Source organism: Camarhynchus parvulus, chromosome 3, assembly GCF_901933205.1.
Source record: "Camarhynchus parvulus chromosome 3, STF_HiC, whole genome shotgun sequence".
In the NCBI taxonomy this organism is placed as follows: domain Eukaryota; kingdom Metazoa; phylum Chordata; class Aves; order Passeriformes; family Thraupidae; genus Camarhynchus; species Camarhynchus parvulus.
The window spans coordinates 38,160,859-38,449,216 of NC_044573.1; the positions used below are offsets into that span (position 1 = coordinate 38,160,859).

The 288,358-nt window shown below is 38.5% G+C and overlaps 2 protein-coding genes across 4 annotated transcripts; one reads left to right on the top strand and one right to left on the bottom strand.

Moving 5' to 3' along the window:
• Positions 1 to 31,164: 31,164 nt before the first annotated feature.
• Positions 31,165 to 197,598, bottom strand: PDE10A (phosphodiesterase 10A). Of its 3 annotated transcripts, none has more exons than XM_030944702.1 (22): positions 196,518 to 197,597; positions 125,254 to 125,382; positions 99,015 to 99,043; positions 88,257 to 88,377; positions 86,322 to 86,371; positions 73,550 to 73,690; positions 71,013 to 71,168; positions 68,274 to 68,330; positions 66,385 to 66,443; positions 63,785 to 63,836; positions 60,068 to 60,210; positions 57,827 to 57,919; positions 57,064 to 57,250; positions 55,557 to 55,699; positions 53,462 to 53,545; positions 50,963 to 51,113; positions 48,179 to 48,334; positions 44,782 to 44,954; positions 43,556 to 43,667; positions 41,701 to 41,781; positions 39,551 to 39,639; positions 31,165 to 35,200 (listed from the first exon to the last, which is right to left on the bottom strand). In XM_030944702.1, the coding sequence occupies exons 1-22, from the start codon at positions 197,383 to 197,385 to the stop codon at positions 35,083 to 35,085; spliced, it is 3,192 nt and encodes a 1,063-aa protein (XP_030800562.1). In that variant the 5' UTR covers positions 197,386 to 197,597; the 3' UTR covers positions 31,165 to 35,082. The 3 variants fall into 3 exon arrangements, with proteins under 3 accessions (XP_030800562.1, XP_030800563.1, XP_030800565.1); XM_030944703.1 differs by having other exon boundaries at positions 34,477 to 35,200; positions 44,782 to 44,951; positions 196,518 to 197,598; XM_030944705.1 differs by having other exon boundaries at positions 34,477 to 35,200; positions 68,280 to 68,330; positions 196,518 to 197,385.
• A 505-nt stretch (positions 197,599 to 198,103) lies between these two features.
• On the top strand, positions 198,104 to 199,638 carry LOC115901777 (translation initiation factor IF-2-like). Its single transcript, XM_030944740.1, has 2 exons — positions 198,104 to 198,548; positions 198,605 to 199,638. Exons 1-2 carry the CDS (start codon positions 198,104 to 198,106, stop codon positions 199,636 to 199,638), a joined length of 1,479 nt encoding a protein of 492 aa, XP_030800600.1.
• Positions 199,639 to 288,358: the final 88,720 nt, after the last annotated feature.

Sequence of the window (288,358 nt, forward strand, 5' to 3'; positions counted from 1 at the left end):
ACCCAGGAAATGACAACAACATGATATACAATAACTTGACACCCTAAAGTGGTTACCCTGCATGTTCATGAAATTATTGTGTGTTAGTGGTCTTAGATTATTAGATAACAGGTCCTGAATTGAGAGCTGCTTGCACTGCCACCCTCCAAAAACTGAAGTGCCCAATAACTGTACATACCACCTTATGAAACTTAACACAATTCTCAATCAAGAACTAGAAACGGAAAATCAACAGAAGCTGAGCCTTAAATTTAAGATTTCATAGACTAATAGAATTATTGATTTTCTATCTTAAGCTTGAAAAAATAATTGAATTGAAAACTTTTATATTTCATAAGATCAGAGTTCAGGATTCTTTTTTGCCAAGATTGATAGCTTCTTTGCAAATAAATCCTTATCTTACTTCCCTAACAAAATTTAAAAGTAAAAATTTCTGCAAGTGTCAGCAATTACAATGTCCCTTTTGACACCAAATGTTGGCAATTAGATGAAAATAGAGTTATTCTTTTCTATATTAGTGCATCTAATTCTTTGGAGTCTGAAACTGTAATTTTTGACTCTTACCAACAATGCCATAATGGGACAGGGAAGCATATAGGTCACAGACACAACAGGAGCCTGCGGCAACCATTTGGGGTCCCTATGGCACAAAACACCACCTGCCATCTAAATCTGAGAAACCTTTCTCTTAATGCTGTGTTGTAACCAAAGAAGACAACTGCATATTGTCAGCCTAATGTTTGGAACCCTGAAAGGCTGACCCAAAATGCACTCAGGTCAGTGAGTCTGTGTGTCCTCAGGCCTTTTATGAACTTATGATGCCAACCTCCAACTGATAGATTAAATCATTTGCATTACTCATGCAGATATAAACTAACAAATTAGGCATGCAGCAAACTAAGGAATTAAATTTACTGCAGCCTCCCGCTACCTGATTTGCCTTGATGCAGTGATTTCTTGTACTGGTAAATTGTAGGTACAAAAATATTCATGGACGACTAAACATTTCAAATATTTTATGGATATATTTTTCCACTCATATAAAGCCTTAGTTCTGGCTGACGTTGGCTCAGTTTCTGTACAATTGTACTTCAGGTAAGAAAAACAAATCTCTAAGCAGCACTACAAACTCACAACCACCAATCTGAAGCTATGTTAAATATGCTGAAACAAACACCTGTATAGGTATGTGCATTTCATGACCTTGACAGTGGATAACTAAGTAGGGATAGCCTCTCTTCCATCATGCTTTAGGTTAGATGGCTCCTCATCCAAAGCTTTGGAACATAGAGACCTTTGGAAGACTAAAAACATGGCAGAAATAAACGGTCTTGTGCTAAAACAAAATACTGAAAGCACCACAGAAACAAATATATTCAATACTTCTGACAGGCAGCATCAATAATCAAACATGCATGATTTAACTTCTTAAAATATGTTACTTCAAATGTTTGAGATGATCCCATAATATACCCCTTTCAAAAAAAAGAAATGTTTTTGCCAAAGAAGTTTAAGAAACTCAAGCTAGTTACCAATAGAAAGAAAATTGCACTGCACAAAGGAGTTACCAAAGCTGTCACTAGTGAGAAATGTCAGAAGAGACAAGGGCTTGAACTTCTCCATTTTGGGTAGAGAAAACCATCAGCAGGATGGTTTCATAAAACTTATAAGTCTTGAAGTAGCATAAGAATCTTTTCTGTACCTGTATGGTCATACCACCAAGGCTGACAGAGTTGGAGAAGCATTTGAACAATGTTCTCAGGCACATGGTGTCATTCTTGGCACTGTCCTGTGCAGGACCAAGAGTTTGACTTTGATGATCCTTCTGGGTCCCTTCCACCTTTGAATATTATGATTTTGTAAATAAGAAACTAAAGCAATCAGAACTTTTAATTAAAATCTGTGCATAATTTTTATTATTTAATACTCTGAGCCACACTGAAGTCAAATCTATAATATCTGATTATGACTCCCAGCTGCTACTGTGTATGTTCTGCAATGAACTCTTGAATGCATCTCCTATCAGTAACTAATTTGTCTTACTTTGGCCCAAAGCTGTTATGACTGGAATTTCCATCACTCTAACACTTTCTGTGCAACCACACTGACACAGATATTTGAACATTTCATACTCACCTTTGATTTTCCCAAGGGATTTTCAGTTTATTTAATCTTCTGTGCTATTTCCTTCTACTTGCTTAAAAAAGACATAAATGGTGAGAAACTTTGAAATACTTTTCAGTATATAACAAAAAATCTGCAGCAATACTAATTGGCAACATCTCTGATCAGCATTTAAAATACTCCAATGTTTTTTACTCCATTAACCTTGACATAAATTATAGTAAGTAGTCTCTGTGTGACAGGAGTTTTAATTTAGCACTACATCTTAAGTTACATACATCTTTGAGTCTGACACAGAGTCTCTCTTCTGGCCAGTTTTTTGCCTTGAGGGAAACTGAACAGACAGTGAAACCAGGTCTTACCATGTAAACAAGGAAGGGTATTCACAGCGTCCTTTTTTGCTACAGCCAGTACTATGCTACAAATTACTTGATTTTTTCTTTCAGCATCCATGACCATTTCTGGCTTTTAGATTGAGCTGCTAGACAAAGCTCTGAATGCAATGAGCTTTGTACTTCACATTTCACCTGTATCTGAAATGATGCCTGCTTTTTTGGCTACTGACATAGAGCTTCAAGACTTCAGAGTCTGCAGCAGAACCTAAAATTGTTTTATTCAAACTATTACTCACTTCTCTCAAGACATCTGCTAGTTCCTATACTTTACAGAAGTCTTTCCAAGTTCCTGTTGCTGAGCTGTTCCATGAATTTTATATGTCAGGGTTATCTACCGCAGGCTTTTGCCTCCTTCCAGTGCCTTCAGTACAGTTGGAAGGAGGAAGATTTTGCAGCTTTGATTTATATATTTAGATCAAAGTACTCTAGTAGCTTTCCACAGTAGTTTAGGAAAAGGAAAAAAAAGTAATTATACCCATAACTTTCCACTTTCTAGAAGGCAAAGCACAGCAGGCCTAATGTGGAACTTTCTAGAGCCAAAGAGATTTCCAGTCATTTGGGATTAGAGCTAGTGAAGGTAACTCATGTATAAACTAGATTGCTGTATGCCTGAACCACATTGGGTTCTAAGGAGATAACTTTTATTTGGCATTGGAGAAATGTGTTTGATGAGTTGACTTTCATAGTTTGAGCACGGAAAGGCAGTTACAGATCAGTTAAACAGATCTGTTAACATTCCAGCAAAAAAAAAATGCATCAGACACACTTATCTTTTTAAAAATAAAACCTCCGTGGCAAAGAACATGTTGTACTTACGTAGCATCATGAAATGTTATTAAAAGACTATGGCAATGCTCTGGTTTAATTAAAATGTTCTTAAATTAGAGTGGGTTTTCCTTTTCACGAGGGGTTTTAAATGTTGAATTGCTGTTACAAATGATATTACAAACTCAGAAAGCCTACACAAGGATTCAGCCGAAGTAGGCTTGAAGGGCCAAGTCTCCAAAGGCCTGCAGGGGCCATTCCATTTTCCCTTATGGCTACTTAAGGAGTATAAGTTTCCCTCCCTTGCTGATGTGACTGTCTCCTGTTGGGACAGCTATACAACATTGCCATCTACTGACTCTCTCTTTTCATTACAGAATAGACAAGCTCAGCCTCCCCAGAAAATTCACTCTATAAACCAGCAATTTATGTTTAAAGACCTTCTCAATATTTATATCTATTTTTTAAAAAAAGCAAAAGGAAGGAATTCCCAAAGTTGATATTTTTTCAGAGGACTATGTTGTCATCTTATTGCAGGGGTTCCAAACTTTATTGCGAAAGTCTCATACCTTCTTGGTGTTTCTTGTGGGCTGCTCCTCAAAGCATCGACTCTTTCTTCTTCACAAAGTAGCCAACTGGCTCCCATCCCCTTCTCAACCAGCCACCCCACTCTTTTATAGCACCTTTTCTCATTGGCTACAGCTGTGGCCTGTTAAAGTCAGGCCTGCTCCCGATCTTTGATATTTGGCCTAGCTGCAACTCCTTAGCGGTAAGATTACTTCCTACACTATCTTTATTTTCTTATATTCTATCCCCCTACAGGACCATATTTCATTTGTTATCTTGCCATGGGGGAGCACATCTTAGAGAGCTTACACAGGAACCTTACATAAGGCACATGGATCCTAAGTTGTCCTGTTTGCTAAGAAAAAAAAATGGAAAAAAAAAGGAAGAATTCATGACTTACTGCTGCTGTTCATTGTTTTAATATCTTGATACCAAGTAAATCTTCTAAATAAACCAAGAGTTCTCTTCACTTCCCAAAGCTCTCTGATGAAGGCCTGCTAAGTGCTTTAGAAAGAAGTGACAGGCTGTTTTTCTTGTACTCTTGGGTAGCAGTACACAGGGTTGGTTGAAAAATTAGGCAGGAAAACCAATTATTTTAAATATGTCATTGAATTTAAAGATGGTCAAACATATAACAAGAACACTGGCTGTACTTATACCTGCAATTTTCATGTTATGAATTTTTTTTTCAGCTTTTCTGGGACTTTTTGGCACCTGTTTTTTTCAGAGTATACTTAATTAATTTATTTCATCTCCTGTCAACAGGTATAACTGTTTCAGTAGACAGTAAGTTTGGAGATATGTTTGACCTTTAAGATGCTTAGTCAAACATAAGCCTTACATGAACAACTGCTGTTTGCCTACCATTAGGAGCGACACATTATCCCCTACTCATGCTGACTATACTTTTAGTTGCATGAAATTACCTCCTCACTTCACACAGCTGGAACACTTATCAGCATAACCGGTGACAAGGACACGTTAAAGTGCCTTTATTGAAATCTTGTGCTATTTCTAACTGCACATCAGCCAGAAGAAAAGGAATACTGTTTGTAAATGCTGAATGCACTAATCCTGCAGAAATTTGCAAGCATCTATGTTTTATAGTTTAAGCGGTCCTCACACAGGCCACTTTCAGTATGCAAATTTTAGCACATGAACAAATTTCTGCAAACTCTGTACCTTGGATTACACAGCATTCAGTACAAGCCTCTCTCACTGCTTGCTTTGTACAGCACCAATGATTTATGAGAGCTGAACCAATAATGATGGAGCCTAATGAATCACAAAAAAACAAACAAGTAACAACTGCATTCTCTAAACAAGTATTCATGTTAATATTTGTCATTTTACTAAAAATCAATTCCTTGATATCAAGAATCCATCAAAGACTTCTGAATCAATTTAGACTTAAACTTGGCATTCCTGTCTGCATCTGAAATATGTTCACAGCTGTGGTCATTCCTATATGCTAGTGAATAATCTCCAGAAATATTTGGTTATTTCAGCATCCAGAAATAAGATTTCAAAGGAAATCAGGAGACAGTCCTATCTCTCCCTCCTTGAAGTCACTAGGCATTTCAGCATTCATTTCAAGGATAGATAATGCAACTTGGAATACTTAAAAATCCCACCCAGAACCATTTTGTTTCTCCAGGCTAAGAAACAAACAGGTTAAAAATAATGATCCTGTTGTTTAATGTATATTTACTTGCAAATCCCCAGAATTGCAGCATGAATACAGAAATAAACCCTGTGTCTGTAGATCCCCATCTGACATAGTGAGGGGTCAGCCTACAAGCCTCCCATTGCAGGGGCAGAGGCTAAGATGCTGTAGTGAGTATTGAAGCACCCAAACTAGGCACATGTTGTGTGTGAGGATAACATAAAGACCACTGAGGGGCAATATCTCAGTGCTAAAAGGTACATCATGGTAGTACCTACATGGACACAAGTACTTCTTCAGAAATCTTACTAGGATGTGTTTAGAATCCATGATTTTTTTTGCCTGAATTTTTTTAAGAGTGTTTGCCATTATATGCACTGTCACGGCATAAACCACTATTTCCTTCTTCACAGTCTCTAGTGTGTTCATTTCTTCCCATTTATCAAGAACTTTACACCTCATAGATTCAAGCTGTTCTGAAACAGAGAGCAGTTTTTTGCTATTCTCTTCGTCTCATGTCTGCTTCAGGTTTCCAGAAGTAAAAAAGCACATGCACAATGTAAAGGACAGAGCCAGCAGTGCAAAGCTAATTGTCATCCAAGGCTGTGTCCATGGGGTTCTTAGTAGGTATACCCACCTATAAACTTGATTTAACCATGCCAAGCACCCACAACATTGTCCCCAGTTCTGTTGGGTACACACACCCCCTGTACCCACGCTTTATTCCCACCAGGAAATGAATGCTGGCACATTCGCAGTGGGCTGTGCCACTCACCTTTCACAGTCATCCCCAACCAACATCCTTTAGCACTTCATGCAAAAATAATCAGGCTCTGACACAAAGGGAACAGAGCCAAGGAAGAAATTACTGAGTCCTAGCACAAAGAACAGATATTGGCACACAAGGAGCAGAATAAACATGCTGTAGTCCCTTAGGAGAGTCCAGAAAAAAATGCACTTCAGAATTTTACAGGCCAACTTCACTGTTACTTCACCCATTCACCTCACTACAGTCAATAATGTTATATTACAAGATCCTACATGGTCACCTCATGCTTCTGTCCAGCCAGGATCTTATTTGAGGCAGAGACCTTTTTGGTTTTTCACAGCTTGTCAGCAAGCTCGTCTGCAGGCTGTCAGTGTCCATGCTGCTGCAGCCAGAGCTGTATTACAGCCCTTGCCAGCCCCTCATCCAGGGAAGGAGAGGAACTGCATGCACAAATAGTGCCCTTCACTCCAGTGGTCTGTACTAATATAAATAAACTTTCTTTCTTTCTTTCTTTCCCTGGTGGCAGTGCAGCTGAGGATGGTCCTGCTTTCTCTGTCTCCCATAGCTGTGTCCATGTGCCAGGGAAGCTATGGAGAACAGAATAGCCAGGAAAGATGGGTGCAGGGTTACAGCTCCAAGGCTTTGCAGTTGCAGAAGGGAAGGAAGGAGGAAGGAAAGGCACAGGTGAAGGGAGTGAGAACATGGAAAGGAGGAACTGGCCCTTTCTCTGCTGTATGAGAGCTTCTAGCCTTGCTCTCTGGCTTGTCTCACTCCTGCAGCAGCTCAGGAAAATCCTGTTGACTGAGGGGCTGCCCTGGATCTGGGAGGGACTTTCAGACTCTGCAGCATTCATTAGCCATATTTGACATGTAACAGCTGTGTGCCAGGGTGTCACATTCAGGACTAGGCACTATATTGAGTAATGATGATGTCTCATCATTAAAGATCACAGAACACGTAAATTTCCTATTCTCCAAGCAGTTTGTCAGTGGCAGACAGCCCTCTTCTCCATCCCTCTGGTCTGGGTGCAGTATCAGCTCTCACTCAACAGCTCCAGTGGGAGCCAACAGCTCCGATAAAAAGCGAGGCAGGCTGGAGGAAGAGAGTGTGAGCCACATTTGAGGGATGCACTGCCTCATGTGGGGAAAGGGCCTGACCAGCTTCCTGCTGCTCCTGCCCTGGGGTCCAGCAGCCAGCAGCTTCTCAAAGATCCTGCCTTTTGTGTGAAGCACTGTAAATGATAGAAGAGCATAGTCTCAACTCAGTAGATCAGAATAAGTGACTGGTCGGTCCTGGAAGGGCCTCAAAGAAATTTAGCTAGAGAGAAGAAAATTATGTCTTCTGTTTTAGAAAATATTAAGAAAACTTTATTCAATGTTTAAATATACTCATATCTCCCTTTTCTCCTCTGAGAAAATTGTAAAGTTCTCATTTCAGGTTACCATTGATGGAACACTTTTTCAATTACTTACATTAACACATCCCACATTAAAAAAAAATTAAAAATCAACAAAACAGACAAAAAACCTAAACAAACAAAAAACCCCACTCAAACTATATTTGAACAATGTTTGTAAAGCTTTGTTCCCTATAGTGCCAGCATATGTTAGCACATGTGGCCCAAATTTCTTGGTTTGGGCTTCTAAATAGAGCAGTAAGACAAAAAGGAGAACAGCAACATTAACAACTTTCTGACTTGGCTAGTTTTAATTCCTCAATGTGTAATTGAGGAAGACAGGGAGGGGAAGTTTGAGGTTAACTGAGTTAGTACTTCTGAAATTAGTACCTGGCAAGGAGGAGAAAGGGAGAAACCTTTATCCATTGTTTAAATGTCTTTTAGCTCATTTTATGCAAAACTACTCCTCAGATATGCCTTGGCCTGGAGAGTTCTGTTTGTTTTATTCATTAGCCCCGTGGGAGACCCAGAGCCAATGACTGATTTTACTTTTTTTTAGTGGTTGAGTGCAAAGCAATGGAACTCAAATTCTGTACCATGCTGTAGAAACAAACATAATCAGAGCAGCTGCATTCAGGCATACATTCATTGATGGGAAGACAGTTACTCTAGGGAGAAATCTGGGCCAGTTTAGCTGCTGAAGGAAAAAAAACCAAAAAACACAACCACAGCTGGTTTGACTGTTCCTGACACTACACAGAAAGAAGATAAAGAAGATTTGGATCTTTCTCTTCTCTCAAAGAGGAACTTTACATCACCCCATGAACAGCTATTTCCTTATTTACCACCTTACAATTTACTAACCAGTATGTTCTCACACTCTGGAAGAAAATGGCTTTCAGAACGGGTTTTCACTAAAGCCATAAAATGCAGGTGTGCTATGGTCAGACTAGTTATATTTTATCCTGGTGACATTTCACAGGATTTCCTAGTTTATCAGCAATCAGCTGTTTTATTTTTTTTACTCTTCCACAACTTTCCAGATTTATGGTTTTTTTATCCTACTTAAAGATCCTCATACAGATTCCTTACAGATCAAAAGACTTACTTATCAAAAGACACTGCTTTCTTGAGCAATACATCAATAGAGTGTAAACCTCAGTGCTGTTACTGAATCAAAGCCCTGAGCAAACCTCCAAGAGGGACTGGACTATTGTATGGATAACTACAGCATTCAGGACTGATACAGTGAAGGCTGAAAGAAGCTTAGCAGGGGCACTTGAAAGCACGTGATTCAGGGTTTAACCTCCTCATCACAGGCATGAAATCCAGTTACTGTGTTTCTGCCAGCTGAAGGGTTTCATGCCCTGAGACGTCTCTAACACTTTAGCAAGTCTTCCACTGACACCTACTGGTTTCAGATAAGGCCAGGAACAAAAGAAGTAAAAGAAATATTACACATCTGATTTCATTAGATATCAGCACGTTTTGATCACACTAACAGGAAAAATCTCAAAAGTGAGGCAACTGTTGATTGGTTTTCCTTGTGACCCTTTAGAACCTTAATGTCATAATTTGTAGCACATCTCTTTTCTGCTCAACTCAGAAGTGTTCTACCACTCACCTTTTTTATTTTCTGGAGTCTGATTCATCCATTGCACTGTTTCTAATTATTTCTTCAGTCTAGACTAGAACAAAAGAGAAGAACAGCTCCATAAATATCTTTTCAAGATCATATACAAAGGTAGATGTAAGTAAATAGTTGTTACATACAACGAAGATTATTACACATGCCCAGAGGTCAAATGTTGCTCTAATAGGGCAGAGAGAAACAGAGGTTCAGTGAATTATGGCTAAGTGACTCCAGGTTTGAATGTTCAGTGATGCAAAGGAGAGAAGAATTGACACTCTGTGAGGAGCTAACAGGATTCAATCACTTTCTTCTTTATTAAAACTGCAGCTTCTTTTCCTAAGAGGAAACCTCTTGTTCACTGAACAAGGGAAGCAGCTACACATTGTTAGATATCACAATGGCATAAGAGGACAGCTTAGTTCTCTGCCTACATATCTATATTCTTATTTTCTCTCCATCATCAGATTGCAAAAATTCAACCAGACATTTTAACATCTACTAACTAATTTTATTTAAAAAAAAAACAGTTTTCCTTTTCCCCTGCCCACCCTCCAAGGATGGTTTCCCTGCACATTGAAAGGATTACACATGATCCGTGGCAAGAGGAAAAAAATCAGTGTTAGGCTGTCAGTAGGAAGCAATGGATGCAAATGACTCAAATTTCAGTTTTTGCTTTTCATGCAAAACAGCAAGTTGACATTAGGATAGCACATGTGCCCAGACTTCTCTGGAAACAGACTGTCTTCAGAACTGAACAGTCTTATGGGGCACTGGCTTTTTATACCAACAGTTGAAAAATCTCTCAAAAACTCCTTTAGATAATTCTGGGATGTTTATCATGATTCCCTGTCACCACTTTGGCAGAAGACAAAATGTCATATTCTTCCCCTTTATCTCTAAAATATTTATAAAAGCTTGCACAAAAATCAATCTCTGAATAGCCTAGATGAAATTTGCATGTGCAGGAGCTATAAATATTCCACACTATGCCCTGTTCCATCTTAAATTCATGCCAGTTTGACTATCCCACAGTAACATGTCATGAATTCTCTCTCTGTAGATAAGATATATGATATCTTAGACACATATAGACACATAGATTACTGGGTCACTGTTAGTCACCTTTCTGCTTACCTTAATGAAAGCCTATGACCCTAAATCTCTTTCACACTCCAGTATCTAAACTGCAGAATCATCCAAAATAACTTTCAAAAGTACAGTGTAAATATTGTATAATGTACACACTAAATACACTGAAAACAACAATTGAAAATATATAAAAGACCTCTTGAGTCACCCAGTCTTGTTAGAGTTACATTTCCAAGACAAAGAGATGGGTAAAAAAGGAGCCAGAAGCTTAGTGAAAGAGTGACTTGGTAATTCTTCAGGTTCAGACAGTGGAGTGGGCAAGAACAAGAAAGCAGGTAGGCTGCCAGGATAGCTTCCAGACCTAAAGGTTAGAGTTCTATGGCAGGTTTCAGCCATTCAAAGCTTTTTCCATTTTTTAATAGATCAAGGGTTTGTTTCAAATTAAAAAAAAAAAAAGGAAAAAAGAAGAATATGGACACAAAGTTTTCTGCACACATCACAGCCAGTAAATATGAAGACTCAGACTCGTGCAAACCCCTTGCTTTTGGACAATCCTTCCTGGTGTTATGCCACTGAGCAGTGAGACCACCCAACCTAGACAAAGCTCTTATGCTGTCAACTGTGCCATATTCATCATTACCTTTCATTTCATTTCAGCAGATGGTCAATATCACACAGGTACTCCCAGGCTCACTGCTAAAGATAGTGGATAACCAGGGGGAAATCCTCAGAGCAAATCCACAGGATTGTCTCCGGGTTGATGGAGAACACAGGCCTAAGAAGCTGTCAGAAGCAGAGGGGTCTAGTTTTGGAGTAAAAAAAAAAAAAAAAAAAAAAGAGTACAAAAGGATGAGATAGGGAAATGGGCAGGGGCTGAGAGGTCCAGGATGAACTGAGATGGGCTCCTGTGTCATGAGCATGATAGGAAGAGGCTCCAAGGGGGCTGGGCAGGGCCAGTGAGGTATAGCTCTGCCCTCTGATCTTGACATCTCCTCTGTGCTCCCCTTGTACACCCATAAAGGAAGACACCTTTCCTTATGTGTTTTTCTTCCACCAGAATTGAGATGTCAGGGGAGGGAGAGGCAGGGGAAAGGGCTGTGCAGCACTGCTCCTGGAAGCCTGAGGCAAGCACCACCCTCTGCTCAGCAGCATTTCTCCAGCAAACCTGGCAAAACCTCATGTGGCTCTTCCAAAGAGAAGAAAGGACAGAAGGTTTGACACTTCAGAAATCCAGCACAGTCTAATCAATGTTCTGCTTATTCTGTAAGCAGCTGCAGTCTCAGATTTCTCTACTGTGAGTTGCTCCTACAGAAACTGTTATCAACAATAAAGCAAAGGGCAAGAACTAGATCTCTGGTCTCAAACAGGGAGTGAGGGAGTGCCCATATCTGACTTTAAATACTTTATTTCTCTGTAGCATCACCAAGGAAATGAACTAATATTGACAAATAAATACTACCTTGTAATGTGTTATAAGCAGAGAGCCCAGAAGAGATCATGATCTAAATTGAGAGGAAAGAAGACTATCAAAAAATGCTTAACAGTCCAGATTACAGACTCCTGTTTCAGTTTGGCTCCAGGAAAATCATACCTTTCATTCTGTGACAGAAGGTTTGCTTATTCTGCCACATTTGGTTTTTTCAAAACCTAGAGATGACCAATTAGATTTCAGCTATACCAATGTCATTCTCAGCACAGTTCACTTACCCAAGTAACTGCTCTTGCTCAAGGATTTACTGATTTCTCTGTCCTCCTCTACCCTTTTCTTCCCCATAAATGTTGTGTATTAATGTGCAATTATTTCCCCCAAAAATATAGAGGAATGTGTTTTTTGCCTCCTCAGTTATCACTGGGAGAACCAATGTAGAAATTCTATCATGACTACTATCACGTTACAGAGTCTGTACTCGATCAGAGTATAATTTTCAGCTGCAATAGTTGAGTTGTGTTCCACATGCAAATCACTGCCCTAACTGCACATGGAAAAAAAAACAAAAAAAAAACACCCAGATTTTGTCCCAAATAAAGAATTATAAGTATTCTAATTCAACATAGTGAAAAAATAAAAAAAAAAAAAAATAGAAAACTGCCTGGTAAGTAAAAAAAGAAATATCACACATAGGTAACCATTAAAGTGAAAGATGGAGAAATAATTCACCAGTAGGTCACCGACTGATTTTTTCTTTCCTCTAAACATTTTAAGAATTTTAACATTAGGGCTCAAATTTAGAAGGCTGAGGTTTTGGAGGGGTTGATTTTTTTTGGCGAAGAGGAGGTTGCGTGTGAGTTTTTGCTTTTTCTAAAATAATGTTTTTAACAAAGTCCTTCAGCAATAACTAGATGTTCAGTGTCAGTTTGTGTTACTCATAATTAGAGAAAACCTGGGGAAGAACTTGTCCATGTTTCCTAAACGCTGTCTGCCCTTCTCTCCTGACCATACAGAGATATTTCAGCAAGTGAAAATGTAAGTGTGGCATGTGATGCTACTCTCTGGTAACCTGGGGGACACTGCAGGAAGAAAGAGTGATGGTTTGCTGCTATGCAGTTAATTAAAAGGCATAAAGTCACAGTAGGAACACGGGGACACATGCAAGGGCTTGTCTCACCAGTAGGGCCAGAAACAGAACTGGGAATGCACTAAAGACAAAAAATCACATGGCTCTTGCAGCCATGCAGTTTAATTTGCTGGTCAGTCAAGAAAAATCAGATGAAATAACACACACACAGAGACACACACTTGTGACCCTAATTTAAATGAATAAACAAAAGTAGTGACTGAAAGCATACCCTATTCCTGAATGAATTAATATAAGTATTTGCAATTCACCTTTTTCCCCAGTGGTATTTCTTCCAGTCTTGTGGTCTGTGCATGCACAGAGATGTGCAATTCCTTTTTTCTCCTTGATTTCTCCTTTCTCCATTAACATGTTGAAACTTACCGAATGAAATTATGTCCGTTCAAATCAATGAGCAGACTGGAAATCAACTTTCTATACAGGCATCTCTCTTAACACTTGTATTCACTGTTCTTGTTTGCTTACAGTGTAACCAGTGTACAGTGGGAGAAGGAGCAAAAATGAGGAAGAAATTGGCTATCCCCTTTGAGACCACAAGTGATTAAATTTTAAAAAATTATGAAGTCCATGAAATTTATTTGATTTTAAAGTGTGAGCATTGGGCAAGACAAGAAGCAGACCTTGGAAAACATTGCATTCTTTAAAAGTAACTGTTAGCTCAGATTGTGCTCATAATTCACACAGACATAACCCAAGAACCCCTAGATAAGGAATACAACAGTTAAAATAATACACTTAGAATCTCATAGTTACACATTGCCAAGTCGGAGTAATAAATCTAGGCAAGAGAAAGAAGGGGGTCTCTCAGGCAACCTGTGCTGGGCTCCTCTGCTGTGGGAACTTTTTCTCAAGAGAGCCGCTGGCCTCACTTCAAAGTGCTCTGTGGCTAGATTAAATTTTTCACAACAAGCCTTTTAGGTAGATAATATACTATGGCAGTTTTTTTCTTTGTGAATATATTTGTTTAAAACCAAGGCTGGTAGTAAGTCCAACCATTTAATCAAAGACAAAGATTGACATCACGGCTAGTTAGTACAGTTTTCTGTTCAGCTTTGTACCAGAGTTGCTCTATCTCACAAAAGTTGTACTGATTCAAATTGTTTCTGGGGAAAAGGTTTCCTGGTAAAAAATGCTTCAAAAATTACAAGATCAAGTTGTTACTCTGATATAATACTGCACTTTGCCTCTTCTGTTCTCCCCTATCCCTTCTTCCTTTTACTCTGATCTCTCAGCTCAGAGGTAGAGGAGAAAGGTTGTTTGACAATATTGACTGAGATGGGAGGGAGCCAACTTTTGTGACAAGTCCATTAACCGTGTGGCAGGTGATACTTTCTAAAATCCAGTGGAGGTATGTTGGTATGTATACAAGACAAACAACCTCTACTTAATTGTCTGATGATTTCCAGTTTCTGCTGTACTTGGGCTTCTATTGGCATGGCTGTTTCAGTCAAGCCTGATCTCTATTTCCTGTGTTAGCAGCCACAGTCCAGCAAACACCACTGCTAAATTCTCTATGAAATGCACTTCATAAATAAGCTGGCACCTCACAAAGGATGAAAGCCCGACTATAAGTACCACAGCGAGGGACAAAGTGCCAAATTCGTTCAAACATTTCTCTCATCTACATGAAATGTCAGTTTTTGTCCAGGCCATAGTAGTAGATGTGTCTTACAAATGCTCAGCTAAGGAAACACAGGGGATTGGGTCTTTGTAAAGAGAGGTGATTTTGCTTAAATCTCTAACTTTTCTGGAACACACAACCAATGCACCCAGAAAGATAATGCAAAGTTTACCTTTCCATCCACTTGGAGACTCTTTTTATTACTTTAGTCAGCTTGCTTTCATGCTACTCTAATATTTTGCTGTTAAATCATTTGGTAACAGTTCACGGTTTGCCACAAACTCCTCCTGGAAATGCAAGAACTTGTTAAACTGCTCAGTTTTAGCTACACCAGCCAAGTGTGAAGGTATGAACTGGTATTCCCCTTTGACAAGTTCTACAACCATAACTTCTTACACATCTAGCTCATCTCTTTTGATGACTCTCATAGAATCTGTCAGTTCCCTCCTCTTTCCTTTTCAGTGCTTTCAACTTTAGTATTTCCAGTGGAATAGAAAAATCTGCTGAGGCACTAACACAAGTCACAGATGACTGTGGATGTCTGTTGTTAGGGCAGAAAAATTCAAGCTTTGCTAGAAGCAAAGGGATGCTGGATGAGAAGTTACCTGAAAATCTTCTAATCTTCTTTGCTCTCTCATTTTCAGCTGGGAATTGATTTCTTTCTATTATGGAAAGAGTTTGTTTCCTGGCAGAGTATCATCATCCCTGTTTTATTTTCTCTGAAGACTTACAAAGCTTCTTTTGATTTAAGTGTCCAGAGGTGTAAAGTTTAAGATTTTTTCTGTAAGCTATTTCCACACTGAGATGAGTCAGGTTCCTTGCATGACAGTTTCTTTCCATGGTGAAATGGATTGTTACAACACACAATTAAAAGAAGGAGAAAAGATAAAATATACTTTAAAAAGGTAAAAGTTTAGATGACAAAATCCTTCAACACACAACAAAACTATTCTACTTTTGGAACAGAGTATTTTACACAGTTACGGCCTAAAAAATATGCTGCTTTCTCCTACCTTCTCTGGTTGACAGCTGGACATGAGCCAGTGTGTACCCAGGTGACCAAGAAGGCCAATGGCAGCTTGGCCTGTGCCAAGAACAGTGCGGCCAGCAGGACCAGGGCAGTCCCACTGCACTCAGCACTGATGAGGCTGCACCTCAAGTTCTGTGTTTGTTCCAGTCCCCTCTCTACAAGTAACACATTGAGGTGCTGGAGTGTGCCAGAGAGGGCAGTGGAACCTTGTGAAGGGTCTGGAGCACTAGTCTGATGAGAAGGAGCTGAGGGAACTGGGCTTGTTCTGCTTGGAGAAAAAGAGACTCAAAGAGCACCCTATTGCTCTCTACAACTGCCTGAAAGGAGGTTGTACCAAGGGGAAGGTCAAGCTCTTCTTCCAGGTAACAAGTGAAAGGATGAGAGGAAATAGCCCTTGTACCAGGGACGGTTTATCTTGGATATTATGAAAAATTTCTTTACTGAAAGGGTGGTCAGGCATTGGCACAGGGTGCCCGGACAAGTGGTTGAATCACCGTCCCTGAAAGTATTCAAAATTTGTGTGGATATGGCACTTGGAGATATGGTTGTAGTGGTGAGCAGAGTGGTGCTAGGTTAATGGTTTGACTTCATGATCCTAAAGTTCTTTTCCTGTTGTCATCTTATTGCAAAAGTTGCATACCTTCTTAGTGATTTCTCACGGACATCTCCTTGCAGCACTGACTCCTTCTTCACAGCACAGCCAACAAAGTCCAGCTCTCCCCTCACCCAGCTAACCCACACTTTTATAGCACTCCTCCTTATTGGACACAGCTGTGGCCTGTTAAGGGCAGGCCTGTTCCTAATCTTTGATAATTAGTGCAGCTGCAACTCCTCAGGAGTGAGATTACCTTCTGCACTATCTTTCTTACATTCTATCCCCCCACATTTTCCAACCTTAAGGATTCTATGATTGTTATCCACAGCAGTATACAAGTAGTCAGCAAAACTTGGAGGTAACTGTGTGTTCCTGTGAAGCTCAGCCTCTGCCCACATTCCTTGGTAACACAGTGTCTGGTTGTTTTCCCCCAGGTCGCCCCATAAATTTTGCTGCATGTGAGGGCAGCTTTTCCTGCCAGTTCATTTACAGTGGGCCTAAGGCTGATCCCTTTCTATGGTATGCCAAATAATTCCTTTTTCCTCTCTTAGCACTGGAAAGGTGCAGGCAACATCAGTGACAGAAGGCCAAATAAATGTTAGAAAACCTAATAGCCTCAATGACAAGATTAGGTAGCACTCAAAGTAAAGCATTTCTAATTTGTTCATCAGCCAAATTAGCTGATGAACAATTTGTCTACCATATATGAAAAACTGCCTGAAGTAGTCTCAAACAGTTGCTTTTGAGGATAACTGTGGACTGTTGAGTTACCAGCTGTGAGAACACTGTAAGTCTGGGGTCTGTGCCTAAAAGGAAGGCAGCAAGGAAATTAGTAGAAAGCTCATCAACTTTACCTTCAACTTCCAAAAAAAAAGAGCTGGGAAAAGGTAAACTTGCTCTAAGCCTCCACATGACAAACAAGGAGCTGAATAACAGCTGCTATGATGGTTCAAGAGCATCAGTGCAGGAGAAGCAGTTGCTTTTGCATATTTTTAATTTACTTAGGCTTTTGGCATTGTCTTTTGTACTACTGTTTTAAGTAAGCAAAACAAAAAAAAAAAGAAAATTATCTGGATCAACAGGCTAGCATGAGTGCAAAATAAAAACATCAAGAACTCCATACAGCTACACTCAAAGAGTACTTATAAAGACTCCCTGTCCAGAAGGAAGAAGTAACAAGCGATTCTATATGCAGATTTATCTCGAATCTGTATCTAATTTTCCCAGCATTTTTGTTTACACTGTGGATGATGGAATACAGAGTATGCTTGTTAAATTTGCAGATGACATGAAATGGAGAGGGGATGCAGATATTCTTAGAGACAGGATTGGAACTGAAAAAGCTCTGGATAAACTGGAAAATTTTCAGTACAGCTGGATGAACTTCAACATCTGCAGAAATAAGCAGCTTCCCCATGGCCAGCAGCAGCTGGCTCAGTGGAAACTCGGGAACGTGGTGGATGGGTTGGTCAGCACAAATCAACAGTGTCAGTGTGGTGAGCAAGACAAATGCCATTTTGGGATGTACAGAAACATCCGTGTTCAACAGATAGCAAAGTGGGAATACTTTTGTCAGTGTTCCCAACACAGAAAGTGGCTTTGGCAAAATGTTATGTTCAGTTTCAGTCACCATGCTTCAGGAAACATTTAAGACAACAGGAGGATTCCAGAAGAAAGTAAGTTGAAACCATAACGGAGAAGAAAATGTACGTGGGTGCAAGAATTCAATTTAGCCTGGAGAAGAGACTACAAGAGAGAATACAGCAGAAAACATACTTGTAGCATGGCTGGAAGATTTTAAGAGTTCAAGAATTAAAAAAAGAAAAAAGCTATCTCCAGTGTTACAGACCATGTCTTGCTTTTCCCAGTTTCCAGGTGAGCAGCCTGCAGTGACCAAGAGAAGACCCTAGCTGCTCTTGCTACTCAGGAAAACAGACTGTGAAACTGAGAGACACAGAAAATTTTATAAACTGTTATCTAATAGAACAGAACTATAATATTCTTTCATCAAAAATATGACATTAAGAGGAGGGGGAAAGAAATGAAATTTTCCCTCCTTGGCACTCAATTTTACCTGTTTCTTTCTAAATGTCACTTTTAATTCCAGAACTATTTAATTGTTCCTATGATTGACTTGTGCTGGAGGGATGGAAATGAGCATTCTAAGAAGGTCATGATTTTTCTCATAAAAATGTGCAAGAGAAAAAGCATATTGCCTCCTGTTGAATAAGGGATAAGCAGTGACTGCTGCAGCTGAGAAGAATCTGCCTAACTGGTCATATTTGCTCCTCTTTTTTATCTTTAAACTGACATAAAACCCTCTTGTGGAAACTACTGTTACTGTTCGAGAAATGTAGCTCTAGGCTGGCTAGGTATGTAGCAGAGAAGGGGACTAACTGTGTTTTCCCATTCAGAATACAGCCTGGGTTGGTCCTGAAGGGAAATCTCATCCTGGGTTGGGATAAATTCATACCCAGATGCTGTCACTTCATTTCCTCTCTGGGCAGAACACAGCAGTCTGAAAACTTCTACACAAAATCTTTAATTCAGTCCTGGTTTAAGCTGAAACTTTAAGATCTAAGTGGAAAGGAGATGAGGAAAAGTACAAGGTAAGGCATGAAGCAACACAAACCAAATATGAAATTATTTTCTTGAACAGTTCAAGAGCAGGAATTTTCTATTTTCTCTTTAGTGAGTCTCTCAATGAGCAGATAGCAATAATGAACACCTGAGGGCCTGTTGCTCCTGCTAGGGAATATGTCTGCATCCTGTCAAGAAAAAGCTTCCAAAGGCTCTGGGCAGCAGAGGCCCTTTCCTTTCCAAGACCCTCTCCAGTGCAATTCAGACTAGTCTGCTTCTACAAACCAATCCCACCATGCCTCTGTAGTCTATAATACAAGAAAACACCGCTCTGAAAGGGAATTATGTCCTTGAGCACATCAACATTGCACAGGGACAAGCACAAGAGGACAGGAAATTAAATGCTCAACAAAAAGTAGGGAGAGAGAAAAAAACCAGTTTGGGAGACCTTCACAGGCTGGAGGAATTGTCCAATAGAAACCTCTTGAGGACCAAAAGAAGAAGCATGCAGCAGGGGTGCTATAACCCCACACAGCTGTACACGCTAGGGGTGAGCTGAGCTTTGCAGAAGGTTACTTGGGAGATTCTTTCTGGCAAATTGCACAAGAGCAAGCCATGTGCCTTGCAGTGAAGCAGCTAATTGCTGTCATCTTATTGCAGGGTTCCATACTGTCGTCTCCTTATCGCAAAAGTTTCATACCTTCTTGGTGTTTCTCAGGGGCAGCTCCTCAGAGCACTGACTCTTTCTTCTTCACAAAGCAGCCAACTGACTCCATTTCCCTTCTCAACCAGCCACCCCACTCTTTTATAGCACTCTTCTTCTCATTGGTTACAGCTGTGGCCTGTTAAAGTCAGGCCTGTTCCCAATCTTTGATAATTGGCCCAGCTGCAACTCCTTAGGGGTAAGATTACTTCCTACACTATCTTTATTTTCTTATTTTCTATCCCCCTACAGCTAATCACCTACTAGGCCACACAAGCACGTGCATAGCCAGCAGACAGAGGAAAACTCTTATTCCCTTATATTTTACATGGCTAGGCATGCCTGGAACACTGTGTCCAGTCTGTAGAGCAAGCAAGACAATGACAAAGAAAGTCCAGCAAAGGAACACTAAAACCACTGAGAGACTGAAGCACAGGCCACCCCAGGAAGAGCTTTGTTGTATCACTCGGGATTAGGCGATTAATGAGAGGCAGGACTAGTAGGTTGGATGTAAGGAAAAAACCTGCATAGAAAGAGTGGCTCACCACTGAAGTAATATGCACAGAGAGGTTGTGAAAGCTCCATGCTTGAAGTGCTGGCAACTTCACTGGATTTGGTGCTGAGCATCCAATCAAAATTTATTAGTCCAACATGGAATAGGGCTGGACTGGCCGAGCTCTAGAGCTCCCTTCCAACTTAACTTTTACTATGTTTCCAGGAAGGTCTTTAAGCTTGCAAATGAAACACTGTAGAGTCAGGAATACCTTGATGTGCTTCCCCTTGTCTTCTGTCATGTACATTCAAGCTGCACACTGCAGGTGGCAGAGAAGCAGCAGCAAAGATGAGCAAGCACCGTTGTTGTAGTCACAGGGCCTGAAGAATGTAAGTGAGGCAAGGTCTGTAGGAAGAGGTAATCTCTTTTATTAGACTGACTGATATACTTACAAGAACTTGGATGGGATTTCAGGCTCACAAATTCTTCTTCAGCCTGAAAATAGAAGCAGCCCACTTCAGTGCTAAACACAGGTTGAAAATGGTTACTCTGAATTTAGCTAGTTATATTTATCATTTAGACCATCTGAGAAAAACCCCCACATAATTGGCACTTGCAGAGTGAAAGATTTGTTAACTAAATTTTCATTTCTCCTCTTAATATACCTCCTCAAAGAGGCAGAGGGATATTTTTGCCTACAGAACATGAGGGTGAAAGAGGTGTTTAAAAGTGTGACAAAGCAGCTCAGTAGAGCTGAGCATTGCTTCCCAAGAGTCAGGGAAGCTTGGGATGCCCATAGCAAACACACACACATGTGCCAAGCTCAATGTCAGGTTTTGGATAAGGACAGTGAGCAGGGGCAGCCCTGCAGCATGTGTCATGTCAATTACTGGGGGTTATCAGCTTTTCCTGCTGCAGCAAAAATTCATGCATTACCCTCAGACTGGCACAAAGGCCTCACCTGCTTCATCCATGTGGTTTCCCCTCCTCAACTTCCCACGTGTGGCTCTTCAGCCACATCTGGCTGACAGGAGCCAGTGTATCAGAACTGAGGTGCTCACCTGATTATCCTGTCCCAGCCCAACCAGCCAGAGACTTGGGGACCTCATGACAGGTCCCATGCATCACCACAGACACTGTCTGGTTGCTTCATTGTCCCCAGGTTCCCACCTGGCACTGAGACAAGCTCCTGGGCTTGATGTTCTCTCAGTCATGCTTCTGCCTGGGGTTTAAGGCCAGACCCAGGCTTGGTTTCAGACTGGCTCTGTCAGGCACTGGTCTGCATCCCACTGCCCACTTCCAGAGCCCCCAAACTTAGCACAGGCACTCCTGGCTCCTGCACAAGAGCTAGACTCCAGTCACAAATCACCCTGGAGGGTAGGTGCTCAGAGTCACAATGCCCTCAGCCTGGGTTTTGGGATAGCCACTTCACTTTCCCAGTGACTTCTTGTGCTAACTACTGCTTCTTCTTTCACTGGTACAATTTCCCTTCAAGTCTTGCATCAGCCTTCCTGTCAACACAGGACTGCAGAGGGCCTTGACCATCACCCTACCCTCCATGCAGGTTGATGCTTCTTCTGGTTCTAAAGACATCATGTGATTCAGATAATTCAAACAATAAAATTATGAAGGCCCAAGACCTTACCTCTAGTTCTCCAATAAGGCTTGGGTTTTTCCTCCACATTGGCTAGCCTCCAAAAATATAGTGCTAAGGAAACTTCTTTCATCAACACAGCGCCAAGTCTTTTCTATCAAGAATATTTTAATCTTCAAGGAAAGGGGTATTTGTATTGCTGACGGCAGTCAGTGGCTCAAGGTTTTTAGCCTTAAACCAAGATGAAGCACTGGGTAGATGCAGAATGGAGTACCAGCAAAAGGCCAAATCCAGCAAAACTGAATTCCCATATCCTCACACAGTCACACCAGTATCTAGTGAGAGACTAAAAGGCAGAATCAAGTCAAGACATGGGCCTCTCCAGTGGAATTTCAGGTGACTTGAGCTGACTCTGTACCAGAAGGATCTGTCACGTGAGAAACAGGATATAAGCAAGTCCGTACACCTAAAATCAGAGAGGGAGCAAAACCACACAATAAATGGTCTGTGGAAGAAGTGAAAGACAAAAAAGGATAGAAAGCCTTAAGAGCATGGTATCTAACAAAGCTACAGAAAAACTGAGCTTCCACAAGTATCAGACCAGAGTTCTGCACCTGCATCAAGCTGTTGAATCAAAATATAGACAAGCTGATGACACAGTGAGAGTGCATGAGAAATAAAGTGGAAGACAGCCTTTTCCCTAGCAGATAGCAACAGACACATATTTGCTTGGCTTTAGGGCCACAATCAAGGCCCTTATCTCCTTGACACATTAATCCTATCACGTATGCATTAGCTTTACAATACCATAATTTGCTTCCAGGGCAGATAGAAGGAAATCTAAACCCAAACAAATGGAAAAACAAAACAAAAATAAACTCACAAATAAAATCAATAAGAAAATACTGCAATCAACTAAATAAATTAACAAACAAACCCAAACCACTATACTGATGCTATGTATTAATCTTAAAAACATACCTAATTATATCCAATTTCTTAGAAGTTTGAGCAGCATTGCACTGCATGCTTGATTCCTGAAAAACTAGATGACAACCACTTCAGCACATTTTGAGCACAGCACTGGTCATCATATCTGCCTGACTCAAAAGTCTATTCTTAAGCTGGAATCCATTCTGCAGATTGGCAGGGAGCAGCTTGAGCTCCTCTCCTTTCAAAGAATCTCTGGTTTATGCTCAGGAGTCACAAAACAGCTGGACACAGTTATAGTTTAGAATAAACATGAAAGCTCCCATCTGTGTCCAGCAGTGATCATTCCCAGCCAGCTCTTCTGTGTATGATGACCACCAATATAGGTACATCAATACAGCTTTGTTACTCTTGAAACAGGCAGGCACCAAAAAACATAGCCTCTCTTACCTCTGAGCTATTGCTATTCTCAAATTATGTTTGTCTAAAGGGAAGAGAAGTGACAGCATTCCTTCCATTACTGTTATTTCTTCAGTGTGGCTTTTGTTTGCAATGAGCAACAGAAAAGGCTGCCAAGAAATCAGATCTATTGGTGTAAGTTTTATGGATATTATCTTTCCCCCAAATGCCCTGAAATGCAAATATCTTTCAGTTGTTATGCCCTTTGTCACAGTCACGAGTTTAATTTGCTTTCATTTCATATTGCCATTGCATACAAAGACACTATCAAGCCCAGGGCAGGGGATCCATCTGAAGGGTTGGTTATATTTGCTCTGTAAGCCTCAGTGAGGAGCCTGAACCAGACTAATGCAGCTGGAGTGGCCTTGTGCTCAGATCTTTGGAGCAGTTCAGAGGCTGCACAGGCCCATGGCATTAATCAGAGGCAGACTATGGTCATGGAAGGGGCAGAATGAGGGCAGACTCTTTCTCAGCTGTCTCTGGCACGGAAGTAGGCTGGATGCTGTATTGAGCCAGATGTGTAAGCCGTGCTCTGTAATTGGGCCTACATCAGCACTTGTGCCAAAGGCAAGATCCAGAGCTGGGGAATGGGAGCAATCAGCATTTGCATTATTAGAGTAGATCTTCTGAGGTCAGTGCCAGCCAGCACTAATCACACTGCTACCTTTGGAGTCTAAATGGGCATTAATTTCAGGAGCTGACCATGATTAAAGCCTTTACAGCTGTCCCAGTCCCACTTTAAGGCTGATCTTTATAAAAGGAGCCAGCAGAACCCTCCTGTGGAAACCCACATGAATACAGCCAGAATCCAGCCCAAATTTTTTGGCATGTGACCATGACAGAGCTGAAAGCTCTAGGCTGTGGAGGGAAAACAGCAGGAAGATGAGTGAGGGAGGTTCACCATCAAACTGGGATAATTCAAACCTGATTGCTGTGCAGGACAGGCTTTATACAAAGGAAAAATAGAGCCATTAAATAAAACCCATCCATCAAAAAGAGTTTACAGAATATGAAAACAGCACCAGAGCCCAGATATTCGACAGTCACAGCATCCAGTCTCATCAGTTTCACAGCGAAGGCTCCTGTCATCACCAGCTCCAAGTTCCAGCATTAGATTTAAGAGAATTTCTAATCCTAAATCCTAAAACAAAATCAGAATTCCTTAAGATAAAACCTAAGAAAGTTTTAAAATATCTGCTGTGTAGCTCTTTGTCTCCATTCCAGTTTCCCACTCACACTTTTGTACCAGGAACATAACCTGTATGTAGTCCAAAGTCCTGAAAGCCAGGCTTCTCTGATAGGGAGCATTGCTCCCCACTGCAGACAGAGGTGAAGTGTCTCTACACAATGCACCTTAACAGAGAAAAACAAGGTGCCCAGACTTTTTCTGAGAAACTGCTGGCAAGTTGCAGTGTTTAGTTTGTGTATGAGGAATGGCAAAAGCAAAAGTTTGCCAGCATTCATACAGTATGTGGGGCTTCAATAGATGCTATTGTTTCACCATAGTTCTAAAGTAAAAGTTTGAACTGTAAGGCACAGTGTGATATCTTAGGAGGCTTTTCAACAATGTCACACTAGACCTCCCACTCCCTGGCACTTCATTCTCCCACCATAAACCTTTTGAATGCATTGGCTGATTACACTCAAACTTCAGAGAACAGCCTCATAAATAACAAAGTTCCATAGTTGCTAAAAGAGGTGGCTGTTTAGGGCCACCTAAACAGTCCTGTTGAGGACTGGGCTCCACCCCATAAATTTCATTCTTTCAGCCAACTTCTACACAATATGTGAGTATGCAAATCATAGCCAAAGCACAGTAAGGGATGATTTGTAATAGAGAACAGAGGAGAATTCAAAAAGCACATGTAAAGATAGCAGAAAACCTAACTTAAATTTTTCAAATCTAAGGAAAATAATGCAAATCAATAAGAAGCTGGGCTTCATCACCCCTGTGATCAGAGGAGCACCTGTTTGGGAACACAGTGTAGCCTCAGGCCCTTTGGGCAGGATTTCACATCAGTTCTGCTCCTGTGGATTCCACCAGTTAATAATGCTGGGAGCAGAGATGATGACCATGGTCTCCCATCTCAAAGTCTTTTTTGAACAGGGTACAGTTGGTTTGGTTATGTATACATGCCTGTGGCTTTGGCGAGAGGCAGAGATGACCTTACCATTGGTACTTACCTTTGTCTAACAGAGAGGACTTAACAGAACACCCTCTGATCCTATTAGTGCAGTGACAGTGATGTGCAGAGCAATTCCTGGGTGAGATCCCTCACAGTCACAGCTCTATGTGACTACAAGAGAGAAAAGTGACTGCTGCTTTTTAAGGCTTTCCCTGCCTGCTCTGCAAACACACAATTCTCAGCAAGCTGGGGATTGGCCACATGCTAAAAATCTTTGAAAAAATTATTTCTCAGCATTTTAAAACATCACTGTTTTGCCTTTGCAGGTTATTTTTCATCATTTATTTAAGAAGCACGTTTCTGCATATTCTCAGCCTGTTGCTGCCATAAACGTTGAGATTCTATTGTTTCCAATGGTCACAGTAGCTATTTGGAGTCTATATAACCTGCAGAAGAAGTATACAGGCAGTTTATTATAAAGTTAAATGCAACTGTTCTCAGAGTAAAAAAAAAGCTGTTGATTTTTTTTTTGTTTGGTTTTGGTTTTTTTTTTTTTTTTTTTTGGTTTTTGGTTTTTGTTGTTGTTTTGTTTTTATCTATCACTCTCTAGAGGAATTTTCACAAGCATTTCCCTCTCCTCATTTCTTGGCATGTAGGAATTAAAGCATGTTACATTTTCTCCTAGGTTACTTCTGTTTTAAACAGATAGTGATTGCAGTGTGGGTATAGTGCTGAAGAAGCGCACAGGCTGTGGGAAAACCATGCATTTTAAAAATAGATGCTTTTATGGACATGCACAGGAAAAAGTATGTGAAAAATTTGGACTAACCCAGAGTTGTACTGTGGAGAATTACACAGTTCAAATTTGGTTTCTAATTATTTCTAAGCTTATTACAGAACATAACATACTCTATTTATTTTACTTTTTTTTCAAGGTGAAAGTAGCCTTAGTGAAACTCATGTTCCCAACCAGTTTATCTCCAGGAAAACTTGGAGACAAGCTCTAGAAAGATAAAGAATTCCTTCTGTTCCAGCCTGTTCTCTCTTTCTGTTGAAGTTTCCAGTATTCCCCTCAACTCAGGACAAAAATGGCAGTAATATCTCTTATGGAAGGAAATAAAATGGCTTACAACCATCAGCCTACCCTGTAAAGTTCATATAAAAAACTATTCCAGACTGTGTCAAGCACATTAGCCTTGACTGCAGCAGCATAAACATGAAATTATAGCATTCTCAGTCACAGGATTCTCTTGTTTAAAATATAGAGTTGCTACTAAAACACAGAAAAGAGTTAGTGATGAGTCCCTGACAAAAAGCCTTCCCACATCCGCAAAAGGAATATTGTTCCACTCCAGTTTTCCCATGGTACATTTTATATTGACTGACTTGACTGAAAACGAGGACAAAGATCCTCTCTTGGTACACGTTCCAGTTGAAAGAACGTGAAAAAAATCTTTCCTGTTTACCATGTGAATGTCTGCTACAGCATTTCCCATAGCATCAGTATTCCTGGGGAGGGGAAATATCTGTGCCAGAAGTGTTTTCTTAGATGGAGGTCAGATATCAAACAAAATGGAAGCTCAAGCAAATCCTGCAAACTCTGTTTTACTGTGACTGACAGCTAGCAGCATAAGGAATAAGATACACAAAGGCTTGATCTATGGCACAGGCTTGTGTCAAGGTTTTGTAAATGAAAAACCATCTCGAATTCACCCTGTAGTCCTTTCTTGTCACTTCCTAAAAAGGTTCATAATACAGCTTCAGCTTGAAAAGAAAGTACCAGGATTCCCAAACACGTTCATTTAATCTATGCCAACATGAAGACACCATCTGAAGCATTTCAGAAAGCTTTTGATAAGCATTGCATGATGCTTCTATGATGCAGACAGTGATTCTGCATGAGGGCCTTATGCAATTCACAGGAAAATTTACTGTGCAGGAAGACTGGGGAGCTGAGATTTCAGACCCTCCTCCTTAGTTTAGGCTGATCAGTGGCTTCTCTATGTGCATAGCCCATCTTTCATATCCTGTCAGCCCTCACCTTACTCTCATATGGCACAGCACTCACTTCATTCCAAGCCTTTCAGGTATGAAATACTGGATGCAAATTATTTGTCTCAGGATAGGAAGAAATTAGGATCTCCTTTGCAAATTCCAGCCTATTAACTCAGTCTTCAGTAGACACTGTTCTCTGTACTTTACATAAACTTTGGAAACACAGCCCTGCAGAAAAGCTTTACACTTTTAATTTCCAATCACTGGGAATAAATTCAGCTCAGAGAAATTGAGAGGATAGAAAATGCTGTAGAGATGGCAGTCTGTTCTACTCATGCAGTCCTCAAAGGGGACAGAAAAAAAAAAAAAACCCAAAAAGATATTGCTTTACCACAAAGTTTATAGCACAAAAAACCAGAAAGTAAAAAGGAGGAAAATAGGAAGTTGTCTCATGACTGGAGCCGATTTAGATAGTTTAAAGGATTCAAATAATTGTTTTTACCAGCAGCTCTGGAACAGGACCTGTAAAGTGACTGCAGAACAAGAACCACACAGGTGTGGTACCCAAAGCAATTTGCCATTGATACTCAAATAGAAGTCAGTAAAAATTTAAACCAAAATTTGCTACAGTGTTTAGTTATAGGACTTTGAATTTTTTTAAGATTATATGTCACTGCAGCAGCTCAGACGTTAAAGGTGCAGCCATTTATGCAAGCTTGAAAGCTTTCAGTGTGATTTCTTAATCCTCCCCCCACATCCAGAGAAAATGAAAAAGGAAGCACTCATCAGCAGCATACCTGAAGGCATCACAGCGCTGTGATATTTGTCCCCACCTGACAGGAAAGTAAATATCTTTCTCTACATATATTTTGAATTCTGAACTGCATGCAGCCAGGGTACTTACCAATATACATAACACGCAAAAAGGAAAGTGTTTAGAGGCTTAAATAAATTGAAAAGGACCCCAAACCATCCAGTGTCTGGCAACTTGCACAAGGCTACAATGGAAATCTGTCACAGAACAATTTTGTTCCTTCAAGTCCGTAAGTAGCATTGTAACAGATTTCCACTGTCTTTCCAAGCGAACTGAAAATACTCTTCTCCTCCACCATCAGTACATTTTCATGTTCAGAAGAAAAGCACATTTGCTGGCCTTTTTCCCACACTACTCAAGTGAGAAACTATATTTTCTTTTCATCAAGGTGGCTTTCCTTTTGTCTCAAGAAGTAAAATACATTATTTTACATACTGATATTGAATATGCTTTTCTTTCCACAAAACAGTATCAGAAAACAACTTGGACTTCACTAGCTGGAAATTAACATTACCCAACATACCACTTCTATTCTTTATGATGAACTTGTTCATCAAAACTATCCATGTTTGTCACTGTACCACATTCATTACTGCTCGTGCAGTAGTAGCACTACTACAATGCTAAAATTTTCAGAGGCTTCTTACAGCTACTAACTCTCTTAGGTGCTTCCAAAAGGTTTTTGGTCTTTTATTCCTTCTCTTTTTTTACTTTATTTGCTTTTGGGGTTTTAAATTTTTTTTTTTAATTTTAAAAGCCTTATTTTTTTCATTTCTAATGGGCTAATGGAGTAGTACATATTAACAACTGATGCTGTTTCTAAAAGCAGCAGAAACACAGCTAAAGGAACAGAAGGAACACTACAGACATATTCTCACCTGTATTCACAGGGCTTGCAATGCTGTAAAAAAGAAAAACTATTAATGCCAGCTGCATGTTAACAGATGATATGGTGAAAACCATTTAGTCCCATCAGCAATGTTACAAAAAAAAACCCCAAAACAAACAAACAAACAAAAAACCCCCAAACTTTATCTGCTATAATTCATTCTTTTCATATTTCTGGAGTGTGAGATTTCTCCTTTCTTTTAGACATTTAAACAACAGATATAATGCACACATCAGCTACCTTCTAACGCACTTCTCTGTAACTCATGCTTGACCCAGAGACAAAGATCTTCATCTTTGTAATCAGCTCCTGTGACACAGGCAGCTCTTCCAGAGTGCTACTGAAACACACTGCAAAAAGCTTTTCTCCCCAACCTCAGGAAGACAGACTATGGATTGAGGAAAGGGAACTTTGCCCTTAGTAATCATCAGCAAAATAAGTACAACAATGTAATCTCCAATACTCATTGAGCAGGTGAAAACCATTGATATTTCTATCCTAGAGCTCTTGGATACTTTCAAATAAGCCAAATTCAAACTTCCTCAAGACCAACAGAAATATTCATTTCCTCTACAAATACCAATAAGCTTAAGTTAACGTACTTTTACATTTATATTTTCCATTATCTGCAAGGGAATATACCCAGGCTTGATTTTTGTATGTTTCTGATTACATTCTTCAATGTCAAAGGGCTTAAAATGCTACGGAAAGCACCCCAAATGGACAGTGACCACCAACAGCAAAGCACCATGCTCTGCTACAAGAACTAAGTCTGCACAACAAGCAAAAAAATATAAAAAGGCATGTGATTGACTGCCACCAATTTTAAAATCTTGTCCAGAAAGTCATTAATTGACGTCAGCCTATAGACCCTTGCCAACTATACAGAAAAAAGTGGAAAGTATTAATTGTATTTAGAGAAACATTCCTCTTCTATTGCCTTTCCGTCAAAATAATTCAGAAAGTTTCAAATTTAATGAACAAACCCTATAAAAATCATTAAATTCCAGTGCATTTTCTCTCTCAGCACAAAAGCTGGCCCTTGCAGCAAACAGAGCTTTCTGGAAGGACTGGTCACAAGAGTATATAGTAAGTGGAGAAATACATAGATTTAATTTTCTCCCTTATTTTTTTCAGCTATTTTTCAATTTCATTTCTAATGTGTTGCTCAGAATTTTGCTTTACAGTTCTCCAAACCTACCTTGCATTTTCAGGATACTGGCAGCTGTTAAAGACCAATATTGCTTTGGACTAGACCTTACAAATTTGGGTGCAGGATTATTTTTTTTACAATTCAGCATCTAAGTATCTCAATAATTCCCAAAGGTAGCAAATTATCCTGCATCAGCTGCACTGACATTAGACAGTGGCAAAGCAAAGATCTACATGGAAGTTGTCCATCAACAGCAAGGTAAGCTCCTGGCAGCAGGAGGGCAAACAGAAAAGAAGATCCCTTTGCAGTTTGTGACAAAGTGAACCTGCAATAGGTGATAAAACTATATTTTAAAAGAGTCTTATGTTGGGAAAACATACCTTAAGCAGGAAACTGCAAATACAGGGAACAACAAGCACTGCCTATTCAAAAGACTCCATTGTATTTTGAATCACTTTGTGCTGTGTTTTACTTGTGGTATAAACACAACACACATATATGCACACACATTCCCATCCCTCACTTGTACTCCCAATAATAGCAAAAATAAACATGAAAAATAATAGTAAAAAACTCTGTATTCAGTAATATTCACACCAAAGTATATGTATAGATATATCCATTAAAATTATGAACATTTCTAAATATATTTTATGTATCATACATATATTTATATGTATAATTACATATCCACAGAAGTCTTCTTGCTGTGCTAAAGCCAGCAGTAAAAGCAAAAACAGGTTTCACAATAGGACACCCATATATGCATATGTACTGGCTGTTTGGTTTGTGAATTTATTTACAACTTAACTATATCATAATAAATGCTTACTGTTCTATTGTACAAACGTAATAGTAAAGGTTTAGGTTTGTTTTTTAAATACAAAGACTGCAAATGAATACATGAAAAAAATTACACACCATGTACAGTATTTATAATTTATAAATGCAAAGTTAAGACCTCTTTAAATTATTGCACTTGCATATTTTTACAAAGATAGTTTATATGTATCATATATATATATATGTGTGTGTGTGTAAATATATATATATATAAAACAAATTTTTCAGCTCACTAAATGTAGTAAAGTTGAATGTTGTTACCTTGAAGTTCTTTCTTCTCCACATTACAGCCCAACCTGAATTTGGAATATTTATGAAACTACTCTACAAATCAGTTTGATCTACCCTAGAAAGCAGTCCGTTATTTTAGGTTTATTTGACAGAGTATACACCCGTATTACAATCGAGCACAGTTTTTGGTCAGAAAGCAAACAAAAGTTATGATGTGCCTTTGCTAGATTGGGATATAAGAACCTAAAGTTTGAACATTAACTTCTTTGTAGTAGTGTGCAGAAAGCCTTTTCTGTATTTAGAATTAATAAATTAATTGTTCCACTTCACAGAACTGGTCCAATATCACAGTGTTTGAGGCAAATGCATTATTTCAAGAGGGTCATGATTGATTTAAGCATCTAATAATCTCTATTTTTTAACATGAACAGTGCTTTTTGCTACTCCTACAATTTTAACACTATATGCTCTAAGTGCAGTCACAGCAAACTGATCACACTGTTTTAAGTTGACACACAGGAAAGAAATCTGTGTCACATAAAAAGATAAATTCCACTCTGCATGTCCGCTCCAATTCAATATGCTTGATCATATATTCCAGATAAAAACCCATTTCATTTTTCTAATGATTACTTATCGAAAAAAAATTACTCTCATGAGTAGAACCATTATAGTAGAATATTGCAAAACCATGCAAAATTCATAAATTAACTGTAACAATGGAATTTGTCATGCTGTAATAAAATATGCAACATTTCAGATGAGTATCATGCTATGTCAACTATTTTTCTCGCTTAGTGCATACCTTTCAGACACATTTTCATAATACACTAGAAACGCTCAGTTACAGCTTCAAACAGTGTTTCTACCTTTACTCGATGTAGGAGGGAAAAGCAGCTGGAATTATTATCAAGCAAAATGCAATTCTAAGAATATAAAATCTAACACTTCTATGAAAGGAAAGACATGTTAAGCTTTTTATGCATTCTTTTGGGCAAAATAAGCTTTAGTAGGATAAAAATGCAAGGAGGAGTGACTTTTGACAATTTAACTTAATGAGTCAGATGTCTTACAAACCTAGGTGTCTTAATCAATTGTGAGTTTGAGTCCAGAACTTTGAACAATTAAATCTCAACATGTCTTTGATCCATGAAATTCAAATGCAGCTCCAAAGTTCTAACTTTTGGTGGGTTTGATTTTGGAAGTGCAGGTACAAATATTTTTTTTTTAAATATTTACACATATGAATCTGTACTCTGTAGATGCTAAGACAGACTACATTTGCTTAAATAAAACAGCCCATGATGACTTTTTTTTTGGCCTAGGTCCTAACAAGGAGTACTATTTTGCCATTAACTTTCTCCTTTTTGCACACCAGGAGATCAAACCAAAAGCCACTGGAGCCAATTTTTTTAAAATTCTAATAGAAATTATACTATAGCAAACATATTTTATGTGGTTTGGATAGTTCTATAACAGAAACAGTTGCTGATTCACTTGTGACATTAATAGAACAACTTAGTGCCAATTTGACAAATTTGCCATGGAGACGTGCCCTCTATCAGTACTTACAAACTTGAAAACATAACAGTGTGTGATACTGCCAAACCTTTTTAATGGCAGGAAACAGAACTAGTAAAGTTATCTTTACTGTCAGTGAGTAAAAGATGAGTGAAAAGCTTTCCTTACACACAGATCAAGTGTGATAAGGAATATTTTTGCAATGCTTTTAAGATCAGCATTTTTAAATGGAAAGGAAAGAGAAAATAATGGCAAATATATTTAATGCAAATATGCTTAAGCAAATATACTTAACCTGCAAAGAAAAATACTCCATCCAGTTGTTGGGGTATCTGAATTTCAAAGAGCATTTTTGTAGTCAGCATAGAGTTAGATAATTTCCATGTAAATTAGGAATCACAGATTCTATCTCAGAAGTACTCTTAGTGGACAAAAGGGTGTATCTGCATTATTTAGCTGAAACAGAATGGCTAAGGAGTAAAGTAGAGGACACAGCATGAGATATTATTCATTCTACTTTGGTGTAATTTTTTCCTGCCATGTTTTTCTTTTTTTGTTTTTGTTCTTTTTCAATTCCAAACCAGTTTGCTGTGATTACCAAAGAATTTCTGCACTTAGAATTGGTAAGGTAAACTAAAAAAAAAAAAAAAAATTATGGGGCTGTTGCTAGGTAACATGCATCACACAAATAAGATAACTTCATACTGAATTCTCAGCCTGTGGGATCTCTATGTACAGCAAAGGCTTAGGTGCATTTATACATAATGCGACTACGGATCACGCACTGTGCACATAAACAGATACTGGCATGTGCTCGACCATAACAGAAGGCAAAACTCAAGAGGCCAAGTTGTTCACATGAAACCCAAAAGCTGGCATGCCTATTAGAGCAACAGAGCCCAAAAGACAGGAGATGGAAAAAGAGAACCTGTGTTCTGTCTTTAGGTCACTACTGTTACAATTGTGTTGCAGTTACACAATGGCTATGGTATCATGGAACCTCCACAAGAGTGCATTATCTGTGAAAAAGCACATAATGCAGTATAGGCTGTATGTGAAAGGTATGAAAAGACTGTGTTTTCACCTACTGTGTGGATCACTATGATGATTTTTTTTTCTCATTACTTTTAAGAGAAAGACAAAGGCAAATTAAGTGTTGTGAAACATATTCTGTACAATTGCACTAAATTTATAAGAGTGGCATTACATGTAAGTCTGTGCATAAGTTTGTAAGGCTGAGGCCTAAGTCAGCACAGAACTGTAAACACACCATTTAGTGTACTTTTCTTCAGTCAGCTATTCTTTCACTAAGAAAGGCATTTCTAAACTTGGAAATTTCTCTAACTAGGGGAAAAAAACAGACAAATGGAGAAGTTTCCTAATTTCACTCATCTTGGGATGGGGGAAAAAAGCAGTTGAAGACATGCAGTGTTACTGTGCAACACAAAAGCTAGTCAATACAAAAAACATTTTTGATTTATTATGATGGTACCACAATCCCTCTTATCAGACCTGACTTCTCTGACAAGGCTTGTCTTCCCAGCAGATAGCATACTTCAGGTATGTCTCCAATACCTTTTAAAATACAGCTCAGCAGGTAGAAATAAAAATGATGACTTTACTTAACTGTGAGCTAGGCAAGGAAATCTTTGCTGTCACATTTAAATTTTATCCAATATTTCTGTCACTATGGATACAAAAACTCCAACCTGAAACTCCCTCTTATATTGGGGATAATTAACCAGTACTTCCAGTGTTTTAATGGAGGAGTTGTCTAGTTTCAAAAAACATCCTAAAGAACAAAGCACCATCACTAGTTCTATCAACATTTCCCTTGTGAGTGATAGACAATTGGCATCATGATGCTTAAATGAAGTACTTTAAAACTTTAACCTGAATGTTGGTTTTCCTTTAGTTTGCAGCAAGAGAATTCACCGTAACCTAAGCATAATTATAGTCTCCAAGGATTCTGCTGGAGTTCAAACTGATTACAAGTAGATCACACATAAACATTCACAATAGCAATGGGTATATTGTTCTATTTATAGCCAAGAACTCCCAAGTGACACTGGTGTTAAAGCCAGCCACAGTACGGTATAATAAAAGTACCATTGAAACCCTTACTAGAAAGATACAATTTAGAAGTACCCCATAAGATTCCCCCCCACCCCCATCAGTTTTAAATTAAGGCCTCAGCAATGTAGCCCATGAGATAAGGCCAGTCTTTTATATTCACAAGTTTTAAGTTCTCTTCCGATAGCTGACTCCAAAACATCTGGGTTGTCATTTTCCCTCTGCTTACATTGTGTCACCGGTGTAGATCAGGAGATTGGCTGCCAGAGTCATTTAGTTGAGGTAACTCCATGGGTGTTACCTTCCTAGGCAGGTCTACTTCTTAGCATTTTGCAGCTTTCCTTTTTCCTTTTTTTCCTTTTTCTTTCTCAAATAAAAATGAAACAAAACAAAAAACAATCCCCAAAACAAGAAGGGGTGCTTTTCAGGTTAAAGCAATCTGTTGCTGCTGTTCAGTCATCAATCTTCACAGGAAGAGAATCTGAGGTCCCAGGAGCAAGGGATTGAGAAGAAATCCATATAGAGGCTTCCTCACCTCTCGTTACTTTCTCCCATTGGTTAAGATTGTCCCTGGAGATGCAAAAAATTGAAGGTAAGACACTGTTCATAAGTTGACTGGGATTTATTTCTTCCTCACAGTAATGTCTGCTGTACTATACTTTGAGATTTATATTTACCTAAGTATATTTAAGTTAGTACCTGTATGTCACCAAGCTTTTATCATCTAGACATTATTTCAGCCTTCAGCTATCCTATTTTGTAATTCTGTATGACTCATATCCATGTCAACTCTATCCTAGCCTACAGTACACCTTCCTTCCCCAAGGCAAGCCCTGAAGCGAGAGGCTACGACCTGCTTCCAGGACAAATTTATAGCCCTCATGGCTGCAGGAAAGCCCAGCTGTGACCCAAGAGAGACAAGACTGCAGAGACTCTGAAACACAGACTCTGGAGCACAGGAGCAGATTAAGCTTTCGGAAACTCCTGCAAAAGGGCTGCCTGACAGTATATAAAATGTTGCACGCCACGATCGTAGTATCAGTTTTCAACTACTGTTGTTATAATCATATTATCCGTCTACTACATTTAAAGGGTACCCCTTCCTTGAGATACAAATGTCTTTTAGTGCCTCACAGCCTGGCCAATCCTGAAGTCCAAAATTGTTCATAAGCCATGAAATGATGAGAAATCAAGCTGGTAATGTTCTAACGATCTGAAGGGGGTACAAACCCATAGTCTTACTTGCTGTGCACCAGTACCAGTACAACTCTAGTGATTGGGAAGTCTGTGTTGAAGATTGGCCTTGCAACCAATGGCCAAATCTCAGCATTCAGTTTTCAAACACAGACAGACAGCAAACCCAAATGTTTCACCTTCATCCTGTCAGATCCCTAATTACTAAAGCAACAGTTCTTAGATGCCTTTGGTAAACAAACAGGATGGCAACAGTACTAGAAGGTCTCCCATGATGTGTCATACCATGATATTACATTGGAATTTATGTGGCAGAGCTCTTCTGATTCTTATGTCACAGCCTTGTCAAAACATTTGCTAAAACAGTAAATAATCTGAAAGCACAGCATACAGCTAAGAGGAGAAAACATTGCACTTTCTGGGGGTGGTGGAAGACATGATCTGATGAAGTCTACCAAAGAAGGCTGGTGCTCTCTAGGGTAACCCCTACACCATTTTCTGCAGGAAAATGCTCTGCTAGTGCTTCAGGCCAGCTCCAAGTTATGAAGCCAGCATTAACATGGCATTGAGCCTCAGCTAATATAATCAGGCACTAAGGATCAGAAAAAATGAACCATCACTGTCTCCTTCCTGGACCTGGGAAAGTAATGAGAATTGCAGCCAAAATATTTTAAAATTATATAAATTTCATTAAGAATTGAGAGACCCAAAAGCACAAGCAAAATAGTTTCAAATTATATGGTCTGAAATAAAGGGGGGGGAAAAAACCCACGTCATCCTCCAAATAAATACACTACCGTGTATTTATACTTTTGTAGACCTACTGAGTACATGGCTAATGCATGTAACACAGGTGGTCTAATAGCTTTGATCTACACAGGATGACAAGGAAAACATTTAAAAATGTGGAATAAATTACCAGACATGAAAACCTTCTAGACTACCTTACTTTATGGAAAACCAGTGCTGAATGCTTTTTTTCTTTTTTTGGTAAGGTATAGATAATGCGATTCATTTGCCTTTGAGCTCCAATGAAGCCCTGGCTCCTAATGTCTGTAACAAATGCCCAGAGGTTCTAAAAATAAAAGCCTTGATGCTGACATGCAGTCTTGGCTGCTTTTGCTGCCTATTATTTGGAGCTGGTGTCTGAGTTTCAAAGAACACAAGGACACAGCAGCTTAAATATTGTGTTCAAGAATGAGTCCTGCTGGTGAAGAGGTGATATCAAAATTGGTTCAGTCAGCAACTAAGGAAACACCAAACAAAAACGAGGCTGTTTCCCTCTGATCACACCAAATAACAGTTACCCATCAAAAATAAAGGAAAAACAAAAATGTAGAGCAAAATCAGCCATTTGAAACATTCTGGAATATTCTAGACCCTGCAATAACATCAATTTTTTCTAACTGGGCACCTGAAATTATATCTGTGTTCTGATTTCCTCTTCTCCATCTCCAAGTCTTAACCCTCAAACTTCCTCTTCATTCTCTTCAAAGAAAAAGCAGAGGATAATTTCAAGGTTAAGATAAAAATACCAAACTGCTCCTCAGAAGACTTTATGCCAGGGTGTGGATTTTCAAGAAGCTCTTTAGTCCTGCAGAGGCTTTATCTACTCATCTACACTTCAGTTCTGCATTAGCACAATCTAAATTAAAGAACACACAACAGCAAGACAGGGAGCTGTCTGTCCAGAGCTCTATCCTGTGTGAAGACTGTGCCAGTGTAGCTTTCAGAAGTACCATTATAACAATTTGAATTACAAACAACAAACATAATTCCTGGAATGTAAAAAAATCATATAATGTCTGCCAGGAGTCTGATTGCTTTTACTTCAGACATCACAACTTCTACAGAGAAACCAGCTCTTGAAAAGATATTCATGCTTGACCTTCAGAATTAGGGAGAACCTTTATCTAGAGCACATGCTTACACGGGTGTTTGATATCCACAAATCAATTTTAAATATCCTCATCCGAGTTCTAAAAGATGAACCACCAAGTAAAACAGGCCACTTTTGCAAATAAGCGTCATTGGGATACCCACATGGCCAGAAATCAAAAGAGATGTGTCTTCCAAGATTGCTGCTCCTGTAAAGTATACTGTGCAGTCTTAAGCACTCCACCTAGCCTCTCTAAGGCCCAGTTTCCATTAAGTGTTATAAAAATTTGATTTTGATCAAGTCTTTACTGTGAGGAGGGTGAGGCATTGGAAAAACTTTGTCCAGAGAAGCTGTGGATGACATATCCTTGGAAATGTTCAAGGCCAGGTTGGATGAAGCTCTGGGCCCTGTTCTAGCAGACGATGTCCATTCCCACAGAGGGAAGACTGAACTAGATGATCTCTTCCAAGGGATCTTCTAACCCAAACCATTTTGAGATTCTATAATTTTCTTCAATAAACCAAATATATTGTTTAGTCTCTCTCTACTAAGATCTCAAAACATTCCTTCAGCTCTTTACATTCTCCCAACAGTTGATGTCTTTATCTACTCTTCTTAAAGCATGGACACTAAACAAAATTCCAGCTGTAGCCCCATTCATGTAAAAACTACAGAGGTATAGTTTCCAATCCTCCTGAATATTCCTTCCATATCCATCTAAGGGTTGCATAGCCATGCCCAGGAGAGGTACCTTAGAGGCAGCTGACTATTAATGATGGCTCCTAGATACTCACTGTTTTCATAAGGTGGTCCTCTGTACCATTGACACAGACCTACATATTCTTCTCACAGCTATATGGAAAAGTGCTTGTGTGTGAAAGAAATTGTTTTGCTAACTACTACATTAATTTCAAGGCATTTGTCTGTTACTTAACAGAAATAATTTAGTCCACAAGATCCACAAAAGGAGGTCATACAGGACAAAGAAAAAGTTCAATGTAAGATAGAATTTAGGGACCACAACATAACAAAAAATATGAGAGAGTACTCTAAGAGCGTAGAAAAATAGACCTTTAACCACTCGACATGACTAGAGATGGCAGACATTTTATGGAACATCTGGGGTTTTCTAGAAAATATGGATTAACCTGAAAATTTTCATGAAGCATTCACTGGTTTCAGCAAACTTTTTGTCAGGAAAGATTGCTAAGGCCCAGGATATAATTACGGGACAGAACTACCTACAAAGCAATCCACCATCATTCAAGTGGAGAAGCAGCCAAGAGGTAAAGGACTCTTGTCTCTTTTCCAGAACAACCCAAGCTCCATACCCACTGTGTTATAGGAGAAAGTTACATCTGCTTCTCCCATACCTCAGTGTTACTACTCCTATGCTCTCAACTACTGAATATTTTCTGGATATTTCTTTTTCTGGTTTTTAATAGAAATTATCTGATATGAAATAAAAACACATGCTAAACACACATTTTTTAAGTAAAGAGAATACTAGCTAATTTTTGTTGTGGGAACCTCATTGAAGTAAAAAGGACACAGAGGGAAATTACACTGAGCCAGTGCAGACAGGGATGCACAAACACTGAACTGTTTCTCTCTAAATGCTCTTGGCATCTAACATGTTTTAATCAGCTGGGTCTGTACATCTACAGTGGATAGCCCCTGACAGTAGTTATCACCTCTGGGTTTCTGGATAGATTAATGTGAGATGATGTGTATCCCTGTTAATATTCATGCAACTTCTAAAATTAAAAATCTGTATTTCCAGACAAATTTGCAAAGCACTCTTGCTTTTTCCCTGACCAAGGTATCAGCTATGCACATTTACTCACCTGCATGCTCGGAGTAGTGGCCCAGTTGGAGGAAAGATCTGTGCAAGGGTGGTGTAACATGGGATGGCTACAGCATTGTAGAACCCAATCTATGAAAAACAAGAATGAAAAAAATAGTGTAATTGTTGCCAAACTACTACACTGGAAGTTACCAGCTAACAGCTCAAAGCTCTTTACTTAATTACTGCTTCTATTAGTTATTCACACTTCTGCATCTCCTTCTAACATCCAAATACTTTAAAATAAGCAGCAACAGTGAAATCTTTGGTAATTACAAGCTGCTTACATGCCCTTCTTTTATGACTGATATGGCTGCTTCAGATAAGGTTTTCTACAGAACCTTTTATAATTCAATTGATTAATTTCTTTTGTTCAGGATATGTCTACCTGTTTGGTGTCAGTGGCAGCAGGAAGTAGGTGGAGATGTTAGAGACATTTATGCAAACATTATACATGTGATGATTTTATTTTTTAAAAAAGGAAGGTTGTGCAGCATTCACAAAACATGGTCAGATTATGGGTTGCTCTGATGTCCTGCAGGATATGCTTGCATAGCTCAATGTACTAAAATGCTGTGGGCTTTGCACATTTGTGAATGGTGTATAGTGTGACCAATGGTTGGTTTGTAGTTGCTTCTCATGTATGCAGTTCAACAATACACTTTTACCATCATCATATTTAGGGAAAACTAAATAAGCACATTTTTAATGATATCTGACTCACAGAGGCTCAGGGGCCTGTGATGGCTACAATGTCACAGCTGAATTGTCATGACATTATGAAATTTTTAGAAAATGTTACTTATATATTATCAATGAAGACAGATTGCATTCAGATTCATTATAACATCCCTCACTTATCCCAGACTGTTATGATAGTTACAATAGTGTACTATGAGCCCTTCCTTTGGACGGAATTTTTAAATGCCTTTTCGTGAAATACTATGTATTGTACCATGACCAAAATATCTCTTTTTTTTAATAGTCCAAACTTTGATCCTTATCCAGAAATTAAAGAGCAACTCTTGTTTTCATCAACACAAGGATTCATCCCATACTGCTATGTAAACAAGTCTTCTGCATACTTTAAATAAAAATAACATACATTTTCTGAGCTATGAAGCCAGATGAAGTACTTACAGGGATGAAGTACTTACAGTTCAACCAACAGAAAGAAACTGCAGCTGGCTAGAAGGCAAGGCTACATACAGATGGGATGTCTGCTCATCCACACTATTTCATGTACTGCCTCATTTTCTTCCCATTTGTTTTGCATTTTATCTTTTCTTCTTGTTTGCTAGTTTTTAAGGGGAACTATTTTATTTCAGTGGAAAAAGATTACTCTGTAATTGTCAAAAACTAAAATAGGACATTAGATGCAGTCACCCTGTAGACCTTCTGGCTCAATGAAAATCGCAGAATCAAAGAATATGATGAGTTGGAAGGGACCCTCAAGGACCATCGAGTCCAACTCTGCATAGGCCCATCCCCAAGAGTCACGCCACTGTCCAAATATTTCTTGAACTCTGTCAGGCTGGTGCTGTGACCACTTCCTTGGGGAGCCTGTTCCAGTGTCCAACCACCCTCTGTGTATAGAACCTTTTCCTAATATCCGACCTAAACCTCCCTGACACAAATTCAGGGCACTCCCTTGTGCCCTGTCACTGGTCACTGCAGAGAAAAGATCAGGGCTGGACCATCCTCTCCCCCTTCCCCTCATGAGGAAGTTGTGACTGCTGTGAGGTCCTCCCCTCAGTCTCCTCTTCTCCAGGCTGAACAGACCAAGTGATCTCAGCTGCCTCTCATGAGGTTTCCCCTCCAGGCCCTTCGCCATCTTTCTTACCTTTCTTTGGACACTACCTAAGGGCCGAAAGAACCACTTACTCAGATAAAAAGCATTATTGACACTTGTAAAAATTCAAGGTGATTGTGGTCTTAGCTAGAGCTACAAGTACAAAGAAAGGAAAAAGTGATGACAGCGAAGAACACATTGTCATTTAACCAAAATCTGAAAAGTTTTCCCCTGCTACTTTAAAAAATAACATCAAATCCAGCAGTCTGAATAACCCAATTTCAAAAGCAATATTCACTAATATATTAAATGCTTTTTTCCATACATGTTTTATGTATAAACAAGAGAGTTGTTCATACTTGACCCTGAGGGACTTCATCTTTCTTATCTCTGTCCATCATAGGAATAGGTTGAATACCTGTTTTCTTCATTTCATCACCCTGGAGAAAAGTAGAGAGAGAGAGATTAAGAAAACAAAAACAAGACTATTGTGACCTGAATTTATTTCCATCTTCTACTCTATGTCAATCTAAAAATCCAGAATTTAAAATAATGTGTGGTATCACTCTGAGGCAATCTCAGAAAAATGCACAAGGAGAGGCTCATTTTGTACATTCACGTAAGTGATAATGCAAACAGCAGATGCTGTAAGTCAATGTACACATATTTTCCTTATTTCCAAGTGTGCCTCCATAATAAAAAGCAACTGGAAGACTAAACCAAAAGAAATCATTCTATTCTGCTCTATCTGCTCAGTTAGTCTCATCTTTCAAAATATCTGTTTAAAGCACCATAATACAATGACCAGTAGAACGCAACTCACGCATCCAAGGTAAAGCTGAGTAAACCAGATGAATTTACAGTGTACCCTCTTGGTGAATTTTTTTCTTTTATTTATATATATACACATATATATATCAACCTCTATCTTTATTAACTCATTCTTGGATTACGAAAAATTAACATCTGGACTGGTGCAATTATGTTCATAATTCCATCTTTACTATTTTTGAGTATGGAAAATCAGTTTTATCCTTCCTTCTCCACTGAGTTCACAAGATTTGCATTCAAAAGCAAATTTATAAGCAAAAAGGTTGAGTATGTAATCAGTGAGGCGTGTCAACATTATACCTCCATTCTACCACTCATAAGAACACGCACTTTCCAGTGCAGGCATTTCAGAAAGTGAGTGCTGAACTAGATCTTTGAGCTTACACAGTCAGCATTTTTCAAATATTTTGTTGTAGTCTGAGCTGTTTACAATTAAGAGAACAAGAACATGTGAATACGAAATACACCCAACACGAAGCCCACATCTGGAATTTCATAATGAACATGCAACAGGCAGGGTAACAATCTTCACAATAAACGCATGCTACACCAACTTCACAGGCCTGGTTTCTATTTTATGCCTGTGTAAAACAAATAAGCCCACGGAACACTGCAAGATTCCACAGGGCACACAGAAGAAAAGAAAAACACTTTATCATACACACGTGCAATAGTAGTCCTGAAAATACAACTGTGTCTCCTAAAGTTGCATAACTGCTCTATGCAATTTATTCCTTATCCCCAGGGCAGTCACTTCCACTTAAAAATTAAACAATTAGGATATTTACATTGCAGCATATGACACATCAGAGACTGCATATTTATTTATGAACATTATTACATTACTACATTCCTACTACATTACATTACTAATTCCTTGTTTCAATTCTCAGTACATATTAACTGTTGAGTAATGTTCTATGTATTGAAGACCCAGTTCTCTATGAGACACTGTTGTTGATCTGGCTCACAAAGACTCAAAAAAATTTAATGTTTTTCATATTTACTTCAGCATTTTCTGTACTCACACTATATCTTTATAAGCACGTTCTGAGGTAGCTGACCTGGAAGCTGGTTTCATATTTTGCATTTCTACAAAAACTACAGTCAGTGACTGCTTCTATGTTCTGTTGCTTGGTCACTTTATGTTAGGACATACTTTCTACATTATCTTGAACAGAGAGAAGAAACACTGCCTGAAAATTAGATAGCTAACTCAGCTCTTTAAATAACTTCAGAGTAAGCAACGAACACACACATGCACCATTAAACTCTCTTCAAAAAAAGCACACCAAGATGTTGATTGAAAAATACTTATAGTTGGGTTTTTCGTTCCTGGATGCTTCTGTTTATAAGGAGAGTAAACAAAAGAATCACACATACCTCAGCCCAGAACTCTGCATATATATCATTTGCTGTCAGTCTGGTAACTGGCCACAACTTTGTAACAGAACACAGATCACAAGCTGTCATCATCAGGCCAATCACTCTATCTCTAAAATATAATAAAACAACATCAAATTATAAGTTTTGTAAAGAATTAATGTTTGCTCTGCAAAGATTTAATTTGCCCTTCCTCAGCTGAATCAGCAGCAGTGTATACACACTATGAATTTTTTCCCACCTATTGTTTCTTCCTCATTTGTTTGATTCTTTGGTAAGGCACAGCACAGACTGTTCACTGTATCCCTTGCTGTATTCCCTACATTGTTTGCAACCAGAGTTCATTGACCATCCTCTACACAATCACATCTACAGACAAGGGCACAGGATGCCTGCCTGTTAAAACACTCATATGCCTCTCTATAATTCTCTAAATATACAGTACAAGTGTATAAAAAGAAAGATGACATATCTTATTGCTGCATTTCTTTATTCTTTAAAGAGAGGAGAAAAAAGCTCCTAAAAAGAGCAAAGACTACTTCTGAGTGTCTCAAGGTGTTGTCATTGGTTTGTTGGAATGAATTCAAACTTTAACACAACAAGAATCCAATGCATAACTCTGTTCTATATGCTGACAAACCTGTTCACAGAGTAACTGAGCAACATCAGGAACTGAACAAAATCATTATTAGAATAAGGCACACACAAAAAAATCCTATTTAACCAATTTTATAGCACAAATCTATGTTTTGTGAATCTAAGCTTTATAAAGAAAACTGGCAATTTTATTTAAAGTCACTTGTTTTCACCCAATGGAGAAATTGAGATGGCCCTTAAGGACACCTGCAACTTTGTTAATAATGCCTATTCCATGTGAAAAAGCATAGAGCTGGCTAACCTGCATGCCAGTGTGATGGCAGTCATTAAAACTGTACCAACAGACAAATATACCAGAGGAAATACACAAATACACATTATTATCAATTGATAAATGCAAAGTGCACTTCCCCTAAGTTAAGATAAAGAAGTCATCAGCCATGTAATGGTCAATGCAAATATAAAGCAATGGCAATTACTGTTACTTATGTGTAATTTTACACACTGCTGGTCTTAGAGATCACATATGTAAGAAAATTACCATTCAAAGGTAATTATTTTTTTAAAAAAATAAGGTTTCTCTTTCCAGACTAATTCCATAGGGATCTACTACTGGTTTGCTGCTTTACCTGTGTGTTTGGTTCTTAAGGTTTAATGCTCCGGTCTGATGCAGCTCTTCAAGTTGTTTTCTGTTTCCAAAATACAGAGCAAGGTCTGTGGCGATGATGGCTTTCCGGATGATCTCAAGAACTTGCTCATATTCACTGGAGCTCAGATTGGAGAAGACATTGTGCCCTTCCAGCTATGAAAAAGTAAAAAACCAATAAAAAGCACAAGCTCTAATTCTGAGATGATTTTACTCTTTGCTTCACCAGACAGGTTACAACAGTTTTACAGCCCAGTGACAAGTTTTGTTGCAAATTCAAATGTTAATAGCCTGAAATTCCCATTTTTATTCTTCCTTTGTAAACACTGTCATGAACAAAACTATGACTAAGCCACCAATTTGTTTTTGGGACTGCTCCTTCTGAAGCCTCAAGGTATTACTAGAGAAAAATTATTGAAATATTTTCTTTGATTTAAAATCACTATAGACACAACACTTCCAGACAGTGTTAACTTGGAAACTTGTGATTCAGTTCTGATCCAGAGGCTGCACAGTCAAGTTGGTAAACTGAGTACCTGATTCACTTAAGCATAGTTTTGATACTCTGTAAATATACGGTATGGATAAAGAAACACTCAAGTTAAAAATACAAAATCACTTTGTTTTCAAAATGATTTTGTTTTTCATTTTCTTTTTTTGTTTTAATGTTCCAAATGAAATGGTCCTGAAATCGCTGCATTCACTGACAAAATTTTCTATATAAAGTTAATTACTTTAACATATATGAACATTTAGAGGGAAAAGCTGCTTTGTTCAACCTTAAGTTGAATGACTCATAAACTAAAGGTAATGGTTTCTGCTATGGAGGCTCTGGTAATGCACCACTGCCATCACTTTTCAATTTCCACAAGGTATTACTGTGCATTTAACTGACAATATGCACGCACTGTGATCACTCATGAAGCTATATCTCATTTTGAAAAGTCAAGACTATCTACTGTCTCTAAGATTTGGAAAACAACTTGTCAAAAGTCGTCCTACTGTTGAGATGAAGCAGACAAAAAGAAAGAATGAGCTAGCCATGTCAAGGTGTGCACATTCAGAAAAAAAAATCATTAAAATATATCAAATGCAGAGGTGTTTTGACATTTAATTGGCATTTGGGTTGAAGCTCAAAAAGTTTCCCTGACTCTCGTCAAGCATTTACATAATTTGCTTAAAATAAATCCTCTGCAGTACAAATAGGCTCGGTTTCTCTTACCATCCAGAACATAAACAGCATTTTCCAGTACTTTTACTTAGACAAGTAGATTTATTGTGAATAATGAATAGAAAATACAATCCATCTATGTCTCAATGCTCCTTTGACAGATTTCTAAGTCATAGAACATTATGTGAAAAAAAAAATTCTGAACATTTTAGTCCATCATCAGCACTTTGGGAGCAAAAAATTAGTACTGCTAGTTCCCATAATTTAGGGTTTTGGGGATCCTTTACTCCCCAGCCTTGCGGTCTAATTCCCGTGACCAAGCTATTTGTCCTAATATTTAAATTATACAGGATTCTAGTCTTGGGCTTTAGAAGCTGCACTCTCAGAAAGACCACTGTGACAGCTTCTGTTCAGACTACTCGAAAAGAACTGATTCTGTAAAGTGCTGACAGAAGCTGACACTTATGAGTTTGTGTCACTTAGGCTTCTGAGTAGTACATACAAAGTACAACTCTGAAGGTTTTGTTCTTTGCCTGCTGAGCTACAGCTAGTGAATTGAATCCTGTGTCCTAAGTATGGTGTACACTCAAACTGCAGGTGGATGAGCAAAGCAGCTCTAAAGTTTCAAGCAGCTAAAAGTACTGCAGGTTACTAATGTAAAATTAAAACTCAGATAAACCCTAAAGAACTTGGTGGGTTGGTTTGGCTTTATTTCCATCAGACCATGAATTCAATAAGACTTTTTGATTCAAACAAAATCCAGCAAGTCCAAAAGGCTACTCTGGTCTGCCTTTGCTGCTAATTATCACCCATGGGTGCTTTCAGCAGCTGGTATCATGAATTCACCATGAATTCACTCTACAGCCCTGGCCATCTATCCCCTTTCCTCACTCACATTGACAGCAAATGTAGGAGGTGACAGGGAAGCAAAATTTGTCTTCATGGTAAATGGGATTTTCATAGATTACAACATTTCTGCCAGAAAAAATGCAAAATAGTTGGGACAGTGAAGTGTTAATGACTGAGGAACATGCTCACATATTCACACAAAGAATGAACACTAAACATCTAATGCCATACCACCACTGAAGGATTCAATTACACCCTCCTACATGAAGGAGCATTCAGAGATAAGGCTTCCATTCTGTGATTAAATGCATATGATACCTAAAACTATAATCACAAGATGTGATTCTGAATACAAGACAAGAATATGTATTTTTCCTAAAAGGTGATTATGTATTTAAGAAAATATCTTCCCCTGAAAAACCAGAAAGAAAGATTAACAACGAATCAGTGGCACAGTAGCAAGGTTAGGCTGTAATTTGAGTATTCATGGGAAACTAAAACTAGCGAGCACAAATACATTATGGACTGGCAGTAGTTTCACACGTAAGAGTTCTCACTCTTCTAATTGAGAATTATAAAAATTTCACTCATGAGAAAATATGTGTGTGTCAGTAGCACACCCGTATCTTCCCAATGTGTGTCTGGATGTTTTCTTGCAGTTTTTTCCTGAGTAAACATAAAGACACATGACCTCATACTAGGAACTCTACCTCATACTAGGAATTCTCTTTCACAGAATATTACCTGACTCAGGTTTTTTTTTAATTTCAAATTGGCAAGTAACAAATAAGCACAGAATGATGTAATGAAATAAGTTTACAATTTTCATGCATGAAAAAATAACATCTCCCCTTTCATGCCACACAGTCAATGTTCACAGAATTTATTACAGCGGGTTTTCAAGTTTCTCGCACAAAGTTTTGCCAGTACTTGAGTTTTTATTCAAAATTTCAGGATGGTTGAAGACTTTGTTGAAATACATTATGACAAAAAAATATATATGTATCAGAGAAAATTGTTTTTCATTTTCAAAGTTCCTATTCCACGTGGTCATAGGAAAAGCCTCCAGAGAATCAGAAGTAAAAAGCTTCAAAGGCAAGCCATAAGACCTTCAAAGACACAATCTTTTTATAAGTTCAAGATTTTGAGAAAGCTGTGTTTTGCACTACTGTTGAATCCTTGGGTTGCTAATGGTGAAACCTGGCTTGCTGTAATAAATCTTCTACTCATCTAAATGAGTACCATAATACAGAAATTAAACTAAGCATGCTTCAGAAAATCTAATAATTTTGCAATGACGTGACTCCTCTTTCCACCACTGGACACTAATGCACAGAACACACAATTTCAAAAATCCTACCTGCAGGATGGACACAGTCTGTGAGAAGTGGTGCTGTTCCATCGTTGATGTGGAATAGAGAGCAGCTAAGGGATGATCAAATTTTTGAAGATAGCTGTTGCTGTAACCTCTGTGATCCAGGTCGTGACACAGGCATGCAACTAAAAGACCCTTTCTCTACAAAAAAGTGGACACAAGCATGAAAAGCAAAATGTATTTCCTGCCCCTAGATGTCACTCTCTACCCAAATTACTGTAAAAGTTGCAGTATGCTAACACTGCCTTCAAACAGTGCATGTAGAAATATCCTTAAAAATGAGAGAAACATGACAGTAAGGACATTTATGAATTAAAATTCTTGGTCCAATTGTAATTATATCATGCATTTAAAAATCGTTGTTGGACAGTAACATACTATTGGATGGACTGTGCTTCAGAAGAAATCTTCATTTTAAACTGTCTGGTTATCCACTGAATCCTTACCATGTTTATTAAACCAATTAAAAAAACAGGTATTGAGGGAGAAGAAATATACAAAACATATGATCTGCTGGTCAAAACAGATGCACTGAAGTTCAATGCCAGATCTGCTCTGCAACACTCCTAAAGATGTTAACCAAATCTAGTGGGGTTTTTTCCTAGGAAGACACTAACATGAGTCATGAACAATGCTGGACAATGCAATTGTAAAAAATAAAGACAGTAAGCGGGTTTTTTATATAATTAATCCTTAATATCCTGATAAAATGGAGTCCCTGAAATCTCTTTTTCAAAGGTTTTCACACAGCTTGTGTTTGAAAAACAAAGTCATTAATGTTTATGTGTTTGAAAAAAGAATTCATTAATGTTTATGACTGTCACTGTTGGCACGAAGTATCATGAAAATTTCTTCAGAGACCCAATATCTCTGTCTTATAATTGGCTCTGGTGAGTGTTCAGTAAACAAGGATAAGGCTATAAAATGAAGCAGAAAAAGACTATTGATTAGCCATCTATTAAGTGCACAACATCCAACCTGGACACCACACTAAGAGACCCATGAGTTTGTGGAAAAATAGCAATGATGCAATTAGAAATATTATCACAAATACCCCATGAGCAAAAATAAGGCTGTAGCAATGCTAACTGTATTTCTGATTTTTAGACATTCACTTCTGTTTTGAATGAGATGTTTTCAATTCTGCATCTTGTGAAGTGTACTTTTACAAAGCATATAAAAACCCCCAGGTGATGCAGCAGCACGTGTCCACACAGATCCTCAACAGAGGAGGAGCTCTTAGGAACATAACACACACCTCTATCACTTGAAGTCGTGCAGTAATAGCTTGTCCCAGTCTCCATGTCTCAGGAAGTCATTCTTGTCCCAGTCCTTCAGGATTATACAATGCCTAATAACAGTGCTCTTGTCCTTGTACCTATTTTGGTATCTGCTTGGATCTCAAATCCTTAACTACCGTATTTTTCTCTATTTTTCTCCCGAGTGTCTCCTTTACAGTGTTTTATCTTCCCATCTCTAAACCTACTGAGGTTCATGTCAGCATCCCTCACCTGAGGTCAGCCCATCCCTAGATCCTCAAACTTTCTTTCAGCACTTTCCTGTGTTGTTGCTGGATTCATCTCCAGTATCAAGAAAGGAGACCGCTGAAAAGAGCTGGAACATAGACTGGGCATAAGACACTCAAACAGATGAAGGCTGGCTGGAGTTTGCAGGGAAAAAAGACTGTTTCCATCTCTCTTAACAGCTGTCTCTTTTGCTCTCCCTTTCTTTCTTACTCTCACCTCCAAAGAGATGGGGCCTACTACTTGGTTAGTACTGGATGTTACCAGTGCTTTAAAAATTCTCTGAGGCTGTACTTCACAGTTTGGTTTTTTTTGTTTGTTTGTTTGTTTTGTTTAAGTAATATTGATTTTATTTTCAGACTTGTATAGCTTGGCCAAATTTCAGCATATGCCTGTCATATGCCACTTTTGCATTTCCGTGTCAATTTTCAAGTCTCTGCTTTACAGCAGGATAAACGAGACCTTTTCAAATGAAAGCTCACCAAATGTCATTTTACTCTTATACATTGAACAAAACTTTGATTTCTACTAGCATGTCTCTTTAAAAGAGCCAAACAATTGTGCCTGGAATTTCCCCAAAAGAATCACCTTGAGGAAGTTAACAGAGCCTGGAAAATTACAGCCCAAATGGATAATATTTGGCAGAGTTATACACAACTGAAGAAAAGTTCTCCAAGTCAGAAGTTTCATGCAACATTAATTAGAGACAGTACTCCCTGTTACACCATAATTCAAAAGGAAAACAAGCGACAGTTTTCCATACTGTGTATTAACATCCTAAGCCATCCATTTCACTAGTTATCTTTTCCACTTAGTGATCAGTTTAGAGTTTGGCTCTTCTCCTTTACTCACATATGTCAGTTGGCTCTGCAGCCCTTGTCTTCCTATTCAGGAAATCTCCCAGACCTCACAGTATTCATGATCCAGGGTGTTTCCCTCCCTCACGGAGGGACACATCTGACAGTTAATGTGGTTGTAAGTGGGCAGGGAGAACCCCAAAACTTAGACATGGATATATAGCAAATCAACCACTGCTTTTTAAGGGGCAGTCCTGAAAAACATGACTAGGTTTAGGAATCTGAGTAATCCTCTTCCCTCAAACTCTTTACTCACATCCGTTTCTCCATGAAGACCTTTAAATACACTCTGCCCCAGCTGACAAAAAAACTCTAGCGCAGAAAAAGTACTTGAACAACAGCTGACAGCTCCGATGAGGTGTGGTAACTGATACCATTATGTCATTTACCTCCAGATCAGTGAAAAGCCCCTGGTTGTTCTGCAGTATGGCATACATGCAATGGGCGACAGTAACTGCATGCTTCCAGTTGTGGTAGGGCACGCGGCGATAGTTCTTCTTTACAGACATAGTAAATCGGCACAGCTTTTCAAGTTCAAAGCTAGGAATAAAATAATTTAGTCAGAGACAAGACATAGGAACAGGAAAAACAACCAGCAGAGGAGAAAAGATGGTCTTTGATTTACCCATCTTGCTAGGATTGACTTGCACTGTGGATGACTCATTGAATGACATGAAGAGTCACTCCAGTTTGGCAAGGACAGAGGAGTGTGGATAGCTGACAATGCTCTTGGTTAATCTGTTAAATTTGAGAACATAAGTCATGCTACCCAGCTCCGTCAATACAATTGCATGACCTTCCCTGCTCCCAGAAACTTGAAATGATTTCTTCCAATTGCTTCTTCAACTTGAAATATAGCACAACTCCGCATCTAATGGACAACTTGAAAACATGATTAGTGATCAAAACAAAAAATTCAGGGATTTTTAAACAAAGAACCCAGAAGAAATAAACCTGATTAAATAGAGGTGCTCCATATTGGCATTGTGAGAAGCAGACGATTTAATTTTTCCAATACTTGTAGATTTTTTTCTTCCAGTTTAGACTCACAGAACAGAAACTGACATCTCACGATTTCTTTACTGCTCAAACAATATTTTGTTAAGTCCTAAATCAATTACTTTTTCCCTCATAAAAAGGCAATTTTCCTTTATTCCATTTTTCCCCCATTGCTGTGATTTGACTTTCTTTTTAAGAAAAGAAAGTTTGATAATTTCTGTGGGTATATCAGGAAAGGTATAATTTCTGTTTTGATAATTTCTGGGGTATATCAGGAAAGGTATAATAATGTTCTAGTTTTGCAGTATTTGTGGGGTGAGAAAAAAACCTCAATGTCTCTGACCTATGTGTAAAAACGTAGACACATCTACTACATGGAAACAGGCAGAAATGTGTATTTATACAGCTGTGTGCTGAGCAATGTCATTATTCTCAGCCTTAATCTGACAATAGGAAAAACAGAGGCATATTGTCTTTCAAAAAACTTTACGCTTTCTTTTTTAATTTTAGAAAGTCAGACAGTGGTAGAACTATTGTTTAAAGCAGTACATCATAATTCAGAATACCACAATAGTCACTTTCATTTACACCCAATATCAATTCAATGGTTATTACACAATAGTACAATTATAGCCAAAGGAAAAATCATTATCTGTGATGCCTCAACATACAATGCTACTAATTCATCCACTGCTGTATTTTGGATAAGACAATTATACATTACATAGGTAAATACTTTAGGGCACAAACTTATTTCTCAATATATTAAAATCAAATTTAAGTCCTAAAATTTTTTGTTTCAAAGGTTTGAGAAGTTTTGTTCTTTAGAAATTAAATACAAGTCCTGTTCCAACAGACTCCTTTTCAAATATTTTCCTCACTTTTTTTCCCTTAATTTTATATGTGAAGGCTGAGGCTCATTTGAAAAGCATTAAGTAGATATCAATCCTCTCTCATCAAAGCTACACGTTGAAAGGAAGAGACTGGGAGTCAGAAAGGGAAGAGAACAGAACCAGACTGAAAATACAAACCCCAACCCTGCATCCACAGCCATTCAGTCTGGAATAGAAACGAGATAACTACACTGAGCAGCAGAGAACTGTGTTCAGAAGAGTCACCCACTTTGCAGCATTGAGGAAGACTGAGAAAGATCCTCTGTTTCGACTACAGGTTTTGAGGGCATCCATTCAGTCAGCAAAATAAAATGAAATGCCAGCAAACATTTCTTGAATGCTGCTCCCTTTTGAAAGAACATACCCCCCTTTTCCATTGACTATCTGTAGGTTTTCCATAATTTGGAGCAGCTTCTTTCTTTTGAAATGCAATGGGCAGTAATTACCCAACTACTGATCTTAGTAATGATAAAGAACACTGAGAGAAATGACAGCGAATGAAGCATTTAATTTGATAATAATTCACTTCCATTAATTAATGCACAACTACGTAAATAACTGATTCATTTAGCAAGATAATCTTAGTTTACTTTTAGCATATACATTAATAATTTTGGCAACTATATATCTGAAAAATCAGTTTTCGGGCACCTTCTCTCCTTTTTGGGAAGAGTACTTTTTTGTTGCCTTTACCATCTTCTGTCTGACAACCAAAATAATATCAGAACCAAACAATTTTTCTGTATATTAGAAGGACAACTGTTAGGATGATATCATGGTGAGGTTCTTTAACCTCACTGTTCCCAGATTTTATTAACTAAGGACCAAGAGGGTGGGACAAGAAATCCAGACTGTTTATTACAGTCCTGTACAGATCAGACATAATAAATAAACATCAAAGAAAACAGACCTTGACTTAGGAAGTAATTATCTCAAAAACTATAAGTAAATAAACACAGACTTAACAATTAAATAAAGAAATAATATACTTCATACCATGCTGTCCCACAGGACTGGTGAACCATATAGACAAAAATAGCAGGCCAAACATCTTCATATGGACTGATATCAAAATGGTATCTAAGAAGAAAGTTTCAGTTTAGAAAACACAAATACTTTTTCATTGCAAAACAAGTGAAAAACACGTGAAAATTACTAGGAAATGTATACCCAGCAAGATTCACTTCTTTCTGAATAAACCCAGAAAGCTGAATTTACAGGTTATATTTTTCAGTAATGCCAAGTTATGTACTCCAGCTAAGGTCAATGAAACTATGCTAATAGTTTCATACAATCATTTAGTAATTTATGTTGGAAAACACTCTTGTGATAGAGTCCAAAAGCCAGCTTTTGGCTTTGCTTACGTAACAGAAACATATACCTTTATCTAAGGATCTAATCTTTATCTAAGATTAAGTAATAAACAAAAAAAAAATCTCAGGAACAATGAGAGATTTACAGGCATTCCTAAAATATTCAGGACTTTCTTCCCAGGAATAGTAAAGATGGTGTCTCTAATAAAATATTTACTGTCCTTTTTTCCAATAATTTCTGCCATAAATTGCAGGAGAGACACTCTAATTTTGATAAAGGAAAAAATCAGTTTTTACTTGCTAATAGAAATCAAGCTAAAACTTCAAAAATTTAACATTTAATACCGTATTTTTAATGTTTCATTACTTGAAGATTTCTCCCCTCCCCTAATAACAATACTGAGGCCTAATTTTAGGGACCCAGGACAGAAGAACTGTTCTTCATTCAATTATTAATTAACCCTTTCCCTGCATTTTCTGTACCACAAGTCCTATATTTTTTCTCCATGGGAACTTAACTGCTTGGCGCACTGAACAGCAGAGCAGCTTGTGAGAGGAATTAAGATAGCTGAATGGCTTGGAAAATGGTGAAAGGTATTCTGCTTCAACTAAAGGATGCTAATATAATTTAGAATGAAACCTGTCATCTTTGCAAGTAAAATGCATTTTGCTGAGGAGGTGGGTTATATAATATCACCTAACAAAGCACAAGAAATTGTATTACAAAGAATAAGCTTCTATTAGGGTGTAATCCTGCAAGCTGTTAATGCTCTGGTATTCAAGCAAATCACTTCAGCATGTAATGAACTTTAACTTTAAGCAGTCCCTGTAAAACCCACTGTGTGTGGGTTTTTCACATCACTCCCAGCTACAATGCTCAGTGCCGAACAGAAGTGAGCAAGCTCTGGAGATGAGGTTTAAAAAGACAATTTAGGCTTTGTGATTCAATAGCTGATTATAGACACCTGGTTACTAGAGTAGAATTTATTGTCCTGGACCAAAATCAGTGACTTAAAAATGTGACGGCTCCCATTGTTACTGTTGAGTGGGGACTGGCCAATCAAGTGCAGATAGAGGTTCATCTTCAGCATACAGCAGCTGAAAATAACTCAATTATGTCAAAGAACGCCTAAAAGGCTGGATGGGAAGCCCACCTCCAAAGTTAGGCTGCAACTCTACCCTCTAGCTCCTGGGATATTTAACCCTTAATTATCATTTTCCCCTTCATCAATAAGCACAAGCAGATGCACAACACATACACACTCGAAACTCACAAAAAACCTAACACCCCCTACACATACATACACACCCAAAATCAAACCAAAAAACACACACAACCTATAAAACCCCATGAATGAGCTGGGAGAAATATGTTTAATTCTAAAACATATCTAAGGGGATGAGAACATGCATTTGGTGTTAAATACCGATGTTCCAAGCTCAGGTTTCTCTCTGGCTCTGAGCTGATGGGGACTTGGGACTATAAGAATGAAAGCTCATCTCTACAAATCCTAGGTAAAAACTGATGCTTAAAGCAACTACTGCGTCTGTCCATGCCTGTGGAAAAATTCTGAGTATGTACAATTTTATATCTTTGATGGATAAATTTTGTTCATGTGTCATTAATTATAGCTAAGTATAAGAAAGCCAGAGACAAAACCACCATGATATTGCTGTAGTTCAATAATGAAAGTGCTTCCTAAAAAAACCCCACTACGATTAAGAAAAAAAAATTAACAGGCTATATACAACTGCTGCTACATTAGAAGAATACTTACAGCTCAATTTCTTTATAAATATGTGGAGGCAGTGTACAGTGCATGAGGTTTTGCCACTCTTCTGCGGTACAAACGCTATGGTAGGATAGCTTCTCCATCGTTACACGGTAAATGCACTCTGAATGACGAATTCTGTGGTACATCTGAAAAAGTAAAGTCATCCATTAATGTGGAATTCTAATAAAGAAAAAAAATTACTTCCTGTATTCAAACAGTGATTATTACAATACACATCTGCAGAAATGATAGTGCTTTTGGCTGCACAACTTCACACCTTAGAAAAGTGACAGATTACATTGAATTCAGTACTTCTGGGAAACCTCTTCATCTACTCACTCGGTAAATATCTAAGGCTTAGCTGACTTTTAATTGCACGTGAGCTCTCCCAAGAAAAATAACCCAAATTCAGGAGTCAAAAACAGAGCTAAGTCCTTTGCAAAATTCTGGCAGAAGACCTATAGCAGGACACAATTCATATTTTCTGCCACTGCATGAATTCTATTCATTGGTACAAATTACTGCTATCTATGCACAGTGAAAAGTATGTTGGATATTTATCATAACTACATTACTATTCAGTACAAAAAATAAGTACAGTTAATTACTGAGAGGTTCAGACATGGCATGGTTTGCAAACAAGTGAGGACACAGCAATGTACTAGTCAAAAAATACTCTGGAGCAGTATGTCCTGAATGGCAACATTCACCATCTAACAGTAGTGAACTCACACGCAACTAAAGGGTGCATAGTCCCAAGTGTAATTTATATACAGGCTATTCTACCTGCCCTGATCCAAGTGAAACAACTTGAGGTACCTGGTAATAAAACTTGCTGTCCCAGTGTACCACTGGGATGGTATTGGTAAAATTAATTAATGTAAATCACCAGGCTTAACTGGCATTGCATTTTATCTTATCTCCCATGAATATAACTCAGTTCTTCTGCATTGCATTTTTACTGAATTTATTATTTTACTAAATTTTTATAATTATATAGTAATGATCATTATATTGCTTATGTTTCCTACAGGCATTGTAAATTTTGAGATAATAAAGGGTTTGAGGACAAAAATAGCTACCTACTCTCATCTAGAAGCATGGATAATTATAAGTATACACCATAGCATGTAAGTGTAAAAATTGATCTTTAAGTATTAAGAATATGGAATTGAGAGAATATACAGCATATTTCCATTGCCCAATAAAATTTCTAAAATGCAATCCAAATTTATAGAAGAAATAAGAATCATATTTTTTAATGGAAAACGGAAGACAGATATCATACACATTTCAGAGCTTGCTCTCTCATTTTAGTTACACAAAATTGATATATCCAGATTATGGTTGTTTCAAATGAAATCCCTATCATCCTCTTAGAATAGAATTATTCACCTAGGAATACAGCGTTAATTCAATGAAATAGACTTACAAATCATTTTAGTAAGCTGTAACATCAAAATACTTAAGTATTCTCATTATAGCTTACAAAACTGTAAATAAAACTTACATTAGCACAGTGTAAGGCTAAAGCACAAAAGACTGCAAACATTTTAAAGTTGTTCTCATCAGTTTTAGAGAAGGCACTTCCACTTATTTTGTTCACCATCTGCACAACACCTATTACACTTCCTCGGCTCACAATAGGCATGCACAGGATATTTCTGGTTGTGTAGCCTGTGTAGAGGTCTACTTCTCTGAAGAGCCATAAAGGAAAAAGAAAAAAGAGAAAAGAGTTAATATCAATGGGTATCTATTCCTTGATTCTCAGAAATGTTGATGTACAATATATTTAATCATTTTAAAGTAGACCTAATTATTACCTGCAAGAATTTAATGCTCACAACCTTCAAATATTTTTATCTACTGTGTCATACTTAGAAAGAACTTTTTAATCCTTTTTCTTCATTTGCAAGACAAATAATTAATATTGCCTCAAACATAGAGTTAAAGAACATTTGGGTATTCTTACTTCACTATTTGTTAGTGAACTGTTTTTCTCTCGTGAAACTAATGAGATTGCAGGGAGAGTAATAATGAAAATCGGTAACAATCTAACTAAATGTTTCTCTGTTATATTAATATTTGAAAAAAACACTTTTATTTGTATCTTAAAATTATCTCCGATGGCTAAAGCATTTAATAAACATCTATAATTACCTCCGCATCAGAGGACTACAGCTCCATGAATGAATCTCAATATGAAATTTAAGTAGTGATTTTATGTAAAAGATTTAATGAGCTATCTTCCCCTCCAATGAAGGGCATCCTACCTGTTAAAGCGTGGGTCCGCATAGGCATCAGGGATGTTAAGGACTTCTCCTGTTCGTGCCACTTGACCAGCTATTCCTTTTTCTATAGAAAATCTGGAGAAAATAAAAATGTGTATTAGCCAAAATATGGAAAACACATTTTTCTAGTGGAGTCTGTCTTGGGCACAGTAATGGGTGTTCCCAACCAGCGCCATTTTCTTGCTTTGAGGAGAAAAATCTTACAACAACTAGTAGCACATAATAAAACAAAAAGTACATCTTAATTGATACTTTCTGAAAACATTTTGGATAACTATATAGTTTAATACAAAACATGACATTGCATTACCATTTTAGTGACAAAAATTTAAAATCTTCAATAACCCAGGGAGTTATCCCTAACAAACATAACATCTGTACAGAACTCAGACTTGTGTTTACATTTAAAAGATATTGATTTTATTATGACTTTTACATATCCATTGCGTCCTTAGACACAACAAAGGCAACATGGAACTCACTTCTTTGGGTGGTGTATGTCTGTGGATTTGGCAACAAAATTTTGGAAAAAGACCAGTGGAAATTTCACGGCTGAATATTATATGGATTTTGCATGGGAACGACTAGCTTGTTTCATGACAAACAATCCCACGGTACTAACTGTGTCCCTTAATCACCACAAGGAAGTTAAACACAGCAAACACATTCCTAAGTTGCATCACAAAAATCTGTACGTTTGTCTTGCGAGTAAATAGCTTTCAATATTTCAACATTAAGCAGTTATGACATAAAAACAAAAGATAATTTATAGAGAAAAACATGTAAAAAGAATCATATGTGGAACACTTTGAAGTCTAAATGTAACCTGATAGTACTCTGGTGCCTGTATTGAAGTTAGTGATTGAGCTGTCAGGATTTCACCCTGCACACCTGACTTTAAGTTAGATTTTTCTGTTGCTTCTTATGATAGGTACATCACACCAGCTTAAGGCTTCTTCCTGATGACTCACTCAGTGTCACTTTCTTACAGATATTTAAGTTGCACTTCACTTTCAGTATACAGTACCCGTGAAATGGCTCACACCCTTGCACTTAGAATCAACATTTCAAAACCATACAGAGAAGACAGAAAGATATAAGCAAGAAAAACAATTATCACGAAGGAGTATGAAAGTGCATGTTAAAGCAGGCCATCTTCTTTAATTTACACCACCTCCTTGCTTGTCAGTACGCAAATTGCACCAATTTTTATTCCTTCCATTCTCACTCACACAATGGTAAGTGGGAGTAAGTTTGTCTAAAGGAGTCTTAGTGAAGATATGAATCACATCTTATATTGGCCCAGAACTTTAGAAGTATAAGGAGGAAATGAAAAGAGTTCTGATAAAAATCAACGCTGAATATTTTAGGAAAATTTTAGCCCAGGATACATAGTCATAAAATTCTTTACTTTTAAGAAGCTGAAAATCTGAAACCTGTATGCCTTTGAAAATCTTAGTCTGGTTCTATTAGGAATTCATATTTTTTGAAAAGTGAAAACCACTATATTTACTTTGTTAAGCCTCTTTCATTAAAAAAGTACATAGGTATAAAAATAAGGTACCTGTGATATGAAGCAGAAATACACATAACTTTTAGTCAATGAATCCTTTCTAGTCATTACCAGACAATATACATTTTCAAATTCACCACTTCAAGCATTGTTCAGTATCACAATTAATTGAAAGTTTGAAAATCCAAATTCACATGAGAAAAGTAAAATCAAATTACTGAGCTTGAAATCTTCAAAGTGAATGACCAATCCATACTCAATTCTACATGTGCCTAATCCATCCATAAGAAGTACAAATTGTGATTTCCTTGCTTTGGATGTGCTGGAATCACACAAATTTTAATTCCTCTTGGGAACCCTCTTGGGAAAAAAAGTCCCAAACTGGCAGACTATGGATTAGGTGCACTATTACCTGCACCTTTACCTACCTCAGAACACCTCTGTTTTTTTCCCAACATGATTTCCAAAAGGACCGCCTCCGGAAGACGGCATTTCCAGGAGTGACGTTATAGCTTCAGAGACGCTGTGTCGATGGCACTGCAATGTCATTCCCAGAAGTACTACCTTCTGGAGGCGGGTCCTGGTGGGAATGATATCACAGTATGACAAGTATTGTCAGGGTACCTGCAGATAGGCACAGAAACTGGGTAATAAAATGCCTGCACATCCATAGTTAAATGAAACTGCACTCTTCTGCTAGCTGTTCTTACCTTATTTCTTTGGTCTTCTTGAAGACAGGTTTTCCATCATTTTCTTCTCCAATATCAAAAAGGTCTGAATACAGCTCCTTATTTTTGTGGTCAACCTGGAAGAGTGCACACCTATCTGCATTCACCAGGTTTTTTGCATATATCTACAGACAAAAAACAAAACTAGAGTTAACGTTCATGAGTTGATTATCTCCAGTCATTTACCTGATAAAAAGATACATCCCTATAAGATAAAAGTTTTGAGAAGCTATCCAGGATGCAAATCTGTTTGAAGAAGCAATCTTTTAGAATACAATTCAGAAGTAAAATCTTGAGTTCAGTATTTTCTCTGTAAATTTGAGTGCTCTCTTAAAGAAATGCAGGAATATTTTCAGAGACTTGAAAGTTTCCCCCCTAAAAATAGGCCTTCCTGTTTAATTGTTTTTCAAGGCTTTCCAAAATAGTACCTTTCTTCCCTCTATGTTCATATACTATTCACCTTAACCTGATTTTAAATAGATAAGTTAGAACAAGACCTAATAGCAATTTTGGCTTTTTGCCTTCATCATCAATGCAAATTTATTGGTATTTAATATCTAGAAAAGACAGACATAACAGAGAACATAGTGTTTGCTTCTAAAAAAACTAAGCATGCCTGTAAAAAACAATGACCAAACGATCCTTGTGTGTCTCTTCCAAGTCAGAAATACTTTGTGATGCTGTGATTCTGTCATTAGAGGTATCATTATGGATTGCCCTATGCAGAGGGATAGGAAATGGCTGCACCCTCCCAATGTCAGGGACAGTACTTGCACAAGACCTGAGACTTAGAAATTGTGCATGAACTAACCAAAGCCCAAAGGTACCAGGCACAGCCAAGGAAGTACCATAGTACAGCAGCAGATTTGCATGGTCTCTATCTTACTTTGAATCAATTAGTTTTATCTCAGCAAAAATAACTCTCAGAAGAACTGACTGTCAGAACAGAATCTTGTCTTGGGAACACAGCAGCTCTTCACTGCTGTGAAGTATTTCTCAGACATACAATAGTCTTTCTGAGAAAAAGAGGGAAAAGTGAGACAAAAATCAAATAAGGATCACTGTGTTAAGATGCCAATACACAGGCACAAGAAACTTCTCTATCCAGTTCAGATAGGTCTCCTGTGTTCCTTATTTGCTCAGAAAGTACAGTAACTGCATGGTAGAATAGGATCTGAGGTGGATCTTCCCACTTTTTATATAATACCTACCTAATCATTCAGCTACAGAAAGAGGCTAACAAAATCTTGGTGTGCAACTCATGCAGTTGGTATGTTTTAAGGATTCATAAGACTTCCATATCAATGATCTTCCCCACCCCTTCTCTCATCTTCCAAAAATAGAAACAAAACAATAAAGTATTTCATTTCACTTCACACTAATGCAGATGGACAAATATTCAGCAGAAAAAAAAAAAAAAACACATGAGATGAAAATTCATTAACTGAGAGACTCCAGTTCTATGCGATAGGAGGGGAACTACACAGATACCATCTAGCCCAGTTCCAGAACTTGGAGGGCCCTCCCATACTTCCTGGGTTCAGGAAGATTCTGTTGTCTTCTACTCCATTTACTTCATCAGAACAGAAAAGTCAGGGAGACTGCAATCTAAGAGGTAAGATTTGGGCAATTTTTCCCCCTTAGAGCATTAAGAAATTTAATGACCTTAACCACTCGGATTGCTTATTGTTTTGCTCAAAAGAGAGTGAACAGAAACTGCCAAAAGGACAAGGGGTCCAGTAAATACTTCTATTCAGATACTGTATCAGATTTCTTTGTAAAATCTACAGCACAGTGTTGATTTTATACAATTAATCTTTTGTGGTTTAATGCATATGACTCAAGAACTTACCTTGGTCATGACTCATGCTTTTCAAAAATAATTACTTAAACAGTACTAATTGAGAAATAGTTAATGGGATGAGAAATTTTTACTTCTATAAATCCCTTGCTCAAATCCTGACCAGTAGTTGAAGGAGACTATCAGTACAAAAAGTTATGTTCTGCACTGTAAGTAGGGAAGCCAGGGACCACCGTTCGCATAAGCTGCTTGGAACTACTCAAGCAGAAGGGCAAGAAAATTTGTAAGGCAACTTGGATTTTACTTCCCTTCTTTGCATTTACATTCAAAAACACCTTTATATCACTAGCTTTTCTCAAAGATTTTGATGAAAATAAAAATGAAAAGAATGGAAAGAAACACACATAATTTTTCTTTAGTATTGTAGGAACAAATCAAACCATAAGTGCAAACACTAAAGGGCAAAGTGGTGAGAAGAAGTTCCTCAGTTTCTCAGAAGAAACTGAGCTCTGGTCTTTTCTCACAGTGAGATACAGAATAAACCACATCATGATGAAAGCATGCTGCCATAAAATGGCAGTAAATGTACACACTCCTAATTCAGCTAATTGGCTCAAGAAAGAGACAACAGATACAGCTTTAAAGGAAGCTGAGTATGAAACATCACACAGGTTAAAACACAGAATCATCATGCAGCCAAGTGTTGGAGAAGATGATGAACGAGTAAGCACATTTTACTGCCAATTGTGTTTTCCACCAGATCTCTATTCACAGGGAAGAACAGTGAAGAATATCAATATTTGTTCTCAATGCCATATGTTATGTGGTACCAATTCTTTTAAATGCTAAGCTATTTTTAAGAGGTTCATTTAAATTGGAAAAGTCAATGTTCAGAAATGTGTCCTATGTGCAGAATTCTTGACTGTGTACTAACTAGAATAACACAAACACTGCAGAATATTTTCCATTACTAATTCACGTTTCTAAATAAAACCACTTTATTGTTGTTTGCGTTCTAACATCGGTGTCTTTGAATAGCCTAGCTAAGAATATCACTTTGAAGACTGGGGCATGCATCAGAGCACTGTTGGAAAGTAATTTTTTTGAATGTGCAAATTTTAAACAGCAGTAATCACAGACCTGATTCAGGCTTACACTTCAGAAAAAGAACTGCAGAATGCAATGAATGTGCATAATGCTAAAAAGCATAATTCACATGTCAAACAGTCAAAATGTTATAAACACCCAGTTCACCCACATTTGTTAACACTATTCAGAAAATAATTCTGAATTCATAATTGATTTAGAAACTCATAAACTGCTTCTGAAGAGTACTTTAAGTCATTAAATAGTTATTGCAATGGGAAGAACTAACCACTTGGCTTTAGTGGTTTCTATAAAACATTGACTGACTGTCACTCTAGTTATGGGTGTAGTTTTCCAAGGTCTTACACATCTCATTCAACAGTTGGAAAAAATACCCCAGGAGTAATTTTTAAACTCTGTCCCCTGCTACAGACAGTAATTTCTTGAGCAGTGTTTTGTAGCATGTAGAAAATTGAATTTAGAAGAAGGAATCAATATAACATACTGAAATAATAAGAAAACCAGAAGCCTTTCTGTTACAATTTTCAAACTTCCTGAGAACACAATAGTAACTACTTAGTTCAGACAGTCCTGTTTCAATCCTTATGAAAGCTGTGAACAGAAGTTGTTGCAAAAATGACAAATCAAGCCATCCTTTACCACCTTTTCTGTATAGACATGTTTATACTGTTTGTATTACGTGTTCACTACAAACAGCCAATATATCTCAATGACAATGTCTTCAATGGAAGGAGAATGAAGGGCTTTAATACCTACAACTAATAAACTTAGAGGTGAAAAAGACAACTTACCATTATATGTTCAAGTAGAGAATCTATTGCAACTATATTATCAAAATATGTTCTGCAGAGAAAGAGAAGTCAGTAAACATTGGCATTTAGTCAAACACTTCTCAAATTAGTGCCAGGGGCTCTTGTTTCACTACAGCTTAACATGGAGCCAGAAAAGGTGAGGACAAGCCACTGCACCTTGAAAATCACTACCTGGCTTGCTACAGCACAAGGGAATTAAAAAAATGATCCTAGCTCTGTTCCCTTGAGCCATTATTCTACAGAATTGAGAATATTCTTTATTATACATAGAATTTGCTCTGTAGAAAATGGAAAAGACTACCAAATATTGCCTGCCGTGAACTGAATAGGCTCCTGCTGAGTAATACCAAGAATGCATCAAAATGCTTTGGCACTTCTAACACACTGGAAATTTTAAAAGTAGAAGAGAAAAGGAAAAGAAAAGAAGAGAAAACAACAACAAAATATTTATCTTAAAATATCAAAAAACTGGCTAAATCCATGTCATATTATCTAATCCTTAACACTAGTCAAAAGGCAACTATTTAAGCAACTCTTAATGGGTTTTCTCTATGAACATCAGTTGAAGTTGAAGAAAGGGAATGATCTTGTAACTAAAAAAATAAAAAATAATTTTTAAAAAATCTCAGTTTCACATCAAAGTGGTAACTGTTCAAGGACAGTCAAGAACATTGAAAGATAAAGGTCAAACATATTAGTAAAAGAAGTCTAAATCTTCCACATGCCAAGTATTAATAACCCTCAGATTACAATGTTCCCAGCAGACAAAAGGCATTTTCCCGTGGCCTTGAATATATACACAGATCAGTTCTGTTTGGGTCTAGTGGAAAGGAGATACAAAATACACTGGTCTAATATAGTCAGGGGCATGAAGAGGTGGAGCACTGAATACTCTGCCCTTTCTAAAATGTTACAGAACATGTCCCGGTGATATTGTACACTAACAATTTCCTCACTGACAAGGAAATTCTCCTTCCATGTTAGAAAAGATACAGACCACTTCCAAGAGGAAACTAATTATTTTCTTGCTGTGCCTATGTGAAGTTCATAAAGATATTATTAAATTATATCCCAGTTTTGTGTCTTAAAATACAAACTTTCTTCTTTCATTGAAACTAAAAAACTCTATGAAATTATAGTGCTATATAAGAATTATTCTCTTACAGAAAGGCATAATAAAGATTTGCAGTACGTATTACTTATTATCTTAAAAACTTAAAACAATTACAAAATTCTTTAAAACAATCTCAGTACTATGCCAGTTCAAGAAAAAATCACCAGTTCATAAATCTGGATAGATGAATATAGTTTTTGGTAAACTAGTTCAGTACGGATGTTAGCAACAGAAAAGCACTCTGGAAAGGAATATAATGGTGCAAGACTTGGTAAGAGGGCCCTTTGGGAGACACGCTGTGAATCATGTTGAAATTAAAAAAAGAGGTCATCCTGAGGAAAAGTATGGAAAAACATCTGGATACAACCAGCTTGCCCTCCTTGCAAGGGGCAGACTCCTCCCTGTAGTTTATTACTCTCCCTTCCAGCTGGGTCAGCTTGGCTGCCTACATTCCTGAGCAATGGCATAGGAATCTGGGACATCCTCTAATCTCATCAGCTTGAGAATTGTTCATCAAGACCCACAGAAGTGTTTGCAGCAAAAATACAAGACATCTCATTTTTCCACAGTACCATCACTACTTTGTGATGCACTTTGAAATTTTTCTACTAGTTTCATAAAACACTTTAAGCACTCCAGACTGATTTACCAAAAGTACAGCTCTGATTTATCTTTTAATTTATTGGTTATCTTTGTTCTTTAACGATTCTTATAGCAGTGACAAACAAAAAGAAATGAAGGAAGAGCAGATCACCTAAGACTCTAAATTGATTTTGCAAGCGTAAACTCAAGCTTTCACACTCTTTATATGCTTTCAAATTAATCTTGTCTTATAGTGACAAGAAATTAAAAGCAAACATATTACATATCATATAAGTATTTGAAAATTAAAACAGATCCTTCAGAAAATGTACAGGAAGAGCATGCCATGTGGCATCCCTGATTCTTCAAGGATTTAACTCTGAAGTCAGATATTTATGAATACATGCATTCACATTCAAAAAACTGTTGGGAGAATAGGGGAAGCTGAAGCACACTAAACAACTTTCTGTAAAGTCCTATCAAGCCTTCTAAAATTGCCATGAGACACCAAGCCTATTTTTCACTTCTAAAAAGACGGCCACATTTAACTCCGACAGAAGAGGTGGGAAAAAAAGAGGGAAAAACCCCATACAAAAGACCACAAGAATAAATAAATTCTGTGAGGTATTAATGCATGTGACATTTTCATCTGCACCCCCACCACAAAAAAATTATGAAAGGTATACACCACTGCCACAAATACCACTTGTTCTTGTCCCTGTGCTGAAGTTTGCCCACCCTCTGAAGTGTGCCTTTGCACCTGCTTGTGGGCTACAGTGAGTGGCTTCCATTACTGCTACTAAGTGAACACAGCTAGATTAGAAGAGCCAGGCTAGAAAAGCTCATCAAAAACTCATGAGATTATCTTGCACATCACACTTACTTCGATACATCAAGCAAGAAGTCATTCAATTCAGTCTGCTTGGCAAGGCCCCGGCACACCTGGAAGCATAGATCATAGAACCATTTGATCCAGAACACTGATGCCACAGGGAAACTGAAGTCCCATTCCTTTAATTTGTATGGAAACAAAACACCAGTATATATATATATATATATATATATATATATATATATATATATATATACACATGCATACACGCACACACACACATCTGCTACAGCACAGTATAAAATTAAAGCTAAATTTTTGTGCTGGATTTCAGTCTTCACTATCTAGCTGCTGAGTTAAAACTGTGAAACACAAGTAAAATCTTTCCTAAGACTCACTTAAAGCTGTTGGTTTTTACACTTGTTCATGCTGTCTCAAAGGCTGTCACTGACTGTGATTATGAAATGAACATTTCCTTATCCAGACCCTCAGATCTTCTGAGAATGTCAAATATTTTGTTTCCCTTCTCCCTTACCACATTTTTGCCACTTTTTCCAGGCTGTAAAGTAGCATATAGACACAACTGTAGTCTGACATCAGACAAGTTTAACTAAGCTAAGCAGCAGATGATATATGCTCAAGTTAGGGAGAAATCAGCATGAATATGAATACAGAAAATAGTATGCATACTTCTTTTTAGAAGCAAAATGTTAGATGAAGCAAAGCTTTCAACTTGTATTTTTACTTCACATATTTGCATACTCAGTGTCTGAAGCACAACTGTACATCTGTATATTACTAGAGCAAGCACTGTGGCCAAAAGTAAAACAAACCTCTACTGCTTGTACATTTTACACTCACAAAAGTATCACTTCAAATTAGTAATATCTTTCATCTGTGCAATGTAGATACAAAATGCCAGATAAAAACTCTTGCATTCTTCTCATGCAAAAAAAACTTGGGAAAAGCAAGCCTTCTGCTTAGAAGAAGGAAGAGAAATAAAAATGGACAAGCTTGAACTCCACTTTCCTTGTTGTGTTTTGTTAGATGTGAAAGACTTCTCCATCAAGGAGCAAGTAATTCCTACATAGGTGAAGATACAACTGCACGCAATCGCAATTCTACTACTGTACAACAGCCTGTGCCAGCTAATTCTGCCTAAATGGGAACGACCACCCCAAAGAGAGTGACTTCCAGCACAGAAGCAGAAAAGATTAGAGATTACAAGAGAAAAGCAGGAAGCTTTCTGCATGTCTTCTGACAAGTGTGTGAAAGACACCTTGAAAAAAAGAATGTCATGAATTTCCTCCTGGGAGTTGACAGAAGAATCTACTTTAGCGTCTTCTCTGAGTTGACAGAATATGTTTAGTTTCAGTGTTGCCATCCTCTGCTAGCTGAAGTAACAAAACCTATTAGCAAAGCTGTTGGGGCTTGCTAGAGCAGCTTGACACTGAAGCTCCATTAGGCACCCAGCTAGGGACGGCATGAAGCATCCTTAGTGGCAGTAGTTACAGGATCATGAAGCAGCTAGTGAGGATGGCTTAAAATAGGGTTTGCTAGCAACATTTCATCATTTCAAACTGAATACCAAAGCAGGAGGAAAGCAACCAGTTAACCTAGCAGTTGCCTTCCCACAAGAAAAAGAAAAAACAATCCTGCAAAGTTGTTATGATAAATCTGCTTTAATCATTATTTATCTACTTTGTTCAAATTTCTTTCCTTTAGTACAAATATTGTTTGCTATTTGATCCATGGTTGCAAGTGAGGAAAAACTAGTTCAACAAACACCAAAAATGTTAGCATCTTTTTCCAGGTTCAAGGAAGGGGCTCTAATCAATGCTTTAGCAATGACCTCCAGTTAAACATGATCACAGTCCATGCTTCTACTAAATACGCTCTGGAACACAAGATACACAATAAAAAAATGAAAAAACACTCACACTTACTTGTACTTGATGTATTGCTACTGAAGCCCATGCAAGATTTGCTGTTGCAACCTGCAACAAAAGAGAAGAAACTCTCTCTGAAAAAACCTTGAAAACTGCACATCAGTGGCATGCCTCTTTTCTCTATCTACCTGCTAAGTAAATTGACTGAGCTGTTTTAGACAGTCAGGCAGTAACAATTTAAGGGAAGGCAGTTATTTTGCAAAAGTCTCAGTGTACTTGTGAGTGTTTCAGTTTTAGAGCTTACCAATGGTTTTCAGAAGCAGAATTGGGCACCCATCAGCTCAAAAACACAACATCAAAACAAACATCTCATAAGCCGAGGGCTTTAAAAATTATACTGTTGAAAGGCATCTGCCATAGAAATAAAATCTGCCTTAGCAGCTTTCTGGGGCTGTATCTCTTCAGCAATAGCTACTCCCAGCTGTAAACAGGCACTGTTTCTCTCATTACCGTTTTGGTGGCAGAAGAACCAGACCTGATCCCTCAGCTCAAGTGTTTGAAGTATGACAGTTTCCAGGCAACATTTCAAACAAATGTCATGTAAACTGCAGCTAACTATGATGTGCTACCATGCATAATCTCCTGTCCTTGAAGCACAGGAACTTTATAAGAACACAGGGAACAGAAGCACAAGAGGGCAGCTTTTGCATGCCCTCCTAAGGTATTTTTTTATTTTATATTTTTAAACAGAACACTTTGCACACATTTCATAAAAATTGCTAATGGCATTTAAAGGCTTTCTGAAACCTGAAAATGAAAAGAATGCTTTAGAAAACTCAGAAAGTGACCTTAAAATATTTTTAATTTACTAATAAAATACTTTCATTTAGCAGCCAGTCTTTTCCAAGTAGAACATTCATGAACTTTAGCTACAGAAGCTACTTCATATAACATAAAACATTCATATTTTCATTAAAAAAATGCATGTCTGAGACTTATCTGAATTGTAGACTGATTAATGTAATAGGACGATTAAAAAAATTAAATACATTGTGTGTAGGCTGCAGAATTAATGAAGCCCGGTTTTGTATGAATGGCTGTTTGCTCTCTGAGCAAGGACAGTGGCACCACCACACTAATCTAGTTCCCTACCCTGACCTCTGTCTACTGGTGAAAAAATACAAGGTGTGACAGCAAGCTGAAGTGGCATTGACTACTCAACTAATATACACATGTAAACATCAGATGAATGCCAGAGTACTTTGCTTACTGATAAACAAAATATACACTTGACAAATACTGCTGCTGTTTTCCTTCTTTGGGAGGACTGATTTTAGTATCTCTTGCCTGAATATCTTCTGTCCTTTTCACACAAATAATTCCTGTCCAGCACAGCTAAACTGCACCATGGTGGATCTCATACCACTGTTGAGACAACACACCTGGCTAGAACTCATTCTATTTTGTCCTGTGTATTCAGGTTCCCTTCCCTGGGGGATGGCACAGAGAAGAAATTCATCTTTACATCAGAGACATGTTAATGGGGCAAAACAGAGATCCTCACCCTGACATGAGAGCAAAGATGCACTTGGAACACCTTTAGTACATCAACAGCCTTTGTGACACCTGCTCCATTTTCAAAATCCATTGCTATTTGGCTAACAGCTCCTAACTTCAGATTGACAAATGGACATGTATGGACACCACAGCTACACAGGACTTACATGAAAAGAGTAATGCATGCAGAACAGTCATGGAAAGGGGAAGATGAGTATGAATGAGAATATCTGGATAAGGAAGCATCAGAAGTTAAAAAAAGCAGAGGAGAGCTCTGTGAGTATCACCTAGGCTGGCAGGTCATCCCGGTACCAGCACTGCTATACACAGTTCCTAAGGGCATCTAAGTCAGGAGACAAAGGACAGGGATCCTGACAACTCAGAGATGGGACAGTCTAGAGAGACAAAAGCTATCAGCTCCTAAAAGCTAAAGAAAAGCCTGACCCAAAACCAGCACATGGAGACCAGGAGATCACAAAGACTTGGCAGATAACATCCCTCACCTTCTGTTGCAAGGAATTACGGAGGGAAATTGCCTGGATACCTGGAACTAGAAATACCACCTAGACAGACACATCTTGGTGCTGGAGCGCGTGTGGCAGTAAAAACATGGATGTAAAGATCAGAAACCTCTTTTGCTTCACGTTTGATTTAAAGTAAAATTGCTTTCCCTGCTTGTGAGACCCAGCATTGAGACTTGATAAATTGTTGCTGTAACATTGCAACACTGTTTTGCAATAGAGTTTATTACTTGAGAAGCCACACCAAAGATTAAACTAAAATAAATTTTAAAAATCTTATCATAACGTAAAATAAAGCTGTACTGGAAAGTTAAGATCTAGACTCAGGATAACTGAGCATTGTCTTTTTTTATATAAAGTGATTTTGGCTTTTGATGTTTGATTTACACTTACATTTCATTTACCTGCCCTATGTTAACTTCTTTAACAACTCTGTATTGAGTTTATAATCAATAAGGAAACGTTGAATCTGATTATGTGTTAAAGAACACAAGGTAAAATTCTTGATGTGTCCCTGTACTTGTATATTTTACCTCCTCTGACTGAAAACACAAATCACTAGCTATTTTCTTTTTAATAAGAACAAAATCAAGCATGAAAAAGATATAAACTCATGAGAAGAGCGAGAGAAGGAAGTTTGGAGTGGGGGGAGGAATGGGAATGAAGTCCTGACAGTGGCGGGGAAGTGGGCAAAGGCTGCACAGGAGCTCACCTCTTGGTGACTGTGGTGGAAGGCTTCTTTGCCCCAGTGACGGTAAAGCTCCAGGATTCCAATCAGGTCACCAATTGCTGTGACAATTGGCAAACACAGAACAGATTGGATACGGGTCCCCGACTCCAGTCCAGTACCTTTGGGAAATCGCTCATCCTAGAAAATACAAACATAATCTGATAAAATGTGATATCTGATAAAGCATTAACAGCAAAGACATACTGATGTTTTCCTCCTCCTCCTACCTGAGCAAATCTGCAGGAAATCACAAAAGTCACAAAAACTCATCTCTCAGTATAACTTCTACACAGTAGTAAGACAGCAACTAAAAAAATGTAATTTTGAAGTCTCAGCATTAATTTACATATACAGATAACTTTATTGATGTAAGGTCAGAATTAGCTGTGATATTACACCCAGCTTTGAGTTTGTTTAAATAATGCTTTTTTCTCTATTCTCACAGGCAGAAAAAATGGCACATTATTGCCAATGCCAGTCCAGATTAAATAAAACCCAAACAAGGAATACTACCACCCCAACATCTTTCCCTCAAAAAACCCTAAAGAATTTGTAATCACAAAGTGGACTGCTCAGATCTCAGTATTAAAGAGTAGACAGCAGTGATTGCAATAAAACAAAAATTGAAACTTGAGGCTAAGCTTTAGGTTATACAGTTATAATCCTCAACCAACTCTTGAGGAGGAAAATGCATTCCCAAAAAATTGCACATGAGAGTAAGCATTCTTCTCCCTTTTCTTATGCATCCTGAATAAACTGGTCCAAAAGATACAGAAACAAATGTTAAAATAACCCTACCAGCTGCTATATAAGGCCCAAATACATAACTTTCAATCCTCATAGAGACTGTTCAAGGCTTTATGGCTTCACTTCCCCATGTAGGAAAACTCAGGCAGACCTAGGAAAACACCTGTATGTCACAGTCAGTGAGGCAGCCACTTCCCAGTGCCAAGTGTGCAAGACCCACTTGCCTGCACATCAGTCCCTCAGTACCTGATTCATACCAGATGCTCCCTGCAGGCTGTGCTTAGGCAAGACAGACACCCCTTCAAGGCTGATCAAAATCTCTCACTTCTCAAAGAAAACAGCAAGTAATCTCTACCTTAATTATTAACATGACAATCAATTTGAACAAATGACAGACAAAAGAGAGTGGGAAGCACTTTGAAACATGAGCCTTCTGCTTTCTCTTTTTAGTTCTGTCCTCCCACAAAAAAAGGGCTGGCAAGTCAACCTGCATGCACTTCCCTTTTGCTGTTGAGAAGCTTCTAAAATCACACGAAGGAAACCATCTCACCAAAATGAATCTTGCTGTTTGGTCAATGAATCACAAATATTAAACCAACAAAAAAGTTCAAAATTCCTCCTCACTAACCCCATGATTTTAGTAAGAATGTAAAATCAAAATACAGAACTCTTGTATGTAAGGATATAATGATATTAATTGGAAATTACCAGTAACAATTTAAACCCTTAATTTAACTGAAAAAACATACCAACACATAAAATATTAATAGTCCAGAGTGCGTAGAAAGCACTGACTATTACTACAGGGAAAGCAGTTTCTGCCTTTTGGTTTTGTGGCTCTGTTTAAGTGTACTCACATTAGGCATATAGTACTTGTTTATAGCCCAGGTTTGCCCAACTTAGGTCATACATTTTTTAAACAAATAAATTTGTTAAAAGTAGAGACAGCAATCTATTTTTTTTTATCGTCACAGTATCGAAAAATTGTTATTCTGGACAGAATTTGAAAAGATAGGAAACACTGAAGAGAGAAGAAAATGTAAACTTTCTTGGTGTTCTCATAACCAACTAATCATAAAGTGCTTACCCAAAATATAGCTTAAATACCAATGTCATAAAATTGCATAGACACAACTAATGGATGAAGCGTTTAAAAAATGAAAAAGGACAGACATATGGAGTACCAAGAATTATCAGAATATCACCTCAGGAAGTTCCAACTCCTGTTACAGAAAAAGGCTTGAATTTTGATATCAGTTACATTACTGCACTTTTCATGTAGATCTACTGCTACTATCAGTATTCTAGCTTTACATTAGAATATGCAGAGATAAAAATCCTGCCTAATAATCAGAATTCTAACTGACATTCTTGTCAGTGTCAGCCCTGTATTAAAATTAAATCAAATTTGATTGACTATATAAAAGTCTTCTTGTTTGGGGTTAATATTTCAAGACCAAGAAGACAGGAGTTTTGATCGGTTGTTTTTTCCAAGTGACTGTCATTCCATTGTGTCCTGTACCTGACAACCAAAAAAAAAAGGTAAAATAACCCAAACCCAAAGTGAAAAAACCCCAAACCTGTAAAACTAGAAATAAATGAAATATTCTGAAATTATTCCATCAGTTAATCCAAACTCAGATTTACTTTCCTGGTATCAGGACAGATGTAAATTCTATCATTAAATGCTCATCTCAATAAACATTTCAGCATCAAAACATTCATTCTAAGGACATGCTGCAATATCTCATTAATAAAAGAAAGCTTTTTACCCCCAGAATATCTTCCACTAACAACGTTTTTCTGGATCTGGCTACATAAGCAGATACAGTAGTGCCATGTGCAATGGGCCCTGCAGGAATGAGTCGTGGGTGTCCTTCTTTAGCTCCTGGTGGTGTGAATACACACAGACTCTAGTTAGAAAGAAAAAAAAAAGAGAAAGAAAGGGGAAAAAAAGCAATTAGAAAGCATTATTACTTTTACAGTTATATAGAATAAAGTAGATAATGTAGAGAAACATAGCTTTTGACAATGAAAAGTAGTTGAATAAACTCCACTTAATTCCTCTGAAATCTTAGAAAACCCCACTCTAAAGTCATACAGGTAACTCCTGGACAACTCCTGTGGAGAACAGTGGATAACTTAAGTCACTTATTATTTATATCAGGGTAGGATTGCATTTACTTTGAACATATAATACACAGCACACAAGACTCACTCAAGATATTATTACATTGTAAGAAAAACATTATCTTAATTTTTTTATCTAGGACGCACTCATTTATTGCAATAGAACATACTCAAAAAGTAGAGATAATCTTTAAACTTATTATATAACACCAAAGATAGATGACAATGCCACACCACAATGTATTTCTAACACTCCTCTTAAGAATGGCCACAGGTTGTGCTGCTGATTAATTTCCCTCTCAGAATTTGCTTTCATTAGGGCTGCAATCAGACAGGAGCTGTTTCCTAGCATGGATTATTACAGGTAAACTTTGCATATGAAAATTCAGCATCTACTATCAGCTGTACAAAATGATGTGATGATACGAGGTGCATTCTCTCATAATTCTCCCTTTTTTACAAACATGCATGGTCTGTTATAAAGCACTAATACTAAACAATTCCAAAAAATCCCCACACTGAAATATTCAGAAACTAAAGAGATGCCATATAATGCACCATATGAAGGTACTCCTGCAGTGATGAAGATTCCTTAGGGGCAATGGATTACCAGCATGTTGGAAGGAGAAAGTTGGGACTTTATGCTGAGGGGAAAAAATGGCCAATTAAAAGTATGAAATTCATAGCCAAAACAAGATTGAAGCCTATGCAAGAAGAATCAGTAGTCCAACAATTAGGGTATTTATTAGGCTCAAAAAAACCCCACTCAAGATTGTGACAAAACCATTATCTGAGTACTTTGCTCTTAATCAGAAGGTCAGTTCCAAACAATTCAGCAAGACAAGAAAATGAGTTTTCCATCCAGTTATTCATTTGCTAATATGTGGTAGAGATGAAAATTAAACTGTCTTAAAAATAATAAAAAATCAAGCTGCCCCAAACTATTTTAGCACTGACAAGTGATTTTTTCAGTTGGAAGGAAAGCTGTTTCTTCAATGGACTAGCTGCTGAATATTCACATTATTTACTCGATTTTGATGTCTTGCATTACCGTACAAGCACAAGAAATAATGGATTTTTCTGTTTATTCTTATCCTAAACCTGAATCTTATTCTTCAAACCCATTTATGCACACAGCCTCTTTGTGTGGCCTCTAGAAGTAAGACACACTTGAAAAGTTAGAATGTTTATTTTCCGTATGAATTACAAGAACAAAATTTAAAAAAAAGCAACACCAACAATCAAAAACCATCAAATCAATACATTGAATCTGTCAGAACAAGCCTACTCAATCTACCAGAATAAAAAGCTCTATTTACTCTTACTTGCTTATAATCTAATAAAGATACATATAATTTTTAAATAAAAACTTAGTTTCACAGCTGCTTGCCTTCATAAGCTTCAGTTCATATTTTTACATGCACTTAAATAGAACGACAAAGAACATTTTACATAACATAGCCAAGAAAAGCAAACCATGATCTAAAAAAAAAAGTACATTATTCTAATAAAACTGAAGAAACTACAGATCTTTGTTTATTTAGAGCAGTGATCTGGTATAAAATATTTTTCAAAAAATAAAAAAGGTATAAAAAATATAAAGAACATAGAAATACTGAAATACATATCATAGTCTGATCTGCTATACTATATGCTTAAGATTTACTATTTAAAAGATACTCTTATAACAGGAAAAGTAACACTGAAAAGGTGGTTTCTGTTGCATAGTACTGCAAAATGTAGAGATGCAACAGAATGTTAAAAGTCTGATTGATGCAGTCCAAGTAGGGGAATGAGTCAAAATCAACAGGACATCAGAGAGCAAATCTTTTCTGAAGATGCCAAAGAATAACACTTTTATTCACACCTTCTTACATGTTTCAGATACATTTGATTCTTTTTGCCAAGGTATCAATGCATTACATTTAGCAAAGTAACAGTGCTATTTAAATTACGTGTATAAAGTGTGCTTTTCACACTCATGTCTTGAGTCATGCCCAGCCCTAAACATAATACAAAGCACAAATCTTTCTCTTCTCAGAAAGAGCTTCTCAAAACAAGAAAAAAAAATGTAAGAAAACCAAACAACACTTGCACCAGAAAACAAAGAATTCACTCCTCCCACACCTTCAGCAGCCAAAAACCTGTGCTGACATTACGAACTATTGCCTGCTAAGGCTGCTTTCACCAGCACAGTCTTTCCTGTGTACTTGTGTATCATTTTGTCTGGTAAACCCCTCTGTTGCTAACACAATGAAGTATTGCTGTGAACAAGTTTCCCTATGCTGGAAAAAGTTTGTGAACATTTTTTTACTTCCAGCTTCTGCAAAAAAGAGGGTTCTTTTTAGCAAAGTCGCAAACCTGTGGCTAAGGGGTCAGTGACTGAAAAACTCTTCTAACTACCCAATAGGTTCTAAATTTGCCACTGTTCCTCCTGACTGCAGAGGTAGAAATGACTGTGCAGAACAATTGATAATCTTATCCTAACCATGCAGCACAATTAAAAAGAAAGGCAATTTTTCTCCTAACCATATATGACCTGAAATTAATCCATAAGCTTCTACCATTCCACACTGACTTTATACATACACCTAATAAATTGCTGTGAGTGTTTCTACATTCCATATTTGATTAATTTAAATCTGAATGAGTTTAAATGCTTGTTGCCAATTAATTATGCAGAAATGTCTCAAATAGAAGCTATCAATGGCAAGGTCAGCCAAACAAAACAAAGTAAACTGTGCTCTGCTCTACTATGGCATGTTACTGAAATAATCTCTGAGGCACCCACAGACACAGCTTTATGGGAATCTCTAAAACTAACACTGTCAAAAGCCAGCAGGTTCTCCACATCACCTATCCAGCTCACCTTTTTTTCTTTTTCTCTTAAGAAAATACTTATTGAGTTCTGCAGTAATTCTGCAGTAATGATAAAATATGGGGGACACCTACTGTCCTCTAACTGTGAACAACTCCAGCATTCTTTTCATTTGCAAATGTACATTCCAATATTCTTTCGCTAGCTCAAAAGGTAACTAGAAGTATTTCCATAAAGACATCAGATATATTGCGTACAGCTTCACAAGTAAATGAAGAAATGAATAAATTTGGCCCTTTCAAATCAACTTGCATTTTCTCAGTTTGTCTGAATATTTTATTTCAAAAAAGACAGTTTGTGTTTCTAGTAATGATAATAAACAATGATTAATAATCAAAGTAAGAAACAAGTGGATCTTCATCCACAAGTTAACCAATATATAGTCAATAAAAAAGGAAATATGAGAATATTAGGGCCCCTGATTTCCCAAATACTACACTGATAACTCACAATGCAGTAAAAGGAGACAGCAGGATGTTTGCGCACTGCTCACAGACTCTTTTGCTGCTATTATGACTTGCAGCAAGCCTCTAAGTCAGTATCAGAAAGGGATAAATACAAATAGCTCTTTACTGATAATGCTATGTCACTGTCTTTCTCTAGGCAAAAGTTAAGTACTAAAAGATAACTAGTGTAGACAGAGCATTAGGTATCTCCTGCTGATGAGAGAGAAGGCAACCAAAATGGGATGTTCAGTCTGGATCTGAAAAACTACCAAAAGGACAAACATTGGCTTGGAGAGAGAATCCTGTGGAAGCTTCCATGTTCAGGCATTCTGACACCTGGCAGTCCACAGGACTCTAACTCCCAATTTTGACCTGTTTACCCTCCTTCCAGACAAAGACAGAACCTCCTTTCCTACATCAGTCTTAACTGCCTTATTAAAAATATTCTTCCAGTACATTCCATATGGTGATGGACTTCTTTCTTTAAATGTAGTAGGCAGGGGAACACTAAAGTCTGACATCAAGAACTTCCTGTAACGTGTTGAAACCCTAGAGCATATGAGGTGCTTTCTTTCCTTCCACCTGTGACAGGACAGATTGCTCTGGGTGGGGCTAAATTCTTCAAAATTACTCCTCCCTTCCTTGTTTAGTCTCTTAATTCACTTTATAAAGTCCACAGCCAAAAAACCTCCTATTAATTTTGATGGATGTAACTGTGGTTTGGAATCCACTAATGACCTATCATGAACACAGAGATCAAGAGGTTGTTAAAAAAGTAAACTGAAGCAAAACAAAGTCCAAAAGAAATTATGACCTTAACAAATGTTTAAACACTGGTGAACACAGACAAATGTTGCAAAATTCACCCTTTCATCTTGGTGGCATTAGGCTATATAGTTGAATTCAATGATCTCAGAGTTTTTTTCCAATGTAAAACATTCTATTAATTCTATTCTATGACCCATGTTTCTTAGGCACTCTAGGTATAGGCAACATACTGTCATCTCTAATATCTTTTAAAAATACTAATGTATATACAAGCCTGCCATATACAGGAATGCAGAATGATGTACTGTAACTGTTTCTTGAGGGATATAAAGATGACAACATCTTCAATCCACAGATAAACACACCAACTTGGCTTTCAGACACATAACAAGATCATGGTATTATAATACCATGGTTTTTGGTGCTCTTTCCTTGCTACTATGCACTCGGTCTAGTAAAATTATTAAGTAATTTATCTTGAATCTCTTACTATGGCTGAAAAAGCCTTCTTTACTCCTCATTTCTAACAGCTAAGAGCATGCACATGAAGAATTACTCGTGTTCATCTTGTCGTGCTGGTGTAACTTGGCCCCATTGTTGGTTTTTCTTGTGAAAATCTAATGCTTGACAGAGACAGCTGATTAAAATCCCAATAAAAGAAAACATGAGTAGCAGCAGCAAGTCTCATAACACAACAGCATCTGCAACTCTTGACAGATATTGTTACAGCGCTAAGTACGAAAACTGCAGTTTTTAGTGATTTCAATCTTGGTCTCTTCTGATGAAGATGACAACCACTGGTATAATTGATGCTCTTTTGCTAGTCACTGTTGGTATGCAGTTTGTTGGAATCCAGCTCAACACCAAATTCTATCTCACAAAAACTAGAAACTATTCAACTAACTACATAAAGTTTGTCGGGATTGGAGTTAAACTGCAAACATGTATTCATCATCATCGTTATCATCATTTCACCAACAGTTATTTCTTCTTTTCGTGTAACTACTCATAACTAAGCAAATGGCAATCATAAACCAATTTTTCTAAAATTTCCTTGGAGAAAAGCAGTCTGGATAAGAACCAGACATTTTAATGATTAAAATGAAGGATGAGTACACATGAGACAAGCATTCCACTAACAAACTATTTTGGTGGTACAGGTGACTGGATTTTGATCTAGTTTATTCCTCAGGACAATCTGCTAATAAAACTGGTCCTAAAATGCTTCATGGGAAATCATTTAATATTCAACTGACATTAAATGAAAGCCTTCATACTAAAGCATTGCTATGTGATTTGATGCTTGGGGGAAAGAAAAAATTAAAGAGAAAATGGAAATTGATCAAGCTGATATTAAGTGAGTTTAATGGCCTCTGGTGCTCACATCTGTTTCTGTTCAATAACAGCAATAGATTTTTACACTTGGTAAAGGACAACTTAAATGTAAGACCACACATCCAAACAATAAAATTATCTACAGATATTTACAAAGGCTGTGTCCTAAGGCCTGGATTTTTAGCAAGAATAAAACTCAACATAATAGGCAAAGATGACCAAGAAAAATGAACTAACATGATTTAATTTGGAAATTATTTACAGTCAAACCCCTTGCATTTGTTATATGGCGTATTTGAAGTAGTAGCCCAATACTACCATGCTAAAATCTTAAAGAGCTCTAGGAAATTATGGGTTTAAGCACAAGTGCAACAGTCTGACTGTATGAGGCACACAGGGGTAAAAGAAGACACCAGATAAAAACACCAGCAACTACCACCATTGTTTATAAAAAAACTTGTTTTCTTTGCAATATAACACAGTGTATTAGAGGAGATTTGCAATTTTGAGCCACATAATATGCACAAATGTTGGATACTAGTGAAATGAAGATGGTGCACTTACCATAGAACTCCTAACAGTTGGGTTTGGCTTTTTTTCCTTTTGTTTTTGGCAGGGGGGTTATGTCTTCACCCTTCTGAATAGTATCAATTTTTAACTGCACTTAACTCCTGGAAACTTTCCAGTTGATTTACACAAGAAAAACACCATGAGAGTTATAGAAGTTCGTTGACACAAAATCAAGTTGATATGCCTCCTTACCATCCCTTCCATTTTAAGGCATGGTCAGCTAAGCATTTTTCTCTAAGACATTTGGCAGAACAGCTCCCAAACACTCCTCCAGGGATGAGGATCCCTGAGCTTGCACAAGCAACAGACTGTCATGCTTCCTTACAGCCACAGCTGAGGAAGTTTTCCCAATGCCAAGTCAAGCACACTGCTTCTTGCCCTACACACCATAGGTATTGAAGATGATTCCCTTCCTCTCTGCCTTATCCAAGCATATCTTCACCCCTCAACTTTCTTTTCTTTAGACTAAGCAAAACCACTTTTGTTTCCTGACCATTGTCTCTGCTCTCTTCTGAACTCACTTCAGCTCCTCCAATTCTATTTTTTCTTAAAGTGCTGTGTTTAAATGTTTTATTCCATCTGAAGCTTTAGCAGTGGAGAGGGAAAAAGGAAAAATACATTAGGACTACAGTTGTGTTTGTGATACATACATAAGTGTATTTTTTATTACGCAATGATTATTGCAGACTTATTTTTACCTTCAAATTCACTGAAAACACTAGAATCTTTTTCAGAGTCATCAACTGCCCCACACAGAGAGAGGCAACATGTGGAAAGCCAAGCACTTTTCTTAGATGAATCATTGTCTGGTTTCTTCTGATCGTTTTCCAAAGCCCATTTTGAAATCTAATCTGCTCCTACAAACATATCTGCAGTCCTATATTCTTTCTTTACCTGTGCATTAATGAATATAGTAAGCAAAACCAGATAGCTGGATAAATCTTTGGAAATTTATGCAAAACAACTTCCCATTCTGATAGTGAAACACAGACAACTGGACTCTGTCTAGTTTTCTAGCAATTTCTGCAGTCTACCTAGAGCATATATTGATGTATGCACAAACTGGGGAATGAGATGCTGGAGAGCAGTGCCACAGAAAGGGACCTGGGGGTTCTGGTCAATGGCAAGTTGAACCTGAGTCAGCAGTGCCCTGGCAGCCAGGAGGGCCAACCCTGTCCTGGAGGGCATCAGGCACAGCATCACCAGCTGCGCAAGGGAGGGGATTGTCCTGCTCTGCTCTGAGCTGGGGCAGCCTCACCTCGAGTGCTGGGGGCAGTTTTGGGTGACACGATGTAAAAAAGACATTAAGCTCTCAGAGAATGTCCAAACCACAGCAAAAATGATGATGAAGAGTCTTGAGGAGCAGCTGAGGTCACTTGGTCTGTTCAGACTGGGGAAGAGAAGACTGAGGGCAGACTTCACTGCAGTTACACTTCCTCGCAAGGGGAACAGGAGGGGCAGGCACTGATCTCTTCTCTCTGGTAACCAGTTACAGGACCCAAGGGAATGGCCTGCGGTTGTGTCAGGGGAGGTTTAGGTTGGATATTATGAAAAGATTCTTTATCCAGAGGGTGGTTGGGCACTGGAACAGCTCCCCAAGGAAGTGGTCACAGCACCAGCCTGGCAGAGTTCAGGACAATGCTCTCAGGCACAGGCCAGTTCTTGGGGTGTCCTGTGCAGGCCAAGAACTGGATTTCAATGATCCTGATGGGTCCCTTCCAACTCAGGATATTCTATGATACTCTTCATCATGAACACATTCCACAGGTCCATTTACCTGAATATTAAACTAAACAAGACCAAAATTTCCCTAAGATACATTTTGACAGTTACTTATCTCTTTCAGCTTGATAATTTATTGACTCAAATTTAAACTCTAATACTGTAACTAAACAAGAGCTTTCACTGTCCGTTGAGTATCACTATTCATTGGCAAATAAGAAAGCAACAGATTTCTTCCACTTGACATATAAAAGAACCCCATGGTCCTAGAACTGATTCAATGATAAAGACCAATTTCTTGAATTGACTTGCAATTAGAAGGATTTCACCTGGAAACATGTCTAAAAGACTCAAATTTCAGAGAAGATGCTATGCATTCAAAAACCGGAGACAGTAAGCAGTACATGCTTTTTTCTGTATTCTTAACTCAAATCACCCACCTCATAAACTCACTAGGTGGCACTGCATACACATCAAGTGGCAACAACTTTTCAATGACCAGAAATTCAAGAACGGCTTAATAAAATACACCCTGAAGCACAGAGTATGTGCACATATTTGTGGCCTCACATAATTATTTCGTACAATAAAGCTATCGGAAATTTCTGTCTGAAGTGAGGATAATCTGTTTGTCAACACAATTTGCAGTTTCAGGAACTAAGTAACACAAGACCAAGTAAAAGCTGCTTTAAGCCTATGCCTGTAAAACACAAAGTCATACATCTTTACGTAGGAATCACGGTGTAATCATGAGGCAAATTACTCATGCAAGTAAAACCATAAACAAGAAGTATCTGAAGAATTGATTAATATACTAATACATTAGGAACTCTTTAACTGTGATAAGTATTTTAGAAATAGTGCCTTGTAATGATGTCAGCTTATGGACTTAAATGCCCAGCTAGCATGATACTTAGGCAATTGATTTACACACACGGTATCCAATATGAGGAATTCAGTAAATCCTTTAAGACATGTTTGAAGATGATACTTAATTAAGGTCATAACAGGAGAATTATGAACTGTTGTACACCCATCCCCATAAGAAATAAAAAAAAAAATGTCCTTTGCTGGAGAGTTGTGAAACATCCCTGTTTGATTTGGAAGCGTAGTATATAGAATTTATAAAACAGCTGCTATGCACCTGAAGAAAAAATAACTTTATTTGCACAACTACACTAACCCATGGACAAAGATAATCCCTTCGATATGAACAAAGTTCAAAAACCAGAGGCAGTATGGGCCCAGGTCTGTTCAGACTATGACCCTGATGAGAAAGTTCTACTGTTTTTAGCACAAGTACTTTGCAATTAATTCTACCATATACTTAGCACAGGCAGAATCAGATTCTGATACACTGGGCAACTCACAGGGAAGGAAGGAGCTGGGCATGGTAAGCAAGAGGTGCTTACCTGCTAGAGGGCAATAATTTGAAAAGCAGAATCACCATCAAAACGCTCTCAGTCAGGACTGCACCGACTGGTAGTGATTCCAAGCAATTTGAACACCCAGAAGGATGCTAAAATAACTGAACTATCCACACTGGAACCATTCTGGCACCAATTCTGAGTAATACTTGCATAAATAAATGCACTGGAATCTGCAATTGATGTGGCATCTTCTATCTCAAGCAAATTCACTCAAGTCAATATCCTGAAGGCATTCAACCTGAACTGTCAGCCAGAAATTACTTAGTCCTTATGGTGTTTTCCAAGTACAATATAGTATGTAAACTTCAATAGCGAGAAAGAAAATAAGGCTGGAAAAAAACTTTTTATATGGACAGATATTTTTACAAACTTACTTTTGTGTCGTTAAACTGCAAAGGATTTTTTTCTAAAGCACTGTCCTCCTTTAAAGGCAAGTGTATTATCTATGTTTTGCAAAAAGAAAGGGACTGGCTAATCTAGAGCTTTTCCTCAAACTAGATGAATTTTCTTTCAGTTCTAATGTAATTTACATGTAAAGAAAATTCTGCCTATATTAAATACGGCACCAAAGAATGATTTTCTCTTAATAATCCAATAAAAAAGCAATTTGCAAAGATATGGCAATTTTCTTAATATTAAGAAATATTAGCACAAAGTATGTAGTAATAATTTACTAGTTTTCATTTTGCAAAAATTAAGCATTTTTGTAAAACTAAAATTATCTTATATCCTAATTAGAAACTCACTATTTAATCCAGGCTAGAGGTAGTTAAGGATATCTCGTATTGCAAAAATGCTCCTTTGATGAGATTAATACAAACCAAAATTCTCAAATTTGGATTAATTTAAACAAGCAAAAGTATACTTACACACATTTAAAGCAGGAACTGACACAAAGTAGAGTTAGTGCTTGTGCTTCAGGTTTGGTCATAAATTCCCTTACAGAATATAGTCAGAACACACACATCACTAAATATTAGAAAACCATTTGAAAGCAGTTATCTACTTGTTAACAGGATTCCTCCATTTTTACACACTCCCATCCCAAAACTTGATTCTCAAAAAGATGTACACAACACACACAGACACACATTCCTAGCTGGATAACAAGCAGATATTTTCTAAGCTAATGAACAAAAAGCCCAACGCTAAATTGGGGGGATAGGGTCAGAGGGTGGTGGTGGGGGGAGGGGAAGGATTTTGCCAAATTTGCAAAATTCAAGTCACATATCTAGCACCAAAATACTAACCCACCAAAAGACAGAGACTATTCTTCAACACATGGCCATAGATAATCAGCAAATACTTCATCCAGGCCAATCAAAGGTTTTATTTTTTTAATTTCAGCTTAAAGAATTAGCTGATTCCTGCTTTTGCTAGACAGAATCTTTTTGTTCCCACTTTAAAAAGACATTTAATAAAAATAAATAAAACCTCATTGCCAGTGCTTGCTGGGCAATGGCTAATCTCACTTGGATACATCCTTTAAATTAAATATTCAAGAGACAAAGGCTATCCAAATTAATTTACAATGACAATTTATTGTAAGAAATAGGCTAATGCATTACCATTTAGTTACAAGACTACAAAACATGAGTTTGGCCCAAAGCCCACTAAAGTGAATGGAAAATCTCACACTAACTTCAAAGGACTTGGGATCAGTCCCTATAATAACTACTTGAAGAACATTCCATTTTGGGTGATGCAGCCACATAGCAGTGGTTAATAAAGTCAATGTGTGTTTTTAGTGGTTGGAGCTTTTTTTCGGGAAAGAGTTGTACTGGAATACTGGGAAGCAAATAGATTCATCTGCCTAATATGTTATTAAAAAAAAAAAAAAAAAGAAAAGAAAAACCAGAAGGTCATACAGTACCCAGGCCCTCAGGGTATCAAAAGGGCTGTGAGTAATCCCATATTATGCCATACTAATCTAATAGGAAAAACCTCACCATAGCAAGAATTCTCCTGGTCTCAAGCAGTAAAGTTAATTTTACTGTAATCTTTTACAAAGCATTTAGAGATGAACATGCTCAGCTGGCAGGCAGTCACTGCCACCAAAGCTGTCCAGAGCTGTACATTTGGGATGGAGGCTGAACTTCCTGCAGGTTCCTGCCTCTGGCAGCAGGAGGGAGATTTTCAGTGACTGCTTGTGTTGCCCCTACCCATGACAATGAATGCTGTCACCTACTAATGAGAACCAAAGATGGCATTCAAAATGATGAACTACATGTTTCTTAAATTATAACTCTTAGTGAAAGAGTTATTTAAAAATATATGCTATTTATATGCTTAACAGAAGCCATTGAGAGAAGAAAGAATTTTTGAATAATAAAGTGGGTTATCTTTATTATGTGTAACAGTTATATCACAAAAAATGCAAAACTTCATTTCCATTTCTAATAGGAAATTTCTGTATGGGCCTTCTTCCACATCAAATTACTTGCATGTTTGTACATCTTCAATTCTGTTTCCACTACTTCAAAAAAAGTAATTTTTACAGTTTTTTCTGAATTCAAATATTGCACAAAGAGCAAAGGAATTTGGCTAATGGACTATATAAGAATAAGCTATCAAAACTGACTGTGTAAAGTAAGGAAAAAACACAATGGGAAAAAATATTTTCTTCTCTAATCACTGCTTGTTTCTTGAACCAAAGAAAGACATAAAATTTCTAACAAATTCTGATTTTTAATTTGAGGGAACTGACTGAAGTACTACATCGAATTTCTTTCTGATAGCCATTTAAAATAACTACAAAATCTTGTATCATGCTAACTGTACAAATCCAACTGGATAGAAAAAGATGCAAGGTATTCTAACATTCAAATAACGAAAGAACAAATATTGGACTCGCTGTGGTTTGAATTATTACATCAGAAAGTAATTGAATTTCTAATTTTTAAATGTATAATTTATTTTATGCCAACCAGAACCTACATCTGAAATCTACATTACCCCACTATCAAGTTGCAGCTGACAAATAACATTTCAAAAAATCAGAGAGATAACTAGATGCAAAAGAAAGGCTATGCAGACATTAAATCCAAGTTTTCTGTTTCCTAAAGACAATTAATAATAGGGTTAAATCGCAAGTTAAGCTTCCAGAGTCAGAGAAACAAGAGCATTATTTCCAAATCTTTAAAAAAAACCCAAAAAGACCAAGGATCTAAACGCAGAGAACATTTTTTTCATTACCACCATTATTATATTAGAAAACATACTTGTGATTGTACAGAAAAGCACCATTTTAATCCAGCATACTTACATTATTGCATTCTCCCAGGAAATATAGTGCAAATCCATCAGCTTTTGTAGCTGTCAAAGCAATAACAAAAGAAGTAATTGTACTCACAGGGATAAATCAAACTTAGGCAACATCTTTGAGGTGAAACCACAGATTCAATTCCACTTAGGACAAACATCTACCATTCAAAAGGTTAAGGTCTTCTGCTGCGTCTCCTAAAACTTCCAAGAGTCTATAAAGTTAGAGGCTCTTGCTTCCTTCATTGCCATTTACAGAATTTTAAAAGATAATTAAAAACAACTTCTTTATACATCTATACTCCAAGGCCAAATGTCTGTAAAAACAAATGAATTCATACAACAGAAGCAACATTAAAAAGTGTATTGACAATATAATCTGTCAGATAACACAACAATTTCTATGAGTAAAATAAATGCCAATTGTAAATGTTAAGCTGTATTTGTCCTTGCCTTAAGAGAGAAAATCATGGGAAAATGAGGAGTTACAAATACTGCCATAAAAATGTGTTTCCAAACAAACTGCTTCTATTTTCTGCACCTAGCCCATATTAAAAATAGTGACACTCACCAGAAAGTTTATACTTTACAGATTTCTGCCAGATTGAGAGTGTGGTATGAAACAGGGTAAAGTCAAGTTCCTTAAACTCTCAAAAGCTTAAAGTCAACCAACCATCATAACTTATCCTCAAAATCAGAGCAGTATAAGGCAGAAAATGTTTTTCAACCTGCTTCAGGCAACAGGCTTGGATCACGTGTCTTTCCAAAAGTTAATAAACATTCAAAAAGAGAGTAAAAAGACATATCTGGTACCTATTGTTTTATGAATGAACTCAAAACTCTTTTTAGTACATTTCAGTGGAAAACATTTTACTTGTGTGCAATTAAATCAAATGGCTTTCTTAATTTCTTTGACAAAAGGAAAGAAGTTCCACTGTGTAGTTACTTGCTCATTGTCAACTGTGCAGCATTGTTAAGAGTTGAGAGCAGAGTAATTTGCATTCAGATTTTAAATCCTTCAGCTGTAGTACTTAAGTATATTGACCTACAGGTCAAATGAGTACTGTAAAGGAAGTAATATATAAAAAACCCTCCCATCTGCTATACAAAAGAAAAAAAATTGTAATCCATCAGCACTCTATATGGTCAAGTTTCACTTGCTGTTTATTAACAAATTTGTTTTGCAGTGAGTTGGACATCAACATGCAAATAGCAGCCTAAGCAAAATCAGCAGATTTTGCAGAGAAAAGGTTCTTTTAAAACATCACATATATAAACCAGAACTATTACTCATCATCACAAAATTGTGAAGTAGCTAGGACAGTAAAACCTTTCTAAAGAGCTGACTGAAATCTACTGTGTCACTTCCTATTGAAGTCTGAGTACATCCACTCTGGCTAAAAAGAAGACAAATTACACTTATATTGTTATTGAGAGTGTTTTGTTTGTTCTTAATTTTAACTTTTGATCATATGCAGTATTTTCTCACCACAAAAGGTACTTACATCAGATAAAAAAGAAATAGTTAAACTGAGTTTGAGATCACACAAAAGATATGCCTTCTTCCAGTGGTATTTCAATTGTTTCAAAAGGAATTTATGTATGCAGTGATATTACTGATAGACTTTTTTTTTTTTCATACTTTCACTATTGAAATTGCAACACCACCATAACACCAGAATAGTTGATTCTTTGGTTCATTTAACACAAGACTCTAATATCGCAATTGGATATGCAAGTCTCTCCACAGATGAAATTCACTTCAGTGCAGCTAGGGATTCACTGAGGGACAGAAGGTGAAGTCAGTTCACACTGAGAGAACATCCAATGGGAACACTGTTATCCCTAAGTACCTGTCTTTATTAATTAAACCACGTAAGAAATGTGCTGTGCACTGATGCTGAGTAACAGCTCAGAGACACCCGATTCTCCTTCTTACCTATTTTAATGATGCTGCTCAGTTCATACAGAAGCAGTTGGTTATCTCCTCCTGTATCCAGGCGCTGTTCTATGTAGCTGTTTAATTCGTACACCACGCCTTGCATATTCGTGTCCTGGTACTATGGGAGCAAAGATGAGAAGAACATTTTAGAATAACTGAGATGCATTTTGCAGGTTAAAAACATACAAATTCATTAAAAATAATATGTTAAGATTTCAGTACTGAGCCAAGTAGAGCTGTCCTAATCCAGCTACCTGAAGAGCAAGGTCACTGCTATGCAAGAGGCACAGCACTCCACCCTCTGTTAATTAAACATTTGTTCAAAGCACATTGAGAACACCACTCAGCAATTAATAATCACCTAAACTGAGCCAGGGTCATGAACAATGTCTAAAGAAAATGAGAGACATGACAATTATCCAGTAAGTAGACTGTCATCATTGAGTCAGAGATGACACAGTCTCCAAAAACAGTCAGAAGAAGGCTAATTCACTTTGTTAGGAAATCCATTCCTTTTTATACTCTAGCTCGCTACAGGTGGACCTGATTGGTTCTTTAATCAAAGCACCATCACCATCGGTTAATTAAGAAACCACCCATCTATAAACAACTTTATGGGCAAAACAGCTTATCACAAAACACCTGAAGATTTTGTTTCCAATTCTTTCTCTCCAGCTCCCTCAGACCAATTCATGGGAAAGCTTATCTAGCTTTCTCTCTCTCTGACCAGACTGTTACATTCACAGTAGACTTCAACTCCTTCCTTTTAAGCTCCTAGTCCACCAGGAAAGGAAGCAAGCAAGTGCCTTAGCTAGCATCTTCCACTTCAGATTCGCCAAATGACAGAACTGTGCCAAGCACCAGAGTTGTCAGGTGCTTGGTGGTAGCTTAGGAAGCTCAGCCTTTCAAATACAGAAGCAATTAACATCAACCAAGTGAAGGACAAAAATCACAACTCAAAATCATGCCAGCCACTGCGGCTTCATAGGCATTTGTTTCAACTGATGATGGCAGACACAAATCAAATCTGCTGGCAGATTACAAATCAGAATATTTAGATGGGAGCCATGGGGTGCTGATTGCTGGTATGATGGAGCAGCACGATATGGTTAAAATCTCACAGGAAAGGAGATGCAGCCTCCCTTCAGGGGCCCAGCTGCATTTGTTTATCCATTTCCCAAGTTCTGAAGGACTGTTAAAAACAGTACTACATGTGTATGTGTAGCATGACAGCATCACAAACAATAATTTCACAGGAAGCAATACTTGGCACTAAGTAAAGATTCATTACCCTGCCCAAAACTGGTAATGTGGAAACTGAATAAAGTAATACGGTCAATTACTTACTGAACTCCATGATGCAGTAAATTACATTGCTTAAACTAAAAATTAAGCTGGTGATATTTAGACAAATTAATGTTGCTTGAGAGACCAAGGCTTACTCTTCTGCTCATTCATACTTCAGAGCCAAGTTTAATATATATCAGACTAATATAAACTACAATGGAAAAGACCATAAATGTTCAGAGTATCACAGTCTAGTCCACTACCACTCCAGCGTTTTATGTGCGTACGTGTAACTGCTCAATATCTTCTCTGCCTGTAAATGTGGGTAAACCTCTACATGTGACACTTACTGATGGATTAAGCACATAACTTACATGATACATTTCATTATATAACTTTTACTCCCCCTCTTATTTTTATGCATACAACACTATGTCAGGAATACAGAGCATGTAAAGATATATACTTTAGATACATTTTGTAAAGTCAGCAGATCTTAATCTTGACTTTAAAATGGTTCCTGAGAATATACAATCTTTGCCATGACCTCTTCTTAATCTGTTAATCTACTGCTCCACATGGACATATTAGAACATTTAAGTCCTAGGCCGTCCAAATATTCTCAATGTGTAACAAACCTGACACTTCATAATTCCTTCTGTAAAATGGTGCAATGGTTATACATTCTGACAGCGATGTAAGGTCACACTGCATAAATGCATAAACTACTGCAGGTCTTGAGTTTACAATACAGCATGCCACCACCAGTATTAGCACCATATGGCAGCTGGCAAGCTTCCACTGCCTGCCCTCTGCTGTGTCCCACATTACTCCTGTATGATTATTATTCAAAAGGAGAAAACAATAGCATAGTTTCATGCAAGTGGAGCTTTTATACTTGCAATCTGTAACCATAAGTAGCCGTAAAGCAGGAAAATGGTGAACAAGAGTCTATACTATTCAGATGTGCTAACCCAAGTCTGCAAAAGTATGCGTAGCCACATACCCTGAAGCAACAACAGCTAATCAAGCACACATGCACTTTATCATGTGGAAAAATGCCTTCTCAGAACTTGGAAATGAATACACATCTTTTCGCCTGTGACACACAGTCAGGATTTAAATCAAATCCTCAAAGGTTAAACCTAACACGTTAAGAGAACGCATCATCAAAATGAGCCACGGCAGAATAACTGCTTTCCCTCTAATCAAGCAGCAGTTCAACATGCATAGTAATTATATAATAGCTGTGTGCCCTTTATCCTCACCTCTGCCACATATATGCTTGTAAATGTTTGGTAAGCAGGGCAAAGCACTGCCTGCACCCGTGTCACGGAAGGGACAGCAGCTGCGCAATGCCGGACACCGTTACGTGGCACACGTCTGGTACTGACCATCTGCACACCCACAGCTGCCCAGATGAGCACAGCTTGTCCAGATGCACAATTAAGTAATTCTTAGATCAATCATCAACAAAGATTCACTCTGTCATGCTGCAAAATGGTTTTCCTTTCATTACAGTACAGTGAAAGTTTTTTTATTAGGTTCTAGGCGTTTTAGATTGGATAACCATAATTATGTTTGGTTGAAAAGCCGCAATAGTCTTTATGAAACCATGTATTTAAACACTGAGTAAGTCACCAGGAAACTCTGGTACAAGCACTACCCAATGTGGTTGCTAACACAGACTTGTGCATATTTGGTGTAAAACTTACTTCAAGAAAGCAACTCCTCAAAAAATTCAACACACTTGGTGGAAAATAAGTATTTATTACATATATACCATATTATATGGAGTAAGTAGAATTTCTTAATTTGCAATTTACACATTATTAATGCTCATCAACTTTTTCCTTAATTCATTTTTCCCATTGCTGATTTCCTTCTGTTTAAGATTCAGCATCTATAAGTATTTTGGTATACTTACTGTAAATTTCTGAATTTCAATGACATTACATAAAATAATTCAATTAGACTAAAAACTAGTTTAGCACTATCGTACCAGCATAATATTTCTAGTAGCTGAGTATATTTGAAAGCTATGAAAATGGACTAACAATTAAGCAGGGAAATTGTGTTACAAATATTCATAATAAAATTCATAAATATAAAATAAGGTGTTTTTTAGAGGATTTATGTAAAAATATATATATGGTTCTTAGTCTTTAGAATATTTCAGTGCAATAGAAGACAACAACCCATGACAGCTAATTTAAGAATTGTTTTGTGCCTTAGAACTAAACAAGGAGGCTAGGAGCATAAACACTGAAAAAAGGAGATACTGAAATAACGTAGAGTAAGATGAATTTTAAGTATTCATTCTAAACAATTCAGACACATGGAGAAACTAATATTCAAGTACACAATATAATATCTAAAGTAAAAAAAAAAACAAAACTGAAATGAAGATTATTTCCATGCTTTGATGCTCATAGTGCAGCTGTGCCACAGGCATTTTATGCTTTTGCAGGAAAGAAAAAGTCCCTTTGTTGCAACAAAAAGCCTTCATTAATGCAGCAGTTATATCCAATTGCAAGTCACTCTAGAGGTGTCACAGGGAGCCACACTGCAGACAGATGGAGGGGAACTTGAAACTGAGGACATATATTCAACCAAAGACATGTAAGCACGCCAAAAAAGAAAAAAAAAAAAACCAAACAACAAACCAAAGAGAAACATCTCAAACAATATGACATTATTAAAAAAAAAAAGAAACCTCACCAAAACCACAAAACACAAACAAACAAACAAACCACAAAATGGCAACAAAAAACAGCCTCAAAAAACTAACAACAAACACACTTTATGAGATCAAAATTACATTATTAGGAAAGAAAAAATGAACTCGGCTGTCCAGGTAAGAAGGAATTCCTGGACCAGGAATAGAATCTTTTGGGGCAAACAGGGCTTCTTGTAAGGAACCTCAGTTCTTAAACAGTGTGAAATCACTAAGAATAAAGGATGAACATAGGCCAAGGTCATTGTACATAGACCCAGGAGTTAAAAACACCCATTCTCTATCTGGTTACATCAGTTAGTATTTTAGATAACCAGCTTGTTCAAACCACCTAAATTAAACTGTCAATGGCAGCATCAAAACTCGCAGATAATGAATTCAAGTAATTCTGTGCAACGTTTTACACAAAAGAATGTCCTGAGGCAGGGACTGGATTTCACCCAAGGTTCTTCAGTCATCTTTAAAACTGACAGTTCCTCTCTTCTCTATCAGCATACTACAGAATATAGGCCAGCTGCTGAACCAAAACCAACCAAAATCTCCTCATAAACTTCCAAGCCAACACAAGTTCTCTTTCCTATAAAACTATAGTCCTGCCAACAGGAGTCATCGGGGAAGGAATTTAAAAATGAACTAAAAAAACCCTCCAAATTAAAAAAAAAAGAATGCTTGTTTGAAGTCTTAATGGTCTGAATTAACTTAACATTTGATTGAGATGTCAATCCAAAATATTTCACACTAGGTATTTTCATACTTGACCAGATGTATAAAACGACAGGTCTTACATTCCTAAGTTCTCAGGGTCATTGATACTTGAATTATAAAAACAATTTCCCAAAAGCAACACTTGTGTACTCTCAAAAAAAAGTTCTTGTCAAAAAAGAAGTAAATAAATGAAAATATTTTTCTGAAAGAGGTCAGCTTTTCCTTCTCTTGGGTAGCATTATGAAAAATTCCATATGCACAGTTACCATCCTGATTTAAGAGACTTTTTCTATATAATTTTCCAGTTGCATTCATAACTTATCTTTTTGAAAGATAATCAATACTCAATTACTTGCATCCTTTCTAAAGAAATACTATATTTATTTTAATAATTTTGTCACTATTACCTTATCTACCCACACACTAGGTGTTTTTTTTAAACTGAAGAATATTCTTCTACATTTCCCTTTTTTTTTCTTCCTCACAAAGGAATGCATAACTAGAAAGGAACATACTGGTGACTAAATCTAGTCCCTTGAAGACAAAGGCAGCCCCATAGGAGACATTTGGTTTAAAAGTACTTAAAATATTCATTCCATGTGTCACTACACTTTATCACAATGAGTATTCAGACATCTAGTGTAGAAACAAAGAAGGCCAGACCTGTATCACAATAATCACCTACTTCTTTAAATGTAAGAACTCAGTTTAGTTTTAGTAATGTTATTGGACTTCTGATAACCAGAGGGTATAAAGAAAGAAATGGCTGCAGGGGGAAAATAAGACAAATTTTTTTAAAAAATGTCAACCTATTTAATTAAATCAACAGTAAAATTTATTCATTTATTCATTTTTATGTGTAGTGAGATAGGTTGTGTACATTTTTGCCATGTATGTTCATGTGTGCTGCTACCTTTTCTAGACCTTGTCTTTCAATGGCCGCAGTATTTTGCATTGTTTGTCTGCACTGATGGCTAGTTCCCATCTTGCACGGAAATTGGTGTTTGTTATTTTGGGGCATAGATAACCACAAGATAACTACATTCAAATAACACTGTAAACACGTATAAACTGGATATGTGAAGCAACAAAAATATGGATCTGTACTTCATTTAAAAAAATAATTAAAAAACACAAACCCCCCCAGTCTTACAAAAGGCTAATCGAACTGCTTGTTTCGAAGTGGAAATGCTGAGCCAAAGGATGTGAAATCCTTGGACTGAAGAAAGTGGTGAGCAAACTTACAGAGCAGAGATGGCTTTCAGAGGAGCAATGAGCTTGGAGAGAAATCTCAAAAAAAAATCAGAAGAGGTAACTGGGTTTGGCTGGCGTAACCAGTTTTCTTTAAACTTGGACACTGGAAAGCAAGAAACTATAAAGTGCAGTCTTAGCTGAGGTGATTAATTTTAATGGTTGTACATAGCCTCAGAGAAAACTGCTCCTACACGCATTTGTCTGACGTCTATTCTTCTTGTTTTGACTGGAAAGGACATGGGTTAGAACTTGCATGGTAAATAAAGTTTAGCATTGCAGCACCATACGCAGGTATTTATGAATTTTTTCTTCACTCATCAAACACTTTCATGACAAAAGCAAAGAAGGCAAAATACGAGATGACATTTGGCAGCACAGGCCCTATTATGGTGCAAATCAGCTTTCTTACTCTGCACAGAAAGAACTGACTAGTTTTGAAGGCACGCGTTTCCCAGCCTTTTTATCTAGCTGATTCCAAGCCTCAGAGAGATGGTGAACACCTTTCCTAAAAGAAGCTTCTTGCCCCATAGCCCCCCCTCACTGACGTCCATCCCAACCTTCCCATCAGCTCCTTCCCTGTTACCAAATGGCAACACTGAAATAAATTGCTCCACAATAGAAAAAATACATCATAAAAAGCAAAGGCCTCACTTATGAGAAAAGAACATTATGATTACATAGAAGTAACCATATAATCTGTTATTAACTGTAGGGCTCGCTCATAAAACTTCATGAATATCTCAATTATATCACCTCTCCAGATTATATAATAAAACAGCATAATGAGCTTCAGTTTAACTTGACAAGGCTGAACACTGCTCCTCTTTTTAAAAACCTTTTTATAAAATGACATTCCCTCCTAATACTTGACTTGCAAGCACTCTAAAGACACCATGTACAACATTAAAAATAAACTTCATTTTCCTACCACAGTTGCCTATCACTACCACAGTATTCACAAGGTTTTCTTTTTAAAGACATCAGCTTATACAAGCATCTTCTCGTGACAATAGGTGCAATGCCATTTGCAACGCTTCTAAAAGCTAAATATATATTTTTCTATTTGTTCTATTTCCCCTAACTTTTTTATTAATCTGTTCTCAGTTCTGGAACGATGTGAAAATATTTAAATCCTATCTTTAATAAGAAGATACTACAAGGAATGAGCTTGCTTTGCCAATGGGTCACGGAGAGCCCAAACCTTTATTATCAGTCACACAGCAAAGATACATGCAATTACTGCAACTATTTACTGAAAACACACTTGCTAATTCTGTGACTGGCAGTGACATACTGTGCTGGGTGCTGGATGGTGCCAAGGCAGCTGCCAAAAAGCTGCAAGGCCAAAAAGGGGAAAGGAAAGGATTAAACTATCATTTCTGTTTCCAAGAATAAAGTACTCTAAATGAGCAAGTCACTTGCTAGGTAATAATTTTCTGGTGTTTATATGGTAAACTTCTATAAAGTGAATTGCTGTTGGCATTGCCAGAGTTTACAAAGCAAAGGTACTTGCCAAAAGGCAACTTCACTGGAAGTATTGTTCAAGTAAACATGGAATGGAAAGTTATTAAGCAAAATGAATAGCTAATTTTGCCGTGATCATATCAGGAACATTGAGTATTTTCACTTAAACTTCAGAACCTGAGGTACAAAAGAGCACACAGTGATCACGGGGAACTTAGCAGCACGTAGAACAGAATCCTGGCTATAGTTCATGAAGGAATGGGGTTATTTTTGCCAACTGAAAAGAAGAACATGTCTCCAAAGCACACTGTTTTCACTAATGTTGTCAGAGAACTACATCTTTAGTCTAGATTTGCATGAATACATGTGCACTTAGTGCTCAAACTCACACTCCTCTCTTTTCGTTTCTTTTGCAGATTAAACAGGAAAACAGCGAAGTATTCCGTTTTCTTCATCCAAGTAGCTCAATAGTTGGTTTTCTTTTTGAAATCCCCCTGCCCAGAAAACCACTTGTGCAGCTAGGATGGATGGGATCAGCCAATACACATCGGCACAATAAGTGAGCAGAAGAAACTCAGCATTTCCAAGGATGTTCCCAATACTACATCATGCAAAAAGGAGATTCTGTCCCCAGTTACATATATTTCATAAACACTGGAAACTAGTATTCAGAAAAAAGTTCACAGGTTCATTGGTCACAGATGCTCATGAGGTATTTTGTAACCAGAGCTGCTCTTATGCCAAAAGCTGTCTACAGGAATCAGGAAATCTTTCCCCTCCACCACCATTCAGATGCTATATCAGGCCAAACAAAGAAATCTTTCCAAATAATTTCTGAACATCAAAGTATTGACAAAATTGCCATTAGTACACCAGAATTAAAAATAATAAATTTTGATTTTTTTTCTTTTTTTCTATTCTACAATTCTCAAAATTTAAATTATGTGGAAGTTTTCTCCTGTTTTCTCCTACTTTCTCCTCTCCCCATCTTTCAAAATCTTGAAATGAAGTGCCAACAGCCAATTTTGCTGCTTTATTTTAATTTTCTACTAAGAAGCTAAAAATAATATATTCAAAATGCAGTTCCTATTCAACAGGATTTCAAAACTTACATCTCAAAATTTCTTAAATTTTCAAAGCGTGAAACTGTGACACGAAACCCTTGAAAATAATGAAATTATCTTCCAACAATTTAAGATTTTTTTTTAATACATTCCTACCTCATTTTCCAGCTAACATGGTATTGCTAAAGCAATCGGTGATTTAATTCTGCAATAAATTTCCTTTCACTAACCTTAATTTTTCCTTCCCTATGATACAAGCTGTTTCTTGCAGATGTTTTCAGGAATTAAAAATGTGACACTTAATGACTTCAAAACTCATAATTTTTCAGTCAGCATGAACATGTCTTTTTGTCTAAAAAACATTACTCATATACATAACTTTCCTAATTAAAATTCTAATTTCTGTTCATATTTTAATTAAACTGGTATCAGTTTGAGCTGCTGCTGAAGAAAGAGAATGTATTACAATAGTCTACATTACTATATATGACATTATCCAAAAATTCAGCAAACAAACCAATCTGTTAATTTGTAGCATGGTGTACTCCTGAGTACCTTCAAGCATTTTACTTTAAAAAAAGCTAAACCAAATAGTAGTGCAGCTCAGCATACATACCAAGTGCACAATGATTGATGGCTAAAAAAACAAGGGAGAAAATGTTTACTTAGGAACATCTGAAGCATCATCTGCACCCCACTGATTCCAGGGCTTCAAGTGACAGCCCATCCATCTTTAGGAAATCCTAAGCCACAAGATATGACTTTGAAGGGCTGAGATGGCTGACACCAGTCCGAGACACAGAGGGAGTGACTGGCAAGGTAGACTTGGGGGTTCAGAACTTGTTTTCTTTGCCTTAAATAGCTCAGATGTGGTAACCAAGATATATTCTGTAATTCTGCTTTACAGAGCTTTAGGTAAATGTTAATCTACTAAACTAATGACAATTAAAAGGAACTTTCCCACATACATAATTAGAGCTTCTGAGATTTTTAGGCAGATCTTTAGTTATTTTGAGATCAAAACAATATATATAGATATACTAATAACAATAATTCTACATTGCAACAAAAGGTATTCACAGTCACAACAGTAGCATACTAAGAGTTGAACAAAAACCATGTTGAAAACTAATTAACTACTAAAGCACACTAATTTTCACCTAAATTCTCAACACCCTTTTAAGTCCATGGCACATCGTGTATATGGAAAATGTCTACTTGAATGAACTCATTTTTAGGCAACACTAAATCTCTTTCTTGTAGACACATATGAGGTGAATTTCTCTTCCCCCTCATCCCAGTCCTCCGCTCACAGGGTTATAAAACTGAGATTTTCACTATCAGTCTTAGTTCTCCGCTCCTTCCACATTCTAGCATTTTCCAAAGGACTTCTACTGAGTGCAAGAGCATCCAGCCAGTTTTTGCAGTCTTTCAACCTGCCCTGTTTTTAATATATGTCTGACACTACTGTGCTCCTCCTGGGAACATGAAATAGTTTATGCAAGACATTCAAGAAGGAGACCAAAACAGGACTATGATTCCACCTTGGATAGTTGTAAGGGCTCCCCCATCTTATGACGTCCCTCAGGATGTCTGGACCCATCTGGGGGCAACAGATTGTCCTGAACTGAAATTTTCTCATTCACAGCAAAGGCACTCACTCCTAACAGATCCATGTAATTAGTCCTCAGTCACACACAGATATTCTGCAGGACACAGTGTCAGATGTAAGGCTAGGGTTGGGAGTCTATTACTGCATATGTTTTTTTAGGATTTTACATTACATTTTACGCAGACCACTACAAAATATTTTAAATTAGAGAATTTAATTCATTGCATCATGCCACATCTCAAAAGGGAGTTATTAAATAGGGCATTTTTCTTCCCTTCCTATGCTTGCCACTTATTGAGGCAGTTACACTGATTAAAAAGTCTGATGTTATGCTCAAAGTCCCATGAACTTCCTGGTTTCCATGAAGTACCTTTTTAAAACTGGATCATGAAAATAGCACTGGGAGAACTCTAAATGCAAAATACCCTTCAATTTATTTACAGCCAATCAAGCGCTCTTAATATTTATTTTCCTTATTAACTGTTCTCTAGACAGTCTGTACAGCATTTTTTCCTCTGGAGATCCACTATAACCAGGGAATAGAGATAAATCTTGATCAGAGTCTATGGAAAAATCATCTCAAGTGAACAGCGGGCCACGTGTTTTTAGAGGGGATAGAGAGCAGCACTTACCCTGCTGACTTCTTTAGGAGTCGTTTCATCTAAAAGGAAACAAACCAAACAATTAGGCACTCTGGGAAGTTTCCAGCCTGAATGAAGAACAATATAAACTTCAAATGATTTTTGCATATTTGTAGAAAACTTTCCTAATATGGTTTAATCAAGTGATTGAAATATCCTGAGACTGGCTTTCATTTATAATCTTTTAAAGCTTCTAAGGCTAAAAATCAACTGAAATTAGGATAAAGTATTTAGGGATTCTATCTTGACTTAATAAAAATACAAAGTTTCAAACATTTCAGAATTCAGACAGGAAAACACTAAAACCACTAAACACTACATTTATATTCCAATTCAGTAAGGGTATAGTTAGTACTGCATATTCTGAGAATTAAAGGCCTTTACTAACAAATATATGTCACCAACATCCTACAAGGAAGCTAGTGAGCAGACTTAGACCTAATATCAAAGCTCTAGTTCTAATACCAAAGATGCTAGTCATATTGACTTCTTTCCAATGTGGAAAAAATACCCTTGTAGCCGTAACTAAAGAAGAATATCACTGATGAGGTCTGGCACAACATGCTAAAAGAAAATAGATTACAAGACTATATATACATATATATATATATATATATATATGGACACAAACTATAATGTTTTGTCCTTTCAAATGCAAACAGACTTTCATGCACTTTTAGTAAGTTTAACACATATAAATAAACACAGGTACAATATCAGAGCTAAAACATTGAGTAGTATTTCTGAAAATGCAGGGAGCACAGCTACACAGCAAGAACACATCTGCCACAGGAGGAGTTTCCAACTTTCAGTTTAACCACACCAAAATTAGCTTAAAAACAGCTTTATAAACCTCCAGTTGGTTAGTTGTTTCTGCAAACATGAAGACAACTATTTTTAACCTTTTATTTGCCCCAAGGAGTCAAATTACAATACTTTGGAAATTAAAATTCAGTCAGGAAATAGATTTAATCTCTCAGAAAATACTATATGCTTATATTTGTCCAAGGCTCTTCATATCTTGCCACTTAAGATGAACTTTTAAACAACAAAGGTAGAAACCCTCAGATTTTCTAGCAAACACATTTCATACACAATGTCTGATGAAAGAACTCTCTACAGCAATACAGATTTCCCCTCAAAATTGAGTGGTGCCCAGGAAAATAATATATTCCACAACTGTGAGCGAATGAATATTAGTGTCCTCTTAATCTTAGTCAAATGATATGCCACTAATTTACACATGCAGAACACAGACTTAATTTGCCTATTTAAGGCAGTTCTGTTGCTTGCAGTGCATGTGCAACACATGCTCTGCCACATTCAGTGATGTTATCTTCCTGAACCAGACAAATCTGCATACCAGTTACAAGAACAGCCAGAGCTACACTCAAAACCCCTCTCTCCTATTACCTGGTTTCTGACACTGAGCAACAAGAAATGTGAGCGACAGAAAACAGAGTGATGACATGACACTTTCCTTGGGAGTGTACTCTCAGTTTTCAGTAACCAACCGATCAAACATTTCTTCAATCACTGGTGACACTTTTCTGTTAAAGGATGGGGTTTTCTTCCTCACACTTTTGTGGGGTAGGAGGGGTGTTAGATTTTGTTTGGCTGGTTATTAAACCCTAGTCACCAGTCTTTAGCATTCTCAAAATGCTATGAGCTCCACAGTTCAAATACATAATACCAGAAAAACTATTTTATTTTGTATCTGCGCACTATGTATTTCATCTTATTCCCTCTATTCACCTAATTTATGGAGCCTGTGATTCTACACATCTCTGAAGCACACTTAAAACTAAAATCCCATTTCATACACAGATTTCTATCCATGCATTTTTAAGAACAAAACAAAACAAAGGCCAATAAGTTTTTGGCAATTGCAAAATGCTAAACCAGAGCATTCACAAAGAAAATTTTAATTCAAAGAAAGTTTTCAACATCTCAGACATGAAATTTTGAGGTATTTACCATGAAAGCAATGATTTTAATGACCAGTTAGTTTTATCACAGGAACTCCTCTGCAAAAACAATATCGACTTTCTCCCTGGTCTTACACTGTTCTTTTTTTCTGTGTAGTTAAATACTGTTGCTGGTACACTAATGTTGATGACAGCAAACAAATGCTTAGGATTAATTCTGTTTGAGATCCCAGAGAGCTCTACAGTCACAGTTTCCTAAGGAATGTTTTCCCACACAGCAGATGTCCGATTGACCTAATAATTTTTCTTTTCAAAATTTGCTTTAGGCTTCAGATAATAAGATGCAAGTTGCTCACAATGCATTTAGACCAGCAGAGATATATTTGCTCATTTTTTTTTTACCTTGAAAAGTGTCATACACCTATAGATCAATAGAAATTCCACATCAATTTGTGTAGGTTGGTTAAAGACTGATCTCACCACCCTGAAATAAAGGTTTACTTAATCTCTGCAGCAGAATGGCATCAGTCAGATGAAATTGGTCAGTCTATTTTAATTGCAATTTGCATCCTTATTTTAGACATCTTGAATCTGGCAGCTTCTGTCTCCACTGCATTTGTAGGATCTTTCAAAGATACCTCAGCTGAGAGTGGGTTTCCTAAAGCAGTAACTATCACACATATGCAACAGAAATTTCAAGCCATCACTCAAAAACATTCTTGCTTCTTAATGCAAAATCTTATTAAGGGCACCTGAACACCGCTCCTGATTTTCAACAGTCTGGGTTTACCTCACAATTCAGAAGCACTTGTTGCGTTACTTCACAGAAAACTAATTTAGTTATCTTAAACATAGGCCTAGATATTGTAAGGGAATTTTCATTAGATTGATCACTGGTGGCACACTGTGTTTCTTTCCCCGAAGCAGGACAAAACATGAATTCTAGTTATTTTACATGAACAATAAGATCTACACTGTTATTTTTAAGCTCCTGAAAAATGATGCTCAGTTCTTCCTCTTCTTAAGTAACATGCAACAGACAATAAATAAAGCGTGAACCAAGACTTCACTACAGATGGTAAGCAGAGAAACATATTGTCTGCCAGGTGTCCTAAAATTTTAATTCACTCCTTCGCACATAAGCAAACAGGGCACTACACACAATAGGATTCAGGAGACCGTGTACTTGACTTCATTAGACATACCTAAATCTCGTAAATTTGGAAGCTTATTATTTTCTATGGTCTTAGCCTACACTAAACTGACTAAACAGTTGGAGAAATTTTGCAGGATGGCTTATTCTGGCCAGAAAACTTCCAAAAGGCATCTTCTGAAAGTATCACCAGCCCTTGTGAGAACAGAAAAGCATGAGGAAGATCCAGGGTTTTTTTCTGTTACCAAAATTGCTTAGTACTTAAGCAGTTAAGTACTAAGTACTTAATTACTTAGTACAAAACATACCAATGGATGGTAGCTGCACACCTATACATCCATGATCATAAAAATCCTCAACTGTAAAATGTATGTGGCAACTTCTAAGGAGGGCCTTTCCGTATCTGCTAAAAGCTCCATAAAATTCTATGGAAGTCTCTCAAGTTTAACATACCTCAGCAAAAATTGTGTTGGAACCTGGGCTCTGACCATCAGGAAGAAACTTAATCGTTTCCAGCAGTAAATATGCTTTACCAAGAAAGCGCATGATTGTGTTTTATGGTAATTAGCCGATGACTTCATATCCTATTCAACAGGGCTGTTGAATGACAAGAGTGTTAACCTGGTTAGCTCATCTATATTATCAGGCAGCGAGGTGCAATCACCATTGTTTATTACCAAATGCAGCCACAAGACAATGGGCTGAAGAGTGTGTAAAACATTTTATCATTTTTTCATACTCACCCATTTACAGCTACACATTTATGCCTATAACTACTGCTTTTCTTGTCCGACACACAATTCTGCCTGGCTTTCACTCCACTAGCTGCACAGCAGCTTTCTTTAAAACTGATTACATGTCATGTTAGCATGTTTGGTGAAAGAAGACTCTCATTCAGTAGCAACCCAATTTCAATCAGTCTAAGAAAGAACATTATCACTACTAATCTGTCCTCTCACTTTTGAATAGAGATGTCTCTTCACTCTTGAATATTTTTCAAATACCAAATTCAAACTTCAAAATCAAAGTTTTATTGCATTCAGCAGGTGTTTTCAATGAGAAGGAAAATATTACATCTCCATTGGCTCAAATACTACTCAGACATATACCTTAAGCAATTGCATTAAAATCAATAGAACTGCTACAGCATGCATTGGAAAACAGAAATGTTTTCTTGTATTAAATGTCATGGCATTTCTGTAATATATAGTGATTCAGAGCTGAAAGAGATGATTTAAAGAGAACACTGCTTGAAGCAGGTCGTACGAAGCTCCAGCAACCTGAGAAAGCCCCACTGGATCTTGTCCACTGCAAGACATTCGGATATTTTAAAAACATGCACACCTTCTGGACCCTGCTGGGCCTCTGGAGCTGGGCTTGTTTATTCCTAGACCATGAATACCTGTTCCCAACTGATAAGACACCTGGAGAACTTTAAGGAAAGGCACTTCCTCCTGCTTTCCCAACATCTATATACAGCCCATTCTGAGCCCAACAAGGCAAGGGATGGGATCACACAGCTCAGTGCCCTGAGGTTCCCATCCCTGTCATGGAGCGAGGCTTCCAAGAGTGTTGGTTCAAACAGACCAAGAAATTTCAGCAGATTGTCAGCTTCTGGAGCAGGAAACACTGCATATGGCTCAGTGACAGCAAGAGAACGCAATCTCGCACGTGTTTGGAAGAATGCAATATTTCACTTACCCTGGGGAGACAGAGAATCAGATGCCAACATTTTTAGTAAACTTCTTGCTTTTAATTATTTTCTATTGTGTTCTCATCACTACCTTTTTGATCACTGTCTCCTTCCATTTAGGAACATAAAAGATTGGTTTTTTAGGGAAAAACATGTCCATGTAATAAAACTGTAAGCTATTGAAGTATCAAGAAGTTGTTTAAAATTTTCAGATTCCACTGTTTATTGCTATAGAGAATCAAAAGTAGAACAAGAAGCATTGCAGCCTGCCTGATTTTCATCTTTCTGCACCTCTGACTACATTGAAAACAACTGTCATGTTACTGAACTTTGCAGTGAAATCCTCAGAATTTGCAGATGTATCAAGACTGAGTAGTTTTCTTCTCTTTAGAACGGCTGACAAAAGAAACAAAAGAAAATGCCCCAGAGGAAAACTTTGCTAACGTCAACAAGGGTGAGGGATCATTAGAGCTTGGGAGGATAGGTTACCACGTGAGAGGGTGCAGTGATCCAGTGTGAAACATATTTATGTCAGGGGAATCATTTCAATCGCTCTGAAGAAACCATACTGTAACTACTACACTGGTACATTTGGATAAGTGATGTATTTTATTTACTTTACTCCAGAGATTGAAAACCAGGAAACTGAAAAAAATATTTAAATTAATCAAGAAAAAAAACTGAAGATGAAAAAGACAGATTAAAATTTACAAATTAAGCCTTTTTGCTTTTAGGACATTTCAGCTGATTTGTTAGTAATCATAATCAAGCTCTCAGTGACTGAGCTGAATATTACAGAATAATGATGTGCAGATAATTCATGACTTTAAAGTCTTTGAAAAATGACATGTTACACTAACACAATGAACAGATTGAAACCAAGAGAAGAATGAACTATTTACTACTTATCAGCACCACCACTGTGAGTAAAACATGTTGCTTGCAATGAGAAGACTGCTAAAAAATATATAAAATTATACCTTCAGTGTGTGGAAAAGTACAGAATATGTAACTACAAAATTATAGACAGCTCTCCGTGAAAGATAATGACTGCACCTTATGAATTCTTGAAGTAGTCAGTTTTATTCTAAAAAGATTTTATAATGACAGATAATTTTTAAAATTATTTTTTCTTTTATCATCCTGTGCACTATAATTATCTTTTTGGCTGCTCTACAACAACAACAAAAAAATCCAAGGTGTTGTGGATTTCAGTATTCTTCGACTGACATTTGAACAAATGAAAAATTTACCTCTCTCTAATAGCAGGTGCAGTATTAAACATACTAGGCCAGATTTAGAAAAGTTTCCAAGATACATGCACTATGACTTCAAAAAAAAACAATCTCCAAAGCAGTCTGGTACCCAAATCCTTGAAATGAAAGGAAGTTAAATACCCCAATGATAAGTAGATGCGTTGATTTGTTCTGCTGATTCTCACTGCTCACGTGACAATGATCATTCATTAAGTTGTAGAGACTCAGCCACTTGTGAAACCCTAAGATGATATTAAAGTTACATGAAGTAATTAAGGACGGTTATTGAACAGTGAGCTTACTAACAGACAAGATAAAAATGTGACGAATACCAGTTGTCCCTGGCTGAAAACAAGAATGTTCCCAATGAAGGTCTGTTTATATAGCTCTGACTGGTCTTGTGTAACCTCGAGGACATGCTGGAACAGCCAATGTCCAAAGGAAAAATGCAAATTCAGATCTACAAGCTTAGAGTAAATGAAGAACTGGATGGGTTCATGCAAGACAAAATTACTTCCATGTGCATTTTTTATTTAACTAACAAAATCCAATGCAGATGGTAAATTAATTGAAATACTTAATAAGAAATAGGAAATACATAAAGAAATCAGCTGGAAAGCTAATAAACTATATCTAACTCAGCGGTAAGAGAAAGTGGAAATACCACTTCTGTCGGTGGAATAAAGGGAACCGCAAGAGCAAGCCGCACCTCTTCAGCACAGCTGTAGTTGCCACCTGCTGGGATAAGGAGCTGTGTCTATCTCCCAAATTGTCAATCTAAGAGAACTACTAATGATCACACACTGAGAGCCAGCAACCAAGCGAGAAATCTATTCCTGCAAGTATGAAAAGCGTAATTCATAATCTAAGTCCCTTCTCACCATGCCTTCAAAATAGTTTTGAAACAGTCATGACTGAGGAATCTCAAAATTTGTCAGTTACAGCATCGTTCTTCCCAACTTCCTTCATCAGGCTTGCCACAGAGTTCTGTCAACACCAACACGAGTTCCTTACGTAAGCAAGCATCACACAACTACTTGGATGAGGAATTTGGAAAAACAACCCCATGATACAATTGCTTCTTAGACAGTTCTTTATATACTACATCTACCTACTTCAGAAACACCAGACAGAGCTGTGTTAATTAACACATTCGGGTCTCACATCTACTCAGGCATACATACAAGGCCACCCAATATTTACATGCAGCACTGATTCCCTCAGGAGCTACCAGGGGACCTGACCATTTCTAGACATCAGACCACTTGTTTTGACAACTAACTGCAGGAGTGAGATTAAGTCACCAAACATTATACCAAAGAGAACAGCCTAATAACTGCATAATACACTGGTGGTTCAACACACAAACATTAACATAATTAAATACAGCAAGACTGAAAGCACAAAGAAGAGAAAAAGACTTTCAAAATAGTTTTAAAAGGAGGACGTGCAGGAGAGAGGGACAAAGATGCCAGGATGAGCAAGCAGCTTGGACAAAGACTTCAGATGCCACCAACAGTGATGACCTCTCTAGGATTATTTTACTCTCTGCCATGGTGGAAAACAAGATCTAGCAAAAAAAAAAAAAAAAAAAAAAAAAAAAAAAACCCACAAAAAAAAACCCCAAAAACAAAAAACCAAAAACAAAACTATTTTTTGATCTGTTTACACAGATCAAAAAAACTCAAACTGCATCTAAAGAAAACCAGACATGTAAGTCACAAGGTAAGATTTGCACAAAAAAATATCCTTTTGTTTTCAATATTGTTCACTGCTACTGTTAATGAAAAAAGAATGCTGGAAACTTATATCATAAGCTTTAAAAATACAGCTGTCAAGAAGAAAAAAAAAAGGTAGTTGCTTCAGTGTGCTTTGCCATTTTCCATCAAGTGAACAGATGGCATTATTAAAATTCTAGTAGAATGAAGTATTTATAAGTTCATTAGACAACACTAGCTATACAAAAAAAGACAGCAATATTGCAAATAAAGCTGCTGGATTCAAAATAGCATAAAAGTACCAATAAGGGTTATAAAAATCACATTTATGAGTTAGTATACAAAAACAAATATGCCAAATAAAACAAAAGCACAAAAGAAATGCAGAAAAAAGCTCCATAAAACAATAATTTATTTTCCAGGGTCACTTCCAAGTTACTCCATGCATTCTGAGCCTGAATTCTATAAAAAGGACTTCAAGTTTGACAGTCTCTAAGACAGCTGAAAGGGAAAAAGCCTGTTACATTTGCTTTTCTTTAAATGTATATATAAAATTTATACTATGATGTACAATAAGTAAGAATAAAATGGCTCCAGAAATAATGCACACAGAAATGTTATTCTCTGAGCTGATATTCTTAGTAAATAAATAAAAGGCCAGCCAAATTTATCTAGCACATAGGTCAGTGCTTTTAAATGCTGTGCCACACTGGCTTATTTGATACCTGAGGTGCTTTATCTGCAATTCTCTTCACTATTTTGAATTATTAGCCTACACTGAATTCACTTTGGAATCACTAATTTGTAATAGATTGCCTTACTTTCTATTGTCTTTCTTCCAGACATAGCAATGTCTTGACTTGGTAAAGTGGTGTCTGTTAGGATTCTAATTAACTTGAATAAGATGCAAATTCCTGTCACCTTCAAAATGTGCCAAAATGGATTTACTATAAAAAGAGATAGCTAACAAACTGAAAATTCAGCTTTCACTCCAAATTAATATATACCAGTTCCCATATGTGCAGATTTATTCAAATGCACACCACTTCTCTCTGCAACTTTTATTAGTACAATCTGTGTTAATGTTTAACTCTTTTAAGCACCCTGTCCTCTCTGTGCTTATTTTACTCAGTCTAACACATCATTCTTGGAAAGTTCTTGCTTTGATACCTACATGGAAAATTACTCAAAGAGGGTGTGTACAATTTCAAACCATGAATCTTTCTCCAGAGTTTAAAGAATTGCATGGCACTTTTTCTTTTGAGGGATCCATTAGCACAAGAGAACATTGATCTGTTGAAGTGAGTCCAGAGGAGGACCACCAAGCTGAGTGGAGGGATGGAGCACCTCTCATATAAGGAAAGGTTAAGAGAATTGACAATTTTTTCAATCTGGAAAAAAGACTTTGGGGTTATGTAATTGCAGCCTTCCAGTACCTGAAGGGAGCCTACAAGAGATTTGGAAGGAGACTGTTTACAAGAGCCCGTGGTGACAGGACAAGGGGGAATGGATTTGAAATGACAGTTGGTTTAGATTTGACATTATAAAGAAATTCCTTACTAAGAGGGTGAGGGGGCACTGGAACAAGCTACATAGATAAGTTGAGGGTGTGTCAACTCTGGAAGTATTCAAGGCCAGGCTGGATGGAGGTCTGAGCAACTTGGTCTAGTGAAAGGTGTCCCTGCCCAGAGCAGGGGGCTTGGAATTGTATGATCATTAAGGTTCCTTCCAAACCAAACCATTCCATGATTCTATTACCTAAACCATATCCAGTGTTTTGTCAATGTTTGTCTATTACTCAATCAGATCCAACTGATGCCATCTCAGATCAGAATATTTGAAACTCTTTTTCAAAAGAGATTAAACGATCTAGAAAGGCTTGTCAAGGTGCAGGTCCACACCAGCAGATAACAATTTGAGCCTGAACTGCCACCTCTGTGCTCACCCCACTGCCTTGAGGCAGTTTATAGCTGTGGCTGAGCCATAGATATAATCTACAATTACATAAGCTAAATGACCAGTGCCTGGGAAAGGCTGGATATACACACCCAGGGATGGAAGCTGAGGGCAGGCAGTGCAGGCTTAAATCAACCACAGAGTTATTTCCTGGGAACAAGACGGTTCTGGCCCGAGTGAGAACCACTTCAGCTGACAGGATGCATGGGCATTCAGTTTCTTAATGACTGGGCTATTAAAGGCCAACTAAAGGAGCCTAAGATTCCCAAGACTTTCAAGGAGGCATTGAAAGTTGTCTTTGCTAAGATGATTGCTACTTATTTTATTTAACATGACAAGTCCATTCATACGTAATAGCTTAATATTTAATAAAACAAAAAGCAATTACAACTTCCTTCAGGCTGGAAACATGGACACATCCTCTTTAGTAAAATGCAGTAGTTGCAGTGATGTCCAGATTTAATGTGTTCTTCCAGTCAAAGAACATAATGATCACATCAACATTCATTTCTATTTATTAGTTTCCTTTAGCACAGGACTGGAATAAGTAAGAAGCTTTAATATGTTTTAGGCACCTGTAGAGCACACAGAGAAAGGTTTATGTAAGAATTCACACTATTCTCTTCAAATCTTGAAATACTTCTAACAATAAAGACAAACACTGCTAAGCCATACCTTTTGGTCCATCCTGCATCTAAATGATTTAGGATTATTTAGATGATAATATTTTAGGAACAGGTAAAGAGGTAGGGCATTAGGATTGAAAATTATCTTCAGCCTCCTAAGTTTTGAATTATTTAGCCAAAACTCAAGTAGAAAACAAGCATGGAGAGAAACGTGCTTTGACAGCACGACAGATTCCCCAATCTTGTTCTAAAAGATGCCTGTGATTCCAGTAACTGATTTACACAGTATTATTGACTTTCAATACTTTCTTTTCCATTACAATTCCAGATATACTGGAAGAATCCAAACCTACTCCCTTAATTTACTTTTTTTTTGCGTGCTGACTGTAGTACGGCAATGAAGTTGGATAAGGTGTGCCTACAAAATTAATGACAGGGTAAAAATGTGTTTGGTTCCAAGAAAAACCCATTCCTAGAGACTACAACTTTTTCCAAAACATTTGGGAAAAAAAAAGGACCTATTATATTTCAGTTTTGTCTCGGGAGAAATATGACCTACAAGGCTAGAGAAAATTTATTCCTATGAATATCAAATAGAAAAGATTAACATAAAATAAAAAGCTAGGCTCGATGCTGTAAATGGGTGGGTGCACACTACTGTGCAGCAGAGAGTAGAAAATAATGGCTGGCTTTCCAGTGGAAAAGTTTGGCAGTCAGCTGTGTGGTGTAGACCGCGTTATGACCCCTAAAGACACATTCTTTTGGCAATATATTGGGAGGTAGTTTAGAGTGCAAAAATAAAGGAAAATAGTCTTTCCATTTAGTCTATCAGTTGATCAATGCTAGTCATAATCATACTGTATATAATTTGATCCAAAGAAAAGACAGCAAATATTCAGAAATAATCTTTAATGATGGAATCTTGTGTTCTCCTACTTAACATCACTTTGTAATTACAAAAACAAGCAAAAATCCTTAAGTACTTTAAAAGTTCTCATTTAAAATATTACCAGTCACTAAACTTACTTTTTTCCATACATAATTTAGCAAGTGTCCTTTAATTTGATGCATAAAAGGATTTCCCATAAACATAAAACAAATATGTAACTGCATGCATTCTTTTAGAAACCCACTCTAGCATGCTAGTTTTAAGTTGACAGCCAATATTAATATAAACAGGACTTATTACTTAAAATGCAACTTGTTAGATCCTGGAAATTAGGTTTTCTTTAAGCCCAAAGAAACCCAGGCTCTGCAGCATCATGGGAATGAAAACCAGCAAGAAAAAGAAATAGAAGAAATACTAAAATTTTTTTTGCATCTATGGGGTGCTAATTAGTTGAAAAGAATATCTCAGCCTACCATCACCAAGAGATTACACAATCCTTTTTGTAGCCTACATGCATCTAGTCTTGCTTTTGTCTTTTTCTCATCTGTCCTGTGCTTCTCCAAAGGGCTCTCCTTTCAGTACATAAGGAAGGGAAAGAAGGAAACCACTTGGTAAAAGCCACTTCATATCCCCATCTTTACTGGGAATGTCGCCAAGGATGTTTACAAAAAGCATGAGTAAGCTGTAATGGGATAAGCAGGTAAGCTGTTTTCTAAGCCTCTCTACTGACAGAACAGCTCAGTTTTTCATGTATTATGCCACAGCATCTTTGAAACACTAATCTTCAGAGCAGAAATTTTCTAGTAAATGCTGAAACTAGTAGCGGGAAAATTTATAAGATTCTGAATTTGTTCAAGGACTCAATAAGATGAGGATTTATAAGCAAGTTTGGAGGGTTCTTCTGATACGAGTTCAGTACAAAAGGGAGGAGCAAATACTTAGGTACTGACAATTTTTTTAAGCCAATTTTTTGCATAGAGTAACTTCTTAGACAGCCACTGAGACTTCATCTTTAGATGTGTTTTCAGAGCAAAACAACAAGCACTTTGTATCATCAACTCAAAGAAAGGCACCACTGTTCTGCGTGTATTTTTCTGTAGCATTTCAACAGGTCATAAGGACTTCCAGATATCTTTTCTATGGAAAAAATACATTCTGCTTTTGCATTAATCCAGGCCTTTCTATTAAAATTAATAAAATGAACTGGAGCTTTGTGGGTTTTTCCACTGGGTATACAGATGCTGGAACCTAGAACTCAACATAGACTTTGTGCAACCACTAAAAGGAAAATTTGCAAAGATTAAATACGTCAAATGAAATACACTTAACTAAATACAATCTCTTGCAACTAATCCGAGGTACTTTCAAAGCAAAGGTCAGACTGAGATAACATGATTACTGAGAAGTCAGAACAGAAATTCAATACTTTCTCTGGATTCCTAATCTGCTTCCTTTAACAAACACAAGAGTTACCCAAGGCAGTTTCCTCTGATTCCTCCTCTAGGCTTGGATCCTGGACATGTTTTAAAAACATTTTCAAAACCAAAGGTGATATCTGATGCAAATGTCCGAAAAGAGGTCCTGCTAAGAATGAAAAAATGCCTGTCCTTCTTTTACTTTATTCTTATTAAAATGTGAGAGCTTGTCACTTACCACAGCAAAGGTTTTCATTAATCTTTTCAGATGCACAAATGAAGCCTCAATGATATGAAAACAGTCAGGGCAGGAGCTCTTATTAAATATTTTTTTCTAAGAGGTAAAAGTGGAATCAGAATTCACCAAAGTTTTATGAAGTCAGAAAGCTACTGACTTCCTGTCTCTGACACAAATCTCCCCTAAATACTATACAAAAAATGCTTCTGTTTCTGCACTCTTTAAGAAAATCCATCTTCAGAAAGAGTAGTGAAAGATAACCATATCTGAGGGATTTGGATATATTATGAGACAGAGAGAACCTCGAGACCAAAGAAAATTATTCCATTGCTGTAACACGTAAAAAGAAATGGCAGACCTTGGAATGAAAACCTAGCAAAATTGTGTCGCTCCTAACAATCCTAGAATTAAGAAATATATTAATATATATTTTAAAAATTATAAGCCTAGAGAGGTAGAGAAAATTTAGTAACACCAGGCTTCATTCTGCCTATTTATCAAAAGGAAAATAAGGTACAACTATTAATAAGATGACAGTGAGTGTTGATTTCAATGTCTGAAGTTCTACATAAAGACGAACACTCAGAAAAAGCCAATAATTTCTTAAGTCTGTAGAAAAGAGAGCACTTCAAAAACTCAGCTAATTAATTGTGGAGCTGAGAATATTTCAAATAATACTATATTTTCTCTGGAAGTTATCTTTTACTTTAGGATGCATCATAAAAGTAAAGAAAAACAAATATTCTAACTCCAGTACTATCCAAGATCTTATACACATTTATTAAGAATGAAGAAAATCTAAATCAAATATTCTCTCACTTTAACTAGATTTACAAGAAAGAAGAAAAGAAACAAGCTGAACTTCCAACATGACTATTTATTCCTGAGGATTCCGTGTATATAGTTTTACTCCTTTCATTGTTTCTATTAAAATAATTATTTGGCACTGCTAACTATCAGAAACCCAGCCAATTAATTTTTTAAGCTGCCCCCAGAAATATTGCTAGATTCTCTCAGCACTTTTATTTTGCTAGAAGTGCTCCAGAAGCATCTCCACACATAGCTGATGGACAGCTAGATAAATTAAAAAATGCTGAATTCCGAATTCTAACAAGTCACCCACATCTGTGAACAGAAACTGCATTGCCATTGTCACACTGCAAAGAAAACATGCAAATCACCTATACCATCCAGAAAACCAGCTTAGTTTTGGTGAGTTTCTTCAAAAGGGGGTTTAAAAGAATCTTGTTTATGTCCCTAGGTAAAAGGGCCATCTTGGCCATGTTTAAATAAATCTGACTGCGTAGAAACATACAGTGGTAGTATTTATTCCAGAATTTGAGCCTGTGCATTCTCCAATCAGAAAGACCTATTTGTGAAGTACAAAACTGCCAACATGGGCCAGTAGTTCACTCATCAGTGTTTAGATGTAAAAATGGTCACTAAAAGATGCTGGACTGGACCATAACAAATGACAGTATTTCTGTGATTTCCTATGTTTTTGTGACACTGCAATATTGTTCTGTAACACCTACTGTGAATTTTGAAGAGCCAAAATTGCTTCTATACGTGCTCAAACGGCATTGATTTAATAACTTCTATTAATCAGTGCAACAAAGTTTTTGATGAAGGAAAAGACCCTCTCAGAACATGAGAAAATACTTGCAAATATATCCTTTTCATCTATTATAGGGTGCCATTTTCTCTGTACTTGGATGTATATCTATATATTCACTGTACTTGGTGTATACAGTTGGCTGCTACAATAGGTACCTCAAACACTGAAATGTATCAGAGATTTATGGCCACTGTTTACTCCTCAGAAATAATTTTTTTTTTTTAATACAATCATTGGTAGATGGGGAGATGACAGTTATTTTCCCCAAAAATTGTTTTGGCCAGAGAACAGTTGTAAAACACAACCTGGTAATAGCACACATTTGTAAAAACTATTATCTGTAAAACTAGAATTTTGTTTAAGAAAAATAATAGACAATAGGGAGAACTCAGATTATTCTTCAAGCACATTCATGATTGACCATGAAAGATATGATGACAAACCAGCAGGTGTCACAATGACATGGCTTCCTAGGTAATACAATGCCAAAAAAAGCACATTCTTGTAATTTAAAATTGCATTTGAAATAACCTCCTCTTCCAGAAGGGCATTCACTACGTGGATCATGACAACTCTGATTTAAAAAGAAGGGTCACTGTGTAGTTACTAGCTTAAAAAGTTGTTTTGACAAGTTTCCCCAAGTGTTTACTGCAAATCCAAAGTCACTGCCCAGCAAGTCCCCCAGAATAATCATCTCTTTGTTGCTATACAAATACCTGATGCACTTCATGAAGATATTTCCAAGTGTTCACAATATACCCTCTTGGACTGAATTAGTATAAATGTAACAAGTTTAATGCCACCTCCCCACTCCAGTCACCAAAACCTGATGGCAGTTACACCCAATTGCTATAAACCCTTCAAAAATTCACAGGCATTTCTCCTCCCACACCTATTATTGAATCATGTCTTATTAATTTCCTAATCCTTGTTGCTCATCAACATCATCATCCTTTTTTTCCTTCCCTTTCACTCCCTATATTTAATGACAGAGGAAATTAAACCAGCATGTTAGGATAAGGACCAAGCACCCTGTAAAAGAGCTCCCTCCTGCTACCTGAACAAACAATAAACCAGACGAAACATTCTACCTTTGCATTAAAAAAAGAAATGGGAGAAAGTCTCTTAATCACTGTTACTCAGCAATTTCAACTAGAGAAACTTTTTTTTTCTGTAGCCAAAAATCATCACTCACAGGTATCTCTGCATACTGCAGGTTGAAAGAAAGAATAAAACAATTTAGCTCAGTACTGCAGCTAACATAAGTCTGAATAAGGTGCTGTCTCCAAAAAATTTCAAAGATGCCTTATTGTTATAACTGAAGAGACCTCTCGCAGCTTATCTAAGAAGATCCATAAACAATGTGTTATAGTATAAAAACCCAGTTTATTTTCCAGCATATTCAAATGAGTTGAGACAATCTGACTCACAATTCTAACAACGGGTGGTACATAAATCCCAGAAAAGCATAAGAGAAGCACAATGACAGACAATAGTGACCCTGTTCTGCTGAACCAAAAGTCCATCTACTCGAGTTTGTAGCCTATGACAATGGCTAGAAACAGCTCATTTAGAAAGGAAATAGGAAAAGAGCATGAAGAATTTACACTGTGTGAAAAGGAGAGAAAACACAGACTACAGATGTACAGAGTATACTTACTCCAGTATGTCCTCAGAGCAATCAGATGCTTATGAATTTTCTCAGCTGGAGGCTGCATCAGGATCATAGTATGTAACAGCTCTTGATGAAGTATTTCTTCTTTGGAATGTGTCTAATCACTTTTTGAACCCATTTACATTTTTAACATCTCAAATATATTATGCTAATGGGTTCATAATTTAGGCATGGGTTGTGTGAAAAAGGACATCCTGTTGTTTCAAATCTGTAGTCAATTTGTTTTGCAGGGTGCCCTTCATTCTTCTATTATGGAAAAGGTAAATCTGTCAACTGTCTTCATCACTACAGTCATAATTATAAAACTTCTGCTACAGTTCAGGTCTTTTGCAGAATAAAAAATCCTTTTCTGTTTGGTAGGAGCACCACAAAAGTCATCATAGTGTAAAGACAAAAAGGAAAAAAGGCTTTATAAAGAGATAATATCACTATAAGAATTGGGGGTCTTTTTCTGGCTGAATTGAACCAGATGAGCTAGTCAGTGCAAGAAATTCTGACCTTGCTAACTCCCTCCACAATAACAACAAACCTCATACAGAAGATCTACGGATAGTAACTGAGCATCCTCAAATGCCATATAGTTAGATAAGTAGATGTCATTGTCGTCACAGAATTTATAAAAATCAGAAACAATAATTCTTCTGAGAAGAAATTATTTTTTAACCTAATTAGGCAATTAATTCTTTCTTAGCTTTTCCATCCTTATGCTTAAACAAGACAAATCCTTTAAGTAAAATTCATCCTTATCATTGGCTCAACACCAACTGACACTGGTTTTATAACCCATTATAATTTCCTGCAAAACCTCCTTACACCTGAGCTTTAAGTGCTCCACAGGGGGAAAAAAGATCCATTCCCCTCAGACCTAGAGAAAATGACCAGATGCAATCTCCTCCTCTTCCATAATCAACAGTCAGACATTTTGCTCAAACTGTCTAAAGAATTAAAATAATTAAACACAATTCAAATCAGTGGACTATTATCCAGGTTTATTGACCATTGATAAAGTCAGGTGAAGTGGTTCCTCCAAGCCTCACATGATGCTAGTCAAATAGTTCATAGTTCCCCTCTGCTGTACTGATGGGACCGTTAGCTTGTCACATATATTGTATCAACAAAGAGATCCAGGTAAAAAAAAATTCTTCCTTTTTTCCTTGTTTTTTGGACTTCTAGAAATACAGATTAAAGACATGTACACATCTGTCGTAGACATCCTTCTCACTAAAATCCTTTCTTTAGGATTTTTTCCTTCTGGGAAGCTGAGGTCCCAGAAACAAATGTAAGCAATAGATTGTCTGCTGCTGTAGAATGCAACAGGTGAGTCTGTGATTGGTCTCCTATAGAAGTTTTAGTTCAGTGACCAGTCACAGCAGAGCTGGCTTGCAGAGTCTGTCAAGGCCATCTTGTGTGTTTTCATTCTTTTCTTAGCTTAGCGTAGCAGCTTCTGGAAACTCTCCTTTCTTTTTCTTTTTAGTATAGTATATGTATATAACATAACATAATAAATCAAGCCTTCTGTAATAGAGTCAAAGATCTCATCTCTTCCTTCACCCCAAAAACCCTTGTGACCACTGTCACACACATCTGGTTACCTTGGCTCTTCTATTTATCCTGAGGAGGTGGTATTACTTGTACAGAGCATCTGAACTTCAAATTAACCTCAAATTTCCACAGTGACTTAATGATGCTTCCTGTTTGCTTGCATCTGGCTAAGCTCTCTATCTGTTCCCAAGCTTTAATGGCAGATTTTTCCACTGTAATCCTAGCATCCCTCTTTGAGCTGCAATAGCTAATTCAGTCTAGGCCTAAAGTAATGGAGGAATTAGGGCTGTAATTAGTAATGTAGAATTAGGACTTGAATATCACCAGGACCTGATTAACTTTCCACTCAAAGCATGGCTTGGATCTTGCCAATCTGCACTTTCCCAAAACAATATTTAGGATCAGATGAGAGGACTAACACCTGCCCAGGACTACTCCAGATGATAACTTCGATGCAAGATCATATTTGGGTGCAAAGAAAAAAAGCAGTTTAGCCTCATAGATGTCACATGCCATGCAACAAGGCCTCAGAGGCAAAGATCAACCAAACCTTTTTTTTAATCTGACACGTCATGAGATTCTTTACAGTTTCTATGCATCTGGATTTAATTTTCAGGACAAATGAAGTTTTACTATCCTAGTATGCCATCTATTTTTTCAGAGAGCTTATGAAAATAAAAATTCCTCTCAGAATACTGAAGTCCTCTGTAGTGAAAATTGTCTAGGAATTCCATAGTTCACTTCCAAGTTCTTAGAACCTCAAAAATCTTCAGTAGGATTTTCTCAAATACAAATATTGGACAGAAAATCCAGGTATCTTTGAAGGTCACTGAAAAGAGTTCATCTCAAAATTTTGTGGGTTTGCTTGTTTCTGGATTTTTAGCGTCTGAAATGTGAATACATGTTTTGAATCAAATAATTTCTGTCTACATGTTTAATAACACCTTCAAAGTATTTGAATAATATTTGTGACATAAACAAAACTCAATGTCAGCTAAGCAAAGGCAAGAGTGTTCATTTCTGTGTCATATATGTATTCCTCCTACAACATATTTAAATGAGTATAATCTCCTGAAGAAGCACGTAGGGAATGTACAGAAGTAAATAAGTGGGAATTAAATCATACTTAGGCCTTCCTCTTGCTGAATGACGTGGGAACATAATTTAACTTTCATTCATAAAACATGCAAAAAAACCAAAAGAAAACAAAACCAGTTTATTATAGTGTAGTTGAAAGATATTTAACAGGATTTAATTCATGGCCAGAACGAATAATATGAAGAAGTAATTTTTGGACAAAGAACTTGAACTACCACTGGCCATTAGGACAAATAAAGGGAGTACCCATGACTCACCCTGAAAAGTACACACTTTAGCTGCACTAAATCTGATCTGATAAACAAACACAGGACAACTGGATTAAAATTCCATCTCATCATAGATATTTTAAAAGAAAGTAACCAAATCACCACCACGATTAGCTAAATCACTACAGAATCACACACTGAAAATTTTTTGGTCTTCAGTAAGCCCATACTATGTCTGTGATTTAATTTTCTGTGTATGCAACCTGATTTCAAAGCCTTAAGACATTAGAGCAGTTTCAGAAGTAAGATTTCTGCTGAAAATCCTCACTAATTAGCCAATATAAGGTTAAGTCAAATATCATTAATTGCTTCTGCCCACAGAAACATAAGAAACATCCATTTAGAGCATGGCATTAACATTTATATCCAACTAGACATCTCCAAGATGAATTTTCATTCATCCTCAGTACAGCTTCCTGTACTTCCTGTGATACAAAAGAGATGCAGAATTCCTATACATATATAATACACGGGTAAGACATTGAGAACTTTGCTGAACTGAGTTTTTACTACTTGCATACAGAACATCCATGAATAAATATCCTTTCTTTGTGCACATGTGGTGTAACAGACTATCACACTGTGCAACTGCATACTTCTCTTTCCTCAAAGATGTAAGTCTTATTTAATGGACAGAACAAGCAATGCCAACATCTGTAATTATTTTACATTTTGTCTTTTTATCCTTATTGGTCAATCTTTGATTACAGGTCTTGTCTAGCCAAGATTAATCAAATTAATACTTCTGTACTTGGATTTAAAAGTCCCATGAAAGTTAATGACTACTCCCTTGTTATTTCTTTCTTTCTCAACTTTCAGACCATGGGAACATTCCTACTCCATTTCAATGCATGTAAAACAGGTTAGCTGACATTGACATAAATAATCATTATTAAGAAGTGTTGGCTACATGGGTATACAGTCTCCACATACATCAGCAGAATGGATCCTCTCCAGCAATTACTGAGATTTTTTCTTTTGTTGACTTGATTTTTTACTCTAAAAACAAAGATTAGTTTACAGGAGGGAAACAATCTGAAAACAAAGAACAGCAGGGCTAGACAACAGTCAGGAGAACTGTCTTGTACAGGAGGGAAATGGTTTTGTATTGCACATAACGTTAATTTAACCCATTATTGAAATACTATCTCTCTTATACTGCCCACTCTAGAAGGATATTGATCATCTAGAAATGTTCAAAATGTAAACTGAAGAGAAATAGCAAGAAAAGTAAAAAACCTATTTCTCAGTGTGGTAATAAAAGAAGCTCCAAGTCCTAATTTACCGAAAGATTGAGAAATGACAAAAATGAACATCTGTTTCTTTTCTAATATAACTAGCAGTACTGCACAGAGAATGATTCTGTGAAGCCAGGCTTAGAGGTAAGGAGAAACAGTGGTTTTGAGCAGACAGAAAAAACATAAACACTCCTAATACAAGCTTAACAAAAACACAACATTAGTATAAGTACATGTTGAGAATAATTGCTCTAGATATAATGTGATTAACATAATTAGTCCAAGAGGGAACTCAGACCAAGCAGTGACGTCTACTCCTAAGACCAAACATATCATCATTAAAGGATTACCCTCTGCAAATTTCTGACCATCTAAACAATTCTAAATATGCAAAGTCCAGAAAAACAGAAAAATCACCTTCTTCACCTGACCCACTCAAAAAAAACCCCCCAAACAACCAGACAATAAACTCTCACACTGTTCAGCAAATTAAAAGAAAAAAAATGTACCATGCAATTTTTTGTATTGTTTGGAGTTTGCTAGCGATAAACATTCAAATAACAAAGAAGAAAATTAGCAACTGCTTCAACATTGAGACACACACTGAACAAAAGACTTCATCATCACTCAAGATCTCAGTATTATCTACCAAGAGGCCACTGCATAGTAAATCTGTACTATCAATACTTTAAAAAAACAGTCCTATTCTATCTTAACTAAATATCCTTTCCTTTAACCTTTTCTGTCAAAAAAAACCAGACTGGCAACATAACAGGGAGAACTTTTTCATTAACTCCTTCTCGATATTTTCACAGCCAAAATGATAATTTATAAGCTGATCTTCTTCTGATTAAGAGAAAAAAATTTAAAAAATTGAACTGGTCACACAGGAAACAAACCATTTCAGCTCACACAATTATACTGAGTCTTTCAAGAAATGATGCAGCAATGAAACCATTTTTAAAAGCAATGGCACAATACAACAGTCTCCCAAGATACCTGCTTCTTCTGTACATCTGACACATGTATTCCATTTTCATCATCTGGACTAAAATGGCATTCCTGTGTAGAACTCCACCACAGAACTGGGAAATGCCTTCATCTGTCTGCCTCTGAAATACTGATACTAACATAAACTTTCTAGACACATGAAAAATGATAACCTGCAAACTATGCCATACAAAAGTCTACCAATGAGTTTTATCTCCATGGAAGTGAGGATAGTGCCAAACACAGAGAAATAGGTTCTATGTAGCAAAGCCCCCTGTTGTCATCTTATTGTGAAGCTCCCATACCTTCTCGGTGATTTTTCATGGGCATCATTGACTCCTTTTTCATCATGCCACAGCCAACAAACTCCAGCTCTCCCCTTGTCCAGCTAAGCCACTGTTTTATAGCACTCATCCTCACTGGATACAGCTGTGGCCTGTTAAGGGCAGGTCTGTTCCTAATCTTTGGGGATTAGTACAGCTGCAACTCCTCAGGGGTGAGATTGCCTTCTGCACTATCTTTATTTGCTTACATTCTATCCCCCCGCAGACCCCAGACATTATTGGAACTTTTCTGATAAAAACATTGACAATAGAGACAAATTTTGTCAGCCTGGATATTATCCCAGGAAAGTAGCATCTGTCAGTATCATAAGTTACCTTGGTTCAGACCAACAAGACCACCTAGACCAACATTTTGTATCAAACTGGCCACTGGCAAACATTGAATGAAGAGCAAGAACACAGCAAGCAATTCTTCCAGCTGGAACTGGAAAATACAACCTTTCTGTCTTATTTTGAGAAAAATGAAAAAATAAAATCCAAGAAAGGCATCAAAATATGTAAATAGTAGGGTTTGGTAATAAGAAGCCCTGCTTGGATGTCACAAACATAAGCACAGCAGGGGTGCATCAGAATAAAACAGCATGTCTGCAGCATCAATGAAATATTAAGACACCCTAATTATAAATCAAGGAGGTTGTTAACATGCTGCCAGATCAGTTCCTCTGGCCTACGCTGGGGAGAAGTCAGAATTGCAACAAACTGTGGAGCATCACAGCAGTGACAGTCTCCAGACTCCAGGTATCCTTCACCTACAGCTCTACAGCTCCTACCCTGCACTGCAGAACAGGTATCTTTGCTCAGACAGTGCACAAAGGCACAGTCCTCAGAAACTGACAAATCAAGAATAGGCTCCACTTTTTTCTTTGTAATTCTGGCAGCAAGCTGACATCTCTTTAGCATACACATACTGACACATATCCTCCTTACATGTATCTTTTTTTATACACTCTCCCTGCTTATGGAAATGCATGTTAGCCATCCTTTCACCTATTTAATAACCTTAGGTGAATTGCAAGCAACATGCCTCTATACACTACCTTTTAAAAGCAGGAAGATATAATTCAAAGATGAAACAATGGAATAACTATTATCTAATGCAGAAATATGTACTTTGGTATTCCTTAACAATAAAAACCTAAGTACAGACTTGCTCCCTAAATAGAGCCACACATCAACACCTCTCAAAAACTCACTACTTTGTCTCTTACATGACTGTAGCCAAATTTAAAGCTCACCATGCTGATATCTAAAAACCCAAAAATGCAGCAACAGAAATAACTTTTTGTACTTTTATTATTTATGTGAAACTTTATTATGCGTCAATGATGCAGCCTAGTATAGATCAAACATTACAGCAATACTTATATGAAGCAATTAATTTCTAATAACTTCGTTTTTTTTAACAGGTCAATTATGAAGTATCAGGTTCCTGGAAATGCAGTAAGTCCATTGCACTTAAAAGATGATAAGTTCTGGTTATCATCAGTGTTATATCATGTACTGAATATACTATTTCCCGTTATTTTTTTAATTGTATTTATTAATTACTTAACAACATTTGTATAAACAATGACAAGGCACCTTACGTTCCCACTATACGTAGCTTTACATTTTTTTGGCAAATTTGGCTGGAAAAAAAATAATGTACACAGCTGTTAATGTTTCCAGATTCAGCAGTAATTAAGCACATGGTCATGCGCTGTAATGAACATGAGGGCTATGGGAAGTGATGAGTTTCTTAAGTGATATAGGCAGCTTTCCATGTAGAAATTCTGTGTCAGTACAGTTTGTCCTTTCCTCTTATTATAAGAGGTAATTAAAAAGATTAGGAAAAACATCTACAATATTCAGTATCAACAGTGTAAAAGACGCACATCTGGCTTGTAATCAATGTGCTTAGCCTCTTATTGTTGTGGCAGTGAAGTTTCAAATAATATAATTAAGGTTGGAATTTATAAATATTTTTCTGAGAAATTTGTTGGGAGATGAGGATCTATCCAGCAGCAGAGTCTAAAGCTTTCCTAATATTATGGTCCTGGCTACAACAATCTGCCACTTTTGCTTGAATGGTATGAAAGAGGACAATGGAAGAAGTCTCATGAGTTCTGTGAGTACTATATCTAGGCATATGGAAAAGAAAAGGTCTCCTTCTGGCTGATTAACTCTGCCATGATCTGGATAGCAAAAATTTAAAACTGAAGTGTTTGTGTATTACAAATAGAGTTGTTTGGAAATTCTGTGTGCAATAATACAAGGCCTGGGTTTGTTCTGAACATGTAATTTATCAGTAGAAAATAGTCAGAGTTCAAAAAATTGCAGTGAATACCCAAATATCAGCATAAGCAGCATTCCTTCCCAATGCTATCTTTGCAGTTTTTCTCCAATATACCAGGAAAAGGAAAAAAACAAGTTAAAGAAAAATATGTCTTGTAATACCAGATAGATTACCATTAAAATCAACCTGTCATGACCAAATTTCAATTTATCAGTTTCAATCTATACAAGAACTAACACACTGAGGACCCAACTCATTAGATTTTGGGATATAGTTATACCTTAAACACTGCAATATTTAATGATTTCCTCCCTTTTTAATAATTAAGGTTTGAAAAAGCCCCAAACCATTTACAGCAATTAATTCAGTGAATCTCAGTAACAGATAAATTTTGGTTCATTTAAGTCTAAATCAGACATTTCAGTTCATGCTAATGAAATTCAGATAAACTACCCTGGCTGCAGGCCCATTGACTTCTGGCTGAAGAGTACACACAGCTGGATGTCTGTAAATCAGGCAGGACACAATTTGTGCATATAGGTTAATGACTGTTCTGCGTCACCAACGTGTAAGAGTACAGACACTAAGCCAGAGACCTCAAAACAGCTTTTTGCCTGCCTGGCAACTTCCTCATAAAAACAAAGCTCCCTTTTCTGGCTGTATCACATTACATGATGTGAGCACTTGCAGAGTAGACTAGACTGAAGCAAAAGGGATAGAGGGAAAAGTATACCCCTACTGATGTAAAGTGACTTAGGCTACGCAGTCACTTCAAGTCACCACAGATCCGTGCTGACACCAAAAGGATCCGTTCCATCCTCTCCCCCTTGTTTCTCAATGCCACCATAACTCAGGCAGTAGAATTTGAACATACATAACATGAAATGAGCAAATCATCTAGCAAATTTCTTTCGTGAGATATTGCTTTCTGAAAGATTAGGATATGTTGTTATCAGAAATGTTTTATACGACTATAGGATTTATCTTTCTACAAGAAAATCACAGACAAGGCTCATCAGTATCCATTTCATTCTATACACAAAATGCATTCAAATTAATCTGTTTTACTTGGCAAGTGTAGTTTTAAATCTGGTTGTGCTTATTTTTATCTAAAATCCAGCACTAAAGAAGCCCCGTCTGCATGACTGCCTTTAGTGTAATAACTACGGCCACCTTAGAGATCGCTGTCAGCAAAAGGAAAGTAGCAGGGAAGGCAGAAAGACATGTAGGATGATAACAGAATGAAGTTAAATGCTAATGGTAGCAAAACTATTGCTTGACATTTTTAATACAAGTTTGGGGAAAATCAGCCATCATATAGAACTTTTAAAGTGTATGAAAAAAACAGACAAATCCCACTGTAGTACCTGTTCACATTAAAACTTGACTAGGATAATGGTCAGCAGTCATTTTACTTTAGTAGCTGCTACAAAAAGTTTTATGAGGACTTCCACAAAAATTTGTCTTTCCTTTATAGCCTTCTCCCCAAAAACTGGAAACTTTAAGCAACTGGTAATAAATTCCACTTAGCAAAATATGATTCTTGAAGCTAAAAATTCTCCAAAGCATTTATTTGGTTTTAGCATAAAGACCCTTAACCCACACTATGAAGTGTGTTTCAAACACACAGTGATTTCTTACAGTGATTTTAAGCACCTTAGATAAAATTATTATTTTTAAATGTACATAGCTCATAAGAACAAGAAGTATTAATTTCTAGTAATATTAAAGTATTTTCATCATCTTTTTACAAAAAGCATTGTCACAACCTATTCCCCTGATTCATATACACTGTTTTTCTGATTGTTGTTGTGGATTATACCTAATGCAACACAACAGAAACACCTCCACAATTTAACACACTGAGTTATAATGTCTATGTCAACACTCTTATCTAAACTTGACTTAATTACATGTTGCAAGTAGGAACTTTTGAGATGGTATATCCAGTAATTTACTGAGGCATACTGGATATTTTTAATTCAAAACTTACCAATTTTTGATCCAAGAAAACCAAGTTATGTTCTCAAAATAGACACTACAGGTTGATGAAAAGTATTTACAATTCAAAATGGGTAAACTAAACTTCCAATATTAATACCAGCATATTTCAAAATAAAAATACCAAAAGGCTCAAAATATTTTAAAAAATGTTAGCCTATTTTGCCTTCAAAAAATGGCAGAACCTAAACACAAAAATTATAATATTCAAGTTATACCAAAACCAGATTTCCTTTTTAAATCTGAAAATAAGCTGTTCAAATGCGCTGTTCAAAGCTAAATATTGATCACAAATAAAAAGCACTTACCTTCTTGTCTGTTATTTTTCCTTTTTAGCCATTTTTCCACAGTTTCTGCACTTACACTTTCAGATACAAACTCATCCAGTACCTGGGGGTGAAGAGAAAGATACGCCTTCACTTTTTCATCTGTTAAGCCTGAAAGAGAGAACATTAATAGATTACATTATAGGTGTGAACCCCCTCATGAAGAAAATACCTGGAGACCAGCAAAAATCAATATCCCTTTGTTTAACACACTGATTGAATATATGACTATTTAAATAGAACAGAGAGAGCAATATCCTATCAGAAAAATGAGCTGCATTGTAGAAAATAGTAGAAGCAAAGTGTAGCCATACAAGATACTGTGTACAAAAAGTCCCCTGAAGGCATACACATAAACAGTACCCAGGAGAAATAGCCAGGTAGGAATTCATGGCTATGGTTGTGACTATAAAATTATTTCCAAGCTATGCAGGATGATATATTGATAAAGAAACTGGTTAAAAGGAGATAGAAGAAGGCAAACTGGGATGTCTCACAGAGCACCAAATTCAGTGTTCTCACTGCAAATGGCAGCAAAATCAACACAAACTATTATGGAACGCCAAAATCATATGCAATTTTCAAATACTAGAATTACTTAAGTTACTTTAGATGTGTAAACTGTTTTCACAGGCATGCTTCCATTGCTTTAATAACTTAGTTGTCAAAATGAAAATAATTGCAGATAAAATGTACTTATAATATCTACAACAGAAAGAAAACTCCAGTAAACATTTCAGAAAAAGAAGAAATATTCAGAATCTCAGATCCCTGACATTCATAAATAAATTTTCAAACTCACAAAATTATAATCTGATTATGCACTTTGTAAATCCCCCAAACAAAACAACTGGCCACAGGCAGGTGAGCCCAGCAGTGCTGAGGCTGTCCTAAGGGGGAAGCAATAGAAAGAGCCTGTCCTGAGGGATCTGACTCCAGGCTACCATGAAGGGAACAGGCACCTCAGTGCAAAAGCCTTAATGAGATATGAGGGCAAGAGAAGTAACAACAACTGTAATGGCTCTAATGAGATATGAGGGGACGAGGAGCAGCAACCACTGTAATGACTCTAAATATGCCATCTTCTCTTGTGTTTTGCATATTTAAATATAATAGTAAATTCTCCGCAAAAAGGAGCCAGGTTTCAGCAAAAAAGAAGCTCCCCCCTGAACAACACTGACCTCTTTCAGAGAGGTACAAAATGAGATCAATTCTCCTATTTTGTGCTTTGCACAGTATCAGTATGCGATGACCAGAGGCACAGTGCAATTTGAATGCTAGTCAGTGATGGTAAAATTTAAGATCTCTTACAAATGTTTACTGTGAAAGTCTTCAGGAAGCAATACCAGAAGACAAACCAACAGCTCTCATCTGCAGACCATCAACCTACACAACTTTCCTCATACCAGCTGCACCACATCCCTCACCCACATCAGCCCCCAACAGCTCAAAACTGGTTTAAACTACCCTTCCTTTTAATCCAGAGGTGGCAACTCCTGCTGGATATCATAACCTCAAAGAACAGCATTGCTAATTAGGGCAATTCCCCATATATTTATCACTTGAACAAGAGCTTATTGAGCATCCTGATTTTCGTTAGTGAAGAAGAAAACATATATCATAAATCAGTAAGACAAGTAGATAATAAGCAAGTGGGGTGAAAACAAGCAAAACCCTACTATGTTGATTGCTTAACCTTAGGTGAAAGCTTGTAGAGTTAGATCATAATGCATCTATAAAGAAGTACAAGTGTGAAATGAACAAGATAATCTTAAAGCCGGTTTAGGGATTGCCTCATGGTCTAAAAAAAAAATCAAACTCATTAATATAATTCTGTAATTTGTTCAAATGAGAAAAATGCAAACCCTTAAAAAAGTATTTCTAATTTCATAGTGAGAAAATATGAAAAGGAAACACGTTTTAAGAATCATTCAAAAGAGTACCACATTTTAAAGATTTAGCCATCAAAATGTCATCAAAATTTATCTGCCCTTTAAGTTATACACTAAAAATGATCAAAACAGACTTGTTATAAAATGTCTGCTACTTTCAAGTTGTCTTTAGACTGCAAAGAAACCTCTTTTGCTTCTAGTAAAAAAACTATGACCTGAAAAGATTGTAAAATTAGCAACTGGAATTCTGAAAAGATCTATTTGTTTCTTCAGTGAAAATAACATTTCTTTCTTGATCCAAACCTTAAAATATTGTGGGTTTTGTAAAACACACATCAGAATTCAATAAAATGTTAATTTGAAATAAGATTTCAGTCTACAGGTCTCAAGTTTAATATCCAGATATTATGCAATTTCAGCAACCTAAAGCTAGAAACTCTGCTTTTAACCTTATACAGAAAAGTAATTCTTTAACCTTATACAGAAAAGTAATTCATGGAGCTGATATCAGAATTCCTAAACAGTCTTTAAATTACCCGTCTTTATTTCACTAAAGGTATCTGTGCAGATGTTCTTTCTCAATGTGGGATTTGGAGATGGGAGCAAGAAGAACAAGATTTACAATATGTTTGCAGAGTTAAAAAGGAGTGACTTAAAACCTATTTTGTGCATAGATTAAGGCCAACTTATTGGTCAGCTCCCAATTTTTAGCCTGCTGTATCAAAAAACACTCTGCAAACATACACACAAACTCCACAACTAAAACTAACAATAATACATTGTAACTTCACCAAATGTAGAAATACAAGCCTTTTCAAAGAAATTTTAATGGTTTGTGTTTTATGTGCGTTAAGGCTAAAAAGTGTTGTAAAGATGCCTGAATGTAAGAGCATTTTACAGCTATGCAGAAGCAATTATTTTATGGCATATGGAAAGCCTTCTTGATTGTAAGATGCACATTAGAATAACATTATTGCATAACAACATGCACACACTCACCCTCTTGAACATTCACATGCTTCTGAAAACTTCTAGTACACGTATTTTTGTTAAATATTATTGACCTCTCTATTGAAGTGTTGTAATCCCTTAATTCTGAAAAATGCAAAAAAACCCTATTTGAATATTTAGAGGCAATGATTATTAACATTTAAATAAACAGGTCCACACTCAGGAAACTAAAGTTTATCATGCCACTCAGGTGCCATTTACAGAATTACCAACAAACATAACACAAGCCAATGCTGGTTATTAATTGTTCTGTTACTAATGTATTGGTCCTAAATATTTGGGGCAGCAAACTTTTCTACATTCATTCACATCTCCTCTACTACTTCTCCCCTCACTGCTACTTCCCATGACTTCCAGTAATGCAAGGACATCTCTCATTCTTGTTCATCATTTCTTGTGTGGAGCATCAAGTGTATACACCAACAGTGCCTAGTAAGGGAAAAGGCAGCAGTGCCCACATTCTTAACTGTGTTGGTCTATACACTTCCTCCCAAGCAGCCCAAACAAAAGCTCCCCTCACTTCATTTCATGCATCCCCAGAAAGTATCACCCCTTGTATCTGGAACCCATCTGTCCTCTGACAGAGCTGTGACAGTCACCAAAAGGGATCATCACTCAGGAGGGCTGAACTCTGGCCACTCAGCAGGCCAGAAAGCACAGGAAGACTGGAATTGCTCTGGGAATTAAAGGAGGAATCTGGCATTTGATTTGGATGTCCATTCATTCCATTTATGCAGTGGAGCTTGCCCTCCATACATATATCCTCTTTAATTAAAAACACACCAAATCAGCTTTCTCTTGTATTCTTATTTTAAAATTATCAACTCACATTTCAGTGCTGCTATCTGACACAACTTGCTGTTGTCATGTTTTACGCACACATTAACTATTTTTTCTGAATTTGTGATTTAAAAATAAACAATACACACATATCAGATATGCTCGTCCTCTTTTCATTCCCCTCAGAACAAACCCAAGCTACAGCTGCCCACAACTTGGGGCAGCCCAGCACTCGCTTCCTGACCACCACACCCAGCTACATTGTGTAGATCTCAATTTAAAGTGTTCTCTTTGGCTATACCATCTGCTTTTGTGGTTATAACTCCTTCATCCTTACTATTAAGCTCTCTTGATCTCCAGCAATGAAGCTGAGGGAAAATTGCCTCAGCTGAGGTTGATCGCCTGCTGGGAACCATTTCTGACCTGACTCTACTACAGAGCAACATTTGAGACCTGCCCAGGACATCACTAGCTGGCTTGGAAAATGCAATGCCAAGAACCATTCCAGACAGAAATCCAATTCTAGTACATAAGAATGCTCCTTTACACTATTTACTAACTCAGATATAGCAGAACTGGGTTTAAAAATAAAACGAAAACTGAAAACCTTCAAACATCAATTATCAGTAATTATTCCTTGCCTTTGAGCCAATCTTCAACAGACTTTCTTTAGAGAAAAAAAAATATAAAGTAAAAATCACTAGACAGACATATTTTTGCTTTCAGGTTTTTATACTACCTAAAATATTTTAAAAATTTCTTAGATATTAGATAACCTGTGTAGTACTAAATCGATTAATGGCCCTGCTCTCTGACTCTTAATCCATGTCACACTGCACTCTCCTCTGAGAATAGCTTCACTGAGCTCAGTATAAAGCAGAACTGACTGTGAATGAGCTGAAAGAATTGAAGCCTAGAGCTATGTTTAAAAATCTGCTCCATTTAGCAACATGAGTCACACACCGTCATTAGCAATTCTTGCAATTTTTTCATTAGTGTTGCAATATTTGGTCTTTTTTCTAAAACCACTAACTTAATCAAACCTCATGATTAGGCAAGAATTTTAATTTTCACCTAGCGTCTGGCTCCCAGTCTGGGGGGCACATGGGGAGTCGGGAAAGAAGGGGTAAAAACCGATAAGCCAGCCTAATTCTTACCAAGGGCCAGCATTTTATCCTTGAGCAGAAAGACTGCAGTCATTGCTTCCCTCCAAACCCTTTTTCCCATTTAGACAGGATCCAATTATTTGAAAACACATTGCGAGGATGTACACTGGTCATTGTAAGAAGTCAGGTAGATTTCACATATCAAGAAGGCTTTTACCAATAAACACAAAAGGAAATAACTGTAAATACTGTCAATGTTGCATCTGTTAACAACAACAACAAAGTAATCCAAATTAAAAAAGAAATACACTAATTAACTTATTTGGTCTAATAAGCAATTCTTCCCTGAAATTAGAGGAGCCGCAGAGTCACAGAAAATATAGGCAAAGTCTTAATTTCTCCAAGTAGCTAAAAATGCCTAATTTGAAAATAGTTTTTCTTATCTGAAATACCAAAATTATGAAGAGCAAAGTGCCACACTTCCTCAAAATCAGCATTTGAAAATGAATATCGTACTTGTAAGAAAAAAGAAGACTTGAAATATGTGAAAGTCATCCAGAAGTCCTAATTTGAGCACAGCTTTGCCTGTGTACTCCTTTATCTAAAGCAGTCTTGTCCCATCTCTTACTTACACGAAGATCACCTCTCTGTATTTTTCTACAGAACTTTATAAGTGATATTTGTAGTTATTCTCAAAAGCATTCAAGGCATGTGTGTACATTGCTTCATTTGGATTAAGCATTAATCCCATTAAATCAATCCCTTCTTTGTTCAAAGCATCAGGATTCAAAACCACAGGCACAGTCAGTTTTGAAATATCCTTTTCAAGTCAGACTTTTTATCTTAATCCATTTAAGTACACAGGAATGTAATGTGACCAAGTGCCCAAACCCTCTGAAACCTGACATTACTGGTCTGGCAAAAAGTATAATCACTAACAAGAAGCAATCACAATGGTCAAACCTCTTTGATTGCTCTTTTTTCGAAAAATCAATTCACAAGCTTGTCTGTGAGCAGCTCCAGTCACCTTTTTTGCCCCTCCTCCTCCAAATCCCCTCCACATCGCTAAAAAAAGCCCAATATGTGGCCCCAGCATATCAACAGTGAAAACCAATAATGCAATACCTGAAAACACCTCACTGCTGATTTAGGTATTTTAAAAGGGTTTATGTTTGTTTCACAGATAATACGTTTTACTATTAACTGTTTCAAATCTTCATTCAAAGGTGAATGTTTAATTACATGAGCCTCCAATAACTGCCTAAACCTGCAGGATCTGTATACATGTAAATGACAGCAGTAGCCACATGACATCTAAGCCAGGATGCCAGGAGCACTGCTGAAGTTTTAGAGAGAGAAAATAAAGACCAGCTCAGCTAAACAGAACTGGAATGTGCTCATACAGAAAGAATATCAACAACCACTGCATCCTGTATCCTGTAATTCAAATCCCATATTCCTGATGAAAAAGCCAGGGATGCACTTGAACATGCCAGATGCTGAGCAAGGCATGGACATCAGGCCTCGCGTTTCCACCAACTTTCATGGTGGTTTTTCTGATATTATCAGTATCTTGCAAGCCTGAGTCCTAGACATCTGTAGATACTCAGCTGCTTGTGTCTCCCAAAATCTAACACTCAAGAACCGCACAGTACTAGCAGCTCTGAGCCCCGCTTCAGTATTAACATAAATAGCAAAAAATCATATAAAATTCCTGATGAAATCAGTTTTCATTAGCTAGAGCTAAAAGTCCTATAATCCTTCCATAGGAATTATATGTATGTCTAATGGAGTCAACATATTCTCAGTTTGAATATTCATTTTTCATGGGGCTTCAAACACTCTTCAAGTTGTCTGAATGGTATAATCCTGTATTTATGCTGTTATGCTGTAATATCATCCATTAGTTGATGCATGGGGCTTTTTAAAACTGTCTTACTTTCCTGGTTTGAGAGGAGCTTTTCTCCAGTTCTCATTAGCACATTGGAGTAACTCTGAGGGGTCTGTAAAAAGCTTTACTCTGCTTGCAGGTGCATGATGGAACCAAATTTGGAAATTTAATTAACACTCTGCAAAAAGCTAACAAAAGGACTACAGACATGCTCTAGGACTTGCAAATTGTAATCAAATAATTTCAAGCATTTGCTGGAGAGATTTATGTATCATCTTAAGGTTACTGATAAAAATAATTATTAACATATTATAAGTAAAGCATTATACTGAAGTAGGTTAAAATGTTTTCACAGATGTAGAAGGAACATCTCAGTATAATTATCTGCCTTTTTCTTCCTCTTGTGCAATATACAGAGCCAGGGTACCTTGCTCCTGCCCAAAATATACCTGAAGAGTAATGCATATCTTAATAAAGGCTAAATAAATACTGAAATACATTAATAACTCATGATATGCGAAGTCCCTCAGAACATGCACATAATTAATCTCTTAAAAGAGTATATACAGCTTCAGATTAAACTACTTAAAGTCTAATGATTAAGCAAGGTTAGAATGCCTTCACTCTTCCCTTGAGAACAGGTGCTGGGACCAAGTTCTTGATTTATGTCTTCTCCAGTAATACCTTCTAGCTGATGTAATGTCTTCCTCTCACTTGACACCTAATCCTGGAGTGGCTCCCTTTTTGACTGAACTCTTCTGTCTTAAAAGTAGCCCCATTCCCTTTATTACCAGTGTTTTACTGCTGATTTATTACTTAAAACAAACTTTCGTGAATAAAGTTCTGTAAATGTTTTATAATATACTTACCAATATAAATGTGCACTCCTGTTTATAAAATGCACCTTTACTTATTCCACAAACAAGATCCACTATGATGAAACCTTTGATGGATACTACATGCCTGTTCCAAGTCTCATTCTGTTATTTCACTAAACTGGAGACAGAGAATGTTTTTCCTTCTGAAAGGAGCATCCCACTTCATCTGAACACTTAGATTAGTAGACGTGGTAGGACAATTTCCCAGAGCACAGGACTCTTCTGAAATAACAGCTACACACAGTCAAATAACATGCTACTCAGCAACAAGACTGAACACCTGAGAGTCTCTGCTTTGGTGATACTAGGACCCTATCTGCAGCACCACAGACCAGGATTTGTCATTCTTTTTAAATCCCCTCCAAACTTAAAGTCTTAGCATGCTTAAAGAGACACACAGCAAACATCCTTCACAAAATGAGAAGGTACAAAACCCAGAGAAACTGGTCACTAAAAAGTACTAATAGAAGAAATATAACACAACCACATCCAGAAAGGTTTGATCTGGTTCACAGGAAGGAAGCTCTTCAAAAACAAACTATGCTAGCCCAGCACTTTTCTACACATCATGTATAAAATAAAACATTTAGAAAAATATACAAATTAGTATAAATTATGAATTTCACATATTCTGCGAATAATATTTCTTCAAGTCCTGCATCCAGTTCACTTATGAAGATGTTGAAGGGCACAGACCCAAGGATGGCATCCTGTGGAACCCCATCAGTAACAGGTCCCCAGTCTGATGTCACCCCATTCACTGTAACCCTTTGTGCCTGGCTCGTGAGCCAGATGCTCACCCATCACCTATCACTGTTATCCAGCTGTGCACCGGACATTTAGGCCAGGAGGATCCTGTGAGAGACAACATCAAAAGCTTTGCAGAAGTCTAAAAAGGTGACTATGCACATACCTGATGAGTTGTTCAACAGAAAACTTTAGAAAGGATGCAAGAAGCAGGCTGCAAGGTGCTATATTTATTTGATCTACAAACTGGCCATGATATTTACGGGTTCATTTGTTTAAAGACTGAAAGTGCTGCCAAGATCCTGACCTATTGATTAACACAAAGGGTGTCGTCTGCTAGATGTACGTGAAGCCTAACAAATTGAAGGCTGGTGTGGTGCACATATTTTTTTTAAAAGACATCTGATTTTAAATAAAAGACTAAGCTGTAAAAGAGTTTAGTCCAGTTTCCAATTAGTCTCTTCAGGTTACTAATAGGTATAAAATGGGTGTACCTATTAAATAAAGAAATAAAAAATTTTAAATCCCATTCTAACTGGAGTGTCAATTTTTCTTATTTTACCTTCTGGCAATTAATTTTTTTTCTTTCCTACTTTAACGATGATCTTGAAAGAGTTTTCAGCATTACAAATCAATTCTTCATAAAGGTACCACTGGTCTGAATGAATAACATCTATCCTTTTTACACAGTGGAACAGGCTCTATTTTCTAAATTAGAACACTGTATTCCTACAACATTTCACAATTCCAAAGAGATTTAACTCCAAGCATCCATATTCAAATATTCAACTATTCCTACAGTAGTCCCAGAAAATTCTCTAACCTAATTCAAGCACCTTGACAAAAATTGCAATAGCTAAAACAAGAAAAGAACTATAAAATATAAAAGCTTCTAAAAACCATCCAAAAAATGAAGTTTTCATGACAGAGACTCCAGCTTTATCACTTGAATGTTACAGGGTACATCATAGCCTTCCCTTAACACCACCAAAAGAGCTACACAGCAGACATTTTAGCAATACAGTTGAAATACAAAAAGATGGCATCACATAATTGATCTTTGAAACTGCTTTTTACTCTACTTTTTGTATTACTGTAAAATATAGATACAAGGTGCCTCTTTATACAAAATTGAACTTTGACTGACATTTAAAATAAAAAAAAAACAACATATTTCATTCTTTTGTGGGGAATAGAAATGACACCATCAGACTAATTAAGCACTGAAAGTAAAGCACTGACTCCATCAAACTGTCAGAAAAAAGTTAGAAACTCCAATTTATTTAAAACACTATCAAGGAAGAAAATTATTTTCTTTTTTTCTGTCAGCTCTTTTTTTCAGCTGTATAAATGAACAGAAGGAAAGATGATTTTCAGAGATGCTATCTCTGCTCAATTGTATGGTGATGGATGTAATGATATCTCTATGTCAGTAAAGTACAGCCTAGGAAAAGCAGTATAATTTGAGATATTTAAAAGAATATGCTACTGAAGTAAAGGAGGTTTGAAGTGATAATTAAATACTGTGTTACATACACTTGTACATTACAGACAAGGACACATTGTGCAACCCTTGTTTGCAGTGGTGAACACTTACAGGAGTAGTCCCATTGACATCAGCGAGACTACTTATGTGGGCAAGAGCTCACTAACATGTGAAAGGTTGTGCAACAAAGCCCCAAACACGTCTCATTCCACACATTGTTTCAAGCTTTGTTCTTCAACCACAAATTTTTCTCTAATAGTGTTAATAATATTATTTCACTAATATTACCACTCAGAAAAATATGTGAGAGCATAAAACTTGTTTAGTGGTATCTGACATACTCCGGTTTTTCAGCTAGACACCAAAGCAGAGGCACACAAGAATTACAGATTCACTGAGGACGGCAGGCACCTCTACAGATTGCCACCAAAGCCACCCTCTGCTCAAGCTGCAGTGGGTTTCTCAGGGTCCTGGTCTGCCAGCTTTGAGTAACTCCAAGGATGGCAAGAGACTCCACACCTTCTCTGTGCAGTCTGTACCAGTGATCAGGTGGTTTTCTGTGTTCAGGTAGAAATCCCTGTGTTTCAGTTTGCACCCAATGCATTTTGTCCTCTTGCTGGGAACAGCCAAGAAGAACCTGAACTGGCTCCATCTGTTTTACTTCCTCCTCCACAAGATACTTATACAAACAGATAAGATCCGCTCCGAGTCTTTCTTTTCTTCATGCTGAATAGTCCAGTCCCAATCATCTTTATGGCCCTTTGGTGGACTCACTCTACTATGTCCATGTCTCTTACACTGGGGAGTACAAAACTGGGCCCAGTGCTCAAGATGTGTCTCACCAGAGCTGGGCAGATGCACAGGATCACCCTTCAGCCTGCTGGCAATGCTCTTCCTAATGCTGGGATGCTGCTGGCCTTCTTTGCTTTGAGGGCACACAGCTTGAACAGCTTCAATAGATTTACAGGAAGAAATGCTAAAGGGATTTCTACTTCCTGGCAGGTGAAATAAAGGAAAATACCTTCTACTGACTTGGATGCTGGCAGCACAGAATAAAAAACAACATATGGTGTTGGCTGATTTTCCAAAAGCTTTCACTGCTATGGCAATGCTCTATGCATGCAATCTCATCTGGCAAAACATCTTCCATCGATACTATTTTAGACAAGAATTCAAATCATCTATTTGTTACTATTTTAGGAATTTCTTTTTGGCAACCACAGTAGAACAAAGATGCAGTGTTTCAGTCATGCCCCTAGTTTTTATTATAAAGCTTAAGCAAATGCCAAGAATTCAAGGCTAGTTTCAAAAATTAAAAATGAGCAGCTGCATCTTTTCCCTGTCCTCCTCCCCTTCATCATCTCCCCACCCTCTTTTGTTTGTTTTGGAGACAGTGTAGGTCACAAACACGTGTTCACCTCCAAAAAGCATCCTTAAAAGAGAAAGGAACAGGGAAGAGGGAAGAAGAGTTGGAAAGAGCAGACGTGAAAGGAAAACAGGAGAGATGAAAGCTGAGGGCTTGTATTTGTACAGGACTTAGGAAACATTTTGAAAAACTCTCATATTCATAGGATGCATATCCTGCACTGTGCCTTCACTGTAACAATTTACACAAACTTTTCACAGAAAAAAGATGATAAAGTACTCAATGAGAAAAAAAATCTGGTAGAATCACTTCTACTAACTGCTTTATAACAGCCTGGTTTGCTAAAGCCTGTTTGAACTTGGCCATTGACTTCATTCAGAAAACACTGTAAAACTATAAATACATTCATATTCATGTAAGACAGACACTGTAACACATTAAATTGAGGCACATTTCCACAAGGCTGGTCATAAATTTTCCCTTTAAAGTGTTACAGTACTTAGAGCTGAGATTTTTATTTCAGTCCAGCTCACTGACCAACTCAAGAGTTCCCATGAGCCCATGATAGGTCCCTTACAATATCATACAATGACCAAAAAAATACCAAAGCCATACCTAAAAAATCATGTGCATAGCACATAAATAGACTAATCCACTGCCAAAACTAGCCAGTTAACCAGTTACTAGCCAGTTAGCCAGTTACTGTGTCATAAAATATCCAATAGGAGAAGAACGTATTAAGGACTTCAAAAATTTTCAATTAGACAAAATCAAGTGATTTAACAAATAGGTAGCTATCAACATTTTAAAGTCCTTCAGATTCACTCTGGGAAAGCCTCCAAGACTGCAACTTCTGTAGGCTGGAGAATATAAATGTTAATACTATTCAATTTAACTGACAGTGACATGAAAGATCTGGAGAAAATCCAGTGCACCCAAGATAACTAAAAAATGACTCCATGTTGTACTGCAAGAAAAATGGCAGCAGGAGGTCTCTCAAGGATATGGTATCAATGACAAAAAGCAGTCATAAATACCAGTACATTACTCTTTCTCCTTTACTACCACTGTCACATTACTTTACAGACTAATGGCTTAGTAATTTTGTGAATAGCAGTTCTGAGGCCTTAATAGCGCTGGCGCTGTTCATGTTACTACATGAGCTAAAAAATGTACCTGATAGTGAAATTCATCCAAGTCCCTGGCACGTGTTTCCAGCAAACAAGGAATCCTGCAATGCTTCTGTTTAAGCAACTTTGACACATATACTCTAACTTTCTTGCAAGAAATCCGAGCATTTCAAAGTCCATAGACACCAAATATTTGCATAAGTTGAGCACACTCAGATGACAGCAGCTGCAATGCATTTTTAATTGGGGGGGGGAGGGAGGATTGGGGAGTGGGAAAAAGACGGAAGCAAAAGGTTATTAAAAATGCATCAACTCAAATTCTTTAGGCACAGTCATCTTCTCGAGATACAAAGGCTCAAGAAATACTGGATATATTATGAGCAGGAAAAGGTCACAGGGCTACATAGATGGCTACATTATCACTATGGATAAATGGACAGAGTAAAACTGGGAGAAACACAAAGAAAACACACAAGAAAACTTCAGAGGCATGAGGATGAATATTGGTTAGAGAGTACAAAGACTATTCAAGAGGTAGAGGAATGACTAACCAAAGTAGTACAAAATTAACCAGGAAGAAAAACCCAAGAAACAAAAAACAAAAACCAAACCAACCAAAGAAAGAAAAAAATAAACCAACCCAAAACACAAATTGACAGCTTTTGCCAAAATCAAGTTTTCCCGTCTACCTGTGTGAACCTTCATGCTGCAGCAAAGATCGACATGTATGAGGATAGGGTTAGGCAGCCCAGGCTGAGGGAAGGCAGATCTCTTCACAGCAAAATTGATAACCTCCTCTGGCCTATAGTGATTGGGGATTACAGCCTAAAACGTGGAAAATGAATGCATGCCATTCGAGAGGCCACGCAGCTACACTAATTTGCTAGTGCATAATGTCCAGAAAAGATCAGCTAGCAGGCTTTTCATATTCAATAAACATGTACTTTTTAAAGATATCCAAATCTAATAAGTTAGTTTCTTAGAAGAAGTTGGAAAGTGGAATTTCTCAAGAAACATAAGTATTCCAATATTCTGAAATTTGATTTTATTTGTAACTAGAATTAAAAAGAGAACTTTATAGGAGTATGTTTGGGATTTTTTTGTTTTTCATTTTACTACTTTGTACTTTTATTATTTTCTTTAGAATTCTGAAAAATGTAAACTGAATTATTTCCTCATAATCTTTCTATTAGACCCAACATGTTTATACTTTGGTTTCAACAGAGCTGCATTTTCCAGAACGTACAAGTGAGTGGTGAGAGCCCACATCCCTGTACCACTCAAAACTCCTCTATTATGCAATATGCAGACATGTGCTTCTTTCTTTAACTTTCCTTACTAGAAGCACCGGAATGAGCTAAACTTTACTAATTGATTTACTTGACAAACCACTAAGGAAAATACATTACAAGTAACATGAGCTTTCTTAGAGTAAGGCAGAAAAAAATATGGTGAAATCAAGCAGTGCTTTTCAAGCCAAGAAGGCTACCTAGTCAATCTGAAATACCACCAAAGAGTCTCAGAAAAAGTGGAGTCAAAACTGCTATTTAAAACCATTTTTTTGCATAGCCATCCCTCGCTAATTAAACACACTTATGTGTTTAATTAGGATGTTTTAAAACTATAGTCACCATGTTTATAAAGAACATAATTTTAAAATAAAAAATATTAGAAAAATGGATTAATATTTGCAGCTTTTCTTCAGAAAAAGAACAGTATAACATTAAAATAAAAACCAAACCTGCCTTGATGAAGAACTTTTTTGGAAGACTAAATCCCAAATATCACATGCAACACATGAGAAATCAATGGGTCTGATGTAAAAAATAATTTTCTTGAGTAAAGAATTTTAAAAAGAATATAATTTTCCATACCATTCAATACTTCCTAGGTAACATTAATTCTTGGTTGCTTTTATTTTGCAGTTAAGCATAGAAGCGGAAAAGCATAGGGTATCTTTTGAAATGGTTAAGGAAATTAGCAAATTCTATTTCTTGGAGCTCTCTGTTTAGCATCACATACATTTTGACATTAAAGGGCTCTGGCAAAGAGTATCAACATCATATCAACTATAAAGCATGTAGAGGATACTTTTTAGAATTAAAATTACTACAAAAGGTGAATGAAGTATCTGGAGCTTGGTGGAGTTTTAGGAAGTAGAGGGAATTTGGCTTGTGGGGGTTTTTAAAATAGAAAATAATAAGAACTCCAAATGCCATATTTAGAAATCTGTTGTATTCATCAGCATTTTCATTGTCCCAGAGAAATTATGTTCTAAAGGTTCATAAAATATATAAATAGCACACACTGCTTACAGACTGACAAAATCCAAAAGAATCAGGTGGAATTTAAGTAATCTCCATATGAAAAATTTTAATTAAGCCAAAGCTGTAAACCTAAGCTATGAGAGTGATATTCTGCTTCCTCCTGCCATGGTGGGTGATGTACTTGGCTTTAAAAGATAATTTAAAACAATAATGGCCAATGGTTCATTATTTCAAGTTGTCATACATACAACATAGCAACTTAATGAGCTTCTGGTGCGTGATTGCCTTCATTAAAAAAAAAAAAAGAAGAAGAAAATGCCACGCCTTGTTGAGAGATCAGCTGGTAAGAGACTTCTTGAGATTTATCTGGGAATACATATAGATGGGATGAGCATATCTCCTGTTAGTCAAACTGAGAAAAACATTTTCTCCTCTAGTATTCAGGAAAAACATATTTGGGCTTCGTTTTCCTTCATGCTCAGAGCACTGATCTACAACATATTCTGAACTAGCTCAATTTCCTCCAAATCAAAGAAACACGGCATGAAAAATTTTAAGGTACACTGTCATTGCTTCTGTGACCAGAGGAGTGCAAAGGGGTGCCTAAACATCCAAGAGAGCCTGTAACTCTGGATGCGATCCATATATCGCTAACACATACCAAAAGGACCCACCAAACACAGTATTTTATACAACTGCCCAGGAGCAGGAGAACCTGCAAAGAAGGTAAAATGTGTATTACTTTACCCTCCATGGCCAAAGTTCTTGGAACCAACAACTTTTAGATCCCTGCAGAGTGCCTTAGCCAGCAGGCAGCGAGGAGCTCTGGCTGGAGGCAGGTGAAGGAGGGAGGGAAGTTTCTGCAGCAGGTCACAGGTGTTACAGATACTGAGAAGTGATGAATCCAGAAGCAGAATGATCAACAGTACTCCAGCACAGGAAGCACAGCACTCAGCTGGCAGCAGGGGTATACCCTGATCCAAGTGTGTTCTCATAAAACTACTTCTGGTTCCAATACAGTGAAATTTTTCTATACAATATACATGAGTGATAACAATAAGCGGTGTTTTGCTTTGGTTTAAGTACAGCTCCTAGAACAACTCACATCCATCCACATGCACATTTTTTACTGGGTTTTGCTTTTAACATGTAGAAGCAAATGCTACTAAACTGTTGCATCAGTTAAGGACTTATGCTTTCCACTTCCCTAAGACAAATATAATGCCAATGCTGGAAAGATGTTCTGCAGTTACAATGATAAAGACGGCAAAGCCAGAGACAAAATATTACTAGTTTGTTATCAGGATCCAGTGATCCCCTTCACCACCCACAAAAAGAGAAATCCACTGTAGAAGGACACTACTTCAAAAAGTTAATGTACGAAGATCTAGTGTGCAATCATCCCATACACATGCTAGAACAACTATTCTCTTGATGGAGCTTTAATTAAATTGATAGAAATCTACCATAACTTCTCCCTACTACTAAGGATACATAATTACACTTGCCAAATTAATATAGCATTTAAGAATTTTATAGATTTATCTGTTTATTCTATAAAAATGCATAAAGGTTATTACATCTGCACTATTAAGCAAAAATATTAGCTGAAATATTACGGCTATGGTTATAATGTAGTGCATAAGCACAGCACATACTTGTATGGTCATTTGAAGATGAACAAAGGAAAGGAAATATTGTAGTCAGTGTGATGGTTAAATTATGACAAGTGAATGAACAATTGGAAGAGTTCCCATTTCAGAGAACTGCTCGAGATGAGGTAGTAGGCACATAAACAAGTTGCCTTGGGGAGCAGATGAACAGCTGAATTCATTGTACTAAAACATGGCTCTGACTCTTTTGCTTAGAGGAGAAACCTCACCCAGAATAGCGGCACTTCTGTTGGGTCATGAAAAGTGAAATTCTTCTTTCCACCCATTAACAACAGTGAAGGAACGGCACCAAAAGATACACACTACTCTTATGCCCAATATAGCATGGATTTTACCTTGCTTTCATATATCTTGGTTTCTTTAAAGTAGCATCATGAGAAAAAATGTACTAATTAATTAAAAGAAAAAATTACAGATGCAACACACGCATTCACAAGAAAACAAGCCAATATCACAGTGCCTTGATGCTGCAAGTTGTTTTCTAGTTCAGAACAATGATACTGAAATTAAGAGCAGAGAATACCTGGATTATTAGAAGGAGACTCTTCAAAACATCTTCAGTTTGTATTTGAAAAAAACAGATTGCCTCTGAAGACAGGAAAAGAAAGCAGTAATGCAGAGGTTTGTATGCTCTTTAATGTCACTCCCTCTTAAACAACATGAATCTTGCCATAAAAAATAACTAGTTCTTAAATTTTTGTCCTCCCCTATTTCTTATAATTGAACTCTATCAAGCTGTAAATAACACTGGGTAAACTTGTATTTTAGGGCTCACAGTCAATACCTTGTTATTTCAAAACAAAGCAAAGACCTATCTTTAAAAGAAAATAAAAACAGTTTTTGTTTTATGCTTACATAACAAATTTCTTTCTATTTAAATATCACCCCCAAGTATTAAAAAAAGTTGATTCATTAAACCCACAGACATTCAAAAATATCAATTTTATGATCATTTAAAAGAAAAAGAGAAGTGAAATGATTCTTGTACTTTTATTTCCTCTAAATTTGGAGGAGTCCAAATTACTACCTCATTATATGTTATAAATTCACACAGCTTTAAAAATCTTAATAGTATTCCTGAAACTTAAAGATGAACTCAGGTCAGTATTTTAGTCTTAATGTTATAGGTATAAACTCATACAAAATAAATATTTCACCATTGACGTCTCTTACTGAAAACCTTGTATATTATTTACAACTCCTATGAAAAGATCTAACAGTGTTAATACTCGTGTACACAATGACTTTGCAGTACAAACCCTGCATAAAAATTTTCAAATGTGATTTGTGTCAGGTTCTTTTAACCATCTGAAGTACTGTCTGTCTTCCACATTCCCAAACAACTAGTTTGTACAGCTAAAATGTTGGCTGCTTGTAAGCACCTATCTCCATCCATTTAAAGATATGCTGCTGCTGACAACAGAGAGAGGAACAGTTTCTCTTGGTCATTTTCTTCTCCTTAGTCCATTACTATACACATAGCAATCTATCCTGAGCCCTCAACATTGAGCAAATTACCAGTATGGACAAAAAAATCTCAGTAACACAGTTACATGAAAATAAATATCTCACACAAGAGGAATATAGAGGTTTAAGTGGTTTGCAATGGGCCTTACATTCACGAGCCTAGCATTTTAAGACCCTCATCTAATTAATCTGATTTTCTGAAGTGCAATGCTTTGCCATTAACTTTTGTTGAACTCAGTGGGAGTTCATTGTAAAGTTTCCATGTCCTGGATGTGAAGTCACCTTTTTCAGTTATACTTATCAAAAAACCAGAGCAATTGAAATACTGAGACCCCAGTGGTTTTTCAGATCAACTATAAACTCTGAGAACAGCAACAAGTTTTTACACTTTCCAGCTCACCCCAAAAAGGAGACATAAGGCTAGCCAAATCAATGCAGTTTGAGATACTGCAGTGATTCTGTGGACATTTCTAAAACTATATTGTATTAAATATACATAGAACAAATCTTAATTATTTCTAAATTCAGGAATTCATTCATAAATCCTATTAAATTGTATACCTGCAACAGGTATAAATTCTCAAAAATCCTCTTTGATGAGATAAAGGAATATTAATCAAATAACTTACACTAGAGGGAAATGCCACTGCTTCTGGAAAGAAACTAGTTGTTCTCACAGATGTCATAACCACTAGAAAGTATCCCAATGCTTTTCATAAACATAGCACGGCAATAACAGCAATTTAATTTGGAACTTGAAAACATTCAAAAGGACAACAAGTCAAACATGCAGAGTATACCCTCACAGAAAGCTGTCAGGTGGATTAATAAGTTTTTAAAATGAGATATAGTCCTGTAGAAGCCACAGCAGCATTCATTTCTATGACAGTTGCCCAATATGTTTCAGTTCTTTTATAAATCCTACCACTTAGTGGAAAGAAAGAGTTTGCATATTTGGATAATTCCAACCAACTTAAAATAAACTGTTGTAATAACATTGTGGGTTTCAAGTGACAGAAGGAAGATTGTCAGTTTAAATGAATATAAATCAAGGGTGTCCAAAACTTTTCTGTTTGATGTATAGGCAGTGCAAAACAACAGCTAGAGGCTCTAGGCAACAACTGTCCCATCACTCCTTCCTTCTAATCCACATGCTGCATTCCTTCAGCCCATGAATTCTGAGCCTGCCTGCTGAAGTGCCCATTTTTTGAACTGAAACCTCCTATTACTCCTCCTTTTTCTTTTAAGGTGTCTTCTTCAATACTTAGGAAGAAAGAATATGTTTTGCCAGACACTGGAAAAAAAAATCAGCCAGGATAGAACTGCACATTCAGCACAGCTCCATGAGCAGAACGTCTTCCTTATCAAACTGATCTCCTTTTATGACAAGATAGACCATATAGGTGATCAGGGGAAGCCAGTTGATGTAATCATTTTAGATTTCAGTAAAGCTTTTGATACTGTCTCTCACAGGATACTTCTGGACAAAATGTCCAGCATACAGCTGGATAAACACATCATGGGATGGGTGAGCAGCTGGCTCACAGGTCAGGCACAAAGAGTTACAGTGAATGGGGTGACATCAGACTGGAGACCTGTCACTAGGGGGGTTCCACAAGGCAGCATCCTCGGCCCTGTGCTCCTCAAAATCTTCATAAATGACTTGGACGTAGGACTGGAAGGGATACAGAGCAAGTTCACAGAGGATACACAACTGGGAGAAACTGTTAAGTCCCTTGAAGACAGGGAGGCCCTGCAAAGAGACCTCAACAAACCAGTGAGCTGGGCAATCTCCAACTGTATGAAGTTCAACAGGGGAAAGGGAGAGGGAGGTTGCGCACTGGATCAGGCTCCCCTCTGAAGTGGTCACAGCACCAAGCCTGACAGAGTTCAAGAAACATACCCTGGGAAACATAATGTAACTTCTGGGGATGGTCCTGTGAAGGGCCTGGAATTGGACTTGATAAACCTTGTGAGCTCATCATATTCTGGGACTCAGTGATTCATCTGGTGCAATTTAGCCTAAGCTCACCATGGAACACTGACCATCTGAAAACATCAACCCCTTTGCTGAATTGCTGAATATTATTTTGAACAGTTGCATTATAAGCACTGGGGGCCTATCTGCCATTCTCACCAAGACTATATCCAAAACATACCTGTTCTCTCCAAAGCTTGTGTTTTACATTTACAGCCATCATTCCGTATTAGAATAGAAACAATAATGCACCACAAATGCACACTTCAGAATCCCTTAGGTCAGGCTTCCTCAATAGACCTTCATTCACACCTAAATTATTTCCTCTCCAGACTTCTGTCATTTCCCATATGCCATATTAAATGCGCAGATTTTTCACAAAGCTTAAACACTGTGGCTATATTTTGCTGCTGCACTATTTAAGCTTTTATAATGTCTCTTCTCCCCCTACCTCCACCCGTCCTCTGCCACCTCCAGCACAGACTTCCTACAGTCACTGTCAGGGTAACAGTTTGAAAATTATATGTTGGTTTCCAGACTTGCCATAATCAAATTCTCTCATATTCTGAAACTCAAATATTCACCTAATCTCTTTGCCCAACCACTTTGCTTCTTCTGTCTTGGTTCCTTGCTGTCTTCATCTTGCATTTTTCTACAGCTGGGACAGAGATACTGACCTTTCAGTTGCCTTTAGACTACATACACATCAGGAGTATTTTGTCCCTTCTGTAAACAATAGGTTTCTATCTGAGGTAACATTTAAGCAAATACTGCACAAATTCTTGCCCTCTCCTAGATTATAGGTGCCTTCTAATGGGTTTTGGAAGACATTTTATAAAGAGCAGAAAGTAAAAGCAAACAAAACTGCTTAATTACATGAATTTAACAGCATAGTGTTCTCATACCAAATTATGTTTTGGAAGAAATAAAGAGCTGTGAAAGACAGCTTTAAACTATTGTTCTCTGTGAAAGAAAAAGCAGGAGGAGATTTCTAAAATCTCATAAATCTTGCATTTTCCTAATTGCTGCCAAGATTCAGGGGAAAGACTAAAGAGCTTAAATGCAAGTCACTCACTAATTGTCAGTTATATATTTTTTTAATTAGCATAAACAAAGTGTAATCTTCACTATTACAAAGCTTCTGTATTTAAATCCTTATATTTATACATTCAAATTTACATGATAGAGGTTATTAAAAAGTAAAAGGACCCAATTACACAGTAAAAAGCACAAAAACTCAGAATATGAGAGAATCTTTAAATTTCTTTCTGTGATCTGAAACAAGATCAAATAAGGATTTTTAAGTGTACCTCTTCTTATATAACATTTGAAAGCTGTTCCTAAAAACCTGTGATAGCAAGCTTTCCAGCTTATACTGGAAAACTGTCAAAGTATTTCTTATTACTTAGTGTCTCCCTGAGATTTTCTCTTGTGCTACCATGACCTCCTACAGAAAACAACTGTCTTGCTTCATGTACCAAGTTCTCTCAAACGAATGCCTATGTTCTACATTTCTGTCTTCATCTTATCTATTTTAGATGGATCAAAATTATTATGCTTTCTCAGTCTCCTACAAGTCTGTTGCTTTCCTCTGGATTCTAACTCATTGATACCACAGAGATTTGTCTTTCAACATATGTGTTATTTTGGCTACAGCCTCACCAGTGCAGAAGAGATGGAAATTGCTTTCCATATTTCAACTGTAATATTTCCGTTTCGAAGAGTTGTGCCATACTTTTACTTACCCATTTTACTACCCACTACTATCCCCATATCTGATTCTGCACTATTTATATCTACCTATTTCTGATTTGACATTTACATATGTTGTATTCAGTTATTTATCATTCTTTACTTGGTTGATTATAGGTAACTACTCCAGTTTATCAAGATTTTTCATTCATATACCCTCTTTTCAGCTTCTCTCTTGCCTGGTGGCAAAAATCCACTGGTTTTTGTACACGTACAGTAATGTTTAACACCATCTTCCATGAAAGATGTGAGATAATTGTAGCCCAAGGAGAGGCTTGTACGCGCCATTAAGTTCAAGAGAAAATTATTCTTTGAGCAACATGGTTCACTTTGTAAACTCAACATTATTTCAGTGAAATCTCCCTGTTTTATCTGTGTTAATGCACAGAACAGCATAGAAGTTGAGATAGAGTTCTATAGCTCACTACAGCAGCTCCCTAACCAAGAAGCAGAAAAGCCTGAAGTAGTACAAGAGACGAAAGGAGAAGATAAAAAAAGCACAAGAAATATTCAGTTTATCATTAGAAACCACTACCACATACAAGTCACAGTAATGATGGATGCCTATTATTGGCATCCTTTCTGAATCAACAAGAGATGAGAACTTGGGAGAGGCTCTCAGAGGCACAGAGGAAGCACACAAGAGCATGGAGGGAAAATGCACATCCCGTTCCCAAGCAGTGTTGCTGCACTGCAAACTTATTGCCTCACAGAGAGCAGCTCCTCTCTGCCCAGCACAGCAATACAGCTCAGCCAGGCAGGGGTGTAAGCACGCCTGCTGCGTCTGGGAGAAAGAATCAGCAGTAGGCAACCAAAACACCATACTGACTGGGAGGGAGAGGACAGCCCCAGAGAACTAAAGCCTTGAACAAAGAATTCAAGAAGAATTTCACCAAATACTACTGCTTAGGCTGTAACTAACTTCCAGAAATGTTCCTATTCACAACTTTCAATATAGCTGTATTAAGTGTTCAGTCACAGCTTACCATCTTACAGTCATTAGATCAGCCTTAAGCTCACATTTCAACTTCATTTACAACTTCCCTGTGGCTCAAATAGCTAGGCTTTTTTTAAGGAACGTCTTGGGGGCTGTTTCACACAAGCTATAACTCATTTTGCATCTCGCCATTTCTGATTATTTTATTAAGTGGTACATTTTTTCAGTTACTCTGCATTACATAACTTTCATCCTCCTCCCCTCATGTCATCTTGTATGTCCTGCATACAGATTCTAAAACATCTAGAATGCCACAAATATATAGCTGACTACTCTTCACACAAAAACCTGTCTTTTAAAATAAAAAACCTGAGTTATTACAAAAGGGATTTGATCAGTAAGATTCAGGATCTCTTTTAAAGTTAACTTTAATCAGAAGAAAATTAATTCATTAATTTTAACTAATATAAGTGATACAAAAACCATTGTAGCAAAAGCAAAGAAGCATACACAGCCTGGTGCTTTCCTCAAAGACAGTGAGATCATGCTGCTGACAATAATGAAATCCATTTCAGCCTCCAAATTGCTAAAGGACAAAAATTATACAATTACTCACATTAAAACACAATTATCTTTTCATGCCATTAATAAAATGATGCTAACTGATAAAATGAGAATTTAAGCTATTTTGTATTTTATAAACATTAACATTTCATGAATATAAACTATTTAGAGTCACATTACATCGGAAATTAATACTATGTACAATAGCTTCCATTGAGGATTTGTGAAATGTTTTTGACTTCAAAATAATAATTGCAATTCTTTCTAAAATTATCTGGGGAAAATTATTCTTGAATCCCTAGGGTGAAACATCATCCTGCTGAAATCAGCTGATGAAATTTGGCCTTTATTAATTACAGTATCTGTAGTTCCTCTTGCAAAATATAAGCAAAGATTTTTCAGACAAAAGCTTTTTATAAATGTAACTATTTTGAAACTGTACAGATTTGTGTACAATATCTGTATCTCTTTTTATTGTATTTTTGTGTTAATGGTTAACTGGACAGAATATATTCTCTTTAACAGCATTCTAGAGTGAATATGGTCTCTAGAAACCAGCAGTAGAGAACTATGGGAATACCTCTCCTTCCTTTTCCATGAAGATTCACAAAGGACTTTTTGTAGACCTAATCTTGAGAATTAAGTATACAATAACCAGACTAAGAAAGGAAAGAGAGCCAAGGGAAACCCTGCATACAACCAGAAAGCAAAACATACTATCATATAGTAGAAAAGCACAGTGCATTAATGAAATTCACTGCATCATTTGTTTCTAGTAATAATTCCCTGAAATGTCAGAGTTGCACTTAATTTAAACCACACTCCATTCATTCTGACTTCTTATGCAGTCAAAAAGTACATAATGGATCATTTCAGGATGATTTAGGTATCTCTTAAAACAACTACATACTTGAGAAGCAATATAGCCTTTTAAAATCATAGAATGGCTTGGGTTAGAAGGGAGATTAAAGACCACTGTGTTCCAACTCCCCTACCATGGCCAAGGACACCTTCCACGGACAGGGACACCTTCCACCAGAGCAGTTTGCTCAAAGCCCCATCCAACCTGGCCCTGAACACTTGATGCTGTGCATCCAATCCAACTCAGAGCCACTCAGGCACAAATCCTGCAAGCTCCTCCTGACTGGAAGTCCAGCTGAATTTTGCAAGCAGTGGCTATATAGCCAGCAGAGTGTCAGTCCCAAGAGAAATTACACTTACAAATACCCAAAACAGCACCTTGAGCAGCACTGAGCATTAGCATAAACCTATGCAACTGTGAAAAGCTGTTTTGCAGTAGACCTTCATGTTTGGCATTTTAAACCCTGACAGACACACACACACACACACACACTAACCTTTGCTCCTATGATAAATGGATAAAATTCTGCAAATGGATGACAAGTAAGATATATGGCTTTATACACAAAGTAGCCCAAACTGAGTCTAAATATTTTAATAACACTTGTAGGAAGGCATATATAACACATACACTGATGTTCACTTTATCATCACTAAAAATGATGCATTCAACTTAGCATCAGCCTTGGGCTTCATAACACACAGACACATCTCCTTTGGTTCAGGTACCATTAAAAGTAGACTTCCAAAAGAGTTATAAGGTATTTCCTAAAACCAAGTAGCTTTCCAAAAAAGCTTTGGATAAGGACTTGAATTTTTAGCCCAGGATAACCATGTTAGTGCCATCCTGCTACCTCTTCATTACAGCTGAAACACTTCAAAGGCTGGCAGCCTCAGGGGGGCTTCAACAACAGTAGCCACTGCAATGGCTACTCAGGTCCTTGAGAGCTGTGATTGACTGGGCTATCTTGGCATGTCTGTTCCGGATTTGGCTTTACAGCAGCATGAAATAAAACCATGACTGTATATTCCTATAAATACATCTTCAAGAACACTGAAGTGTAGAAAAATTGGACACACATCTAGATATTCCAAATAGCGATACAAATTTTAAAACATCTATATAGATGAACAAACAACAGGCTTGAATAGATACACAAAACTAAGGACATGACTATGAAACACATTTAATTTCCTATCTTAAAAATATTATACATAAAGCTTTGAAGTCATGTAAGCTCATGACCTCATATTATTTCTAAAGGTTTTAACATCCTGCACTATTCGGCACAAAGTTATTTTGTTACGAAAATTAACAGGAGAAAATGTAATTCTTCTAAAATGGGGCGTATCTTTCAAAATCTGAAAGGTTAAACCTACAGCTCAACACAGAAAATCAAGCAATAAGAACTATATAGATGAACAAAACCAATAGAAGTTCAAGGACTTCAAAGACTACTGTTCTATGTTTATCATGGAAGTATTCTGACAACCAACCCCTTTTTTTTAATCATTAATGTAGTCTTAAATTTGTAATTTTTTTTTCTGTTGCTCTGCTTCATGACCAGATACTAGATTCTTGAAAAGTACGCTTTGTATAGCTTTAAACAGCACTGTAGTGTGGGCTTGGCTATCACACTTTATAAACACTGCATGCTGTATTGTGTGTCTGATGCTGCAAGTACAGTCAAATATACATCGCGCATGATGAATTAAACACACTTTTTTGAGCGGACATCTATTCTTGCCAAACAATTCAGGAATAAAACTAAATAGTTTAAACAGACAGAACTCTGGCCTGAATTCAAGAAAAGCAGCAAGATGTTAAAAAAATATCTCAACAGAGCTGCCTTTTCCAGACAAAGGGCTTTTTTTCCCCTCTTGGCACAGAGGCTTGGGATTGGAGCCAAGGTGCTACTTATCAGCTGTTTGACATCAGGGGAGGACTGCGTGCGTCAGTGGACCCAGTGGGGACCCTCGGCTTATGGCACGCACCATGTGGTTCTTATCTTATCAGTTTGCAGGGTCTGGCACTTCAACCTCTGCAGCGTGAAAAGAAAAGAGAAAAAAAAGGGGGAAGGAAGGAAGGAAGGAAGGTGTGTATAGCTGGGAGGGAGGAGGTCAAACAGGACTGGTGAGGCAGGCTGGACTGCAGGACAGAGCCTTGATTATACTCTGGCCTACTGCGCCGTGTATGGTTGCAGAAATTCCCAATAGAAATTTCTCCTGCTTTCCCCACACACTCATAGAAGAAAGGAACTTCTTCTCATCCAGGTTCAGAGAAGGCAGAATAATGTGTGTGTTGGAGGGACAATGCTCCCTTTCACATACAGCTGATAGAAGGGCTGCCAGAGAAATAAGGAATACGATATACTTATTAAAAAGCTTATCAAGGTAAGTGTGTCCTCCAGGAAACCTATAAGCGGCTGCAGTTTCTTATTGCAAACAAGATTTAAACAGCCCAGATTATTTCCATAAATGCACAGCTTCAGCAGGACTTAACAGCTTTTGCTATTTATTATAGCAAATTATTCTCAGTACCAAATGAGCCTTACGGTACAGCACAACTCCGAGCTTAAAACTTTATTGCACAAATGATCCTTTGTATTCAGTATTTAGGAAAACATTCACCACAGAAGATAATCCTCAAGTAAAGCATCTGCTTTCCAAGGTTCATTCCAACTGAAAAATTAATATAATTACTCAGAAAAATATTATTTGTCTTACCCTACGCTTCCTACACAATGTGTATGAATCAGACAGCAAAAGAAAAAGTCACCTCCTTCAGATTAATTTCCTTAACCTATTCTACCTCTGAAGATGCATCACAAGATATAAATTACAGCAGAACACAAAAAGCTGTTAAAGTATCTGTGGAAATTAGTAGGTTTGCACCCTTAAGCAATCTTTATAATTATTTCCAGGTATTTCCATACAAAAACATTTTTTCTTATACTGCAGTGATCAGGCTAATATGAGTAGAGGAGGAAAAAAAAAGGCTCAGTACTTGCACAGAAACCTTGCTTGCTAAGGATTCAGCAGAGCTGTGGGAAGACCTACTGTCTGAGGACCAGGACTGGGCAGCCTGTCATAGGTTATGTTCACTCTAATGAAGGTTCTATTTTGCTACTTCAAAACATTGTTTTCATAAACTACATCATCAAAAATTGCAACATTTTCCTGCATCAAGCCATGCTGTGCTTCAAGTTTTATTTCTCATGTTGTGTCAACTTAGTGAACCTCAAAATACTGTGTAGTCAGTGGGACAATCACTCATCTGAAGGGGCAATTCTGGTACTAGTACACTTTCTTCTCCAAATATAAACTAATTTTTAGGTAAATACCAATAATGTATTCTTACACAAAACACAACAAAAGTTTATGACCAAGGATACTATAATTTAAAAAACTGTCTATAGAATTAAACACATAATCACTGGTTCGCTATGAAAATCTACAAAACTGCCACAATATAATTTTTTTATTCATATTTTTCTTTTCTTATCTTATCTGTTAATTTATTTTGGTCAGACAGGTTGTTGCTTTATCAGGCTTAGGAGACAGAGAAAGAGAAAAATAAATGAGAAGCCTGAAGAGACTGTTCACTTCACAGGTGACAGTCTCACCTGTAGACACTGTCCTGCATCCTAACTTTTATGCATAAATTTCCACACTTGGAAGAAGCCACCACTGCACCCATCTCAAAGGCTTGTGCATAGTGATTTGGATACTGAATTGGTGGCTTGAAGAGTATGCTGGTCCCCCTTGAGTCAAATGATAAATATAGAACTTATTGGTAGTGATCAAGGATCACTCCATGTGGAGTGTTCTCATGAGGCCCATGACTTACAGAAGTTACATTTCTTAGAGTGTGTGATTTTTGACTCTTTCTACTTTAATTTGAAAACACAACTGACAAATGAATCTTAAGTGTAGCTACAGATCTATGACACAAAAACATAAACACTGGATGTGATGCTTCATTAGCCAAGAAAAACAGACACACACATATGAAAAAATAATGCACATCATCTCTGAAGACTCTATCATTACCATTACGTTTGCTTGAGTGCAAAAAAGGGTCTACTTTGTATCTTCATTTTGGAACCCCCTCTCTACCTCCTCCTTTGGTTTTTTTGGAACAAGACAAGTGTCAAAATCTCAGTGCAAATATACAAGACCTAGTAATTTTATACAAGTCAATTTAGGTGCTTACATCTCAGTTACATGACAATGCTTTGTCAGCTGTTTCTTTAACACAATTAAGTAAATTTTTTGTGTAATTAAACTGGGTCACAGGCCCTACACAGCAAGTATATATACTGTGTACTATTCCAGTGTGTCTTTCTTCAAAAATCAAACCTGATTTGTCTTATAACAAAAGTACAAAGCTACATCAAATTAAGTCAGTGACCAATTTCATGTTCACCTAAGACTCTCCCCAACCCATCCCGTCCTGTGGAACCAACACAGGTCTTGAAGAACAAACCGCATGGTGCTCCTTGGAGAATCTTGTTCAATTTTTTATATATGCTATTTCTACTAAAATATTTAGTACAATGAAGCCAATAGGAGCTCTTCACATGCCTAAAGATAATCACATTTGTTGTCAGTAAAAGAAAGGACATTTGTTGTTATCCGGCAGACGTTGAATATCCTGTTTAGAAGTGTCGCCTTGATCTTGACCATGTCCACCAAAAATGCTCTAATTAAAAAAACCTACCTTGCCACACTTCTGTTGATTCCTTTCCTTCCCTAACCATTTTCTCCAGTTTTCAATCTCCTGTGCAAACAACTGATGAAATTTGAAATTAAGACTTCCAAACTCCATGTGAGATGGATAAAGCAATCCCCAAACTCTCCTGTCTTAATAGAGAAACCCCACCAGACATTAAGGCAACACTGCTTCTTTCAACATTCTGATGTGATTCTGTTCAACAGCTTTATGTATGAAAACGTTTGGAAACCAAAATTGCACATAGTATGTAAGTCAGAAGTAAAAGAATTAAGAGAGCTAAAATTGTAAAACCAAAGGATTAACATATCACAGCTAATGAAGTGCCACAAGAGAGTTAACAATCCCATATAGCACGAATTGTTATCTTATCCAGAGATAAGACATGTCCACAGCTAGAAAAATGACTCAGCACAGAATGAAGGAGGAAATTGTTTCTTTAACCATATGAAATTTCTCTAAATATTCCTTGGCATGCGATCCCTCAAAAGATCATAGCACAAAAGATATGCACTTGGGCAAACACAATCTCAAAAATCCATAGAACATGTTTAAAATTTATAAAGATAATGAAGTATAAGCACACGTTCTCTTTAAGATTGATGTGGATTTGGGGTCTTCTAGGTCTTCATTTTTACCAGGAGAGATTTTGCTTAGCTTTGGCAAAACAAACAGCTTTAGGAGTGAACAAAAAAGAGTGACAAAATTATTTGAGAATAGAAGGACATTTGAGTCTATTATAAGCAAGTTGTATATTAAAAACTTTAAGTTGATTTTAAACATCAGTTTTGTAAGAACATCTAAGATATAAAATTACTGAGTCTTTTACTCTTCTTTCATTCCTTCATGGCCAGTACTACAGAAGTAGCAGAAAAGAGTCTATTGTGATAGTATGTTAACATTTCTGACAGCATGAAGGTCCACGGGAAAAAAAAGAACACAACCAAACCTCAAAACTTTAAATAAAAGGAAGTCTTTTATGTAGACTCAGTAGTATCTATATAATTATGTGTTTTGATCTTCATCAAAGTAGTAAGACTGTCCCACAGGACATTAGTATGGGAAATTAAGCATGCTATAAGTTACATTTGGATTATGCAATCATCTGTTCATCACTATTTAGACAAAAATGGTAACTTCACCATGGAACTCATTATAACTACCTGGACAGGTTACTTTCAAGAAAACATCATAGACATATTCATAATTTTGACTATTATTTTTAGCTCTAATTGAAATGAAACTACAGATTATTTTAACAACTATTCCTATTTTCTCAAGAGAAACACAGTTTATGAAGTTAAAAGTCCAAACTAATTATCTTGCTTCAAGACAAATGACTCAAAGAGCACTCATACCAAAATCATTAGCTGTTCAGCCTTCTGGTAACTTTTTTTTTCCATCTTAACGAAATCTCTTCTAAAACAAACAATGCTGCCATTACTTCACCACTATCTAAGTAACAGAAGCAGTTCTAGACTGTACACACTGTACTATCTGACTTTATAATGCATGTCAAAATTAAATTTTTCTGGAAATTTAGACCTTGAGCACCCTAAAATGTTGGTGGGAGGGTGCACGGGGGAGAATCAGTTAGACTCTTTCTAGCAACCAGAGTGCTCAACCAGAGCAGTCCCAGCCTGCTTCCTTTGCCTGGGCAGCCTTCACAACCGCAGCTCAGCACAGTTGATGAGATCTGGCCTTGATTGTGGGCACTTCATCCCACATGCTGCCAGCCAACACTCCCCTTCAGGGAAAACTGCCAGGACAACCAAAGCTGATGCAGCACACTGAAAATGATGCTTATATCCTCCCAAAGAACTGTAGCCATTTGCAGTCAAATTCCATAAAGTTCTATTTCAACTTGTTACTTTTTCATCTCATTTTTTTCCTAGATATTTAATACACAATGACAGAGAAAACAATAAACTCTCAAAGAGAAGTCTCTAGACATAAACATTCCCTATTCAGAGAGAGAATAACAAACTATTGTGCATTAGTAAAGCAACTCTAATAATGGTCCTCTATTAATTTTATCAATTACTTTCATTATGTAGGAACATTTGTTCTACCTGATTCCTTGGAGTTCTCCATGATTTTTTTTTTGCCAGTTTTATTTATATGCTTTTGTCCTGAAGCTCCAGTACAACTACAGTACATCACCCAGTACCTTACTGGATGCACACAGGTGATAATACCATCATAATTAAAATGACTGGGCTGCTCACTTCAGAGGCAAAGCGCAATGTTAAAATTCACTCATTTAACTTTTTTGAAAAACACACAGGGATTTTACTGTTCATAGTGCTCTCTGGACTGAGAGTTTAAGATTTATCCAGAACACCAAAACACTCACCTCTGCAAGCAGGCTTGTTGTCTGCTCATTGCTGGAGAAAGGGTCTCACTGACACAGGTACATGAACATTCCCAGGCCTAATACACCAGAAAAGGCTTTAGTTTGCTTACAAACCTGTCAGCAGATTTTCCAGCAGACTCCAATTTTTGAGTGGAGAAACACATGAGATTATGCTTAGAGAATACAATTTTTGCTCAGAAAATGTTTTCTGTGCTGAAGTCTAGAAGTCAAAACCTGCAAACATGTCCAATTTAAGTACTACTGACTTCAGCAGGCCTATTCACATACCTAAGAAATTTTAAGCTACTCCCACACACAAATGTCTACAGCAGCACTGGAATAGTGAAAGGGATCAGAAGTGTTGTACAAAGACGACTCTTCATCTACAAGTTTTAAAATAAGAAATCTTGCAAGCTTTTAAAAGTATTTTTAAATAGGAAATTTAAGAACTTCACCTAGTGAAACTAGCCACGAAAGTGCAGCGTTGTAGCTCTGTAGTAATACCAGGGATTTTTGGTTTTAAAAGCAGCCTTGCCCTTAGAGTAAACACCTGGGATTCCCCCTGGTTGTGTTTCTTATTCAGGCCCTTCCTCATGAATCAGGCAGGGGCAGGGAATCAAAAAGGTTGACTGCAAGGATTTTTCTCTGAAAGGTATGGGTCCCTTTGCACTGCTTCTCCAGACAAACAGTAAGTAAGGCCTTGCCTGCACGAGGCTTTGAGAGGTGTCAATCTTCCAACCACAATAAAACTAAATAACCCTTAGCCTTCCAGACACGGAGCTCTGGCGGTTTGCCTTTGGTTTGCGGGTTGAATGACAATTAGGTAGAAGTAATCAGCAGATTTGTCATGCATGTTTCAAGTAGTAACCCCAGGCTCAAGTGTCTGTGGTTTATCCAAAAGGATTTCAAGGCAAGCCACTAGAGTCTGTAGCTGGGAACATTTGAAGAGTGGCTAGATGATCCTTTCAAATGTGTTGACAGCCTTGAGAAAGCAGCGTGTAACTACTCAGATTGCAGGTCTGGTGAGGACAAACGTGCATGGAGTCATTGTGGGAGAGAGATGCCAGTAATTGCTTTGGCCTCTCCCTTTAAGGGCCCACAGTCATGCAAGTGGCAAGACCCAAGGAGCCCCCAAAAGTTCATGTAAACTTGTAATGGGTGCTTCAAGCTGGTCACAGCCTTGACTTCACATGCCAACTCATTCATCCATTAAGACAACAGCCCTTTACATATAGATATTTTTCTGCCTATTATAAGGGGCAAACAGAGCTTGGGTACTTGGGAAAAGTGGAAAAACTGACAACAGAAGAACCTGGTAAAAGGGGGTAAAGCAAACACACAACTTACTAGCTCCATGTGAGTTTAGCCATGGGTTGGCATGGATTTCAAAGTCTGGAACACTGAGGAACTAAGAGAGAAAGCTCTATTCCTACTGTGTGCAGGCATTTTTACACACATAATGGTGAATCAAAGAAAACACACCAAAGATAACTGTAAATACAGCTCAAATATTATACAGCGTATTTTCTGCCAAATTCTAAAAACTCACTCATTTGAGAGGGCTCATCATCCTCATGAAATGATTTAAGGAGCCATAGGAAAACCATTTCTGAATCCTGCCTTCACAGTTCTATCAATACAACAAAGAACACAGCAAATACAAGAATTTTAAGAGGCAAGTAGATTTAACTGATGTAGTATGAGCAAAGGCCAGATCCTTAGAAAGCACAAACAGCTTTTACCTTCAGCCAAGCTGTATACTCTGCCCTTCCCAGGCCTAAAATGTTAATGCAACACATGCACTGCAAATTCTGCACTTTATTCAAAATAGCTCAGTTTAAACTTATATAGTATCAGTAATAACTTTCAATTCCAAGTCAAGGCTGACTCCAGCCTCCAGCAAGGAATGGAAAGCTGCTTGTTACACATACCTATGTTTATTAAGTACTAAGCATATGTGCTCAGCTACACTTAGAGTCTTTTAGACTCCTTTTAATCAACCTTCTCCTGCACAAACGTTCCCACTTGCATAAAAAAAATAACACCTGCAGCATATATTAAGAGACAAGGATTATGCCTAAATAAAACTGTGGGGGTTTTCATGCATTTTAATAATTAATAGGAAATGTACATAAAGTTATACTTTTATCTAGTCTGTATTTGACACCAATCATGCTTCAGTTTGCATTCTTAAGGTCTTCTATTAATCAGTCCTATGACCCATTCCTGATAATGCTTGCAAAAAAGACTAAGAATAACATACAGAAATCAAAGCCACCATTAGCATAAAAAAGTAAAAAAAATTTTTTTTATATATTACTATTTTGTGGATGTCCATTTGTGGATGTTTTGTCATTAACAGGATAATTAAACCAATTTAGCTTTGATAAATACAAAGTTGGAGTCCACCTTGACAGCAGTGCTGTTCCTGAAATAAATTACTGCTGTGTCTGAAATAAATTACACTGTAGCAACACAAGCACAGAAGACACATTCTTGAGGCTACAATTTCTTTCACTCATTTTTCTATAATAAATAAATATGGCCTCAAACTCACATGTTCTCCACTTAGGCATACCATATTTTTACCTTTACCCCAATGTTCAGTCCCCAAATCCCAAAATCATACATTTTAAATCCCAAATAAATTTTCTGCTCTGATCCACAGATTTAAATCATGATGTTTTAATCCACAGTACCATACAGAAACACAACTGGCCCACACTTCTTGGAAAATATTGCCAATAGAATACAAGAAACTGAGAAGGAATGCTTTTAAAATAATTATTCAAAATGTAAAACAAGAGCTGAAGTGAAGTTTCCACATTAAAGGAAAAAGAAAAACTATATTACATAGAAATTAATTAAAACAAACATAGTAACTTCTGAAGTCACATGCTGTCAGTATTCACAGTTGGGTCTCTCTGCTTCAACTGGCAGCATTGCAAGAACTTAAATCAGCAAAAGGAAGGCAATTGTCCATCCTCTAGGTAGGAGTGATGTGAGCAGCTGTTAGAGGAAAGCAGTAACCCTTCAGGCTTTGCTCATGTAAGGAAAAAGCCTTTCAATTAGCATTTAAAATTAAAAGCTGCAACATTATTTAATTAAAATAATGTAGCTATTTGGCTCCACTCCCGCTATAGTTTGTAAAAAATCCTCTCCTTGAAGTAGTCAGAGGCCTTGCACAAAGAGAGGGCAGAAGCACTTAAAACACAGTGAATGAAAAACAAACCCTACAGTCAGCAGGAGGATCCAGTATTTTCAAGTCTTTTGGGAGACAAGAAATTATTTTCCACTCATTAACTTGAAATTAGATCCCCGACTGACAGTTTGGAAGATTACTTGGGTCAGAAAAAGCCTTTTTCCGTTAATTGCAAGTTTCACTGTTCAAGACAAGTTTATCAAAACATTTGCAAACTCCAAAGACCGGACTTACAGATAAAGAGCTCAGTTTGTTTCAGAAATGGTAAAATAAAGTACACTTGCCTTTGGAAGAAGGGGAGACGGGAGCAGGCACCCGAAAAACCAAACCATCACAACAACTGCCAATACTGTGAAATTTAGCAGTACCTCAAGTATTCAAATGAATGATTAGCAAAATAAGTTTTAGTTTCAAGACAGAGTTCCACTACAGAGAATCTCATCTGCATTTAGGAAAGTTGGCTTAAAATATTCACATGAATATTTACATGTACACAATTTTTTTCTGTAAGACCTCAAATAACTAAACAAAAAGGTAATGCAATTTTAGACTGTGCAAGCATGATGTTATCCTTCCTTAATGCCTGATCATGAGATGTGACACAGGAAAACACAAGGTTATTGAAACATGTAAGCAGCAGACCCTCTCTAGCCACTCACTCGAGGCACCTAATAATTCTTGAAAGGGAATCCTGCACATTAAGTAGTTTTCAAAGTTTGTGTAGTGTCAGACCTGAAACACTTCAGCAGCATATCCTTAGTAAGTTCAAGCTTCAACATTCAACATAAAGTTTTGCTAAAATTAAAAAAGAAATATTAAAGGTCACTGTCATCCTTCCCTGTTTTCCCTCTCCCTCAGAAAACTATTAATTCAAAGTCCCAAAATAGCCATTCTCAGGCATTAGAAAAGCCTGGGAATTGCTTACCTAAACAGCACTAAACTTTACAGGGTAATGAGCATTTAAACCAGAAACTCTGAGTGGAAACCATAATATTAACCTCAATTATTTTTTTGTTAATAAAAATAGATTTGTTCTAGAGAAAAAAAATCCATTTCCCCTTCTGACATCGTTTTTCCATGAGATCTTGAGGAAGTTCTAAAGGCCAAACCACTCAGTAGGAACCAGCAATTCCACATGTCCCGTTCTGGTACCCATCAGAGACTTCCTCAGAACCACTGTCAGGAGGGACACTTTGTTATCCATTTAGGTTCATTTTGTGCTATGAAATCAATTTAAAACAAAAATTAAAAATGGAATTCTGAGGAGAGACATCCTAGCACAGAGGAATGTGACATTTGTAGCTACATTCCACAATGTGGATTTAAATGCCTCCATTTTCCACCTGTAAAATGGTCTTTGTGTTAAAAGACAATAGTAGTAGACCAGAAAAACCTGTGTTACAAATGAAGAGAATCATGATCTTTATTGCCATTCACTTATTTTTATGGTTTTTTGTGGGTTTTTTTCTTGGAAGCCTTTCACGTGGAGGAGTGGCTATTGAATATTGTGATGAATCATGGTGAAAAATTCCACAATTCAATCAAGCAAGGAAGAATATAAAAGCAAAGCAGACATTCTCAGTTATTTCAGTCAGATTGATCAGATAATTCATTACAGTGTCAGGTTGCAAAACCCCCTATCATATGTAGAAGGCTAAAGTCAGTTGAATTATTTTATTGCCAGGAATTTGCTGCTTTTTTTTTTTTTTAGTCATTAGCCTTTTAAACTTAGGGTATTTTTATAAGTAGTCAATGACCAACTGCTACTGTCTTACAGCACAGATTTTTTTCTGTCAAAAAAGCTGCATTCTTGATTCAGACTCCTCTAAGATACTAAATAAAAACTTTTCAAATACCTATTATTATCTTATTCAAGGTTATCTCCTCATATAGGTATTAAAAGCTAACTAGACTCAAATATTTAATAAATATAGTTAGTTAGCAATAATAAAAGACAAGGAATTAGAACTAGCCAAATTCCAAAAAAGTTCTTTAAAAGCACTAAACATAAAAATGTCATTAAAACATGGAAAGTGCTTTCTCTCTTCACTACTTACATGGCTTACAGAATTCATAAATTGGTATCAATTTTATTTTAAGCTGCTGCTTAAACTGTAATTGTCTGGCTATAAGCTTTGTCTTTGTTTTTCCTTTTTCAGCACATGAATACCAAAGTTTGTCACTAATCTGCTAGTCTTTACACTTGGTGACTGAAAAGAAGCAACATTTTTCAAATACAACACATCTCTTATAAACACTTGAGATCAATGTTTAACTGTGAAGAGTAACCAACAGGTTTTATATTTTACTTAAATTTCTTTGGCCTAACCAATTTTTCTTCAAGAACAGAAACTTATTTTCCAGGACTTTTTTTTCTTTACTATAAACCTTAGCAGTACACACTGCTGCACAGAACCCATAAAAAACCAACATATTCAGCAGGTTTGAGTGAAAGCAGCTATACCTATCTCAGTTTCAGTATGTAAGCAACAGTCCCTGCTCTTCCTTACCTTTTGTTCAAATGTTGTAACTATTGAAAGTGTCACTCAGGCACAATTTATGACTGATCTTCCGACGAGCTGTCTATGAATGATCCAAGTATGGATTCAGAGTTAATTTTAAGACCTGCCTATGCAGGGCCGTTCAGTTCTGAGCAGTATTTAGTCTGTGGTCATCTGTAATTAATTTAATGATGCAATGCAACGCAAGGCTGTGGACGTGAATTGTGGTGGCATCAGACCCTCACTGAACTGTTTTCACAGAAGTATCACTGAAGAGAGGCTGAAAACATGAAGGAAAAAAAAAGTAACTTAATACAGTCACACAGGTGTTACTGTGCAATTATCAGCATAAACATATCCCACATAAAGCGTCATGGGATTTCTGAAGCTTGTTTCAAGACAGTTCTGGAGCACACTGACAAACCAGGCTGGGAATCCTGAGAAATGGTAGACAAGTTCTAGCAACAGAGAAGAAGCTGAGGCTCTGACTAGTAGATTTGTCCTCCTCTTGAACTAGCTCTGAATGAAGTATGCTGATTTACTTTGCACAGATGCACATATTATATAAGCTTTAAAGGAGTTATCTGCAAAAAGTGGTTAAAATTCTCTCCAAAATATCACAAAAGGATGGATTAGCTTAGAACTAACAAAAGGAAAAGGAAACCAAGAGGAATTTCATATGTACATCTAGTACAGTAACTCTGGATAACCAAAAGAGACCAATTACAAATATTTATAGTTCCTCTGCTCCAGTTGTAGATTCAACAGCATGAGATGGAGTCCAAGTAAAACATAAGCTTACAGAAACCATGTATTAATACTCTTGTTAGTAAGGCTGAGCAAAACATTGTTCAACATTGTTTCTATGTAGTAGCAGCACTCTTTTTTTATCATAAACGTATAATACTAAAATTTAAACTTCAATAGATGCATCTGTTAGTAAATAAAATACTGCCTCTAACCCTGCATCAGATTAGATATGCAGTAGTGCCCCTGGCAGTGGCAAACTGCCACTGAGCATGTAATTTGATGTGTAATCTTAGCGGCAACGTCTAGAAGCATTTATTCAGTTATCACAGAATAACCAGAAAAACTAAAAACATATATGAAAGGCATCTATCTTCTACTTCCCCCATCTATCCTCTACCTCTTATTTTAAAGTGGTGCAGGCTACACTCTTCTTGGTTCTGTTTGTCAATGCACAATAGGTCATCTTTTCCTCTCACAGCTATGTGATGCCCACTATCCTTTCAGGAACACAAGGATAACTGTTACTGCAGAAGTAGTAGTGGAGTCATTACAATGCTCATAGCACTCAGATCACTTCTGATAACTCAACAAAAAGGAAAATATGACCATAGCAGGGAAAAAAAAGAAAACAAAAAAAACCCACATGAAATATAAAAGATGACCTTAAAAAAAACCACACTTTTTTTAAAAAAATAAAATTTCTACCCTGCTTTTGTATCTGTACATTCAGAAGGTGACCAAATGAAAATATTATGAAACCTCAGGCATAATATCCAAAGTATGGAAATTTATTTTTCATCTGGCCTGCAAAATACCATCTTGCGTACATACTTTCTCATATCCATCATTTTTTTCTATTTGATACTGTTTCTGTAACTTTATGAAAGATAGTGTTTTAAACTGAAACATGAGCAGCATTCATATTTGACCAGAAAAGTATCTGAAATCAATAAATTGGTAAAAAAGAATGTTGCACGATCCCCTCAATTATTAAACATTTTGGATTAGATCAGTTTTAAAATAATAGGCATGGGGGGCTTATTTTCACAGTTGGATTTGCCTTATATTTTATCATCTATCTCAGGAGTGCAGTAAAATCCCCACGGAAGCATCTCTATAAAGCATATAATGTTACTTTGGGAGCAAAACTTACAAAAGGAACAAAACTCCCTGGACTGGACAAACCTAGAGAGAAAAAAGAAACATTTGCTTCATCACTCTAATATGAATAGTACCAATTAATTCTACTGTGCTACTCCTGAGCAACATACACGGAACAGTGAATTGTATTCAGAGGATTTACTTTACTGCCAATTTTTTCTGCCTTTAGCCAACAAGCAAAACTGGAATAAAGAACTTAAAATTTCTTATTCAACATTTAAAGCTGTTGCCATTGTCAAGCTGATGATGCTAATTTGTTGTATTATTACTAACCTGCCAGACCCCAGCTGTTGTCTTAGTCAAAACCTGAGTTTTCCAATAACTAGGAACTGCAGCTGCTCAGAATGGGTCGCCAGGGATTTGCACCACCACAAACATTACTCATCTGGTCCTGCCCTGATCAGACTTCTTTGGCCAAAAAGCAGGGTCAGGCCTGGCTGAGATTTAAAACATACAAATTTAAGGCTTTTTTTTTCTTCTACCTTCATAAAAATAATATTTCTTACTCAATTTTTAAACATTTATTCATGATTCTCACCTAACATGGATCCAACATGGCAAAGCCTACTTTTCCTGGACACTCTGCAGTAATTAGCCTTTGAAATATAGATTATGAATTATAACTTAAGACATTCACTAAATTACTGCTCCCATCTATCATCCCATCCCTGCCAAAAAAATCAGAATTGAGAAAGTATTATTTATTTCAAATACTTTTTCTTTAAACAATTGAGAAACAGTTTCGACATGATGCATCTGCCAGCTGCTGCGTGTAACAGGTGTAACCATAAACATCAAAAAATGCTGCATTTTGATGTGCAAACAGCTGAAGTGCTGCCTGATTTAAACATCCCAAACTGGAATTATTTTTGTTTAGCAAACATTGTCACATGAAGTACTTTCAACAGAGCCCCAGAACATATGGGAAATGACTATTTATGTTTAACATCTCATTGATATTTATTATTGCTTTTACTACCATATATTAGTTTCCAATGGGAATCCTTGCCAAAAAAAACACTAATTGTCCATTTCTCCAACTCTTATAAACTCCTTCTGTTTGGACTGTTCTGCCGACATCACACATCCTGATTTCTTCCTCTCCTTTCAAAAAGTTTCTCTCCAAAAACACAGTCAAGCTGTCCTGCTCCTTGAGCTCTGTGGCTCTCTACTGCTTCTCCTTTCTCCTCCAGAATTTCTTTCCTGTCATTCTGGCTTTCCAGAATACCACTCCCCTCCTTGCAGTTTTGTACCATTTCTGCATTGTACAGCACAGTGAACTCTCCTGGCAAAGTAGAAGCACTTGCTCACGAGCAACTGGAGAAGCTGACGTAGCTTTTCCACACTCACTGAACACAGAAGTGTTTTAACCACAGGGACAGCACAAACAGGCACTTTCTCCATGGCTCTCAAGGTACTCGAGTACACATGAATTGCACACAGTACAGGCTATAGAGCGCCCAACAACTGGAGCCAATTTCCTGCAGAGGGGTGAGGGAGAGGTCCCACAGATGAAGGTTACTGAGCACACCTTAGAAAAGGACAAGCAAAGTAACACTGATGGACTGAGCCCTCAGTTTTCGTCTCGCCACTTCAATATTCAACAGCACACTTGTCTCTGATATTATGCTAGGCTATAATGCTCTCTTAGAGGCACAAGAGAAAGCAAGCCATGCAATGGCCAAACCAGATCCAACCACTTCAGTTGGAGATCTTCTCATAAGCATTACAAGGGTTTCCATGTTCAAAAGCTGCATGACTATGAGCTTAGAGTGTTCTTTGCACCTCCAAGGCTTTCAAGTTTGAAAGAAGAAATAACAAATTATTCATTAATCTCCATATAAAAGTAGGGAATTGCCAGTGATGGAAGTGACAGGTCAGTCAAGCGAGTAGGCAAAGCTACCTCTTGTCTACAGGCAGGAGGAAGAAAACTATGCAAGGACAGAAATCTCTTTTGGAGTTACAAAGTTTCAAGGCCATTTGCTAACTTTATCATTCCTTTTTTTTTTTTTTTTTTTTTAAGTGGAAAAACATGAAGAAGCAAACCTTGAACAGCAAATTTTGAAATACACCTTTCACTGACCTTGTAGAAATTGAAAGAGAAAAATTTATAAATTCCAAAGCCATTGAATTTCTCCTGCAAAGAGCAAGAACTGAACCCTCTTCAGGCAAAGAAAAAACCTGTCAGTCACAAATGAGTCAGTGAGGCATTCTTATTAACAAAGGTTTCTCACTTTAAATCCCACAGTCACTACAAGCAATGCCAACATTTTTAATCCTAGAAAAGCAGATAACTCATCCCACCCAACTCACCAAGTCTACCCTTTTCCTTTCAAAAGGAGCTAACACCTTGCTCTTCATATAGAGCTAGGTAATCTCCCTCTAGGAGAGACCATGGCTATGAATGAAGCAACTCAGCAACAGCTCTCTTCTCCTCCTCACATGGAAGACTGACTTTTCCATCCAGTGAAGATCTTTCTGGCCCTGTGGTTTTTTTTCTTTCCTTTTTAGTAGCATTTTGCCCTTTACACCTCACTTGGCCCTGCTTTTTTTTTTTTTTTTTTTTTATCTTCTGCCAGTTGTAAATATATGCCAAAACCTCTCATTTGGTTGCCATGCTTATATTTTGGGACCAATTTCGCTGCTGAGGGCTACTCACCACTGACACTCATCTTTGGTCTCCTCACAGCTACCAAAATTTGGAACTTTTAAAAAAAACTATACTCCTTTTTTAAAAGGATTCAAAGTGCTCTTTAAGCATGTTAGCAGCACTGCCAGAGGCACTCTATGGGGGGCATAACCATGTTAGCATCATGCAGGTTACTCATACATAACTGGTTCAGAAGTTTGCTTCCCAAGCGACTCTCCCCATGTACCCCAGTCATGGCACCTTGGTCCCCATGGCTGAGCAGACTCAGAGCACATGCATGCAGGCTTCCCTGCAGGCTGAGCTACACCAGAAGATGCACTCCAGAAAGTCCAAAGGTATTATAATGCACAGAACTGAAGTAGATCCACACTGCAATACCCTCACTAAAATGCATAGGATCAATGTTGAATCCTTAGCACAAAATTCTTTTCCCCTACAAATCCACTTTGCACTCATGCTCTTTTGCACATCTCCTTCCCTGCAAGACATTTCCCTTCCACTGCCCCATTTCTGTGGTCATCACTGCATAGCATCCTGAAAAGGGTTAGGGGTTAGACTCCCAGGCAAATCATTCCATTAGTCATGTGCACTGTGATTCTCCTTTGTCATCAATATATTAGTAAACTTTTTATCACCAATAGCTTTTGCCTGGAAGAGCAGTTTTTCACCAACACAAAATGCACTGAAACAATAGTGTGAATGAGAACACGATTGCAAACAGACTTACCCCTCCAGCTAACAGAAATCCAGCTCATTTGCTCACGTGCCACACAAGTCCTCAGAAAGTCCCATGCTGCCACCCCTCTCAGCACACTGGGTTGCACACCACGAAGGATAAGTGCATTTTTGACTAGTTATGCTGCATCACACTCACATCCACACAGCACCATGGGAAGCCTGCTGACCTGCAGTTTGCCACAGTACCTTCCCAGGCCTGAAGGCAGTGACTACATTGTGCCTACAACTCAAGATCAGGGATTTGAATGCCAAAACATGGGAGTGCAAAGCAGAACCAAGAAGAAAGAACGAACTTTGAATTCACCCCATTAGACTTATACCAGTCTGGAAACAGCCTGTACAAGTCAGAACCACTGCAGAAGTCTAGAGGAGAAAACATCCAGGCTCCACAGTGTTCACACCTTCAGTCCTGACTGGCCAGATCAACAGCCTCTCTGCTTTTTTTCCCATAACAATTTCTGGACTTACAAGCCAATTTCAACAACCAACCAGCACAGGGCAAGAGTTATCCAAAAAATAACTACATTTCTGAAAGTTTTATGACCACTGGTAACTGGGTAAACTGGCATGCCCATGGTTAAAAGAGCTTCAGATTTTCTCTTGCATGCCCAGGATTTAATCAATCAGCACACTGGCAGCCAGTCAACACACACCATCAGTCACGTCACATCTTCTCCACATGGCTGCTGAGGCCCATGGGAGAAAAAGTATTTGGGGACACAGGCCAAAAGCATTACAGTGGGGAAGAGGTACCTCTAGAGATACTAAGTGGAGAACATGCAATCCATATGAAACAACACTAGTTTTGTATGATTTCCAAAAGAAATGAGCAAATTTAATAATGAAAATATAGATGCAAATGTGCACACAAATGTGAAAAATATTTGAAGTTCTGTCCATTTGCAATTAAAATATTAATCTCTTTCAGGAGGCTAACAAATCTGAGATCACTCTAAAACATCTTGGTAAAAAAACAGGTATATCTGTGCCTCCATTATAGAGACATCTATAGAGAGGGACCATCCACTAGACAAAACCAAAGTGGTAAAAAAGCTTTATCAGTCCTACCGCTCAGCCTCAGGGGGCTAATTAATCACTTGTTGTCTCATACAGGATCCAACCAACCCTAACTTTGCCCAGTCCCAGGCCAGCTCAACAGATAATGAGACCTGACACAAATCGGTATCTCTGGCACACCCCTTCCTCTTCTCTCTACTATTCACTTCTTTCCCCACAAAGTCTTCCCTATAGTTCCTAGGCACATCAACACATTCCTTCCTGGGGGAAATGTTTTTCTTTGCCCTCCCTTGAGCTAGGAAGCAGAAGATCTCAGAAACACCAGCACCAAGCCTTTCAGCAGCCACACTGGCACATGCTAGCTTGAAGTATTTCTCAGACTGCCTTAAAAGAACAAAATCTCAGTGCTCCAACTGCTGATAGCTTTTTTTCTTCTCTTTTTGATATTTGCCCTCACAGAACTTAATGAAAACAAGCAAGCATCACATGTAATTATTATTACTATAATTAGTGCTAAATCATTATCATTTATCAAAGTAAAAATAAAATCTACAGTTAATAAATTTTCCAAAATGGATAACTGGTTAACAGTGTCTGTTTTTATAGTTAAGACTGCCCAACACAACTCTTTAAAATCATCACTTCATAAATCACAAAGTTTAAATAAAAGTTTTCTGAGACTCACTTTAATTCAGTGGAACTTCTATTGAACACAAAACCAAAGAATTCATTCAGGAAACAGTAGCAAAAATTGTACAGATTTACCCACATTCAGTACATTCTAGTCATTTGCATATTTATCTAATTAGCTCTAGTGTCTCTTGGAGTTAAAAATAGGAACAGGGATCACAACATAAATGAGAGTGATATCCAGCCATGCAAGAAGACTTCCCCAAATATGGTTAAAGAGTAACCAATGGACATTTTTAACTGACTATGCTCAGAACACTTGTCCCAGAACCTTCATGTTCCACCTGCATTAAATATGTTCCCAAGGTATGGTTGGTCTCTGGAAAAACATTCAGCTCCACAGAAATAACAGTAAAATTGGTAGCTCTCCATTTTATAAGCATGTTATTTAGCCTCAAAGGGTGGTAGAACAAGTTCTTTTTGAAATCTTCATTAAAAATCCTTTATAATGTTCTGCTCAGCTTCCCCTCACTTTTGCTTGGGTTGAAGCTTCACTTCACAACCTTTATTCACAAACAATGCCACATGCTGCTAATTTAAGAGGCCCCATTTTCAAGCTGGATAGCTGATTATTTTTTTACAATGGGAAAATAATTAAATTTTGCCAGTTCATTTTTTTTTTCAGTTTTATTTTTAAGGGAAATTTAAGAATAAAAGCCACAATCTTATGTCATCATTTCTCATTTGAGAAATGCCAGAGTTCAGAAGTTGGAGTAAACTGAGTCAGTCTCATCATTCAAGCCTTTCCTGAGCCAATGTGGTATCATTATTGGTAATGTGACCATGTACTACACGATCCTAAGGGCTGTCCTAGCCAGCCCACAAAGTACACTTTTCATGTAGAAAGAAAAAGCAGTGCACACCTACTAATCTCTATAGAAGTGTGACCTCAACGCCTGTCATGCAACACTCAAACTATGCAAGAGAGGTATTAAGTCATCCTTTCTCTTTAACTACATTTAAAGAAAAAAAAATAGGATTTCTACATAAATGCAAATCAGTCAAGTGTTATAACCACGTATTCTACTGTCTTTTAAAATTATTCCCTCTGAATGTATAATTGATGTTATATAGATCACTATTAAAAACAGCAGTCCTCCTTCTAGCTGATAAATTTATAGCTGTATGCTTCCAAATTTCTACTGGAAACACCATCATAGCTTGCTATCCCACGTGGAGCTTTCAGATCTTGTCAGAAGAGCATAAAACTAAGCTTCCAGAATTAGCACAAAACAGCTTCCAGAATTAGAAAGCACACAAAGTATATAAATCACCAAAATATATAAAGCCTCAAGACTACATTACAAGTTAAACATCATTATCCTGTAATGATTTATGTATGCATTTATTCTGGCATCATTCCTGCAAACTCCTTACAATAATCAATCTGATTGGAAATCAGCATGTGCAAAGCACACAAGACCTGAAGTCAGACAGAAATAAGTATCTATCATCTTCAGGTAACCCAACCTCCCTCCTGCCTCCTTTCCAACACCCCAGCCCCTCAGTTAAAATCAGTTTTATGCGAGTAGAGGCTTAAATAACAACCTAATATTTCAGTGGCTATTTCTTCTATAATAGCTCACAGAGAAAAAACAACATATATTTTGTGCTTACATTTATTTTCATGAAAATGGTCAAGTGCAGCCTAGCAGCTCTATCTTCTGCAGTTGACAGCAAGAATGCTGCTGCCTCAGGAATGGCTTAAGAATAATGAATAAAACATGAGGTCTAGAGAAATGTAGGTTAAACAAGATCAAACACACAAATTCTACGTGCTGATGTGGATTCTGTCTGTTACGTCTACATATATGCTCACAGACAGTCTTGCATAACATTTGTTGCTTCACATATATTCGACTCTATAATTTTTCCAGCTAACAGCCCAGAACCTTGTACAATAAACCACATCCATGATAATTCTTTATGTGTATTTTCAACATGCTTTCAATGTATGCAAACAGCAAAGATAGTACCCTAGTTAAAATGTACCAACATAGTACCATTGTAAGCAATATTGGGCAAAAAATTAATAAAATCACCTTATCTGTGGTAAACAACATTGCTGCCAGTATCCTCTATATGAGCTGCATGGCACCACTAAAATTCAAAACTTCCTAGCTAATTATTTTATATTATTGGAGTCGAAGGCAGCCTTGGATAACTTTGCTGACATCAGTATAGGTACAGCTTTTACCACATAAGTGTTTGCACAGTTTACTTTCTAAAGCAACTTAACATCAGAATCTCTGGATACCAAAACTAACTAACAAACCACTAATGTTGCTACAGTAGAATTGCTTGGCTTAAAAGAACAAAACAACAAAACCCACAACACACACACACGCTTACTTCCTAATGTTACCAAACACAATACAAATGTCAGTGTACGTGATACTCCCTGAATTACATCAAGAAAGAGATGTGATAACACCATGCTTTAATATGTTCCTGGCAGTGCAGCGTTAGTGCTAGAGGTGATTATAGTGGTAGCAATGAAATACACAAAATTGCAAAACAGAAAAGTGACTTGTTATCACTAAATAAAACACTTGCAAATAACTGTGACCATGGCTACATAAAACAACATTAGGAGAACATGCTGCACCTGATGAAGGTAAAATCAGTGATTTACTAAGAAGGGGAAAAGAAAAACAGTATTTAGGAATAAGTCAATTACAACTCATGCACAATTTTTTAATTTATTTTGTCTTATTTGATTTTTCAACAAAACTAACAAAAAGGCTACTCATCAAAACACAAATTATTAAATCCCAAGCAAGCACCATCCTATGAATATCTATCTCCCCACGTCAGGCAGAGATGTAAGGGCCCCATTGCATCAGACCTGGAAGTAGCCACCAAAGTATTCATCCCAGCCCCTAAAAGTCAGGGAAACCTTCACTACAAACTTCAGTGAGAGAAACGTTCAGCTCATGCTTTTCATAATACCATTTTTTGTGCTCCGCTGCTGAAACACACACTTTCTTGTTAGGCTTAACAAATGTTACATGTATCAGAAGCATAAAATATCAAATCAGATAGCACAAATAGAAGCCCAACTAAACTGGTATCAGCACAGACCTCAAGAGAGGGTGCATTGTTCAGTTTCCTTTATTTTTGCAAATATGGATGTTCTTATGACCTGCGAGTGACAACATGCACTGCTAAACAGAAAGTTTCAAGCTCAAAATTGGCTTCTTGTTTTCTACACCACACTCACTCTCTTACAGCAGCTAGTTTAAAAACCAGACAAACTTTGAATGATTCTCAATTAGTTTATCTAAGCAGAAGCAACACTAAAAAACAAAGATGGGAGAAAGCGAAGTGAACCACAAAGGACAGTCTGAAGATAACAGAAAAGATCTAGTCACAATTAAAACATACCACTGGAATTACACCCTATGTGAGGAGTACAGGATTGGGAACACAGTTCACGAAGAATAGTCCTTCAGCTCTTTCTGACTAAGGCTATTTTAACAAGGTTAGATAATCAGGGAAGCTGACATAGGTCTGTCCATTAGCCATTATGAGGCTAGGAAAATAGGTACTTGGCTAGATACAGGAGAACAAAGGAGAAAAAAACCAACATTCACAAATTTTGTCAAAAAACTCATATTATATGGTTTAAATTAGGGCTCTTCTGTCAGATTAAGTATTGATATAAATACAAAAAAGAACCAAAACCAAAGGATTAGTCTACAAAATCAGTTACAAACCAGAATGGTTTGTAACTAGCATTTAAGTGAGGGGAAGAATGCAATGTTCCTCTCTTGTCATTTGTGTTTTGTAAGTAGATTGGACTTTTTTATAACCACACTTACTAGCACTTTCCATAACTAAATCCGACACAGTGCATAATGCTGTTCCTCAGCAGAATAAAAATTTTGATTTTCTTCGCAAGTTGGACCACTTCAGCAGAATCAAATTCATAACATCAATAAATCACCAAAACCCAAGATAGCATCTTAAAACAGTGCAATATATAAGCCTTAACTATCTTTTACAAACACATTAATCATGAACAGATTGAATAGCCCCATAGTAAAAGAATTCTTCATCTGCATTCATCCAAGTTCCTTTCAATAGGTCACAAAATATCCTTACATCAATATTCCACAGTACTTCCACCATGTTTTGCCAAAGCTCTTCAGCAGACCCCAGTCTTCCAAGTAATTTTTCAGACACTTAGATGAATGCAAAACATCACTCAATGCATGACATACATCTTGGGTACCCCATTTTGCTACCACCACAACCACTGTAAAGGATTCCTGTGCTACTGCTAAATTTTCAAAGAATGAGCTGCAAATCAGGTCTGTGCCTATATTGGCACAGCTTGCCCAGGAGTGGATTTCCAGACCGAAGTAGGTGATTACAGCATTTTTATGTTTTAATGTTTAGGTTACTTTTAACTTTAAATGTTTAGGTTAGTTTTATTTCAAACTATCTAATCTACTCCTATACACCAAACCTCCTTCTTAAGAGAAATGCTCTAGTGCACATCCCAATTTTGTTTAGTCTAAAATAATCCAGTTAAGGGATGGATACTCTGTTTGACCATTCTCTCATGTGATCCAAGAACAAATGAAAAAACTAGGACAGTCACCTTTAAACCACCTTTCTGACCTGAACATCCTAATGTGGACATGGTCCCAGCAACAGTATTTCATTTAATGTTAAATTTCTATCTCAGCCATGGAAGAACAATCCAGCAGATAGAAATTTCAACGATGGGAAATCTAGTACCTCATCACCATAAATCACATAGAACAGAGCCTCCAATAGGAGAAAATTGTCAGTCATTCTTTGTGACCTGACCAAATAAATCTTCCCCAAATGCCTTTCCTTCTCTCCACTTGATCATACTCTCCCTTAGACCTAGGCTGAAACCACTTCCTCAATGACCCAGCTCTTACCATTTCTCACTCAGCCCACCATCTGAAATACTCTTTCTGAGCAACCTCCCTATGCCTCTGTTCCTTTTCTCCTTAAACTAGCTGTGAGTAAACATTTGGAGTAATCTGTCATGCAGGCAATCTGCACCATCATCTAACTCTCATTCTTTCAAACCAAGATTGAGGCTCCAGCAGACCTGTGCACCAAGCCACAAAGTGCAGCAATGATGCCAAAAAAACAGATGAAGAAGAGGAGGAGTCAGCCTGTGGCAGCCTGGAAAGGAAAAAGTTCTCAAGCTATCTGAATAAAAACAAAAAACCTCTTACAAGTTCAACAGCCAGGGAATAAAATAAACTTCAGCTGGGAGATCATCAGAAAGAAGACAGTCAAAAAGCAATCTTACAAAATACAAGGGGAGAGAGTTTACAGGGAGTAAAACTGCCAGAAACAAAATAAAAATGGATCTTAGAAAGTACTACATGCAGTGCAGAAACATAAGAAAGTGAGAAAATATATACAGGACAGCTGCAAATCATTAATATAGCTACTTTTTTATCAGAAAAAAAAATCTAAAAACTTATTATGCTATCCTTGAACATGTTCTCACTAACATGCCACGAAATCTTATATTTCATGCTAAATAAAACCATGCATTTATTTCAAAGCAGGCTTTTCATTGCAAAGCTCAGGCTAGGGGTGGAATGAAGACAAGCTACTGCTCAGTAATGGTAAATACACCACTTAATTGACCTAACTAATGCAAGCCAAGTATTAGTGCAGTTTCTGAAGAAAAGCATAAATATAAGTGAAATGTAAAAATAAAATTAACTTACACCTTATTTTACTTTTATTCACATATGTTTTAATATTTATTGTCCTTGAAAAATTAAGTTATTATTGTAAATGTCACATCTAACAAAATTGTTTAAAAAATTAGTAAAGAAAATTATTTCATTTTATCTGTCTCAGTCCATTTCTCTGAGATGAACCTTACCTAACTCCAACCTTTCACCTAGTGAAAAAATGGTCCAGTGTTTGCTATAGATCCAGACTGGGATCGTGCTTTCAATAGGGGATCAGGTATTTCTGAAAGCAGGTGGTAGTAATAAGAAACTACTTTGCAGCACTTTCACTTTCAGCAAAAACTGTAATAGTAAAACCAGGAAAAGGCTTAAACTAGCCCAACCTAATAAGAAAGACAAGAAAATGCAATAATAGTTTTCACAGCTGAAGATCTGTGTACAGGTTCTAAGTCAGCTCTGTAGGAGGAAAACACTGTAAGATGATCACGAATCTGAAGCACTAAGTTTAAAAGGCAAAGAGAAACAAAACTTTTTTTCTCTCCAATTAAAAACAAAAATTATAAAATATAAATTTAAAAATGCTTCTTTTTCAGAATAAGCATATAAAAAAGTGAAGTACTTTTCCCACAGCATGGAAAAAATATAAGGTTAAAAATTTAGGCCGGCGAGGCCACATCAATCTCCTGTTGATTGAAGAGCATTAAATTACAGAATCCCACATATTTACATCAATATTATGGAAACTGCATTACATTATTTGATGTCCTGCCCAGTAACACAGACAATCCAGATACTGTTTCTTGATAACATTTAACACACCCTAGTCTCAAAGACAGGATGATTGTTGCTGTCTTGCTCTGTATCCATTCCTTCCCTCCCTCTATTGTAACCTTAATACTTTCAGTAGCCAAAGATATTTTCATAACCTTTTTTGACCTAATCTTTGAGACAATAAAAATATTTAAGGGCATTTCCCTACTGTCAAAAAGAGAATTATCCCATATCAAGCATCTGTCAAATCTAAGCAATCTACTGTACAATATTTTATTTCTGTATAAGAAATTCAGCTGTAAGTTTCAGTAATGCCTAAAGCACATACGCTGCTTTTTTCCCCACTACTCTTAAAAAAATCATTTTGCCATCTTTCTCTTATATAACTTCCCCTTACAAGAACAACAGGTAGGAAGAAAAAAGTTAAAGCTGCTCTGAACTACAATGTGCCAAAATGTAATCATTTTCAAGACTGCTGACAACTCTAAAAGAATCTCCAGATCAATGTAACAAAATTGGCTATCCTGTAATCTGTGGTATCTCCCTTATGTCAGAAGTAAACCAGTGTCCTAAATGAAGTACCTGTGGTCTTGACAACACAATCACTGGGACAAGTCTTAAACAAAATCCCTTACTAGAAATCTAGGACTCTTTCTACAGTCCCTATTCTTTAAAAATCAATGTGACTTCAACTACACCTAAAACAAAGATATTACATGTAAAATTTTGTAACCCGTAGAAAATAGATTAGTAGATAAAACAGAATCCTTAAACCATGAGTTTGATGTATTCCTGCCCCACCTGCTTCCTGTCCTCAAGTCTGTCACATGATGAAATGCAGAGATAATCACTGCTTATACATACAGTCTATATTTCATAATAAAAGCAGGGGGGACCCCACATAAACCCCTGTTTTAAGTGAGTAGGAAAAAACACCATAATTCTGCAGCTGACTCAATAATTATTCAGCTATTCTTGGATCTCCTGAGTAATAATGATCAGCTTGATTCTCCAAATCATCAAGGAATACTCTTAAAGGTCTTTATACAATGATAAACAAGCATACAACTGAGCCACAGGTGGTGAAAGACTCAATCTTTCTTGTATTTAACTTCACCTTAAATGTCTTCTTAGTCTCTAATCAACATCTAAATAAAAAGACAGTGAAAGTCTGCAGGTCACCTACACCAACATCACTATCGGTCCTTCTCAATGCAAAGGCTGCCAAATAACCGCACTAAGCTTAACATTTAGGGCTGCCATGCTCTGAAACACTTCCAGGATACAAACCTGAGCCTGTGCCGGTCTCAAGTGCATTGAAGCAAACTATCTTCCATTATTCTAAGCTAGATCTCTGCTTATAAAACCTTTGTTTCCTAAAATCCTGTAACATTCTATTCTTTCCTGAAAGATGACTGTTTTCACTCAGCCCAGCAAAAGATTTGTCCATATATGGACAACCCTGAAGACAACAAATGGCTCTTTTCCCAGTCTATTATCAAGCCAGGAAATTAGACCGCCTGAGATACTCTGCCTTACTTACTCGGTTCAGAGCCGAGAGGAAACATTCTTGAGTTCGTTAATCATCCATTTTCACACGAAGGTGAACGGATGCTTTTCCTTTACAGCTTTAGCAGCAATCACCACCATCAATTACAGGGAAGATTAAAGTCCTCACACGGCCACGGGAGATAACGGAGCGCTAATGATGGCAAGAGAAAGTTACAGGGCAGACAGCCCTGTCCCCGAGGGCTTGGTGGAGGGAAGAAGAAAAGTAACAGGAACATTTGAAATAAAATAAATATCGCACATCAATAAATCCTGCAACACTGAAAAAGCGGAAACAGGAAAAAAGCAAAATCCCTGTGTTTTCAGTGAAGTCTCAGCTATTTTCTTGCCATTTCTTTATGTTTAAATGCAGTTCTACATAAACCTACAGCCCGAAGAACACTATGGATATGAAACACTTTCCCTTCTGATCCTCAGGGGCCTATAAAGTTCATTTACCTTTCCATGCACAACTTGCAGTTGAAGTCACTAGTAAGGAAAAAACCCATACATGTGAGGAATCTATAGTCTGAACAGATCTGAAAAATAAGTGCAAAGTCCAAAGAATTAAAGACTTTCTCAATGGCCAAGAAATTTCATCCTCCTTTCACACTGGAAATCCTGCAAAGAAGCCCCACTCACAGAGTCAGGTCAGCTACCTAGAAACTTAGAGGCAAGCCAGTCTTTGCCTTTTAAGCTGCAACAAAGGAAATGATTGAGGAAACATTAAAACCCAAGTGCACCATAAAAGGCATCTACCAGAAAACTAACTGCTGTTTGCAAGGAAGAACGTGCCTTACTTAAATGATAACAAATCACCATAGTCCCTATGTCCTATTAAGATATAAAGAATGTATCAAAAGAAACATGACCAAAAGCTGGTATTTCAGCTTCTCAGAAGCTGGCATATTTCTTTCAGAAACTTGAGTAGGTGGGACTGTATTTTCTCAATGGAAAAATACGAACTGATGTGTCATAATCTATTTATGTTTTGTTGGTATTTTTTAAATCTTCTGCCAGAAAACTCCTTATTGCCCCTTCCACTTCTTGGTGTCCCAATTGTCTTTTCAGCTATGTTTATTTTCTGATTGGCAAGGAAACTACAAAATTCAATCTGGGGGTTTTTTTAATATGCTTTCTTGTTCCTTTCCGTTTTCCTCCTCTGAAGACATCCTGAGCATGTTAATCTTCCAAAGTGTGTTTCACAATGGAACTGTGCAGCTCCTTATGCTGCCAGCATTACTCAAGGCAACAAAGAGCTGAAAGATGGCCACTTAAAGCAGTCACAGAATCCTAACCGCTGGGTATCCATTCCTAACACTTCTCCAAAAGATTATGGGTATCAATAAAACTACCAGTCTCACTCATTTGACAGCTGTTCTCCCTTGCTAAAGTTGTCAGCATGGGGGCAGGTGTTTGCTCTTTTTGAGGGAAGTATCTTCGGAAATGAAGCTGTGATGGGATAATAAATAACCCTAAAAAACCCCTCTTCCTGATGATACTACATCTACTAAAAGGCAGTGGTAGGAATCAATTAACAATGACCAGTTTTGGAAGGAGGAAAGACCAATGAAAGCACTCTCACCCTCCTCCCTAATAGGAGAGGCATCAGGAATGCCACCTTTGTATTTTAGGAAGATATGAACAGATAATTTTATGTTGTTAAAAATACTGCTACAGGCTCTTGGTAGTACTCCATTTCCTTCCCTAGCTTCCACTAGCTGCCCACCTTCTACATGTATAATACATGTGAGTTCTACTAATGTATTGTACCTTTGTCAAGAAAAATATATTCACCATAAATCTAAATTTAAACCATGCATAACTTAAAATCATCAAGGAAAAGGAGCAGGTGACTAAGTGAAACTGCAACAATTCTAGCAGTTTGCCATTTAACAACAGCATCTAAAAGCATTATTTCCCTTCCTCCTTTTGTCCACTAAATGGGATGAAATAACCAGCCTACTCCGGCACAGCAGTCCATTTCAAAATGCTACACCACTGAAAAACAACTGCTGTCTATGTGTAATTACGTGAATACCAAAAGAAAAGCTGTAGAATGGAAAACTAGTTTACATATATAATTGGACTCCAGCCTCTCCCCCATTACCAACAACGTTTCCTCACTACAGCCTCAGAAACAGCAACTATCATTTATTTTCATAAATCCTTCTGCTTTTCAAATATGTCACAACCCATCTGTTGAGTCAAAGAAAGGGATGTCTCTAAAACTTAAAATAAAATTCCAGAAAATTAAGCTGAATTCAAGCCAAAGGTAGCAAGTACGAAGTATTGCTGTGAGCTCAGATAAAAGGGTAAAGGGACTTTAAATATGATGTAAACCAGATAATAATCTCCTGAAACAGAAACTTCTTGCACTTTCAATAGAGAAAAACTTTTTTAAATATAACAAACTAAAACATAATTGGATGTCAAATATTCTTGTTCAGGCGGTTCCACTGTGCTCTTCAAAACCTGGAATTAAGTTAATTAAATTAATTATTTTTATCCAAATCATTATTCCAGCAGCTTTTAAGTGTGTTTGTTTTGGAGCTTTGATGGTCTGCTTCCACAAGTGTCCCCAAAAAAAAAAAATATGTTGAAAGATTTTCAGCCCTGAACATTGCACAACTGGCTGGAGGACAAAGCAGGGAGTTGCCTGTCTGCAGCATCTGATCAGGAGAACCATCTCCTGGCTCTAAAATTCCAGCTGCTACAGGACTAACATTATCCTTACCAATTCATTTTTAATATTTGTCACAAGCACTGAGGGAATGAAAAGTCTGTTTCAAGTCCAAAATTCAAGTTACAATTTAGAAGTACACCTCTAGTGTATTTCACAGCTGGCGTCCCTTAGTACAATAGCTATTTAATGTTCTGTTTTCTTAAAAAGCTCCACAAAAATATCACAGTCCTTTCATAAATAAAACACAAGCTGCCATTTCCACTCCCATCTTCAGACCAGCAGAGAAAAAACCCTATTTTTTCTTTTGGGGGAGTTAGTGAAAGAAAGTTGCTTTTCATTTTCTGTCAGACATACAAATAAGGAGAAGTCAGTAGCAAAGTTGCATAGAAGTTTCATTAGAAAAGTACATCATGGCTTGCAATTCCCTTCTTTCCCTTGATTTCTATTTTTTTATACACAAAATACAGGTCATGCCCTTGAGTTTCTGCCAATGTATGATTTTACAGAAAGGCCATCTGAATAACTGAGTGGTTCAATATGAAGCAAATGATGAAAGAAACAAAATAAGAGGATGATGGTTGCTTCAAATGAGTTTTCTCTTTAGTAGGAACTGAGTGCACCAACATTCTAAAAACAAAAACTTTCACCAGTTAAACATACTTTACTCATTAGTTCAGATCATCTGAGAGTGTCCTTCCAAGTTAATTTTCCTGAAATCTGAAGATAAACCAATTTTTATTAAATTCACAAATGAGTTTAGAGACACATCACTCTGCTTAAAATAATAAACGTCTATTCAGAAAAAAAATTTTTAAAAAAATCTAAGTACAGTTTTCAACTGTGGATCCAACTCTTGTTTAGAGTTTTATTGCTATTTAAATTGCAAATTCATCTTTGGCCTGGCGAAAGGAACAGCCACAAAGCAACCATAAACAGAGTAAGTATCTTCCAGCTGTTACAAAAACATACTTTGCTTTACTTTACAAAATAATTTTATCTCACTGTTTTTAAACCATTTGCAGAAGTTTTCTTCAGTGAGATTTATGTAGAGTTAAGCACATAAAAAAAAACAACCACTGAGTCTTCTATGCTACAATGCACAGAAAGAACAACTGTCTGTCTAGCTGCCATTGACTTCCTGTCAAAGCAAACATGAGGTTCAGCCTATGCCTTTCAATCTTCCTTGAGATCATGGGCTAGAATTGAAAATTACCCATAACACAATTCCATAACACAATTACTATTATTTTTAATAATACAGAGCCATCAAAGTACCATTATGACCAAGACAGAAGGGAACTTATGCAAGTAGTCATATTTGCCTCCACATCTGCATGCATAAGCAATGGTTAAGAGTGCCTGAAAAGTTCTACAGAACTTTTCACAAGAGCATCACAACATTCAGCAGTCTGGCTGAAGTCTAAAAAAATCTTGGTGATGTCTTTACACAAGAGGGACACTTTTGCTTTATATATATATGTATATATATAATTTTTTTTAATTGGCTGTATGCTTTCTGAGCTCCTATACCACCATTGCCTTATATACAGCAAAAAACCAGCTAAAATTACTAAACATCAAACCTCTCCTCTAACCCTCTCCCCACCAAAACCAAGGCTATATAAGAATAAATAAGGGAATGCTTTTTCCTTTGGAGCACTGTTGAAGATTTTTCTGGTTACATATTTGATGCACATCGTAATTCATTCTACAAGTTCCCACTAAGGTAAATCTCTGTATGCTGTTTTCTAACTGTGATCAGATAAAAACATCTGGGCATTCCAACCAACCATCTGTACTTCATGTAGCTTGTGTTCTTCCATATATTGCAAGAACTTTTCCTGAAGTCAAGCAGAGGAAGCCATGTCAAAAAAGCAGCAAGACAAGTCACTGTGTTCCACAGGTCAAAACACAGTATTCAGTAGTACACACTGAATACTCCCTAGTAACAAAATGTAATGTGTTTCCACTTCAGATTAAATGAGATTTTAAGTAAAAAAGAAAAAATAACAGACAGAAAAGTGATTTGGCTTAAACATATACAGTTGCAGCCAAAAGGAACAAAGTGATACTGTTTCAACTTAATGCATTTCAGTTTCCAGGACCGACTCAGAAGAAAGAATGCATCTTCATCAGAAAATACATTCCTGACAGGAGAAATACACATTACATATATCTAGACAGGAGTAAAATGCATTACATAAATATTTAGTCTATTTGAAGCATTTATCAAGTCCATCCAGCTTTATGTATCTAGCCCCCCTTGGCATATCAATTATGTTGATCTTCTGTTTCTCCAGCAGAGAAAAAGATCAGAAGTTTTGTTGAAATCCAATTTAGCTACTTCATATTTCAAAATATTTTGTAAAAATACTCTTCATGAATAAAAACTTTCAATACTTCTTTGAGGGACTAATGTCAGGAAATCAGATTCATAAAGCACGAACAATCCATTACAACAAAAAGATCAAATTATAGGAGTAAATATGATAAATAAATAGTGGTGTTTCATCTCCAGCTGGGCTTAAAAGCATGACACATGGCAACAGAAATCAATGACAAATCTCGCATTAAACAAAGCAGAGCCGTGATTTTTGTCCTGTTTCCAGGAAACACAAATGCATTACATCAGTTGAGATGCACTTCCCATCACGATGACTCGATTGCAGAGTCCCTTGGTAAACGACACTTGAGAAGGAAAAAGCTACTGAAAACATCATTGACCTCTCCCACAGAAGTTATGTATCTCTGCCTTGTGCATAAAGCACTAAAAACCTTAGGCCTACCAAGAAACTGGAGCCATCATTAATAGAACCTTAATGCTATCCAAGAGGATTCAACAAGAAAATTGATCCTTAAAAAGTCAAAAGTAGCAAAACATGCAACTGTCTTACTGGCTTGTCAGCTACAAAACTTGCCCATACAGATAGATTTTGACCTTGTGATTAACTGTAATCAAATTTGACCGTACCACACATGTGTCAGATGAATTCATGAAAACCGGCAGCTAGGAAGATCCCAGCAGCATGAGCAAGTGTCCACAGAAACTCTGCCCATCTTATGAGATAGTAGGCATTCCACGCAGCAAGAAAGTGGTGGGGAAAGAAGGAAAAAACAAAAAACATCAGGAATATCCAGACTTCAGATCTAATGACTACTGAATTGATTGGGGTTTAGGGATTACTGGTCTTTGTCTTACTAAATTTGAATTGAACAAGTGCAGAGTTGAGCAGATTCATGGTGTCTCAGCAGAAAAACAGGCAAGTAAAGTTGCTAAAATATGAAGACATACAAAATAGGAGAGCAGCAGTTTGGGTGGTACCCAAGTTATACACTGCTCTAAAAAAAGAAAGCATTATGTCAGTAGGATGACAATATTTGTATTGCAGCATTTTACCAAAATAATCCATAAATACATTTTGGTTCTCTTTTCAGAACAAGATTATTACCAAACAAGTCTGAGATAGACTGCTAAAAACTAACTAAAAAAATCCCAAGTCTTACTTCAAAAGTTTCACTGAGCTGCACGTCAGGTGATCAGTTGATAAAACTGAAGGACTGAACCTTCACAGGCAGATTTTGAGAGCCAAACAACATAAAAGACACCAGTAAGTAAAGTAAACATTTAACCTCCAGCAGTACAGGACAGGAAGTGACTGCTTCTGCATGTAAATGACAAAGTGCACGCTGAGTAGCAGCATAGGAAAGTATCAGTAACCATCACTTAGATTGATGATATATTACTTTACAGTCACTGTACAATTTTAAAGGTACTTTTCTATTTCTCCTTATTTACACCCTTTACTGATATCCTCCCAAAACCCAATAATTATTCTGAAGTTCAAGAGCTCTGATATAGCTTCAGAAATATTTCCCTACTGATGCAAGGATGCAGGTTTGAGTTATGAAAACATCTACAGAAAACGTTACATTACTGACTGAAGTTCACCCTCAGTAGGCTTAATTTTTCACTTTTTAAGCAACACCACTGATTGTAGCACAGTCTGTTGTGACCTGACCATACCAGTAGATATATAGGAGGAAGAAAGTATGTTCTGAAACTCAGAGCAAATTCATCACAAAAAGTGAAGTAAAACTGCCTCAAGTTCTAATATTCGAGATCAATAAATGGGGCAAAAAATGGGAAGTGCCCAGCAAATTAGGAATTGCAAACAGTCGAGAAACATCTAAATAGTATCTTCTAGTTTGTCTTCTCTTTAGCATGTTTTGTCTTCCCTTTAATTTTTTTCTCCCCCCATCTTTTTGGTGATGGTGAGGTAATTTTGTTAACTGTATTGTTTTTACCATTTCTCACTATATATTATATATAATGTTACCTGCTAAAACACTAATTCTTTCCTCAATTAAAATCTAACTTAGAAAAGCAGCAGTAGCAGAAATAGATGTAATCGAAACTAATAATTACCTCACACTTCATGTTTTCAATGCAAGAACATTTAAAGTGATTTCACTGTTGCCCTTGAAGAGAATTATGTTTTTCATCCAAAGCTCCCAGATCCCCAGCATTTGGGAGCTGCTTACAGAAAAAGACAGACACAGACACAAATTAAGTCACAGGAAGCTATAGCAACATTCTGCTTGGATCATTAAAATAATGTGGTCTGACAGAGGGATCCCCAGATTAGAAGTCATTGTGGCTCTGCCATTTTTCTACTTTGTAGCTACTCATCTATTTTGGTAAGGTTTCCCCAGCTGCTTGGAAAGATGACAGTGTTGCTCATTACAACTTCCTGGTTTTGCAAACTTCCAGGTTTGTTGTGAGAACCGGTCTGTGTTCACTCAGTGCTTGGGGCAGGAGCTGTATAAGGGTGGTGGATATAATTATTTCAGGTTATCTCCAACCATTAACTGAATAAGGAAACTAATGAATGTTCTCGTACTTCTACCTAATCCCTTTCCTTTTCCATTCTCCAGTAATACGCAAGTGACAAGTGTTTATTACTGCCCCATATCAGAATATAAATCTGATAGAGAGCATCCAAAGGAGGGTAACAAAGATGGTGAAGGGCCTTGAGGGAAAGCTGTGTGAGGAGCAGCTGAGGGCCCTTGGTCTGTTCAGCCTGGAGGAGACTGAGGGGACACCTCACTGCAGTTACAGCTTCCTCATGAGGGGAACAGGAGGGGCAGGCACTGATCTCTGCTCTGTGATGCCAGTGACAGGACATGAGGGAATGGCCTGAAGCTGTGTCAGGGGGGGTTGAGGTTGGATATTGAGCAAAGGTTTTTCACCCAGAGGGTGGTTGGGCACTGGAACAGCTCCCAGGGAAATGGTCTCAGCATCAGCCTGACAGAGCTCAAAAAGTGCTTGGACAATGTTCTCAGGCCCATAGACAGTGCTCTCAGGCTTGTTATGTGATTCTTGGAGTTATTCTGTGCAAGGTCAGGAGTCAGACTCAGTGGTCTTGCAGGTCCTTTGCAACTCAGGATATTCTCAGCTGTGGAAAGTACTGGGTCAAAGAAACAAAAGTCCAGTGAGGAAAAAAAAAAGAAAACAACTAACACCAAACAAAAAAAAAAACCCCACCTGAGCTTATAAGCAGAAACCTTCATAAAGCTGACTTCCAAGATGGCAAAGTTTACATTAAATAGATCATGCTATATCTTCATCTTCCATGTTAAATAACATATTTTAAACATACACTTCTAACCTGTAAATGTGCAGAGGAGTAGTTATGTATAGAAAGAGCAGCATTAAGGAGGAAGAATTGGGGCATTTTTCTAAACAAGAGGGTTAGTTTATGTGAACTTCAAGTGACCACGAAACTATGGCGTAAGTGTACCAAGCAGAGCCAAGTTGATCTAAGATGAGCTGCTGATGAAAGGGGTTATTCTGTCATCAGCTCCCAGCAACAGGCTGACGTGTCACCAGGCTTCCCATCAGCACCCGTGACCCTTTGACTCCACAAATTCAACTTCCTGAACTTATTCAGGAAGCGAACTATTAGAAAACTTACTCTACACCAGAGAAAGCCAACAAGCACCTAACAAATCTCGGCCCCCTGAAACACCCTGCTTTGGTATCAGACATGTTCCAGAACTAACAGACAGAAGGGGAATGGAGCCAGACAGTGTAACAGTTTATGCCCTCATTGCTCCTAGCAGCCTTTTGCAATCTGCTTCTTGAGATTACCAGCACACGAGTAGGACCCAAGGTCACCTTTGCAGTTCATCCACCACAGCAGCCTACAGCTCAGTAAGTCAGCAGATCTTCACCTCTGCGTGTATCACAGGTTAGGAAGCCAAACAATGTGCTTGAGCCTTTTTCCTGCTACCTCTGCTGAGCTGGCAGTGACTTCAAGCACAGAAGCACAGGTTTACTATCTCAGCTGCCTCTAGTAGACCCACTAGAGCTCATATCTGACATCTAAAACATACCAAAATTCATTTGGATTTAAGCCAATATTAAAGTCTTTATAGAGGATTTAAAATCAGTTTGTCAACTCAAGTTTCACTTCCAAAGAGAAGTTCAGAACAGAACTATATTTAAACAAAGCTTAAACAATTTCTGTTCTGGCAAAAGAATTCAAAAATCCCAACATTGCTCAATATAACTGTGCAATTGTTTTCATGTTCTCTTTTCAATTTTGATATATATAGCAAATTTCAACTTCCTTACCATTCCTCCCTTCAGCTCCATAAACAGCAAAAGAATTGTGAAACAAGAGAAACAAAAACCTCCTTTTTAGAAGTGCTTGGGAAGAAGTGTTTCTTGGCACAGCAGAATGGCTAGTTGCTTTGATTCAAACACAAGTTGTTAAAACAAGATGTTGCAAAGAGCTAAGAGAGTAGTTCAACATAATTTTTAAAGAAATACAGACAACCGAATGTAGAAAAACAAACAAAAAATTAGCCTTGCAGTCAAATCAGAAGGTAACACCTGCAACATCATGTTGTAAACAAGAACCAAGGCTTGTCATGGACAAGTACGAGGTCACCATCATCAAAGCAGCCAGCCATGGTGATGTTAGCTATATTCACAACATATCCACAGCCAGAGCCACCCAAGGCCATTCATGCTAAGAGACAGAGAAGGGCATGTGCTCTAGGTGTAGCCAGAATTGCACTTTAATATACTGCTGGGGAAAAAAAAAAAAAGAAAAAACAGAAACAAGGTGGATCAGTTATTAAACTACAATTAAAGCATTAAAAAAAAAAAAAAAACGAAGAAAGGAAATAAAAACCACATGGGGTAGAACAGTAAAACTTTCAGAGTGACCTTAAAAAACAATGGTAAAGGACAGTGTCAGCTGGCATAAACAAAAGATAATATTAAGCTGCAAAAAGTAAAGAAATAAATTAAAATATTATCTGTCAGCACATTCATAAAGTATATAAGATTCACCACGCACACTTAAGTTGATACTAAGGAGGAAAAAGTTAATATTTAAGCAGAAAGAAAGCATTTGTGACATTAAAAAGAAAAACAACACTCACACTTAAAAAACAGTAATCTTTTACTTCAGTCAAATCTTATACTTCATTGAAGAGATTCCCTTGAAATTTGATAATTTGCTAGGAGATATTTACATATCAAGCCTTTCATCTACCTCAAAAGAAACGTCTTAAAGTTTATAAATAGCTTTCCCTATAAGGATGAACATTTTCTTCTGCTGTAATTGCATTCCTTTGAGCAATAAAAATCTTAAACTGCTCTTACCATTCCAGTCTTCTCCCTATTCTATTCCTGATTTTTGTCCCTTCAATACTGCTGTCATAGATGGACAAGTCTCCACCATTCTTCATTAACTTAAGATACATAATATGACCACCCACATTTCATTCATCCTTGTCAACTGACCAACTTTGTGTCTTCTTGTTCTCCTATGAACATTCATTTACACATTTTAGTCACAACTCCCAAAGATCCTTTCAAAGCAGCAAGTCCAGGAAACAAAGGCACAAAATAAAAATAATTGTGCTGACTCAGGCAGCAAGCCATGTCCTCCAATAGGGTCCCTTATTCACTGCATGCATCTTTCGTTCAGGACTTTGTAGAACCTGTGGTTCATTCCCTAGCAGAACCTGGTGTGTAAAAGCAAGGTCTGCCTACTGCCACAAACAGTTTAGACTGTTTAGTTCCTCTGCTCCTCCACAGACCTATGTCCCTAAACAAGTAATTAAAACAGCCCAGAGGTTGATCTTTAACCACAAAGCATGGGGGCATGACGCAACTTCTGTCTGCAAAGCTAAAATCTTATCCTTTCATAAGGTCTAAGTATAATTCCCAGTGCTTTTAGAGAACAGTCTGCATTTGCTTACTCCAAACACATATCAATTAGGCCTAAGTCTAAACTGGATCAAGGAGCTCACTAAAAATTAAGCAGAATAGACCAGACTAAAGCTTGAGCCCACATCCTCCGTGCTTAGTTCAAAAAGCATGAGCTTTGCCTATAGCTCCAACAAAAGTCCAAAAAAGGTCTGAAAGAAACACGCAATATACAAGCACATTCCTACCCACAAAAAGTCTATGAAAGTTCCCGCAACATGCCAAATGATTCTGTTCTCTCTACCATCATAAGAGCTAAGCCAGAAATTGTACTGTTCTATAAACATTGGAGACTGCAGGTCAGCCATTCTCTCTGATGTCTCAAAGCACTTCTCAAAATGACACCTCTAATCCCAAGACCTTCTTGCTTTCATAATCATCAGCTGAAGGCCACAAAGCGACATTAAATACTTAAGATCCATGAAAAAAGCAGCTTCCACGAGCAGTTGCCTCAGGAGTCTGTAGTGAAAACTGAAGTCTGAAGAAACAGGAACATTGGGACACATCCACACAGGAGCAATTTGCTCTCAGGAATGAGACACGGAAGCCTGGCACAACAAAACCTGAGCATATTAGCTAAGACAGTGCCTGTTTTGAGAACAGATGAGTTCAGTTTCCTGTTACATCAAACAGTAACTTTCATCAGTCCTACGTGTGCTCAAAAAAAAGCAAGAAAAAATTTCTACTGACATCACACTTAGGGCTGGGCAGACAGTGGCGGATTAGGAAATACAATGAGTCACTGCAAATACAGAACACATAGTGAGCATTTTCAAACTACCATGCAAAATTTCTTCTCACCAAAAACAATCCAGACAATACTGTTTAAGCGAACCATACCAGAATAAGAATAACAGTGCCATAGTGCCTTCACACAACAGAAGTAGTTGGGGGAAACAAAAACACTGTAAAAAGGACAGTATAAAACATCAGACCATGCAGGAAGACACAAAACCAGCACAACTCAGCCATCAAGAAGGAAACATTAGCTAAAATGAGCTTATGGGTGGACAAGGGAAAAGGAATATAAAACTGAAATTACAATATAACTGAAAGTAAGGCATGCAAAGAAAGGGCAGTTGACAGAGCTATGTTCCAAAAAAGAATTCACTCTAGAGAAGCTGCCAAGGTATCTGTATATGCATGAAAAGAAAACCAAAATATAAACACAAAAACGCAGTGTAAGTAAAAGAATGAGTTATTATAAACTCAAGTGCTATGTGTTGGTGAAAAAAATCATTACTGAAATACTGAGACACTTTTTTTTTTTTTTAAGACTAAATCAAAGACCTTTAGAAGAAAGGGAAGTAGCTTTACCCAGTTTGGAAGCAAATAAAATAAGACACTATAGAAGAAATACAATGGAGATATAAAAACTAGGCAGTGAGGGAAACTACAAAAGAATAAAAGGGACGCACATTTAGCCACCATAATTCAGGCTAAACATCTTACTCTCTGAACCACAATGTTGCAAAAATGCTACTAAAATATACATGACAATGAAAGTGCCTTCTTTCCTACCAGTGTGGAAATTTCCCCACAGGGTGAAGCAAAGCAAGCAGTATTACTAAGGTAAGCATAGCAGCCCTTGTCAGCAGCTACATATACCTGCTATTTGGGGTATGTATGGGTCACAAGAATTTGAGATGTGAGGTTTCTAATAACAAAGTTATTAGAACTTCAGATACAAAAGTTTCCTTTTCTTTTGGAAGTATTTGTGGCTTGACATTAGGAGATTTATTTTTGATGCAAGTGGAAGGAGAGAGGAAGGAAGAATGTTGAAATTATAATCAGCTGAATAAACTTCATTAAGAAAAATACAGTTCTGGTGCATAGGAGTTGGCTAATAATGCAGAAACAAGAAATCAGATCAGTAAGTGCTAATGAAAACATTAAAACTTTTCAGATGCAAGGTGGATTAACTGGTCTCAGACCCTGACAATCTCTTCTTTGGGTCCCAGCACCAAAGAAGGTGAGATCACTACTGCTGCTCCTACACTGAGATTTTTTATTATTATTTTCATTAGATATCAATAACATTACTATGGATTTTCTGAAGACAGTGAATAATATTCAAAAGCCTTCTCTTTTAGTATTCTTGAGCCAGAACTACTTAAGAAAGTCTTCAAGTGATATACTGACCACAGCTGTAGTCCTTTTGAGCCACAAGATTTGGCATCTCTTAATGATGTGACATTTTATTCTTTAAAATCTCACTCAGACTAAAACTTGCTATCAGTGTGTTTTCCAAAAGAATATTTTTAAAACCAATATTTTTTGTCCTTAATGCCACCTGTGACAAGATGCTTAGGAGTTGGAATTAAGAAAGCTTCCTGCGGCAACAAATCACCGTGAAAAGGTATATTAAAAGAATTTTGAAACAAAGGAGCTCTTTTTAAGTATGTAAATGATATATTTTTTTAAACCACTTAATATTCTTGCCAAGTTTGTTTTTTTAAGACATAATTAGCATACTTGAATGTTGAAATAAAGCATTCTTAAAGTGCACTAAACTAAAGATTAATGCATGACTTTCCTGTAAAAAATTTAAAACTTTTTAATCAAATTGTCCTTCTCTCCTGCAAAAACAAACACATCATGAGCATTGTGAAATGTTCATCTGTTAGCAAAGTCATGGTGGTGAGTGTTACCTGCCTTTTGAATGGCCTCATTTGAGTGTGCAACACATCATTACATTGTCTGGCATAGCAGGAGCCAAAGTCTTCAATAAACACCAGCCAGGCTGGTTCTTCCCACACTAATTATGACAGCTTGACAAGAAGTGATGAAGAAACCACAGCTTTTAAAAGGGGACAAAGATGGCAAGGGAAGCCCACCTGCCAGGATGAAAACCCTGTGTCCTCACCTTGAAACAAATTAGGAAAAAAAAATGCATCATTTAACAGCAGAGCTCAAAGCTGAGACTTGATTCCACACAGTTGCCAGGTTCAACTGCATCGACTTGCCACATCCCCAAGCCAAGGGAGGCTGAGCTGCGAGAGCCGCCAGAAAGCAAAGGCAGCAGCCCTCTCAGAGCTGTCAATCAGCAGGTGGCACTCTTCAAACTCCGACCGACCGGGGAAAGCCAAGCACCTGCACAAGCGAGGACACACTAACGAGCAGCCTGGAACTTCAGGAGAAATACCAACAAGAAATAGTGAACCGTTTTAGCCATAACCCACGGGAAATGCAATGGCTTCATTTCTATAATATATAAAGCAACCCTTGTGTACAATCTCTGAGGTTCCTAGAAATGACAATTTTTGAGTGCTATAAATATTTTGGATGAACACTATTCTACACTACTGTAACAAAATCACTACCTTAAAAAATTATCCCTTGCATCAACAGAACGCTTTGAGTGCAGCATTGTAGCTAATTATGTAGAAGGAAGTCAAACTCATGACTGAATTTTATCTTTTTTTTCCATTTAACAAAAGATAGCATAACTACTTGTGTGTTATCACAGCTGTTCTTCAAAGCTGGACAATATATTTGTCACAACAAATGAAACAGATAAACAAATAGTTTGGAACAATATATTAATTGTTATTTCTATGAAATTTACTAATGAAGACGGGACCAACACACCCAAAGATTCAACTGCTTTTAGGACAGGAGTTAAAATCAATACAAGGTATAACAAAAATGGAAACACTGTTCCATAAAAAAAAGACTTCCCATTCCTGCAAATCGTGTTTCTTCACTTAACAATTATACTTTAAAAAGAAAAAATTATATCAATGCACTTTACTACTTATTTGATAAAACCGTAAAAGAAAAAGCAGATTTAGTAACAACGTTCAAGTACAGGTACTCGTAATTGAAACAGCCAGCAGAGGGAGTATAAAAACAATTTAAAAACCCTCAAACAGCATTTTTCTTTATATGTATTTTTTTACTTATGATTTAGCTTTCTTTTAGAACACAATAATAGTTCCAACAGTGCAAACATTGTAATATTAGAAAACAAACAAAAATCAAATGCTCAAGTATTAAACAGAATTACCTGAAACTCAAATACTTTTTAAAGTGGCATTAAAAAAAAATGAGTTGATACTAAACTCAATCTGAAATACAATTTTAAACACAAGCAAGGTTAACATCAATCAACAAGCTGCATAAGCCATTTCCAAGTTCAAAATCCACTCACTCACAGACTCTCATTCTTAACTTTCTAAGTCCATGATTCCATAGTATTGAGAGAACGTTGGTTATAATCTATGTGTAATAGAAAATGGCACAGAATCTTAAAACTGAACAGAAATTACTGCTGTACTGATCTGCACGATGGATGACATAAGAGCAAGACAGCCAAGTATATATGCCCTAGATCATTAGTGTAAGTAAGAACTCACATGACTGTTTCAAAATCAAGTCACTAAGTCACACACATGTTGAATAAAAACACATCTTTACATTTCAGGTTTTCACCATGTCCAGCTGATGAGGGTGGCTTAAACATGAGCAAAAAGGAAAATGAATGAAGCTGCCAGCCTTGTGTTAGAGTATTAAATAAGCTGCCATCCTCCTCACGCAAGTGGCAAAAAGAAACCATCTCCCAACACATCTAAACTATCCCACTGTGCATAATCACACCTTCCACAGCTCATCTCACAGGAGGAGCAAGGTTACTGAGATACCACGGAAGGCTTTACCTCCTCTCTCAAGGCTTATGAGCGCTAGGGACTCCCAAACCATCAGGCACAGGCAGCAGAGCTGAGGAGTCAAAGGGACAGAACATTAGATGTTCCAAATGTAAACTGCATGTTTTACAGCCAACCATTTGCAAAAATATCTCACTAGGAAAAGCAAGCCTTCCTCCACTCTTAACTGCTTGTGCTTGCATGGTTTTCATTACCTTTCCATGCCATTCCTTGCTGTCTGCCCTATGTATTTTTCTGTTATCCCACTAAGTAGAGTGGCAGTACTGCAGACCAGGATACATGGTGTGCCTATACATTAATGAAAAATGTGAAACACCAGTTGTGATGGGAGCTGTGGAGTGACGTCACTTATCATAACTACATCCTACTTTAGTGATAATTTTGCTTTCAATTAACCTGGAGTCAGAATCCATGGGGTGAAAACCAGGGACAATTTCATTTCTTACATATTCTAAATTTTAAGCATGATTTAATTGGAAAACCAAATTCTGTCCACCTTCACACAAGGGATTCATTGCTGAAGATCGGAATTTAACTTAGAACACCCTGAGTGCAAAAAAATGAATACACAGACCAGGAAAAACAAGAGTCAAGACAAGATTAATTTTTCCATTAGATCAAGTAACAGGAATACTTTTGACATTATTTAAATTTTAATTGCTACTTTCTTCCTGAACAACATATCTTACACGTATTCTTTCTTAGAGTGCTGCTTAATCAGAAAGCCTTAGCATGTAGCATGTGAAGGTATGGACTAAAACAGCCAGAAAAAAGGTAACTGTATACAATAAAAATACACTGATAATTCTCTGACAAGCAGAAAGCCCACATAGTGTAAAGAACTCATACCTGCCAGTAGACTCATAGGACACAGATAACATATGCTACACCTGCACCATGAGAGAAGACCTGGAATGTGGAAGGAAGATGGGATGCTCCCCTAAAGGCAAGACATTTCCCAGAAACCTGAAATACTGGAATACCTGGCAACTTGCAGTACTCTAAATATGACAGAACTCCACTGAAGTATTGATCCAGGATGTTCAATACTAAAAGTTTCTTAAAACACTGTTATGCACCAAGACTTTAAACAGTTAAGAAAAAACAATATACACCACACAAAGTTCATATAAACTTCTGCAGTCCAGTGTTTCATTAGAAATTTTAATAAGAGAAATAGCCAGATATGACACAAAGCGAGTATTGCAGAACCTAAAATTTTAGTAAGAATAACCTTTTAACAAAATCCTGACTGGAGAGCATGCAAGTCAGAACAGCTGAGATGAAAGAAGGAATACATCTCTAGCAATTTCACTGTTTTCCACTCTCGAGGATTCTGTTATGCCAGTTTTAAATCTCTCCAGGAGGACCCATCTCAGTTCTCTTCCCTAGAGAATCCCTCAGGTTCCCTGCAAAAATATTTAGGCTCTTTTTTTTTTGTCTTAAAAGTCAAGGAGCATATATATGCACATGGATATGATTTAGAACTTAAAATACAATTCAGGAAACAAAAGCTATGAGACACAGCACATTATCTTCATTATTTTACATGATCTCATCCTCTTCAAAACAATGATAGCCTTCCGGCTGCACTGTAACAGGACTGTGCACAGCGCTCCAAACAGTTGGACAAGTGCTCTTTGCAGTAGCTGCACTGGAACTGAACAGTGTCTTGTTTGACTTCCCTCCCCTCCTTTTTTCAGCCTGGTTTCCTAAGGAAATCAGATTTATGCAATCACGCGGGGAGGGAGGGAAGGGTACACATATGTACATACGCACCACATGTCAATGTCCGTCCGTCAGTCTATCTGACCTCACTAATACCTGTTGAGCCCATTGGAGAGTTTCAATCACATTCAAAAGAAGAGCAGAGAATACCAGACTTTTAAGTTCTTGAAAGTTTCATGAGCACGGGCTGCGGAGTATGGAAAAGTGTTTCCACAGAGAAAGACTGCATGTCTTCTTAGACGTCAGTAAACTCACAGGGGAAAGAATAGTTCTGCTCCTTTCCTGCCTGCCGGAAAATCTTCAGTCAGAGGTCACAGTCAGGGAAAGATGACCAAATTTCTTGTGTTCAAGAGTTCATAAAGTAGCTTAAGTTGAATTCACTACTGCTTTTAAAGCTGTTTTGAACAAAGCTGATGTTTTCCACATCATCTTTTTCCTGGTCTAGCATAGGAGTGAATTGCCCCACATGATACACATTCCCTCATTCAGTTCCTTGCTCTCAAGACCACTTATTTTAAAAACATCAGCATTGTACCACACGCATGGCAGCATTCAAGCCCTCTCAAGCACAAAGAAACTTAAACCTGGAAGAGTTTAGGATTCCCTTCAGGTCTCAAGACTAAACAAGTATGTGGCTCTGTGCCATAATCAACTATTGAATAAAGCTGAAAAAAGACAGTGCAGCAAATACAATAATCATCTTTATTCACCACTACTCTGGAACACAAGTACTACCGCACTTGCAGACTCTTGGGCTTAAGACAGCTGTAAGTAATAAAGCAGATAATGAGGTTTCAGTGGACATCTCTGTAGTTCTTCTCACATCTCCTCAATGAACCACACAGGGTCCACCTGTATCCAAAAAGCCACCTATAACAAAGCATACTAACAGATTAAATTCAAGTCTAGGGACACCTTAAGGCATAGATCCACAAACTAAGGAGCTGTCATAAGAAGAAAATATAGCCACAGCTGATAGAAGTCATCCTAAGCATCAAAATACTAGACAAGCAAAAAAAAAAAAAAAGTTCCCTATAAAATATATATAATATATATATTTCAGCCCTGATACATGCGCTGCTTGTAAATTCTTTAGTCCCGTGACCACACCGAAGCCCGGCACACATTTCCCGGCGGGGTGCTGGAACTGAGGGCTGGCGGGGGGACAGGGGCAGGCAGACCCGGCAGGTTTCGGCCCGAAGCCCCGGCCGCTCCGGGGCCACCGCAGCCCCGGGCGCGCACCCGGCGGGGCGCGGCGTGCCGGGGAAGCGCCTGGGAGGCGGGAGGGCGAGACAGCCGGGGGGCAGCGGGGCCGCACGTCCCTGCGAACGGGGAGTTCGTGCCGTGCGAAGCCTGCTCCCCGCCCGCCGCAGGGCTCGGGCCGCTCCCGCCGGGCTCCCCCGGCCAGCCCGGGAGGGCACTCGCTGAGCCCTGCACCGAGAGGAGGCCGAGCTCCGGCCCCACTCCCGCCTGCCCGCACGGGGCCACCGCGGCCCCGCGCCCTTCCGCCGCCCTCGGGCTCGGCGGGAGCCGGCGAGGCTTTGGGAACGGCTGGCTGCGGAGAGCCCTTTGTGGAGCGCCTCAATCCCCCCGCTTTATTCCGCCCTCCCCGGCAGCCGGTCACTATCCCCGCTCCAGCGCCAGCCCCTCGTAGCAAGGAGCACATGTTTCCTCTCGGGCTCCTGGCCCGCCTTACAATGAGCCACGGCCAGGGGAAGGCGGCACCCGGTACCAAAGCCGAATCAGAAATATGGAATGTGAACGCGCGTGGCAGATCTGATGGGGGATGCAGAAAGAAGCGATCCATTTCACCCTTTTCGGTCCTCCGCTGCCGCTTTTCTGTCAATTGCCGATACCATAATGCTTCCTTTCTGCCTTTTCAAGTAAGTAGGGGGGACAGTCTCCATTCCTCTACGTGTCATTCCTGAGCAAATAAAGCATGTACCAGGCAAAAGGCTGACATACATACACGTAGAGTTGTCTGATACCGGAATGATGCCGAAATCCTCGAGGCGTTAACAGCCAGCTCCCACAAAGAGCACTCAATTACATCCAGCGTCCCCTTTGTCCGTGCATCCTCAATACACACCCGGCCGCTCCTCCATGCGTCCACGCACGCCCCACGTATACGGCCCCTTTGTGTCCTCGCCTCCCCTCCACTCACAAAGAAATGCCCTTTCCACAAGGCATGCACCCAGCCTCGGACACAGCCCTTCGCCTTCCCCCGAGACACGCGCGACCCGCCGCCGGGCACGGCGCTCCGGTACCTACTTGTATTCAGGAAACAGTCCGTAAACCTCCTAAAGCAGCTTGCAGAATTAGATCCATCTTCCATGTCTGGCCCTAGAAGCAGGGGAGACGAGAAGGAGAAGAAGGCGCCTCTCTGCCGCTGCTGCCGCCTAGGAGTCCTGCTCCCGCCGGGGCCGTCGCCTCCTCGGATCCCGTCGCCGCGGGCTGCTGCTGCTGCTGCAGCACCGAGGGAATTGCAGGACCACGGGCGAGAGGCGGCTGGGGAGAGGAGGAGCCGGGAGTGGTGCTGCCGGGGGCCGCCGGCTGCGGAATGGAGCAGCAAGCCCTGGATGGAGGAAGAACAGAAGAGTCTCCTCCTGCCGCTGCCGCCTGGATGGGCGATCAAGTGAGCTGCTGCTGCTGCTGCTGCTCCGCCAACATCTCTTCCTCCTCCTCCTCCACCTCCTCCTCCTGCCGCTCTCGCTGCCTCTCCTCCTCCTTCCCTCCCTTGGAGACTTGTGAGGTTAAAGGAAAATGAGGAGGGGAAACGAGGAGGCGGCGGTAAGAAATAAAAAGAAGATGGAGAAGCGTAGGAGAAGGAGGGGATTGGAACGAGGAAAGGAGCCGCTGCCGCTCTAGAGACGATGCTGGCGGAGACGGCGGAGGAGGCTGTGCCTGTAGCGCGGCTCCTGCTGCTGCTGCTGGTTGTTAGGAGGAGAGAGAGGGAGCTGCAGGCAGCCGAGTCGCCTCCAGGAGCGGGGGGAGGAGGAGGAGACCCGCCGCTGCCTCCACCTCCACCGCTCTGGCCATGGGAGTGGAGCGGGCGGCTGCCGGAGCCGGGCTTTTCCCCGGGCGCTGCAGCTAGGGGGGCCGAGGGGCGGGATAAGATCCACTTCTCTGGGTTGGACATGCTTCCGCTCTTCCCTCCCTTTCGCGGTAGTTTAAGGCAGGACGTCTAGCAGAGATACGGGAGTAAAGCGAAAGGAGAAGCCGAAAAAGGACGGAGCCAAACAAGGGGCAACCGCGGATCGGTCCTGTGTTCCCTCCGGCAACTCCCGGGCAGTATTTCCTCCGCACCCCGGCTCCCCGCCCTCATAAAATCCTCACATTTCCGCTCCCCCTTTAGGCCAGAGGGGACAGGACGCTACTGGCCGCCAAGCGGTTTCAATCCCCTTTAAAGTCCGCTTTTCCCCATGCTCCCACCTCGCATTCAAAGCAAGAGAACAGCAACAATCTGTATTTTCTTCGAGCGAGGCAAATATTGCCCCGTATGTGCGCGCTCGCCTGCAAAGAGGCAGATACAGTCACTGCAGTGCCGCTTCCACACCAGCCCGGCCGCCAGAAAACGCCCACTGGCGGAGCCAGCGCTTCCCAGGCTCCCTCCCTCCCTTCTCCCTCCCTTCCTCTCACTGCTCGGCGCGCACACGGGAGCTACAGCACAGCGGTTACCTAAAGGGAAAGCGGGGAGAAACACGAGGAAAAGATCCTCCCTATGCGGTGTCATTATTTTAAACACACATTTCCAGCTGCTGAGATCAAAAGGCGGACGCCCTGCTAATCCTGGGCCGGAGACACCCGAGAGCTGCCCCTCCGTTTCTGTGGGGCATCCAACACCATTTCACGCGAAGATGCGCAGACCCACCCCGACGCTCAGCATCACACGTGTTTGCTTTGGCTCCCCCCTGCCTTTCCCACCACTTGGCACACTGACAGCCACCCACCCCTCAACCCCAGCCCTCCGCCTCTCCGGAGGCTGCCTCAGATCCTGCTCTCAGGTGCAGTGTGGTCCCAGGGCTGACACCGGCCTTGCGCCGCAAGCACAGGCACTGTCACTCGCCAGTGGAGCCTGTCACACTGGCCATCCGCCACCTCGACCCCGCGCTGGGGTCACTGGGCATTCGGGGTCCCTCCCCGTCGCCTCCCCCCGCCATCCTGGCCGCAGCCCGCCCGTCCCGGTGCCTCGGCGGTCCGCGCTACGGCGGCCCTCCGCCGGGCAGCCGCCGGCCGAACGCCCGGCCAAGGGAAGCCCAAAGGCGGGCTGGGATTGGAGCGGGGCAGATGACCGCGCTCAAAGCCCCCGCCGCTTGTATTTCGTTTTCTCCCTAAATTCTCTCTACCCTGCTCGTCAGCTGCCGAGAGGCGGGAGGAGAGGGCCGAGCCCACCGGGATTCATCTCCAGCAGCAGGAAAGTGTGGCCAGCATCGCCAATTTTCTACGGGGCTCCCCTCAGCCCTGCCGCGCGCTCCCGTCGGGCCGGGCCGAGCGGGACCGCGGCCGTCGTAGAGCCGATGCCCCGCGCCGCCCGTCGGCACGACCGGAGCCCCCGGGCTTCGGGCACCCCGCCACCGAGCTCCTCTGCCGGGACAGCCGTGCGCCCAGCACTGTCAGCGCCGGGAACCGGCCGTCATCGTTCATCACCTGGGCAGCCGGTGCAGCCCGTGCTTGGCGCCCCTGCCCTCACCCCGAACGGCGGCGCTCACCCGGGCGGGGGCTGCGGTGCCCGGCCGCCGCCTCCCCTCGCCCGGCGGCAGCTGTCGGGGCGTGCCCGGCCCGCGGCGGGGGCTCAGCGCGGGCGGCCCGAGCGCCAGGCAGGCAGGAGCTCCCTCGGGGCACCCGCGGTGCCGACCGCCAGCGCGGGGACACCTCTGGGGCCCGGCTGCGAGGAACCGGAGCCCGGCGCAGTGCCTGCCCGCCGCGGCACGACAGCGCGCCCGGCGCTCCTGCCCCGCAGCCACCTGGACGGGGCGCAGGGAACCGCTCTCCCCAGGCGCAGGACGCATCCCCTCGGCCCTCCCCGCCGCCAGCGGGAGGAGAAGCGGCCGCCGCGCTGGTGCCCACCCAGGCGGGGCCGCCGCCGTGCCGCTGGCAGCAGATTTTGTTGAGCGCGGCGGGGTCCCCGCGCAGGCAGGGCGGGCGCTGCCCCGCGGCGGGGATGGAGCGGACACCGCCGCCACCGTTGCAGATATTGGCGGAAAATATGTTTGTGCTGCCGCTGCCAGCAGGGCACCCGAAAAGCCGGAGATTCTGTTTTGCTCCTCTACCTTCCCGGAGATCAGACCTCCACGCCGTCCGCTGCCACTCCAGGTGCTGCATTACCGGGTCCAGGTGTCGGTGGGAATCCTCATCGAACTACCGCAGCCTTCCTATTTCCGTTCAAAATTAGGCTCGCTCTTTCGAATTTCGACTCCTGCTTCGAAAACAGCGTAAACCTACGCTTTTGGATTTTATTTTAAATCGTTCAAGTGTTTTATATTTATCATTTCAGGACTTCTTTTAATGCTAGAAAACACACCAACTCCTGTTACAGCTAGAGTCTTTATGTATCAATCTGTAACGCTGAAAAAGATGTTCTTCTGAAAATAGCAACGCTCTCAAATTAAAGTGCCTTTCCAGCCAGCTAAATGTTCAGTAACAGCGAGAAACAATCCACAGAGTTTGAAAAAGGTTTAGCATGCAAAACCAGATTAGAGACTCTAATTAAACAAACAAAAACCCCACAAAACAAACCAAGAAAACTCAGGTTTTACTAAACTGTTTCCATCTGCATGGCTCTTAAAACCTGTTGCCTAAAAATCCTGAACTAAAATGCAGAAAACTGAATCTGTTTTGTGATCCACTTTCTCTTAGGACATTTGCCTTTACCAAAATAGTTTAATAACTTCTATTTCATATGACTATTTCTGTAAGATTCTTTTATTTCCTTAAATCCAACCACTACACAGAGAGCTTTTCCCTGAAAACTGCTGCACAAGGACTAGAGATTCAGTGAATATTTAAATTGTCCGAGAGAAATTTTTGTTAATGGAACCAAAATTTCAGTGAATGGCGTTTTGTTATTGCAGCCTGTTTGTTTAGCAATTAACAATTTCTTATTAGAAAAACTCTTATACTAAAATGTTTAAAATGAAAGAGCTAATCAGATTGAAACGACTGACAAAAAGCAAGAGCCAGTCACCCGAAAAAATTAAAGTAGGTCCTGTAGACAGATTAGTAACAAATTGTTCTGTCAATTAAAGGAGTAAATTACTGATACTTTACATCGTCAATTTATAATTGTAGAAATCTTGTTTAACTATGTTAATCTATGCTAAATTCCTCAACTGCTGCTCATCCAAACTGCAGTTGTTCAAATATCACTGTCTCAGAGTGGATATCTGTGTATTCATACCAGGCATATCAATTGTGCATGTATAAATACGTATCTGTATGTTCATCAAACAGGCAAAATACATTTTGATTTGGAAAAATTCATCAGATATTCCAGAAAAGGAGCCTTCAGGTTAAGGGTTATTTACAAACTATTCATCTGATTACTATTCATTAGCCATTGGCAATTCATACCTGATTGATCACCCGCTTTTTGGCTGGACAAGAAAAAGCAATCACAGAAAAAGGTTAGATGACAGTGAAAATTATTTTTCACGCTCTCTACATTTATATTTGTAAACTATACAGACTTGCAGACAAATTATCTCATGGCCATCTCAATACCTGGGGATAAATTAGTGGTGAATCACATTTGCTCATCAGTGTCAGTCTGGGTTTTCATTGTTCAGTCAGCATCAACATTTCCATGGCCACGGAGCAGTGATGTCACTGATCCCACTGTGGTACTAACCATATACTCACGTCATTTACCAGAGAAGTCTCACCCACTCCAATAGGAAACGTGAGATTCGCTACATCAGCCCCCCACACATCCTCTCCCCCTGAAGAAAAAAGGATTTTAAAAATGCAGAAACACAATAAAATGCAAGTTAAAATACTTCGGTGCATTCCCTTGTGCCAGGTGCAGGGGTCAGGTACAAATGCCCTGTGTCAGTGCAACCATGAGCAAAGGATTTTAGCTGTATTTACATGGATAAATGTGATTTCACGGGAATTCAGAAGTCACAGCACACTAAAGCCATCAGGAGGTCACTGAAGCCATCAGGTACATCGTACTTACAAGCATAGGCCTGGTTTGAAAGCAGCAAATAAGACTGTTTGGCAATAATTTGGCAATATTAGTCAACATACTTGAAAAAAAACATTGTGGGGGAAAAAAAAGTTATAACAAAGGTTTTTTTGGTATTAAATACAGCTTAATCCAAAGACCTGTTCTTTCCCAGTTCTGTTGGCTCCATTTTAAGAATGACAGTGACTCATCTTTTATCTGGTCCAATTCTTTTGTCTGGTAAATCCTCTTATCTCATCTTTATATCCTGAGTCCATCCTACCATGTATGATCAATTCCTTGAAAAAAAAAAAAAGAAGAAATAGGACAGAATATGGGGAAAGGGAGTTTATAAAAATGTAGGATGAGAGCAGTAGAGGAGCTGATGGAACCAAACACCTCAATGTGGGTGAGACAGAAGCAGCCACAATGAAATGGTGAGAAGGCAACCAGCTAGAAAAGTGGGGCAGGGGCAACAAAAGGATAAATGCAACTAAAACTCAAGCTCTGAGTAAATACAAGCAAAAATATTTATGGAAAAGTCCTGAGCAAGTTGATAAAAATAATTGTTTTGGTTTTGTTTTGGGGTTTTTTTATCCCCCAGGGATTTTCTGCTAAATGATCTTCTAGAATACAGTAATTGCCACCCAGATACTGAATTGCTATCACGAATTAGTAACCTCCAGAAAATACATTGTTTCCTAAAATCTTAAGAGTAATTTATAGAATCTCTTACTTCAGAAGAGTTTGTTCTTACAAAGGACAATTCTCAAACACCACACTCATGCAAGGAGTAAGTTTGTTTAAAGGGTATGTATCAGCCATTTTCTTTGATTCCCACAAACACTCATCCAAGCCACCTCTTTTCCACCTGAATATTAACTGCAAGTGTTGGTAACAGGCAAACATGCTAGCAACCATCTTGAAAATATTCTGGGGAATTACCTAGTCCAAGTGGAGAAGAAATACTGTGAGATAGAAAATGAATGACACTTCTTTCAGAAAAAAAAAATTAAGTCTGGGTCTGTCCAGAAATAACTGACATCAAGAAAAATAATAATTAAAAAGAAGTAGATAAATATCTAGTGTACTTTCAGTATTTCCTTCAGCTCTGCTATGTCACTTCACTTTCTGCTCAGCTTTCAACACAGCTGAAATGTTCTGTGGCTGGAACTATATATGATAAAAGTTCATCTAGAAGTGCTATGCTGTGTGATGCATGATAGTGGGTACATTAATAAAGCTGGGAAGACCATGTCCTGCAAATTTTTTTACTTCCTTTTAGAAACACACAAAACTATGAGAAGTTTTCAGCATTATTTTCCAGGGAAAAAACTACATTTCTTTATGGAAAGGAGATACTTCATGTGAAAAGGTAGGACATTTTTAATCACAAAATTTTCTGGTAGACCCATTACTAAATATTACATTGAAATAAAAAAATTAAATTGAAAAAAAGCTAGTGTCAATATACAGAGGGAAACATTTACAATAATTGTACTCAGATTTGTTTTCTATAAAAGACTATGAAAGAAGCCAAACAAAGCCTTATGAAGCCATCTAGCATTCTGTGCTTTCCTATGCAGAAGAAAGAACAGATATTTATTGGTTTTATTTAGAGGATTTTCAGAGAGTGAAATGGCTGCTTGCATTTAAGTTACTGTTATTAAAGTAGGGGACACTTCTCCAGAAAAACTGCCCTTTAAAGAAGTTAAAACTCCAGTAGCAGCTTTCTTTATGGAGATGCTTTATTATAAACCCAAAGCAGCATAAACACTGCAAGCTTTTTGATACAAAAACCACCTTTTGAATCCTGTCCAGCAGAACAGGATCATGGCCTGGGACCAGGGCCTCTAAAGCAGTAATGAAACACAAACAGCAAAGGATGTAATAGTTAGCATGGTAGGCAAAAGCATTGTTGTTACCTAGTACTGTTGGAAGAGCCATTTTTATTGCAAGAAAAATAAACAGCCTTATCAGGATTTTTGCAGTTCTACCTTTCTGTTTTCATAATGAAATCTAGAGTTAATTTATGATAGATATTTGTTACAATTTGCTATTCATTATAGACAAATAAGTTATTTCTATCCTGTACTCAACTGGAACATAAAAATTCTATTCTTTACATAAACTAAAGAATAGATTTAACAAAAATCCAAAAGCAGACTTTTCCCCAACATGGTTTGGATAGTTCATGAAAAGTCCTACTGGCAAATTCTTTGATGCCATTAGCAATCTCAGCTCTGAGTTTAAGTGTATAATTTTGTTCTAGCCTAAACCTAGAGCTGGTTCCTCTTTGATATTAACAGCAGGTACCAAAAAAAAACCCCAAAAAAACCCCACAAAACAGAGACTGAGTCCAACCTTTAGAATTACTTACAAACAAAACAATTTCATGTTGAATGCAACCACCTTGTTGTGACGTCTAATCATTGCTTGAGGGAAATAAGTGCTTTTTTAGAATGCTTCACTCTTTTCATTTGAATTCCTCCTTCATTCAGTTGCACTGACTACCAAGCTACCCTCTACGAGGAACAGGACTTTTACGCCTGCCCCTCTTTAAAAAAGTCAGACCTGAAACTGTGACTGTTGACAGCGAAATGCAGTCAATAGCTTTCAGGGTTAACACCTTGATGAGACAAAAAGTGCAAAGAAATGCATACCTCTAGCAATGACGGATTATTTAATGTGTTTTCTCAAAAGTTCGGCTTCAAAACCATGACCTCTTTCTATATAGAAACATACCTTTGCAATCCAGATAACTAAAAAGCTTGACTTCGAAAATGAAAGCTTGAACTCTTCAAGTGTGTTGTACAAACATAGCTGTCCCAGATGGGGTCTCAGACTGCTGTAGCATGCATTCATTCAACACAACTGAGCTGATAAAATTGAGAAATGTTTATTATCTAAGCAACTTTTCTCCATCCCATCCTAACCTTAGGGACCAAGAAATCCAAACCAACTTATTCCTTTACAGCAACATACATGCACGCATTATGAACATGCACCTGCTCTCTTTATATTCCATCCTAGGACATATATTCCACCATAGGACACACTTGATATCTTTTTCTTGCCTGTTCTTCCCATTTCTCCCCTATTTTTTTCTCTTTTTCTTTCTCCCTCTCTTTGTCTTTTTCACATAGACAATATTTCTCTAGTTGCAGAATCAACTTAACAATATAGATTTTCTTCAGGCAATATTTTAACCTGAGCATGTGAAACCCACCACACAGAAGGCTGGGCTATTGCTGCCATCATCCCAGAACAAATACTCTCACATACACAACCCTAGACCACTGCAGACCAGCTTACTTGATTCAGTACAATTCTTTTCTAGAAATAAGAGAATTGTCATATATTTTAAATCATTGGCTTTTATAGCTTTGTTTACATAGTCCCCATTATCTCCTTTGCCATCATCCAGCAGCTCCTGTTATTCCCATAGCTTTCTCTCCCTCATGCATGATCCATTCTTCTCTCCAGTTTACTGTTTCTCCCCCCACTGCCCCATCTACATCTCAGCTGGCAGCATCTCTGTTCTCTCAGCTGCAACAAGCTCTTCACCTGATTTCCCTTTATTATTTCCAAAGTCTTTCTCCAACAGAAGTACATCTTCCTGCCCTTCTGCTGTGCAGGTCCCACAAAAAGCTCTGGTCCTCAAAAGGGGACAGAGACTCTTCCCAAGCCATGGGTCTAGATAAAGGTTAGCTGTTAAAGTAGAAGGGGAAGGACAGAGACTGCTTGTTCTCTACCAGAAGCCTGGGGCTGCCTATGGAGGAGGCTTTAGGATGGCAGGAATGAAGCAGCATTATGTTATCAGCTTGGCCACAGAGACAGGGAGTTTGTCATCTCTCCTGCTTGATATGGGTCCTCTGAATGACTGGGAGACTTGAGTACAGACCAGAGTTCAAGCAGAACAAATAGGACACATCCTACTCCTGTGATAACACAAGACCAGCAGTCCAGAAATAAAATAGGCACAAATAATTTGTTTCTGTGTTCTCCTTAGAAAGAAAGTAAAATTGGATTCCAATTCCATAGGTAAAACTGACAGGAGTCCTGTTCAGGCTAGGAATCTATGTACTTACTTTTGCTAGCCAGACAGGGCAGGGATTTTAAAATATATTGGGGTTTTTTATTATTTAGAAAATAAATATGGAATTGTACACTGCTGTCATATTTAGAAAGAAGAGACCTGAGTATCTACAAAATTTTGAAAAAAGTTTATTTGAACTTATCTTTTTTTCCCTTTTTTTCTGTTAATGTCCTGCACCTTTAGGACAAAATCAGAAGGGAAAGCACAGTGTAACCCACTTGATCTCTACAGCATCCTCAGCTCGTTCTGTCTTGCTGGATACAGTCTGCAGAGACATAAATGCTGAACCTTGAGTATAACTATTTTCAAAGCAAAGCAACAATGTGGTTACCACCAAAACCCATAACTCAGAATCCGTACCCTGAGAAAGCTTCTGGCAAGCCCCCATTTTCCCAGAGCAGAAAAGTAAATAACACAGCAGTCCGAACACCCAAGTCAATCAGACCATCTCTACATCTGATATGGCTCATGCACATTCAGATATAATTATCTATCATTACCTTTTTTTTTCTTCAGTACAGATTGACATCCAGACAAAACAAGCCATTAATGCAGGAGCAACTCTGGGTTTATTTCTGGAGGAAGGATTCCTTTGTGAGACTGCAAACCTCCCATTTAGCTAAAGCTCTGTGTGAGGTTTTCGCCTGTGGTTACTCTAACCTAAGTTGTGGTTTGACTGAATGGACCTTCACTAAATAAAATCTGATTAATTTTATTGGAAAAGCAAAACTTTTTGCTGCCAATGGCTTTTCTTGCTTACGAGCACATGCTTATCACAATACAAACTCAAAATTGAATACCATTTTTCTCACTCAGAAAATGGTGGGAGTTAATATGTTGACTATTTCATCCCCATGGAGCTCTAAAATAACAGGATAACATTAACAGAACTGTAAATTATCTATAGAGGAGGGCTTTAAATGAAGGGGAAAGGAAGCCACAGGGACCTTTACATGGAGTAGGGAAAAAAGGGGACCGGCAAATTTTTCCTGTCCCTTCCACTTTTTATCTTCCAATATATCTTCCACTTTTTTGACATTTGGTTTTATAGTATTATTTTTCTCAGACCATTTTCCTTGACTAATCAAGACACAATCCTTTAGTTCTTTCATATAACAGTTGTTCTGTTTCCTGGTGTCTCATCTCACAAGCCTTGCACTATGCCTATTCCACTTGGAATTCACTTTTCCCCAGTGCAGGTGACTACAGTTGCAGACAGCTCTGGCTGATGTTTTACAGACAGCTTGAACATTTGCTGGTTCTTTTGGAGACATTTTTCCTGATACATCATGCTCACAGTACTGGGTGGGTGGGAGGAGTCACTGCTGCCCAAGTCATTTTGTGATGAACATAGCATGAGGACTTTCTTTCCTTTTGGTTGTTTCCAGCTGATGAGCTCAAAGACAGCATTCATATTCGTCCCTAGGTGAATGATATTGCACTTTGAACTGCTATGTTTCATTCTGCTTCCAGTCATACAGACTTCAGAGCTCTCTGAATCATACTGAAGTCTGCACCAGTTCCCCTCCGTGCAGAAAATGGACTCTCAAATTTTATAACCTATAAACTCTACTAACACACCCTTACTTGCATGTAGGAAAGAAAATATAAAACCAGTTCAGTCTCCAAACAAGTTCTTGCTAAATTCAATTTGTAACCTTCCTTATGCCAACAGAGCATTTGTCTTTCCTTTAGCTATAAATATTTCATTCTCAGGTGGACCACAGCACCCAATACATTCCTGCAGACTTCACAGACACTCAAGACATTGTCTGAGAGCTCTGCAAAACAGGGAAGCATTATTCACTAATGCTGCCTTAAAGAGGAAGAAACACAAAAGTTGCTTCTTTTCCCCCTGAAGTTATGCAGAAAGTTTTTAAAAAGTGTTATAGAAAGACCACTGACAAAATTACACAGATGTATTCTGGGCCCCCCTCTGCTCCCCTGCCTGTGACATCACTGTCTGTTCTCTCCTCCACCACACGTAGGAGGACAGAGTCCAGGCTGGGGCTGGCTTCAGGCAGAGGCAAAGGAAGCAGATCCTGAAAGCCGCAGACTGCCGGAGGGCACCTGGCTGCCTGCTCTGCCTTTCCAGGAAGGCAAGCAGACAAGCTCTTCCAGCAGGGTAGCCACCCAAAGAGCACAACTCCAGCCCTGCCTAAAAAGCCTCCTGCTGTCTCAGTCACCAAGATCACGATCACAATGCATGCCTTGTCTTTAGTGCCTGCTGTCCTGCTTTTTTAAGGAAAACAAACTTCTACTCTCCTTTGTTTTCCCTCTTCCCATGGCCATTTTTCTTTGCTATACATGACACTAAACGGTTTTTAAAACAAACCCTTGTATTCAACAGAAGTGTAATTTTTCAAAAACACCCTCACGGCTGAGATCAAACCATCCCTCCTTTTCTATGAACTGCCCGTCTTCTATGCAAGGTCACTCTACCGAGAATTAAGTTACAATGTACATAAATGACTTAATTTAATCTGAGAAGACATTCAGAAACTTCAAACAACAATTGACCTGTGATTTGATTAAAACCCAAAACAAAACATAAAACCCACCCAATCCCCAACAACCTATGTTTACTTTCTGCTCATAGTGAGATGTAAAAAAGCCCCCATCTCCCCAGTAAAACCTACCTTCTTGCAATTGAGAACTTGTTCTTTGTAATCAGATATCTAGCCTGGTCTGGGTGTAGAAGGAAGATTCCCACCTAGAGATTAGTGCATTGTTAATATTAACAGCTTTCATGAGATCACTGCATTACTCTGCCAAGTGAAAATATTTGATCCACATGAACTGTGCTGAAGACTGACACACAATTTGAGGTGCTTCTGAGGTTTTTCTTGGATTTTTCCAATAGCTGGGTTTCAGGCAGCAATACAAACATAATTGACACAGCAGCAGCTGCTGCAGTGGCACTGGCCTGTACGCCTTTTTGGGACACAAACAGCCCGACCCCAGCAGGATTTGTTACAGCTTCTACTTCTGCATACACTGTGTGTCACATCCAGTTTTTCAAAAGACTTTTTGAAATCAATCTTGTTTTGATAACAACAATGAAAAGTTAATTCACACTACTAGTCTTCCATGAAAATCAGCATAGCTGTGTTCCAGCAAAGATACTTCTCTTTTAGAAAAGAGACATCAGTGTATATTACATTCCCAACTCCTCTATAGCATTTTAAGGAAATGCAAGAATAAATGTAGGAAGGAAGGAAAAAGATCAAGAAATCTCATGTATGAAAGTACAAAAGAAAAAGGAAAAACAGTTGTGTTAATGGGATGGCATGTTAAAATTCAGAAGAAAGGGAAATTTAATGAAAGGTAATGGAAAAGTAAGTGGAGTCATCTTGGAGCTCTGGGGAAGATTTTTGCCATTTAGCTAGTAGTTATTTTAAATCTTACCACACCCATGCAGCAGTTTCTGGCAATCAGAAATTCAGACCCTTCAAGTTCTTGCTTCCCAAACCGTAAAATAGCTTTCTTGGTAAGAAGTCCAAGGCAAACAATGATAATTCACTCATTTACCTACATGAAAGATTGTGTCCTTGCTTTGCCTGAAACCTTGCACCTGTTTTTTTCTGCTTTGTGCCAGCATAAAGCCATGGATTTCAATGGTTTGGGTTATTTCTACAGCAATCAAAGAGAAGAGCCAGAACACATGTCTTTGGCCTTTACTTCCAGCCCTTCCCTTGTTTGACTGCCTTATTCATTCTTCATAATTCTTTTATTGTTCCCATTTCAAAGCCTCTCCAATCACAGCTTACAGGGATCTGACTGAGATGAGGGTCTCTTCCTTCCAAGAGCAAAAAATGCAAGAAGTTATTTAAGCCTCATGCTGCAGGTGAGTATTTGCCATAGTTACACGGGACAAAGAGCAGATCCATTTCTCTATGAGCACAGAATGTGGGGGTAGTCTAGGAATCCCCATGCAGGTATTTGAATTGCATGAAATGAGCAGCAGCAAGTAACTTCAAGCCCACCACTCCAATTAGATTAATCTACCAGATGGAAAATCACTTAAAAAGCTAACAAGACTGTCGTATTTTGCTGATTCGTCAGCATGTGCCTTCCAAGCCTGTTTGAAAACAAAACAAAAAAAAATCTCAGAAAGCCAGGGAAAGTAGAATTACAATTGGACTTTCCATACATGAGACCAAAGCAAACTGCCCAAATATGTAGACACAGTCTCCACTGGCTATTTAGATACAAGGTACATTTTTCAAGCCCATTACAGTTATTTATAATAAGTATAGTTTTAAAAGAAAACCATGTGGAACAAAAGGAGCAGATGCTATATGAAAGTATCCTGTACTTAATACACTAGAGAAATTATTTAAAGTTCATTCTTCCTTGGCTGATTACGCTACTCACCAAAAGTTACTGTGGGAATCATTCTGACTTTGCAGGTAACTTCAAAACAATTACATCCTGCTGTTTGGGAAATGCTGTGTTTACTTGAAAAATAGTTTTTCTGAATTTCTTTACTTTTGTCATAATTATTTGCATTCTATTTCCCATAAAAACCCAAAGAAAGGGTATTTTTGACTCAATTAGTACATATTATTGATCGTGGCTTTTTTAGAGATTTGCATATCCTAGGTACAGGCATTGACTGAGCATCCTCAGCTGACAGATCACTTCAGCCCATGTTTAATCCTTGGAACATTTTGTTCTTGTGTGTTTAAGGACTGTGTGAACACTGTGTTTGCACAAATGACTACTACACACACTAAACTAACTAAATAATTAACACTGAATGCTGAGGTATACCTAAGTACTTGTGCATCTTGATGGTGCCTGGTTTTTTCAGGAACTCGAGGACCCAGAGTTGTGTAGTGTAGTTAATAATTAAAAAGGTTTGCTTTTTCTCCAGAAATGCTAAAACTATATAACTGATTAAAAATATTTAGAATATGCAATGTGTAACCATGCTGTGTGAATCACTGCTATTTTAAAAATCAACCTAACAAGGTTAAGCTTGAAATTAGAAGTTCACCCAGGTTTCAGAATTTAGACTGGTAATTCAATGAATGAGACCAGGAAAAAATCCTCTCCCATGACAGTTTGTTCCACAATTGACTTCACTGAGATTTCTTGCAGATTCTTCCTAACTTTCTGAGAATGGACTCTCTCAAAGCAGGGCAAGACCACCAGACAGGTTTATCTCTTCTATGCTCCTAGCCACCCTAACTTTGAAAAAATTGTTGAGGGAAAGAGGGATGCATGTTTTAACCAGAGCTTTTCACATGAAGAAGTAGTTTGGCAAAACAGAAGACGAATAATGGCTTCAGAACAAAGCCCAATGAACAGAGTGCCTTCTCAAACAGGTAACTGGCTGAAACAGTTGGTTTAACTTGTTCTGTGTGATAATACAGTACTCTAAGAGTAGGAAGCTATCTAAAAATACTAGTTTTCATATGTTAGCAATAGTATTTTTGTAAAACACTAAAATACTGTCAGAAAGCAAAAATTAAAGCATGCAGCATAAATGTAGCAGTAGCCAAATGCCTCTGTCTGGTATTGTTAGAAACTCTGAAATGTTCCTATCACAAATGCCTTCTGGACACTGATTTTCTGCCTTACTGCCATGCTCCTTCCCCTATCCCAGTCATCAGTTTTCCCTTGCAGCTCCGTGAATCACAAAACTGAATGCACTCTGAATCACCCCAACACTCATCAAAAAGGTAATTCCCCAAGCAACAATTTGCTTGACGTGGTGATTGCAAACAATATATATGTGGCTGAGGGACAAGAAGCTGTGTGTTACCACCACACAGTTTTGGTCACCAAGGCCAGCTGAGCTCAGCTGGGAAAAATATTTCACCTTTTAAAAAGCTTAGTTATTTCCCCCCTTGATTTTTTTTTTTCCTAAATGAATGTGTCTGCAGAAACAAATGAATAAGAAAAAAAAAAAAGACAAAACTAAACAAAGTTATTTTAAAGCTGTCTGGAATAAAAAAAGTGTAAACATGAAACTAAAGGTGACTAATGCATGCAGATATACAAAGATCCCCAAAATCTCTTGAAATATTAGATTTTTTTGACCCCATCTTCATGTTTGAGAACGTGCAATTCATATTCACGCTGGGAGATATTTTTGGGACAACTTGATATATCTAAACCTAGATAGCATCTTTTTGTGCTCTGTTCCTCAAGTTGAATCAGGTTTCAAATAAGAATTAAAGAAAAAAAAATACTTCCTCCCCCAGCAGAGCAACCTCTCTTGGGGGTGGATGGACTGAGAAAACATATTCAAAGGGCAGAAAGGGTATTCCTGGGTTGGGGATAGCACTCTGGTCCAAAACTGGGTCCCTCTCTGACAGCCCACCTTCCACCCCACAGGACAGGAATTCCTCTCTCCTGCCCATCCTCCTCACTCGGTCTCTCACATGATACATCCTGCTGGTACCCTGCTGTCTCATCCTGCTCTCTGCTAACAGGAGAACCATAAAGTTTTAGCTGGCTATCCCAACCACTAGCAGTTTGGTGCTTTTTCGTCTCCCTTAATAAAGGCCTGCAATGATGAGGTGAAACTGACAACCCAAATTTGTGCTGCCTACTCCTGATTCTTCATGCAGGCAGACAGGCATTGCCACTATGAGGAATCAGGAGTTATTGCTCAGCAACAGGTGATGGAAATTCTTACACCATTTTTTTATGTTGGAAATTTCTTAGGCATGCCTTCCCTCCATTTCTGCAGGTGTGAGTGTTACTGAAATAATTTTTATCTCCTTATATTTCCTGTCTTTGTGTATGGAGCTTTTCTTTCTTGTCTTTCTGAGCTGTCCCCTTGACAGATTTTGCATGTGAGTTACTAGGAGCTGGTACCTTGTTTCATTTTAACATCTTTATGACTGTGCATGAATCATGGCTGCAATGCTGAGTACAACAAGGGCCTCTCCAGAAAGGTCTTACATAAATCCTGTTCCCTGCACCTATAAAAAACATAATCTTATCTCACTGTGCTATCCATGGAGCAAGGCCTTGGTTTCCATAGGTTTGAGGTGGGCTCTGGCCCCACGAGATCCAGTCCCCTCCAGACCCACCCAAACTCGTCCAGATGCCAAGTTCTGCACCTTCACCTGCATTCAGCCCCCGAGGGGGTTCCATGTGCTCTCCATTCCCCCATCTCTCAGCCAATGCCAAAGTCCTTACTTTTATTTTCCAGGGTCTCTTAACAAGCATAGCCCCTTACCGCTAGCCCATCCTCCTCCTCTTGCTGTCTCCATCTGCTCAGCCTGGCCCTCCCCCATCTCCATTCACTCCCTCCCTCCCTCCATCCCCTTTGTATTCCCCTCACATGCCTGCTCACTTTTCATGCTGCCTATGCCTGGATTTCTCTTCTCAAACTCCATCTGGCATGCATTCATTCTTTCTTCCTCCCACCTTATTCCCCTTCACAAAATTAACTTCAATGAAACTTAAACAGTGGTCTCTGCCACATTCACAAAAAAAAAGCCTTAAAACCTATTTATATCAATCTGGAAAACTCACTAGTATCAGTCATCTGAGTAAGTTTTTCCAACAAACATGCCAGTCTCGCCTCCACTCCCTTTCTCCCCTCTTCTCTCTCACCTCCCTCCATGTTGTCCTTCTCTCTTATTTGTCCTCCTTTTAGCTTGGACTGGAATCTTTTCAGGGCATCTTTATCTCCATCAAAAAGTGCTGTGCATATTGATAAAAGGGAGGATTGAGATGAATGGAACCAAAACACCCTGCTAGCTCCAAACACTACTGAAGATCCTACAGCTAAGCTGTGTTAATAAACACCAGCCAGAAAGGGTGAGTTGAGAAATTATTTAAAACTGGTGTTTTGCTCTCCCAGCTGAAGGCAGCAAAATCCACCACGAACTCTGGGCAAGCAGAGAGGGAAGACATGGAGGCCAGGGACAAGAATGAGAGGCAGGGACAGCTTCTGACCAGCTGTGAATGGGGAAGGAACCAAAAGTCTTGTTAGAGAGGCACAACTAATTCTCCTGCCTATTTCTTCAGCAGTACCCAATGGCAAACTGAAACCATAAAATTAATGCATAACAGGTTGGTTGCATCAACATAGCAGCCTAGCATCAAACACAAAAAGCAGCATGTGCTTGCATGCTGGCAGTGCAATACTGAATTAGCATTTTCTGTAACAATAGAGGAAGAGCAAAAACATATCCAAGCGACTTCCTTTGCAGGGTAGAGCATCAAAATCAGTGCAATCGTACAAAACTAGAGTGAACTAGAGTGGAATGGATAACTCTGGAGGATGCTAATAGCAAGAGCATTTCACCTTGAGAATGACCAAACCAGCGAGTTATTAATGTCTTAAGACTCAATACAGCACTCCTCACCCCTTCAGAAAAAGTTTCTCATTTCATGCACAAGGAGATGTTTCTGCCAAGCACAGCTCAAATCTTTTTCAGTGCTTTGATGGCTTTCTGGTTGCCTGTAGGGCATTAATGTTTGCAAATAATTTCTATGAAAGGGAAGTCAACCACACTTTGAAAATACATCTTTGGGATGAAAAATTAACAAGCCTTCTTGGTAGTTTCAGTGGGAGAAACACTAGGCTAAATTGGTTGCAGATTTAACTCTCTTTTTTTCATTGGGAAGAGTCCTTCTAGCTAGAGTAGAAGAAAACATGGCATTGCTTCTGAGCCTAAATCTCAGTCCAGGCCTGCTACTCTCCAAACTATTGGTGAGAAGCAGATGGAGTTTCCACCAAAGGGGTGACTTCAGCATCCCAGAACTGACCCCCTGTAATCCAGGAGGAAGTAGCCAGCGACCTGCTGAGCCATTTAGACACTCACAAGTCTAAGACCAGATGGCATTCAGCCAAGGAAGCTGATGGGAGAGCTCGCTATGTTGCAAGCTATGTCCATCATTTATCATCTACTCCTGGCTAACCAGGGAGGTCTCAGACAACTGGAGTTGGCCAATGTGATGCCCATCCACAGGAAGGGCTGTAAGGAGGATCCAGGGAACTACAGGCCTCTCATCCTGACCCCAGTGCCTGCCAAGCTTATGGAACAGGTCATCTTCAATGTATTCACATGGCACATACAGGACAAATAAGGAATCACGCCCAGACATCATGGAGGTGGCAAAGGCAGGTCCTGCCTGACCAACCCGATCTCCTTTTATCTCCAGAGGGCTCACCTAGAGTCTGTGGATGTTGCTTACTTGGACTTAAGCAGATTTTGAGACTGTCTCCCATGGAACTCTTCTGGAAAACCTGGTAGCCCATGGCTTGGACAGGTACACTCTTTGCTGGGTTAAGAACTGGTTGGATGGACAGGTCCAGAGAGCGAAGGTGAATGGTGCCACATCAATTGTCAGATGGTCACCAGTGGTATTCGCCAGGGCTCAGTATTGGGCCTCAGTCCTGTTCAATATACTTAAAGATCTGGACAAGAACATCAAGTACATCCCCAGTGAATTCTCAGCCAAAACCAAGCTGGGTGGGCTGTTGATCTGCTTTAGGGTAAGCAGGATCTGCAGAAGGATCTGGATCACTGGGCTCAGCCCAAAGGTATGCGATTCAACAAAGCCAAGTGACAAGTCCTATACTTTGGCCACAACAATCCCATGCAGCACTGCAGGCAGGGGCAAGTGTGGTTGGAAAGGGCCTGGTGGAAAAGGACCTGGAAGTGCTGATCAACAGCCAGTTGAACATGAGCCAGTGTGTGCCCCAGCAGCCAAGAATGGCATCCTGGCCTGTATCAGCAATAGTGTGGCCAGTAGAAGCAGGGATGTCATTGTGCCCCTGTACATGGCATTGGTGAGGTCATACCTCAGGTTCTGTGTACAGTTCTGGGGTCCTTACTTCAGGAGGGCAATGAGGTGCTGCAGCAGGCCTAGAGAAGGGCAAAGGAGCTGGTGAAGAGCTCTAGAGAGTGTCAAATGAGGAATGGCTGAGGGAGCTGGGGTTGTTTAGCCTGGAGAAAAGGAGACTCAGAAGGACCCTATCACTTTCTACAATTGCCTGAAAGGAGGTTGTAGCCAGGGAGGTTTGGCATCTTCTCTCAGGAAACCACTGACAGGAAAAGAGTACACAGGTCACAAGCTGTGCCAGGGGAGGTTCAAGTTGTACATCAGGAGGAATGTCTTCACAGAAGTGGTTATTAAACATTGAAATGGACTTCCCAGCAAGGTCATGGAGTTCCCATCCCTGAAGGTGTTCAAGAAATAAATGAACATGGCACGTAGTGCCATGGTCTAGTTTAGAAAATGGTGATCTGTCAAAGGTTGGACTCGATGATCTCAGAAATCTTTTCCAACCTAAATGACATGATTCTGTAATCTTATTGGCATTTTCATGGTCCAGAATTTCTATCATAAAGAGCAACCACAACCTTCCATCTGAAAATAAATTTAAGTTTTGATTGATTATCACTAGCCATTACCGTGAGAGGAATCTCAAGAATCCTCCTTCCAGTTTATTGACCTTCAGTTACTAACTGGTTGTCAAGAGCGGGATGCTTTTTTAATGGAGAAGTTTTAAGAGAGGGTGTAATTAATCAAAGCACTGACTGCAAGAAAGTGCTAACACCCACGAAAGCTAATTTTTAAGAACTTGTAAAGCCTCATGCAGCTTCTAATAGTACTACAAAATCTATTTCATCAACAATTCTTCCCTGAGTTTTTATCTCTGCTAAACCAGAACCCCAGTGACAGTCCTGGAGCCTTAGAGAGTGACAAGAGCAGACTGTGTTCAGCAACCATTATACATTTCCTAAAAAATCACCAGAATTCTACTGAATTTTTTACTCTCTTTCATTAAGAAGAACATTGAGTTGTATCACTATGAAGTAGCAGTTGCCTGAATCTAGCTTTATTTTCTTTTTAGACTTCATTTAGACTATGTATTTACCAGTTTACTTGTCAGTGCTTTGAAGGAGGGACAATCTACTGTTCCACATTCAAGCACTATGACAAACTAGCACAACAGACCTCTGTTCTGGGTTATTCCAAGGTAATTCTGTAAAAAAAAATAGCAGGTGATCAGTACAGGTGACAGAAATTTAAAAAAAGAAGCAATTGACTTTTCTTCACTGGAGTTTAGGAGCAACTTCTGCCCTACGTAAGCAGTAGCACAGTGGTCTCCTCCTAGTGTTTACAGTGCCATAGTGACAAGACCTTGGCACAAGCAAATTTTTTTGTCAGGGGAATACTAAGCTGCTCACTGAGCCTCCCTGCACGTACATGCAGTGTGTACTAATGTTAGGGAACAGGAGTGATTAATGAAAACCTGATCTAAAACACCTTACTACTTTACAGTAACAGTCTAAAATGCTGTAGCCACAACACAATGTTAAGATGTGGTTGATTTAGCCACTGCTATGAAAGACTAAGTTTTATTTTGGTGCTTTTTAATAAGAGGGAAGGAAATGCCTCACATTGCTCAGCAATGATTCCTTTGGGCAATTAGGAATGACATCAACAGGCTAGAGGGAGGTTTGCCCAGAAAAAAATGAAGGGCGCTGGCCAGAAAGCAACAGCAGACCCTTGGAGGTTTGAAAGTAACATGAAGGATACCCAGAAGCAAGACTGGGAACATCTTAAATCAGGGAAAACAGCAGTAGCTGCATAAAACCCATGCTGTTTCCTGTTTTCAGGTTTACAAAAGCTTCTGCAAATGAGTGAGCCATATGAAAATCTTAAAAGGTTACAGATAAGACATGGAGTAAACTCAGCTGTATCTGTGTCACAACCAGCAATATGCTGCATTCCTAACAAGAAGATCCTGGATACATTTTGGAAGGGACTCAAGCTGCCAGGCTTTAAGCCAACACAATCTGTGGGTGGGTGCTGGATGCTTGCCTTGAAATTCTCTCCTTGCCAGCAAACCTATGGAGTAACAATGGCACCAGTTTTGGAGGGAGATTTCCTAGTGTTTAAAGCTAGAAGAGACCACAAGTTGATCTACTGCGGCTCCTGCTGTTAAATTCCACTACTGCCCTTTCTATTGAGAATAATGATTTCCATTATAACAAAGCAATTGATTCTTCAGTCAACCAAGCTGTCTGCATCCTCCAAGACTATGAGCAGGAAGAAAGACAGAACTTAAAACTTTGCAACCACAGGTGTGGTACAACCACACATTCCTTGTAGGTGATCCACATACCTATCTTAAGAGAAAATCAAGTTGATTTCTAGGTCTCAGCCAAGTGATCAGGAGAATAATTTTTTCCCCTGGCAGATCCTAATGTGATCAGCAGTTTCATGTGGGATATAAGACTATGAGACACTACAGAGGTATCTTAAAATGAGAACTCCCTCTACTATCTACTCTGAGATCTTTCACCTACAATTCTTTCCTGTCCTTGAGGAGTCAAAAAAAGGTGAAAACCACTCCCAGTATGCATAAATATCATTCCTAACCCCTGTGGGCAGCCGGATGAAGCCCTAGAGCATGAGACACTATTTTAACATCAGGATACATTCCAGAAAGGAAATGGGGGGGAAACAACAGGATGGAAAGATGAAGTACAAAAATATGACACTGTCTCAACTGCAAATAAACCTGCCACTTTCTGCCTCTAGTACACTATGCAGGAAACTCACAGGGTAGGCATTTTTGAAGATCACACTCAGAGGTAAAATTGCATTATAAACTCCCAATCTCTTATTCTAACCTTGCTTGCCCTTCAAAAAGCAGCAGCAGAAAAAATTTCTATCAAAGAAGTTAAAAGAAAGTAGACTAAGCCCACTGAAATGATAGCATGAGGAATAAACCAAACAGAAACTTGAAAAATGAGAGAAAAAACTAGGCTTTTATTGACAAATAAAAAAGCAAGTACTAATTTGAAAGTGGAAGATTGAGCCATTTTATTCTGTGTGTGAGGAAATAAATATTAACCATGAGACATCATTTTCAGGTGAACTAACCAGTGCAAGGAGAAGAAGAATTAAGTCATGAATGGGGGTAAGCAAGCATATTTTAGGGACAGAGGGAGATCAAGTGCTATGTCAGCGTGAGTTACCTAGAGATGAAAGATTAAAAACATGACTCATTCATCATCTGTGGAAGTATTTTCCAAGTATTTGGAAACAGACCCCATAGTTCCAGTATTTAGCAAATAAAGATTTTAAAAAATAGGCTGATGTTATCTTCCTAAAAGACTAACACCTACATTTTTTGAAACCCTCTGAGATATTTATGAGTAGCCAGGGGGTGCACTCGGAATTGTGAAATTTAATTAGTGAGTCACTACAGAATTATGAAGCGTAAATCAGGTCAAGTTCATTTTTATACAGTAGCTGTTGGTCTTGATTCAGGCAAGGAACCAACAGATCTGACCTAACAGACCTTCAAGGATATTTGCTTTTTAATCAGGTTCCACGTGGACTGGATTGCCAAACAATTCACTTCATTCATTAACAGCATTTTTAAGAAATGAGCCTGATTCTGTAGCTGCCATGTTAAAAAGTCCATCAGCTATTACCATTGGGAAAGCTTTTTATATAAAAAAATGGAAGCATGGAGGCAGATACCTAAATCTGGAGGGTTTGTACCCAGCCCTGGAGCTGATGAGGAGAAGACCACCAACAGGGCTCTATCCTCATCATTCATTGACGATTTACATCAAATCCTAGAACTTCACCATCCCTGGCACTGTACTTTCCAGGCAAGGCTCCCCTGACACTTTCCAAAGGCGGCTGTTACACACAGACAACCAGAGCTGGGAAAGGCTTGGCCATTCTTCTCAAATCACACAGCATGAGTCTGGGTTTGTTCTGGGGAAGCAGTCATGGTTTCCCCAGTGGGAATGATGAGAATAAACTATTAGTGGATTTCAAAGGTGTGCTTGCTTCTATCAAGGTCATGCTGAGTTCTGTTGCTAGTATCATTCCTACTAATGCAGTGGCAGGATTTTTTCCTCAAATCCCTCCTCTGTTTCTAGCACCTTTCATTGTGAAAAAAATCCATGTGGTCATGCACTTATCATCAGAAATACTCTGTGCCCATATTCCCTGTGCTCATCAATCTTTTCACCTCTCTCTACCAGTCTATCCAGGACCTGATGATTTTGGCAGGTTCTGCCTCCCATTCTCTGCTCAGAGCAGAACAGCATTAAGGAAGGCTAGCAGCTACTTCATTCTAACAAGCATACCATGCTTTACAAACCCAAGCAAGAGAGTTTCCACATTGTGACAGTAATGTGGAATGAGCATCTAATCACAGTGTGTTGTGGTTGTCTGGCATCAAAAATGCTGGGATATGAAACACCTGATCAAGGCAAGGATTATTTCAGCTTTTCATATGTGTCCATTTGAACCTTTTGTACCAAGTACAGAGAGTCAGAATGAAGTAACTGCTCTCAAAATCATAGCTCTTCAGTTTATTCATTTAGTGGAGCAGATGGTGGTTTCTATATGCTTATTTATTCCTCTTTTTTTCTTTTGTCCAAAAACACAGAAAATTTTCTCTTAGAATATTTTATTTTTCTAAAGCCATGGTAATTGAGCTGCAGTCTAAAAATTAATCATTCAAGTTTTAAAATCATAGGAATTTGTTAAAAGCATAAGGCAGGGATCTTAGTATATAAACTGAATAAAATTCGACCAAAATCAAAAACCATCCAAACCAAAGAAAATACCGTTATTTTACACTAAGCTGTGAATAGTTGAAGCTGATGTCTCTAGCTAAATAGCAGCAAGTATTTATACAAAACCTGGAGGTCAACATGGTGTGCACCAAGAAGGTACTTGCTGAAAGCAAAACAGCAAAATACCATCCTTGTGGATTTAACAACTTTTGTGTAGTTATACAACCCAACACAGTCACTGGGCCATTTCACAAGGCAGAGTTTCTGTGATCATTCTTCCAAAGATGCTCTTGATTTTCTGTTGATGACTATTTTACTTTCTGGCTACAAAGCATTTGCATGGGGCTGCTCTGTTTAGCTTTGTAAGGTTACAGGAAGAATTTTTAAGTTTTTAAACCTGCATTCTAGCCCTTCCCCCAGAAAATGACTTGAAAATATTTTGCTTCAGACTAGTTTCACAATCCAAGGTTATACATTAAACTCAACAAGTAAATGCTAGGCCCCAACTAAGCTGGTACTGTCCTCTTAAGTCTTTGTAATCACTTCTCTCAAAAGAATGAGAAAATTATAAGCAATAGTCTCAAATTAGAAGGCAGACTCCACACATTGTTAAAGGAACACCATTCAAAAGCAACTTCTGTAAAGAATCCCCAAGGTATTGGCATGTGCAATCAGTAGGAGATATCAGAATTATCTCAAAACTATTAAAAATTGAAACAAATCACTTAAGAACCCCTGTTTTTAATGAAGACCTGTGGGAAGACTGTGTTCTATATCTTCTGTTCCTCTGAATATTTTTGTTACAGTGAAAACTAAAGGATGTACGTTGCACTTCAGCCTGTAGTGCACAAGTCCATTCAAAGATGGTATTCCCAGTGAGATATGTAAAAGGTGCTTTACGTTCCCCAAACTCTTCTTAGGGCTCATCCATACAGTCCTGTTAAGAGTGGTGGGGAAAGATACTATCCACTGGTTGACCAAAAACACACACACACAGGTGAAACAGCAGGTAGTAGCTTAGGTAAAGGCAGCGTATTCTGAATTTGTAAAGTCACAAGGGATCATCTTGTCTCCAACAGGACACAGAAACCCAACAGTGAGCCAACGCCACCAGTACAAGCATAGACAATAATAAGAACACTGCTATACTGCCTTATACTGCAAACTTACTCTTTGTGGGAGCTGTGCAGCCCTGATAGGGTAAAGACAGGAGCACCACACACTTGACCTTCTGACTGCCAGCTCTAAGATTAGGGAAGGAAGCTTAGAGGATGTTGTATTTGGTTAGTATTTCCATTTCCCCTATAACATTATTTGGCGCTCTCCCCAGCTTCATCAGGTAGAGAGATCATGTTAAGAGTGGCAAGCAGATAACTTTTTCATGAGCAATTCAGGTGAAAGTGGCTTCAAAGGCAGAGCACTGAGAAGACAGGTTTGATACCTTGGGCCTCAAACTGAATCCAGTTAATGGCTCTGCAAGAGGCTTTCAGCATGATTTAATCCCTCTACTGACACCCTTTAGAACCCAGCTAATGTACTTCTCAGCCTTGTGAGAACAATGTCGGGACTAAGCCTGTAGTGCTACAGATACTCAGATTTGATGGGGGGCTTTAGCAACTTCCATAATGAGTAACAGTGGGCAGTACAGTACATGCACTTATCTCTTTACAGGTATGATATTAATAAAAAGCAAAATAAAACTCATTATCCCTTGGCAGCCATTCTGAGTCTTAAATGATTGATTCTGAATTCCCATAATTTCAGTATACAGAGTCTAAACATGTTCCATGCAGTTTAGTAGTTATAAAAGTATAATCATTAAACACCAGCAGCAAATACTGCAATAAGGAAAAAAAAAAAAACCCAAAACTTAGAAATCTAAGCTTGCCCATAAAAATGGGCAAGCCACCCCATCCCTCCCCCACTCCAGTCTGGAAACTTCTGGACTTTGTTCTCCCTTTCCAAGCTGAATTAAATTGCAAGTGACCTGACTATTTTCTGCCTCTTAACCTTTAATGTTATTTCCCCTTGGCTGGCAATACTCGGATCGCAGTCCCAGCGGCGTATCCCACTAAACCAAACAAATAATGACACCACATCTCCTATTTTGGTGGGGGCAGTGGGGTAACAGGGCTGCACAGCCCCGTGCTCATCGCTTCCCTGCTTCCCGGCACACAGGAGATGCAGCCGGCAGAATGCCATCTGCCGGGCCCAGCAGCGCCAGCCCCTGCTGCTCCCTCCCTGAGACACCGGCGTCCTGCAAGGAGCCAGCGCTTGCTCTTTCCCTCACAGCCAGCTTTTACACCCAGCAAGCCTCCTCTCAGGGGCAACTCGGCTTGGGCTTAGTGCCTGCCTCAGAGGAACAGCAAGTTTGGGGACATGGTTTTGTTTCTTGAAAGGGGGAACTATTTAGGGTAATGCACTGCCACATTTTCCAAACAGTTAAATAAAAGTGAGATATTAAATATGGTGACTCACCACCTCATAGGACCACTCTGCAGAGAAGAAAGTGACAATGTTGAGCTTTGAGAGTTTTGAGTCCTAGACTTCCAGTTAAAGAAGAAAGTTACGTAGTGTCTCGTTCTATAAATTTATTTTACTCCTAGTGACTGAATGTGCCGAAAGATTTTTAAGCATGTTCAGATCTTCTGTTGAGGATTTGGAATGGCTGGAGCATTAAACAGTCATTTTCTCCAGCTAAGAAAAGCTCCAAACAAAAACTCCAAAGACAGCCAACAAGACAGAAAGCAGTTTTTGGTGGCTCTCACTACCCAACACCTGACATTCAGAAGTTTTACCTGCCTGTGCACGCACTATTGGGGCAGTTCAAGCTGAAGGCTTTCTGAAACAAAGAACTTTCCAAAAAAATTGAAATTGTAATGATAAAGAGGAACTATAGAAACAAGCCTTGTGAATTGAGAGATTTCCTTCTCCCCCTTTGTTTGAAAGCTAAGTGATTCTTATCTACTCTCCAAAGGGGCTCCAGTATGGTTGGGGTTTTTTTTGTTTTTTACATGTAGCTCCAAGGAAAAGGAACAAAAAAAGCCTTTTGGGGAGAAGATTTTTCTGCAGTTTCACTAAATCAATGTCTGCAAACTATCTGAATCAAATGATAGAGGCATAAAAAATAAGAAGACTCTTATTTTCTCCATTGATTTTTTAAAACCTCTGGCACGTTACTACATGAATCTGAAGTTCAAGCCCCTACCTACAGACAGGGTATCTTCAAGGATAGAAGAGGATCTCCATGCTACAGCCCATGCACATGACAGCAACTCCTGCAGAAACAGCCTGCTCAGGGACATTCGTCCGAGCCCTGCTGCCACCTAGCACTGACTGGTGGGGGAGTGCTCCCATCATGTGCCGGGAGGTACAGTGCTGCACAGCCCACCTGGGGAAAAAGCAAGCACTGTACGGTATTTGTCACTGGGAGTTCTAGTCAGCATGGAGAAACACAGTGTTATTACTGCTGCAGTATCCAAAATACAGATACTCATGACCTGTGAACAAAATTATCCCAGGTAACACCAGTGCAATATCCTAGAAGGTGGGGAATGAACCACTGTCCTCATCTGAAGACAGGGAAGAAAGCAAATCTTCTGTATAAATGTTTATATATCTTTCCTACTTACTGCTTTCCACCTCAAGGATAACCAGCTGACTCTAGATGACAATGTGCATTACTTGTGTCTTTACTATACAAACAAGAATTTTGTGTTGCTCCTGATATTTGGGTAGAAGCTTCCTATACACATCCCTATATATCAATAGACACTGGTCCTTCAGTAAAGCACCCTGGCACTAGAAATCATATCTAACACCTACCCAGAACTGGATTGGTCAAATATACCATTGGCTGCTACCACATCATCACTATTGGCCCAGGACCACATCGAGGAGGGTTAAAACTCTCTCTTGCTTTCAGTTCAGTGAATTTCATACTAAACTCACTCACTATTTTTTTTTTTAGTTTTACAGAAGGCTTTTCATTGGTTCTGCTCCAAAAATCGAGTCCACACCTCAGGAAAGAAAGATAACGTCTTTAAAACAAGACACAAAACTTGGGTATCAAGGAGCTATGTCATTTAAGAAATTAGAAGAGTGGTATGAAGCAGAATTTTCTTTAGTGCTTGTCCATTACCATACTCAAGTCTACTTCATATTTATTTACTGCCCACTATGAGAACTACTGGTGAGTTCTATATAATAATTCTGCAGATAAATTAGGCTACTACAAGGGCAGCATGCTAATTGGTTTCATACCCTCATAAACTGGCATGATTTCCCAGTAAAATTTTTCAGAACAAAACCAATGACAAGCTTTGTTCACAACATAGTAGTGTGTCTGCAAATTTAATTACTTCCCTAATATTATTTAAAATTCAGACAAATAAACTTAAAAACAAATGAATTCTGTGAGAAAATAACCTGTTATTTATGAAGACAGTTAAGTGTGCAATTACTTTTTCCCACTGATGGAACAAAATACAAATCAGCCCTCGGATCACCAGACCATCACATGGGTGAGCAGAGCTCACTCACAGAGGTTGCAGTAGTCATACCAAAGGGAAACAGATGGACTTTAGTCTCTTTAGTTCAACAGAAAGAAAGCAGATTTTAACCTGTGCGCAAGAGATTCCTGAGCCATTAAGCTGGGGTTCAAATAGGAAAAACACCCAAGGCAACACTAAACAGGAGTTTACAATTAAAAAGGCCAATTGCAAACTGTGCAGGAACTGCTTTTTCATAAGAAAGTACACAGAAATACGATGCCAGGGGCCTGCAGCTGCATGCAATCTTGCAGACACCACGTATACAGCCCCATTGCCCAGTGCCTCCTCCACAGAAGGAACCAAAACATTTGTTATGATGTAGAGTTTTGCTGCAGTTTTAAAGCTGTTTCATGCTTTGAAAATATGGTTCCATTTGCCCCATAAGAAACAGAACTGATAAAGTACAGAAGTCTTTTGGCCTTCATCAGTTATGAATCACCCATATGTGACAGGCTGTTACTGGAATCATGACAATGCACTTTGCACAACAAACTGGACTTACACTCCACAGAGCAGCCAAGGTTGAGTTCACCTTTTGTGCACACAGGGACCCTTAAGGTCAGCAGGAATGACACCTGCACTGCAAGTTGAACTTCTTCCTGAAAGACATGCTGAACTAGGATGTGAAGCCATAATAAACTTTTTTACAAGTTCATCTTTTATGCATCATACAGTGGCCAAAATGCATGTGCTTTACACACATGTACTCATCACAGGCATGTTATATTAAGATGTGTCTACCCTGCTGAATCTAGCCATTTCATTTGTTGTCTTCTGTTGATATTTTTTCATATGACACTTTCCCACTTGGTCTCTAGATGCTGATCTCCCTTTGGAAAACTACATTTTATTGTTTATTAGATTTCCCCCATCAACAATAAAAAGTAAAACCATAATCTGTCTTCCATCCCCCTCTAGGATGAGCCTCACAGAAAGACACAGACTTTTTAAAACAAGTGTTTCTAAAGGAAGTTAGAATTACAGGCAATCTTTAGTCAAACATCACATGCTATGGTTTTGGGGAAAATAAAAAGAAAGGAAGATTCATGAGAAACAGCATTTTTGTTAGTAATTCTACTTTACCACAGTCCCTAACTCAACCCAGGACTGTCCCACACAACCACAGCAGAGACAGTGTGGGAAGAGAGGGAAGTAATTGTGCCATTTAGCATTGTATCATGTTAAGTTCTCCTTCCAAGGGTCTCTGCTAACTGGGTAGATGAAACTCTCGTTTCACCTCTGCTCCTCCTAGTGCAACATCTTTGCTCAGTGGAGCCCTCCTTGCTGATCTGCCTTTCAGTAGAACCAGGAAATTATCATTCACTGTGAAACAACAATCTTGGTACCTTCAGCATTGCTAATAACCACCTAAACAATACACATTTGCTAATTGTCCACCTACAAGTGGGTATTGTATGATGTGCTACTATGAACACAAGCATCATGAATCACAGACCACGAATCCTAGTCTCAAATTGGTTCCACATCAGCATCAGTTTTCCCCCACTCCAGTTATCTCCTACACACCACCCTTTGCTGCTACAATTCAGGGCTGTAGCCAGTATCTTCTACTGTTTGCATTTTGTGTGGGGAAGGAGAAGGAGCTGGTGAAGAGAGTGCAGAAGGGCAAGTTTTCTCTCCGCTAATTAAGTGCACGGGGTTTGCAGTAACAGTAAGGGATGGACATGTGGGTGGAAGGTATGCACTGCCCTCATTTTCCAGATTCTTCCTTTTCTTTGATTTTGTGTCAGCAATGCTGCATGTACATCAGCTTTTGATTTTTATGTCTTTGTGGCTTAGGGCCATCAGGGTTGCTATATACACACAAACATACAACATAGCTGTTTCACAACAAAGATTTTTGTGTATTAATGCTGCAAAAGATTTGCCATCAGAAAGTGTTACTGAAGATGAGAACACCAGTTCTAGAAACAGATTGATACAAAGAAGCATCATATAAAACACAAAGAGAAGGAAGAATGGGAACATGAGGAGAAAGGGAATACCAGATTCTTTTGCGGATTAAACAAAAGGACTGCTCAGATGTATTTGTCCAAATTGTTTTCTGATGTAACTTCATAGGCTTCAGAGGAGGAGTGAGAATGAAAGTATCTGCTCTTGAAATGTATCATCTGTTCACCAGACTCATGTAGGTGGGCAGGTTACCTTCAAATGATAAATTAGAAATTTTATAAAAAATGAAACTGCTGGATGCAGATCACTGAAGATCAGTTTGTCTACATCAATCTTATCTTCTCATAAATGAGTCACTAGAAATGGGACTAGAAACTATTTCCAAAAATTCAGGCATGCTTTTAAAAAACCTCATAAAGTTTATTTAAGTAAGTCAGACTCATGCCTGCAGCACAGGGCTGACCTTGCAAATGAGTTAACTTTCCTGTGATGTCATTTATTGTAACAAACAAAAGTGACCAGAACTGGGGAGGGGGAACTAAAAGTAGTGAACCCAGTCTCAGATGTACCCCCACAGATGTCACCTCCTCTCATTTGTCTTCATGAGAAAAGGTACACTAGTCACTGGATTCTGCTCATTTTTTCCTATACCCAGGCTCTCTCCTGATTTCCTACTCCTGAGGAACCTGACTGAAGCTCACAAAGATGAACAAATAGGCACTATAAGGACTGTCACTACAAATTTGTATTTGTTCAAGAGGTCCGTCTTATAGAAGGAAGACCACAGCAAACACAACAACTTGGGCTACATAGCCTGAGATTTGGATTGCTTTTCATTTCGTTTCCACATTGCATGTGACAATGAAAGGTTGTGACATTCTAAGTGGTTCCAGACTCCATCAGGCTGTCCACAATGAATTAAAACACAATAAAATCCAGATGCTTTCTCAAGTAAACACTTCCTTTCTCAGCTAAGCAAACCAAATGCAAAGGATACTGCTAAAGGTTTTCTTCTAGCATGTTTATTTTATATAAAGGTATCTTATACTTCACTAGCTGTTAAGCGTTCTCTTCTTCCAACACAGTGAAGTCCCTGGCACTCTTTTCCTGTGTTTCGGGTGACAGAAGCCAAAGCCTTGAGAAAATATCTTGATTACATGAATGATTTCAATTTCCTTCAAGATATTTAATGAAGGCTACATCTAAAATAACACTGACAAGTTAAAATGGCTCTTGGAATATAGTTTGCAATGAACTGAAGCAAAATAAAAATATCAGTTATTGAAAAAAAAAAAAAATTCAACTTTCAAAGCACAGAATTTGTGTCCCAAACAAGGAACATGTAATTGTTTACAAGCAAAAGAAAAACATACATATTTTTAATAGCAGACTGAAAGAAGCAAAAATTAATAAACCCACAAAAATCACAAAATAAATTCTCTGTGTTAAACCACTGCTGTCATCCTCTAAAATATTGTTCATAACACAGGTAAGGACTTTCAGATGAAGTATTATTATTATCCTTAAGGAGGACTGTGTTCTTGACAAGCACTTCAAATATGAGATTCTAACTGCAGTGCCTTGCAGTTTCCTTAAAAATCAAACCCAGTCACCTCCAGGTGCTAGCCTGCACATGAACACAGTCCATAGATGCTACCTTTATTCCTTTCTTTTTCTGTTTGTGAGGATACTTCCATTTTCACTGTCCCTTTAGTTCTCCTGGGTTATAATGAAGAAAAAAAAGATGGTGACTATTTGCACAGCCAGTCTCTTTCCATGAAAGCCCAGCAGCACTGCAGACAGACACATCCAGCCTTTAGTAGCAACAACAGGGAATCTGTTTGTCAGGAGACAGGGACTTCATTCCTCTTTGCCATAGATGTGGCTTTCTACAGATTCCTCCCTGGCCCTCTCTGAGCTTCAGCAGTGGCAAGAAGCTCAGTGGAAGGCAAGACCACTAGAGCAAATTTATTCTGAGATAATGAAGTTCTTGTAAGGACTGTACAAGCCCTTACTTGATCCAGAAGCTTTGAGAGATTAAACAATTCTACAGGTACTCATCCTCCAATATAAGAATGTATTTTCAAGCTTAAAAGATTGCCAGAAAATTTGTTGTTGTTTTGTTGTTTTAGGTTTTTTTGGTTTTATTCTTTTCTTTTTAATTCAGGATCTTTAGTTGATATATATCAATCTGCCTAAGGGGAAAACCAACCTCTCCTTGTGCCCCTACCAAATCCTAACCCTAATCTTGTCATTTTAAAAGCAACAAGAGATTTCAATATAAATTGATAAAAAGTATCCAAGTGAATTTAATATAAAGCATGTACTCCTACAACACTCACAGGGTTATCTTGAAAACCAAGCAAAGCTTTCTTTTTTATGGGACTTTTTTCCCCTTTGAAGAAAACAAAGAAAAAAAAAAGAAGCAGGAAAACGTGAAAACCAGCAATAACAAACAAGTGGAACGAGGTAATCCTTGGCAACAACTGAAATTGTGACTGTAGCCTTTGCTCCATGCTTTAAGATGTTAGAAGAACTGAAAATATTTTTGCATACCAAAACCTGACATCACAGTCCCATGCTTTTTTCTATGTAGGTGCCCTTGCTCCCACTACAAGCTGATCACTTCCTCACACCCATCTTACTTTCTGTAGCTTTGGGTAGCATTGAGACGCGTTCTCTCCTCCCTTCCATCTCTTTGAGTTCTCAGTAACTCCACTGGCACTGGTGGAAGTGTGCTGGATGTTTACCTCTCATGGAGGGAACAGTCCCACTGCGTCTTTAAAACAAGGAGATTTTCAGATTATTTTAGCTGTTTAACCATCTTAGTTCTGAGAAAAGGGGTTAGCAGTCTAGCAAACTGTTGCAAACACAGCCTCAATTTATCACGAGTTCTGATAAAGTGATTTGGAAAGCCTTGAAAAAACTCCTTGAAAGGAAAAAAGGGGTGAAGCATTCTTTAAAGACCGCTGAGATAGAAAGAATATAAATTTCTTCTGACCAGGCCGCTTCACAGAGATTTACTTGATAAAAGCAACATGTCGATTTATTCAACTCCTTTCCCCTGCTGCCCAAACTGTGAAATGCAGGCAGATGATGCAATCCCGCCGAGGGGGGGGGTGGGATAGAAGCAAAAAGAAAAAGAAAAAAATAATAAAGCCAGCAAACAGTCAAGAGACTATTTCACAGCGTAGGATATTGCTGGCATAGCCGAGGTTACATAAGCTGTTCCTGAAGGGACTGCCGGAGCTCCTGAGTTCACGGCACTGCAGGCGGGGCTGGAACCGGGGTGTGCCAGACCCCTCCGGAGCTCAGAGCCCACCCTGACAAGGCTTCCCCCGCCTTCAGCCCAGGCAGCAAAAGCACCCGGAAACAGACTGACAGGCTTGAAAACCAAGCAAAGCTGTCATCACCATTTGTGTTTAGTAAAACTGGTATCAAAGCCAACACTGGTGATTCTCCTAACTAAAGATTAGCAGAAAGTCTTTTGTTCCAATGTCTGAATGCATCAAACGTGCTTGCCCTTTCAAAACAAAACACAACAAAACAAGCAGAGGCAGGAATCATAGTCTCTTCTCAAACTGTGTGCACTCTTTACAATTTCTGTATAATATGTTTTCAGGATTAAATCACTGAAATTTACTTGAACTCAAGACCACTCTTTATAAATGAGATATTAATTATACAATGTTAATTTGCACACAAAATAACATGAGATTAAGTCAACAAAATCAAAGCATTAAATTACTTTAAAACAAGATGGGTTCATTTTTCAGTGTTAGAAATTATTTTAATATAACATATGTATCTATTAGCTACACAATGTGACATGAATTTCCCTGCAAAGTCTGGAGAGGCTTGCTTTATTTCAGTGTGGCTTTGAACTCAACAATATCTAGGGTATTGCTAAATTCCCCCACTTCTCCCATTCTCATTGTATTGCAACATGAGTCTCATGATATTTAGCCTCTTGGAAAAATTTGCTGTGTTCTGCTTTGAAAGAAACAGCTTAGGACACTGAGTTTTCATTTCTATGATTTTAAGTAAAACCTACATTCATTTTTTATCACCAGAGATTTACATAAAATTTGTAGTAGTCGGATCCTTTAAAAGCCAAAAGATAGAGGGAAAAATAATCAACCTCCATTAAAAAAAAACCAAAACAACAAAACACCAAAAAACCCCCCATGAAGTTCTCTATAGTACAAGAATAATTAGGATCCACATCATCCAGTTATTTTCAATTTCAAGACAAGTACATTTATTTTAAAACTATAGTGTCTTCCTAGGTTTCATCTTGCTTGTCACAGCCAATTAGTCAAGGAAAATGATACACAAGGGCAGTGCATCATGAAAAATCAAACAGTTGCTATAACAGTATATACACAGAAACACAAAAATATAGAGATATCAGTTATTCCTTCTCACAGCTTCATACACTCATACAATCTTCCCTCTTGGTGGATATCTGAGCTGTACTGAGCAATGGCTAGATGTACAATACAGCAGCCTGCAGCAGGAAGTGAAGAACTTGGTCAGATGAAAAAGCAAAGGAAAATAAGGTAGAGGGAGCACAGTGCTCAGTGACATTCTTGCCTTAGAGCTTCATGCCAAAAGATCATGACCAAACACATAGGTATGTCCTAGGTTATCTGAGAATACAGTTTAATGCCAGCCATGGATAAACACGTTTTTTAGCTAATATCTCCTGACAGAAGAGACAGCCCAGAACCCTCAAAGGTTAAATCAGCAGAGGAGGTGATTCAGGAGGGCACTGGTACAGATGTTCAAATTTTACTGCCTGCTTCAGTCCTCTCCAAGCTTCCCCATCACAACTGCTTCTTAAAAATATTTATCATACATGGCAAAAAGTTTGCACTGATGAAACACCAGCTGAAATCATCAGCTCTAACTTTGCAGAACACATAAACACAGTGGGCTTCATATCTGCTCTCTGAACAGACCTAGTGACCAACATCTAGGCAGTCTGACTGGTAGGTGGCCCAAGTATCTTGAGGAACACCATTTGTGTGGTACCCTATTCAAGAGGAATCAAATCAACAAATAAAATAAGTAATGGTTCCTTAAGAGAATGTATGGCAGTGGTTGGACAGGGGGAATGCGACTGCTCTATCTGTACTTGATTTGGGCTCTCTATTGCATCAGCAGCATTGTTTCTAACATTTCTAACCCTTTTTGAAATTAGTACAACCAGAACAACGAACCAGAACTAAACAGTCAGACCTGAAAGCCTACACCTGGACTTCTGAAACGCTTTTCAGATTTGGAAAGACCGGCCCTGCTGAATCCATCTCAGACATGGCATAAACACTGTAAATTGCTAGCTACCACCCAGTGACAGAGACATTCATCATATCATCACTTTGCAGCAATTCCAAAAGTCTTTGGCATTGAAATGGCAGACACAACCTTAACTGACCCTGGCCCAACCTCTGCTACCTCTGACAGCGCCAGGAATGAAATAGCTTTTGATTGGTGCACTGTCTGACTTGCAAACTTGAAGTAGGAGTTCTGTTCCTCTGCAAAGTCAGAGGGCACTGTGCACCCAGCCCAGGTCCTCCAGCAGTCAGGAAGCTGGTATAGTGGCAAGGACCCAGTCTGAAGAGGAGCTGCTGGCTATGCACTTGCTTACCCTCTTCTTGGAGGATAACTAATCTTCTTACCTACGTGTTTGAGCTGTGTCACAAAACAGTGACAAACCTCTCCAGGATGGACCATATCAATCAGAGAGCACTGCTACAAGCCTGAGTATTTCAGGTTCTCCCCAAAACCCGTGTCAAAACTTAATACTACCCAAATCAAAAGTCTTGTGTTGTTCCCTACCTAAGGTTAAGACCTCTCCTACTTCTCAGTCATATTAAGACCAATTCTGATTTAAGCCTCCTCAAATAATGGCCTACAACCCAGACACCAGAGGGTAGCTTCAAGAGAGGATATGCTGCAGTTCTTGGGCAGTTCTGAGAACTTTACATCCATTAGTCTACAGCTAATACATGTCTACAGCTGTCCTCAGAAACAAATAAATCTGCCACTGATTGCATTGCTGCCAGAAGGCTGTCACTGATGGACAAACAGAAATTTGGCCCCAAATGTCCTGCCTCTCCCCCTCCCCTTGCACCATTCTAAAGCAGGATATGTAGGATAGTTCCCACTTATTACAGGATACTGTCTGAGGCTGTTAGCGAATGTTTTTAATAAAAGGAATAAGGAAAAAATTAAAATAAAAGCAGTCTAAACAAAAGAGTTGCTTGATATTGCATGCCAAACCAAAGGAGAGAGACTTAAAGATGTTAAATCCAAAATCACTTCTGCTGTTCTTTTGAAGGCCTACCACTCTCAAAGGTATACAACATACAGCACTGCATAATATTTAGACTAAAACCAAAAAAATAGCCTTACAGACCAAAAAAATAGCATTACAGACCTGCAAAACATGGACCCATGCATTTCTCCATGTTCTTTAGACTGAGATTTAACCTTAAGTCTTACTTAAATAAAGAAGCAAATATTTAACATTTTTCTTTTGCGACAACAGCCTCAGAAATATAGATGGATTAGTGGTGGTGAATGGTGTGGCTGTTGAGCCCAGTTCTCCCAGTGTCTTGGAGATTGGGACACCCTTGAATGGGCACTGTTGCACATGGACAAAGTCCCAATACTGCCACAACAATTGTAGGTAGTGTAGTTCAAACCAACATGTCTCCACAGCTGAGATAAACAGCTTATTGCCAAGGATTTACAAAACAGGTGTAAACAGCCGAGGAAATACTCTGGCAAGCCTACAGACTCAGCCCAAAATCCATCACCAAGACAATAAAAACAAAGAAAATAAATAGGGGGAAAAAATCCAGCAATTCTACAAACACACTGACTGCAATGTTAAACAAACATCCCAAATTACTTTGTGAATTGCCAAGTCCTGTACTACTAGGCTTCCTCCTGCACAGTGTCAGTACTGCAACCTCAGGTCTGGTTAGGATCATCGCTGTGAAAAATAAAACTTGTGGGATAGGCCACACAGTTTCTTTGAACAATACATCATCTTTGGACTGGTTTGAACAGCATCAAAAGTGCGTACAGAATTCAACAGGGAAATTTCTGCCTTTCTCAAAAGTCAATGACGAAAATTTCACTTGTGTCAGCACCATCAGGTTTTAACCATGACCTTGCGTTATGCTCGTTAAACTGTTAAAAATATGGATCTTGAATAAAGCAAGCAATACACGCATCAACAGGACAAAAAAACATCCTCAGTTTAGGAAAACTTTCCTTTGGAAATGGCAGTATTTGTACATTGAAATGATACTGGCCTCTATTCCCAACACTGACTTTGTACCACTCATTTCAGTTTTCTACATATCAGTGACCACAGTGGTAATAGGGAGGCAAAACCATCTCCACAAGCACTTTGCTTTTAAACCTTTTCCAAACTGAATGGAGAGGAAAAGTTCTATCCAGAGCTATAATATGATATTGTTAAGCGTTGACACTGAGTTTAAAGACCAGCAAAACCCTTCCACTTCCACTGAATTCTTTTTCTTTCCTTTTGTTTTACAGCCTGCTGAAACAGTGAAAGTCCACATCTGGTTAGTGTCTGGTTCAAGACAGACACCAAATAGAAAAGCCCAAGTTTGGGATGAAAGAGGCAGGCATACACTGCACAGGGCAGAAGAGCCATTTAATGCTTTTCTGCACAGCAGTGGTGGGGTCTGTGTGGGGGATAGGAGTGGGGAGGGGAAGTGTGCTGCAATTTTGGGGACACTGTTCTGCTTTCTGAACCCCAAACAGTTCAAATTTAGTTTTCTTGATCCTTCTTTTCTCTCAACAGAGACTGTGTCTAATAAAAGCAATTAAATACACAGTAAAGATCCAGCTGTTTCAAATGCTTCCAACAGCAAATGCATAATGTTTATACAGGGAAAGCATGAAATGAATTCTGCAGAGATAGCTTCATCATACAGAACAGCCCAGAAGACCCCTCAGTGCCACAAACCAGAGATGGCAGAAAACCAGTGGTAATATGTAGACAGGTCACTGGCAAACAGTGGAAATAACCATCATATAGGCATGCTATTACAGAGGGACATCCAGCAATGACAAATACACCAGTGGAAAAAATAAACAGAGGTCAATGGAGGCTACAAATGAGGACAGAAACTATGCTTTGCATTAAAACCAGTGAGAAAAGCAGTGTTAAGTGATATTTCTTAAATATTCATATCTCCTGCATTATCAACACAAGCTCCTTAAGCATCACTATGAGTTTACTTGTTGCAACAACAGATGAGTAATTACTTAATGCTGTAATGGATTGTGTTCAATCTCTTTGAAATGTGATGAGTCTAACAGCAACCTGTCATGTAGAAAAAGCATAAAAAATCCAACATAATTAGCCTTATTGCCAGAATAAAGCATCAGAAACAAAGGCAACCTCCTCCTTAAACACGGGCACAAATTACCCTCTGAACACAAGCACGCGCTCTCCATCTGAAGGGGGTAAAATGCTATTTTAGAGACTGTTCCTGTAAGAAAAGGATGTACAACTGAAAAAACTGAGAAAAAAAAAAAAAAAAACAACAAAGAAGCTGAAGCAAGCCCCAGAGAGGCAGACGAGCAGAGGGAGCATGGCATGACTAAGCACTGGGCTCACCTACCCCACCCCCTCAAGCAGCATTTTGTTTTCCATTTAAATAAGACCTATTTTGTGGGTTCTGTCCCATCCCTACCCCCCCCCCCTTAAGTGCAGCAATAGAGGATTCTGCATATTCTTTGTTGACATACACATGGAGGGCAGAGGTACAGATACACAACTCACACCATCATTTGTTTATCCTCATTAGTGTAGCCTACTTCGCCTTGAAATTTTGCTCAACTGTTTGAGTCCAAGAAAAAAAATTAAATTATTTGGTAACTGCAGAAAAGATGCTCAGCAATTTGAAAATGACAATCAATTGAAAATGTTTCATAGCCATTATGCTAATGATGTTAGTGTCAGGGGGAACTTTCAATGTCGGAAATGTAGGGCCTGCATTAAAGAACCAAATGCAGCTAAATAATTCCTAATGTGTTTAGAAATGGAACTCATGATTTAACACTTCTACTGAAACCATTTTCCCCTAGGATGTGATTACAGGCACTTGAGGAACAAATATGTGGTCTTAAGACATAACATCTCTTAAACCTGTCTACTGCTTTACAATGAAACCTGTTGCACTGTATTCACTATTCTCCATTGTACCTGCTTACTGTGATCCTGTTAACATCACCTTCCTCACAAAGAAACAGACAATAAAATGAATTGCAGGAACAAAAAAATCCTGTTACAAAAGAAGTGCATTTGTAAGAAAATTCAATATTCTGCCCATGAAGACAAGAACTGGGTCAGAGTTTCTACCAAAGCTATACTTGTCAAAGCTATGTTACAAATATACAGCTATAAAATGAATTAAGCAATCAAAAGAGACAAGATCTAAACTTTGTTATCCTTGTTTCACTCTACAGTCGAGAGAATAATGAAGGAAGAGATAGATGCTATTGAATAAGGACGCGTCATCTTCTCCCACATTATTCTTCATCATGACATACCACGAGCAGAGATTAAATAGAAGCCCAGATAAGTTCAAATGATACAGCTATCAAACTCAGGTGCTTCTAATAAGCCCTTCACATGGATACTTGGACTATTAAAAAGAGGTAATGCAAAGACCTGTGAAATGGATGAGAGAAGAGAGACAAAGAAAAGGAGCTAATCTGAATCTCTCAACAGGAAACCACAGGGAAATGGGGACAAAATGAAGAGGCAACACTGTGTTTAATTTTTCTTCTCCTGGTCAGCAATGCACATAAGAATAGATTTATCTCTCCTTTATACCTATGTAAATGATAAGGTACTCCACAGAAGACCATAAAGTTACACCAGGATCAATGAAAGAGGCTTTTAACACGTCTTAGATTACTTCAGATCATCCAAATTACGTTTTTGCTGAAATGGAAGGTGGTTTTCTCCACAGGGGTGGAGAAAACTTGGCTTTATTAACACTCCTTTCCAGTCATGATCCAAGAGGCCTCCACACAATGAAGCAGGAGGAAAGCTGGACTATCACCCTATCCGTGCCTTCCCCGACATACACTCCGAGTATAACCCTTACTACACATCTGAGAACTCACCAAGATGGAGGCAATGCCCAACCTTTCCCAAAGACACAAATCCGCAGGGAAGCAGTCTTCATTACTGCAGGGGTTGCTGCCTTTGGATCCATGTGTCCTTTTAAAGGGGATGGTGTAGGAGCCCACCCAGGGCCACTGTTCTTCCTGTTGCAGTCACACTTCATTACTGCTCCCAGTCACAGGCAGCAAAATAAGGGGATGCCTCTGAGATCCTGGACACCAGCAGAAAATTAACAACAGCCTGGTGTTTAATAGCAACCCTAATTGTAATTACAGCATATGGTTCTTTCTCTGTGAGATGAGATTTCTTTAGGATAGAGATTATATAGCATTGTGTTTGTTAAAGAACGACCAGTCATATAAACAATAGAATAATATAATCAAGCAGTAAAGCTAATAGTGCCTCCTAGTCACAGATCTGAAGTTTAAGGACTCAAACCTGGCAGCACCCTGGGAGACTTGAAAAGAAGAGGTTTTCCTAGCTATTAGGAGATGGCAAATGAGCATACACAGGCATGATCCTTTCAAAGGCAAGAGAAGAATCTGTGGCATAGTGGGTAAACTCGCATTTTTAGACCCATGGCTACATGACGCCCTTCTCAGTAGAATAATTTTATAATTTTATAAATTTTATATTTAAAAGTTCTAGAAGCATAAAGCAGAGAGCTGAGTTAGTTAGAGATACTCCACTATGACTCCTGGACTAAAATGAAACTTCTTAATTTACTGTAGTCATCCTAAGACATCTAAGCTCTATCAAATAGTCATCATTACACTGGAATAAAAGCAGTTATGCAAGGAATGATGTTTCTAACCATCTTGCTGTAATTGTGCAAGTGTGACTAGAAAAATTTCCCTATATGAACAAGCTCTTACTGTCTGTGGTAAAAAAAATTTAAGGAATCAAATAAATACAAACTAAATTAATTTCCAGGCAAATTAACATTTTAGCAGAGGGGCCCAAGTGCTAAATGTTTGCCATTTTTGTATTGCTCTTTCTTAATAAGTATATCTCATATATCCTGTATCTTATATATACAGTGCCAAAAGCCACTGATGCAACCAACTTTTATCTGCACTTGCTGGGAGCCGAAGCAGGTTAAGCTGATGGGACACCTTGCTTGTCCTTGGGATTCAATAACACTACTGTCACAAGCTGAGCTGCTCCACAGTGACATGACAGGAACTCATTTCCAGTCCTATGACACATACTAGGTCCACAATGCCTTGCTTCACCTGTGGCTCCATTTAAACTCTTCTATTTGTAGGTACCACGCTTTAACTTGAGGTGCAGCAAGTCCATCACGTGCGGGGCCATCTGACAGGGAGTCTTTGTGCTTGCTGCATGTAGGAGGAAGACGTGGTAGGACATGCTACTAATAGTCTCACAGAATTACAGAATCATTTAGGTCTCAATGCATGTCACCACAATGAGCCAAATTCAACAAAAAGAAAAGAACAACAGACTTTTCTGAAGTTTATTTACAGCTGATGTACTTATAGTCTCCCACGGCAGCTCAAAACCCGTGCATTTTACAGCATGAAAAAGGAGATGGTGAGGAGGGTTTCTGGCTATCCCATGCCAGTGATGCAGCTTGGGGTTTGCACGGCTGCATTAGATGCTTCCTGCTCCCTTTCCAAAGCCACAGCAGTCTCACTGACAGTGTACAATGACAGGAGACAACTACAGGAACAGGAATCCCCAGAAACATCAGGCTTGATGGGGCTGTGAGCACCCTGACCTACCCTCACTGCAGGTGGGGTGGGGCTAGATGACCTTCAAAGATCCCTTCTAGCTCTAACTATTCTATGGAGGCCAGGGAGGATCTGCAGCTCCCATCAAGGGGGGCACACCACAGCATGCCACATCATGCCATTGTCACTGATACTTACTCCAAACGGCCTCATGACAGCTTCAGGGAAGGGCAGCTGTGCTCTTGGGGAAAATCAGACCACAGTGTACAAAGCCAACAGCAGCACGGGGTGCCCATTTTGATCCTACTTGTTTTCATATCTTAGTACTTCCTTACCAAATTTCTCTGTCCAGTGCATTAGAGGACAGGCGAAGCCAGACATTACTGGGGGAGAGGAGGAGGTAAAATTGATAGTATATTTAGCTCTTCTTGGCTTCTAGCTATCCTTTATGCATAATGGCAGTATGTGCTGTAAAGAACTGCACATGGAACCAACCATCACATCACATTCACCTCAGCCATAGATTTGCACGTCCACATCTCCTGTTGCTGGGTTGAAACCATTTAAATCCCCCAATACCAAGGGACTCAGGGACAATTTACAGTGAAAAGCAAAATCAGATCTTAGAGAGAGGAATCAATGTGAAGCATTGCAAGAACAAGAAATGCATCTCAGCATATGTGTGAAACAAACTCTTGTGCTTCATCATCAAGTGAGAAGAGGTTTGGTGGGCTCCTACATGCAGGACTTGGCTCACAGCCAGGTGGGCATAGCACCATACCTCTGTACCGTGCCTTGGGCCACCAAAGTGGTTTACACTGCCTCAGTGTTTCCCAGTAGGGAAGGAGTGTGTGCAGGGAAAGAGGAGCTACAAACTCACTTTTGTGGACCAGGAAGATGTAATGTTTGGCTCAGTATGGGGCATGATTTGTTTCCTTTCCCTGAAGCAGCTCTCTGCTTTAACCACCAGTGAAACACTAATAAGCAAAATACGGCATCTATAAATACCTGGTAGCAGTATCAGCCCTTCTGTGGATACAGCCCTGAGGGAAGGTGGCTAAGGGTCACTCTTAGCCCAGAAAATCAACTGGCATCACAGTCAGGCAGCTGCTGAAGCCAGAGGGCCATACTCAGCCTGCCTTCTCCCACTTCATTGCATCTTGCATCCCCTTCACTCAGAGGTGACGCAGGAGCCACCAGCTATCCCCTTGGCACCAGAGGAGCTGATCTCAGGAGACTGAATCTCCCCATTTGCATAGCTGCTTGTGCCAGGAAGCTCAAGAGCTGATTTTGGTATGTGTGCACAGACCCCAGCACAGCCCACACATGAAGGATCAGGAATTTGAGCTGTGTATGTTACCTGGCAGCTTGGTCTTCAGCAACTAGACCTGCTGTCCACCTGAGGACACATGGGATGGTAAGGCAAGGACTAGGATTTCAGGAGTCCTGGGATTCTGGCACAAGAACCTTACCTTTGCCTTCACCACCCAAGCTCAGAGCCAACACAGTGGGAGGAACAACTACAGGGAAGACAGAGCAAAGCCCACACCCAAATTGCTGCCAACAGGGACTTTGCAACAAAAAAACTCAATACATTAAAATTGCTAAGAAAACACACCTGTAACCCCTAGCATTCGTGACATCAGAGACGAGTAATTGTATAAACTGTTGACTACTAGTTACAGAGCCATAGCAGAAACTCACTAATGCAGTTAGAAAATTTCTATTCTTAGTCTGAATTTGGATGCTTCTCTCTTGTGCACATAGACTTGGTTGGGAAAGGTTAAATAAAATCCATTTCCTTATATAGCAGAAACAATTTAGGCTACAAGCATCCCATGCCAAAAGGATTTTCAGCCTAAAAATTACATTATAATGACAATTCAGACATTAATTCTTTGTTTAAGCCTAGCAGATTGAGCAATTTTTAAAACACAATTCTTTTAATAAAAACAATAATGAAAAATAAATCCAGATATCTATAGAAAAGAATTGTGGAGAAGTCTCTCTTTAGGAGGAAGAAAAAGAGTTGAACAAACTTTACTGAGAACTGGCAGTATCTTGTAGTTTGTGTAGCATGTTTCTACTATTTTTAAGATAATCCTAGAGAATAGTGGAGACTTTTTTTCTCTACTACTGTGCATGGTTCAGAAAAATCTAAATACAGATACACTTTGGTTTATGAAAGCCCACTTAGAAAAAGAAACAAACAAGAGCTAGAATTCAAAAACAAACCCAGTAAATTTTCTACTGATGCAGCTGAGCAAGGAAGGTTGTACTTTCTAAAATACCAGGAAACAGAGTTACAGTGATGTTCTTCTACGGGATGTACCTACTTAAAGTTCAAGTGTCAGTAAACCAAGGGAGCAAACATACGAATTAATCTGCAGGTCACAGTCTCCGCCCATTACCCACTGACTAGAGCTCTTTTTGTCCCTAACACTGACATAACTGATGAAGAGCAACAGGCTGATGAGCAAAGGCTGACCTGGCAGAGCTGGGGGCACAGCAATCTGGAGAGGTGCTCTTTCTTTCTACAACACCTTTATCCAAAAAACATAAGCTCCTTCCAGAAGCAGCTCCTGCAGACTGTTTTAAAGAGGAGGAATCATAAAGACACTGAAAGGCTAAACCAGTTGCTCACATTTTTACAGTGACCAAGGAGCAATCTGAACCTTCATGATATCTCTTCTAGTCAGTCTACTTGCTGGTTTACTCTGTAAGCCAGGACTCTCATAGATCTTGATTTTTGTATGTGCATCAATAATAGCTCAACAGTGCACAAATGTAAAAAAAATAATCAAATTAACCATGAACACAGGACTAGCATCTCCACACAGCCAAATGCATCCTGCATTTAATTCTGGGCAGTGGAAAGTAATTTTTAAATAGTTCTGCCAAAGATGTTGAATCCACACATAGAGTTCCTGTGATAATCCTGACCCAATGCACACACAAACCTCTACAGCTCCATGCCATCACCATCAGTGGCTGTGGTTCTAAACTGCAGTGCCAGTCCTGTCAATGTCTTGGATGGCCAGAGAAAAAAAGCTGTTAAAACGGGACCTTTTCATTTGACAGAGTAGCAGTGTGGAAGAGAACACTGGGAATATTTACACACAGTGGTAGAGAAAGACTGAACCAGCTCACCGGACAGAGCCACATTGGACAGTGTGGAATTATCTTTAAATACGGACATTCATATGGGGAGCCCAGGTCCACAGTGACCACAGGGCATAGACAAATGTATTGTCTTCTGGCACACCACCGTAGTGGTCACAAAAGGTGCAGAAGAATCCCTTGTTTGCAGGCTTGCTTAGCAACCTTTTTCTGTCAGGGATCAACTACACAGCACCATGCTCTGCAGTGAAGTTTCTCCAGTTGCCCTTGTTTAGCACAGGGTTTTCCCCATATTTTTTCGTATTTTTTGTGCCCAGGGGCATGCATGGAAAAGGCAGTAAAAAGATGTTGTCCATACTTTACATCAGAAGAGACATAAAGCTGGTGTTGTGGTATTCAAGAAATTAATCCTAAAATCTCTTCCTAATGGTTTTAAGAGGCTGCAAATCCATAGCAGGAGAGAAGGAGCCCTAGAGGACAAAGCAGGTGAGAGCACTGGAGCTGAAAGCACTATTACACACTAGCAACTGCCCACACAAGGGTGGAGGAAAATGGCTGGCATCTAAAACCCTCCATGTCTGCCTGGCAATCACACAGGCAATCACTTTTTTATCACTGAGTATAAAAAGTAGTGTAGTAGGCCCAGGAAATCACCCACAGAGCATGAAGTTAAACCACCAGCACTAGCCAGTAACACAAGATGCTTACCAGAGCTCAGACTAAATGAAAACAGAGTGCAGCTCCACAATCTTCTGTAACGCTTGAGGAAGGCACATGAGAATTTTAAAGGTAATTTAGGGGGGATTAAAATTATTTTTAGTAATTTTCATTAAAAAAACCCTGGAGTTAAAAATTAGGTGAGAGAGTTCAAACCTAACTCTCTAGTCTTACCACAGTGTATGTAAAACATACAATTAAAAAATCCAGCTAGCTCATTACCCCTAATAGCATCTGTGAGTTTCTAAAACTGACATTTCTGTCGACATCTGAATTGGTCACTGGAGGTGGTAAATAAGATGATTTGCCACAGATGTGAGGAACCGAATCCCAGAGCTGTGCAGAGAACAAATGAGAGCTCTGTTTGAGCCACAGCAGAGGCTTCTTTCCTCCCTGTTTGAGGCCAAACGCACCCACAAACAGCTGCAATAAAGCCATCGCATCAGTTACGGCCCTACCACTGCTGGGGAACTGCACAAAGTTGCATTTACTTGTTAAAAATGATTGATTATTGCTGCCCTCCATATCCAGGCTCCACACAATTCCCCTGCACGCTATACCATCTGCTTAATTCTCCCAGGTTGGCTGTGGCATACCATGACATCCAAAAATCAATCAGAACCACTCGAAACGTCAGCAACCGAGGAAGAGCGGCTGCACGTCTGATCTCACCACTTGTTTTGCAGAGTACTCTTGCTGCCTGCCCAGCTAGTGTGGAGACAGTACGTTTCTCTCCTTTCCAACAATGTGATCTTATCTCAGGCAGCTGGCCCGCACTCTGCACTTTCATTTTTATTGTGTGGGTTCTCAAACCCTGATGCAAATAGTCTGCTGAACATCCTCCCTCCACAGCATGTAGAGGCTTTTTTTTCCCTCTTCAGCCTCCTTCCACGCGGCGCGCTCCAGCGTCAGGCTGGCTCCGGCCAGCTCCCATTGTTCACATTGTTATTTTCATGTCAAGGGCGTGAGAGGAATTTTTTTTTTTTTTCTGCCAGAACAACCATTTAAAGCCTAGGCCTTGAAAATACACTTACCACTTGCAGGAAAACAGTTACTGGATTCTCTGCAAGGCCAGAGGTGAGGGACAGAGCCATGTAGTTAAAAAAAAAGTGAATGCTGATACAAATGAAAAACTGAACCAAAGAAGGAAGCCATTTGCAGAAGAAAACGAAAACACCAAAAGTTTAATTTGTTCTGCAGTGGCCTACATAGAGGGTGAACTGCCACAGCAGATTAGACGAGTGGTCCACTGGGGCTGCCGTGCCAGCACCGCTGTAGCTATCTCTAAAAGCGCGAGAGAAATGATGCGTGTGACCAGGAGTGACAAAAGGGAAGAGGGAAGGAGCCAGCTAATTGTGCAAGGCTGTGCACGAGCTCTTTCCCAACACCTGCTTGGGAGCCATACCATCACTTATTCCTGCAGGCACTGTGATACAAATGCTGCCTTGTGCTGCAAAATTGCCAGTCTTTCAATGGTGAGTCCACAGCGTCTATTTCATGTGCCTCCACCTCTTGCAACTGCAGGTTGCAGCAGCTGACAAGGTGTTGGGAAAGGAAGTATATCCTTTGATCAGCTCTACATTTACTATACCAACTTTACATTAAGGAGTGTAAAGGGGCTTCATTCAAGAAGAGAACCAGGAAGGAAATGAAAATGTTTCGCTATTCCCTTCACAGGTTTTGGGGTTTTAAAAATATTTTTAGATATGATCTCCTTCACAGTTCAGAAAGCCTCAGGCCGGTCTCCTGTAACCTTGCTTTAAAATCTCTTGCACACTGATCCTGCCTCCTCCTGTGACTGCTTTTATCACATCTTTTCCAACTGCTGCCACTGAAGAGATGGCAACATTTCACATGATATTTCTGCCTGCCCTCAATTCTATGCCATGTAGGTTTACACCTTCTAGTTGAATTTTAATCCCCTCTTTAATATAACTGAGTATCCTAGCAACTCCAATGGCTATTGTGGTGTCCCTAAATACCCCCACCAGGTTACTCAGAACAAACTGTAAGTGTTTGAAAGAAGGAAACCTGTAAGAATTCATGGAAATCCTTCGAAATTGGTAGGTTTTTCAGCTAATATGGACTCTCCTACTTCTCTCTGTACCTCGTGTTCTTCATGGTCAGGGAACCCATTCCCAATTTACCTTCTACACCCTCTTACAAATCCTTCAAATGCTTACAGTGCTCTTGGTTCAAGTAGCAGCTTCTCCTAATTATGAGTTCCCTCAACTTTTGGCTGGTCTGAGTTGCTGCCAGTCATCATTTGTGTATTCTGTGGCTTCAGAGCATGCCCCTTGTTTGGAATAGCAGATACCTGCACTTCCAAATCTCACCTCATCAGTTCAGGATAGGCTCCTTGCCTAGTAGCTCTATATTTGCTTTCAAAGTTTTTATCAAAGAGGTACACTAAAAAGGTCTGGAAAGATGGAGGCACTTGGCCAGGAACTGGTTCTTCAGGACCCTACACTGGCCTTTCATCTCTCTAATTATGCTCTAAGTGACTCAGCAAGCAGTCAATAACAGGCACTACAACAACAACTTCCCCTCATCACAAACAGGTAGTTGTAACTGGCTAAAATACAACAGTTATTCAAAAAGCTGTCTGGTCCTTTAAAGAAACCAAGAAGTCTATTTCTTACTCAGGATATCACTCTCCATCTGAAGAAGCATGCTGAGACCCCTCTGGACTTCACTAGGATTGAGGTGAAGCCCATAATTCATTATTCTTGTAAGTCCACATTATTTGTTCAAAAGGCCTTAGATTTTTACTGGTATTTTTTAGTCCTGGTAATTTTTTTTGAACTTCAGGTTCTCAGGAGGCTTTAAATTTCCCCCCTTAGACACTCCAGTTTAAGAAACACAGATAAGAAAAAAAATTATTTACAAAAGTCAGGTCTCCTTTCCTGTGCAAAGTAGCTACTGATATGGTACTTAGAATTTTAGCTCATTTTGAGCAACCCCAGGTTTCAATCAAGCTCTTCTGCATGTTTCTAGCCAGATTCCATCATGTCACTATGGATGGTCATGGGAGGCCAAACTATTGACCCTTCTCACCTCTGATGGCAACACATGCATCTAAACTACTCACCCCTTTCTAAAACAGAAGCTTTTTGCCTGCTCTTCCCTCACCACACCCAGCACACCTTCCTCTTTGCTCATGTTGCATACATCCCCACATGTGTTTTCTGGATGGCAGCCTAGAGAATTATGGCAATGATACAAGGGCTGGCAGCAGAAGTCAGCACCAGATCTGATAGGGTACAATGAGTAGATGGGTCCCAACTGTGCCACCTCAGACAAACAATCAGCCTTTATTTCATCCTTCCAGGACTCAGCCCTTCCAGATGGGAGGGGAAGGAATGCAAGGTACCTCCTCACTAGCACAGGGCTGGGAAGCTAAGTTTGGCATGACTGTTGGGTAATCCAGGTGTGAGGCAGACAACAAACTGCTCCTTCCTCAGAGGAGCTACCCACCATCAGTGTGCAGTCACTACTATTGCTACAGTCATGTCGCTCAGGGAAGCTTCTCTGGCAATCCTGTCCTGTCACCCCACAAAGAGCAGATGGAAACGATGCCATTTGCCCCCAGAAACATAAAGGAGTCAACACGTGTACACATGTACATGCAGGAGTCCATCATGGAGCTACCAATGCTCTCTTCTAAAACCTTCTCTCATGCTGGGGAGAGGATGACCAAGAGACTGACTATTGGAGAGGAGCGGTAGATCTTGGCAGGGCTATGCTAATTGCCTGTTATTAGAAATGAGACCAGCAACATTATATGGAAAATTGAATTCCCCCAAATTTTGAAGGATTTATCTGATGTGGGAAGAGATCAGGTCATCTCCCTCAAGTATGTGCAGCACAGCCTTTGAGTGAGATGTACTAAGACAGCTAAGGAGGCACCTCACTTTAAACAAAGACTATAACCACATAGTTTGTTCCTAGAGTCATTAGCCTTCTAAGCACTAGTGCTTTTGTCTGGGGCTTTGATTAGTAAACCATTGCTTTATTTTACTGCTAGGCCTGCCCAGGTCTGTGGAACAAGATTAATTATGTTAGAAAAACAATAAGGGAAGAAGACAGATACAGTGCTGAACAATATGCAAACCAGAAGTATGTTGCAGGAGCTTGGGGGGCAGGAATAGGGAAGGGCAGGTGAAGCAGGATGCTTACCCTCTGCTGTAAGAATACAAATTTCATCTAACCTGTGCCTCCTCTCCACATCCTTCCAAAGCAGCTACTGGGATACAAGCACAGAGCTCACCAAGAACATTTCCACACCCTTTCCTTCACAGCACATGCCATGGCACTAGCAGAGGCAAGCCAGGACATCAGTTCACTTCCAAGCCTTAACAAGGAATAGATACATTTTGGTAGGCATCAAACAAGCTGTCCTTCTGCTCTTTGTCTAGGTGACACATTTCTCTGATGGAAGGATGTCAGGGACACCAGCTCTTCAGCACACCCTGACCATGTCCAGAGGAGGTGCAGGACTTTCCCACTCTACTCCGTTTTAATAAACTTTGCTGCTTATTTTAGCCTTATGCTCTTTTGTGCTCATAAAATTCAGTTATGGCCACTACTGAAGTATTATTAATTACTTAACAGTAATTAGCCTTGCTAGAATTGGGTATAGGTCCACAAAGAGTACACTCATTTTTCTTCCTTTTGGACATTTTGGACACTCACTGAGTAAGAGTTATTTCTCAATAAAGCTGGAGCTAATCCTTCCTGCACTTTAACTCATCCCTGAATTTTGAGCATGCAATTGATAAAATTGGAGAGAAAAAACACCAAAAGAAAACAAAGAGAAAAATAGCTGAAAGGAATAAAAATAAACAGAAAAGAGCACTGGATTATGTTTTCAAAACTGCTACTAAATACTCTTTGGATTTTTCAGCCCTCTAAAATAACTTGGACTAAAAAATTTGCATTCTTTTTATTCCACTGAGGAATTGTGCCCTTGACTACTCTCTTATGCACTTGTTTGGGATTTTTTTTTTTGTGAGGATTACATGAAGAATTAGACAAATTTATGAACTATCCAGAGAACACAATCATTTACTCACAAGCAATATAAAGAATACGTGCAGTTAATCTGATACATTCACAGCTGACCTATTCCTGTCTAACTAGTTCTTGGGAGACCTAATTGGCAAGGGTTCCCTAATGAGCTAGAAAGAGAGAAGACTGAGGGTAGAGTGGGGAGCACCACCCCATACTCCAGAGGCAACCATTCTGTATCCTTGGAGGACTGGGTTTCTGACTCTCAAAAGACATATTACTGTTAAGAAAAGTGAAGAATGAGAGCGGACCTGACCTGCCAGATTAGGCATTTCCCATGGGAAGCCAAAACATTCCCTGCAGAGGATTTGTGATTTCTCACTGTCCCCTCAGGTAGCACAGTGGTACCAGAGGCACAGTCATGCCTCTCACTAATTTTCTTCTGCTGTGATACAGACTTGCATTCTTAATCTCTGTGTTTTACTAGCTGCAGAGGACAAAACATGTTTTGTGCCAAATAATGACTTGATTTGAAAGGGTTAAGTTTAACAGATGCCAATATAATTCTTTAAAATCCCATCCAATCCTTAATTGCTGGTAACAAAGACTATTTGCAGCACACAGAGTTGCCGGGAATACTCTTCTGCTTCAGTGTTGCTGGCAAGGAAAAGGCTCATTGACAAATGCTCATTTTTCTGTGGCACACTTTGCACACCCTGCTTTGGCTGATGCTGCCAGGGTGGTAATACTGAGAGGGGTACACAAAATGCCTAAAGGTAGCACAGAAGGTTACCTAATCTAACTCTAAAAATAACAAAACCACAGCCAGAACAACCACCTCCAGACACTCCAGGCCCATGGCACCGTGGGCTCAGGAAGGCATCTAAGCAAAGTGCTTAGTCCCACCTTTCACAGACCAGTTGCTAGTTAAGAGGGAACTATGGAAATGGAGGGAGAAGGGTGAAGAAATGAGGGGAGGTATAATAAGGTAGGCAGACCAGGTGGCTGGGGCTGTCTGGAAGCACTTACTGAGCAGTCCTGCCCTTGATTCCTGCAGCTTGGGCAGGGCAATGCAACACACCAGACCTGTTGTTCAGACCATCTCACACTCAACAAACTTGCTGTGCTATGATGAGGAGCAAAGGGAGGTAGCTAACTTCTCTGACTAGCAGGGCAACATCCAGGATGGGCAGAGCGAGTGTGCCACAGTAACAGCGCCCATCCAAGGCACCTTTCTCAAGCCCCTGTTACGTACAAGGGCAGCTGGCCACTGAACACCTTATCATTCTCATCTTCCCATATTCTTTTGGCTGAAATGAGACATCTTACCCAAACAGCAACAGGAAATGTTGGGCAACATAGTCTCCCCACAGAATAAAGTAGCAAGTGGGAAAAAAAAAAAAAAAAAAAAAACATAAAAACCCACCCCAAAAAACAAAAAACCCCAACAAACCAAAAAACAACCAAAAAACAAAATCAGTCGTTTGGCAGCATTCATTCCTTGCAAAAATCTCCTCTCATTGAGGAAGTTTCCTGAGAAACACAGAAGCCACCATGTTTCATTTGTCATCACCACTGTCCTTCAGTCCTGGTGCCACATACCCCAGCCCATACACACAGACACTTCTTTTTCGAGCAATGTAATGCCTTGCTCCCAAGAGGCCACTCTATACTTGGAGCCTTTGCAAATGAGCATTAGTCACCTTTCGTTCCCCTTTGCAATCCTGTGCTCTCTTACCTGCTTTTTCTTGCCCTTCCTTGCTCGTAATCCTCATGCCTTCACTTTCCTCTCCCACAGCTCACCAAAGAGCACCCCTGCCCCATGTGAAGGCCTCCTGTGTCCCATTACTGACCACAGGAACCGCCTAATCCTCTGCACTCAGTTTTGAGACCATTACAGATACAATGCAGATTGAGGCCTCCCAAGGCATCAGACTAAACACATCCTGTGACTTTCAGCTAACCTTCCACTGAGCAGCACTGTAATACTCACAGACACTGTAAGTGCAGCAGCACTTTTTAATAGCAATAAAAATAATGTTCTTTTCACTCTGCTAAAAACATGGAAGATTTCCAGAAGCAAGTCAGGCAGTCAGCCTCCCCTCAACACCCACTCCTGCAGGCGTGCGTAGGGAAGTTGTTCACTTTCTGACATGGAAGCCTGTCATTCCTCCAACCTCTCTCTCTTCTCTGATGCCCACATACACACTCTTACACTTTGCTCCTAGATACCTTCCCTCCCTCAGAGATTGGCTGAGCCACACAAGCAGATCACAGGCCTCTGTATTCAGGTGCAGCTCAAAAAGTAAAAAGAGCACCTTCTTATAAGGCCACGGTAACATACTAGGGTCTGGCTCAGTGAAAGAACATATCTGTCACCCTCTCCACACCATCATAAATTAACTTAAAGTGATAAAATTATTCATTCAGACTTTACTACCTCCTCTGATGAAGACTGCGTTGGCCAATTATTTCAAGGAATGCCACATTACAGATGGGAACTCATTCACTGAATTGTTTTATAGGCCAGTGCTCATCAATTTTGCATAGGCTGCTTTGTTTTTAGAGCTAATTTCTAATCCTAACTCACATCACAGACACACATCTCTGCTTGGATTAATTAAGATCTCAGAGAGAACCTTCTGCTCCATTACCCTCCGTTACTGATTTATAAAAGAGGCCACGAAGCAATGTACTTAATGATAATGAAGAGGATATTTTATCCCTTAATTCCGTTCCTGTGCTTAAAATGCAGAGAGATGTAGATATCTCAGGGAATAAGGAGAAAATCTTTACTAGTTGCATGGCATCCTTCATTGGCAGATGCAATCCTTAATTTTTCTCTCCATAACAAGCATTTTGGTTAGTGATCCTTCACCTTATCAAACAATGACTGTTAAGAAGACAGAGACCACCACCACCCAACACTAAGGGGACAGACCAGCAGGAACTCATTTTTAACAATAATGATGTGAAACGGATCAACAGACCCTCAAAAGCAGTAAAGGTCATAGGAAACTAAGGCCAGTACCAACACATGGAGACAGGATGACTATGCAATTCCTGAGAGTAAGGACAAGAGGAGTGTGGAAAGCACTGAGGAAAGACAATAGGCTAAGTGAGCTCTCTTGCAGGCACTAACTGAGATGCTTAGCCTCCTCAGATGAGAGAAACCACCTAGGTTTATTTTATATAACCAAAGTAAAACTGTCCACATCAGCTGCGAGCCACAGACCAAAAAAAATCAATAAGGTGGGTAGTGTAATATCGAGTATTTGCCCCTATCAAGTCCCCCACTATTTGATGGGACAGAAATCCAGCCCCAGGCAGGAGAAAGCACCAATGGGAAGGTGGAAAAGCTGAGTTACAGCAACAGGAGTGGATTTCTGAAGTGGTCCAAACAGGCACAGGTCTGGCTCTCAGGAGTTTGACTTTATCTGAGCAGTAATCCAAAACAATCTTAATCCCACCATGAATTTCCCATAAACAGGAAGCAGCAGTGACATTGCTAAAAATGACAGCTTCACAGCACCACAGAGAGGAATCCCAGGATGTTCCTCTCACAGGCAGTCACTGCTCTGCAAATGCAGAAGAGCTGCAGACCTTGGGGGGACAGCCTGTATTTCCATGGGATGAGACCTTGGTAGAGATACGCTTTTTCCCCAGGGGGTCCTTCATTGCCTGCTTCTCTGCACCTCCCAGCATCTGCCCACAGCTACTTTCGCTTGGAAAATTAGACTATCAAAAAAGGTTATCTTCATTTTAAATGGTTTACCTAATCTTCATTTTAAATGGTTTACCTAATCTCACCCAAACCCGATTTTAACTATGTTGTTTTTGTAAAGCTGAAGGCAATTGGCAAAACAAAAGTGTTTGTCTTTTACCTATCTGCAACCTCATCACACACAAAATACACGGTCAAAAGCAGGTCTGCTTCTTTCCAAAACCAGCAAGCTAGGTGGGTAGCCCACAGAACCTACTGGAGAATTTACCTGGACTTATTTCTGTAGCATCAAGGCACCTCTCTCTGCATTTTATACTAATTGGGCAGAAATATAAACCAGAATTGATTTCCTGTATATCACACAAAAAATTTAACAGAACAGATAAATCCTGACTCCTTCAGAACCTATAAGAGACATCAGAGAGGTGAATGGAACATGTAGGTAGTCGTGTGCACCATCAGGCACATTGAAACTATATCCCACTTGCTAGTTTGTACAAGCCTGCTGAAAAGGATATCTATGTCAGAGTGCAAACTGATATTTGGCATCTTAGAGAGATTTTTAACAAAAGACTGTGTGCCATGACTCATTTAATGTCCTTGTTTTCAGTCTCAAGAATAAGATGAATTTATGATTTTTGGATTAAATACTTTTGGTGTACATAGAAAATTCCGTTCTGCTACATTTTTTCATATTTTTTCTTTATACCAGCCTAATTTTGGTAAGTCCTACTAAGGCAGGCACAAACTAAAGCATACAGCATTTACATTAGTAGCTATAAAACAAGAAAGATATCCGTGTTGTCTAGCATTTCTCCACCAAACTGAAGGCCCATTTTACTCTTGCTGAAGCCCTAATCCCATCTGAATTCTTCAAAAGAGAGGCAGAGTTGCTCTGTCTTGTACCACACTGAAGATATACATATTCACAAGTAATTTGATAAACAAATTATTTTGCAGTTAAGATGAGTTTGACAGATACAAATGGAATCACACTAATTTTGTCTGATTGGGTCAAAATAGCATTCCATCTTGGCCACTAAAAGAAAATAAAAGGAGAAAATAAATGCTTGCATTTTACAGAGTACTGCCTGAAGGCCATTTTTCCTTCCCACCAGTGCCAAGATGCAGAGCTCTGATTCTATAGGTGTTCAGAGCCAGACAGGACCTTTCTCTCAGACACAGCTAATGAGAGCACCACTCTGCTACAGGGCTGGCAAAAGACCATGGCCTTTATTCTATAGGACCGTTACATTGACACTGATGGCTGTGACTTCTGCAGCTGAGTAAAGACAATAAAGATATGTATTTGTGGAATACTGCTGGCATTCATTTGCCCCCATACACTATTATTTCTTATCTACCCTGTGTCCCTGCATCTTAGTCAGAACCTCACAGTTCCCAAGAGCCAGGCCTTTCATCTCTGGCTAAGAGCAGTAACTTGTAAGAAAGCTGTTGAGTAAGCAGGGTCTCACAGCAAGGAATACCTGCAGGAAGTACCTGCAATAAAAATATGCACACACATGCTAACAGGTAGATGGTGAATCAGCTCACATCCCGTGAATCTTATACAGCCCATATGAAGCATCACACAGCAAACACTGAACTACCTAATCTGTGCATGGAAGTCTTTGTTCCAGCTTAAGGAGAATGCTTAAGGGGGCAAGATGAGGTGAGAGCTGATTCTGCATCAGTGCCTCAAGCCTTTCAAGGACAAGAAAGGCAAAACCAGAACATCACATTGGAGAAACCACTTAAAGGGATCAGACACAGCAGCTCAGTGACAGATCTATGAGCCAAACACCAAATCAAACCCTACCCTGGCTACAGATTTCCAGAGACCTAAGGACTGCCCAGCTCCCTGGGCACAATAATGCCAGGGAGAGAACTGCATCTACGTTTTCCAGATTGGCTATAATGATGGCAATTTCTCACATATACTCTGCCATGATAGCTCAAAAGCCATGCAGCAGAGCAAGCAGAGCTGAAAACACCCTTCCTGGCTTTATTACTACACTGTAAACAATCACCTTTGCTTCCATTATATTCCTACCCAGACACTCAGAATGTTTTTTCGTTGTATTATTTTAAGAGGAGAAACGTACACGCTGTATTTTCCATTAAGGTCTTTGCATACGTATTTTCCAGACATTTCTGATGATCACCATTCAGATCTCTCCTTCCCAAACACAAGGCAATTAAAAAAAAAGAAAAAAAAGCCATTTACCCTCTCCACATTTACATCCATTTCTAAAGCTGACAGTTTTTTCTTCAGGATTCATTGGGGGTGAGGGAGGTAGGGAAGTTATTTGTTTGTTTTAAAATGATAACAGGCAGACTTGGAGAACAGAGAGAATGAAATCTCAGAGGGCTCAAGCAGTCTTTTAAAAATTCCCCAGAAGCAGTTTAATACTGCTAAAGGTTGATTCATGCAATAAATGATGCATGAAAGGCATATAATTTTTACTGATACAGCAAGAGCTCAGTCTACATATATGTATGTTCTTATGCATATTCACAGCCTGCAACACAACTTAAAGCTGAGAAAAACTGCAAAAAGCCTTTTTCATTCTCTAACATGAAACATATGTTAAGAGCATGCTCTCTTTACAAATTTCAGCATAAACTTGGAGGACATTAATTTAGATACCAACATGAATTATGACATAAATTTAAGAAGATATCTCTATTTGAATCTTTAAAACTTGTGCTTTAAGTGGCTGCATTCCAGCAAAGACAAAATGGGTAGCAGAGGCTAAATTCTAAGGCCAAAAGCTTAAAAGTATTTAGTAATTTTAGATGCTCCCTCTGAGATGTTTTGGGTCTGCCAAAACTGCAACAAAATAAAAGCTCATAATTTTGTAAATGTCAAACTCTCTCCAAATTCAGATGCAAAAGTTTAGGTCTCTAGCCCTATATTTGGTTACATTCAAGTTTAACTACTGACAGTTTCAGCACATAGTAATTATCTGTACTCCTTCATGAGATCCTGATTCCAGCAGTCAATATAGTTGAGCACTTTAATGTACACAGAGTGATGTCCTAGGCTTAATTTCAGCTGTATTTGCTCCCCACCTCTGAAAATCATACTATTTCTATTTAGGAGTCCTGACACAGGATTAAGTGTAGCAAGATATTTAAGAGCCATACAAGTCCTGCTGTCCAGAGGTTTCAGTATTTTGTCAGAGTAATGAAATACCACAATCTTTTCACAGATGAGAAAATTTAAAGTGAGAAAGACATTTTATACCAATGGAGATGGTCTTAAAAAAGAGTGCTGCTTTAAATGGGAAATTTGCAGACTGCAGTATTACAGCCTTCTACAAAGATAACACACTAAAGATCCTGCAATAGCCAAACATGTCACTGAAGTTAGGCAAGAAATTAACCGGATACTTAGCAGAAGCAAGGCTTTCTTGGAAAACTAAAGAAAGCTGCAATTTCATAGCAAGAGATCGGAATGCTATCAAATAAAAGCAAAAGACCCAAAGGTTAAACTATTAGCCTTCTGACAAATAGTTCTAACACAGAATTTCCATAACAGAAAACATGTGGCTCAAAGAACTTATGCACCACTTAAGTGGCTCATTTGGGGAATTTAATCCTTTGACAGTACTGGTATGTAACACCAATCCCCTTAGTGGATGAATTTTATTAAGTCCTGTGCACCACTAAGGATTCTGACTTAAGAATCTAAGGACAAAAAGTTACACTGGGGACTCCCTAGAGGTGAGCATTCTTCACATCCAAGCAAGAACCCCCGAGATAGTCACAATTCAGAGAACAAATTTCCATTGCTGCATACAAAATAGCAGTCAAAGCAATATCTGTTTCAGATCTTACTTAAAGTTATGCTGAAACAGCCAAATACCAGCTCACTTACGTAGCTTGCTGACTTGCTTTCTGCATTTCCACATTTCCAGCTGAATGTGAAGATGTACTTTTCCCAATTTCTCTGCTGCTTCATCTTCTGCATAAAGATAATGCTGGACAGCGCATCACAGAAGCTGCATCGTTCTTCTTTTCAAACTCCAGGCCAAGGTTCTGTTTACACATGTTGATAAAAATTCTCTTGAGACATATAATTTGCAATACTAAATGAACAGAAGCCTGCCATCCTGATGAAAATTTGCAAACCATAAAATTAACTAAGAGAACTTGGTCAGAGAATCAAGGCTTACCAAACATGGCTTCCATAAGAAGCCAATGACAGCTGCATAAGTTGTTTGTTTTGGTTGGGGTCTTTAGAAAGCAAAACCATTAATTTAAAAGTGGCATATTGTCAACAGGCTCCTGTTTCTTTTTCTTTTCTTTTGTTTTCTTGCTGTTTTGATTTATAAAGAATGATTTGTTAGGCAAAAGCTGCACTTTTGGTGTGAAATAGGTACCCAAGAGCCTGTAGACTACATACGATGGGGAAATACTTTTCTAACTTGTAACTCTGTGGAGAGAGAGATTAATGGGTGGTTCTTGTTTCTGTCAACCTTATTTCCTGTAGCATCACCATGCCAGTGCAGGGAGCTCTCACTCTTCATGGCTCCAAACAGCTCAGAAGAGAAGCAAATTTTTGCAGTAGGAGGCCATCTCCCCACACAAAACAACATACTCAGTTGTTAATTGGACTATTTAAATCCAAACTCTAGGGACCCCAGCAGACATACTGAATATCCATGTTAACAAATATTAATATAAGATCTCTTGTTCTACACAGGTGAGCAATTTACTAGAGAGAATGGAACAAACAAGACATAATGCCTTAATTGCATTTTTTCCACACAGGTCTCCACACTTCATGCTAAATCTAGCCCTGAGAGCTAACTAAACACTTCTGCCCCAGAACTCAGGTAGGCAGGTTGGGTGGTGGCTCACTGGCTGGAAACCCCTCTGCTGTGTTTAAAGGTCTTTATAAATAATGTCAATATTTCATGTAATTGTTTTTTCAACCTGGCCAGGTTTCTGTGCACTCTAATTGTTCTATATCAATGTGGTAAACACTTCCTGCAGACAATTTGTTAGGAAGTTTGGATTTTATATAACCCAGGAAATGAAGTCACCAGACCTGTGGGCTGTCTGGAGTGATTCAGTCCCCTGGTTCCTGCAATAAGCAGGCACTTGAGACACAAAAATCCAGAGGCAATGACAAACTAGTGGAAAGAAAAAGGGTGCATACTAGTTTCTCCATACACTCTATTCATACATAAAAATTCAGAAAGTTACAAAGAACTTCCACAGACTTTCAGCCACTTATTTTTATCCCTGGTGCCATAATTAGAAATAAATTCTGATCCCTCTTCTCCTCTTGTCTTCATTGCATTGGGGAACAGAATGGGACAAGATGTGTAGGAGGGCATTGAAGTTTCTTTCTGTATCTTTTCACCAAGGAAGCAGTACTTTTTCTTCTTTACTTGGTATTTCTATTGGTTACAAAATACATGTGTAACTTTCTAGTAACTTCCCTGGTTTTGCATCATCAATCACTTATCAGTGCTCTGGAAAAATGCTATATAGGTAGAGCTAAGGCAGCATTCCCTGAAATGGCCTAAGAGTTCTTAAAAGTTCATAGCTTTTAGTTCAAAATTAAATTGGATTTAGAGCTTTCTGCTGGTTCTGACTGTTTCAGAAACCCTGTGAGAAAACTCAGGAAACCCAAAGATCTAGACAGTGGAACAGGCTGCCCAGAGAAGTTGTGGACTCCCTTTCCATGGAAGTGTTCAAGGCCAGGTTGGATGGTGCTTGACCAACCTGGTCTGGCAGAAGGTGTCCCGGCCCATGGAAGGAGAATTGTAACAGGATGGTCTTTACAGTCCCTTCCAACCCAAACCATTCTATGATGTAATTTTCTTCCCTGAAAGTTATTTTATGAGTCTTTTTGAAATTTACAATTTGTCTCCTTTACTATGAGTGGCTCTCCTGAGCCATGCTCTTCAGCATGAATGGAAGTTCTTGTCTAGCCATCACCACCATACAGCTGTAGTGTGTGACCTCAACACAGCCTTCCACTGGAGTCCTCTAACTATGCAAGAGGAACCAAAATATTAGCTAAGCAGAATAACATTTCTTTCCAATGGCCATAACAAATGTCATTGCAAACAAAGAGGAAAAAGAGAGACAAAAGAGAAAATCTAAAAAGACTAAAGGAATTTCACACTGCAGACAAAGGAATAATCCTTGGCTGCATAATATCCTGGAAAATATTCCCCATTTAATAAAGGTTTAAATCAGGAAATTTGTTCAATCCATATTTGTTCCAGTGATAAGGTCACACCACAAAATCATCTTTTGAACTGACTGGCTTTGGAGACAGCTGCTGGAACCTGAGGACTTCTGCATGTCTAAGCTTTCTACAGAGGAGAGATTACTCTGCAAATCACTGTCAGTTCCTCTTCTTATAGGATCCTTATTGTTGATGTGGGTGGGCACACTTAGGTGCCTTTTCCTCTATCCTTCCAACACATAGGCAGAGGGTTGAATTGGTACAGCTCCTACCAGCAGCCATCCTGTTACTGCTGTTATGGCCTTCTCCCACAATACACCACAACTGCAAATCTGTGTCTGTCGCGGGCATGTGGGGTTTAACAGTGTTACATTAGCCTCACACTGCTGCAAACACCATCAGGGATTAGCACAAGCCAGTACCTACCTGTGAACTCTGACTCCAGCAAAATGTAGCCGTATCTGGCACATATCTTTTCTGGCAGGGACCACAGAAAAGTGTGAGTTGGAGAGGAGAAGAGAGAGAAATTTGAATGATCACACAGGGGCTAAACAACCAGAATGGCAGCAAGCAGATGAGAAGAGATAAGGAAAGATCTTATCACCTGAATACTGACAGGTGAGATCAGGCTTTGTGCTATCCCCATTTCAACACTGCATGCAAAGGGAATGAGTAGGAGACAAGAATTTCTGACTTTCTTGAAAAATACCAGTAAAAGCAAAGAACATAAAAAAACAAGTGGGCCTACCATGTGTGGAGATAGAAAACAGGTAGTGAAAGATACAGCACCAATAGTGTCAGGGGAATAAGGAAAACGAGGGGATTTGTCTCCCCCATAACAGAATATAATCATGTTGCATTAGGTGCCATTTAGATGTGCTTACCCTACTTTGATTAAATGCATATAGCCACTTTCTTTTTACTGTCTTTGATAATTCAAAGCCATTATGTATACCTCAGAACTTACTTCAGTTTGTTCACTTTTGCTGTCACTGAGGTTTTTCTCTTCAGAGGTCACTTGATCCTGGAGCCAATGATAAAATTAATCTTCAAAAGATGAGTGGAAATAAAATTTGAATTTAAAAATAAAATAAAACCCTTCTGGAGACCATCCTGTGCCTAACCTGCCCTGCTGAACTTAACAGGAATAGCCCTGTAAATTAGGCAAGCCTGATTTATCCTTCCATTACCCCCAATACTGGCATTTATTAATTCCCAAGCATAAGAAGAATTCTGCTAAATGTTTTTACATATTATGCATGCTCTCACACTGCTAAGTTCTTCACAGTTGGAAAAGAGATTCAGAGCTTCAAATAGGTAAGAGAGGCAACAGTCATAAGAAAATCCCAAGGGAAAAACAAAAGGACTTAATAGCAGGCTATTATTAAACTCTATTTGATACATTAAAAAATCACAAGGAAGCCTGTCAAAAAAATTACCATGATCAAATAAATTGCAAGGGAAAGCTGCCAATCATGTCTTGCGAACTGGTATGGCAGAGACATGAAGGGAAATAAAATGCCCAGGGCCCACAACAAAATCAGGTTTGTTCTGCCAAACACACTCCTGTCCTGCTTGTGTCCCCCCCGCCTTCACCCAGCCTGCACCAGCTGCCCCACTGGCACTTCATCCTTCATTCCTGCCTGGCCATGCAGCAGCTAAAGGTGCTGCACAGGCTTGGCATTGGGGCTGGGAGGCCCACTCCCACTTAATTCCACCTCCTCCCCAGCAAAACTGTTCTTCTCCTCAGCTCCTTGTTATCTCCTGCCTACACACACGCTGTATTCATACGTACTTTGCCACTTTGCAAAGTGCTCTTGGGAATACTTAGGTACTGCACCAACCCAAAGTTGCTCCATTTTACAGCGCTGGCTTCATAAAACCCAACCTCACATTGCAGAGAGCTGCCAGAGAGATTAACTTCAAAATGTTCCCTTTAAAGTGCACAGTGTCAAAACTCTGCGCAGTGGATCACAATCAGTGCTTCTTCAATGCAAAAGCCATTCCTCCTTCGAAAGGTTGGGTTGGTGAGGCACCTAATGTGCAGCCACAGAAGAAGCCAAGGCTGGACATGCAGCCTCCTCTCTGTGCTTTTCTCCCAGTTGTGCCAGTACTGCCCAGGTGTAGCTGTATAACCTGAGCTGCTCTTTCTGCAGTCCTCTATACATGCATTTCCCAGGGATAAGTGTCTATGGGTTCAAACAGCAGTGGTATTACAGCACACTGGTGTAACAGTATAGCAGGGTGAAGTTGGAAGAAAGAATCAATACTTTACCAGGCAAACTGAAGAAGCTGGAGAAAAAAGACAAGCATCTGGGCACTAGGGGCCTTTTTCAGATTTTAGGAAGCTAAAGGTTTCACCAGGGGAATTTGAGAGCTAAAATGCATTTCTTTATCTTCAGTTTCTAGTATCATCTTAATCTCAAGTAATTTGTTTCTCTTCATTGCATTTACTAGACTTTTTGTTTGCTTCCTTTCTTCCCAAGCTGTGTCTGGCAAGCTAAACATCTGAAACCCATCAAACCCCAGCCAAGAAAAAGTAGCCAGAAGCCTGTGTGGCTTCAGAGGTGTGCGCTTGCACATCTTTGTGTCCCCATGCAGTTCTTCAGTTATTACAGCTAAACAGAAGTTTAGAAAGCAAAAAATTGCTCTAATTACATTTCCAGATGCTTCTTGTATCACAAGTCTCCCCCCCACCGAAAAACCCAACAAGCATTGCCTCAGTTTAAGGGGCACCAAGAGATTCCATTTGGTCGGGTGTTTTCCCCCCTTAAACAGTTAAAAATCTTGATAATCTCTAACCTAGCTATCAAATCTAGTATGCTTAAGTGACAAAACCCGCTGACATCAACAGAACTACTCACATTAATAGCCTTAAGGCTTTAGGTGTTTAGATGAGCATTTAGATCAATTCTACACCTTGGACTGGTTTTGCAGTTTACACCACTTAAAACAAGAAGCACCCCAAAGGAGGCTACAAAGGCAGCATGTGAGAGAGAGCAGAGCTGCTACTACTTTATTTCCCATGGTGGTTTCTGGCAGTCCAGGTACACTAATGTCAGCTAAGGCTTTCTGCACTTGCTTTGAAAAGCCCTCCTCCAAAGGCAAAAGTCTGACAAACCACTTGAACATGGCTCCTGGAGCCAAAAGCAGCAGGGAACTTACACAATGAAAGAAAATCTGAATTTGAAAGTTTTTTTTTTTTTAGGCATTGTCCTTGAAATTGCAGGGAAATTGTAAATTATCCCCAAACCAAACACTGCAAAGACAAGAAATGCTCAGTTATTACACTCTATGTTGAGGTACTATTATGTAAATGCATTTTACAAATATATAGTAATAAAAGTGCAAAAACATCACCCAGGCTGCCCAAAGGAGGCATGAAATGATGCTAGGCAGTAAGTCTGGGACAAAGATGTGGATATCCTTGCATCAGTACAGGCCAGGTGACAGAGGGGAGCACTGTGACTACTTCAAAGAAAGTGCAACAGCATTGGTTCAGTGTTATATTTGACTGGACCTGTCTATCATCACAGAAGCCAGGCCATGAAGCTCTATTTTAATAAGGTCTCACTGAAAGGCATTCTTTTATCCACTTCCTCTTGTTTATTATTCTTTCGAATATCTGATAAGATACTTTTCAACTGTGGCTATTCACTTTCTGTTTGCGTAGGTCTTGGGTTCATCACAAGTTACAAGGTCAGCATTAATCTAAACAATGGTTGGTTATGGGTGATTTTGCCAAGTAGAAAACACTCTAAAGGCTAGATTGTTATCATCAATAGGGCAACACACAGGCAGCAGAAACAAGCCCTACTTACACGCATGTAGATTAAGCAGAGTTACTCAGATGCCAGGTCATGGGTGTAGCACATGCACCAGAAACCACAGCTCCTGACCAGGGCCTGTTAAGAAGAAAAAGTAGGGAAGGAGGGAGGAGCTTCTCTCCCTTCTGCTTCAACATGTCAGCATGGCCACCTGGCCAGGCACCTGTGAGGAGCATGGAGGGGCCACCCAAAAAGTGCAGAAAGCTATCTTAAGTCTTCAGAGCATATTTAAGGCAAGGAAAGAGCCTGCAAAGTGTGCCTTTTCCAGCTGTGCTCTGTGCTGTCATCCAGCCCACAGCAATATCATTTATAAGCAACATACTGACAAGGTGCCCTGCAGAAAATTCCAAAACAAAAAATCAAATACAATAAAACAATGGAAATAGTAAATCTTTGTGAAACCTTTTAAACTGATTTCTTTGAGGATTGCTGATTGAGAGCTGACACAAAAGAGTAAAGCTCCATTGGCTTGTAATACCAAAATACTTTAACTGTATTTACAGTTTGTCACTTTTAGAGCCAAAACCTTCCAAAACATACTCCCTGAACCTGGAATGCATGCAGCTTATCTCTGGGCCTTTATATTCCCTTCTTCAAAACACACCCCTTCCTGCACTCTCACCAACAGTGACTCACACCAACCTAATGAAAAAAATTAAAACCCCAAGAGTAAAAAAAAAAAAAAAAAAAGGAAGACAACTACTAATCAAACATTGCCAAACATTGCATATGCAATCAATTTTATAACACTGTTTTACACAAATCTGTTTTCTGTAGGTCTCCTGTCCATGAGGTGCTCTGTCTTTTTCAGACTGGGACTAGGCACCATAGCACTAATACCCATCTATTACCATTGATGGAACAAACTGCAAAGTGATATTTGTTCTCCATGTCTTGTTTGACCTCCAGATTGGCTGATTAACCTTTCTGGAGCAGCAGCTATTTGCAAAGGGAAGGTAGCTGCAAGCACTGGAAGTAGGCAGCCCAGCAGAGTGTTAACCCTGAGTCAGGAAAACAGCAGCTCAAGAGGATCAATCTCTATGGTGATGGAATTGCTGGTCCCTCTAAGAATGGTAGCTAGCACTTTTCCAGGGCTCTTATTTTGTGATGAGAGTCAGAAATCAATTAAATAATTTCTCTCCTGTGCTAAGTATTCATGGTTTGCAAGCTACCTTACTGCTACCTTAAGTGGGATCTAATTTGGAGGCCTTCAAGGGAACCATTCCTAATTCTTTCATTAAACACTTCTGAGATATCCTGTTCTCTATATTACTTTTATAAACACCTGAAGTAAAAATATTTACATTATGACTTAACTATTCACTCTGATTGTGCAGTAACCTTGGGCTGACAATCCATATGGTGTATTGTGTTTTTTTAAATCCCATTTTGTTCAGCAATTGTTCCATACACAATGGTCTGATGGTCCAGCTGCAGACAAGAAGCACACCACAAAGCTGAGGAAAATTGCAGGCACCCAAAAATTGATTCTCTGGCCATCACCACACCACTGCCCAGCTAGCAAGGACAATTATCTAGTCTTTTCAGCAAGACCAGCTGCCAAAATGTCCAAAAGGTCAAAAGATCTGCTGGGAATGGCAGGGGTGAAGGGAAGTCTTCATGACTTCAGCCACCATGAAGAGTGGAAATACAGCAGCTGTTGAGTTAAAGCTTTACAACCATGGAAAATTTTTTACATGCTGAGATAATCCTCCAAAGCAGCCAAGGATGAGAACTCACCTCTCACAACATCAAAGCTGTTGTATCTGGGGTGATTCCTTTGAAATGTTGAACTTTGAAAGGAAAAAGGTGAAGGGCTAATTCAGTCTGTATTACAAGTAGCTTGCTGCTCTTCACTTCTGCAGCTATATGCATTTTCACATACTTCTAGCACACTCAATAAAGCATATTTCCTACAAGGATATTTAATACTGTTTATCAAGAACAAGGTCAACGAGGGAAGCAAGATTAGATATTTCAAAAGATATGTTCCCTTCTGTTGCCATAACAAAGAAAGGTACATTAAATCAACACTGCTAAGCTGAATTCAGATTTCAGCAGCCCTCCTTGCTGAAGAATGACACACACACACACACACACAAACACCCCCTCACCCCACAAAGCCTCTGTCTTGTTACAGGATGGTCTCTGGTACTCAGGCTTACATCACAAGTGTACATGGCCTTCCCTTAGCAACCACCTTAACTTTATTGATTCTGTAGTTGATTCTTATGGCAACAAGCTCTGTTCTGACTGTTTATAAACTTTTAAAAGGTCATCAAGTAAACAGAAATAAAAGCTGTTTTTATGGACTATTTTTGTGGCATGTAGACCCATGGAAGCTACTGGGAGAAAAACAAAAATGCAGGACGGAAAGACAAAAGCCAAAAATCCCAAACTGAAAAAGGGAGGATATGTCTGTGGCTGTGGCGGGGTCACCTGTATTCTCTTCTCTGCTCTGCCATAAGCTTTCTCAGTGACTTTGGATGCAAACTGGATCTCCCACTAGTATGTGTTCTTTCAAAAAACTCCCCATCTCCAGTTTTGTGGACTTGACCTTAAAAATGATATTCTATAAACTGTTTTGTTGTTGTTTTTTTTTAATCCCAGGAAGAGGTCATGGATAACTTCTTAAAGAAGAGTGAAAAGATAGAGAAACAAATGTAAGCTTAATGTTTAAAAAAAATACACTATTTGCAGGCAGATGTTTGCAGGACTTCATCATCAGCTGGCAGAGAAACCTCTTCCCCTGCTCCGTAGCTGGGACGATACCTGAGTTAAAAGCGCACGTCCAGTTGTACTCCAAAAAGCAATGATCTGGCTTTCTTCAGGTCTGTTCCACAGCTCTGACCTGAAGCCCAATACAAATTACATCAGGGAACTACAAGACCACACATAATATTCCTGTTCCTATCACTTAAAGCTAATATTCCTTTAACAGCACTGCTTAATTATATCCTGGTCCCACCTACACACACAGAGTCCTTCTTAATCCCACAAGAAACACAACAGCAAGTTTGCAATGTAAGCAAAGAGTAGACTATGTGGTGGCCAACTTCTTGTTCAGAGGTTTTTCTGGGAGGAATTCCAACTCATGTGATGCACAGGACCCCATCTTATCATTAAAAGGAAATATCACTTATCAATATTTTACATTTTGAGACAAGGAGCAGCTAACTAAATATCAACTTTTTAAAATAGAAGAACAGCATTTCCTCTGTTTTACCTGAGCTACTCAAAGGCAGCTCCTCCTATCCCTTGTGTTTTTATTTAGATTTCTCAGGAAATTATTTGATACTATTTTAGAAATTAAAATAACAGATAGTTTTATACCATCATTTGAATGAGATCTGTGAGCAAACTACTGCATTTCCTGAATAGCATGAATATTATCCTTATGAATGAATCAACTATTTCCAAATATGGATAGGAAAATATTCAGCTACCAGATATTTGGAAAAGCAAGCACCAAAACAAGCTCAGAAGTCCGATACAGATGTCTAAGACTCAGGAAAACATTCCATCCAATCAGTCGTGGGATTTAGACTCAGTCATTTCTCTGAGTCACTCATTTCATTGCTATTCTTCATTTATTTTGGGTGTGGACTGAAAGCAGTTAGTTAGAAAGCTCTTAGTTCCTGAAAACTCAATGATGTGAAATTCTCACACCCCAAAGCAAAAGAAATGAAGAAAAACATCACAGCTTCAGTCTGCAATGAGCCCATGTCCTCTATGTAGCACCTTCTTTCCCAACTCAACTTTTGCTGCTGATGCACATGGTTAATGCCTGTTGCCAGACATTAGCCATGTACAGCCTGTACTGCCCATCTTCCAAGCTTTCCAAGTTCCTACTTCTCTGCTCTACTCAGCAAGAAGTATTTGTCGCTGGGTTTTGCACTGATGCCTGCCACCATAGACTTTGAGGCCTTGCATCTGTTAGCCATGTTCTCTCATTAAGGTTCCCACAACAAACAAAAGCCTCAAAAGTCTCTTTTCTTCCTGCTCTTTTCATAATGATGCCCTTAATTCTCTGTCCATCATAGCTCAGACTTCATCTATCTTATTTCCATTATAAGATCAAAATCTCAGCATTCCAAAACTGCATCCAAACAAAAGACTCTCCAGATATGAATGCCATCTCAAATCAATTACCAGGGCATTCATCCCTCACAATAATATCTCTATTATATTCTCTTACTGTTGAATCCAAAGATTACACTGCTGACATGCTTTCAGAGTTTATGGACGTGGTAATGGGGAAAGAAAACACACCACTCTCAAAGCTCATCAAGAGAATCGTGTTTTTCAAGTTCCTTAAAACTTAAATCTGAGCAAGAGGAACAAGGAGCATCTTTCTTGTTACATGTGTACACTGTAGGTAACACAAAAGAAGCTGACGCACCCACAAGGTGTTGCCAGAATGCAGTCAGCATCAGGCAAAATCAAATACAGTGTTAGGAGAAGGACATTTCCATTGGAGAAAATTAGAACTGCACCTGCATTAAGCCCTCTTTGAATCACATTACTCCAAAGCAAATGGAGACCACAGAGAACACTTACCTCTTAAGAAAAGCAGCAGGTCCAACAAACCATCAGCAATCAAGCATTACTTATCATAATGAGCAGTTTTAAGATTCAGAGGTTTTTTAATTAAGGGGTGGATAGTTTCAGTTTTAGAAAACTAACTAGAAGATTCAATGAAAATGTCTAATAACTGTTTGTTCCAGGAATCTTCATCAAAGTACACTTTAACACTTTGATTATGCTTGAAAATATGTTATACATGATAAATGTTTAAAGCAGTCAAGTGCAAGCATGAAACCATTTTTGTATCAGATTTAAAATAATCCATCCCCTGCTATAAAACATAAGCAAGATTATGCAATACTTCAACAACGCAGGTAACACTGTGCTGACAACTAAACCCAACTTGCCCTTTTCTAAATACCTTCAAAAATGTTTAACACATTCCAGGCTGTACAGTCATGCATGTCAACTAGGACTGGGTATAAAACACATAAAGAAATATATGCAGCCTCCAAAAACCACATGCTTCATGATTCATTCTCCCATATCAAACTTTATTTCATTTCTTGCCTCTTCCTACTGTTTCCTGCATCTTAAGCTAAAGCCTTTCACAGCCAGGATTCTCCCTTTACTTGTTTTGCTCTCCTACTTCTAATGAAGTCCTTGGGCACCATATCAACACCAAAACCACCAAAATAAGTACTAAAAAGTGCTGGTTACAGGCATGTTTATCAGACCTCTGAGCCCAACATCCACTAACCACAGGCTTCCCAGACACTGCCAGGATGTCTTTGTCAAAATGATATGACAGAGGTGCTGCAAAGACCAGGCCATGAATCACTTTGCTAGTTCTCACAGCTGATGTGTTTGGCAACACAGGAGAGCAGCAAAAAGCCCCACACTGAACCAGCTGACACATGGCTCATGATGCTCTGTCTGTGTTAGAAAGGCCTCGTGGTTAGCACCTAGTAGTTAAGCATTGATTTATTCTGTTTTTAAGTCTGTGCTCCAGATGAAAAAGCAAGCAGTGAGGAAAGGATCATGGATAATTTTCTGAACAGCACTTTACACTTCCGTCCTGAGCAGAGGAGAATCCTTAGTTCATACGGAGTATGGGTGCATTGTTCCAAAATGTGCTAGCAAAAATACACTTATTCATTTATAGACTGTGTTATTCTGATTACATGGAAAAAAATTATAAATCTCCTTCTGAAATTTGACCTTTCAGGGGAACTCAGAAGCAACTTTAAATTTGCCACATGGCATGTCTTATGTATTTCAGGTATTCAAATGTTCAGGTATTCAAATGTTCAAGTATTCACATATGTTCTGGCTTAGAAGAAAAATTATTTACCCAGCCCTCCTCCCTACCATATTTTAACAAATAGTATTAATATACTACCTTTATTCACTGTTATCTAGTATTTAAGCTGTTATTAACTTCTATAATTTAATGTGATCTTTAATCCACATTTCCAATATCAGCCAATAAGATGTAGCTCTTGTAAGCAAGTTACATTTCTATTGCTGACAAATTGCAAGTTTTACTAGAAAATTCCAAAGAAAAAAACAACTTTCTATGAGAGTCAGGAAGAATACTTTTTTCTTTTAAGAAAGTTGTAAAAAGCAACAGCCATGGGCTATGAAATAAATAATTTTAAAAATTTTCATATGGTATTGTGAATGCTTTTTATATGGTATGATGGGCATTATAGTCTACCACTATAGTCAACTTCTATATTGAATGTTTACCAGAAACTCTTCAGAACTTAAATCAGAACTTGATCAAATTCCTGATGAAGTAATACAGATTATTTTTGAAGACAAGACAGCTTTCTGCACACGTGAAAAGAGTACAATGTATTCCCAATGGGAATGGGAATCTAAGCAGTAATAAGCTTAAATTTTAGCAAGAAAGATTTGGTCTTGACATTAGGAAAAACACCAAAGCATAGGCTACTGAAATACCAGAGTAGACTGCCTGCAAAGGTCATTGGATATTTGTCACAGAAGCCACTGAAGACAAACCCCCAGCAGGATTCATTGTTCTCAGTGATCATCTGCATTCAAAGAGAGGGCCCTGATGGCCTCCAGCAGCTCCTGTTGCTTTCTGCCAGCCAATCTTCCTGTGAAGCTATGACCCCAAGGAGCAGTTTTACAAACAGAATTACTGAAACATATTATCTATGGATTCCTAACCTACAACTCCTAATGCTTCCTTTCCTGCTCAGCTGACTCTCTCTCCTGTGTGCCAAGTGGCTTTCCTTCTCCTTGTGCTTCCCCCAGCACTTCATGCTGGACTAGCCAAGTGACAGCACATGCTTTGGCCAGTCTGGAGCTACCTGTGCACACTGCTGCTTGACCAGATGACTGCAACTCCTGGGAAAACAGAGAGTATAATTATAACCTCCTTTGCAATGGAGAGATTATTTTGACTCTCTGTAGATAACTGTCTTCTTTTTCTCATTTTCTGTCATTTCTATTTCTGCTAGCCCTCCAACCAGATATGTGGAAAAGGGCTTTAAACAAATAGCAAAGTTATCTGGAGATAAGTGAAGGAACTGAAAGGTAAACATAAAGACAAATATTACATTAGCCTTGTTAAAAATGGACTTTAGATTATCCTCAGTGGGTAGAGTTTGCTAAAGCCTTTGAATATTTTCAAACTAAAAATTAAAAAAAAAAAACCAAAAAACAACAAAACCAAAACCATAAAAAAACCCATAAAAATCCAAGGAAATTTTATGACACTGGATTTCCTTAGTGAAGTTTCTGTAAAACACAGAGCCTTAAGTCATCACATGAATCACTGACAATTTAATCAGCTTCTGCAAGTTTGTCATCCTTATCAAGAGTTGAATTTAAGACCTTCAAAAAGTTCTTTCACTCCATTTATGAACTGCTGCACCTACTGATTCAGCCACCCACGCTACACTTTAGACTACCAGAGATTCAGCTAAGAATCCAGAAAGCTAATATTCAACTTAGAGGCTAAATGAGCTCCAACCAATCTATAGGTCTCAAGATGGGAGAGCCTCAGGAAATCTTGAAATCTTGCTCTAAAATGGAGCACCATTAGGTGAGAGCCCTTTTGCCCAAATGCAGCAAACTTCACAGACATTTTTGAAAACCTTTATGTGAACAGCAGTGGGAGAACCCATACATTGCAAGACACAGAGCAGGTATAAAATCCAGTGCTAGATTCATCTCATCTATCCTAGAGCTCTCCTGGAACAAAACCTTAGCCTGTTAACATGTGCAGACCAGGAGCTATTTTTTAAGATAAAATTACTTTGCATGAATACGTGTGGCACATAACAGGGACAGCTCTTTTGAAAGTAAAGCTCTGGAGGTCACAATCTGCTCTTTTGCCAAGTTAAATGAACACTGCCATCAGTGGTAATTAACCAAACAGTTTAAAGTTCTTGGGATGAGAAGTCTTTCAAAGCTTATTCCATTAAGGTCTCAGATCCTCAAAAGTGTGAGCAGTGCACTTCCTGATTCTTCTGCAGAATGCAATAATAGCATCGGCATTGTAGATTCCCTGGTTTTCAGTCTTTTTATTACTTACATAATTTATGATGTATTGGAAGATATCTTTCCAGAAAAGCCGGTGTTGAGATTTCTTAGCATCTCTGGGTAATATCTTAGTATCTCTGTACTGAAGTACAAACAAGAGCAACAGTAAATAGCATGTTAGCTATTTCTTCTGGTTTCTTTGGAAGTAGTATTTTGTATCGGCTTGAAACAAATGGCAACCCTTTCAGGTGAAGAACACCAGAGCTGCACTTCTATGGCTCAGTCTTAGCTACAGTTTGAAAAACCCTCGAGACTTTTTCTAAGAAAAGGAAAGATTTGTCTGTCATTGAAGAAACAAGGGCAAAGTGTTCAGTACCCCATAATTTAGATACCTGGCAAAATGTCATTCATCTGACTGAAAATTTGTGGATAGCAATTGATTGACATTTTTGAAAATGAAATCAATGTATTTGCAATACTTCATTTTGTTTTCTTTTCCTTGACTTTTACTGACATCCAGTGGAGACACACTCAAACCTCTTTCAGGGGCTAATACCAATTCCTTTCTTTTAAAACACCTCTAGGTTAAGTTACCAATGGAATGGAAAGCCTGCCTTGAATGTAACTGGTTTTCAGAAGGCCCTTCCCTGGTATGTTCACAATACACATTCCTTTACAAATTCAGTTCTCTAAAAATGTTTCCTTTCAAACACTATGTATTTCCAGTTCTGACAAATCCATTTTATGGTTTAGTTGCTGTTGCACTGGTACAAATCCATATTCTCCTCCTTCTTCATCTTATCAACCTACAAATATTGGAAAACAGATCAGAAACAACGCCTGCTTCAAAGACTGTGTCCTCATCACTGTCAAATGAAGCCATCTCTGTGTTCTTATCATAATTTGAAAGAAGGCCAGCATGTTATTTTTGTATGTGTGAACTCTGCTTACCGACTGGAGGAATTTGTGAATACCATAATTAAACCCCACATAAGTACATACAAAACACAGACCTTAACAAGGGAGCATGTGGGATCCATTACAGGAATCATCTTAAGAATAAACGATGTTTATTTAAATGATGTTACCTGAGCTCTTTTTTGTACTTCTCAAATAACAGTATCTCCTAGAATCCACCCTTGTTACTGACAATTTAAATGCCAGCAATCCAACAAAGTTCAATGCAGTGGATTCAGTCATGCTGGGATGCTTAGCAGCAAAATGCAAACCTAAAGCCCACACTTCCATATCCTATCCACGCTGCTGACTGCTACTCAATATACACTCCAGAAAAGCAGAGGTGCTCTGAGATTTCCATCACCCAAGATGTCTACAACCCTTTCAAGAGAATGAAAAGGGAATCATCTCCAGACTGGAGAACATATGTTTGCTACAAACTTAAATATCCATATTTAAAGGTGCAGCATGTTCTTCCTGAATATGTGCATGCAAATCCCACTTAGATTACAAGGGACCTTTGGACAAGGAAGCTGGAAGCTAACACAGCCTTATATGAAAAGTCTTTACTCTTTTACAACCATCTAAGACAGAAAGACACGACAGAGAGCTCATTACCCATGGTGAGTCACATTTTACCATGGAGGTATGTTCTTTGCCTAGGCAGTTGTTAATTAACAGCAGGAGAAGGAGACACTGTTCTTTCGAAACACATTTTTGTTTGTTTTACAAATGTATAAAATGTCTGCATATTGGAAACATACGTTCAGCCTAAATTTCTCAGGTAGCAGGTTTCACCCAGGTTTCAAAACATTCATATAGTTTACAGTGCTACACGAACTGTTGAGAATCTGGATCAAGCAGCTAGCAACAATGGACATGATAGCTCCCACAATAATGCCTGCAGAACAGGAAAGACGAACTCACACTGTGTGAGATACAGGTCTGGTAAATGAACAGCAATAGGAAAATCATTGTCCTTACACTGAAATTATTGTAAGGCAAACTGACAAGAGTGGGCCCCTCACTCTGTCTCTCTAAAAAATATTAAAATATGGAATAACCATAGCAACATCAAAGATGAGCTGAGCCAATTAAATACTACTGATAATTTCCTCAAATTCAGGCAAACTTGATTTAGGGCCATGTGTCCAACCTGTGAAGCTCAATTGCCTCTGAAGAAAAAGTAATCTTACTAGACTCCTTCATCTCAATTCCAGCAAGGAAAAAAACAAGTGGGCAGTATAATTATTCTTGTGTGTCTCTGCAAATGCAAGAGCAAGAACATGTTCTCTGAAATACGTAATTGCTCCCAAGACAGTGTCCTGGCACGTCTCAGATAATCCATATGACCTGCTGGCCTGTACCTCAAATAGGAACGCCTTCTTCGTTTGTTTTCTTTGGCATGGATCTCCCTCTTACTTCACCTCCAGTTTAAGCTTCCTGCTTCCAGAAATTATTTCTCTGAGACAGTGTGCTATCTAGCAAGCTTGGATGACAAATTTCTCTATGGGCAGAAAATAATAGTTTCTGTAAAGCCTGCAGTTGCTAAATGAGGTATCTCCACCCATGCTATTCTTCAGCAGAGAGAACTCCTTTTTAAAACAGTTTCAGTGGTTGTCAAATATCCTGGTCTGTAGAAGTGCTATCTCATCCCTATTAATGTCAAAACAACAGTAGCATGTGGTCCTGACAAGGACTGGTCATCTCATTAGTAGGCACTAATCAGTCAGATCGTTAGTAGTGTGTGCACACAGTCCTGTCAGCCTCCCTGGGTGCTACAGCTTGCATTCCTCAAGGGAAGAACTGATAGGAAGCAGGCCGCCAGGACAAAATCCTAATGAATTCCAGTAATATCCAAGTTTGGCTTTCTGTGGAAATGAGGAAGGAGAAGCAAGCAGGAGACCATTTTTTTGCTGCACTGTGAGAGATCCACAACACCTTTCCACAGACATTTCACCCACGTGCATAATTAGGAGATCCAGGTTTAGAACCCACATTCAGTTTCTGCAGTTCTCCAGCTCCTCCTGCTGCCCCACATCCCAGCTACAGATCCAGCCATAGCCACCTCTCCAGCAAGAACCAAGGGGGCCATCACCTGTTTTTGCTTTGGGCTGGGTTGTGCTGTTACATGCTGGCCTATGGTGAAACATAACACTTACTGCACCTCATAGCTTGAGCAGCTTAAATGACCTTTCAGCTAACAGGTATAGGCGTGACAGCAAAAAGAAAACCCAAGAAAATCTATACAAGCCTTTTGCCCAAAACCTGTAGATTTAAACAGAAGTCTTACTGAAAGGCAACAGACTTGATTTTAAGGACCTCTACCACTGACTATATAACACGTGATGTATTAATTGTATTAAAATTCTGAACAACTTTTAGGAAGAGAAACACCATCAGAAAACAGTATCATTTCTCTAGTTAAAATGCAGAGAAGCAAACAGAAGCAATAACGTTCAGGTTCCAACTTCAAGGCTCCATTTTCCTACATTCTATGCAAATAATTCAGTCAACTCCACCCTTCTTATGCATTTCCAAGCCCTAACATGGATATATAGACAGGGTAGTCAAGTATTTTTTTATAACAGAGATGTAAACACTTCTGAAATGCAAGCCAGGAGACTATCACAGACAGAGAGAATTATACTGCTCTGATGTGTTTGTTTGCATACTAATCACATAATACTGAAAACAGATGACATTTGGTCATTATTTGCTTTCAACTGCCACTGACTAAACTAGAAGAAGGAGAAGTTTAAAAAAAATCCCAACAAAACACAAAAAACCCAAAATAAAACATGTAAGACTGTAGGACTGTCAGAAAGGAAAAAACCAAGTAGTTATTAAAATACTCATTTTATGCAGAAACTGCCTTGATATGTACCATATTTCTCTTGTTTCAATTAATTTCAAATGCCAACTGTAAGCAGCATGTTAAATACATTGACAAGATGTCTCATTTGATGTAACATTCAGTTTTGTCTTTTGTAAGTACATTCTTCAGCAATGTTCTCAGTGAGTTTTCATAAAGATGCGTGCCCTTGCTGGAGAAGTTTCAGTGTGGCACAGCCTAAAACCACGATTTTGTTATAAATGATTAATTAATAACACCTCTCTCTCCAGGCAGGCCTTCAACACAATGGAGTTGAAAGCAAATTGTTAGTAAGCACCTAAGTGTATAGTCTTTGAAATACAAACTGACATTTGAATTATGTTCTGTGCAATTCAGAGCACAAAAGGATTCAACCTTGTACTGGGGTTTAGATAGTAGAACATCACATGAATGTAATAATTTACTAATAATTGTTCTGTGCATGTCGGATTTGGGGTCCCAATTTATGAACCACATTTTAGAACAGAATCTGCCTACCTACCTACCTGAAAAATTCAGCTTGCCAGCATGCCTGAGCATCACATTCTTAAAAATTAGGTATGCCAAATAATGCAGACACTTCAGTAAATATACACAGGGGTGACCTGGACAGCAATGTGCAAGTTAAACACTGGCAGAAGGAATTCTGAACAGTTCCCATCTGATCAATCCCCAGGCTGATCAGGGATTTGGCAATACCTTATGCTCCCATACCAGAACAGTGTATTTCAGGTGCAGCACTACAGCTTCCTGTGAATTATGAACACCAAGATTTAAGACCAGATTCTTTCTTTAAAGAACGTAACAAAGACTAATCCTTAACTCTTGGTACATGTAAACTGTAGTGGGATGCACAAGGGAACTCATGGTTGTTCCACATCCATGGCAGGCTAGCTGAGGAGATATTAAACCAGCAAAGTATTGCTGAAACATCTTCTCCTGGGCTGGCATCCTGGCAGGGCACACTAGGGAAGCCGTAAGTTCTACCTCATCACATGCCTGTTGTGGCTCCTCCTAAGAATGAGGCCAGAAGAGGAAGAGGAAACAAGCTGTCATATGAGACAATCAAGCTACTACTAGGAGCTTAAGTCCTTAAAGACTCCTGTCATAAACTCCTGCTGAATAGCATTCTTTTGACCTCGCTCACTTGACAGGGCCTCAGACTGGGCTCAGGAATACCTTGGCATGGGTGGCACAGCAAGGCTTCTTCTGTTTATATAGACAGCATAGATCCCATGAGGTAAAACTGGCTCAGGTCTACTGAATACTGTGGGCACAAGCAGCTGCTCCACAAAATTCTGCTCCATGACTGTCTATACCTCTGTGAATCACTTGTAGTGTCATGGCTCAGATATAACTGAGAACCATTAAAAACTTCTCATCCATGCAAAAATAGCACAAATTATATTAAGTAATGTATCTCATGATCAGGGTTTCTTAAAAGAAATTAATTATATACACGAGATTATAAATTCAGTAATACTTTAACACAATAGTGAAGTGTCACAAATGACTTACCTATTACTCAGTGTCTGTTTTACTTGAGCTGTAAATTTTGAACCATATGTGCCATTAGTTATTAGCAAAAAAGCACAATTTTACTCTCCGTTACAATGAAAGTATAGACAAGTGCAGATCTTCCAAGAGGTTTAAGCAGATTTTTACTACCACTAACAGAAGTGTGCAAGGAGTGCATGCTTCATGTCTGATGCAGGTGCAGGCATGCCCCTCTTTAACACAGATTAGAGGTGACTCTATCCTTGACAGATTAACATCCTCACCTTAAAAGAAATTATTAGACTTCAAGAGAAGTTTTTAAAACAAAACTAAATTGTTTTAATTCAAGAGTCAAAAGCCCCTCACACGCTAGAGAATATTATCATGCAGGATGTGTGGAGGCAAACCAAGTGATACAGGAAATGCCTTCCTGACACCTAGAATGTATCAAAATACAGGACTGCAAGTAGTAACCAAGAGCATGCAAATACAAAATGCAAAGTCTTTGTGTGCATCTGGAAAGGAAATAAAGAATGAATCTTCTGATGAGTGAATACAGACATCAACTACAAGAAATTATATATGTAGTATAAGTCAGCCAAGGGCATGTCTGACAGGTTTTGTAACATACACCAAGTGCCATTAAGATACATTTGGGTCAGATTCATATTTCACCAAGCATGTCTAAGAAATGCTCAACAGCAAAGCCAGAAAAATTCTTTCCCCTTAACCCATTTTCTAGAAGTAAAAAGCAAATGCTGCTTTTAATTATCACAGATTAAAGAAAAGCCTAATTATTTTTCCATAATAAAACCATTCAAAGCTAGGTCACAGCTGGTCTTTGCACAAATATACAGTAGGTAGGAAACAGAAAAAATACTGCTCCTTCTCCTAACCTACCGCAAGGAACATTTGATTTTAATTCCTGCTTTAAAGGACAGCAAAATTCGCTCTATCCCAAAGCACACACAGGCATAAGCACACCCCTCCAAGAGTTTTGCATGCATGCAAGAGCAGGAGATGTTTCACCAGAACCACTAAGATGTTCCATGATGCTCAGAGTTCAAGAGGGACAGCTTGGGCAGCAGAGAACCAGTCCTGAGCCTGAAAGCTGAAGCCAGATGCAAGTTGAAAATAAGGTGCAAACTCTAAACAGAGGAGATGATTAATCACTGGAATGAGCTACCAAGAGAAGCAGCAGACTCTCCACCCCTTGAGATCCTTGAATCATGTCTGAGCACTTCTCTGGAAGATGTGCTTAGCCAAACAAATGTTTCTTAGTACAGGACAGTTGAGATGGGTAACACGAAACCACTCATGTTTCAAAACAAATCGCGCAAGGCAATCGAACATCCCTGCTGGCCTTAGGTCCTGGGGGATTCTGTGAGTCACATGTAAGCATCTCCATAGGCTCAGCACCTTGGACTGCACCTTATTCATGAAAAGAGAAATGTTTTCACATTTGTTTGTAACACACTACATGCATAAACATGAAACACGTAAAGAACTTAATTTCCATGGCCATTAGGGAAAAACATGGTTAATCTATTTAGTTTTTCCTGACTTTTATGAAGCATATTGGAAAAAAAAAAGGGGTCTAAATAACTCAGAGAAGATTACTTTTCTCAATTCTACAATTTCAGTTAAAATTAATGATCTCTATTTACACATAACACTATTAAAAAGTTCATCTTACTACAAAACTTTAAATTACCTAAACTATTAAAAGCTACACAAATATTTCCATACCTCTGGTTTTGTAGTGCTTACATACCAGAAAATTTTAAGCCTTCTATGCAAAACTTGATTTATCTAAATTCTAAAAGCTTGGCAAACCTATCTTCTCACTTTGGCCTTAAAAATTGGGGCTTCACATGGCCATTTTCAGTATAAAAAAACCTATCTTCCTTGTCCACCAAAAATCTCCTCTCTTAAAATCTTGAGATACTCTCCTACTATAGCAAACTTTTCTTTCTTCCTAAAGTTTAGTCAACAATTATCTCCAGTCACTTCTGGCAGGTTGGGCTTTTTTCATAATGTCACAATTAAGAACTTAATTCTGAATCCTTAATTCCCTTGTTGAATAATAGGAAAAATTTTTGTTCTTGGATTAAGCCAGCTCTGAAGTTTATTTATTTATTTGTGAGAGAGAGAAATGATGAAAGACAAGGAAGTTTCCAGTACAAGAAACCCTCCTTCTCATTTCTAGTCTGTCCTTGTATTGAAACAAAAAATATGCCGCTCACACATATGATGTAATTTCTTTTGGGCCACTACAAGAGTGAAGGGCAATCAAGGGCCGGACTCACAACTTTTGAGAAGTTGTCACTCATCTCTTCACGCAGTATCAAACTGGTGAGAGACTGATCAGAGCACTCACACATAGACATCATGCTTCAATCTCAATACCCACTTCAAATTCTTTTTACTTGCCAAGGTGAATTGAATTTATTTATTTTCTGTTTCAGAAAAAATGTCCAAGCCTCTAGTCATGGAATATCCATTGAAACGTCCCCTACTATTAAAAAAAAGTCCCTTACTACTAAAAAAAAATTAGATACATGGGGGAAAATTACCATATAACATCACTCACACATGGAAGTTGGGATCTACACATTTCAGACCTCTGTCAAACTAGGACAGCTTCTGCACAGGAGAGTGCAAACTCCCTCCCCCAGAGCATCCTCCATTAGCTTGGAAAATAGAAATCTTCAAACTTTCACAGCAGAGAATCTAAGTCTCCCATTAGACTTAGAGACAGAAAGTAAATTCTTAATTAGTCCTGATCATTTTAACCCATCTCCTTCCCCTCCTCAGTTCCAGTGAAAACCAAGGTCAGAACTTGTCTCCAATTTTCAAGTTGTCTCAGGCCAAGAACTTGGAAGAAAGTAGTTTAATTTTACAGAAATGAATCTTTGAAGGAAAGAAGTCAGTGTATAAAAAGCAGAAGGAAAACCTCCCCTTGTCAATTTAAAAAACAGGTTTTTCAGCTTTAATACAGAATTGCTGAAAATTGTGATATTTTTAAATACACACACGACTGGAACCCTCAAGGGTCTGACTTATTTCTTGCTATTGCTCATCTTCCTAATTTTTTTCTCCAGATGCAGCTCGGACATCCTAATCCAACTCCCATTTCAGCAACATTTAAACTCACACTTACTTTCGGGTGTGAGTTTTCAAATCCATTTGTCCAAATGGAGGGATTAAATTCCTTGAACTCTGGCTTAGCTGTACTGAAGCAGAAGTAGAAGTAAACCTTCCTAACAAGCTTTTACATAAATAGTCAGCTTTACAGTTTCAGTCTGGAGACTGAAGGAGCATGGATAAAAAGCAAAAGGGAATGAAAAAGCAAAAACCTTTAGGTTGAAGTTTATACTCTTACTTTAGACTTTTGGCAAAATCAAGGTTCAGGAAGAGCATAAAACAGACCTCATGAAAGGTGTACAAACTGTACTGGAACATGACAGGAAGGTCATCTGTCTCCATCAATAGTTTTCTTTTGCCCATATAAATCATGCTATTTCCTTTAGGACACTACAAACTCCAGGTAATTGCATACACCACCAATCCACACATGCTTCAAAAGCCAAAGGAAAAATGCACTGTAGGAAAAAAAAATTAAGAGAATAACATGTCTTGAATATATCACAACAAATTCTGGAGAATGGAATATATCTCTACATAGTATACCTCAAAGCATGGACAAGTTAGGTAAACATCTGTCCTTGAAGAGGCTGAAGAATTTAAAACAGACTAGTAACGTTCCACAATAGTTGTGCAGCATATTACAAATATTTCTTTTAAATAGTTCAAGATTTTGTAACAGAACAGCCACAAAAAACGGTATGTTCCCTTGTCTAAAGATTTGTTTCTAAATTGTTTCAAAAAGTTGAAATACCTTAATGTTGCACCATTGTGAACTGAAATCAGTATGGTAAACACACAAATTTGCAATAGTAGGAAAGAAAATTAAAAAATATACTTGTTTGCTTTCTTCAAAACCCAGAAGAAATCCAAAATTTAAGAATTCTATTAACAAGTTTTCAAAGAGGATTGCTGCCATGAAAAGTGCTTCATATTGTTGGCTTGTAGATTCAGTTTCCTTTTCTATTAACTAACTGCAAAATATACTACTTAGAATAATTTCTTAAAATTTTGTTCTTATTTTGTTTACTTATTTTGTTTATGCTATGCATAAATATGTATAACATCCTTGATTTTGAAGAAAGCAGTCTAATTTAAAACAGAAGATTTAACTTTCACTGCCAGTCAGTGAGAAAAGTTAAAAGTCAAACAGATTAAAAGGAGATAAATAGCTAAAAGTACTGCAATGGGACAGTAATTTTCCCCTGCTGGGGACAATAATCTGTATGTCTTAAATTTCTTAACAGAAGTAAATTTTAAATAACCTGATTTAATATCCTCTTCTCAACATATTGGTGCATAGTGCAGCATTTTTATCATAGCTGTTACAACAACTGTGTGTTTATCATCAAGTCCCAGCTCCCAGAGTCAGGTCAGTCAGGCGACTGTATAAGATTGAACAGACTTTAAGAAAATAGTATTTTCTAGTTCCAGTAGTTGTAGAGAAACAAACAAACAAACAAAAAAACCAAACAAAACAAAACAAAAAAAAAAGAAAAGAAAAAAACCACAAGTCTGGTTCTGTTACATCCTAATAACTTAAAACTCCAAAATATGTTATCATATGCACCATGTTACTTTGAAGATCCCTCTACTTAGTTATAAGCTCTTGGACAATGGCAAACAGGCACATGGCTTTCAGCTTAATTCCCAAGTGGATCTCCCAAAAAATCAGGAGATTATTCTCAACATATGAATGAAATTTCTTTATAGTAGAAAAATACTTTTAACTAAACAGACAGAAATAAATCCTATCATTTCTCTAGATGTTTATATAAATGTGTAGGGAAAAAAAATAGAAAATAAAAGTCTTTGTTAGATGTAATAAATTGTACTGTTACAATTACTACAATTGCTTCTTCTGACAGAATGCTCCTGAGAAATTCCTGTATCAGAACAGTTTGAAAATTAAGTGCATTCATCTTGTCCATTTCCCTAAACCCTTGGAAGAACTACTTTAGGTACTGGCTTCCCACCCACATACCAGATGTTTCTTCCTTTAGTTAGGGATTTGAAATCCAGCAAGATTGGTATTTGACACAAATGCGGTCACTGCATATTTTTGAAGTTACTTCATTGAACAATAACTGCATTAAGCAAAAAGAAAGTAACAGTAAAACATGTTTCAGTCTCTAAGTGTTAAATAAAGTTGGTTTCAGTGTGCGTTACAGAGGTATTTATGTATTGTTGAAAAATTACCACAGAAACTGAGTCATAAACTTCATTTACACAAGTGCAATCAAAGACAGTCCTTGATAGAAATTCCAGCAGAAATTCCAGGGGGTCCCATGCAAATCACTTGAGAAGTCAGCAAGAACATAATATCCAAACATAATTTACGTGAATTCTTGGCTCTGACGCGGATGCTGCACGTGAGAACAGCTCTAAATGATGGCCACAAGATACACATTACCACAGAACCTGCTGGATCTCAAAGACCTGAAGTGTCACAGCTAAAGAAGCATAGTAAATTTAAAAAAGCTAACTTGCAAAAGACTGCTCACTGAAAGTAGTAATTCCTCCATTATAAAAGAGCTATATATATTTATTATCACAGAGGGTCTTAACAGCTGTGATGAAAGTTAAAATTATGCAACAAAAGGGAAAGCTTTCCAGAGCATAGCTAAGTTGATTATTGTAATTCATATCTGGAAGTGAAAACACACATCCTTAGAACCTCTCCAGCTGGTATAAGAGGTGATAGCCTGTTCAGAAATACAGATAACACCAAACATACCACCTTTATGCTCTCACTAAATTATTTAATCCCATCAGAATGGTGACATTCAAAGACCTTCAGGGAATCTAGCCAAACAAATCATCTTTTGATCCAGTCCCATGTCTGTCACCCACATATTCTGAAATACATAATTGTTTGCCAATAAGGAAAAGACAAAAGATTGACCAGAAAAAGGCCTATACACAATTCACTCTAAGAAGGCAAATCAATGAGCAACAATTCTTGCTACATCTCAGATACATGGGAGTCAGATTTATCTCTTGAAGATTTTAATTTCCTTTCCTAGAAATACCTCAAAGTAATGACACTTTAATGCTTACATGCACAACAGCGAATTAGTAACAACTGAACATGTTCATAGTGAAAAAGTTAGCACTATGAAGAGTCCATCACCTTCTTGCCAGTATAAATCCAACTAAAAATACCACAATTGACAGTAAACATTACATGAGGGTAATACAGATAGTTTTGCTGCCATCAGACAGGCTGGTGACCATACCTGTAGTCTCAATTGTAGCCAAGCTAATGCCTGCACTTGCCTAAAATGGATGAGGCAGATAATTTATATGATTTCATAGACCAATGAGATGTTTAAATGTAATGCAGATCTGAACTGAAATACAGCATTTTTGTATAGAAATGAAAAGAACATAAAAGAGAGAATGCCACATCTGAGATGGAAAGAAACCTAAGTGTGCTTACTGTAATTTTCAAAGTAAGGAAGAGAGAATCTGCATTTCAGAACACTTTAACATCTGACATAAAAAACTGCAAATCCAGAATGATAGATAAATTTTTAATACAATGAAGTCTTTCTGTAGGGAGTCCCTCTAGAATTCCCTCTATAGAAAGACATGATACTTCATGTATCACTGGGGAACAACAAGCATAGCATCTGCATTTAAAAATGCAAAACACGTGAGCAAGATCACTGCAAATTAAACTTAAGGCCTAAAATACTATTAGCTCATTCCCAGTAGTATTGAAATCTTTAAAACCAACATAACATACTATTAAAGGCACAGACAAAAGGGGAATTAATACATTATCATTTATCAAAGGCAGGTAGTGTCAGAATAGTCTATTTCCCTTGGAGGCTAGCTAATTTTCTGAGAAACAAAATGGAGTAGATCAGATTTTAATGAAGCATTTGGTAGTATGCCATGAGAGGAAGTTGGTAAAATGGAGATTGATACTGTAATATTATACAGGGGGAGATAGGTACAGCAGACACCATGAAAGCCTTTCTCCAAATTGCAGAAGGTCTAATACAGTTCCTGCAGACCTAATCTTGATAGCAGCATTTTCTTATAATAACTTTGGCATGAAAATAGGCACAAGAGGATGAAATCTGCTTAAAAGACCAATACTGGTGTGACTGAGATATCACTCAGGAAAGACTGGAGTATTCAGAGACATGCAGTATGAAATGCAGCAACATGAAACCAAAGTAAAAAACTTTGGAGCCCAAAAGGAGAAATTTATTGTTTGGAGCTGACAGACAAGAAGGTGGGGAGAAGTTTACTCCCAGGATCAACTCAGAGATAACAGTAAGCCACCATGGATCAAGCAGCCTGAAAGAGGCAAATGTGATTTTCAAGTGTGCCAAATGAGACATCTGACATGCATATTTATCATCTGCAATATTGTGCGTAATTCTGGTTACTTGCATATAAGAAGGAAAGAGTCAAACAGGAGAATGGTGCTACAAAAACCAGAGGAACTGGAACACTTACATCCCAAGAGACTAAAGAGAGTTCAGCTTATTTAGCTCTACAGAAAAGAAACAGACAGAATATGATTACAGAATCACAGGGTTTGTTGAGTTGGAAAGGACCCACAAGGATCCTTGAGTCCAGCTCCTGCACAGCACCATCCCCAAGAGTCTCACCCTGTGCCCAAGGGTATTGTTCAAACACCTGAACTCTGTCACGCTGGTGCAGTGACCACTTCTCTGCGGAGCTGTTCCAGTGCCCAACCAACCTCTGGGTGAAGAACCTTTTCCTAATATCCAACCTAAACCTCCCTGGCCCAACTTCAGGCCATTCCCTCGGGTCCTGTCACCGGTCACTGCAGAGAAGAGAACAGTGCCTGCCCCACCTCTTCCTCTCATGAGGAAGCTGTAACTGCAGTGAGATCTCCCCTCAGTCTCCTCTTCTTGATGCTGAACAGACCAAGTGACCTCAGCTGTTCCTTCCTACAGCTTCCCCTTCATCATCCTTGTGGCTGTCTTTTGGACACTCTTTAATAGTTTAATGTCTTTCTCACATTGTGGTGCCCAAAGCAGAGCAGAGCCCTGCCTTCAAGGGACTCAACAGTTCCTCCCAATTTTTTATCATTGGCAAACTTGCTTAGTATCCCTTCCAGTGCTGTGTCCAAGTCATTTATGAAGATGTTGAAGAGCACAGACTTGAGGATGGAGCCCTGCAGTACCCTACTAGTGACCTGAACATATATTTTTACGCAACAAGTTGGAGGGAGAGGAATTGTCTTCAAGTTAAAGAAAAGCGCATGTGAAGCAATTCCCAAGATTATTCTGCTTAGCCCCTAGCTGGCAAATAACACCCCATATCTATCATGTTTAACATGAACTAAATTTATTTTGTAAATCATCACAAGACAGTGGAGGCCTATTTCAGGCCAGTGCATTTGTGCTGGTTTTGTCTGGAGTGGAATTCACTTTCTCTGCAGTGGCTGGTGTGGGGCTGGTTTCGGATCCGTGCTGAACACAACCTTAATAATACAGAGACATTTTTGTTATTGCTGAGCAGGGCTTACACAGAGCCAAAGCCTTTTCCACTTTTCCTATGGCCACAGTTGGGGGTCAATGGGAGGTTGAGTAGGGACACAGCTAGGACAGGTGACCCAAACTGACCAAAGGGATATTTCAGACCATGAGACATCATGCTCAGTATATAAAGTAGGGAGAAGAAAGAGGAAGGGGGGGGACATTTGGAGTGATGGCATTTGTCATGTGCAGTGCCAAGGAGCCATTGTATATGACAAAGCCCTGGAGATGGCTGAACACCTGCCTGCCCACGGGAAGCAGTGAATTAATTCCTTGCCTTCCTTTGCTTGCGTGTGTGCTTTTGCTTCCCCATTAAACTGTCTTCATCTCTACATGCGAGCTTTTCAGCTTTTACCTTTCTGATTCTCTCCCCGATACTGCTGGTGGGGGAAAGAGAGAGCAGCTGAGTGGGACTTGGCTCATGGCTGGGGTTAACCACAACAGAGGTGAACTCTAACCAAACCTTTGGGTATGCCTTCAGCTGGTTTTGATTATTATAACTACCTTCAGAGCAGACCCTTATGCCCCTGAAGTTCATCACCAGGTTTGTGCAGAAACTGCTGAATGAAGAAAGGAGCCACAGCAGAACAAATGACTGTTGTGAAGTTAGAAAATGCACCTAAATAATTTAAATTTACCTCAGAAGGACACAGTATTCCAAGATCCCATGAGGAACACTGTTCCAAGTCCTGCAGAAGTTCTGCTTTCACAGCATTCTGAGCTGCAGATAATAGAAAGCAAAAAAGTTTTTAAAATGTTTTACACAGCAGAGATGAGCTCAGAGTAAGGGACTGCTTCAGGATTGCAATTTACTATCTAATGCAGTTCTTGAAGGGCATTCAGCTAGAAATTTGAATAAAAGAAACTGGGCAATCTGAAAATTAGGAATGAGATAATTTGGCAAAACCTATTAGTGATAATGTTGGTTAAGTTGTTAAAGTTCGGCTAAACTTTAAAGACATCATGATGAAGGTGGCTCAGGGGGAGTGTGTACCATTATGCAAAATTAAGCACAAAAATTCAAAGCCAGTAAGTCTGAGTGACAAGTTGGTTAAGTTAATTGCAAGCAAAAATGGAGCTCTAAAAATTACAGGGAGCATAAAACTACAGCACTGTTACTTCTAAAAAGAAAAATCAAAGGAATGTAATGATGGTACTTGAAGCGCATGAAGGAATAATGAAGCACAAATAGCTAGGAATATTAAGGCTAACAGTAAGAGTTTTTAAATGTATTGGAGGCTTGAAAAATGCTAGAGAACATTTAGTTCCATAAATAAGGTGATAGAGTAAGGAAATATTTGCCATTTGGAAAAAGAATTTCAGAATAATGCATTCCTTTTTTGTATTTTAATTTCTCAAATAGAATATTCTCAAATGTAAGACCTTAAAGAGCGCACTGTGGCCAGGAGAAATTCAGAAGGAAGGAAAAACCTAATACTCTTGTTTAATGCTAATAAATATCTGAGATCTCACTTGAACTTCCCTTGCATTTTCCATTGCTTTAAAAAAGTGAAACTTCTTTTAGGAGAAAAAGCTTCAGCACAGCTTGCAACAGAAACCTGAATCTAGACAGAAGCTCCTGTTATTTCCACAGCTGCTTGCTGGCACAATGAATATTCATTCAGAAAGGAATATATTAGGAGCAGTAGTAAATAACCATTTGTTGATCACAACATTAATCTCAGTGAACCTTGTGAAAGCCCTTAGTAAAAACTCCAGACATTCCCTCTCCATAAGCATGCATCATTCTCTGCATCATTCCTAATCAGTAACACAGGAATAGAATATAAGGACTCCATCCTTCCCCAGACTGCAATTACTTCAGTCTTCCTTTATCCGAGTTAGGACAAAAAACTAAGCCAAACAAAAATAAAATAAGGCAAAACTCTGGTTCTTCCGGCTGTTTAACTTCCTTCAGTGCTTCCCGGGTACAGTCAGTTACTGCCTGCTCTCAACTCCAAACTCCTGGGCTGGTTGCACACTGGCAGCACAGAGACAGGGTGAGCTGCTGGGCTCCTGGGTGGCAAAGCAGCATGCATGCTCAGTGACATGAAGGCTGCTGTCAAACACACAGACAGACACAATGTCAGAAATGAGGCTGCAAGAAGTATTCTAATTTTTTTTAATATTAACTGTGCCTTTACCATCAAAGACCTTGATGGTTTGCCTGGGGGGTTGGCTTTTCTTCCCTTTCTTTCTATTTCACAATTGGTTAGGTGAAAAGAAAACACTGCATCCTCCCAAGAACTACCTAGAAGACAGCAGAATGAAAACCATTGCCACCACAGGGCTGAGCTGGACAAGAGAGACACTTCTTAGTCTAGGGGGAAAACTCATTCAAAAATTGGCAAATGTACAAGTATTGAACAAAGTCACATCTTTATGATTTCTTGCTAATGAGCAAGAACAAAAGGAGGTAAGAGTATGGTGAGTAGCTCTTAGTTAAGAAGAATCAAGCAGAAGCTATGCATTTAAAGTAGTAAATGGTTACACAAGTTGCAACAAGCTTTAGTCCAATCTTTTGTACTTGCTAATTTAGCTTTTGGAGAGACAGACGGATTAAACTTCCCTTGATAATTTTCTTGTCTCTCTCTTTCCTGAGGGTAGATAGGGCAATTAGTTTTGGTTTGTTTTCTTCCTAGCATAAACAGCTAATGAAATAAACTAACATACTCTGAAAAACAGAGTGGAAAAACAAAACAACCTCAAACTCTAAAGACGTAAGGATGGGGGGTAAATATTGCTTGTGTTGTTCCTCAGATGGGATGGCCCTTGGCTTGCTTCTTTCCCTATGCAACACTGGGGCTTGTGATATCAAAAATGGCTGCTGTATGAGCCATTAGCAGCCAAAACAAGACAGTCAAAAATTGAGGAAATTGAGACACTGAGCCATAAACATTCCTACTTTAATGCAGCCATTCAAGCTGATCAAGGTTAGTATTCAGGGTGTAAGTGATTCTCCACATGACAAAGTATGGAAAAAGTGCAGGATAGTTATGAAATCTACAGGAATATGGTCTTTACTACTTTCCTACTACTTCTGGTCACAGTATCCTTGTAGTTTATCTGGTAGTATGTCATCAAACCCCATGACAAAATTAGTCTAATGACCAAAACACTTGGTCATCTCCTGCTTGTTAGCTCAGCTAGCATGTTAATGCACTGGAGAACAAACACAATGTACTACACTTTGTGCCTCCTCCTCCGCCAGCTTTTACTTCAGCTATCTACCTTAACACAGAATGGATAAACAGTTTCCTTGCCAAATAGTAGTGGATTATCCACAGCAGTGGTGACGACAGCACAGCGTACGGAAGGATAAGAGTTACAATAGATATTCCTAAAGCAGTAACGTGAGCTGGGATAAGCTGGGAATGAAATGTCACCATCCAGATGAACATTTACACACTATGGAAATGATGACTAGTATTTGGATTGAGCAGAAGCATGAATTCAGCATCACACCAACTTCCAACAAGGTTCATCTGACCAAGATCATATATGCTGAAATTTTATCCCATAATGCATTTCTCCATCTTGAATACAGGTTACTAAAATTTACTCTATACAGTAAAAAAACCATAAATACTTGAATAGTCATACTATAATGCCTATGATTAGAAATATTTTGCTTTTGATATTCTTTCAACCTTGGCCTATTCCTGAGACCTGCTAAATGTGTATTTCATATCTACCTGAAAGCCCTGCCAATTTTCATAGCCCCTCAGGACAGGAAAATTAATTGAATTTATAGTTGACAATAATAAAATAATAAATAATAAAAAACAAATAATATATAATACATAATAAATAATAAACAATAAAAATAATAAAACTACCAACATTTCAGGATGCCTGGAATAACTGAAGTGAAATCCCCAATGTGCTATACATTAGAAGGAAAAGCATTGTGACTTTATATCTATGCTCTTTATGATTTTAAAATTAATGCAATATTTAGAAAATCAAACAGAATATTTTATGACTGGTTCAGTTCTGCTACTTCTTTATATACACATTAATATAGTAAAATTGTTTACCATTCTGTGAGCGGGAGCTCATTCATTACATTTTATACACAGTAAGAACAAGTGTACAAGATCTTATGAACAAAGGTTCATAAGGTCTTCACCTTCAAGGCAGTTTTCAGTCCCACCACAAGTTTTCTATGCATTCCAATGGTGAGTTCAGTTTTCTATTAGAAGGCATGAAAAATGGGAACATTGCATGGAAAACTGTACTTCAGACTGGAAGAAGCTCTTGCATTGCTGGGATGGCAGCGGAAGAAGCCCTGAGAACTCTATCCAAGGTGTCAGAGAAATCTTCTGGAAAACATGAGACCATAAGTAAGTCTACAAACATAAATCTTTCACTTTTCTCCTTATTAGAGGAGAAAACTGTTTCTTTCCCTGAAGTGTCCATTGATTGACATAATCCCAATTATTTAAAAATTCTTTAGGGACTCTTGTGTCATAACATACTACACTATTCCTGAATTAATTGGCACATGGAATGCTCTAGTTCACAAAACTTCTAGTGAATCTGGAAAGTTTTATTAGGAAAAAATTCTCAAAATGTTTTTGGGGCCCATTATTTACTTCCATTTTTCTGTACAATTTTCTACTTTTTTCATTACTGGACGTCCTTCAGCTCTTTGCAGCATGCCACTTATCCTCTCTGGCGCTTGTCCCTCCTCTCTTAGACTCCATCAAGTCTGAAGCTCTCTCTGCTTCATTGCCTGGGTTGTATTTCATCACAGCTGCCACATTATCTGCAACAACCATCATTAAAAAGGCTGCTGCATTATCCCTAGAAAGGCAGCAACATTTCAACAGCTTTGTGTGGCAAATGCACTCAGGGAGGGTTTCTGCCGCCTCTTGCCAAGCTCCTATTGCTTCACTTTCCCCACTGGTTCTCCTGCTTTGTAACTCAGGTTCTGAATTTGTCTCAGGTCCCCTCTGTTTTGCTCTCATTAGGAAGGCATTTGGGCAGCATTCTTTCCCCTCATGATGGAGAATCTGTTCCAGGTCACTGCTGAGCTGTAGACATTGACCTTGAACAAGTAACCTGTAAAGAAATGAATGACTGCCCTGTAAGATACCAAACCTTTCCTGCAGGATTCCCCATCCTGACCCTAATGGCAGCCCAATTACCTGGATGGATTGAGAATAACAGAAGAAAGATAAAAGTGTAAAGGAAAAATGTGAACTGTTCTTCATCTCCCAATATATGTTTAGTAATGTGTCTTGGGCAAGCTTCCACTAACCAAAATTGTTTGGGCTTGGAAAGCTAAAGA

Excerpts from the sequence above, each read along its gene's own strand:
- LOC115901777 (XM_030944740.1), top strand. The coding sequence starts at position 198,104 with ATGCGCAGACCCACCCCGACGCTCAGCATCACACGTGTTTGCTTTGGC. Across the intron at positions 198,549-198,604 it reads GGCAGATGACCGCGCTCAAA|CTGCCGAGAGGCGGGAGGAG; the intron begins GCCCCCGCCGCT and ends CCTGCTCGTCAG.
- PDE10A (XM_030944702.1), bottom strand. The coding sequence starts at position 197,385 with ATGTCCAACCCAGAGAAGTGGATCTTATCCCGCCCCTCGGCCCCCCTA. Across the intron at positions 71,169-73,549 it reads TAGTGGAAGATATTCTGGGG|GATGAGCGATTTCCCAAAGG; the intron begins GTAAAAAGCTTT and ends TGTATTTTCTAG. Across the intron at positions 66,444-68,273 it reads TACATCAAGTACAAGTAAGT|GTGTGCCGGGGCCTTGCCAA; the intron begins GTGAGTGTTTTT and ends CTATGCTTCCAG.